At 36.4% G+C, this 284,636-nt stretch overlaps 8 protein-coding genes and 3 long non-coding RNA genes across 28 annotated transcripts; 5 read left to right on the forward strand and 6 right to left on the reverse strand.

The window, feature by feature from the left end:
• Nucleotides 1-1,088: 1,088 nt before the first annotated feature.
• LOC117330083 (cytochrome P450 2C37-like) lies at nucleotides 1,089-7,344 on the reverse strand. The gene is made up of 5 exons (XM_033888302.1): nucleotides 6,991-7,344; nucleotides 4,975-5,306; nucleotides 2,517-2,709; nucleotides 1,828-2,271; nucleotides 1,089-1,565 (listed from the first exon to the last, which is right to left on the reverse strand). The coding sequence occupies exons 1-5, from the start codon at nucleotides 7,334-7,336 to the stop codon at nucleotides 1,384-1,386; spliced, it is 1,497 nt and encodes a 498-aa protein (XP_033744193.1). The 5' UTR covers nucleotides 7,337-7,344; the 3' UTR covers nucleotides 1,089-1,383.
• Nucleotides 7,345-25,600: 18,256 nt separating this feature from the next.
• LOC117330085 (heat shock 70 kDa protein 12A-like) lies at nucleotides 25,601-50,871 on the forward strand. The gene is made up of 7 exons (XM_033888303.1): nucleotides 25,601-25,608; nucleotides 26,661-26,703; nucleotides 44,562-44,644; nucleotides 45,030-45,360; nucleotides 47,428-47,664; nucleotides 47,921-48,071; nucleotides 48,341-50,871. The coding sequence occupies exons 1-7, from the start codon at nucleotides 25,601-25,603 to the stop codon at nucleotides 49,414-49,416; spliced, it is 1,929 nt and encodes a 642-aa protein (XP_033744194.1). The 3' UTR covers nucleotides 49,417-50,871.
• An 8,878-nt stretch (nucleotides 50,872-59,749) lies between these two features.
• On the reverse strand, nucleotides 59,750-140,982 carry LOC117329135 (protein diaphanous homolog 2-like). 6 transcript variants are annotated; one of them, XM_033886884.1, is made up of 26 exons: nucleotides 139,960-140,427; nucleotides 138,473-138,670; nucleotides 98,186-98,287; nucleotides 97,626-97,750; nucleotides 96,607-96,675; nucleotides 96,202-96,265; nucleotides 95,760-95,893; nucleotides 94,686-94,905; nucleotides 94,014-94,132; nucleotides 93,670-93,786; nucleotides 93,230-93,348; nucleotides 91,179-91,348; nucleotides 83,903-83,980; nucleotides 80,441-80,845; nucleotides 79,962-80,076; nucleotides 79,628-79,726; nucleotides 77,599-77,795; nucleotides 76,750-76,836; nucleotides 76,212-76,364; nucleotides 75,767-75,896; nucleotides 74,920-75,044; nucleotides 72,488-72,652; nucleotides 71,932-72,067; nucleotides 71,420-71,527; nucleotides 69,385-69,508; nucleotides 65,727-65,838 (listed from the first exon to the last, which is right to left on the reverse strand). In XM_033886884.1, the coding sequence occupies exons 1-26, from the start codon at nucleotides 140,002-140,004 to the stop codon at nucleotides 65,835-65,837; spliced, it is 3,408 nt and encodes a 1,135-aa protein (XP_033742775.1). In that variant the 5' UTR covers nucleotides 140,005-140,427; the 3' UTR covers nucleotides 65,727-65,834. The 6 variants fall into 6 exon arrangements, with proteins under 6 accessions (XP_033742773.1, XP_033742772.1, XP_033742777.1 ...); XM_033886882.1 differs by lacking the exons at nucleotides 69,385-69,508; nucleotides 139,960-140,427 and adding an exon at nucleotides 140,517-140,982 and having other exon boundaries at nucleotides 59,750-65,838; XM_033886881.1 differs by lacking the exon at nucleotides 69,385-69,508 and having other exon boundaries at nucleotides 59,750-65,838; nucleotides 139,960-140,421.
• Nucleotides 66,172-67,900, reverse strand: LOC117329137. Its single transcript, XR_004533111.1, has 2 exons — nucleotides 67,580-67,900; nucleotides 66,172-67,537 (listed from the first exon to the last, which is right to left on the reverse strand). It is a non-coding gene; the product is annotated as an uncharacterized LOC117329137 (long non-coding RNA).
• Nucleotides 140,983-141,227: 245 nt separating the features above from the next.
• Nucleotides 141,228-158,961, forward strand: LOC117329138 (tudor domain-containing protein 3-like). Its single transcript, XM_033886887.1, has 13 exons — nucleotides 141,228-141,280; nucleotides 143,120-143,204; nucleotides 143,648-143,713; nucleotides 144,616-144,776; nucleotides 144,922-145,063; nucleotides 146,657-146,752; nucleotides 146,935-147,084; nucleotides 147,890-148,190; nucleotides 148,488-148,610; nucleotides 150,842-151,782; nucleotides 151,985-152,059; nucleotides 153,967-154,083; nucleotides 155,867-158,961. Exons 1-13 carry the CDS (start codon nucleotides 141,249-141,251, stop codon nucleotides 156,059-156,061), a joined length of 2,484 nt encoding a protein of 827 aa, XP_033742778.1. The 5' UTR covers nucleotides 141,228-141,248; the 3' UTR covers nucleotides 156,062-158,961.
• Nucleotides 158,962-163,034: 4,073 nt separating this feature from the next.
• LOC117329140 lies at nucleotides 163,035-164,379 on the reverse strand. Its single transcript, XR_004533122.1, has 2 exons — nucleotides 164,070-164,379; nucleotides 163,035-164,015 (listed from the first exon to the last, which is right to left on the reverse strand). It is a non-coding gene; the product is annotated as an uncharacterized LOC117329140 (long non-coding RNA).
• Nucleotides 164,375-199,015, reverse strand: LOC117329139 (protein cramped-like). 12 transcript variants are annotated; one of them, XR_004533115.1, is made up of 21 exons: nucleotides 197,635-198,040; nucleotides 197,067-197,302; nucleotides 196,426-196,526; nucleotides 195,927-196,080; nucleotides 194,406-194,477; nucleotides 191,321-191,369; nucleotides 189,167-189,202; nucleotides 188,165-188,214; nucleotides 187,586-187,788; nucleotides 186,992-187,139; nucleotides 185,957-186,591; nucleotides 184,130-184,324; nucleotides 183,729-183,851; nucleotides 182,598-182,859; nucleotides 182,216-182,295; nucleotides 180,429-180,615; nucleotides 178,379-178,447; nucleotides 171,194-171,315; nucleotides 169,959-170,114; nucleotides 164,898-168,257; nucleotides 164,375-164,399 (listed from the first exon to the last, which is right to left on the reverse strand). XR_004533115.1 is itself a non-coding variant. In XM_033886890.1 (20 exons), the coding sequence occupies exons 2-20, from the start codon at nucleotides 197,299-197,301 to the stop codon at nucleotides 168,039-168,041; spliced, it is 3,096 nt and encodes a 1,031-aa protein (XP_033742781.1). In that variant the 5' UTR covers nucleotide 197,302; nucleotides 198,797-199,015; the 3' UTR covers nucleotides 164,408-168,038. The 12 variants fall into 12 exon arrangements, 2 of the variants coding, with proteins under 2 accessions (XP_033742781.1, XP_033742780.1); XR_004533112.1 differs by lacking the exon at nucleotides 164,375-164,399 and having other exon boundaries at nucleotides 164,408-165,165; nucleotides 165,222-168,257; XR_004533120.1 differs by lacking the exon at nucleotides 164,375-164,399 and having other exon boundaries at nucleotides 164,408-164,953; nucleotides 165,194-168,257.
• Nucleotides 199,016-199,251: 236 nt separating this feature from the next.
• On the forward strand, nucleotides 199,252-218,462 carry LOC117329141 (jupiter microtubule associated homolog 2-like). Of its 2 annotated transcripts, XM_033886891.1 has the most exons (6): nucleotides 199,252-199,406; nucleotides 202,629-202,927; nucleotides 205,898-205,972; nucleotides 209,769-209,867; nucleotides 214,462-214,520; nucleotides 215,895-218,462. In XM_033886891.1, the coding sequence occupies exons 1-6, from the start codon at nucleotides 199,357-199,359 to the stop codon at nucleotides 215,976-215,978; spliced, it is 666 nt and encodes a 221-aa protein (XP_033742782.1). In that variant the 5' UTR covers nucleotides 199,252-199,356; the 3' UTR covers nucleotides 215,979-218,462. The 2 variants fall into 2 exon arrangements, with proteins under 2 accessions (XP_033742782.1, XP_033742783.1); XM_033886892.1 differs by lacking the exon at nucleotides 205,898-205,972.
• Nucleotides 218,463-222,033: 3,571 nt separating this feature from the next.
• On the forward strand, nucleotides 222,034-222,967 carry LOC117329143. The gene is made up of 2 exons (XR_004533123.1): nucleotides 222,034-222,468; nucleotides 222,837-222,967. It is a non-coding gene; the product is annotated as an uncharacterized LOC117329143 (long non-coding RNA).
• Nucleotides 222,968-250,354: 27,387 nt separating this feature from the next.
• Nucleotides 250,355-252,967, forward strand: LOC117330086. The gene is made up of 2 exons (XM_033888304.1): nucleotides 250,355-250,748; nucleotides 251,754-252,967. The coding sequence occupies exons 1-2, from the start codon at nucleotides 250,355-250,357 to the stop codon at nucleotides 252,965-252,967; spliced, it is 1,608 nt and encodes a 535-aa protein (XP_033744195.1).
• A 3,349-nt stretch (nucleotides 252,968-256,316) lies between these two features.
• LOC117330087 (dentin sialophosphoprotein-like) lies at nucleotides 256,317-272,211 on the reverse strand. Its single transcript, XM_033888305.1, has 3 exons — nucleotides 272,203-272,211; nucleotides 256,765-257,619; nucleotides 256,317-256,673 (listed from the first exon to the last, which is right to left on the reverse strand). Exons 1-3 carry the CDS (start codon nucleotides 272,209-272,211, stop codon nucleotides 256,317-256,319), a joined length of 1,221 nt encoding a protein of 406 aa, XP_033744196.1.
• Nucleotides 272,212-284,636: the final 12,425 nt, after the last annotated feature.

Raw genomic sequence — 284,636 nt, forward strand, 5'->3', positions numbered from 1 at the left:
CAGATGATGCATATTGTAATTACAAAAAAAAATCTTCCTGTTCGCTTGTGAATAATGTTCATCAAACTGCATGTGCATTTTATTGTATTCCATGTTCAGTTGCTCTAACTCGAACTTATAACCGGATATCGTTAGCTACCTCGTGACGGTTTAATTCCAGTTAGCATTTCTACATGATACATTAAATTGTGGGATTGCAGAATATAGCAAGTTGCTGGTTGGGAAATACGAATGGTCGAGAAAAACCAGAGACTTGCTATTTGTCTCTTAGTCAAATACTTAAACTATTTTATTATATCGGTATAGATCGAAGATATATTTTTATAAACGTAGAATATCTGTACAACGCAGGCCGACTTGTCATCTAGATGGTAATACAACCAAATGCAACCACAGCGAATTAAAAACAATACAGGCGATGGTGTCTTATTTTTCTTGTTCATTCCACAATAATAACTGCATGACCCGAGCTTTAACTTTGCAAATCATTGGGATAACTCTAGTTAGAGAAGTGATTTTGTAACATATACCGATCTTTATTCTGAATTCTAGCGTAAGGTTTTCTTAATACTTAATACTCCAAATAATGTATGGATCAACTTCTTCTAATTACGATTGATGACCTTTTCAAGAACGTGGATGTGAAGCAGTCGTAGAAGCTGCGGGTATTCCTGGCTAGGCGATTTGGTGCCGTAGTGGGTTCTAGAATTTCGTCATTTGTGTTACTATGTTATATATATATAAATACATGTATAGTGGACATTACTTTAATTGATGTTGTTTAAATTATTGGGAAAAAAACAGGGTTTCATGGAGGTCAATAAAACGATACACAACGTACACCAATAAAATGATCAATTTGTGTATCCTTATCACGGTACATATGACTTTGACCCAAACATTGTAATTAAATCATACATATTATCTGAGGTCAAGGTTATTCTGTTCTATGTATTGTTCATTATTGATAATGAAAGCTTAGCATCACAATATAAAACATATTCATAAAAAAGCGAAACTTTAACAACTATCATATTGTTATTTTTTATTTTTTATTATTTTTTTTTTTTTTTTTGTAAAATCCAACAACAACAACAACGTTTTGTAACATGTTTAGCTTCAGTTTCTGAATAATTAATGTCGGCATGCTTACACCAATAACTTTTTATCTTCTTTTAGAAAAATATTCTAGCTTTATCGTATTGACATCATTGCAGTGTTATGTACGCAACAAGCTGATGCACGTGGTATTAGTAATACTTATCTATCACGGCGTGTTGAAATATTGATCACCCACATTATTATCGCACAGATCACAATGGATGTATCACATGTAACGTATGTCATGATTTTAGTAAAATCCGCAACTATATCTTACAGTGGTTAGTTTACTTTGATGGCCTTGAACCTGAATTGTTGAGGGTGATTAACTACTCCGGCTATTGGTTCAAGCGATGGTAGGCTATCATCATCTTCTGGTAGAAGCTTGAATCTTTGCAGCAGCGACGTCAGGAACAGGAAGACTTCCATCCTCGCTAGACTTTCGCCGAAACATACTCTTCTTCCTTTATACATCAAAATAAGAAAGGCAATTAATTAAAAATATCAATCCAACCAAAGTCATTTTTGTCACTGTCTAATTTCTAAAATATAACTGAAATTGTCACGTAATATTCAAGGTAAAAAAGGGTTATATGTATTTTTTCATTATTCATCTTGAATCTGAATCGATTAAGACAATGTTTTTGAAATGAAGTATACGAAAGACCCTATGTGTGTCTAATATATGTAAATGTTTCATATCTATAATGATGTATACTTAATCACCTAAAGAAAATGCTAGAACTGTGTGTTCTTTTCCGTTGAGCTTTCCGTCTTCGCCGATAAATCTGTCTGGGTTGAAGGTACGAGGATCTTCAAACAGGGATTCGTCAAATAAGCCGGAGTCAAGGTTAGGAACTACAAGGTCCTCCCTACGTATAGTGTAACCCTTGAAAGTGACATCCTTCTTGACCCCGTGTAGTAGAGAGAATGGCACTAAGTTACCCATTCGAAATGTTTCATGCATGAACGCATCCATGTACGTCATTGCCGGTTTGTCCGTCATCGATGGCGCTCTTGACAATCCTATTACGTCGTTAATTTCATTACGTAATTTAGTCTGTACGTGTGGGTTCGAAATAAGATACAAGATGGCCCACTTGATTGTTGTAGATGTTGTTTCAGTTCCAGCAACAAACAAATTGCTTAACACTATTGCCAAATTTTCATCTGAAAAGTTCAATTGGTATCTTATTAAATTCATTGGTGAAAGTTTATGGTATTTCACAACTTGTTTTTAATTAATATAACTATGAGTAACAAGTTCAATCTAATGTGTTCAACCTAAAAATCGTTCGTGCTTAACAAAAGCAAAACAAAATATGAAAATAAGTGAATAACGCATCAATGAATAGATCAATAAATGAATAATAAGAAAAATGCATTTCCGGTAGTTGCCTACGAGAAACACGTACCCTCCAAGTAATCGGTCTTCCCACGAGTCATTTCCTCCAATATGAAGGCGTCGATAAGGTCTCTGACATTTTCTTTTTGAAACGAAGCCCGGTGTTTGTCTATTTGTTCTTGCAGAAATCGCTTTATATTGCCATAATTCGTACCCATCGCCTCTACCCCAGTTACATCACCAGGAATATATCTGTAAGGAATATAGAACAATTAAAATATATCAACTCACAATTAAAAATTATAGTTTTCTCTAAGATAAAATTAATATTTCCATTAAGTTGTGAAAAACATACGATGTAATACAATATGATTTTCCTATTTACTTTCTGTTATTTCCATGACTCGAAAATGTTTTTCTAGATTACGTAAAACCTAACAGGAAAGGATTAATATATAGATTGAGATTCCGGTTTCAAATATTGCATAGTCCTTTTATTTTACTATGGCAACAGTGATGTTACCCTACATTACACGCGTGTTTTCATTTCTCAATGCGTCCGTAGTGAAACACATGCCGTCCATATGGAAACTATTTTTAGTTTACTTTCATTCGCTTTCTCATTAATATGAGTTATTTGATGAACTGAACACTCGTGACCATGTCATATAGAATTTATTGATCTCGTTATGACATCACTGTCTTCTCTCCATGTTTTTTTTTGTGTATGGGACCTTAAACACATGCAATGTTCTCTCGATAACTTTTATGCGTCATGATATCGACCTCAGGTGTCAGTGACACACTTTGTTTGTTTGATTTTTGTTTAACGTCTTATTAACAGCCAGGGTCATTTAAGGACGTGCCAGGTTTTGGAGGTGGAGGAAAGCCGGAGTACCCGGAGAAAAACCACCGGCCTACGGTCAGTACCTGGCAACTGCCCCACGTAGGTTTCGAACTCGCAACCCAGTGGTGGAGGGCTAGTGTTAAAGTGTCGGGACACCTTAACCACTCGGCCACCGCGGCCCCCAATTTGAGCATCTAAACTCATTAATCACAAGATACCGGGATCTGTTTACATCAAATCTGACCAAATAAAATAGATAAAAGGAGTTTACATGGTCACAGCATCAGATGAAATATAAGTTGTCAGCTATAACTGTAACAGCGGTCATGATAAATTATTTGTATTTGTTGTCTCCGCTGATGATCGAAAGAAGGACTCTACATTACTAGCCTTATCAAACGAGTGTTAAAAAGAAGATCTCACTAGCAGAGTGGTATATTCACCAAATGTTTACGAAAGTCACATACTAATACATATTGCTTACGTCATTATTTTTGTTTGGGATGAAGTAACTCAATGAACAATCGTACACTCTTAAAATCATGGACAAAAGCATGACCGCACAGAAGTGAACTATGACCAAATTTGGGTGTATCTTTTTCCGAAGGAATCTTTGATTCAAATATCGACCTCGATTTCATTTAGTTAGGAATTAAGTTAGCCAAATTAAATGAATTAGAAATTGACAAACGTAAGATTAAATGCTTATTTTTTTCAATTTGTTTTGATCTGGATTCTATCTTATGTTTGTCTATAGCCCTCATTTTAAATTGGGCAAAAAATCATATTCACAGGCAATGTATATCTTGCAATATTCATGGGCAAACGAAACAGTAGTCTACATGTGTATGGAGTCAAACTTTGTTTAGGAATCGAAATATGACTATGTTCACCTCTGTGCAACGTACGTATACCAGAGATATAAAAACACAAACCACCAACATACCATGATGATCTAACAAGTCGTTACCAAACAAACCAGCTACATACCAAGATGATCTAACAGCGTAGTTACCTGACAAACCAGCAACATACCATGATGATCCTACATGTAGTTACCTGACAAACCAGCAACATACCATGATGATCTTACAGTGTAGTTACCTGACAAACCAGCAACATACCATGATGATCTTACAGTGTAGTTACCTGACAAACCAGCTACATACCCTGATTATCTTACAGTGTAGTTACATGACAAACCAGCACCATACCATGATGATCTTACATGTAGTTACCCGACAAACCAGCAACATACCATGATGATCTTAGTGTAGTTACCTGACAAACCAGCAACATACCATGATGATCTTACAATGTAGTTACCTGACAAACCAGCAACATACGATGATGATCTTACAGTGTAGTTACTTGACAAACCAGCAACATACCATGATGATCTTACATGTAGTTACCTGACAAACCAGCAACATACCATGATGATCTTACATGTAGTTATCTTACAAACCAGCAACATACCATGATGATATTACATGTAGTTACCTGACAAACCAGCAACATACCATGATGATCTTACAGTGTAGTTACCTGACAAACCAGCAACATACCATGATGATCTTACAGGTAGTAACCTGACAAACCAGCAACATATCATGATGATCTTACATTGAAGTTACCTGACAAACCAGCAACATACCATGATGATCTTACAGGTAGTTACCTGACCACTGGGAAGAACGATTGAAATGGCCGCTTTGGAAAGTAGTTTTACATGGTTGTCTATCATCATCATAAGCTTCTTGAAATTCTGGTCATCGTGTGTGTATGTCTCACCAAATGAAATGCTGCAAATGATGTTTGAAACACTGATCTGTGCGATTGTTCCTAAGGAAAATGCGTCGCCATTGCTTTTCCCGATGACTTCTAGAAAGACTGATACCTCTTCGAGAATGTTTGTCTCCAGAGACCTTTTTCCAAATCCAAACTCTCTCAACGCTCGCATGCTAAATGTCCTTGTGTTCTTCCAAAATTCCCCTGAACTACGGACAATACCTGTCAAGTTTGAAGTTAGTGCGCATGAAAATCTGCTTGTAATGGAAAGCCCTCATAATGATAATGGTAACATGAAAGATATCCGGATTCAAAAGAGCAAAGGATAAATAATCATGTTTAAAACTGTCCCTTTAAATGTTGGCTACCCACAGTCTTCACATGGATATTTTTTTAAATGACAATTAAGGGTTGGTAGCGCATGATGGTACATGCATAATTAATTTTTTGTGTAGCCTGTGTTTTGAAGTAACTAGCTTGCTTGATAATGAAGCGTTCATACTTATATAACAGCTCCGAATGCTCCTATTGCAACGCATAGGAAATGCAAGATGTGTTATAAAAGTTAGGTCACGTTTCCACCAGTGTGAGGTCACCTATCTCGCTAAACGTAGATGCTACTGTTTGAAAGAACTTAACAAAATGACGTTAGAAGAGTGGGTTTGGTTTGGTTTGGTTTATTTTGTTTTACGTCCTATTAACAGCTAAGGTCATTTAAGGACGGCCTCCCATGCGTGTGATGAGTGCGTATGTGTGTTTTGGGAGGCTGCGGTATTTTCGTGTTAAGTCTCTTAGAAGAGTGGGATGAGAATATTTCTGCGATAAATTCTATTGATTATGTCCTATGTGATAAGAATATTTCTAGGAAACACTCTTTATTATGTCCTGTGGGATAAGACTATTTCTAGGATACACTCTATTGATTATGTCCTATGTGATAAGAATATTTCTAGGAAACACTCTTTATTATATCCTATTGGATAAGACTATTGCTAGGATACACTTTATTGATTATGTCCTATGTGATAAGAATATTTCTAGGAAACACTCTTATTATGTCCTATGGGATAAGACTATTTCTAGGATACACTCTATTGATTATGTCCTTTGGGATAAGACTATTTCTAGGATACACTTTTTATCATATCCTATGGGATAAGGCTATTTCTATGAAAATTTCTACAGATTATGTCCTATGAAATTTTTTCAGTTAATCAGCAATTGGAATGCATAGGTTCATAACACAACTTACTAACACATTCATCGTTGGCTTGTACAATGGTTGAATATGTATTCATGTCTAGTTTAGGTTTTGACATACAGCAACGACATACAGAGCTGAGAGATGTCTTTACATGCTAATACATGGCCTCCAATTCTTATACTACGCTTCTTGTGGCAAGAATGTTAAACAATAACCATATTATTATGTGAATATATCTTATCCTCTCTGAGAAGCTGTGTATATGTAATTTGATTCTTTCATGACTATTTCAACTGGGGTTTTTTTCGAAGACATTTCTTTATTAATTTTCTCGTGCTACTTTCATTTCAAAATGGCAAACATAGAACATACTTCATATATAGCAATATCATTTACCCTAACAGTGTCTGGTTACAGACGTTTTGACGAGTTGTAAGTGTAATTCTTAGACGACTTATCCGAGAACAAAACCTGCTTTTCGAAGTTGTTCCTTTCCTTCAAGGTTTGTAACCATTGGTCTACTCCATATGTGACAGACTATTTTTAACCATTGGTCTACGCCATATGTTACAGACTATTTTTAACCATTGGTCTACGCCATATGTTACATACTATTTTTAACCATTGGTCTACGCCATGTGTTACAGACTATGTTTAACCATTGGTCTACACCATATGTTACAGACTAAACATTTATCTTACCTTTGCAATTACTAGACCGTATGGAGATGTAGTCGGCTGGCGGCCTTTCTGAGAAGACATCAGCTTGCTTTACAAATGCTTCCTTCAGAGCCTCGTAGCCATTGATAACCACCATGCGTCGACTGCCTAACTGTAAGCTGAACACGTCACCATATTTCCGTCGTAGTTGATCGAATAATTTCGGTCTGTTTCCAGACATTAACAGTGGGAAGTTTCCAACAAGTGGATATCCGGTAGGTCCTGGTGGACCATTGTCAGAAACATGCATCAGTTTTAAGAGAAACAAGACCGACAATATACCCAGAACGACAGTCAAAGGATCCATGCTGAGTAGTGCATCCAACATATTCGGATATCTGATGATCAGAAAGAATCATTTTATCAAAACCTTTAGTATAGCGAATAATAATAATAATAATAATCAGGCCCTTCGACATTAGAGGAAGTGATATCGACCACAAAGTTGGAGGGATCCCTCGACCGACATCTACACAAACCGTAGCAACTGTAACTTAGTGTTTGAATCTTTTTTGGGAGGAGAATTCAAATTCGTAATTATTATATTCAATGAAAGAATTCCCTGCTAGTAAGCGGTGAATTTCCATGTAAGAGAAGTACACTAGGAGAGCTCGAAAGGCGCTCGCAATAAATTTTAATTACTATTTCCTATGAATGTATTGTATTGTTAACTTTTCACCATATAACATCGAGTTGAGTGATCAACCTTGTTTGAACTGTTCATGAATAAAGTAAAACTTCGATAACTCGGATATTTCGAAGACTTCCTTTGAATCGAGTATTTTTTTGTTCATTGCCTAAGTCCTTTTTATCTTTGTAATGCAATCGCGGATAATTCGAACTCTGATAACTCGAAAACACGGATATCCCGAAGTAAAACGCTGGTCCTGACAGTTAAAAAAACCTTAAACTACCACTTATCACTGAAAATGTGACCCATAAATAATTTTTATTCAAAACGAAAAGTTGCAATTTTCTATTATGGGGACCTTTTGGTTAATTCCTGTAAATAGAGGTAACCCAATCACATGGATGCTAAGTGTAATCTTCGGGAACTGCAAGGATAAGGGCTTGAGAACGAGTTTAGTAAAATAAAAAAAAACTTTTCCGTGTCGTTTCTTATAGCGTACTGACTCCACCGAAAGTCGTAGCTGAGTACACCCCGTTACCTACGAAATTGTTATTTTTGTTATTCTAGATAAACCACCTCCGATTTCACCCATCCACTTTTTTTTTGAATATGCTCTAAGTATCTTGAATAACAATCCGTTAAAATCTAGATGATCATTCTCACTACGTTACATGAACATCTTACAACATCTCTGAGATATGTGTATTTCACTTTCAGGGCGAATTTTCAATTTGTCGATGTCATCGAAGCAACACATTTCGTCACAGCATATATCTGAAGCAAACCATTTGGGCACAGCATGCCATATGCTTTTTGGAACGAAATGACTTGAAACAAATTGACAGATTATGCAATTCACACTTGTCATGTTAACTCGGACATAAATATCACTTCCAACATTCTGGAAGAAGTCATTTGATTCGCTTATCCAAAAGGTCATCCCGACGTGACCCCTTATGGGATGTTGTTAGATGTTCATGTAACGTAATGAGAATAACCATCTAGATTTTAATTAGATTGCTTGAACAATGCTGTTAATAAACAAACAGTTACTATCACTGTCTTACAATCTTCTAACATTTTTTCAATCAATTTGTTTCACTTATGGTTTACTTTTAACAAAAAAATCATCAAGGCCTGTCGCAACTCGATTCCGATGTTGGTTTGTGATATTTCAATCAGAGCTCTATTGTATCTGGTTCCAATAATCATCCCCATCAGCCTATCCCATGATGCCCCAATCCATGATAGCTGCCATAATGGCAGCACTTTGTTTGAAATAACTACACAGTATTCAGCCATAGTTACGGGCATGAAATGTATCAAAACGCTAGTGAGGTCAGTGTGCTATATAAAAAGTGGAATCAGAGTCAAAAACGATATGCAAACGTTTAATTTCTTACCTGACCTCGATTTCAGGCACTTCAACTTGAAGTCCACGGTGTTTACACTTTAGCAGCCCTTGGGTGGGTGTTGTTGACGGTGAATCGCACACTTTTCCGTGTCTCTAGCCTTTATCATTATAATATACTTATATAAGAATCGTGCTTCAACTTACATAACGCCCCTTACAAAGGATAAAATGTAAAATTTTACATCAACCCTAACGACACTACCAAACGGAAACTCAGTTTGAAAAGGTGACGCCAGCTGAAATCACAACGTAAATTGGCACTCAGCCAAATATTTTAACAGAGCATCCATCCTTGGCTTTGATATCATTAAAATAGTCATTAGAACAACGCATCAATTAAGAGTTATGTGACCATAGTGTTTTGCAACTTCTTCCGTCGTTCATGCAAGATATTCGATTTGCAGTTTTTTGTGAACGTTGTGCTCATAAACAATTTCAGCTACGTAAATACTCCAACGTGGTTGTGTGTGGCAAAATATATGTACACATGGTGACGATAACTGTGTAGTGAGGGTTATCTAAATAGCAAATCCATTGCTATCAGTATTTGTTTAAAAGTCTATACATCACTCCTATGGTACAATTTGATAAACGTAAGTTAGCTTTAACAATTCTTAGTATGTTTTATTGATTACCGTGGGCCTTGCTCTTGAAATGTAATTTGTTAATCTGTTTGTGAATCAATAAAATATGCGAAAAAAGCGTGTTTCGAGGGACATGTTTAGCTTATTTGTATCAAATATATAATTGCACAAAATAGCCATGCCTTTTTGCTCACAAGCACACAATAGGAGCATTGTTTGGAACAAAATTAAATTTGTATAAAACTAATTCTATGTTGACCTCAATTGAAATTCAAATGACGTAAATAATATCAATCAAATATGGCATATAAATATGCATACATCAAAATGCTCTATTTACAACTCTGAACATGATAAGAAGACTTTTTAATGAAAATTGTTCCATCGTGAAAAGGTCCCAAACTCCAAGGTTAAATAGTTTGTGTTGAAAACGACCTTCTTACTATGATTTGATGTCTTAATAAAACGAAATTGGAGCGTTTTCTTGATGCCTCTTTTTATGCCATATTTTTGAAATATTATTCAGAGCTGCAATTCTCATTTCATGATCAGAATCAGAAAGTCAAATCCGCTCAAAAAATGTGTTCATACGTACATAAAGTCAAATTCGCTCAAAAACAAGTATTCACGCGTACATAACGTCATATCTGCTCAAAAACAAGTGTTCATGCGTACATAGAGTCAAATCAACTCAAAAACAAGTGTTCATACGTACAGAAAGTCAAATCCGCTCAAAAACAAGTCTTCATACGTACATAAAGTCAAATCCACTCAAAAACATGATCCTATTTCCTATTGATTACATTATTATTAAAGATCGAGGCACGTGGCCGATGTGAAAGAGTAATGAAAGATATATCCTTAAATCAATAAGTTTAATTGTAGAATTAATCTCGTATGAAAGCAAAAACAAGACATCAAAATGAGGGTCACAGTTTGTTCCAAAGGGTATTCCAATAAAACAGTCAATTCAATCAGGTTTCATTGAAATTCCTGTTGTTTTTGTTTTGTTTTGTTTTTATTGGAGATTCACCTCCGGACCACACAATTTGAACAACCTTTGTATTTACAAAAAAAAAGAGAGAATAGCAAAGTTGGTTAACGCTGTTTACTCAAAACTTTGGAGGATAATTTTTGTCAATAGATGTTTATATCTCAGACTCGTTAGTAAAAATATGAAATTTTAAATAATAACAATAAAAACTCCGTATACAATATCCACTTTAGTCGACATCTCGCTTGGAAAGAAATCATTCTAGTCTAACGGCTCTAAGCTTGTACTCTTGGGGGCATTCGTTAATGTCAGAATTGGTTTAAGCGTTGGAAGGTTGTCTTCGTCATCAGGAAGGAGCTTGAATCGCTGTACAAGTGTAGTAAGAAACAGAAAAATCTCCATCCTTGTAGACTTTCACCAAGACACACCCTTTTTCCTGTTTATATACAAAAAAAAACACGATTGTATTTTTGTATAATATAATAAATAAATATTTCATATAAATTCAAAAATAATTTATCGTGTAAATTGGTATGGGGACGAGTGGGATATTACGTCAATCATCTCTTTATTCAAAATTAATACAAGACGGATCTGAATTAACAATGAAGACAGTCACCAAACACCTCCACCTTTCCCTATGACTATCAATGACGTAGATATATCTTACTTCACAACATTAATAAAACCTAAATCATAGTAGACCCCTGTCGTAGGATGTACGTTGTTTTATCAATTAAAACTCAACAAATATTAATTAGGTTAGTCTTACCTAAAGAGAAGGCAATAACCTTTCGTTCTTTTCCGTTTAAGTTTCCGTCGTCACCGATAAATCTTTTTGGTTTGAATGTGTTGGGGTCTTCAAATAGTGATTCGTCAAACATAACTCAATCGAGATTAGGGATCAGCATGTCTCCCTTCCTCAGGCGGTACCCGTTCAATGTCATGTCATGTTTGACTCCATGTGGTAGGGAGAATGGGGTGATATTGCTCATACGCAGTAAATCGTAAATAAAAGCCTCCGTATAAATCATTTCCGGTTTCTCGTTCACAGTTGGAAATCGTGCGAAACCAATACCCTCTTCGATCTCTTGGCGAAATTTAGTTTGCACATGTGGATTGTGAATGAGAAACAAAATTGCCCACTTGATAGTGGTGGCTGTTGTCTCGGTTCCGGCTACATATAAATTTGCCAGTAATTCCTTCAAATTTTCATCTGAAAAACAGATTTATATTCCAGTGTTAGTCTTTAACAATTCTTAATTTAAATCTTTTATTTTTACAACTGCAATTGAGATCATTTTCTTCTAATTTTAGAAATGTGGTTTCATTGATACAGTAATTGATACAGTGGTTTTATAATCTGGCACTACTCCAAGTGTGTTATATAATCTAGTAAAATGTTTGACAAGCCATCCACTGACTTTTACACCTCTGCATGTCGGAGAATAAGATACAGATGCACTATTTACCACTGAATTAAAGGCGATAGTGTGCGAACCCCGGGCAGACTTTATAGCCTGTTTTTATGCCTTCTGCTCTGGGACATGGAAGTGATCAAAATAAATCACTTGTCTCCATTTATACTGTCGTGTACCCGTTAGGAAATGTTCTTTTCAATATGACAGACCAAGATGCTACAGTACCAGATGGTAGGTGTGCACTTAAGCTACATAATCATTTGTTGATAAGTACACTCCGACATAGATAAATACAAAGTCAAACATTATCAAAACCCATATCTATGTCGTCTTTATATGACGTTAAGTTAGCTCTAACAAAAAACATAACACCCGTTAATAAAACAAAAATGACTTATAAGAACTGCAGACTCACAATGTCACCTAATGATACTGGTATATATCTAGACATACCGTGTAAAATATCAGATGTTCCCTCAGCAAACTGCTCTTTAAGGAAGGCATCAATAAAGTCTCTAACATTCTCTGCGTCAAACGTAGTCCTATGTTGCTCTATCTATTCTGAAGGTAAGCTCCGATTTGATCGGTGTTTCTGCGCATTGTGTTGAAATAGGTCACATCCCCCGGTAAATATCTGTAAGATGACATTGAAACAAACCAGATGTACATTCAAGTTGGGGTGTCCTGCTGGATTTTGTCGATAGTATACTTCAGGAAGATAGCACTTTAAAGTCAGATCCGGGCTACCACAAGGAGAAAAAAAAATTAAAAAAAAATTATTTACCCTAATTATCTCGCTATTACAAACCTGAGAAAGGGGAAGAAGTTGACGATTCAGTGCGCCAAGTAAAGAGCGACAGTGCGCCAAGTAAAGAGCGACAGTGTGCCAAGTAAAGACCGACAGTGCGCCAAGTAAAGAGCGACAGTGCGCCAAGTAAAGAGCGACAGTGTGCCAAGTAAAGACCGACAGTGCGCCAAGTAAAGAGCGACAGTGCGCCAAGTAAAGACCGACAGTGCGCCAAGTAAAGACCGACAGCGCACCAAGTAAAGAGTGACAGTGCGCCAAGTAAAGACCGACAGTGCGCCAAGTAAAGACCGACAGCGCGCCAAGCAAAATATATAATCTTGTCTTCCTTCATGTACGGATCAAAGGAATACGGATGACGCAAATAAAATGATATGGTTACATACGATTCACGATAACATACAGGTATACAGTTATATGTTGGAAACGGAATGTATCGTCACGTCTCGAATACTGATGAGATGTACAGGGAATGGAAATTACTGTATAAGTCTATTTTTTAAATCTGAAAGTGTCGTCGGTCATAAAAAATAGATATTAGACTTAAAATCCAAATGCTTGTGGCACAATTTTGATAACATGTAATTTGATGACAATACAAACATACATAACGGTTTAACAATATATAAGTAGTATATTAAACTATACTGGATGTAAGCCCACTTTTTCAGTCCTGATCACTGTTTTGTGAATAGACAAGTTCTTCGTATAATCCCAGTTATCAGTTGATAAAATGGTGATGAGATTTTCATCTACCGACATATTTAACTTCATTTTATCGAGATACATTTCTGTAACGTGATCATATTAAGAATATTTATGGATTCAATAACATTACAAACTTTAATGAGTGTCTTGGAATGCTATTTTTGACCACGGGCTAGTTTTAAGTCATGCTCCCAAAACCTAAACTTGGTATATAGTCACCTTAGATTGGCATCGCTAATGCTGTAAATTCCTGCTTCATTTTGTTATACATGAATACTTCATTCTCTCCATTTAGAGATTTAGTTTTACCAGTAATGAATAAATACAAATGTATGTTCGGTTTTTATGAGTGTTACCTGTCTTTTTTTTCAATAAATTATTATATTTCTTGTCTACAAACAAACCCATTTTCACGATTTTTTTTATTTATTTAAACTGTACCTGAAATTAGTAAATAAAAGTTTAAATTGAAATCGATATCATGTCGACATACAATAACTCTATTAATCTCGTGGATAAGTACATCCGCAATGCACATTTAGGTCCGCGTTTTTTACATGCTTATTGATCTCCGTGTTACAGCTGAAGGTCGCTAATTATACTCTTCAAGTATATAATTGTTCGCGTAGGTAATGTCATTGAGGACACTTTCGTTTTTTACTTTAATTTATTTTTCTCTGTCCCTCAATGATAAATCTTCCAATCTTTATATTTGGCGACAGATCACTAGATACCAGGCTTGTCTTTCTAAGTTATAACGATTCCGACCTTCTGCAATTTGATCAAAGTTTTTTTGTGAGATGTATAAAATCAAAATCAACTAGCAATCTGCCTGAAATTAAATCCATACTGGGATATTTGTATTTTATAACACAGAGTCAATAAACTCAAACAATTTATACTGGTTGCTTCCCTTTACTTACAAAATAATCGACAACTCACCTGCAACGAGATTGGGATTGGGAATGTGGCCCAGCAATTTACTCAAAACATAGCCGAGGTCAAGGTTGGAGTAAGATAAGGTCAGGGTATAAGTAGGATAATGTCAGGGTAAGAGTAGAATAAGGTTACGGTAGGAGTAGGGTAAAGTTATGGTAGGAATAGGGTAAGGTCAGGGTAGGAGTAGGGTAAGGTTACGGTAGGAGTAGGGTAAGGTTACGGTAGGAGTAGGGTAAGGTTACGGTAGGAGTAGGGTAAGGTTACGGTAGGAGTAGGGTAAAGTTATGGTAGGAATAGGGTAAGGTTACGGTAGGAGTAGGGTAAGGTTACGGTAGGAGTAGGGTAAGGTTACGGTAGGAGTAGGGTAAGGTTACGGTAGGAGTAGAGTAAGGTTACGGTAGGAGTAGAGTAAGGTTACGGTAGGAGTAGGGTAAGGTTACGGTAGGATTAGGGTAAAGTTATGGTAGGAGTAGGGTAAAGTTATGGTAGGAATAGGGTAAGGTTACGGTAGGAGTAGGGTAAGGGTACGGTAGGAGTAGGGTAAGGTCAGGGTAGGAGTAGGATAAGGTTACGGTAGGAGTAGGGTAAGGTACTGTAGGAGTAGGATAAGGTTTACGGTAGGAGTAGGGTAAGGTTACGGTAGGAGTAGGGTAAGGTTACGGTAGGAGTAGGGTAAGGTTACGGTAGGAGTAGCGTAAGGTTAGGGTAGGAGTAGGGTAAGGTTACGGTAGGAGTAGGGTAAGGTTACGGTAGGAGTAGGGTAAGGTTACGGTAGGAGTAGGGTAAGGTTACGGTAGGAGTAGGTTAAGGTTACGGTAGGAGTAGGTTAAGGTTACGGTAGGAGTAGGGTAAAGTTACGGTAGGAATAGGGTAAGGTTACGGTAGGAGTAGGGTAAGGTTACGGTAGGAGTAGGGTAAGGTTACGGTAGGAGTAGGGTAAGGTTACGGTAGGAGTAGGGTAAGGTTACGGTAGGAGTAGGGTAAGGTTACGGTAGGAGTAGGGTAAGGTTACGGTAGGAGTAGGGTAAGGTTACGGTAGGAGTAGGGTAAGGTTACGGTAGGAGTAGGGTAAGGTTACGGTAGGAGTAGGGTAAGGTTACGGTAGGAGTAGGGTAAGGTCTGGGTAGGAGTAGGGTAAGGTTACGGTAGGAGTAGGGTAAGGTCAGAGTAGGAGTAGGGTAAGGTTACGGTAGGAGTAGGATAAGGTTACGGTAGGAGTAGGGTAAGGTTACGGTAGGATTAGGGTAAGGTTATGGTAGGAGTAGGGTAAGGTAAGGGTAGGAGTAGGGTAAGGTTACGGTAGGAGTAGGGTAAGGTTACGGTAGGAGTAGGGTAAGGTTACGGTAGGAGTAGGGTAAGGTTACGGTAGGAATAGGGTAAGGTTACGGTAGGAGTAGGGTAAGGTCCGGGTAGGAGTAGGGTAAGGTTACGGTAGGAGTAGGGTAAGGTTATGGTAGGAGTAGGGTAAGGTTACGGTAGGAATAGGGTAAGGTTACGGTAGGAGTAGGGTAAGGTTACGGTAGGAGTAGGGTAAGGTTACGGTAGGAGTAGGGTAAGGTCCGGGTAGGAGTAGGATAAGGTTACGGTAGGAGTAGGGTAAGGTTACGGTAGGAGTAGGGTAAGATTAGTGTAGGAATAGGGTAAGGTTACGGTAGGAGTAGGGTAAGGTTACGGTAGGAGTAGGGTAAGGTCAGGGTAGGAGTAGGGTAAGGTTACGGTAGGAGTAGGGTAAGATCAGGGTAGGAGAGGGATAAGGTTAGAGTAGGAGTAGGATAAGGTTAGGGTAGGAGTTGGATAAGGTCAGGGTAGGATAAGTAGGATAAGGTCAGGGTAACAGTAGGATAAGACCAGGGTAGGAGAGGGATAAGGTCAGGGTAGGATAAGTAGGATAAGGTCAGGGTAACAGTAGGATAAGGTCAGGGTAGGATAAGTAGGATAAGGTCAGGGTAGGAGTAGGATAAGGTCAGGGTAGGATAAGTAGGATAAGGTCAGGGTAGGAGTAGGATAAGGTCAGGGTAACAGTAGGATAAGGTCAGGGTAGGATAAGTAGGATAAGGTCAGGGTAACAGTAGGATAAGGTCAGGGTAGGATAAGTAGGATAAGGTCAGGGTAGGAGTAGGATAAGGTCAGGGTAGGAGTAGGATAAGGTTAGGATAGGATCATGCCAAGGTAGGAGTAGGATAAGGTCAGGGTAAGAGTAGTGTAAGGTTAGGATAGGATTACGATAATGTCAGGGTAACAGTAGGATAAGGTCAGGGTAGGAGTAGGATAAGGTCAGGGTAACAGTAGGATAAGGTCAGGGTAAGATAAGTAGGATAAGGTCAGGGTAACAGTAGGATAAGGTCAGGGTAAGATAAGTTGGGTAAGGTCAGGGTAGGAGTAGGATAAGGTCAGAGTAGGATAAGGTCAGGGTAGGATAAGTAGGATAATGTCAGGTTATGAGTAGGATAAGATCAGGGTAGGATAAGTAGGATAAGGTCAGGTTATGAGTAGGATAAGGTCAGGTTATGAGTAGGATAAGGTCAGGTTATGAGTAGGATAAGGTCAGGTTATGAGTAGGATAAGGTCAGGGTAGGATAATTAATGTGCGGTCAGGGTAGGAGAAGGACAAGGTTAGGATAGGATAATGCCAAGGTAGGAGTAGGATAAGGTCAGGGTAAGAGTAGTGTAAGGTTAGGATAGGATTACGATAATGTCAGGGTAGGATACATTGACATGCAGAATATCCGGTTCAATTGGCTTTAAGAATAAATAGTTAATACTGTCGTTTATAGTTTAGCACGAATACACCCGGATTCGTTCATGGTTGATGAATTTCTTTGGATGTTGGCTCCCATGCGTGACCGCTGCTATACTTCATATAGCTTTTACTTGGGTTTCGTACCCAATCCCCCTTATCTTGTAGCTCAGGGTCAACGTCCTGTTAGTAGGATATATTACAATAGACCTACCCAATCAGCAATCGGCAAAGACATAATAGGAAGCGCGTCACTGAATGGCTGTCAATATTTACATATCGATACCAACACATCGGTTAGTAACTAGCTATCAACACGCTCTGCAGTCATTTCCATTCGGTTATTGATTTTACATTCCGATTTTTGGCCTGCGCGCTGGTTCCGAAAGATTGAGGTGTTACGTTTTTCTACGTTTTTGAAAAGAACTTTAACTGTGGAAGCACTCGAATTATTGTGAGAATACCATTGTAGTGAGGATACCATTGACGTGAGGATATTATTGACGTGAGAATGTCATTGATATGAGAATACCATTGACGTGGGAATGCCATTTGTGTGAGAATAAATTGACGTGGGAATACCATTGACGTGGGAATAACATTGACGTGAGAATACCATTGACGTGAGGATACCATTGACGTGAGAATGCCATTGATATGAGAATATCATTGACGTGGGAATACCATTTGTGTGAGAATAACATTGACGTGGGAATATCACTGGCGTGAGAATACCATTGACGTGAGAATACCATTGACGTGAGAATACAATTGACGTGAGAATACCATTGACGTGAGGATACCATTGACGTGAGAATGCCATTGATATGAGAATACCATTGACGTGGGAATACAATTGACGTTAGAATACCATTGACGTGAGAATACAATTGACGTGAGAATACCATTGACGTGGGAAAACCATTGACGTGGGAATAACATTGACGTGGGAATACCATTGACGTGAGAATGTCATTGATATGAGAATACCATTGACGTGGGAATACCATTGGTGTGAGAATAACATTGACGTAAGAATACCATTGACGTGGGAATACCATTGACGTGAGAATATCATTGACCTGGGAATATCATTGACGTGAGAATACCATTGACGTGGGAATACCATTGACGTGGGAATACAATTGACGTGAGAATATCATTGATGTGGGAATACCATTGACGTGGGAATACCATTGACGTGGGAATACCACTGACGTGAGGATATCATTGACGTGAGAATATCATTGATATGAGAATATCATTGACGTGGGAATACCATTGACGTGGGAATACCATTGACGTGTGAATATCATTGACGTGAGAATACCATTGACGTGAGAATACCATTGACGTGGGAATACAATTGACGTTAGAATACCATTGACGTGGGAATATCATTGACGTGGGAATACCATTGACGTGGGAATACCATTGACGTGGGAATATCATTGACGTGAGAATAACATTGACGTGGGAATATCATTGACGTGGGAATACCATTGACGTGGGAATATCATTGACGTGGGAATACCATTGACGTGAGAATATCATTGCCGTGGGAATATAACTGGCGTGTCTTCTGTCAACTCATGTTTCAATAGGTTACAATGGTGTCATGTAAGAATTGCTAATGGTAATGTATCTCGACTCTGTGGTGACGGAGATCGAAAACATAGCATTTCATGCCAAGCCACAATGACCTTTGTCTTGTCAATAAAAACTCCCAGAAATATATATTACTTTATATCAATTATACTACATGTATCTGCCACGACTAATTAGATGCTGCATCTCCGACAGAGAGGTGTAGCACCTTTAAACAATCTTCAGTTATAGATTCAATACCGGGTGGCATATACTACTACATAAACCAAAAAATATTTGGAAATATTTGAATATTTCGGGTAAGTTAGGATAAGAGTCGGGTAAGGTTAGAGTAAAAGTAGGGTAAGGTTAGGGTAAGGTTAGGGTAAGATAAGGTCAGGGTAAGAGTAGGGTAAGATAAGGTTAGGGTAAGAGTAGGGTAAGATAATGTCAGGGTAAGAGTAGGGTAAGATAAGGTCAGGGTAAGAGTAGGGTAAGGTCAGGGTAAGAGTAGGGTAAGATAAGGTCAGGGTAAGAGTAGGGTAAGATAAGGTCAGGGTAAGAGTAAGATAAGGTCAGGGTAAGAGTAGGGTAAGATAAGGTCAGGGTAAGAGTAGGGTAAGGTCAGGGTAAGAGTAGGGTAAGGTTAGGGTAAGGTTAGGGTAAGATAAGGTTAGGGTAAGAGTAGGGTAAGGTCAGGGTAAGAGTAGGGTAAGGTCAGGGTAAGAGTAGGGTAAGATAAGGTCAGGGTAAGATAAGGTCAGGGTAAGATAAGGTCAGGGTAAGAGTAGGGTAAGATAAGGTTAGGGTAAGAGTAGGGTAAGATAAGGTCAGGGTAAGAGTAGGGTAAGATAAGGTCAGGGTAAGAGTAGGGTAAGATAAGGTCAGGGTAAGAGTAGGGTAAGATAAGGTCAGGGTAAGAGTAGGGTAAGGTCAGGGTAAGAGTAGGGTAAGGTCAGGGTAAGAGTAGGGTAAGATAAGGTCAGGGTAAGAGTAGGGTAAGATAAGGTCAGGGTAAGAGTAGGGTAAGATAAGGTCAGGGTAAGAGTAGGGTAAGATAAGGTCAGGGTAAGAGTAGGGTAAGATAAGGTCAGGTAAGAGTAGGGTAAGATAAGGTCAGGGTAAGAGTAGGGTAAGATAAGGTCAGGGTAAGAGTAGGGTAAGATAAGGTCAGGGTAAGAGTAGGGTAAGATAAGGTCAGGGTAAGAGTAGGGTAAGGTCAGGGTAGGATTATGATAATGTCAGGGTAGGGTACATTGACATGTAGAAGATCCGGTTAGATTGGCTTGAAGAATAAACAATTGATGTCCTAGTTTATAGAATAGCACGAATACACCCGGATTCGTTCATGGTTGGTGAATTTACTGGATGTTGTTCCCATGCGTGACCGCTGCTATGCTTCATAGAACTTTTACTTTGGTTTCGTTCCCAATCCCCCTTACCTTGTACGTATCGATGCCGAAACATTGGTGTGTTCAGAGTTCTGTGGAAATTTCTCTTCGGTTATTGACTTTTTGGAGGGGAGTGGGTTGGAAGTTAAATTTTATAGTAGCGTAGTAAATATGAAGATACGAAAGATAGTAAATCGCATGCATCGAATTGAACAGGGAATGTCTCTTGACATGTTTGTGAACATTCTGTTTAATTCATCATTAATGACAGTTAAGGGACTGACGGAGGATTTAAACGATAGTTACGGACCTAACGGACGATTTACACGATAGTTACGGGCCTAACGGAGGATTTAAACGATAGTTACGGACCTAACGGACGATTAACATGCTAGTTAAGGACCTCACGGACGATTTACACGATAGTTAACTCCTAATGGATGATTAACACGATAGCTGACTCCTAACGGACGATTTACACGATAGCTGACTCCTAACGGACGATTTGCACGATAGTTAACTCCTAACGGGCGCTTTACACGATAGTTAACTCCTAACGGACGATTTACACGATAGTTACGGGCCTAACGGACGATTTACACGATAGTTACGGACCTAACGGACGATTTACACGATAGTTAACTCCTAACGGACGATTTACACGATAGTTACGGACCTAACGGACGATTTACACGATAGTTAACTCCTAACGGACGATTTACACGATAGTTACGGACCTAACGGACGATTTACACGATAGTTACGGGCCTAACGGACGATTTACACGATAGTTACGGACCTAACGGACGATTTACACGATAGTTACGGGCCTAACGGACGATTTACACGATAGTTAACACCTAATGGACGATTTACACGATACTTAACTCCTAACGGACGATTTACACGATAGTTAACTCCTTACGGACGATTTACACGATAGTTAACTCCTAACGGACGATTTACACGATAGTTTACTCCTAACGGACGATTTACACGATAGCTGACTCCTAAAGGACGATTTACACGATAGTTAACTCCTAACGGATAATTTACACGACAGTTAACACCTAACGGACGATTTACACGATAGTTAAGGACCTCACGGACGATTTACACGATAGTTACCGGCCTAACTGACGATGTACACGATAGTTACGGGCCTAACTGACGATGTACACGATAGTTAAGGGCCTAACGGACGATGTACACGATAGTTAAGGGCCTCACGGACGATGTGCATGCCGTATGATATCTCTTCGTGTTTACGAAACTGATACATGGAAGACTCAAAATACACTCGAAATGTAACCATAATCACTCCCCTAATATACCATTCAACGTACTAACGATATTCATCACGAATTACATAATTAGGAAGTGGATTTTTGAATAGTTGGACAAAAGAACTACGTGTCCATGTCACATAACGTGTTCAGGGAGTCAACCTCTGACAAAACGAATATTGTCGAATGGACATCATATTCCCCTGCATCACAATCCACCTTCACGTCCCCATATGCATTTCCACCAACACATTATCTACCAGTTACTTTTGGTGCACGTGATTTCGCAATCCGTGTGTGCGAGTGTCCATGGTGTCCCCAACTTGTGTCCCCTACTGCTTTGCCCACTTCTGGTGTTCCCTCCTAATGTCACCTTCTGGTGTCCCATCTTAGTATCAACTTCTGGCGTCCCGTCCTGGTGTCCTGGTGTCCCGTCCTGGTGTCCCGTCCTGATGTCCCGTCCTGGTGTCCCGTCCTGGTGTCCCGTCCTGGTGTCCCGTCCTGGTGACCCGTCCTGGTGTCCCGTCCTGGTGTCCCGTCCTGGTGTCCCGTCCTGGTGTCCCGTCCTGGTGTCCCGTCCTGGTGTCCCGTCCTGATGACCCGTCCTGGTGACCCGTCCTGGTGTCCCGTCCTGGTGTCCCGTCCTGGTGTCCCGTCCTGGTGTCCCGTCCTGGTGTCCCGTCCTGGTGTCCCGTCCTGGTGTCCCGTCCTGATGACCCGTCCTGGTGTCCCGTCCTGGTGTCCCCTCCTGGTGTCCCCTCCTGGTATCCCCTCCTGGTCCCCCCTTCTGGTGTCCCATCCTGGTGTCCCCGTTTGGTGTCCCATCCTGGTGTCCCCGTTTGGTGTTCCCATTTGGTGTCCCCTCCTGGTGTCCCCTCCTGGTGTCCCCTCCTGGTGTCCCGTCTTGGTGTCCCGTCCTGGTGTCCCGTCCTGGTGTCCCGTCCTGGTGTCCCGTCCTGGTGTCCCGTCCTGGTGTTCCGTCCTGGTGTCCCATCCTGGTGTCCCCGTTTGGTGTCCCCATTTGGTGTCCCATCCTGGTGTCCCCGTTTGGTGTTCCCATTTGGTGTCCCCTCCTGGTGTCCCCTCCTGGTGTCACCTCCTGGTGTCCCGTCTTGGTGTCCCGTCCTGGTGTCCCGTCCTGGTGTCCCGTCCTGGTGTCCCGTCCTGGTGTCCCGTCGGTGTCCCGTCGTGGTGTCCCGTCCTGGTCCCCCCTTCTGGTGTCCCGTCCTGGTGTCCCCTCCTGGTGTCCCGTCCTGGTGTCCCGTCCTGGTGTCCCGTCCTGGTGTCCCTTCCTGGTGTCTCCTCCTGGTGTCTCCTCCTGGTGTCCCCTCCTGGTGTCCCCTCCTAGTGTCCCCTTCTGGTGTCCCATCCTGGTGTCCCCGTTTGGTGTCCCCATTTGGTGTCCCATCCTTGTGTCCCCGTTTTGTGTCCCCATTTGGTATCCCGTCCTGGTGTCCCGTCCTGGTGTCCCCTCCTGGTGTCCCCTCCTGGTATCCCCTCCTGGTGTCCCCTCCTGGTCCCTCCTCCTGGTGTCCCCTCCTGGTGTCCCCTCCTGGTGTCCCCTCCTGGTCCCTCCTTCTGGTGTCCCCTCCTTGTATCCCCTCCTGGTATCCCCTCCTGGTCCCCCTTCTGGTGTCCCATCCTGGTGTCCCCGTTTGGTGTCCCCTCCTGGTGTCCCCTCCTGGTGTCCCCTCCTGGTGTCCCCTCCTGGTGTCCCCTCCTGGTATCCCCTCCTGGTCCCCCTTCTGGTATCCCCTCCTGGTCCCCCCTTCTGGTGTCCCATCCTGGTGTCCCCGTTTGGTGTCCCCATTTGGTGTCCCATCCTGGTGTCCCCGTTTGGTGTTCCCATTTGGTGTCCCCTCCTGGTGTCCCCTCCTGGTATCCCCTCCTGGTGTCCCCTCCTGGTGTCCCGTCTTGGTGTCCCGTCCTGGTGTCCCGTCCTGGTGTCCCGTCCTGGTGTCCCGTCCTGGTGTCCCGTCCTGGTGTCCCGTCCTGGTCCCCCCTTCTGGTGTCCCGTCCTGGTGTCCCCTCCTGGTGTCCCGTCCTGGTGTCCCGTCCTGGTGTCCCTTCCTGGTGTCCTCTCCTGGTGTCCCCTCCTGGTGTCCCCTCCTGGTGTCCCCTCCTGGTGTCCCCTCCTGGTGTCCCCTCCTGGTGTCCTCTCCTGGTGTCCCATACTGGTGTCCCGTCCTGGTGTCCCCTCCTGGTGTCCCGTCCTGATGTCCCGTCCTGGTGTCCCGTCCTGGTGTCCCGTCCTGGTGTCCCGTCCTGATGTCCCGTCCTGGTGTCCCGTCCTGGTGTCCCGTCCTGGTGTCCCGTCCTGGTGTCCCGTCCTGGTGGCCCGTCCTGGTGGCCCGTCCTGGTGGCCCGTCCTGGTGTCCCGTCCTGGTGTCCCGTCCTGGGTCCCCTCCTGGTGTCCCCTTTTGGTGTCCCTTCCTGGTGTCCCGTCCTGGTGTCCCCTCCTCGTGTCCTGTCCTGGTGTCCCCTCCTGGTTTTCCCTCCTGGTGTCCCCTCCTGGTGTCCCGTTTGATGTCCCCTTTTCGTTTTATCGTTGTATTATACACTGTTGTCGTTATATAATTAGGTTACATCATTATATTATACACTGTTGTCGTTATATAATTAGGTTACACCATTATATTATACACTGTTGTCGTTATATGATTAGGTTACACCATTATATTATACACTGTTGTCGTTATATGATAAAGTTACACCATTTTATCGTTATATTATACACTGTTGTCGTTATATGATATAGTTACACCATTATATTATACACTGTTGTCGTTATATGATATAGTTACACCATTATATTATACACTGGTGTCGTTATATGATATAGTTACACCATTATATTATACACTGTTGTCGTTATATGATATAGGTTACACCATTATATTATACACTGTTGTCGTTATATGATATAGTTACACCATTATATTAAACACTGTTGTCGTTATATGATATAGTTACACCATTATATTATACACTGTTGTCGTTATATGATATAGTTACACCATTATATTATACACTGGTGTCGTTATATGATATAGTGACACCATTATATTATACACTGTTGTCGTTATATGATATAGTTACACCATTATATTATACACTGTTGTCGTTATATAATATAGTTACACCATTATATTATACACTGGTGTTGTTATATGATATAGTTACATCATTATATTATACACTGTTGTCGTTATATGATATAGTTACACCATTATATTATACACTGTTGTCGTTATATGATATAGTCACACCATTATATTATACACTGTTGTCGTTATATGATAAAGTTACACCATTATATTATACGCTGTTGTCGTTATATGATATAGTGACACCATTATATTATACACTGGTGTCGTTATATGATATAGTTACACCATTATATTATACGCTGTTGTCGTTATATGATATAGTTACACCATTATATTATACACTGGTGTCGTTATATGATATAGTGACACCATTATATTATACACTGGTGTTGTTATATGATATAGTGACACCATTATATTATACACTGTTGTCGTTATATGATATAGTTACACCATTATATTATACGCTGTTGTCGTTATATAATTAGGTTACACCATTATAGTATACACTGTTGTCGTTATATGATATAGTGACACCATTATATTATACACTGGTGTCGTTATATGATATAGTTACACCATTATATTCTACACTGTTGTCGTTATATAATATAGTTACACCATTATAATATACACTGTTGTCGTTATATGATAAAGTTACACCATTATATTATACACTGTTGTCGTTATATGATATAGTCACACCATTATATTATACACTGTTGTCGTTATATGATAAAGTGACACCATTATATTATACTCTGTTGTCGTTATATGATATAGTGACACCATTATATTATACACTGTTGTCGTTATATGATTATAACTACAGTGATAGTAGCTCACAATTGATCACTGGGATTATCACGTGGATATAAATAGTGTTACAAAACGTTTACAATAATGTAACGGTATATCATGATGGTATAAAGATATGTTATACATTTGATGTTAAAACTTGATAAGATATAGATCAAATCCAAGCATGTATTGGTAAAACCAAATCATATAATGATGCTATCATATGATATAATAATAAAGTCAAATGATATAATGATAAAGTCAAATAATATAATGATGCTATCATATGATATAATAATAAAGTCATGTAATACAATTTTAAGATCAAATCATATAATGAAGAAATCCTAATAATGAAAATAACAATTTATATACCATTTTCTATACCATGTGTGGCAGCAATGGCGTTCTATAAGCTTCCATATTACAAGCTATTTACAGCATTGTCCCATTTATACATTTTCCATTGTACTTTATCAAGGGAAGTTTGTCTCTTTTAATGTGATTGTAATAAACTGGTGTGTTGCCCTGTGTTCCTTTCTTAATTAAATGAAATAAAAGATATAATGAAAATTGTATTGGAAAAAATGCCGTCATATATTATGTTGAGTAGTGCATTTTAATATTTTATATGGTAGTTTCAGTAGAACGCGTAAGAAACACGATCTTCTAGTCTGCCTCTGATATCAGGTAATGTGTAACTGCCTCGACCAACTGGGACGTTAATTGTTTTAGGTAAAATTACCTGGCATTGTGGTCAGACAATATACCTGGTTTATTGATTAATCTGTACACGTGTCTAAACAACCCATGCTCACAAATCCTACCGTGAAGGCTTTTCGTAAAGTGCTGTGTGGGAAAGCAAACGAAGATGACAAGCAAATTAATTTTAAACCAATCAAAAATGATTAGAAACGTCTTTCGGGATGAAATGGGTCACGTGATTTTTTTATATATGTATGATATTGTCTTTGGTGTCCTGTCAGATTTTCTGAGCTACAAATGTACACCATTGTTCCCAGTAAGTGCATGGTAACAATTCTGAGCGATGTAGTAGAATAGAAACGACACCAGGATCGATAGCCTCAATGTTATGTTAGAAAACTGGATCGATATCTCATTAATCAATACTGTCGTTTAAACCAGTAACGGGTATATATGTATATAAGTCGTGCACAGAAAGTGATATCACTATCGTGTGTCGGGTAGAGTGTTCTATCAGACGTGTTCTTATGACGAGTAAGGATATTTACCAATCAGAGGATAAACCGACATGGCCTTAAAACTGTAAGTATTAAATGATATAACAAGTACTTAGTCAATGGCCTGATCGACAATATCTTCGGGGTTGTCTCATTTGATATTGTTGCGCAGTGGAGCGCTACATTAATCTGCTCATTAGTTATGAGGTTAGGTCTTCCTCGCCATTTTAGAGACTGAAATCTGATCCGAAATTGATAGAATCAGATTTATGTGGTAAGTACATGTATAGTCAATCACTACTTTACATGCATGGTTACTGATGATGTAGTACAAAGGCATAATTCACATAACTTTACGAATAAACATTCAGGTATAAAGGTTTTTCGCATGTACACTGTGTACCATTGATATCTGGGAAACATGAATATAAAGTAGGATTCGTCATTAAATCCCTGGGTACATCATTAAAACCTTGAGCACATCATTAAAATCTGGGGTACACAATTAAAAAATACATCATTGAATTCATGGGGACATCATTAAAGTCTTGAACACTTCATTAAAATTCGGGGTACACCATTAAAACCCAGGGTACAGCATTAAAATCTTGAGCACTAAAACACACGGTACATAATTGAAATCTGGGGTACGTCATTAAAATTCAGACAAAATAAACATCCAGGACACATTAAAATTCGGAGTACTTCATTATTTTTAAACTTCATTAGCTACATATTACTCGTGAAGCAAACTACAAAAGGTGCGTGATGTTTGTCATATCTGTGACACAGAAAAGTAATAAAATGATAATGATTCTAAGTATATCATATATCATCATTCTTAACAGCATTGATAAAGAGGAACTTTCAAATCCTGTCGTATTGTACTGGATGTACATAATCTATCGGTTTCAGAAAACTAAAACAAACAAGAATGAAAATAACACTCCGGCTTTTAATTATACGTACCGTAATAATGTTTTATTTTAAATTGCCGTTTTAGACACTAAAATGAGATGTTCGTGACTACGAAGTCGATGATGGGCCACATAAAATAGTGGGAAATGTTTAAAATTTTTAATGGCAGTAACTTGAAAAGTGACGTCATCTATGATTTTATTTAATACGATAAATTCGTGGTTGTTTAATATTTCATTTTATCTTTTCTTGCAAATTAAGCAAAAAAGGTTAAAAATCTAGATTATTCTGAGAGTGGTGCCGAATTTTGTATTAAACATCCTCTTCCATTAATATACACAAAGAAATCGCTCTAAAAGCCTGAAACAACTGAATGAAACGGTGGAGAGAATAACGTATACCTCTGAATTTCCCTTTTTCTGGATAGTAATACCATTACTTTCACATTCTCTGGAGTCTGCATGTCTCTGTTGATTTGATATTCACAATATCACGATTTCGGTGATAGGTGTCGACAACAGAGAGAGAGAGAGAAATAAAAAAAAAAAAAACACTCGGTTTTCAGAGATACTGGTTAATAAGAGTCACGTGTAAGTTTTATGGGGCTGTTTCGTTACAGTAAAAGATACTGATTGACATCCCTCGTGGTTCCGTTGTCACAACACGGCTCGCATTAACTTGTTTGACAAAGATTTACATGAGAGGTATCACCTATGGAGCCGAAGACGCCTAGGTGTGAAATTGAAGAAAATTTAATATCCTAGTATTTCTTAATATCTACTTTTTAAAATTCATTAATGAATAGTATGTGTGCATTGTTTGGTATTGGTTTTGTGTAAGTAGCTTGATAAGTACCCCTGCAGTCCCTTTCAGTAATATTTAAGTATGTCGCAAGTCTATGGCCGCTGTGCCACACAGGGACGATGTACGAGGGGTGGGGTGGGGTGGGGGTGGGGGTGGGGGCATCAAATAATCTACCTCTCATCTTATCCCGTTTTTTTAACTGTTCTTTAATTGAGCATCATTAAGTAAACCGATGTAAAATCACAAAAAGGGGTGGGATATTGCTGTGTCCTGTTAAACTTGTAACGCTTCTATCCAAACAAGCGGTTTGATGAATCTTATTGTGATTTATAATAATGAGTGTCGATAACAACTTAAACAGCATCAGCAGGCATTTAGCGTTTGTATAATTGTTTCCAATCACGCACTATGGCTATATTATACATAATAAATCAGATATGTCACACTTCCTACAGACACCGCCAATTACGTGCCATAAACAGTCTAAGTGGGCAGTATGGCTGAGGTGTATTTCACATCAGTATGTTAATTTATATAATTTCTCTCCACGAAATATGATACGGTTCAACAAGGCATTGGGTTAAGTAAATGATGATCTGTCAAATTCTAGTCACTAGTATCTGTCAATATCAGAAAAATCCTATATTCGCAATCAAAAGGGAACGAAGGAAACAGGAAGCTGGTATCAAATATTCAAAGAAACTACATGAGGTATCCCTTGGTTGACTACCGGGTTATTTTATGTAACTTTTTTATTATCATTACGTAAAGCTTGATAACATCTGCAAGCGTAAAAAACTAGCTTTTGATTCACAGGACACAAATCCGGCTAATGCATCGTTTTCAATATATCTAATAACAAATTAACATGCTATGTCATAAGAACTCAATAATACCGACAGCTGTTTCTAATTAATTTTTCGGTGGGAGGGAGTATTATTCTTGTAACTGTGAGACATACATTGAACTTTGAAATCACGGAGTTCTCAGAGTTATGCGTAACGGACAGACGGTTCACAAGCATATCCCTGGTTCTTTATCATTTCTACCAGCTGTCCACGGGGTACCTAGATACTAATCACCTCACAAACAACCACGTGTGGTCGAGTACCCTGGCATGACGTACGTATTATACAACCCTTTCACTTGTATTAACAATAGGAAAACTTCAAATTAAGCTAATCCGTTATTCAGATGTGGTCAATTAAAAACGCAACATTGATTACGATACTGCCTATGCTGATCACTGTTACCTTGGCGCTTACAAATAGATCAATATAAACAATACAATTGATACACTCAAATACTGGATTCAAATCCTTTAATTGATCCATATGGATAATTTTAACAGGTTGATCGAGAATGTCTTGATTGTATATAATAATGCAGTGGACAATGTAACACAATAACAACCAATGGTCGTTATTAGCATGATTTAATTCTCCGATATTTATTTGAATAGCTCGTTTGACCTCGCACGGTATAATGGCCGATCGATACGGGCGTGTTTGTATTGGAGACGTGTATTGTAATGGTAGACAAAACAATAGCCGACGTCCCAACCGGCGCCCCCCAACACGGTGTTGATGTTGTTACGGCTGCTGGCACTGGACGAACGGGATCAGATTTGATTCAGCTTGTGTTGTTTAGATAAGAACAAGGGTATATTTACACATTAGGATGCCATTGCCCAGAGTTAAGTAACGAAACTCCGGACACGGATTGGTCAACAATGAAGTTGGAATGTTAGGTAGCTTAAAAACCAGTTCATGACGTATACGTTATTTTAAAGGGATGAGTAGTCAATTACTGGTCGGTCATTGTCAGGGATTCTATTAATTTGTTTGATCACCCTTTCTTGTTCTGTTGTCACACCTTGTGAAAGTTATATTGTCAGCATCCAGACACACCCATAATGACGCCATCTTATAATTATGTTCAGCTCTTTCAACAACACTCCTTTTCTTTCGCATTACAGTGTCCGTATTGCTTCCGCTTCTTGTTAAATTCCAATTAATGCTGAATGAATTATTGGTATATTCGGAACGTATGCAGTTGCATTTCCCTCTAGTTCCAGCCTCCTAATCAAACTCCATACCAGTGAACACTGCTACCTTTTCCTGATGTCAATCTCCGTACCTTTCCCTGATGTCAACCTCCGTACCTTTCCCTAATGTTAATTCCCGTACCTTTCCCTGATGTCAACCTCCGTACCTTTCCCTGATGTCAATCTCCGTACCTTTCCCTGATGTCAGTTCCGTACCTTTCGCTGATGTAAACCCCCGTACCTTTCCCTGATGTCGATCTCCGTACCTTTCCCTGATGTCAACCTCCGTACCTTTCCCTGATGTCAACCTCCGTACCTTTCCCTGATGTCAACCTCCGTACCTTTCCCTGATGTCAACCTCCGTACCTTTCCCTGATGTCAATCTCCGTACCTTTCCCTGATGTCAGTTCCGTACCTTTCCCTGATGTCAGTTCCGTACCTTTCCCTGATGTCAACCTCCGTACCTTTCCCTGATGTCAATTCCCGTACCTTTCCCTGATGTCAGTTCCGTACCTTTCCCTGATGTCAACCTCCGTACCTTTCCCTGATGTCGACTTCGGTACCTTTCCCTGATGTCAGCCTCCGTACCTTTCCCTGATGTCAACATCCGTACCTTTCCCTGATGTCAACCTCCGTACCTTTCCCTGATGTCAGTTCCGTACCTTTCCCTGATGTCAACCTCCGTACCTTTCCCTGATGTCAGTTCCGTACCTTTCCCTGATGTCAACCTTCGTACCTTTCCCTGATGTCAATCTCCATACCTTTCCCTGATGTCAATCTCCGTACCTTTCTCTGATGTCAACCTCCGTACCTTTCCCTGATGTCAATTTCCGTACCTTTCCCTGATGTCAGTTCCGTACCTTTCCCTGATGTCAACCTCCATACCTTTCCCTGATGTCAGTTCCGTACCTTTCCCTGATGTCAACCTCCGTACCTTTCCCTGATGTCAACCTCCGAACCTTTCCCTGATGTCCACCTCCGTACTTTTCCCTGATGTCAATCTCCGTACCTTTCTCTGATGTCAACCTCCGTACTTTTCCCTGATGTCAATCTCCGTACCTTTCTCTGATGTCAACCTCCGTACCTTTCCCTGATGTCAATTTCCGTACCTTTCCCTGATGTCAACCTCCGTACCTTTCCCTGATGTCAGTTCCGTACCTTTCCCTGATGTCAACCTCCATACCTTTCCCTGATGTCAGTGCCGTACCTTTCCCTGATGTCAACCTCCGTACATTTCTCTGATGTCAACCTCCGTAACTTTCCCTGATGTCAATCTCCGTACCTTTCTCATATTTCAACCTCCGTACCTTTCCCTGATGTCAATTTCCGTACCTTTCCCTGATGTCAGTTCCGTACCTTTCCTTGATGTCAACCTCCGTACCTTTCCCTGATGTCAATTTCCGTACCTTTCCCTGATGTCAGTTCCGTACCTTTTCCTGATGTCAGTTCCGTACCTTTCCCTGATGTCAACCTCCGTACCTTTCCCTGATGTCAATTCCCGTACCTGTTCCTGATGTCAACCTCCGTACCTTTCCCTGATGTCAATTCCCGTACCTTTCCCTGATGTCAACCTCCGTACCTTTCCCTGATGTCAGTTCCGTACCTTAACCTGATGTCAGTTCCGTACCTTTCCCTGATGTCAACCTCCATACCTTTCCCTGATGTCAATTTCCGTACCTTTCCCTGATGTCAATTTCCGTACCTTTCCCTGATGTCAGTTCCGTACCTTTCCCTGATGTCAGTTCCGTACCTTTCCCTGATGTCAATCTCCGTACCTTTCCCTGATGTCAATCTCTGTACCTTTCCCTGATGTCAGTTCCGTACCTTTCCCTGATGTCAGTTCCGTACCTTTCCCTGATGTCAATCTCCGTACCTTTCCCTGATGTCAATCTCTGTACCTTTACCTGATGTCAACCTCCGTACCTTTCCCTGATGTCAATCCTGTACCTTTCCCTGATGTCAACCTCTGTACCTTTCCCTGATGTCAATCTCCGTACCTTTCCCTGATGTCAGTTCCGTACCTTTACCTGATGTCAGTTCCGTACCTTTCCCTTATGTTCACCCGCCTTCCCTTTCCCGATGTCAGACTCCATTTGGTTTTCAATTATCTATCTTTATATATTGCTTTTTATTCTTTTTTTACCAGATGAAATGATTGATGATTAATGTCATTTGGCGGTCTACTCGTTTTTAAGCGTACATACTCACGGGTTTAAACATTAATTATAACAACTGTGAGTTATACCACATTCTGTAATGTACTGTAAATTTCAGTTGAAATTTGTCACTGTACCCGTACCAACATTGACAGCGTCGTGCCTTGCTCTGGAGTCCACGGTCTCTGATCCGTTCATTGATCAACTTGATCATTAAATATTTAATCAATTTAGGTTATCGCGAATATCTGCAATGGAACTCAATCGCATAAAACACATTGTACCGGATATTCTACACAAAACTAATCCTATAAAGAATGTTTTATTAATCTCAACCAGTCTCTTTTTCGTCCCTTCCGGCAATGTTTCACGAGAAAAATAATACAGTTTATCGACTGAAAAACTACATTGTTTGAAAATCACTTTGGTTCAACCAATGAATGAATGAATGAATGAATGAATGTTAAAAACAAAGAACTAATTTAGATTTTGTCAAAGGCTATAATGACAGGTGACATCAAGTACATACCGGAGACACCAATACTACCATCTTTATATTTAGATGGATTTATGGGTAACTAGATCAGCTGAATACTACTAAAAATCTATTTGCATTATCAGCCAATGAACCCACCAATTGCCTTCGTTAAACATGTTATCATGTCAATGAACCAATCAAAACTTTCCTTACATATACATGGTATTATGGCAATGAACCCAACAAAACCATCCTTATACATGGAATCATGGCGATGAACCAATCAAAACCTTCCTTACATATACATGGTATTATGGCAATGAACCCAACAAAACGATGATCCTTATACATGGAATCATGGCAATGAACCAATCAGAACCTTCCTTACATATACATGGTATTATGGCAATGAACCCAACAAAACCATCCTTATACATGGAATCATGGCGATGAACCAATCAAAACCATCCTTATACATGGAATCATGGCGATGAACCAATCAAAACCATCCTTATACATGGAATCATGGCGATGAACCAATAAAACAACCTTCCATATACATGAATTCAAACGAATCCGTCCCCCTCCCCCTTTTTTCTTTTCTTTTTTCTTACAATTTCTCCTTTTTTCCTTTTTCAAAACACTCTAGCATTATTGGTACGTAGTTGTTTTTTGGATTTGAAATTCTTTATGATTGTAATAAAACTGTGGATGACTTTATATTATATTTATTAAGTATATTGATTATCTTAACCAGTCCTTTGATTCATTCATGTAATGATGTGAAACGTATCCTTTTGGGTTGTCCTTATCCTGCTGGTTCTACAAGTTGATACTAGATATATGTACAATCACCATTACTGACGAGTCCTAGAATAACGAAACAGGTGCACGACGCAGTTTAATTAATATTAACACTACTTTATCCGACTCTGTACTTGTAATGAAAGGTGTTGACACTTTGGCAGTAATGAAATGGCGGGTTTTTGTTGACGGTCAATATTTCACTTTTTTTTTTATATATATATATATTTTGATAATTAAAAGATTCCTCTTCGGCATAACGACGTGGCCATATTGCTATAAACCCTATATTGTGGGAGATTACAGCGTATTAAACTCCCTTTAGGTTACTAATGTATGTTAGTTGACTATACATTGAGGTCAAAGCTAAAACATTACAGGAGGTAGGATCTTTTTCAGGTATGTACTTGGAAATACAGGACTTCAATGTTTCTATGGACTATTACATTGTTCTTTGGACATATTTGTTACTGTTCTTTGGACATATTTGTTACTGTTCTTTGGACATATTTGTTACTGTTCTTTGGACATATTTGTTATTATTCTTTGAACATATTTGTTACTGTTCTTTGGACATATTTGTTACTGTTCTTTGGACATATTTATTATTGTTCTTTGGACATATTTGTTATTGTTCTTTGGACATATTTATTGTTGTTCTTTAGACATATTTGATACCGTTCTTTGGACCCGTGAAACAAAAACCAGGCCAGTCAATGAATTATCGTTTACACATTCTTCTTATCAAGAATCTTAATGATCTTTTCATTGAGGCGGTCAGACATCTTGAATTACCTGTTCTGTCGAGCAAATATAAAAGAAATCTTTCCTATAAAACATCCCTTTGAACAAAAACGACGGGAATGAGTTAAGTTAGATAGCACAAACACTGATAGAGTAAAGTACAAAGTATTACAGCAAGTAAACTGAACGCAAATCGACTTCATCTTTTTTGTTCAATTCAATTAAGAAGGTATCTTTGTATATTTTAGTTCTTGATTTAAAAAATAAGCACTCATTCGTAAATGTTCATCAAAATCATGTCCGCATCTATAATTGCTTTGTTAGGTCACCTGAGACAAGGTCTATTCTAATGGCCTTTTGTCTGTCATCGTGCGTCTGTAAACAGTTTACATTTTTTACTTTTCTCAGAAACCCCTTAACCAGTTTCAATGGAGTTTTGCAGAAACCTCCCATGGCTAAAACTCAACCAAAATTATGAACTATATTGTCCTAAGGCCCTAGGGGACTGAGGGGCGGGGCAAAAGGGGGCCAAATTGACAAAAATTCAACATCTTCTCAAGAGCCAAATAAGATAGATTTAATTCATAGATAGAAGGGTCTTATGATTCTTGTGAATTGTAAATTTCATGATTCTAGGGGTCTCCTGTTTGACCCATGGGAGGGGGTAATCTTTACAATAGTTTCTAAGTTATTACCTTTTTTAATTTCCTATGGAATTCATTCTTACTTGATTAAAGTTATCAGCATGGGATGACAATTTGATGGTATGCCCGTGTTGGCCCAGACTGACCCCTAGGGGCTGATGGATTTGGCCAAAAAGGATCAAATTAACCTAAATGTCAAAAAACTTGGTTAGAATTACCAGTTTTGTATGGCAGTTTTATGGTATGTAAATGTAAATGAAATATTTCAAAACTCGGGTGACCTGTTAAGACCTATGAACCTCTTGTTTTAATCGTCACCTTCTAGAGTTCATTGATTTCAATGTCCAAATATCTTATTAACGCCTCATCCAGTACTTTCAGTACTTTGATTATATTACTAATATTCATTTCTAATATCTTTATGGCAACCTTGACCATCCTTTGCCGCAAATTATTTTTACTATCACACACTAGGTTGGCTATAAGCATAGTTCTGATCACGGAAAGCGATACGTAAGCTATGTAGGGTGTGCTGAGAAATCTCGGATATCGATTAATTCCGGACCTCGCCTGGTATATTTTAACATTTGTTTAAACCGATTTTAATTTTCCAGACACCCATTCTGGATTTCCAAACTTAATGTAAACTTAATTTATTGTACAACAATTGTGAAACTATCAACTTATATTAATCACGTTTGTTGGCCCGGAGTGCCTGATGGATCTAACTGAGGAAAGAGACCTGAGTACCCCGGGAAAGCCCACGTGGCTGGGAAGCAGACCCCATACATTTTCACGATCGGGGAATCGAACCCCGTCCGCCTAGGTGATAGGCGAGTGTGTTACAACTGTGCCACCCTTCCACCCACACTTCTGGCCTCTATCATCACTGGCGAGTCAGAGAAGGATGAAACGTGGTATGATACAGTATCTACCTCTTAAAGATGATGGGTCACAAGTTCGCGTTCATTTCGACATACTCTTGTCGCTGCTTTGATTAAACGATGTAATTAGATAATCCATCTCATCTCTATTTCAAACTTCTATTCAGAAAATATAAACTTACAACATCAAAGTGACATAATAAAACAATGACTTCAAAACAACTGTTCAAATACTGCTCTTTAAGGCAATTATCACTCATACAGCATTATCACGTGATAATAACACGGTACAAAAATCCAGTACATGCCTAAGGTAATGTATTGATATAGGCCTACATGTCAATCGACTGCTACATCGCACATGAATTGAATTTACATATGCTTATATTGTTACGTAATACTTATATATCAACTTTAAAATATAATACCGTTTACTTTAAATATCCATTAGTAAAAATACTCCAGTTTAAAACCAAGTAGAAATCTTGATGAGTAAATGTTGTTTTTGTTTGTTTGTTTTTGTTTGTTAAAAACTAGCTGTGCCCGCCGACTTATTCGACAACAGGCTAACAAGCATGTGCAAATACACGTAGTTTACTCTCAATATATCCTTCAAATAGAATAAGAAATGTATAAACAAGTTATCCATACTACAGGACACATACTACAGGACACTAGTAATGTATATAAATTATCCATACTACAGGACACTAGTAATGTATATAAATTATCCATTCTACAGGACACTAGTAATGTATATAAATCATCCATACTACAGGACACTAGTAATGTATATAAATTATCGATACTACAGGACACTAGTAATGTATATAAATCATCCATACTACAGGACACTAGTAATGTATATAAATTATCCATACTACATGACACTAGTAATGTATATAAATTATCCATACTACAGGACACTAGTAATGTATATAAATCATCCATACTACAGGACACTAGTAATGTATATAAATTATCCATACTACAGGACACTAGTAATGTATATAAATTATCCATACTACATGACACTAGTAATGTATATAAATTATCGATACTACAGGACACTAGTAATGTATATAAATTATCCATACTACAGGACACTAGTAATGTATATAAATTATCCATACTACAGGACACTAGTAATGTATATAAATTATCCATACTACAGGACACTAGTAATGTATATAAATTATCCATACTACAGGACACTAGTAATGTATATAGATTATCCATACTACAGGACACTAGTAATGTATATAAATTATCAATACTACAGGACACTAGTAATGTATATAAATTATCAATACTACAGGACACTAGTAATGTATATAAATCATCAATACTACAGGACACTAGTAATGTATATAGATTATCCATACTACAGGACACTAGTAATGTATATAAATTATCAATACTACAGGACACTAGTAATGTATATAAATTATCCATACTACAGGACACTAGTAATGTATATAAATTATCAATACTACAGGACACTAGTAATGTATATAAATTATCAATACTACAGGACACTAGTAATGTATATAAATTATCCATACTACAGGACACTAGTAATGTATATAAATTATCAATCTACCTTATTACTACAGGACACTAGTAATGTATATAAATTATCCATACTACAGGACACTAGTAATGTATATAAATTATCCATACTACAGGACACTAGTAATGTATATAAATTATCCATACTACAGGACACTAGTAATGTATATAAATTATCCATACTACAGGACACTAGTAATGTATATAAATTATCCATACTACAGGACACTGGTAATGTATATAAATTATCAATACTACGGGACACTAGTAATGTATATAAATTATCCATACTACAGGACACTAGTAATGTATATAAATTATCAATACTACAGGACACTAGTAATGTATATAAATTATCAATACTACAGGACACTAGTAATGTATATAAATTATCCATACTACAGGACACTAGTAATGTATATAAATTATCAATACTACAGGACACTAGTAATGTATATAAATTATCAATACTACAGGACACTAGTAATGTATATAAATTATCCATACTACAGGACACTAGTAATGTATATAAATTATCAATACTACAGGACACTAGTAATGTATATAGATTATCAATACTACAGGACCCTAGTAATGTATATAAATTATCAATACTACAGGACACTAGTAATGTATATAAATTATCCATACTACAGGACACTAGTAATGTATATAAATTATCCATACTACAGGACACTAGTAATGTATATAAATTATCCATACTACAGGACACTAGTAATGTATATAAATTATCCATTCTACAGGACACTAGTAATGTATATAAATTATCCATTCTACAGGACACTAGTAATGTATATAAATCCATACTTCAGGACACTAGTAATGTATATAAATTATCCATACTACAGTAATGTAGACTAGTTAAAAATATAAGAGATACAACTACATTCCAGAAAATGTTTCTTACACCATTCGTTCGTTTTTAAGTACCTCGGTCAATATTCAGCATTGGCTTAATTAGATTTATGAAAAACATTCATTTTCGCCATTAGGTAATTAGGTTAAGTGAAAAAGTCATTTACACAAGTGTTAATTCACCGCTGAATACCGCCAGTGGTAAGTTGTCGTTTGTTAGCGGTGTAAAGTAAATCGTTTTCGCAATTCCATGCCAGTTTGACCAATGTAAAAATCTGAATATTTGACAAATATTAAATCACATATGATATTATTTGATATACAATTCATATTAACCTTAATTTTGAAATGAAACCCTTATTCGGATGTATAGTTTTGACAGACTTTATTCACCGTGTATAACCTCACAATAGGGGATGTGGTATTGTAGGATATGGGGAGTCGGCATCGAAGTGGCAGGGTGACCAACAAGGGAAGCAAAAGTACTTATATCTTTTTCTTGACATATCTATTTTACTTAAAATGATGTGCACGGTTTGAGGGAATGTTTCGGTGACTTGACTGTCTAAAATATTTAGTCCAATTTCCTGATGAATCTGCAAACACTCATGGACATTGTCAATTTGCTATGCATGCGAGCATTTTCTTCATATATATATATTGTTATTACAAGTACAGTAGGATTAACGAATCTTAGGAAGTCATGTTGCGCGATATAATAGTTTTTTGTTTATGTCGCTTTTAAGAAGAAAAAAATTATTCTTATCCAGAAGAATCGATGTGAGTACTGGGGTTACAGTCTAGAAAAGCAATTGGGTTTCGGTTCAATTAAATCGCTATTTCATGGTAATTCCACAAGTCTAACTTATATTAAAATGGCCAATTGCATCAAATAAGCGATGTCCTGTTATACCTGACACCTTGGAACTTCCAAAGGAGGTAAAGTCATAGTTCAAGAGGAGCATCGTTGTGCTCGTAATAATCACACAAATTGCCACACGCTAGGTTGAGGCAAAACCTATCTCACACCGGTAAAGAACGGAAAAACCTCGTCATGAGTGCGAGAAATATAACAATCCAACCAGTACATTGACATTACCTATCATTGTTTTCTATTACATATAGAGTTATATCCCATAGGTACCAGTGCGTGGCCCTCTACTGTTCGTGATATTTATAAACAATCTACCAGAAATATTGAACTCTGATATTTACATGTTTGCTGATGAAACCAAGATTTTTAAAGTTATTACAAAACCAGAGGACACACGCACTTTACAACAGGATCTGGACACGATGAGTACCTGGAGCAACACCTGGATTTTAAAGATACATCCGGGAAAATACAAGCATATGCATATCGGACGCACACAACAAAATATGGAACAACTGAATCATAGGCAATGTTAAGAAGCAACATGGAAATTAAAAAAACAGACAAGGAAAAGGATATTGGTGTACAGTAGATACAGAACTTACCTTAGAAAACCACATAGGTGAGAAAGTTAATAAGGCTTAACAAAGTCTTGGTCTTTTAAGAAGAACATTTAGTTTCATGAATAATAAAACTTTCCTTTTACTATACAAACGTTTGATATGATCACAGCTGGATTACGCCAGTTCGGTTTGGGCTCCTCGGAAGACAAAATATATTGATAAATTAGAGGCATCCAACTGTTTTCCAAGAATAAGCGACCTATCATATACAGTAAGGCTTAGGAAATTGAAACTTCCAACGATGTCGTACAGACGGGTTAGATGAGGTATGATCGAACTCTACAAAATGCTAAGCGGCATTTATGACAAAGAATAATGAGATTTCATAAAACTATGGAAAGACATGGCAAAACGGCACAGTGACCGAGGAAACTCAAATATATTATTTCCGCAACAATCAAGGACAACGCTGAGAAGCAAAATCTTCGCTATTTGAAATGCAAAAATATGGAACAGTCTTTCAGAAGATGCTGTAACTGCTAAGAATATATACACTTTCAAAAATAGATGATATGAAATATAGAAAAATCAGGACATTTTATATCATTATAAGGCAAGCCATAGATAGAAATTATCACAAATTGTAGAATACTAATGGAGTCCAGTGTAGAGGAACTTATTCTGTTCCTGTACTGGAAAATGTCTATAACTATATTGTCGTAATGACACAAAAAACAGAATTATATAACATATACCAGTAATTGTGAGATAAATCAATATCCATGTGGCCTACTTAAAACATTTACATGTACAGTGTCAAAACCCCACTGCTCTCTTAAACAAGTACCCTCACTGATTCTTCAGGATGGAAATCATATTTCATTTCAATGGGACAACTAAAGACGGAGATGGAGATCACACGCGAATTCATTCTACCTGAGTGAATTTTGACTATCTACTGGTAAAATATTCACGTACATAGTGGCGCTTTTACGCTCAGTCTTTTTTGTTGATGTAGTAATCCACACATTTGATATTCACATAGATAATGAGTCTATGATCCGTTGTGCTCGGCGATACAATGTTTACATATCCCCGCAGAAATGTTGGTTACTGATCAATATTGTTAATGGTTCCAGTGCATCCGAATCGCTGTACATATAGTCAGCAGGCATAAAAAGACGAAGTTACACAACACAATTCCCTACTGGTATCTTGCCAATGTAGCAGGTCTACTGACTTCTATTCAGGTCGGTCAGAAATTAAACTAAATGCGATGTGAGCATCTACATAACTCCAGCTCGATATAAATACATACTTTCATTTATATTTGAGTTGATAACATGTCTTTATTTTATATGATATAGTCATAATTTGCCTTTTTTATGATATAGCCAAATGTATGGACTGCTGATGGTTTACCTCGGACAAACTTCACCTCTAACTTACTCAATAAGAGACGGAGCCAAATAGAACCTAATGTCCTGTTTGTCTGACTAGGAACAATACAACTCACAAACAATGGACTACAGTCTTACTTTAGGTCCTTTTGTCCACAACATATTTAAAGGAGTATTGTGAAATAGACTACTTATAGGGCTCTTATACAATATGTTTTATAGAAATGCCATATCATCGAAATGTGACCGATAGCTTGCCTTACATGGACAAACGTTCGTGTTAAATGTCAAATGCGATTGTCATTGTCATAAGAAACATGAAGAAGAGATGTCGTTCCAAAATTAGCCATCTCTTACGAACTATACTATTGGGATAGCCAAGCTTAGGGCAGTACATATCCCCTACCCGGAAGTCTATATGTGATTTTCACCATTGACTTATTTTACGTTTTCGTTAAAATAACTCGTATGACCTGCTGTATAATGTTAGTACCTAAGGACTATGTAATCACGTGTTAATACTTAATCAGAAATAAATGGTTACGATAATTAACAGCCGGAACTGAAGACACGCGTGCGCATTGGTCGAAAGGATGGTACAAGGTGTATGACGTGTATCAGGTGATATTTTGCATGCTAAATATTTCAAATTACCGTTGTGTATAGATGAGTTTCAACTGCTGTAGTCACACATGCAGACGGAAGGTATACATATAGTGAGGACAAAGTGTCGTATTAAGGATTTTTATCAGAAACTTTGACTTTTATATCTTCAACAGTATTTTAATGTGTGTGGTTCACAAATGAACCCTGAGTTGTAAACTGTAACTTTTGATATTGCATAGCAATATCACTTTATATATAAAATAGTATATACAATGTATATACATTTTTATATATAAATGACCTAGTTAATGATACGGTAAACTGAATCAACACTGAATGTGCTGTTATCGCTATTATATTAGGTTTGTCTACCATTCAGGGAATGTTGTAGTTTTCTTGTCGTTTAGTGAACAAAACTGGTGCTGGAAATTGCGTATAGAACCAGAACGACACTAAGAAACAATAGATACCGGAACAATTGACGTACGTTCATTGGAAATAACTAATCAGCCGGAAAGGAACACGTGTAATATTCATTATATGTACATTACCGTAGTTAAGCAAAGTTGGAGCATACTTGTCTGGTAGTGAAGCACCAACGTGCCGTGATGTAAATTGTGTGGTAGTCTTCCTCAGACATTTCAGGAGATCTGTACCTTGTCAGTTATAGTGATAACGTGTAGTGGTATCGTTGCCTACCTACCTACCTATTTACATATGTGATAACAATTCACAATATCGGATGTGAGTCATGATGCCATTAACGAGTTTCAGCTGTGGATTCTGAGCACGTTTCCAATTGTATTTGATACTGGAGTAAACGGTTTTACAATTCTGGTGATATTGTTATTACTGTACGCTGTGTATATGAGTGGTACGTAGTTAATTACCTGATATGCATAATGGACCAGACACAAATGAACATACCGGAAGTGGAGCCGTGACATCAACCCGTCAATGATTTCATTGTGTAATGAAATATTTCGTTCATGTTAGTGAACATCCGAAAATAAGCCAGTATGCCGTTAAAGGGAGGAGCGACTGTAGTGAGGAAAGAATCCCAAAGAAATCTCAACAAGCCATCAAGGCCGAATAGCGAAAATCCCAAGAAAAAGCCCGTGAAGAAAAGAGCCTCAAATCTTAGTCACAACGCCATTGTTTACGAAGAGCCGGTCAATCTTAAACCTTTACGTAAGAAAAAGTCGTTCAAACAGGGCAACCAAGCACCTACTGATGACCAGTTGTTGATTGACAGGGGAGGTAATCCGAGATCACACCAACCAGATGATGTCCACAATACAAATCGAGAACAAAGGAATGAGCCACAACAAAGGATTGAACAGGTTTTTGAAACGCATATTATGTTTCCAAAATTAAAACAACACCATTCTATGTCTTCAATATAAAACAACGTATACATTGAAATATTTGAAGTTAAACACGTTAGTCAATGTTCAAAATATAAAAAAAAAAATATCGATATTCATTTTAAAAGACTCGATGGTATTATCTTCAAATTTGTAGAACGACTTGATCAAACACTTATCCATACAATTTCAACCCTTTTGTATCAACATATAGCTATATATCGCTATTATATTTGCAATAGGTATGTCTACCATTACTTACACATATGGAGATATCAGTGCATGTTGGAAGACTTTGATTGCTGAATGGGACTAATTTTGCTTGAGCGGGATATTTTTTAATGGTGCCTTTTATAAGGGCGAAAAGTTTCTCTCCCGAAAAAAGACGCCATTGAGATACTGTAGCAAAGTTGCATTCTTTTCGCTTTTCGCCCCGAAAAGGGATATTTAATGACGATATTTTGTATTTTTTCCCTGGGTGGTCACAAACAAAAATGTTAACCAGCCGAAAACGGCCCTAATCAGACCTAGTAGAAGATCCACCCATAAATTTACAATAAGGAAGTATGTGGAGTGCATTTTGATAATTTCTGTTTTCAGTTTCAACTGCTGTATATATGATTATATTCAAGACGTGCATTTCTTCAGGAATGTTACATCAAACTTAGCATTGTTTGTCAGAGCTGAGTTTCATATCTGATGACTTATCTAGGTAGGATCGGGACGGTGGAACAATAGGATAGGACATTCCTTTGTCTTCTCGGATGGCAGAACAATAGGATAGGACATTCCTTTGTCTTCTCGGATGGCAAACAATACGATAGGACATTCTTTTGTCTTCTCGGATGGCAGAACAATATAATTGGACATTTATTTGTCTCCTAGGGCGACGGAACAATAGGATAGGATATTACTTTGTCTTCTAGGACGATGGAACAATATAATATTACTTTGTCTTCTATTTTGAACCAAATAGTATTCTGCTACAGCCACAATTCAACTCTTGGTACCAATGATTTGTATTTCTTTATTTTCTGCCTTGCCAACCTAGTCTTTATTTAGGTGACGGTTCCCTTAAAATCTGTTGTCAATCTAGTCTTTGTTTAGGTGACCGTTCCTTTAAAATCTGTCTTTAAGTAACCAGGGGTGAAGTGAGGATTTGTCTTTCCCTTATACAAACATAATTTTCTTTCTCTTTTTCTCCAGACGAATCCTAATGATGCTGTACCGGATGAAGGAATGAGACAGCACAGATCTGTTGACTCCGGGGGGAGGGAATCTCTTGCGAGGTAAGTTTTGTCTTTTTTAGGACAGAGATTAAACAGCTTGAATTTTATGTGTCAATCTGTCTCCAGGTTAAATCATGATGTAAAACTCAGATGCTTGCCAGTTAATAATGTCCGTTGATAGATCACCAAACGTTGTCTTTATTTCTTTAAGGAATACATAGTCTTGCAGTTTTATAAGTATTCATTAACTCTGCAGAGGGGCGAACTCTTCCATAGGAAGGCATTACAGAACTAACGAATTAAAACTATGATCACTTCAGCAACTAAATTGTCCTTTAATCCAAGAATGCTTCCCTGTGGAAATATTGAGGAAATTTCGGGGCAAGGTCGCTATTATACTTCTGGTTTTCAATTACATATACTACATTATGGCCACTTTTTTCAGAGTACGTTCCTCTCCCGCCGGCCTTACAGATGGAGTGGCGGATATCATCGCCGCCATTGATATCGGTACCACTTACTCAGGCTACAGTTTCGGTATCGTTAGCGACTTGAACAAAGACAGGACGGCAATGTTTGTCAATAAAACATGGATTTCAGGCAACCCTCGGTTGATCACCATGAAGGCGCCCACATCCGTCCTCTTCACACCGGAAAAACGATTCCATTCATTTGGTTATGAGGCGGAGTGGAAGTACAGTCAACTGTCAGCCGACAAGGTCAATGGTGGATGGTACTACTTCCGGCGATTCAAGATGTCGCTGCTGACCGATGAAGTTAGTATATCACGATAATTCAAGTGATATTGTTAGCATTTTGGTATCAATAACAGCTTTCGTTACCAGGTACAAGGTCAAAAGTAAACCTGAAACGTTGAATGCAATGGTAGGAATGGTGGGTATTGCTAAAGCAATACATGTCCCCTACCGGTCTCGTCAGAAATAGCAACAGTAACATTGACCTTGACCCAAAAGTCTGAAACTCGAAATTGATCTGTAGCTACTCAGAAAAGTGCGGAAAACTGAGAAGACGGACTAACAGACAGACAGAAAGACGGGAAGCACACCTATAGTCCACCCGGTTTCGCCAGTAGGGGAATGACAAAACCAGCACACAATGCTGGCGAGACGTCGTTATAGCCAGGGAAACAATACAAACACAATGCTAGGGAGTTTAAATTATTTGAGAAATATAAATATTTACAATGATATAAATTATTTACGGTCCGTTCAGCACCTGTTTTCCTGTATATATCCTAGAGATGACACAGTGCATGCATGTGTATGTAAAACATCTTTGACACTACGGGTAGTGAGCCATACAGATTATCGATAATCACCATTCCCTTAGTAGTGCTACACAATTACTTGACGTGACTGAATTATTTAATAGGTCTCGTTATTTTCATGTGCATGCATGCGCAACTAACTGTAAAGGCACCAGACCTTGGATACGGATGCTGTTCTCTACTTTATCTGTCCCTGTATACCCTACGTACACTACGTACCCGCGTTCCTATCCGGTGCGGATCAATACTTAGCCGAGTATTGATGTAGGATTCTACATGTCTTGTTTTACACCACCACTAATGTGTCCTGGTCGTCAGAAAGCTTTCGCATCAATATCACAGAGAATCTACATTATGTATCTATACTTTTTCAAGGTCACATTTATGTTTGTTGCGCGTGACAATCGTTAATTGGGTATCTAGTGTTATTGACGTCGTAATTTAAGCGTCATGACTCGTGCTTTATTAAGTTAATCGCAGATTATTTTACCTTATATTCGATAACAATTCAACGATATCTGATAACGAAATTCGCGTATTATGGGTTTAAGATTATGACCTCTTCACATTTGGGTGTATCAGTGTAAAATGTCTTTGTCAAAATATACTGGTGATCTGACCAGGGCGGACCATGACCACAGTAAATCAGGCCAAATGTCCACTCTAGAGTCGCACCCTGCTTGAGAGATTTTGAAGTCATAATTTATATACAGTTTGCTTTCGAACACCTATGACATATATTCTTTATTTCCTATCTGCTATTCCTTGAGGTCATCATATGACTGCTGTAGGTACATTAACATTGAACAAAATGAAACAGGTCAGGATGTCAATAATCCCTCGAAGTGTAGCCCCCAACACGTCGGTAAACGACCAATGATATTTACATTGACATGGCCACTATTAATGGACACACCCGTGTCGATATAGGTGTAGTACAAACGTTCTGAGAGTCAACGTCCTGTATGTCGTATGTATTAGTTAATTATAAAAATTAACATAACATGAAGAATGGTAAAACTAGTAGGACGATAAGCCTAAACGTTCAATTGCAGCTTGTAGTCTTGTTATGATGCCTATGTACTAGTGATATAGTAAATGGCATTCTAACACAAGTACAACAGTTGTTAGGTTTAACCTATCAGTAAATCTATATATATGTACAAGTCCGTCATTGATTAATGAAAAGCAGATACTCGAATTATGACACTTTGGAAAGGTATACATGTTTAATAAATAGTTTATCGATTCTGTATTATACCCGGGTCAGTGTTATAGGTCACGAGGTCTGGCCAGGGTCAGGGTTATAGGTGACGAGGTCACTATAGGGTCAGTTGTATAGATGACAAGGTTAGTCTGGGGTCAGTGTTATAGGTGGCGATGTCACTATAGGGTCAGTTGTATAGATGGCAAGGTTAGTCCGGGGTCAGTGTTATGTGTGACCAGGTTAGCCCGGGGTCAGTGTTATGTGTGAAGAGGTCAACTCGGGGTCAGTGTTAAATGTGACGAGGTCAACTCGGGGTCATTGTAATATGCATTCACTTTTTTATGATAGAACCTCAACTCGACCTCCAGTATCCAGGATGATACAGGAAAACCTCTAAGGGCTGCAATGATCTTCGGCACTGTTATAAAGACTCTTAAGTCTGCCTTGGTGGAGAACCTGGCTACAACCATGAAAGGTTGTACGGTGCAATGGGTTATGGATAACTTCGCCTTCCGCTGGGTCATCACTCATCCCGCAGAATGGTCGGAGGATGCCAAGCAGTTCCTCAGACTGGCCGCCAAGCAGGTAATGTGTTCCTGGTGTATGTTTACACAAACAGTGAATGGGATGGTTTTTAGCTGTTGGACACCTCATTCTATTTTGTAATTTATGTTCTTTAGACGATCGGAATCACTTGTGTATTACTCCTGTAGCACCCTTAATATTTTGTATGGCGTATGTCTACTCGTTCCAAAATATTAAACCAATGTCGTATTTCCTAACACTAATTTATCAAACGAGGAGAATGCTGATATAAACGTCTGTAAATTTATGTATTTAGGCTAGTTTACCGGAAGTTGTACTTGTACCGGAACCGGAAGCAGCAGCGATGTACTGTCAGATCAGCAGCCTGCATCGTATCAACACACGCAATGGAGAAATAATCTGTATTCAGAAGCAAGGTCTGCATTACATGGTGGTGGATTTAGGAGGTAAGTTTATGTGATAACCTGTACTGAATGTCCGAAGCTCCATGATTCTGGATCGGCTATCTAAAACCAACTCATGAGAGGACTGCTGAACATTCTTGCTTCATGTGAAAAGAAAGACCACTAACAACATGCAAAGTCATGATTAATATCGATGACAGAGTCCGTCATACTTCATTGATACACGGCAGAAGCAGATCAGCTTCTCATTCTTTTTCAAATCCTTGGCCTTTTCACTAACTTTTTTTCTCTTTTTACTTTTCTTCTGACAGGAGGAACTGTTGATACGACCATCCACGAGTTTGACGAGGAAAACAAGATCAATGAACTGCACACGACGTGTGGGGTGGTGTTTGGCGGTATACGGGTAGATGGAGCTTTCGTCGAGTTCATGATGAAAGTCGTCGGTTTCGATGTGATGGACAAATTTGCTCAAAGTTTCCGTGGGGATTTATTGACACTTCACAAAGAATTCGAGTCGAAAAAACGTGTGTTTGATCCCACCTCACAAGAATGTGTTTCAATCAAAGTGCCTGCAATACTACGGAGGATCTATGAAGTGAATGCGAAGCAGCCCCTCCAACTCAAGGTGGACAACTCTGAGTTCGGAGACCTTGTGAAAATGCATGGGGATAATATTAATATTGACCCCGAAATCTTCGATGGATTTTTTAAAACTGCTGGTGAACAAATTGTGACACATGTGATGAAAGTTCTTAGTTCTAAAAGAGGTAGGAACGTGAAGACAATCGTTATGGTCGGTGGATTTGCTAAGGCTGCAAGCATCCAAGCTCTAATGCGAAGGAAGTTTCCGGATATGACTATTCTTATGCCGCATGAACCGGAACTGGCCGTGCTGAAGGGCGCCGTGTTATATGGACACGAATTCGCTCCTATCATAAAGATGGAAGCGAAACATTCATACGGAATTTCGATAGCATTACCGTTCCATAGGCATGATCATCATGAGGACAAACGATTCAATGCACACGGCGTAGATCTGTGTACAGATATATACAGTGAACAGATCGCAAAAGGACAGACTGTTCGTATAGGGGATTTCGTTACAAAAACCAGTTTGTATGTGAATAGAAAAGGCCAAAAGTGCCTGTCTCTTCCTATGTTTCTACACACAGGTGACGTATCTCCGTTGTACACCACAGAGGCAAACTGTCACTTTCTTGGTAAGATGCAGATTTCTCTCGCTTCAGATCGAGATATAAATGCCCCTATCGTGGTACGAATGGGATTAACCTACTCGGAACTACTTGTGGAGGTGGTGGACGAGAGTAATAGGCGGACAGTAAGAGATACCTTCCTAGATTCCCCAATAGGGAACGGCGAATAACTCTCTTTTGATGTGAACGATGTGAACCTGCAGGAAGAGTCATGTGACATTTGAGTGTAAAACAGTGGTGCACTTGCACCGATTATAAGTGCTTTATGTCAATATCGTGGCCTTATATGTCTCAATGGCGTGACTCTGGAGCTCCGGGTTCATTACCAGTAATGACCCGAAGAAACTTATGAAACGACTGAGGATTAAAGGCAAAAGGAAGTTTCCAACAAAGACTTCAGTTGACAAACTAATCAAATGGGACCCGATGTTGTAAACTGTTTGATGTACATGTACAATGGTAGAGAATTATAAAACATCGCTCTTTTCATGGCCAGCGTTGATTGGAAATGTGTCGGCAAGACATATTTATCGAGGTAATGTTGATTCATTTGCAACAGGTAAGGAATCGATGCTGAAGTGGCGTTATACTGTCGCCGTCTTCTGGTCCTGTTTAATAAGGAGGAAATTGTCCATGGCAGAATAATCGAAATTACATATAGTGTCACGAGGTTACGTTGTAAAAGAGATTTCCCTTTGTGAACTCTTACAAGGTCGACACGTGGTTAACCCGTAAAGAGCGTGCATGATGCCATGTTACAACATATAGAGGCCAATATCCTGGTATCTGACAATCACTTATCGAGGCCAAGAATGAATCCAGGCCAATGATTGCTAAGGAATAGCAGTCTAAGAGACATTAAAGCACAGATATACAGATCTGGACTATAATTGAAAGTCAATCAATAGTCTTATTCATTTCTAGAAAGGTTTACATTTGATTAGGGCAATCACAAGTTAATTACAATAGAGCAATACTATATTCCATTAATTTAAACATGTCAATCAAAATTTAAAAAATAAGAAAGTATTGCACTGAAATTTGATAAAAAAAATTATATAAGGGAAATAATTTAAATTCAATCATTCAAAATATTTACAGGTAACAGGTTCTGGAGTATATAAATCAAAGAGGGTATCTATCTTATCTTTAATATCGAATTTGTGATGAAAAAAATCCCCAAAAATAAACACGTGGTGATGTTTCAGTAATGTTATAGTCACATACCAATAAATAGATTTCGATACGCGCAATATAATTCCCTGGATACAGTTTATATAAGAGTGATAAAAGACACTGCTGTCTGTATATCCAAGATTTCCAAGAATACATACTTTATTTCTGAAAATACTGGAGCACAGGAACTACGGAAATCACAAACATTTGTATTTTTGTGTATTGGTGTAATGCGGTTGTCCAGTGTGATATTCGTGGAGAAAATTTCAATTGTTTTTGTCGTCGATAGCAGTGGAGCATTCATTCTACTTTTTTCCTGTCTGTCTATTGATACAGTTAATATTCAACTTATATATTTATTGCATTTTTTGCCAGTGAATATAGAAATTAATCAAACTAATAAAAAACTTGTTTTGCATTGAAAATATAAGTTTTTCGTTTGTGACCAATCGGAGCGAACCTTTGTATTCACCTCAGATAGCAAAATGGGTTATTTTGCTGTATTTCTGAAATATTCAGACTAGTTTTTGACAAAATACTCACTAGGCGTTAGCTTTTCATGCACAGATTCTCCGATAACAACAGAAAACGCTTAATTGCGTTGACCAGGCCTTTCAAAATGGCCCTGTCAAATTGATGTGGAGTAACGTCACAAAGAGACGACGTCATGAACTATGTTACTGTTTCCCGCACTTTTTGATTTTTTCGATTTTGTTTTTTAGCATAAAAATGCAATAAAAAGAAAGTGTCATGATTTCCCGTTGAATAAAGCTGATGTTTCACTCTTATGACAGAATATTTTGATACTTTTATATCGATATTCTGTAATACTTGTGAAATATTTTATATTCAACAGGAACCATTCAACATCCTCTATATATGTATACTTTAAATGCATATGTTGCTTTTCACATATTCCGAGGTAGATTTTTTCTTTGTACCTTTTTGTGGAATGTCGTGGAAATCAAGGCAATAACTGATTCTCTAAGCAAACTTGTGTCTTATATACACGATATCAAATTCAAACCACTAAGTATTACCACACAATCACATAGAGAATCCCCACTATGAATAATCAATGAGTAATTACACTTTAAATGGCAAAGATGGATAATGTTCCTCAGGAATCAAAGACTATAAATCAGTCTTTAATTTTCATATATTAGATTTATCCATATTTCCATAAAGAGTTATGAAGTCTGTTTCTGATATCACTTAGCAATCTTGGATAAGTGCATGCTCTTCCGAACAGTATCAGCATTTTTCATATGTTAGCGTATATTTGATTAGTCTAGGACGATGGCAAGGCATCTCGATTTTTCTCACTTTTTTACATATATAAATAGATATTGAGAACCGAATGTTCTGTAGCGTAAACTGTGGATATGCTTAAATGAATTTGTGTCCATTCGTATACATAATATATTATATATTTTCATGTTGTCCTCTTTATCATATGAAGTACTAATAATGTGATGTGAGCCCTCTGTAGAGTATTCATGTAATCCGGAAGTTAATTAATTACACCGGAACTCATCAAATAGCTGAATATCGTGTGTAACGATAAACCTTTCGTCGAGTACCACGTAATTATCTTAGATATAATTTATTCATACATACAAAATCATTCTCTTTCATTCAACACCAACTTTACATACTGAGAAGGATGTAGACTGTCTGTTTGTGTTTAGAAGAAGGAACTATTCAACTAGCCATCATCAAACTTGTAAAATCATAATACTATTCAATTATGACATTTTGTTTTGATCGATTTTAATATTTATGGAGCGAAGATGACCAATATCGAGGTTGTTATTGGTTATCTGAGCTTCATTAATCAGCATATCGATCGAGACAAAGTGTTTTATTTCATTTGGGTATCAAAACCAGAGTACAGAGTGATACATGTATAATTCCATGTCATTTGATATTCCATAATATCCGCTCTAGCGTCATAAATAACGTAATTTTGATAAAACATTGTTTGCACTCTGGCTGGGGGTGGAATAACATGTGATTGGATAAATACCATTGAGTATTTGATACAAAACTGAAAATGTAATAAAAGCTTGCATTGTTAAATCTGATTAACTGTTTGAGGTCTTTCTTCCCGGCACTTGTCAGTTAGGATATGTGTAATAGTCTACGGCAGTAAATTATCATGCTTTATCTGGGGTTTACTAGATTATATTCTGTCTTGTCTCAGACAAAATGTTATTTAAATTATTAATGATGCTAGCAATATACGATATAGATATTTCATTTAGAAATTGTCTCTGTGGCATATACAACATACGAGGGCTGATTGATAAGTTGTGAGCCTCGTATTGAAGGAGGTTCTCAAGGATTTTCTTTTTAAGTCCTACTATTCTCTGTCTGTATAGGGTCGAAAGGACTGGTCTCATCTGGTTTAGTTTATATCGACGAGGTAGCTCTCTAAAGTAAACAGGACAAGCGGCTTTTGCAAAATGGACAAAATCGGTTAGGGTTAAGGCGAGGGTGAAAGAGTCTGCCATTGCCATGGCTGCCATTCACGATTGTCGCTTTAAATTGATTAACATCCGCCTTCTATCATTTATTTCCAAAACTGAAAACAGCTATTTCAGGCACCCACGTTCAGTCCGATGATGACGACATGCATGCAGTGGATGACTTTCTAATTGGCCAAGAAAAGGAGTTCTATAAAAGTGGCATTGAGGCCCTTCAACACCGCTGGCAAAAGTGTATAGATACTGAAGGAGATTATATTGAAAAATAATACAATATGTCCGGCAAAATTCAAATTCTTCAATATGAGGCTCCAAACTTATCAATCAGCACTCGTACTATTCAATGCGGCAACATACTATTATATATTCCTTTAACTTATGGAAAAGTATTCTACATGTGTATTTGGTAACTCATGTATCCTCACTAAGTGTATCATGAATATCCAATATTCATTTATTCTCACTAAGTATATTATGAATATGCAATATTCATGTATTCTCACTAAGTATATTATGAATATGCAATATTCATGTATTCTCACTAAGTATATTATGAATATGCAATATTCATGTATTCTCACTATGTATATCATGAATATGCAATATTCAAAGAGGTCTGTCCTCGTTTGCGTCAGCGGGGCTATATCTAGAGTATTCCAAGTTGCCGTGTATTTATCCATCGTAATTGTTTACACTCGGAACTGGATGTTTACTTCGACTTAACCAGGGTCTTTGATTATTCAGAATTCAGGATAGTGAGGATTGATTGTAGAATACTTTCATCGTGCCAAAATTGGGTCAAGTGTCTACACCTCGAATGAATATGCTCAGTGGTTGTACAAAACAAGTATGTATTCAGAAATATCTCGTTATTTGTTTTTCTTAAATGTTAAACGATTTTATTTTGAGTAGAACGGCTGTGACGTCAACAGCCCCTTTTAGCTTTTAGTCGATACTAATTTGTAAGGGCTATTTTTGTACGAACATTAAATATATCTTTGTTTTCTCTTTAACTGAAGGGAATTCAGTTAGAATTCTTTGACACATTCCGAATGAATGTATTCTGTTAATTTCTTTGAATGTCTCGAATTGGAGAATATTTGTATAATTATTTTAAAATATGAAACACATTAAGCATTTAAATAATTTAAAGCAAAATGTTTAATTTGATTTTGTTTTTCGGAAGTATGTAAGAAATACATAATGTTTAAATAGCAACACAGGGTAAATAAAAACAAGCAATTGTAATCATAGCTGCGTTATGTTTTCTTTTCTCACAAACAAATATATAAATGTATATATATTTATGTGTCGTAGTGTACTGTGATTTGATATTTATAGTATGTGTACATTTCGCATTTATCTATGTATATATGTATTGTGATCCAGGTATTGATATCATCTAATAAACGGCTTGTCATTGTGATCATGTCAGGGTATCGGGTCGATCATCACTGCGCCATTGAAAAAGTTCTTTTTAAGAACTTGGATGCGGCACAGTGGTATCAGCTGTGGGTATTTCTGGTAATGCAATTGAGTGCCGTAGATCTCGACTTCGAGGCGCGGTCAGGGCACGAGTCATGAAGTTGTCTTCTTTCGTCATTTGTGTTATTATGTTGATAAGAGCCAAAAGAAGACGTGACATTGTATACTTTCGCTTTCACTGTCTTAGATGTTCAGGTGTGTAGCAAGTTTGATGCAGTGAAAGCGTTAGTGCAAAATGCAACGTCACCTTTTGTCTACTATCAAATGTATATAATTTACTTGCATGTCGGCAACTTTATATTTTATTTATATTTATTACACAATGCGTTTGATTTTCATTAACTATACACATAAGCTATATTTTTAACTACTGCACGGCTAAAATTATCATTCCATTGTCACGTGCGAACTATTGAACACCTGTGACGTTTCGGAAATTCGTCCTACCCTTTCAAGCGTCGAAGTCACTCAGATGTCAACACTGCCGACGACAGTCTCGGTGACGTCTAGGCCTTCTAATTGTGTTTTAGTGATTATGTAATAAAACAAGTATATCATGGGTGTCTGTGCATTTGACCCTCGGTACTGGTAATCGAGTTATGTTCTATTGCACTCGGCCTTCAGTCTCGTGCAATCGAACAGCGGTCGATTTTCTGGCACAGACACCCATGGCCTTTCTGCCTTCAGAGGCGTCTTCGTTCCCTTCTAGAAAGGGCATTTTTGGCACATGCTCCTTTAATCAGATATAGTTTTTAAAATAAATAGTTATGATGTACGAGTGTTGAATTTCATAATTTGAATTAACAGCAACCAGAATAGTTTGATATAAAAGTGATATGAGAGGTACCAGAAAGTCTCAGTCGGCCTTGTGTCCACAATCATGGTACCGATTATGACATTTTGGAATGCACAAGGTAAAAACATCCTGGTTAAAAGACAGGATAAAAACAATGAAAACTAGATTTGATCAAGATCAAAACACGGAATTTCCACCCAGAAAATAGTCATAGACATGTTATCGAGGGTCGTTTTCTCAACGCTTCTCTTCTCTAACCGGTCATTTCACTTTGAACCTTGACCGTTACCTTGAGCTACGAAGTCAAGGTCCACGATTTCCATGCCTTTGTTGCTAGCCATTCATGCTATAAATGCTAATTATAAAGTCTGTATAAGTCAGAGTATTGGAAGAAAGGCATTTAAAGTGCAATTTGATGATAATTTTAAATTTTGGCGGGAATACATTTTTCACAAGTGCTGTTTCTGCCTTATTTCTGATGATTTGACCTTGAAACGTTGCAAACATCTTCAAAAGAGCATTTTCTTTTATAATTGATCAAAATAAACCGTTTCAAGAGAATTTGAAAATTGTGATTTCTTTATCGTTTGACCTCTGTGACCAAGGTCAAGGTCAATGAAAACAATAGAATTTGTAGGAATTCGTACATGCTATCACTGTGCCAAATATCAAATCTGTGCGTGTAAAGATATAGGAGTAGAGAGAAATTAAGTGCATTTTTGAGACAAATTTGAATTTTGGCGCGTCCTTAAATGACCCTGGTTGTTAATAGGACGTTAAACAAAAACAAACCCAACCAAATTATACATTACATGACCTATATGTATCCGTCTCGGCTGATAGATAGACGTCGAAGCGCGGAGCATAAACATATGTTGGGTAGCTTCTGTGTGGATTTTTAAAATTACATTACATTTTTACCAATGGATATGAAGTTTTATTTTGGTATTAGGTTTGGAGTTTCAAAGAGAAAATCATAACAGCTAACAAGAACCAGTTTGTCAATAAATGTTCACTTTCAGAAACATTAATGATGTGATGTCAAGTATTTCTTGCTTGAATTTCATGAATCTACTCTTTTACTACAATGTGTAGCTTACAATTGAGCTATGGCATTTGTCAACTTCTCCTTTCTTGATAGTAACATCCCTTCTAACCACCAAAGGTATTTACGTGTCGCAGTTAATCAAATATCCAACAAAATGTTTTCAATATCATGATTTTCGTGAAAAAAGCCGGCTGCTGACAAACAAGTTTATGTTTCGAGAGATGAGGTTGAAAACATGCGTTATATTTAAAACAATATTACATCGATGTGACATGGTTGGCATGACGGATGACGTCGATGAAAAAAATGTGTAAACTGTGTCTATGTCTGTGTTATTTATTTTAACTTCTTAAAAGGATCATTAAGTTCTATTGAAAGGAGTATAGTTTACAGACAGATGAAAAACATGTTGACGCTAATATTCGAACATGGAGGATACAATTCAACTTTAATGCAATTTACATCTAAATAGAGCACATGGATCAAACTGCAAACAATGCAATCATATAGACAAACAAACAAGTATAATATACCAGGGATGGATATTAGACATTGAATATACATACATGAGAAACTGATTTGTAATCTTTAAATGTCATTGTGTATTTGTACAGAACGACTTGTTCTTGTGTCCGTACAGTTATAGTAGCCGTCATCCACTTGGCTTCACGCAAATGATATTAAATGGTTCACCAAATAATTGGAACGTCTGATTGTACAATTGTCCTAATAAGGAAGTTACATTTACGTCCTAATACAGAAGTTTAAACAATGAAACGTCCCCTTTGTCTCAAATATGGATTTGTCTGTTTAACCAAATAATGTGCCATATGCTAGTGTAAATAGAGTGTTTACCTATCAACGAAAGTTATTTCACTAGCTGAACGCTCATTAGCACTTCGGGAGAGTATTCAATACGTTTGGCCTTCATTCGATAGTGCAATTAGGTCAAACATAATTTATTCAGCAAAAGATTATTTTGTTCTAGCTCACATGTAATACAAATTTCCACTTTTCATTTTTGTGTTAGTGAAATTAGGCCAATCGATAAATCGAACTATTTCTTTTATAATAAGGGAAGCCATTTTGACCAAACTCTAGAATACATTCGAGCCACTTAACAATGAGGCAGTGATAGGCGTGAACTGGTACGTCTCGTTAAAAGGAGGGGAATAGGACAATTTCAATAATCGTGAAAGTCGGAAAATATGAGGAAAGGGAAACATTTTTTGAACAACAGTAATAGACAACCAGTAACAATGGAATATATCAACAAATGATACTGGAATCCACAATCTTGAAGGTCTTTGTGTGGTGCTCCCAATAGAATCATTGAAGGACATCTCACAAAAAAATCGAGACTACTGTTCCATGTACTACACTTAAAGGGACAATTTAGTCAAGCATGCTTTTTAATCCAGGCAGAATCGATGAAACATATATCTAGACAATGTATCTAGCATGTTTCATCAGCTACATGGTTATATGACAAACATATTAATGAAGTGTAATAATACGCGAATATCCCTATCACACATGCCGTGTCGTTAGGAGCCAGTCTTGTAACTAATACCCATTTTGCACGATTCGTAAGAGGTAACATTCGAGATCCTATGTTATATATTATATATTCTTTCTAATCTTGAATTTGTCTTCCTAATCTCTCTTTTGACTCTGAATCGAGTTTGGCCTTTAGCTGAGCGTTTATCCCAGTGATGAAGGCTTTTGGTTCTGTCACCTTGCCGAGAAATACTAGTAATGCTCCTGTTCAACATATTAGGAATAGGTTCGCCCGTTGTCAGTATATTGTATTCGAATGTGGTATTTTGGAAGTATACTTCAGTAAGGTAACACTTTAAAGTCAGCTTCAGTTCTGCGCCTTCACCAGGTGGCTAACAAGGACATACCGTAGCCTCCTACTAAAGCTTGCTATTTAAAAGGTCTCTGGCTATTTTCTTCGTTCTGACGCCAGCGCCTGTCACAAGTTTCTCGCCGTGTAACGCTTCTGCCTCCTAAACCACAAACACGTCCATAATAACCACAGCTACATGTATTAACAGGTAGTTACGTAATAGGCCTACTTAACCAAATAATTTCCCTTTTTAAATGATCGATTGTTTGGTTCAGGTCGAGATTACGTCCCACCTATAGTCCGTCCCAAAAAGTGGTTTCCTTTCTGTAGAGGGCAGTGGAACGTCAGTGTTATTTATATAAATACATGCATTAGACTTATAATAATGCCTACACATGCACATGTTCCGAGTTTCAGGATCTGGTTGGTCAAATATCCCCAGATGTTTTAACCAACCTCTGTGCTTATAACATTGCGCCTTTGATAGAAACTTTCTCCTGGCAACATCTTCTGCAGGCTACTTCAGCTAGCTAAAGGTCTCTGGCTATTTTTTTTGGTTCTGACGTCAACCGACGCGCCTGTCATACGTTTCTCATCATGTTATCGTCTAACATTGTTGGAGTATCTGAAGGCCTGCTATGGACTGTGGTTCGTAGTGCGTTTTGGCAGGTGTTTCCCATGTGCATGAGTTTGATGTTTGGCGTTCAGATTTTATAAACTATATACCTGAATAATTCCTTTGGACAGCATTTCATAATTCTTCCCAGAAATACTACGTTGAACTTTTGTTATACAATTTAACTTGAATCGTGTTATACATTTAGGTTGTTCATGAAACCATGCATGAATTGTTTTACAATTCTTTAAAAATGTAGTTACCAATACTTGAATCATGGAATATGGATCAACAAACGAGTCCCGATACCTTCCCTTGGGTCTCTGTGTGACGTCGTCCTCCCTTGAGAAAGTACAGACTAGTTGTTTATTATCCTTTGTGTTAGAAATGTAGTTGGCCATTAATGACCTTTTAAGACCCGGCCTCTCACACTGCACTGGTCTGGTACAACACTTTGTAAACATCAACTACTATTTTTCAACGTTGTTTCCATTGATATATTTATATATGACCTTACGGTGTAATACCTAGCAAGTAGTTCAGTTTGAACTGCCAAGGTTCCCATGACTCAAATAAATCTCATCATCTGAATTATCAATGTAAATTACTCCACACAATGTCGGATGAATCTTTTTACACATTTTACCTCAAATATTGACAAAAATATTCTTTAATGAGGATTTCAAGTCTATTTCTAATGTTTTGTTGAAACTATATTCCATGTGTTGTCATATCTATCAAGGGATGAACACTAGAGATCTCTGGGTTTGTAACTGAAATCAGATCAAATCTTTTTCACTTAAACATCTTAAAATGCCATCCAAAACCGAGATTTTCAGCTAGGAGTCTTTCAAGACTTGAAAGATTTAGTTTTGTTACTAAAATTTGATCATATTTTGTTATTTCATCAGATTTTGTTACTTAAATATCCAAAAATGGGGACTTTACAAATATGTCTGATATGACTTAACAGGATATAAAGTATAGAAATTTTAATATAGAGAACATGAACGGTATTTTAAAGATAAAAAACACATCAGGAACATTTTCATAAGTTTTAAATGTTTTATTTAGGCAATGAATTCCATTATAGTTGTTCGTCTTAACAGTCACTCTCACTCTCTCTTACAACTTATACACGTATCCAGCATACAAAAGGTTGTAGCAGCGTGATATACAAAAGTCAAAGCTATAGTGATGTTACATTAGTAAAAGTACAACTACAACAGACAAAGGAAACAGAAATCCCACTGACTCCAACTTTTCAAATCAGTGATAAAATGTCTGTTTCTTCTTGAGCTTTGCTACTGTCTGTCCTGTAAACTATTTTTGTTATCTTTGAAAACTGACGGACATTTTGGTTTGAGGTCTTGTTGTGCATGCCTCAAGTACAGTGAAACCAAGGCCGTTTCGTTTTTGCGGTCCAAATGGTTGGACCAGTTGGACCGGTATGTTCATTCATGAAATAAAGATGGACCTGGAGATTTGATATTGTTTTAAGATGAGCATTGACAAAAACTTCGAAGGCCTGTATTAACATCTGCAGGTCCGTCACGATGTATGTTTGAAATATTACATTTAATAAACGAACAGGCCCCAATCCTTGAATTTACCAGGTTTGAGCTCACTTGCCCTCTTGCTCATTGGGAATGTAACTCTTGGTTTAAGAAGATGATTGAAACCTCGGGGGCTATTTCAGTAAAATATCTATCTGATGATAGGACTATGTAGATACAAATATTCTTTGCATGGTGTAGGCAGGAGACAATGTGGCCTATCATATACTAGTGTTTATATTATATCACTTCTTTAGTATAGTTCCTGTTTATAACAAAACGGAGTCCACCTCTTGGGTAGATATTTTACGGCTATAGCCCTGAAGTTTGACCACTGATTTCTCAGCTTTATCTAGGAATATGAAGTTGTCTCAGAAGTGTCAAGATCAAAGATAAATCACATTAAAATAAAATTTAAAACTTAACAATCTAAACTAACAACAATTTACATATTTGAACACACCAGGCAGACTTCACATAACTAGCCAGAACATCGCAGCAGTGAATCTTAGTACAGACCAATGTGTTCGGAATACTTCTGTTGGATCAAGCACCAAATTAATAGAATGTCAGGCTTACAGATGACGAAAAGTTTATATGAAAATAAGATTTGCATTGTTGAGTATATCCTATGTAGGGAAGGTTGATATGGAACTAATGTGGCTGAAATTGTGATCAGAACTGGGTTTTCAACAGGGTTGTAAGTCCACATTCTTCAGACAAGAACATAATTTCCTTATCTACTTTCCTATAAATGATGAACTATTTTGTCCAAACAACTACCAGTTGCATATCAACTGGAAATAACGTTAAAAATATAATAATGTCACTTAGCAGACAACAAATAGAGGCTCAGATTTGGAAAAGTATAACATAATAGAAATATATATGAATACATATAAAGCCTTCTAAATCTTCACAGAAGGTTCACTAAATCTTCACAGGAAGTCTACAAACTCTTTGAACAGAAATTCTACAAAATCTTCACAGAAAGCTTACTAAATCTTCACAGGAAGTCTACAAAATCAACAGAAAGTTTACAAAATCTTCACAGGAAGTCTACAAAATCTTTACAGAAAGCTTACAAAATCTTCACAGGAAGTCTACAAAATCTTTACAGAAAGCTAACTAAATCTTCACAGGAAGTCTACAAAATCTTTGCAGAAAGCTTACAAAATCTTCACAGGAAGTCTACAAAATCTTTACAGAGAGCTTACTAAATCTTCACAGGAAGTCTACAAAATCTTTACAGAAAGCTTACTAAATCTTCAAAGGAAGTCTACAAAATCTTTGCAGAAAGTTGTTTTATTTCTGAGGTGCAATGTTGCAGCTGTAAAGATTATGACTGATACTGATGCTGACAAACAACATACATGGAGAAGCACTAGATGTCAGTAGATGTTAGACAACCTTAAGTTATATAGTGTCAAAAACAAATAATGGCATCAGGTTATCAATAAAACATTATAACATGTTAGAATAACTACATATAAATGTGTTCTATATTGGGAACCCAGAAATTACAGACGGTTGACTCCAGAACCTGGTGATGTTATTTGTTTGTGAAGTGGAAACCTGCTTCATACAGGTAATACTAGTGCAGCTGCCAATCTGCCTTATAAATAATTTATTTCTTCGTTGTCTACATCTCTCCACTTTAAATAGTCCTTCCAATACACATCAGAGAATTAACCTAATCAAACTATGACTTTTATCTTTATTACCTGAATTTACATTTTTTAAATTTAAAATTGAAGAGGATGTGAGTTTTAATATCTGAAGCCATCCCTCTACTGGCCTCATGACTCCTCTTTGTTGATTAATGATTAAAAAACATATGATTTTTACTTTCATTGTGTGTAGTATGAATGCAGTTTATTTTCAGTAAATTAATTCCATATAAATCAATATTTCCTGAACGAAGTACAAAATAAATTTATCAAACATATTGGAATAGAAATATAAAATGTAATTTTAGACTTTGGGGGACATATATAACCAGAAATACATTCCTCTCATACTCCACACACACAAATACATACACACATGTGTACACGTGTAAAGTCGAGTCTCCTAGGCCACAGTGGGTAAAGTCGAGTCTCCTAGGCCACAGTGGGTTACAAAGTACAGCCCCATATCTCCTTGGGGTAGTGTGTTGGTTAAAACATTCATTATAATACAATAAACATTTGTAGGAAAATAATATAACATCCCTATGTACATAAAGCACTGATTACCTCTATATATACATATAGATATATACATATACATTTGTATATCAAAATTATCAAAACACAGTATCAGGTCTCAGTTTCACAAACATTTTCCAGCTAAATTAACTTTTCCTTAACTTCAAAAAAAAGAAGCTTTCAGCAAATCTTAAGGGAAGGAAAAAGCTTTTTGTGAAACTAAAGCCAGATAGTTTCATAATAAGTTTAAGGTCATGTAAAAACTTTGGGGTATTATAAATGGACTTGACTTTATATTATAAAGAAATCATGGATGTTAAATAAAATTAATTGTGAATGAGAAGTTTATGACATTCTTTATCATGAATCAAACAAAATGACTGCCTTCAATATTACAGATTAAAACAGCTATATATATGCAGTTTTTTATAGCTCACCACAGTATGTTTGTAGTCTAACTCTCTAGTAGATTTAGTGCTAACAGAACACTGATACTACTAATTGAGGTGTTCGAAACCTAGCAATAGACAGAGTCATGTAGGCTGTGAACCGGGTACTAAAACACCTTAGTGATGGGAAGTGATTTTATAGTCAGTTTATTAGCCTTAAATATACCTATACTACATTTACTCAAGTTATTTATTATTAACCAAATATCTCATTTTAATCCTGAAAACTCAGTCTACTAGCCTTCTATCTGCTGGTGTTAATATAAAAAATATGACGCCCCATGCAGACTGATTTCCTCATCATTCTCACTAAACTTACCATGTTACAAGACCACTGGTACATGTATAAGCCTAGCCTGTTGTTGAATGTTTTTAAAATGAAAACTTCAGGTGTTCAAAGGACAGCGATTGTTCAAACATAGCTGATGGAATCCCTGTTTTTATAGATCCCGAGACTTATTCACATACAAAAAAGAAACAATTTTCTTGAGAATGTCTTTTGGACTATTTCTTTTAAAGAAAAAAAAAATGCATTTAATTTTGGTAAAATGAAACAATTAAAATATGGGATTTCGGGATGCATAAGCTTTCACATTCAACTGAAGGAGACCTTTTCCCCATAGTTCACTGCTGGAAAAATGTCACAGTCCTCCAGCTTACTGATGGAGAAACATTAATACAGCACTCTCCATCTAATATTGGTCCCTGTACATAGAAGGCAGTTTTACATTTAATGCCCAAATGAATCATAGCACGTACATTTTCAATTTGCTTATTGATATTTCATAGAAATCTTATGACACTGAAGTCATCACATCAAAATCTATACAGCACTTTGTTAGTAGTAGTCTTTACATATGTACTAAGTATGACAGTGTGCAGTGGACTCCTCATTTTAGTGAGTGCCAATGTGTAGTGGACTCCTCATTTTAGTGAGTGCCAATGTGTAGTGGACTCCTCATTTTAGTGAGTGCCAATGTGTAGTGGACTCCTCATTTTAGTGAGTGCACTATCCCACTTCACAATAGTAACACACAACAAAAGATTCTACAAAGTTTGGGATGAAAAATGAAACATTCACATTATACCTAGATGATTGATTCATCATCCCCTCTCACGATTTTAAAATTAAATTTCTTCGGAAGCATCTATGATGTAATCTTACAAAGACAAAGACTGTTCTGTAACATATCCCCGTCATAATTTTCCTGTATATAATTATTGTACAATGTATTCCCTTAAATTATACAGCTAGAATTTCATTTCAGTTAGAAATGTTCTGGTTTCAGCTTCTAACATATGTTAAAATTAAAACCATCTTATTTATATACATATCCCTATTTGTCTATCAAGTCTTGAGTGAAATTACAAACCGGGTAATTCATTTCCTTATCATGGAGTCAATTTTATCAGAAGTTAAAATTCTGCTTCAAGACAATCCTGCAACAAACACAAATTAAAGAGCAGGCTTATTACAAGATAACTACTGGTAATGTGTTTATATTAATGAAATCCTGTACAGTGAAACCTGACTTTATAGACACTGTATCAAGGGTGTCGGTAAAGTCAGTGTCAGCAATAATATATATATATAGTTGGGCATGTCACAGTTCCAATGGCTATGGCCTGACGATACAGGATGTTGTTAAAGTCAACGGTCGGTAAAGTCAGGTTTCACTTTAGTTTTGTTTCCAGGTCAGCTGGTGGGTTTATTACCAGACATGAACTTAATGCTGGATGAATAGGGTACATAAGATTGAAACAATAACATCTGATAAGTTGGTATTATAGTAACTGTGGTTTAAGCTATTTGGAGACCTTGAAACTTAAAACAAGATGCCAATTGGTTAATTTAATAACAGATATTTGCCAGGTTGTAACAACATATGACCTGTAATAAAGTGTAAAAGGTCATTCATTTGAACAAATGAACTTTACTATAATACGAAACTTGATGACAAATTTGACTAGACTTATTCATAGTTCTGTAGAAACGGTTGTGTCTTGCACCTGCCCCCTGTGACGTGGACAGTGGGATATGACCATTTAATGAATACAGATGAAAGCCATCCTCTATCACAAGCTACAAGGAAAATATCACAATTATGGATCCTACAGTTCTGAAGAAGTAATTAGGGGAATTTTTTTTAGCACATTTGAGCCAAATTAATCTAATTTTAATAGGTCTTAACAGCAAGTTACATGTCAAGTATTTAAAATCTAGGCTTTAAGGTTCTGCAGGAGATGTTTTTGTGGGAAGATTGATGCTAAGTGCAGACCATGGATGTGTGGATTCACAAGCTTACAGTTTGTACAGCTAACATATTAAAACCTCCAGCACTTTAATTCCATGTAAACTTGTACTTCCTATCACTATATGGTACATGACCTGATTTTCCAATGAAATTCTCTGCTGAGTCAATCAGATAATTAATAGTAAGTCAAATATCAAAATTCAATTCTTGGATGTTATTAATAATCTTATTAAAAATCATGTTGTCTCTATTTCTGGCAAAAACTTTTTGAAAAAAAATCAAAATGTAGGTTGCGACTATACAATGCTGACATTAAACAGCATGAAGATAAAGGATTACTATTAATATACAACTCACTCCACAAGGGGTGGTCCACATATATAAACAATACCAGATATGTATCATCTTATTTTGGTCCCTTTGAAGAATTCATGTAAAACTGAATTCATCATAATTCTTTCAACCTTGCTAAAAGTTTTTCTGCTTCGCTTTCACCTTCCGAAGGCTTCCTCCGCTCACGTTTACGCTCCCTGGGTTTTTCCACAGGTACACTAGTCCGTTCACGTGGTGGAGTCTCTGAATTTAACACGTCATCAAAGGAAATTTCACGCACTGTTGAATTATCTCCTTGGAGTAAATTCTGTCGTGACCTTGACCGAGAAAGTTGGGCTCGACGTTCAGCTGAAAGATAAAAGACCATTTCAATGAAAGCGATCATTTTTTTTTTTTAATTTTTAAGTAAAGATTTTCAAAAATAAGAATAATTCATATTTCATGAAAATTCAAGCTGTGTGTTAGCAACATTTGTGGAGTAGCTCTCATTATGTCCTAGTAAATAACAAGATGAAATGAAAATCAGATATAGCATTATGATAATGTATACTTATAGTCTATTGTTTCCACACAAAATATAAAATAAAAGTTCTTTCATTTATCTGATAGAGGCAAACTCATTGATTAAAATCAGCTCTTCTGATTTGAAAGAAAACAATTCCACATACAATATTCATTAACCTGGGCAGGAGATAGGGAAAAGGGGAGATAACTGTGAAATTAGAGGTTAGATAGGTGAAAATGACAAAAATACATTCATAATAAATTCTTAAAAAATTAGTTCATAAAACACTAAAACATTCCTAACTATCAAAACTAATAATTTTAAATCAAAATGCACCATCAGACATTTTCATTATCAAATTCAATGTTTACACTCCCGGTACAAAAATGGACTCCTAAATTTAAGCCTAGATGTGTTTAGTTTTATATCTATTTCTACTTTCTAGCATTTGTCATAATTGGTATAGGAGAATTTTAATCACTTTGGAATATTATAAAATATCATTCATTTAGGAGTCTTTAGAACATATTTTGACATCATTTTGCAATATTTTCAATAAAGCATTCATTATGGAGGCATTTAAATAAATCACTATACTTTCTGAACATTTTTTATGTTGTGAAAAGAACATTCATTTGTATTTTAACATTTCTTTGTGATCATTTCAGAACATCTGTAATAAATGTTGCACTTATCAAGAAGTTTTTTTAACTTCATTTGAAATCACATTTTTGTTAAGTAAGCAGGTAATGCAATGTGACATTGGGATCAGATAGGCATTAATTTATACTTTTTTCAATTGGTTAATATATATTTAGATATCTCATGTAAACATGCAAGTGATATACTTGTTCAAATGTAAAGGAACAGTGTATATTTGTTTAAGAAATTGTCTGTATTTAGTAACAAGGAACAGAGATATGGCTGTTGATACCTTCTCCCAAGGTTATACAATAGGCCTGTGTTGGGATTACATAATATATAATGTCTATGACCAAAGCTCTATAAAGCAGTGTCTTAACATTAAATCAGACCTCCTCCTACATCTGAAGAAATGTTTCAATCTACTGTATACACTAAACAGGACTTCTCCGATATCTTTTAGAAGGAATTTGTGTTTCATATTTCTTTTTCTTCTTTTATTCCGTGGTCACTTTCATGGTTACATAAACCATAAAAAATGTCCAAGACTTTAGAATTAATTTGCTTATAGGTGAAAGTTAAGCATATAATGCTGTTTTTGTCTGGTGCTAAGACTGTCACAGCAAGTCGTTAATGTATAAACTAGGTATGTTATTGTATACAGGGCAGACTTGCGTCACCTCGTAACCACTCGGGTTCTCCATGCCTGGTTCACACGTGCTGAAAGTAAAGTAGTCATATCACATAAACCTTGATTACAATTGGCTTCTTCAGGTTCTGTACCAGATAGGTACACACCTCTACAGCCTAAAACACCTTGTAATAGAGGATAGTACACGCCTCTACAGCCTAAAACACCTTGTAATAAAGGATAGAACACGCCTCTACAGCCTAAAACACCTTGTAATAGAGGATAGTACACGCCTCTATAGCCTAAAACACCTTGTAGTGGAGGATAGAACCACAGACAGCAGAGGAAGGGATGTTTAACTGTACCATTTGATTGCTTTGGCCTTTGGTGATATCGCACAGAAACAAATCCCAGAAATATACCAAGCCAGGAGTAAACTCATCACGTTTAACAATATAACTAAAGTCATCAAGGCCTAGAGTTAGCCATTACCATAGGTTCTAATAGGCTTATAATAATTAGCTCCATTCCAGGCAATAGTGTAAAAACACAGCTAAACATAATCTTCAAATAAATAAATATTCACAAACAGACCATCAATATCTTGGTTTTTAACTTTATATAAATATATATATATATATATATATATTTTTGTTTGTTGTTTTTTTTTTGGGGGGGGGGGGGGGGGGGGGGGGGGAGGGGGAGGGGAACTAAGCATATGTTTGTAAAACACAACATTATCATTATAAATGCTGTCAAAAACTATCAAACATGCATTGCTCATAACAGGTTTTCCACACAAACTTCAATACCATCCCCATAAAGCATTGGAAGAAACTGATAATATAAATTCAGTACATGGTACACACAAAGCAAATCTAAATCACTGCAAACTTAAAACACTGGGGTAATAATAAACAATACAGTAAAGCAAATAAACATGTCATATCATTAAATAGCACAACCATAAATAGAAATTTCAGCATGTTTAATATCATGCTTTCAGTTTAATGTGCTAATTACACTCCTACAGGTCTTACCACAATCTCAATGGAACTCCGTCACCTATTACAATTTCTGCTATACATCAATTCCTTATATCATTTTTGCCAAACTCAATTTCCATTATAATCCTCCATAATTAAGAATCCTAAGAAATAGGCTGTGTGCTCAAGAAACATTTTTCTTTGATTTTAAATTTGAATGAATTCAATATATAATTGTGCATGTAGCTATAAATACATAGAAAACAATGATTATTAAAAACAGTCATGGAAAAATCAATAAAAACCAAAGCAAATAAAAATATAACTTAAAACACTTTAAGGTGTGAACTTATAATATAAATGGATCACAAAAATACAGACAAAGCAATCAACTACGAGTCTAACTAATAATCATGTACAATGATCTAAAGGTCTAATGCATATTCATGTACATACATGATTATACAGGGTGTCAATTTTCTAAGGAATCTGGCTTTAATATTCAGAATGAAACACAAAACATACAAGTATAGAAATAAAGACATTGGTAAACATGAGGTGTGTCCTACCATAAACAGTTAAATGACAATTTATGTAAAAATACCAGAAACAACATGAACCAGACATAAAGCATGTATAGACTGCGGGGTAGGGAAGCAAATTAACATATCTAGAGTCAGCATATAGCCAGGAAGCTTGCATGATAATTTGTGTAATTTCAGTATGTCAACAAAATGCATGTTTATTAATTGGCAGACAAGACTGTGCATGTGTATAGTTGATAGGACAAATACGATTTGTGGATTTCAATGCTCAAGACAAGTATAGTATAGTACAAGTATAGAGGCTGCTGCCAAAATGAAGAGAATATTCATAATGAAATTTCTTTAGGAGATTGCATGCTTTATAGATTTCAAACAATTTCCATCCAGTACTTTGTGTACATAAATATATAGGTATATACTTTTTTGTGGAGCATGTATAGAAGTGTTACATGCTTGTTGGCCGTTCCAAGACACCATGCTACATTTTCCCCCAAGTTCCTATGCTGACAGAGGCTACAAATATTTCATGCTTGATTTCACAACATTGACTTCCAGCAAAACCTGAATTCATGATATTTGACCAACCAATGGGAAGAATGATGCATCATTTTGTCCTGAATAGCGTTGGTCAGCTGGTCCATGTCTACTCCGTTGACAGGAGGGCGATTGTGCCACACTCGCGATCGCGAGAGCGTGGAGAATCTATCCGCTGTGAGGTGCATTGGTGGAAGAAACAGAGAGTAGTGAACAACACAGAAAGAAAAGGAAGGCTGTGGAGAGCAGGTGACTTAATAATCCGCTTGTGGATTATGTGTCTTATAAAAGTAACAAGACAGTAAAAAGTACCGAGAATTGAGCTGTAGTAGTAATTCATAAGAGATGATGGCCCGTTACTATATATAGAGTGGCTGTCAGTCTCTCACGAAAGTGTTATTTACCAGGGTACTCAAACTTAAAAATCAAGACATTCTATACATATAAAATATCAGTAGTTTTACATACATAATTGTATGCTTCTATCTTACAACATAAAAAAAAAATAATAATAATAGAAAAAAATTATTGTATTTTTTCATATAAACACAAAAATAACATTTAGATTTTTTCAAAAAAGAAAAGAAAAAAAAATCTTTATGAAATCCTTCTGGATGCAAAAGCTTTTCCTTTATCACTAAAACAGCATTTTTTCTACTTCAAATTCGCAGATAAAATTGTGTACAAAATCACCATCACAGACTGTTTTGCTGGGATTTAAGCTATAGCTTATAAAGCAAAATACATTTCCAATTAGGGGCTGCAAAAATAATTAATATGGACACTTCAACGTCAACGTAAACCATTCCATATTAACCAAAAATTTTGATAGTATGTTTTCAGTAAAATATGCACAAATTAAGACCTGGGTACCCAGTCTCCATACGCTTTATCCTTCACACTAACTTAAAATAACTAGACACCTGTGATTTTAAAGAGAAAATTAAAAAAAATGTGCTGAGGCAGCAGGAAAAAGGATAAAAAAGCAAGTCTTAGGTGAAAAACGATACCGAGTCATAGAGATTCATAATGGCTGGGTAAAAATATCGCAAAACTTCAGACCATTTATTAAATTAATCACTAAATCCTATAATGATATTTCATACTGCCATTTACTGCTATAACCATGCCTTCACCGATCTATAGATAAGAAAACTAACCTAAACTGTTCTAAGAAAATGTTATCAGCTTATCTGAGTAAATCCAACCAATACCCAATAGTTTTTTTTTTTTTTTTTTTATTATTATTTTTCAAAATTATGGGGTTGGGGCTCGGTGGGAGACAATACATTCCTGGAGGTACAGATGTTTTTATATAGGTCTTTGATCTAGAATAGGTAATGGTTGGATTGACCGAGTCCCATGGCCCTGTTATATACTAGGTATTAGATCCCTGTTACCTGGAGTTAGGTAGCCAACTAATGAAATACAACAATATCAAGGTTTAACAACATCGCCAAAATACAATGTGTTTTCATATATGATATGCTTGTTAGTTTATTATAATATAGAGAAGATATTAAAAGAAAACAGATAAATGTTATTATGAAGTATTCCTACTCAACAAATGATGAATTTCTACAGTAGCTATAGTGTAATATACACATTTTTACACAATGATATACATATATGTAATATATACAGTATCTGGCCATTTAAATCGTTAGAAAGTAAGTACAGTTCCATATGAACAGCTGGAACATTTTTTGCTAACAGTGCATTAAAAGAAATTTTGTGAAACAGGAAAAAAAAAACATTAAACAATGACAGACATTAAGCACGCTGTAGGCATCCTTATACACCCGATAGTACCACTCTAGTGATACACTGTACATATTTCTCGGGGACCTCTCACACTGTTTTAGATTTAGCATTATTATCATGTGTAATTCAGCATGAAATCTGACAGTCAACAATTCTGGCAATAAAGGCGGTGTCAAGGCTGGCCTGGCTGCACACAGTATCTGGCTATATATTATGAGCTCCACTTTCATTTGAGAAAACAATCTGAGCACAATTAGAGCTCACCCATTCTTTTGATGATGTTGTGAATCTTAAAATAATTAAAGGACAAAGCTAGAGTTACCTCCTGCAGCACGAGGTGTCCGCCGCTTGCCATCGCGTCCTTTGTTGAAGGCAGATCCTGTCTTCAGAGCGTCCAGTAAATTATCTATTACACCTTCCTGGTCGTCGTCTGTAAAACAAGGCCAACATGTTAAACCCAGTACACTTTATTATAAACTTATTTCTGTCAAGATTGAGCTTATATTATGTGTATAATGCTACATTAAGAATGATGTTTTATATCAGTCCTTTTGTTTCTTATAGTTTATTTCTGTATGTTGATAAAAAAAACCCCAAAAGAATCAATATAAAACATTATTCATTATAGTAATTCTAAATTTGTAATGGAAAAAATTAAGATAGACATATTTTAGCTATTAAAGTGACATTCTAACAGAGGGGAGATTGCTAATGTACCTTAATTTAAAAACCTTGAGTGAGTGTCTATCCACAGTTTTTTATGTTGAGATTTGAGGTCTCTACTCTAATGCCAGTAATTACATATTGGTAGAGTGTATAACAATATAAACATACCTATCGTAACATCTACCAGTGCCTTCTTCCTAGCTATTTTTGCTTCTTTTTCCTTTTGAGCGCGCTCCTTAGCCTCCTTGGCTCGGCGAATCTTCTCCTGCATTTCTCGCGTTTTTATGTTTTCTTTTACTGCTTCCTGTTAATATACAACCATAATCTGTTATCTACACTTTCACTTCAGTGATTCCCAAGTATTCTTATTGGGAGTTGAAGTCCAAAGTTTGATTTTTTTGTAATATTCTATCAGCCAGCTGACCATGAAATATGATATTGTCCACTGACATAGCGTTGAATAAAGTCAAAGTAAGTGTTTATAGTAAAAACAGTTCAATGCCTAATATTTGAAAGGGTTTTTAAGCCTCATATCCAAACTTTCAATTATCCGATTGAACAAAAAAACACACCTGAAAGGCTTTGTAATTGAAAAATGTATGTGTCCCCCGAGCAGTTCAGATATGCTCTGGTATGCTGTATACCTATTTGTTTTTACTCTTTTTTTTTTTAAATACATGTAAACAAATATGTAAAACTGAATACTCCAAAGAAAAACAGTTACCACAAAATGCTCTTTAAACGACTTGAGATCTGCAAAGAACTCGTCCATGCCATATTTTTTCACATCAAACGCGTAGAACTTGGCCATGCCCTTGTACAAGTTGTCCATTTTCTTGTACATCCCACTAAGGACGGACTGCTGTTCCCGCGCTGTTGTCAGGAATACGTGATCAAGGTCAAGGTCAACACCATTTCTCTCAAGGTTCTTTTTTTTTATATTTATCTTATAATCTTTTCTGTTACAGTGAACATGACACACAGTACCATCTTTTCCCGCTTATTGCCGGGCAAGGGCTTAATACGATGGATTTCAAATTAACAGTTACCTGCTGCAGACTTACAAATCGGTAAATAAGAATAGATTGTATCTATCCTTACACTGTGTTTCTTACTGTAAGAATACAAGAGATCCAAGAGGGATCTTGGCACCCACCATTGAAAGATCTTTATTTGTTCTATGCATGATCTTTTCTCTACTTTAATTATCTGATAACAAGGAAGCCCTAATATGAAATATAAGACACATCTTAGAGAAGAATGTTCTGTGAATTAGAAATAGCAATTCTAAACTTCAACAGGAAGCAATTTTGCTTTCTGGATCAGACTCAAAATCAAATAGGCATCACTAGGGACCAAAGGAAACCTACATATGAAGTTTGAGATAACCAGAACCTACATATAAAATCCAAGAGATTTCTAAAAACAAGTTTTTGTGAATTAGAAATCTCAATAAAAAACTTTTTCTGTCAACAATTTTGTTTTCTGGATCAAATTCAAAATAGAGTTAGCTGACAGGTAAGTAAGGGCCCTATCATGTGGCAAGGTAGGAAATATACATCATACACCTCTGCTTCCGTATCTGTTGGGCTAACAGAAATGGAAGTACAAAAAAATGTACCTGTATTAAACTCTTTTGTTTTATTTGATTTGTTTCATTTTAATCCAATGTAAGTCTCCCACTAGGAACCAGGGTCATATTTAGAGATCCACTTTGTCCTTGACCTTTTCAACCAAATGTCTTACTTTTGACCCAGTGACCTTGATCTATGGACAGTTGACTTCTTGTTTAATTCCAATCAACTTTGATATATAATAACATAACAAAATGCTAATCTTTGATAACATAAAAAATGTTACCTTGGCTCCTGACCCCTAGAACCTTGACCTCTACACCATAACAGTTTAAACCTTTGGTCAGTAGTCTCCTTATTTAATTCTGAATAACTCTGATTCATCATGTCACAACAAAATGTTCATTGGCAAAAAGATACAAAATGTGACCTTGACATTTTACCCAGTGACCTGGATCTTTAGTCAGATGACTCTTTGCTCAATTCTGACTAACTTTGCTTCATAATATCTTAACAAAATATTCATCAGTGAATAAGATAAAAAATTTGACCTTAACATTTGACACCATGACCTTGACATTTGGTCAGTTGACTCCTTGTTTAATTCTGATCAACCCTGCTTCAACATGTCACAACAAAATTGTTCATCAGATACACAATGTGACCTTGACTTCTGACCTCGTGACCTGGACCTTTAGTCAGCCGACTCCTTGTTTAATTCTGCTTAACATTGCTTCATCATGTATTAACTAAATGTTCATCAGTTAAAAGATACAAAATTTGACCTTGACCTTTGACACCATGACATAGACCTTTGGTTAGCTGACTCCTTGTTTAATTTTGGACAACAAGGGGAACCTACATGTGAAGTTTTAGAAATACCCTTCCTGTAGTTTCCAAGAAATAGCGATAACAAATTCAATTCTCTATCTCCAAGATGGCCACCTCTCAGTCATCTTGTTTCAGATCAGACTCAAAATAAAATCAAACGGGTACAACTAGAGACTAAGTGGAACCTATCGGTGAAATTTGAGAAAATTCCCCCCTGTATTTTTAAAAAAATAAGTGATAACAACCTTCAACTGTCATAATCCAAGATAGCTGCCCGTCAGCCATTTTGTTTCCTGTATCAGACTCAAAATCAAATAGACACATCTACAGACCAAGGGGAACCTACCAGTGAAGTTTGAGAAAAATCCTCTCAGTCCTTCTCAAGAAATAGTGATAACAATCTTCAATTCTCAAAATGCAAGCTGTCAGTCATCTTGTTTCCAGATCAGACTCAAAATCAAATGCGCACAACTAGGGACCTAGTACTTTTCCAGAAATAGCAAAAACAAGGATTGTCTAAGGACGGACCATGGACTGAAGACATAACCACGGACACAGGCTGATTTGAATAGCCCACCATCTGCTGTAGGTTGGTTAAAATATTACAATCAAATAAATACTAAGAGAACTTCTCTTTTAGAAATCAAAACCATTTTATTTTAGAGTTTGGGTATTTTCCCCTCTCAGTCAACTGTTTTGTTAGTACTGTTAATTGAACCCTTTGTATCAACTGTTGATTAGAAAAGGATATGTTCATGACATCAGGGAACCTATCACCCTCCATAGCTAATTTGCTTTGGTTTTTAACGTCCAACTCCAGTTGATCCAAACTTTTCTCCATCTGCCGGATACTTTTCTGGAGCATTTCATCTGACACTAAAACAGGTAAAAAATTGAATCAGTAAATCTACATTAGTATACTGTGTGAAATAGTTACAAATGTCACAATTTCAAAAATTATCACAGAAGTCCCTGACATATGTACCATGTACTATAGGATGGGTGAGATGAACTTCATACCTACATTTTAGTGCAACTGTAAAGTACATGACTTTTGAATACAGGCAATTACATATTACCTGCTTTAAATAACATGTATTTAATCATGAAAAATGAAATGCCAGGTTTGTACAACCATATACCTTGTACAGAAGTTACGTGGATATTAAGCCACAAAGCACGAACTTATGAAAAAATATTTCTATATAAAATAAATGTGACTTGGAACAAAGGTGTGATGTGCTGAGTAGATGCTTGAGCTTGTTCAGGCTATCTAATTATCTTTTTAACACAAAATCCCTAATTCCTGCCAAAAGTCAGACAAAATATCCTGCCACAGTGTACTCCAAAATTCCAACTTGGTGTCTTTAGAGAATTTTTACTTTTTTATAGTAAAAGAGACTTTGACTTGCAAAATTCTGAAATGAAATATATTGAAGCATAATTGTGTGAACTTTCATAATATTTTACCAACAAATGAAGATAGAAGGCTGTGTGACAAGTAAGGTACCACCATATAGACTCACAGACTTTAGGTGATGTACAAAATTTACTCTGTAACAATGCGTCCTTCATAACCTTAGTATGACTATACAAACCTCGGGCAGCCCGGTCGACATAGGAGAGTTCCTCCGCGAAGGTCAGGAGTTCAGGATGCTGTTGCTCTACCACGTTAGCAAGGTAATGGACTAGAGTTGTCTTCCCGTCTTGGCTCTTAGTGTTGTGGAGCTGGTGAAATACACAGCAATAACAAAGAGTATGAAACTATACAGCAAAACATGTACACAAGTCTAGAAAAGTTGCTGGATTTATCATCCAGTGAATAACCAGTCATTTTTGGTAAGGGTCTCCCTCCCTGTAGTAGCAGGTGGCTACCTCCCTGAATACAGGAAGCACATTGCATGTTTTCAAGAGTCATTGGGGGAAAAGTGTCCTGACCATATGCACAACTAATATACAATTTTATGGCTTATTTCATAGTATGGTAATGAATATCTAGAGAAACCTGATACAGCTTTGTATTGTAAGAATGTCTGTACTTACCTTACTAAGATAGCTCAGTTCAAACCCTACAGACTGAGCGTTTCGAGAGCCTGCATTGAGATAATTTCCCATGAACAATATTAATTCCAGCAGACTGCTGAACTTTTTACTATTCCGAACCTCCTCGCAGGCTTCGATCGCCGACACCAGATCCTACGGATGGATAAAAACATGGAAGAACTGCGTAATATATGACATTCACAACAGGACAATGACTGAAGGGCTGACATATATATTGTATGGTGGGGAAAACTCATGGCACTAATATAAGGGAGGGTGAGCCAAGTATCTGGGAGTAATTAAGAAATAAGATTTGATGAATATAGGGTAGGTGTAAGAACATCTGGCTTATTAAAAACAACACTTTGAATTAAATACTTTTGTTAGTGATTCTTGTTTGATAAACCAAGAGTCATCCAAAAATAAAACAATAACTTTTATGATGAAATGTTTATTTACATGATTCCTACATTTTAATTCACTTTGAAATGTTAAACTGTTAAAATTGTTTGCATAAGGCCAAACAAATGTTACTTACCGGTTTAATTTCCGAGACTAGTTCAGGGAAGTTCATCTTAAAGAGTATTGATGTTAGTCTAGGAGTGATTCTTTTTATACTGCTTATCTGAAACAGAACAAAGAAAGAAATCTGTTTGGAAACATTGCATTTTACTATAAATGAATTTAGATCAGCTGTCTCTGATGATTATAGACATAATTGTCATAAGTGACCACTGCAGTAACTTATCCATGTATCCAGGTAACATGTACTTACCGTTACAGTGAATTGTCTAGATTCTGCTATACTCTGGTAATGTGTACCTACCGTTACAGTGAATTATACAGATTCTGCTATACCCTGGTAACATGTACCTACCGTTACAGTGAATTGTCTAGATTCTGCTATACCCTGGTAATGTGTACCTACCGTTACAGTGAATTATACAGATTCTGCTATACCCAGGTAACATGTACCTACCGTTACAGTGAATTGTCCAGATTCTGCTATACTCTGGTAATGTGTACCTACCATCACAGTGAATTATACAGATTCTGCTATACCCAGGTAACATGTACCTACCGTTACAGTGAATTGTCCAGATTCTGCTATACCCAGGTAACATGTACCTACCGTTACAGTGAATTGTCTAGATTCTGCTATACCCTGGTAACACGTATCTACCGTTACAGTGAATTATACAGATTCTGCTATACCCTGGTAACATGTACCTACCGTTACAGTGAAATGTTTAGATTCTGCTATACCCTGGTAACATGTACCTACCGTCACAGTGAATTATACAGATTCTGCTATACCCTGGTAACATGTACTTACCGGCACAGTGAATTGTACAGATTCTGCTATACCCTGGTAATGTGTACTTACCGTTACAGTGAATTGTTCAGATTCTGCCAAGTCTGCATACTGGTCCTTGAAGGAAGCAAGTTTGTTGATCTGCTCTGGTTCTGGCATGTATTTAATGAGCTGCTCCAGTAGGGCTGTAGATAAGTGTGACTCGTCCACCTCTAGGATACGCCTCCGTATCTCTTCATACGGCACCTTAATGGAGCCTAATAGGATCGCTGTAACAGAGGGAGTATGGGTAAGAAACACAATCTGCTGAAATGAAAGAGACACAATGACAATTTCAATCCTCATATTCCTATACCATACAGATTGAGACAGATTTATGTAAGTGAACTTAACATATTTCCCTATCTTATAATATTTGTACTATTCTGTGTTTGTGTAGTTGAATTTGGAATGACATCAAGTTGATATTAAGGACTACAAATTCTTTGTTGGCTTCCATAACAGCTAAACTTGTACAAATTCTAGACTGGTTTAAACATTAACTACTCACACACTAATTCTATGTTGGTTTCCACAATAACTACAACCAAGCTTTTTTCAGTAGTACACCCTACATAATTGTACTGTTCTCCACAAGGACTATTTGCACAAGTTCTGTGCTATTTTCCACAAGTCCACCTTACAAAATTATGTGCTGTTTTCCATGCGGACTATACTTACACAAGTTCTGTGCTGTTTTCCATATGGCCTATACTTACACAAGTTCTGTGCTGTTTTCCATATGGCCTATACTTACACAAGTTCTGTGTGCTGTTTTCGATGCGGACTATACTTACATAAGTTCTGTGTGCTGTTTTCCATGCGGACTATACTTACACAAGTTCTGTGTGCTGTTTTCCATGTAGACAATACTTACACAAGTTCTCTGCTGTTTTCCATATAGACTATACTTACACAAGTTCTGTGTGCTGTTATACCTACATAAGTTCTGTGTGCTGTTTTCCATATAGACTATACTTACACAAGTTCTGTGTGCTATTTTCCATGTAGACAATACTTACACAAGTTCTGTGTGCTGTTTTCCATATAGACAATACTTACACAAGTTCTGTGTGCTGTTTTCCATATAGACAATACTTACACAAGTTCTGTGTGCTGTTTTCCATATAGACAATACTTACACAAGTTCTGTGTGCTGTTTTCCATATAGACAATACTTACACAAGTTCTGTGTGCTGTTTTCCATATAGACAATACTTACACAAGTTCTGTGTGCTGTTTTCCATATAGACAATACTTACACAAGTTCTGTGTGCTGTTTTCCATATGGCCGATACTTACACAAGTTCTGTGTGCTGTTTTCGATGCGGACTATACTTACACAAGTTCTGTGTGCTGTTTTCCATGCGGACTATACTTACACAAGTTCTGTGTGCTGTTTTCCATGCGGACTATACTTACACAAGTTCTGTGTGCTGTTTTCCATGTAGACAATACTTACACAAGTTCTGTGTGCTGTTTTCCATGCTGTCTATACTTACACAAGTTCTGTGTGCTGTTTTCCATGTGGACTATACTTACATAAGTTCTGTGTGCTGTTTTCCATGCTGTCTATACTTACACAAGTTCTGTGTGCTGTTTTCCATGCGGTCTATACTTACATAAGTTCTGTGTGCTGTTTTCCATATAGACAATACTTACACAAGTTCTGTGTGCTGTTTTCCATGTAGACAATACTTACACAAGTTCTGTGTGCTGTTTTCCATATAGACAATACTTACACAAGTTCTGTGTGCTGTTTTCCATATAGACAATACTTACACAAGTTCTGTGTGCTGTTTTCCATGTAGACTATACTTACACAAGTTCTGTGTGCTGTTTTCCATGTAGACTATACTTACACAAGTTCTGTGTGCTGTTTTCCATGCTGTCTATACCTACATAAGTTCTGTGTGCTGTTTTCCATATAGACTATACTTACACAAGTTCTGTGTGCTGTTTTCCATGTAGACTATACTTACACAAGTTCTGTGTGCTGTTTTCCATATAGACAATACTTACACAAGTTCTGTGTGCTGTTTTCCATATAGACAATACTTACACAAGTTCTGTGCTGCTTTTCCCTCCAAAACCTTCAGCTCCTTTGTCTTTTTAGTTGTCTTTTTCTTCTCAGTATTTTCTGTGGTATCAACCTTTTTTGCTGAAGGAGGACAAACATATTTGTGTAAAGTTGCAGTCCTATACTTATTGGTAGCATCTATATGGATGAGGATACTCATGTTTCTAATTCTGATAAACATATTTCAAATTGGTGTATTATTTTATTCAACATTTCAATCCAAAATTTTTAATGAGATTTAGAAAAGATGCATGAAATCTAGTAAGCGACCATATGACATTTTGAAATCCTGTAATGTGAATGCATAGATACATACTTTTTGATATTGTACCAAAATTTTCCACCAGCCCCTTAAATATGTCATCATTCTCAAACTTCTGCTCCTTGGCAGTAACCCAGAAGGAGTCCTTCTCGATGTTTCTCAGATTGACCTGTAACATTGACCATGTAGCATTAAAAGTGAGTTATACGACCTTCAAGGTCAAACTATTGCTCTTTTGTCATGATGGGCTGGTCGACAGAAAAAAAAAAAAAAAAAATCCAGCTTACTGCAAATTACATTTACATGTTTCATCTCAAATAGACCAGAATGAAGTACATAAATTGTTTATAAAACAAAGTGCATTGAAATATCCTGGCCACATTTTATGAAAATAATATTGAAGTGTTGCTCAGACACATGAGCTATGACAAATTTTGATAAAAATATGCCATCACAATCTTAGTAATGCCTACAGTAAAATATTACCACAGATTTATTTATACCAGCAATGAAATATTTAATGCTTTACTTACCTTGTTCCAGTTGATCCGTTTAGTTTGTGCTCCAACTTCGTACTTTTTCTTTGGTTGGATGCCATGTGGAAGGACATTGACAGGTGGGGACGGGGCAGCAGGACTGAAGGGAAGAGGAGGTGCCCCTGGGGGTCGGGGAGTCCCTGGGGGAGGTGGAGGTGGAGGAGGACCACCCATCCCAGGGGGAGGGGGTGGGGGCGGTGGAATGCCACCACCACCCATAGGTGGGGGTGGTGGAGGAGGAGGGGGACCACCTCCCATACCAGGTGGGGGTGGGGGTGGTGGGGGAGGAGGGCCACCACCCCCAGGGAATGGGGGTGGTGGAGGTGGAGGGGGTGGGGGTCCACCCCCGGGTCCACCCAATGCTTTAGAGTTGCTGATAGTGTTTCCTATTCCCAGTCGAAGCTGAAATATACAAATTATCAATATTCAGAATGTTATCTTTTATCCTTCTGATGTTAATAACTTTAAAAAACAATCCTAAGTGACTTTTGACTCTTCTGACATACTTGCAAGCTCTGTCAATGTTTTAGCTAGATTCCTGTTTTGCTTTTATTAACTTTAATTAACACATAGATTATTAGCAATAATTATCATTCTTAATTTTCAAAATCTATACAGTCCCTCTGAAAGAGCAGTCAAATATCTATTACTTTAAGGCTCTAGGGTCTATAAATCAATTAATATCAGAGGCCTGAAATTTTGAATGGATGTAAAATTGGCTAAGTTTGATCATCATCTGCTCTGATGAATTACAATTCGAACAATTTGATTATTTTGCATGAAGTCCATTATATAAATATGTTTTTTTACATGCAAACAGCAAACAGTTTTATATGACATATATTCTGCAAAACATTTTACAATCTAACAAGAAATTTGTATAATAGCAAAGTATTTTCAGATTAATTACCATTAGACGTTTGTAGAAATATAAATGATTAGTTACTGTATTAATTAAAATTGTATTCATGAAAACCACTTCTCAATAAGTTAATTATGGATATGACTGTAAATGAATAGCTATACATTTATAACTTAATTATAGACTGATCATTTAATCAATATATACACTATGTATACTATGGGAATTAATTAACACAGGTTAGAAAGATCTATCTTACATGTCATCAAGATACTTCTAAATTACAACTTTAAACTTAATTGGAAGATACATTGTCATATAAATGTAATTATTGAAAAATAAAATCTACTGAAACCTTGAGACTCACAGCCGACCATGTGAGAACCTAAAGCATTACTGCGAGTTACTAGGAGCCCCTGTTTAGGTCTATTATAATGGTGTTTGAAAGCGAATTCAGGGTGCAACTGATCAGGGCCGTATATATAACACAGTATTGAGTAAAAGAAGATAAAGCACTTCTTATATAGTTCAGATTACAATAGATGATTATAATAGTTAGTTTTTCTTTAATGTGATATTAGAAACCAAGCTTGTGAATTACAGAAATCATTAAAACTCTAGTCAGTATAATGCAGATTTTTTAAAAATTAAAGTTTTTAAACTAAGATTTTCAAAACATGTTGAATGGCCTCTTTTTCACTAATATTGATAATGTGAATTCAGAATATATACTACAATTTATTAGCATTTATTAGCATGCTATTTGCATGCTATCTATTTGTGGCGGGCTGTATCAGAAAACTTTTCTACTTTTATCGGTGGTATATATGTTATCCTGGCTTTTCTTTAAATTTTGATATGTTACTCTCACCCAGAATAGCTGTCTGAGTATAGATAACTATTGAAATTGCTTTCTTAATTAATCAGTACATACCCTATGCCAAATATCAGTATCCTGGTATGATATATAATTAGTTATAACCTACAGCATTTTATTACTGAATGCAGTTATATTTTAATAAACTTTAAGCAAACCTGTTCTTCGAATAGACGAGCTAAAAATCTCTACATGCACATGCAAGTAGATTATCTGATACAAATTCTCATTCTAACAGGTCAAAAACAGTTTAAGCGGAAAAGAGTACAAATTTTTGTAAAAATATCAGGAAATGGTTATATCTTAACATGATACAAAAGACTTGCATCATATCATATAGGGAACTTTTCTAAAGTGACAATCTGAGACGGCATGCTGATATGACAGAGGAGTTATCTCCCCTCCTCTTCACCATTTAAAATCCTTGCTGTTTGGTTAAAAAAAAATCCTCTTTGTTTAGCTCATTACTAGTAACATTTGCAACATTGTTAGTGGTACATTTAAGCCAGCATGTGTCATGTATATAACGGCTATGTGGAACAACAATTTTGATGTTCAAGTGTTTATCTGGCGTAAAAATTATTATTTTGATGACGGATATTTTTGTTCATTTCTGTTAATTTGTATATTTTATAAGATCAGCAAAACTAATAAAGTATGAAAATCCACACATAATACACACAGCATGGCCAGGATGGATGAAACCATATATGTGGTGGGAAATACCGTATTTTACCAGGTATAAGCCCAGGGGGCTAGTGCACTGAAAGTGGGGGAGGTTGAGGATGATCAAGCTCAGTTATAAAGCTAATAACTCTTTAAGTATTTCAATGTTTACAACAGAAAGATTAGTCTTCCATCCTTCATTTACTATTTGTATTCATGTTATGGTAGATCTAGAAGAACTGGATTTAAATCCACCTGGTTATAGAAGAAAAAAACATTCCACAAATTTGAAATATATACATAAATAAAAACATACAGAAAACAGAAGATTCAGAAAAGAATCACATTAAAGCCATATTTTCCATCCATCTAGTTGTAACCACAAGACCTAATGGTTAGATATACAAGCCAGCCACTGGAAGACAATCAAGCCTCAAGCATTATGTAAGGCATGCAACATTACTGAACACCAAATGTATACAGTACCTAACAGCTGTGGTATAAGGTGAAAATTCAGGAATGTTTTTCACCCGTTTCTCTAAATGTAAGTGTCTTTTTAAGCTTCTTAAGGTAAATGGTTCTCTTTCCCTGGTATGTTGTATTTACAGTATAACACCACTGAAATTTTTCATTTATTTTATTTTCCAACAGATGGGAGCAATATAACTATTTGTTAAATCTCCCAAATCAATTTGCAGAATTATAGCTTTTTGTGTGGTGCAATAAGTGTATTTCTAAGCAAAAATATACATATACACATGTTGAAAAAAAATAATTACTACAAAAATCAATTTTTTTTTTTTATTCTTTTCAGCTTTAGCAATATTTTTTTTGAGGAACCTTGACAAAAAAATTGATTCTACCTTAAAGTAACACCTCAAACCTGGAACTGATGTAGTGTGTCACCCTTTACCTTAAGAAATCTACTTTGGTTCTGAACTGTACAAACTTCCAGAATATCTTTAAGTTCTAACAATAATAATACAGGTTTTTTGTTAATGACACCACAGCTGTTTAGGTGTTTAGGTGATGCCATGCATGGCGTCTTTACTACCTCTGCATTAGGACCATCAATTGTACTGGACTTGGAGGCCGAACTGCTACTAACACTAGTTATTTGATACAACTTTACCTGTGGAACATGCAAGGAAGCAGGAAAATATATCCACAACAGCAACACAACATTGATCTGTTAGTGCCTACTGTCACACGATAAATTGTCTATAACGATAATTACACAGTGTAATCCCTACTGTCACACGATAAATTGTCAATAACGATAATTACACAGTGTAATCCCTACTGTCACACGATAAATTGTCAATAACGATAATTACACAATGTAATCCCTACTGTCACACGATAAATTGTCAATAACGATAATTACAGTCTAATCCCTACTGTCACACGATAAATTGTCAATAACGATAATTACAGTGTAATCCCTACTGTCACACGATAAATTGTCAACAACGATAATTACAGTCTACTTTCACACGATAAACTGTCAATAACGATAATTACAGTCTAATCCCTACTGTCACACGATAAATTGTCAATAACGATAATTACACAGTGTAATCCCTACTGTCATACGATAAATTGTCTATAATGATAATAACACAGTGTAATCCCTACTGTCACACAATAAATTGTCTATAAAGATAATTACAGTCTAATCCCTACTGTCACACAATAAATTGTTTATAACGATAATAATCCCTACTGTCACACAATAAATTGTCAATAATGATAATTACACAGTGTAATCCCTACTGTCACACGATAAATTGTCAATAACGATAATTACACAGTGTAATCCCTACTGTCACACGATAAATTGTCAATAACGATAATTACACAGTGTAATCCCTACTGTCACACAATAAATTGTCTATAATGATAATTACACAGTGTAATCCCTACTGTCACATAATAAATTGTCTATAACGATAATTACACAGTCTAATCCCTACTGTCACACGATAAATTGTCAATAACGATAATTACAGTCTAATTCCTACTGTCACACGATAAATTGTCTATAAAGATAATTACACAGTGTAATCCCTACTGTCACACGATAAATTGTTTATAACGATAATATTCCCTACTGTCACACAATAAATTGTTTATAACGATAATAATCCCTACTGTCACACAATAAATTGTCAATAATGATAATTACACAGTGTAATCCCTACTGTCACACAATAAATTGTCAATAATGATAATTACACAGTGTAATCCCTACTGTCACACGATAAATTGTCAATAACGACAATTACAGTGTAATCCCTACTGTCACACGATAAATTGTTTATAACGATAATAATCCCTACTATCACACAATAAATTATCAATAATGATAATTACACAGTGTAATCCCTACTGTCACACAATAAATTGTCAATAATGATAATTACACAGTGTAATCCCTACTTTCACACAATAAATTGTCTATAAAGATAATTACACAGTGTAATCCCTACTGTCACACGATAAATTGTCATCTTATACATACTGGATGACATCAGAAAATTTATCTATATTAAATTATTCAATATCACATTCTCAAAGAAGGCCTTTTAATGGAATTAATTCTTTTATCTAATATTTCCTCTTGTGTGGAATTATCGTTATTCAAAATTTCATCTTCAAAGAAGGCCTTAATACAAAAAGGAAATTATATTTTTTTTTCCGAATATTTCCTTTAAGTGGAATTACCAGTATTCAAAAAAAAAAAAAAAATTCAAGAAATTTAAAGAAAATTAATTATTTTTTAGTGATAATATTCCGTCATATGACATCATAAGTAGCATTTATCTGGCACACTAGAGCCCATTATAGTGCAGATTTATCAATAAAGTTATACACTTTCTGGAGTGTTAAACAATAGATATGTTACAAACGTTAGTGTGAATCATCATACAAAACAGTGTTTTATTTACATATAAAGTTCAATTGTCTTTAAATTAGTAAATTCAGTATTAAGTAGCCTGAGCCAGAATTATGTAGAATCAATAATATTAAGTTTTTAATTAACCATTCAGTAGTCAACAGCCATTAAAAAGAACTGACATGATGTGTTGGTTCATTCAACATGTTAAAGCACAGGAGTTAGTAAATATCGGAGATTGTCTCAAGTATTTTAATTGAAAACAAAATTGAATATATCTTTTGACCCGTTACATTACTCTTAGTAGTCTGATATCAAACAAATAAAAATCTACGTAGTTTAATTTCTCGCTAGTGTTAAATATTATGATGTATAATGTAATGAATGAGCAGCACATTTGATTTCACTGCTGATGTCAGAAAAAGTGCAAAATTGGTAATATCATGATGGGCTAGGCATGTTTTGACCGAATCTTTATTATAGGCGACTTCATGCAATTAGTACCCATAACCATGGTTTGTTGGATCATTATCAGTAAATCAAATTAGCATGCATAATTTGTATTAAAAAAAAGAAATTAATGGAATATACTGAAATGTGGGCCTAATTTTTTTTTTTTCTGCTTCTTTAAATCTACAATATTTTTCATACATTTCAGTGAAATAGTAGTTTTTTCAAATTATCATATTTGAATATTCCAGAACATTTTCTTCAGGTAGATATGATAGAAGTTATATGACACAACCAAGGCCATACAAAATTATTTAATCAACCTTGACTTTTGACCTCTGGACCTGAAAAGCAATCCCAATGAAAGATCTGCACTAAGTTTGAGTTTTATCACCCCAAGGGAACTTCAGTTATCGCATGGAAATAAAGTGATACCTATATGTCACCTGCTTTTTGCAGGCAACACAAAAATGCTTTGTGACATATATTCGTGACCTAGAATATACTTTCAAATCCTTTAATTGAAGGGTTGTAACAAGATTTAACTGTACTGATGTAAATTGCAAATGTGCATATTTTAGTGGTTATGTTATTATCATGGTGGAAGTATTATGATAAAGTATGATTATGATAACTATATATATACACTTTCTATTTTTATTTCTATAGAAGATAACATGGGTACGTGAGGTCATCGTGGAAAATTTTTTTCAAAATTTCATTCAAAAGAAGGCCGTTTCAACCCCAAAAAAAAAGGCGCCCATTTAAAAGGCCTTTTTTGTCCCGTTTTTTTTTCAAAATTTGGCCCCTTTTTTTTACAGCAACTTTGAAGTTGATTGAGGTCATTTCTACAGATACTATGCTGATTATCATAGTAAGCTAGGTTTATTCATATTAATAAATTTTCTAGTCCTTCATTCCAGCATTTTATTGGCCTAATATCTGGTCTAGGAGGCTCTTGGCTATCGCAAAATTATTATTTACAGATTTAAGCCGATTTCACCCCTGTGACCTTAAATGTAGGTCAAGGGTCATTCATTTGAACAAAATTTGTAGCCCTTCACCCCAGCATGCTACAGGCCCAATATCAAGTCCCTGTGCCTCTTGGTTATTAAGAAGAAGTCATTTGAAGAATATAGCCTATTTGACTAATATGGCCTTCAGTGAATGTCAAGGCAATTCATTTGAACAAACTTGGTAGCCCTTCACCCAAGCATGCTACAGACCCAATACCAAGTCCCTGGGCCTCTTGGTTATTGAGAAGAAGTTGTTTGAAGAATATAGCCTATTTGACCAATGTGACCTTGAATGAAGGTCAAGGTCATTTATTTGAACAAACTTTGTAGCCCTTCACCCCAGCATGCTACAGGTCCAATATCAAGTCCCTGGGCCTCTTGGTTATTGAGAAGAAGTCGTTTGAAGATTATAGCCTATTTAACAAATATGACCTTGAATGAAGGTCAAGGTCAATTATTTGAACAAACTTTGTAGCCCCTCACCCCAGCATACTACAGGCCCAATATCAAGTCCCTGGGCCTCTTGGTTATTGAGAAGAAGTCGTTTGAAGATTATAGCCTATTGGACTCATATGACCTTGAATGAAGGTCAAGGTTATTTATTTGAACAAACTTAGTAGCCCTTCACCCCAGCATGCTACAGGCCAAATATCAAGTCCCTGGGCCTCTTGGTTATTGAGAAGAGGTCGTTTGAAGATTATAGCCTATTTGACCCATGTGACCTTGAATGAAGGTCAAGGTCATTTATTTGAACAAACTTGGTAGCCCTTCACCCCAGCATGCTACAGGCCCAATATCAAGTCCCTGGGCCTCTTGGTTATTGAGAAGAAGTCGTTTGAAGATTATAGCCTATTTGACCCATGTGACCTTGAATGAAGGTCAAGGTCATTTATTTGATCAAAATTTGTAGCCCTTCACCCCAGCATGCTACAGGCTCAATATCAAGTCCCTGGGCCTCTTGGTTATTGAGAAGAAGTCGTTTGAAGATTATAGCCTGTTTGACCCATGTGACCTTGAATGAAGGTCAAGGTCATTTATTTGAACAAACTTTGTAGCCCTTCACCCCAGCATGCTTCAGGCCCAATATCAAGTCCCTGGGCCTCTTGGTTATTGAGAAGAAGTCGTTTGAAAATTATAGCCTATTTGACCCATGTGACCTTGAATGAAGGTCAAGGTCATTTATTTGAACAAAATTTGTAGCCATTCACCCCAGCATGCTACAGGCCCAATATCAAGTCCCTGGGCCTCTTGGTTATTGAGAAGAAGTCGTTTGAAGATTATAGCCTATTTGACCAATGTGACCTTGAATGAAGGTCAAGGTCATTTATTTTAACAAACTTTGTAGCCCTTCACCCCAGCATGCTACAGGCCCAATATCAAGTCCCTGGGCCTCTTGGTTATTGAGAAGAAGTCGTTTGAAAATTATAGCCTATTTGACCCATGTGACCTTGAATGAAGGTCAAGGTCATTTATTTGAACAAACTTTGTAGCCATTCACCCCAGCATGCTACAGGCCCAATATCAAGTCCCTGGGCCTCTTGGTTATTGAGAAGTCGTTTGAAAATTATAGCCTATTTGACCCATGTGACCTTGAATGAAGGTCAAGGTCATTTATTTGAACAAACTTTGTAGCCATTCACCCCAGCATGCTACAGGCCCAATATCAAGTCCCTGGGCCTCTTGGTTATTGAGAAGAAGTTGTTTGAAAATTATAGCCTATTTGACCCATGTGACCTTGAATGAAGGTCAAGGTCATTTATTTGAATAAACTTTGTAGCCATTCACCCCAGCATGCTACAGGCCCAATATCAAGTCCCTGGGCCTCTTGGTTATTGAGAAGAAGTCGTTTGAAGATTATAGCCTATTTGACCAATGTGACCTTGAATGAAGGTCAAGGTTATTTATTTGAACAAACTTTGTAGCCCTTCACCCCAGCATGCTACAGGCCCAATATCAAGTCCCTGGGCCTCTTGGTTATTGAGAAGAAGTCGTTTGAAAATTATAGCCTATTTGACCCATGTGACCTTGAATGAAGGTCAAGGTCATTTATTTGAACAAACTTTGTAGCCATTCACCCCAGCATGCTACAGGCCTAATATCAAGTCCCTGGGCCTCTTGGTTATTGAGAAGAAGTCGTTTGAAGATTATAGCCTATTTGACCAATGTGACCTTGAATGAAGGTCAAGGTCATTTATTTTAACAAACTTTGTAGCCCTTCACCCCAGCATGCTACAGGCCCAATATCAAGTCCCTGGGCCTTTTGGTTATTGAGAAGAAGTTGTTTGAATGAAAAAGTTGACGCCGGACGGCCGGACGGACGGACGGACGGACGACGGACGCCGCACCACGGCATAAGCTCACTTGCCCTTCGGGCAGGTGAGCTAAAAAGGAAATGATATTTTTTCTTCAGAATATTTCCTTTAAGTGGAATTACCAGTATTCAAAAAAAAAATTGGAAGAAATTTAAAGAAAATGAATTATTTTTTTAGTGATAATATTCCCTAATATGACATCATAAGTAGCATTTATCTGATACACTAGAACCCATTATAGTGCAGATTTATCAATAAAGTTATTCACTTTCTGGAGTGTTAAACAATAGATATGTTACAAACGTTAGTGTGCATCATCATACAAAACAGTGTTTTATTTACATATAAAGTTCAATTGTCTATATCTTTAAATTAGTAAATTTAGTAGCCAGAATTATGAAGAATCAATAATATTAAGTTTTTAATTAGCCATTCAGTAGTCAACAGCCATTAAAAAGAACTGACATGATGTGTTGGAGTTAGTAAATATCTGAGATTGTCTCAAGTATTTTAATTGAAAACAAAATTGAATAAATCTTTTGACCCGTTACATTACTCTAAGTAGTCTGATATCAAACAAATAATAATCTAGTAGTTTAATTTCTCGTTAGTGTTAAATATTATGATGTATAATGTAACAAATCAGCAGCACATTTGATTTTACTGCTGATGTCAGAAAAAGTGCAAAATTGGTAATATCATGATGGGCTAGGCATGTTTTGACCGAATCTTTATTATAGGTGACTTCATGCAATTAGTACCCATAACCATGGTTTGTTGGACCATTATCAGTAAATCAAATTAGCATGCATAATTTGTATTAAAAAAAGAAATTAATTGAATATACTGAAATGTTTTCCGAATTTTTTTTTTCTGCTTCTTTAAATCTACAATATTTTTCAAACATTTCAGTGAAATAGTATTTTTTTCAAATTATCATATCTGAATATTCCCGAACATTTTCTTCAGGTTGGTAAAGTAGATATGATAAAAGTTATATGACACAACAAAGGCCATACAAAATCATTTAATTAACCTTGACTTTTGACCTCTGGACCTGAAAAGCAATCCCAATGAAAGATCTGCACTAAGTTTGAGTTTTATCACCCCAAGGGAACTTCAGTTATCGCATGGAAATAAAGTGATACCTATATGTCACCTGCTTTTTGCAGGCAACACAAAAATGTTTTATGACATATTCGTGACCTAGAATATACTTTCAAATCCTTTAATTGAAGTGTTGTAACAAGATTTAACTGTGATGTAAACTGTAAATGTGCATATTTTAGTGGTTATGTTATTATCATGGTGGAAGTATTATGATAAAGTATGATTATGATAATTATATACACTTTCTATTCTTATTTCTATAGAAGATAACATGGGTACATGAGGTCATCATGGAACTCATCTGTTAAAATTTGACGATGCGCTGAAATTTGATGATGCGCTGAAATTTGACGATACGCTAAAATTTGATGATACGCTGAAATTGGAGTACTCCAAGATAAATACATATAGGTGGTGTTTGTATCCAGTTTCATCCGTGAAGCAAGTAATAACGCTAATCTACACATGCATTGACACAACAATCTGTATATACATAACAAGCGGTTTATATTTTACATGAGAAAGTAGGCCATCAACACTTACTTTCTCTTTCATCGTCACGAGTTCCTCTTCATACTTTTTTACCCTTTCCTCTAATGTCATTGCCCGTGCCTCGTATTCCTGTTTAGCGGTTATAGCTGTTTCTAATTTAGAGTTCATTTCCACGATACTCACTTCAGCATCTTCAAATTTAGATTTGTCTTCTAGACTACCTGTAAAAATGGAGTATGTGGTCAAAGTTGTTGTATCTTATTTAAACGGGGTCATCATGGATTAATTAACACGATTCTTGATACAGTTTCTACGAGGTACATTCACTACAACAGAAGGCTGCTAATCCGAGCCTTTTGGGGGACATGTACTTTGTTCGGTTATGCAGGTGTTATATGATTTTAAAAAACAAGGGCCCAATGGGCCCAAATCGCTCACCTGCAATGCAGTGATCTTTTCATATATGGATCCTGCAGTTATTTGAAAGCATGCTACATGACCAATATAATGTCTCTCGGCACTTAAGCTATTCACTAAAAGTCATTTAAAGATTTAAGCATACTTGATCGACGTGACCTTGAATGTGAGTCAGGGTCATTCATTTGAACAAAGTTGGTAGCCCTTCACCCCAGCATGCTACAGACCAAATATCAACTCCCTTGGACGCTTGGTTATTGAGAGGAAGTCGCTTAAAGATTTTAGCCTTTTTGACTGCTGTGACCTTGAATGAAGGGCAAGGTCATTCATTTCAACAAACTTGAGAGCCCTTTACCCCAGCATGCTACAGGCCAAAAATTCGGTCTCTGGGACTCTTGGTTATTGAGAAGAAGTCGTTTAAATATTTTAGCCTTTTTGACTCCTGTGACCTTGAATGAAGGTCAAGGTCATTCATTTGAACAAACTTGATAGCCCTTTACCCCAGCATGCTACAGACCCAATATCAACTCCCTTGGACGCTTGGTTATTGAGAGGAAGTCGCTTAAAGATTTTAGCCTTTTTGACTCCTGTGACCTTGAATGAAGGTCAAGGTCATTCATTTGAACAAACTTGGTAGCCCTTTACCCCAGCATGCTACAGGCCAAATATTAGGTCTCTGGGACTCTTGGTTATTGAGAAGAAGTCGTTTAAAGATTTTAGCCTTTTTGACTCATGTGACCTTGAATGAAGGTCAAGGTCATTCATTTGAACAAACTTGGTAGCCCTTCATCCCAGCATGCTACAGACCCAATATCAACTCCCTGGGACTCTTGGTTATTTAGAAGAAGTCGTTTAAAGATTTTTAAGCATATTTGACCCCTGTGACCTTGAATGATAGTCAAGGTCATTCATTTGAACAAACTTGGTAGCCCTTCACCCCAGCATGCTACAGACCCAATATCAACTCCCTGGGACTCTTGGTTATTGAGAAGAAGTCGTTTAAAGATTTTAGCCTTTTTGACCCCTGTGACCTTGAATGAAGGTCAACTTTATTCATTTGAACAAACTTGGTAGCCCTTCACCCCAGCATGCTACAGGCCCAATATTAGGTCTCTGGGCCTTTTGGTTATTGAGAAGAAGTTGCTTGAATGGAAAAGTTGACGCCGGACGGACGGCCGGACGGACGGACGGACGACGGACGCCGCGCCACGGCATAAGCTCACTTGCCCTTCGGGCAGGTGAGCTAAAAACCAAGGTAAATTCATTGTGTATGGGCCAGTATATAAATTTGGATAATTGAAAGTTTGGATACTTGACATTCTGATATACCATGCTCTACTGTATCAGGTCTTTCCAAACAAACCTATGATCGGCAATTGAAAAAGTGTATATCTTTCATTTTTTACTATTTCTAATTTTCTTCTTTTTTTTTTGAAAAACATGACGACACACCTACACTAATCTGTAACATACAACAGACATTGTTGATCACCATATACAGTAAACTGACAACATTTCATACCTATTATTCCCAGTAATGTATTTCAAAGACCATCATGGAAATTTTAATGCTTTTCACAAGGAAATTATTCATATTCTGCACAAGCAAAATCCTTTCCAATTATTTGTCAGAACGTTTAGTAACATTCTCTAGATCATCAAACTGCCAGTGTACATTGACTTACTTAACAGAGGATCAACATCCACTTCAAATCGTTTTGTGTGTCTGAAGTCTGGATCTGTCCCGGACCGATGTAGGACGATCTGTGTCACACATTCCTCTATTAACTTGTAGTATTGTGGCCTGGAATGATATAGGTTAAACACTGTGTAGCAAACATTTCGGAATAAAATTTAAGGTCATCACGCTTGAAAACAAAGGTTAAAAGGTCAAATCAAGGGTCAGGTTCATGACATGTATAGCCAAAATATATTCATAATGCATAATTTGTGAAGTTTATAACTAATTTTGATATTGCAGCTAGTAATATTGGAACATTGACCAAGTTCCAGTATAATCTAGATAACGTTAATCATGGAGTCTCAACAGCAGATAGAGAATCCTGTTATTAATTTTATTGTTTATACCAAACACATCGTACCAGGACAGTAATGAAACTAATACCTAGAATACACGTCGTCACGGATACAAAGAAGATGCTGCATGATAGACAGGAAGTAGGGTTCAGCCACAGTGTCCTTTACAGAGTTAGCCACCAGCTCAAAGCACTGCCGCGTATCCCTGGTAACGCTCAGGAAACATGTTACACAAAACTGACATAGCTAACTCATTTGTATGAGCTAAGGTGCTGTGAACTGACAAATGAATGCATTTCGAAAATTTTTAAGGCTATATTAATTCATAACAAGTAATTATCAAAATGCAAATAATCAATTTTGTATCAAAGTGTTAATGGAGTGAAATGAATTTTTGTATTTTAACCTTTCACTGTTAATGTTAAAGGATACTCAAACTCTATTCTGACATTATCATATCTGTGTGAAAACTCCTCAAAGTCTTCTTCTTTATGGTCATGGAAAATCTGTACATGTGTCTTTAATTCATGATCTTCCTGCTTATCCAGCCACTGTGAACAGACATTTTTGACAATTACAATTTCATTTCTTTGACATATCTAACTACATTCATCAACATGTTGCATAATGAATTTAAGAAACAAGAAATAAGAAATATTTGAAACCTTTTCGAATGACTATATTTCGATCTAAGAAAGTTTTCCATAAATTCAAAGATTTCCTAGCATATTATGTAAATTTTTAATTTTCCTGGAGTTCAAAAGAATCAATAAAGCAATGAATTATTGATACTTCATTTATTAAAAAGATCAAAACTTATAGCAAGTAAGATCCCACATAACTATACCAGCCATGGGACGAACGCAATGCAGATCCAAAGTTTGTACATTTACCTATCTCAAGATAATCAATATTGTCTCTGTGCTAGTAAAAATACAATAGACAAGCAATGAATGATTGCCTTACAGTACTGATGTGAGCCACTCAGGTAATCACCAGAGAAACCTGCCACTACTGGCACCTGTATTAATGACATTCAGACATGATTCTCTGTATATATCCTCACTTGATGTTATAAGTGTTTTCCTGTATTTCGTGCCTTACCCCTATAAGGTCTATAAGCCCTGTACGCATGACTTCATTGCGGAGGTGTATTCTAAAATCTAGGTCATCGGGTGTACTGATGATGGCATTCACTAGCTGTATACATGCCACCTGCATGGGCTGGTTGTCTCTCATACCCAGACCCATAATGATAGGAATGAAGCGGTCTCTGGCCCTGATTTCTCCACATACTGTGATACCCTCCAAGGCTTTCTCGTGGCTGTCAACAGAAAAACATGTTAATTACTAGTGATTGTTCCTGTGGAATAACTGCATTAACTAAAGAGGATATCCCTAAAAAGAGCTGTCAGATAAACTGCTAACCTGGCACAGCAATATTGAAACTTACAGTCGGCTTCATTCTGACACATTTTCGTGGCAAAAATCTATATCCAACGTAATGTGTGATTTACAAAAAGGAGGATATCATGTTCTTTTTGTGACAGAAAATGTACACCACTGTTATCTTCCTTATCAATCAGTATACTAGAACCCTGTAATGTTTTCCAAAGAAAATTGAACATGGATTTTATACGACTCTCAGTGACCTAGATTATGACCTTACCCATCCACATCACTAAGCTTACAGCTCTCAGTGACCTAGATTATGACCTTACCCATCCACATTAATAAGCATACAGCTCTCAGTGACCTAGATTTTGACCTTAACCATCCACATCACTAAGCATATGGCTCTCAGTGACCTAGATTATGACCTTGACCATCCACATAACTAAGCATACAGCTCCCAGTGACCTAGATTATGACCTTACCCATCCACATTACTAAGCATACAGCTCTCAGGGACCCAAATTTTTTGTTACTTCCCTCCTACTAAATAAAGAGCAATTTGTTGTGACCTCACTAATCACAGGTGTTGGTGACCTAGATTATTACCTCACTAATCACAAGTGTTGGTGACCTAGAGTATGACCTCACTCATCAAAGGTGTTGGTGACCTAGATTGTGACCTTACTCATCACATGTGTTGGTGACCTTGATTGTGACCTCACTCATCACAGGTGTTGGTGACCTTGATTGTGACCTTGTTGGTGACCTAGATTATGACCTTACCCGTCTGGAGGGACCAGACACACAGCAGCCAGCAGACGAACTGCCTCCAGCATGGTATTGGGGTCAGAAGGGTCAACTGTCCGTGACAGTATCGTCAGAGCTTCTTCATGGTTGATAATGTTCACCAACCCACACTGTAAAATGACAGATCAGATTATGTGAAGTACTAGAAAGAGATATAAGCTGCATATCAATCAGAGGAAAAAATACTTGTATTAACATGTCATCCTGAATAAAAAGTATATGATTATGATGCCAATAACTTTTGTTAATTAAAAGTTACTTCCTATCATGAACATATAGAAATCAAAATTTTCAAGAACATCAAACTCTGACCATTTTTATTCAATAAGCTTTGTTATGACCACAACATAACACACAATTATGATTAGTCAGTCAAATGCAGTGAGAATAGTCCACCTCTGACCAGTCTATAACTGACCTTGTTGTTCATGTAAGCCTTCAGACATCTAACACACTCGTAGGTACTCTTCCTCTCTGTTTTACTGAAACACCAAGAAAATATTACCAGGGTTTACAATGATTATCTTCATAAATTGGTCTATATTAAATGGGGACCATCTGTACAGTTTTACTTAAGTTACTGGACATGTATCAGACATGTATCATTCATTTTAAGTTAGTGTTTGGAGTAGTTTGGTATTATACTGCCCCATATGTAGTGTTACTGGCAGTGAGAAGTGTAGCCACAGCAAGGTTATCCCTCTTGAGTGTTCTAGCTTATTTCTGTTCTTCCAAGTGAAAACACATTACTTTCAGATATCCCTGCCATTTTTCAGAAATCTGGTAATATCTTATAAAGTGTAACGTCGTGTTAAATACTCACGAATCACAACAGTATGTCAGATTCCTGAGGATAGCATTCAGGCCATTCAGTCCAAACTCACTAACCCAGCTGCAACACAAGACAAATCAATCATTAGACACACCCTTATATGTCTAAATGAGCCAAAGCTTACATCAATTTTTACTAAGGATTCCATGACAGATTTTTGAGACAAGCTCATTTTCAAGGTATTTTAGGCTACAGACAGAATAATTCAAAATTGAAAATACAGTGTTTTCTTCCATTAGGTTACAAGCTGAAGGTCATAATACACCAAATGTATCATATTGTCTGAACAATAAATATGATCAAGGAAAAGAAAATTTAGAAACACAAAACTTTTTATCCGATATTCCCAAGTGGTATTATTATAAAATATGATCCCAGCCTCATAGTTTGTGGTACAAACCAGGTCTAAGCCTTGGTAAATACTTTCCCCTGCAAGCAGTAAAGTATTCTCACAGTTAACAAACCTGACTGGATTATGTGGGAGTGACTACAGACCTGACTGGATTATGTGGGAGTGACTACAGACCTGACTGGATTATGTGGGAGTGATTACAGACCTGACTGGATTATGTGGGAGTGACTACAGACCTGACTGGATTATGTGGGAGTGACTACAGACCTGACTGGATTACATGTGAGTGACTACAGACCTGACTGGATTATGTGGGAGTGACTACAGACCTGACTGGATTATGTGGGAGTGACTACAGACCTGACTGGATTACAGACCTGACTGGATTATGTGGGAGTGACTACAGACCTGACTAGATTGTATTGGAGTGACTACAGACCTGAATGGATTATTTGTGAGTGACTATACAGACCTGATTGGATTATGTGGGAGTGACTACAGACCTGACTGTATTATGTGGGAGTGACTACAGACCTGACTGGATTATGTGGGAGTGACTATAGACCTGACTGGATTATGTGGGAGTGACTACAGACCTGACTGAATTATGTGGGAGTGACTACAGACCTCACTGGAATATGTGGGAGTGACTACAGACCTGACTGGATTACTTGTGAGTGACACCCTCAGAGATTCCAGCACTCTCAGTCTTTTCTCTCCCTTCAGATCTGCATTCCTCAATTCAGCAACAAAACTCCCTGGACTGTCTAGGTCACCACTTTTCTGTTAACATAACATTATCTTAATGTCAGAATACAATATGTGCAGAACATGAAAATGAATGTTTTTTTTTATGAATACTATAATGTATCTTGCTTTTACTGACAGATTAAATCATATGACATTGGTGTGACCTAATTTATATCTACATATGACACTATCTACCTTTTTTACCTGAAATTTAAAAATTTACCCTGTGACCTAGTTTTCTTTTAAGATGATGACCTTGACCTAATTATCTTTATCATAAACTCTCCTGCCTAAATTTCTGACAGACAGTGTTAACTTGCCACCTTAGACCTAGTTTGTTTTCATTATGAACTTTACTGATTCAGAGTGCAAAGTAACCTTGCAATGACCTAATTTATCTTATTATGACCTTTCTGACCTTTTCCTGATTATAAGAGCATAAAGTGACCTTGCCATGGTCTATATTACCTTTACTGCACCCTTCCACTGCATGGCTAACATAGATCTCTTGAGATTGAGGTCTTTACTTCGGAGAGGGGCCTTCTTCTCCTCAGTCAAGTTCATGTCATCCTGAAAAATGCCATAAAATGTTAAACCGTAATCATAAGAACATCTGTACTATTTCAATCCATGTCGGTATAACATGGCCATTTTGTAGGGTCAGACCTTTCAGTATATTTTTTTTATGCCAGTGTTACAATGACTGAAGGTTGATAACCAGAATTCTTTGTCCTTGTAGAGATATTCCATCAACATTATGAAGATACAATGCAGTACAGTATTTATCCTGCAATAAGCCCAGGGGACCAATATCAAATACTTGAATCAAAGTAAGTGGTAAGCTTATTACAGGGTGGCATTTCAGAACTTATTACCAGGCATGGGTTTGGAAAATTATTAAATAACTCTATCTTAAATTGACATGATTTTTATAGTACACTACAATTTAGCTGTTACAAAAATGTAAATACTTTTAAAAGTTACTTCACTACGACTAAGAATATTTTAATGTGATTCATGTCACATGTTGAAGCAGGTTTATTCTTCTCATACAATGAATTTATCCAGCTATACCAAGTGAATACAAATTTTTTACAATATCGAGGTCTAATATCTGCTATTAAAGATTTTGTTTCTACATACAATACACATGGTCAAGAAATTTCCTACCCATATATACCAATAAATCTACAACTTATTCTAAGGGAAAGTAAAGGGTCAAAAACTTTTTATTCTTTTATGATTAAATCAAATATTATACCATCTGGCCCTAGGAAATGGAACATAATTTTTGACAACATAGACAATCTGACATGGAGTAAAATCTACAAAATGCCTTTCGCTGTTACAAGAAATACAAAATTACAGTGGTTTCAGTTTAGAGTAATCCATCATATTCTCACAACTAACTCTTTCCTGTTTAAAATTAGAATGGTTATCTCCCCTCTTTGTGCTTTGTGCAACACTGAAACAGAGACAATTACTCATTTACTGTGGGAATGTGAAGAAGTACACAGATTATTGGAAAGTTTTGACACATTATTAGAAGCTCTTTTGATCCCATTTTCAGTGAATAAGAAATCTTTTCTTTTTGGCATTCTGCATGAAAATTACCTTCCCAGTAATAGAGTAGATAATGAAATTATAATTACTATTAAACAATATATTTATAGAACTAGATGCTTACACAATTCATTAAACATTATTGCTCCTGTCAATATTATAAAAGATAATTACATGATTCAAAAATACATTGCAATTGGCAAAGGTGAAACAGCTAAATATAAATTTGAAAATGAGTGGAGGAAATGGGATAAATTAGTTAAACTATAATGTGTCATACTTTATTTTATCCATTGTTATATATTTCATTTTATATCCTTTTGTCATTTTCTTAGTTCGACAGTTTTTTTCTCATTTGCCGGAAAAAAATGCTTTTAAATTATTATATATTCCAGTATTGTTTGCTGTCTACATAGAGTTCCTCCATCTCGCCCAAACCTTTTCCTTCTTTTAGTTTCTCTTTCTCTCTTATACTTTCTCTCCTTTATCTTTTGTGATTACAGTCCTCTTTCTTAGTATAATCTCTAGTCACTTCCTCTTCTTTCTTTTTTTACAAAATCAATGCAATGTACTTAATCATTACTGATGTCACTTCGTTTTTCCCTTTTGAAAGATAACAAAATACTGAAATTTCGATCCATTAATGTCTGTAAGTTGTAACTTGTAAAATTTGCTGGTAAAAAGTGTTAATGTGTAGGTTAGGTATTTGTATGTAAACAATCTTGATTGTGAAAATATACATGCTGATATCAATGTGTGTGAGGGTGTGTGGTGTGTGAGGGTGTTTTGTGGGGGGTGGGGGGAGGTGTGCGTGTTCGAATATACATGCTATATATGCTTTTTGAAATATATATGTAGGGGTACATGCATGGGAGGGTGGGTCTGTGTGTGTCTGGTGTATGTGTGTATGATGCTGTTTCATGTGTGTACTTCAATATAGCTTTTGTGAGCTGGGTGTTTTGTGTGTGTGTGAATTAGATGATTTGTAAGTATTTTGTTCTATATTTCATGTATATGTGCACGTGTGAGCATGCATAATATGAAAATATAATGTATATTGCATTGAAAAACTGAATAAAAAGATAATTACAAAAAAAAAATATTTTAATGTGATTCATTCGTCACACCACATTACTAGTAAATAATGCTAATTTGTGTAATTGGCAATTGCCGTGAATCATATCATAAGGCTTATTTTAGCTCCACATTAAATACTAAAACGCTGCACTACTGTAAAGCAAGTTCAGCCAACCAACACGAAAACTTTGATTCAGTGTTAAGGAGTGGGCTTATTAGGCAATGATCTAGACTTTTTAATGACCTGCAGTAAACAACATTGGGTGGTGTTATAACCAGGCATCGACTTTTGACAGGATACTGACTATAGTCACGATTCATCGTTTTAAACATGGTACCATGTATAGACCAGAATGTTATAGATATCCTATCCAGTTAATTCCATACCAGTATAACAAACTATGATACCTATAGACGGATCTCATGCTGATCAGAATATTCCTATCATAATAAAGAGTCACCCGAGTAGGCGACCTACCACTGGTTTACTATTCAATGTGACTCCCTATCCTATAGTCCCTTTATATGTAATGTCACAAAGCATCGTCTCCAGTCAACTTTGGTCTTCTCTATACCTTTGTGGCAACATATTTCCTCACTTGATTCAATATACCTCTAATTAAGGACCCTTTGATCATTCTATTGGAACAAAGGAACACATCTTAAGTTCCGGTAAAAGAAATTTTCCTTGACTTCAAGCGCTATAATGCGATTATATGTGGATGTCTTTAGATATATTAATGTCCTTATGTTGAGGAACTTACAAGGAACTGGGACCTAGCTGAATTTAAGACTTTAATTATACATTTCATTACTATGTTGATCATCTATCAAGTTAACTAATATTGCTGTCAGACAACTAAACATAATTCATGTGGTCATAAAAGATTTTGCAATGCTAAAATGAGACCATATCTTCACATTTTTTTTTTAACGAAATTTTCACAAAAATAAGAGTTATCTAGTGCAATATATATATGTGAACTTTTATCACGTTTACAGTGAAAAACATGTACATGTATTGTATTATGCAAATATCAATTGGCAACACAACTTTTTTTAATCATTATTAAAAAGAGTATATAAAAGAAACTATACAATCATGTACATGTATTATTGGATTTGTGTGAACAAATTGCTGAAATCAGTCAAGACAATGGCTGTATTTCTTTGTGAACTAACTTATAACTGGTATACACACAGTAGACTCTGTAAACAAACGACCATAAACAATTTACAATTACCAGTACTGAGTGGGGCAGTCATTTTATTATGTGTAGTCCCATGACATTTATAGAGCTAGGCAGTGTGCCACCGTCAAGCGAAAACAGCTTAACAGCTAGCTTGACTGCCTATCAATGACTCATTTGATTTGTATTAAAAAAAATCATTCTTATAACTATTTCTGAGTTTGTTATTCACTATTCCTTTAAATATATACAAGATTTTTTTTTATTGAGTTTGTATTGCAGCTTTTCAAAACTGTCAGCATAACAATAAACCTATTTCAAGTTTGTGTGTACTCAAAAACTGTTCCTGAGTATACAGGTATGCTTTTTATGTATTGAGTAAATGCATGTCTCATGCATTCTTTCTGAGGTGATGTTTAATTTCCTTGTATTTATATGTGTTAGGAAGTTATACCTCGAGGCAGACAGCAGACATTTGATTTTTAACATACAATCACACTGTAGCAGTGCACTCTGTCACATTCGACGCAGCTTACATTTTGACAGCACTACTGACTCATTTCTGATACTCAAACTTTGACAATGTTATACTGGGGTTTTGTACAGATGTGTTGTAGGTTTAGTCTGATATGGTTGTAATTGTACTGGCGTTTTGTACAGATGTGTTATAGGTTTAGCCTGATTTGGTTGTAATTGTACTGGGGTTTTGTACAGATGTGTTATAGGTTTAGCCTGATATGGTTGTAATTGTACTGGGGTTTTGTACAGATGTGTTGTAGGTTTAGCCTGATTTGGTTGTATTGTTTGTATATCATGGTGTAACACTTTCAGATCTAGCCAGGATATAATTATGTAGTGAGTCATTTTTGGCTAAAATCCTGACAAGTTATACACTCAGAAGTGCATGACCTAAATCAACACTAAAACATAGCGTCCTGGTACTGATGACCTACCTAAATCAACACTAAAACATAGCTTCCTGGAACTGATGTCCTACCTAAATCAACACTAAAACCTAAATCAACACTAAAACATAGCGTCCTGGTACTGATGTCCTACCTAAAACAACACTAAAACATAGCGTCCTGGTACTGATGTCCTACCTAAATCAACACTAAAACATAGCGTCCTGGTACTGATGTCCTACCTAAAACAACACTAAAACATAGCGTCCTGGTACTGATGTCCTACCTAAAACAACACTAAAACATAGCGTCCTGGTACTGATGTCCTACCTAAATCAACACTAAAACATAGCGTCCTGGTACTGATGTCCTACCTAAAACAACACTAAAACATAGCGTCCTGGTACTGATGACCTACCTAAAACAACACTAAATCATTAGGTCCTGGTACTGATGTCCTACCTAAAACAACACTAAAACATAGCGTCCTGGTACTGATGTCCTACCTAAAACAACACTAAAACATAGTGTCCTGGTACTGATGTCCTACCTAAAACAACACTAAAACATAGCGTCCTGGTACTGATGTCCTACCTAAAACAACACTAAAACATAGCGTCCTGGTACTGATGTCCTACCTAAAACAACACTAAATCATTAGGTCCTGGTACTGATGACCTACCTAAATCAACACTAAAACATAGCGTCCTGGTACTGATGTCCTACCTAAAACAACACTAAAACATAGCGTCCTGGTACTGATGTCCTACCTAAATCAACACTAAAACATAGCGTCCTGGTACTGATGACCTACCTAAAACAACACTAAAACATAGCGTCCTGGTACTGATGTCCTACCTAAAACAACACTAAAACATAGCGTCCTGGTACTGATGTCCTACCTAAAACAACACTAAAACATAGTGTCCTGGTACTGATGTCCTACCTAAAACAACACTAAAACATAGCGTCCTGGTACTGATGTCCTACCTAAATCAACACTAAAACATAGCGTCCTGGTACTGATGTCCTACCTAAAACAACACTAAAACATAGCGTCCTGGTACTGATGTCCTACCTAAATCAACACTAAAACATAGCGTCCTGGTACTGATGACCTACCTAAATCAACACTAAAACATAGCGTCCTGGTACTGATGACCTACCTAAAACAACACTAAATCATTAGGTCCTGGTACTGATGTCCTACCTAAAACAACACTAAAACATAGCGTCCTGGTACTGATGACCTACCTAAAACAACACTAAAACATAGCGTCCTGGTACTGATGTCCTACCTAAAACAACACTAAAACATAGCGTCCTGGTACTGATGTCCTACCTAAAACAACACTAAAACATAGCGTCCTGGTACTGATGACCTACCTAAAACAACACTAAAACATAGCGTCCTGGTACTGATGTCCTACCTAAAACAACACTAAAACATAGCGTCCTGGTACTGATGTCCTACCTAAAACAACACTAAAACATAGCGTCCTGGTACTGATGACCTACCTAAAACAACACTAAAACATAGCGTCCTGGTACTGATGACCTACCTAAAACAACACTAAAACATAGCGTCCTGGTACTGATGTCCTACCTAAAACAACACTAAAACATAGCGTCCTGGTACTGATGTCCTACCTAAATCAACACTAAAACATAGCGTCCTGGTACTGATGTCCTACCTAAAACAACACTAAAACATAGCGTCCTGGTACTGATGTCCTACCTAAATCAACACTAAAACATAGCGTCCTGGTACTGATGTCCTACCTAAATCAACACTAAAACATAGCGTCCTGGTACTGATGTCCTACCTAAATCAACACTAAAACATTGCGTCCTGGTACTGATGACCTACCTAAATCAACACTAAAACATAGCGTCCTGGTACTGATGTCCTACCTAAATCAACACTAAAACATAGCGTCCTGGTACTGATGTCCTACCTAAATCAACACTAAAACATTGCGTCCTGGTACTGATGACCTACCTAAAACAACACTAAAACATAGCGTCCTGGTACTGATGTCCTACCTAAAACAACACTAAAACATAGCGTCCTGGTACTGATGTCCTACCTACAACAACACTAAATCATTGGGTCCTGGTACTGATGTCCTACCTAAAACAACACTAAAACATAGCGTCCTGGTACTGATGTCCTACCTAAATCAACACTAAACATAGCGTCCTGGTACTGATGTCCTACCTAAAATCAACACTAAAACATAGCGTCCTGGTACTGATGTCCTACCTAAATCAACACTAAAACATAGCGTCCTGGTACTGATGTCCTACCTAAATCAACACTAAAACATAGCGTCCTGGTACTGATGTCCTACCTAAAACAACACTAAAACATAGCGTCCTGGTACTGATGTCCTACCTAAATCAACACTAAAACATAGCGTCCTGGTACTGATGTCCTACCTAAAAACAACACTAAAACATAGCGTCCTGGTACTGATGTCCTACCTAAAACAACACTAAAACATAGCGTCCTGGTACTGATGTCCTACCTAAAACAACACTAAAACATAGCGTCCTGGTACTGATGTCCTACCTAAAACAACACTAAACATAGCGTCCTGGTACTGATGTACCTACCTAAAACAACACTAAAACATAGCGTCCTGGTACTGATGTCCTACCTAAATCAACACTAAAACATAGCGTCCTGGTACTGATGTCCTACCTAAATCAACACTAAAACATAGCGTCCTGGTACTGATGTCCTACCTAAATCAACACTAAAACATAGCGTCCTGGTACTGATGTCCTACCTAAATCAACACTAAAACATAGCGTCCTGGTACTGATGTCCTACCTACAACAACACTAAAACATAGCGTCCTGGTACTGATGTCCTACCTAAATCAACACTAAAACATAGTGTCCTGGTACTGATGACTATGTCCTACCTAAAACAACACTAAAACATAGCGTCCTGGTACTGATGTCCTACCTAAATCAACACTAAAACATAGCGTCCTGGTACTGATGTCCTACCTAAAACAACACTAAATCATTGGGTCCTGGTACTGATGTCCTATCTAAAACAACACTAAATCATTGGGTCCTGGTACTGATGTCCTACCTAAAACAACACTAAAACATAGCATCCTGGTACTGATGTCCTACCTAAATCAACACTAAATCATTGGGTGCTGGTACTGATGACCTACCTAAAACAACACTAAAACATAGCGTCCTGCAGGTACTGATGTCCTACCTAAAACAACACAAAAACATAGCGTCCTGGTACTGATGACCTACCTAAAACAACACTAAATCATTAGGTCCTGGTACTGATGTCCTACCTAAAACAACACTAAAACATAGCGTCCTGGTACTGATGACCTACCTAAAACAACACTAAAACATAGCGTCCTGGTACTGATGTCCTACCTAAATCAACACTAAATCATTAGGTCCTGGTACTGATGTCCTACCTAAAACAACACTAAAACATAGCGTCCTGGTACTGATGACCTACCTAAATCAACACTAAAACATAGCGTCCTGGTACTGATGTCCTACCTAAAACAACACTAAAACATAGCGTCCTGGTACTGATGTCCTACCTAAATCAACACTAAATCATTGGGTGCTGGTACTGATGACCTACCTAAAACAACACAAAAACATAGCGTCCTGGTACTGATGTCCTACCTAAATCAACACTAAAACATAGCGTCCTGGTACTGATGTCCTACCTAAAACAACACTAAAACATAGCGTCCTGGTACTGATGTCCTACCTAAAACAACACTAAAACATAGCGTCCTGGTACTGATGACCTACCTAAAACAACACTAAATCATTAGGTCCTGGTACTGATGACCTACCTAAAACAACACTAAAACATAGCGTCCTGGTACTGATGTCCTACCTACAACAACACTAAAACATAGCGTCCTGGTACTGATGTCCTACCTAAATCAACACTAAAACATAGTGTCCTGGTACTGATGTCCTACCTAAAACAACACTAAATCATTAGGTCCTGGTACTGATGTCCTACCTAAAACAACACTAAAACATAGCGTCCTGGTACTGATGTCCTACCTAAAACAACACTAAAACATAGCGTCCTGGTACTAATGTCCTACCTAAAACACTAAAACAGCGTCCTGGTACTGATGTCCTACCTAAATCAACACTAAAACATAGCGTCCTGGTACTGATGACCTACCTAAATCAACACTAAAACATAGCGTCCTGGTACTGATGTCCTACCTAAATCAACACTAAAACATAGCGTCCTGGTACTGATGTCCTACCTAAATCAACACTAAAACATAGCGTCCTGGTACTGATGTCCTACCTAAATCAACACTAAATCATTAGGTCCTGGTACTGATGTCCTACCTAAATCAACACTAAATCATTAGGTCCTGGTACTGATGTCCTACCTAAAACAACACTAAAACATAGCGTCCTGGTACTGATGTCCTACCTAAAACAACACAAAAACATAGCGTCCTGGTACTGATGTCCTACCTAAAACAACACTAAATCATTGGGTCCTGGTACTGATGTCCTACCTAAAACAACACTAAATCATTGGGTCCTGGTACTGATGTCCTACCTAAATCAACACTAAAACATAGCGTCCTGGTACTGATGTCCTACCTAAAACAACACTAAATCATTAGGTCCTGGTACTGATGTCCTACCTAAAACAACACTAAATCATTGGGTCCTGGTACTGATGTCCTACCTAAAACAACACTAAATCATTGGGTCCTGGTACTGATGTCCTACCTAAAACAACACTAAATCATTGGGTCCTGGTACTGATGTCCTACCTAAATCAACACTAAAACATAGCGTCCTGGTACTGATGACCTACCTAAAACAACACTAAAACATAGCGTCCTGGTACTGATGTCCTACCTAAATCAACACTAAATCATTAGGTCCTGGTACTGATGTCCTACCTAAAACAACACTAAATCATTGGGTCCTGGTACTGATGTCCTACCTAAAACAACACTAAATCATTGGGTCCTGGTACTGATGTCCTATCTAAAACAACACTAAATCATTGGGTCCTGGTACTGATGACCTACCTAAAACAACACTAAATCATTAGGTCCTGGTACTGATGTCCTATCTAAAACAACACTAAATCATTGGGTCCTGGTACTGATGTCCTACCTAAAACAACACTAAATCATTGGGTCCTGGTACTGATGACCTACCTAAAACAACACTAAATCATTGGGTCCTGGTACTGATGTCCTATCTAAAACAACACTAAATCATTAGGTCCTGGTACTGATGTCCTATCTAAAACAACACTAAATCATTAGGTCCTGGTACTGATGTCCTATCTAAAACAACACTAAATCATTAGGTCCTGGTACTGATGTCCTATCCTAAAACAACACTAAATCATTAGGTCCTGGTACTGATGACCTACCTAAAACAACACTAAAACATAGCGTCCTGGTACTGATGTCCTACCTAAAACAACACTAAAACATAGTGTCCTGGTACTGATGTCCTACCTAAATCAACACTAAATCATTAGGTCCTGGTACTGATGTCCTACCTAAATCAACACTAAATCATTAGGTCCTGGTACTGATGTCCTACCTAAAACAACACTAAAACATAGTGTCCTGGTACTGATGTCCTACCTAAATCAACACTAAAACATAGCATCCTGGTACTGATGTCCTACCTAAATCAACACTAAAACATAGCGTCCTGGTACTGATGACCTACCTAAATCAACACTAAAACATAGCGTCCTGGTACTGATGACCTACCTAAATCAACACTAAATCATTGGGTGCTGGTACTGATGACCTACCTAAAACAACACTAAAACATAGCGTCCTGGTTCTGATGTCCTACCTAAAACAACACTAAAACATAGCGTCCTGGTACTGATGTCCTACCTAAAACAACACTAAAACATAGCATCCTGGTACTGATGTCCTACCTAAATCAACACTAAATCATTAGGTCCTGGTACTGATGTCCTACCTAAATCAACACTAAATCATTGGGTGCTGGTACTGATGACCTACCTAAAACAACTCTAAAACATAGCGTCCTGGTACTGATGACCTACCTAAAACAACACTAAAACATAGCATCCTGGTACTGATGTCCTACCTAAATCAACACTAAATCATTGGGTGCTGGTACTGATGACCTACCTAAAACAACACTAAAACATAGCATCCTGGTACTGATGTCCTACCTAAATCAACACTAAATCATTGGGTGCTGGTACTGATGACCTACCTAAAACAACACTAAAACATAGCGTCCCGGTACTGATGTCCTACCTAAAACAACACTAAAACATAGCGTCCTGGTACTGATGTCCTACCTACAACAACACTAAAACATAGCGTCCTGGTACTGATGACCTACCTAAAACAACACTAAAACATAGTGTCCTGGTACTGATGTCCTACCTAAAACAACACTAAAACATAGCGTCCTGGTACTGATGACCTACCTAAAACAACACTAAAACATAGTGTCCTGGTACTGATGTCCTACCTAAAACAACACTAAAACATAGCGTCCTGGTACTGATGTCCTACCTAAATCAACACTAAAACATAGCTTCCTGGTACTGATGTCCTACCTAAATCAACACTAAAACATAGTGTCCTGGTACTGATGTCCTACCTAAATCAACGCTAAAACATAGCGCCCTGGTACTGATGTCACCTTAAAAACTCAATCACAGAATACACAAATCACAAGAGGATCAATTGGCTACAATGTATCTATCAAGTGTTGTTCAAACTGGTGTGTCTGTCCGATCTGTGACCTTGACATTGTAGATTAATTTTAAACACTGCATAATAAAATTCATACATATTTTCAATTTTGGACAAGATGACTTGTTCACCTTTGATAGACCTCCATCCAATTAATGAAGACCTAAATTTATGATTTTAACACATTTTGACACCTGTGAATGTGGAAGTGGGTCAAGGTCATTCCTTTGCTCGGGCATAGTAGTTACAAAATATTATTATCTAACCATGTTGATTGAGCATGTTGGTTATAGTACTATGCTGAATCAGCCCATAATCTGATGATGGTAGGCTAAAAACACAATACATACTCTTTAACAAGACAAAATAATTTTTTGCTCCATCAGGTTCCTCACATTTTCCTTAAGGAGCAATTCACAGCAGAGAAAAAACGGGCTCGATAAATGAGAAACCTTTAATTGAACATATATATATGCAAATTACGGCACCCATATCTTTTTTTCTAATTTTCAGAGTATAGTTTGGAAACATTATAAATGCTATAAGACGCTGTGGTCATCTTAAATCCTTTAATGAATGTTAAAAACTTTCAAAATACTCCCCAGTCTATCACCTTGGAGACTTGGTTTGTTTACCACAGCTACAGTATGTTAAACCATATAATAGAATGTCACCAAGGGGCGCCGATCACCTGTGGAGAATAGTACGTCACGTCTGAAGCTAGGTAGTAGCTGAAGCATTATTAATCATTTAAGTGAGAAAAAGTCATTTCATCACCCTTTAGCCATGGTACCTGTATGAATATGTATAACCTGTACTACTACACTATAAGATTTAGGACACCTGTATGTATACCTACGGTTGAAATTGGACAGGGTTGGCAGTCTTGTATATACTATATTGGCCCATCTCCTTTGAAAAAACTCATCAATACAACTCATCTCTGAAATGAAATTGAAAAACCTTTTTTTCGAATTTCATTATCATTCCTCTGAATTGGTGATTTTAATGCAAATTCTTTAACTCTGAAAACTGGAATAGTACTTTATTTGAAAATAAAAAAGAACAGAAATTTCAGCACTCAGGGCAGTGAAAACAAGAACACTTTTCATGATTTAAACATGTCTCTAATACCGTGGGAACACCTAGCTTTCAGTTTTAATAGTGGTCAGGTCTAACGAGCATTATCATCCCAGATCATCTGGATCTGCAGCATACACAAAACATCATCTATTCTATTATTTCTAATAGATTTATAGAATCATTATTTCAATTTAGAACAAAAGTATTTACCGGTATGCCAAATTCAGCATTGTATATCCGGGGACGAACATTAGAAAAGGTCATCACTGAATGTTGATGCCGAGATGAATCAATACATGTGGTGATCATATTATAAGTCCTATCACAAGTACTCGACCAATGATTTATAATATGTGGTGTGATATAAGCCCTATCACAAGTACTCGACTAAAGATTTATAATATGTGGTGTGATATAAGCCCTATCACAAGTACTCGACCAATGATTTATAATATGTGTGGTGATTATAAGCCCAATCACAAGTACTCAACCATTGATGATTTATAATATGTGTGGTGATATAAGCCCTATCACAAGTACTCGACCAATGGTTTATAATATGTGGTGTGATATAAGCCCTATCACAAGTACTCGACCAATGGTTTATAATATGTGTGGTGTGATATAAGCCCTATCACAAGTACTCGACCAAAGATTTATAATATGTGGTGTGATATAAGCCCTATCACAAGTACTCGACCAAAGATTTATAATATGTGTGGTGATATAAGCCCTATCACAAGTACTCAACCAAAGATTTATAATATGTGGTGTGATATAAGCCCTATCACAAGTACTCGACCAAAGATTTATAATATGTGTGGTGATATAAGCCCTATCACAAGTACTCGACCAAAGATTTATAATATGTGGTGTGATATAAGTCCTATCACAAGTACTCGACCAATGGTTTATAATATGTGTGGTGATATAAGCCCTATCACAAGTACTCGACCAAAGATTTATAATATGTGGTGTGATATAAGCCCTATCACAAGTACTCGACCAAAGATTTATAATATGTGTGGTGATATAAGCCCTATCACAAGTACTCGACCAATGATTTATAATATGTGTGGTGATATAAGCCCTATCATAAGTACTCGACCAAAGATTTATAATATGTGTGGTGATATAAGCCCTATCACAAGTACTCGACCAAAGATTTATAATATGTGTTGTGATATAAGCCCTATCACAAGTACTCGACCAATGGTTTATAATATGTGTGGTGATATAAGCCCTATCACAAGTACTCAACCAATGGTTTATAATATGTGTTGTGATATAAGCCCTATCACAAGTACTCGACCAATGGTTTATAATATGTGTTGTGATATACGGTAAGCCCTATCACAAGTACTTAACCAATGATTTGCAAAATCTGGCAAAATAAATTAACGCTTTGTGACAATTTTCTTTTTTTTTAAGTCCAATAATAACATACCAAGTACATTTAGTTTAACCCTTAATAACTCCCCTCCCCCAGTAATGCATGTAGGGCGTAAGAATTGTACATGCTGCCCCTATTGCATGATCGTAAGAGGCGACTAAATTTGGGATCTTATCTTTTCTCTTCTTTCTGAACAACTTTCTTCTTCCTAATGTCTCCCTTGACAATGCCTCACTTTTGGCCTTTAGTTGAGCGTTCGCCCCTGTGAGGAAGACTTTGGGTTCTGTCCCCATGGCCGAGACATACCAGAGTCTTTAAAAATGGTAGTTTTTACTCCTGCTTAGCGCTCAGCATATTAGGAGTGGGATGACTGGTTCGCCCGTTGTCAGTATAATGTGACCGGGTGGGGTGTCCTGCTGGGTGTCTTCGGCAGTGTGTTTCAGTGGGGTAGCACTATAAATCGGCAAAAGTTCCGGCCTATCACAAGGAGACTTAACACGAACATACCGCAGCCTCCCAAAACACACATACGCACTCACCACACGCATGCATGTCGTGCACACGGGAGGCCGTCCTTGGGTAACCTTGGCTGTTGATAGGACGTTTAACAAAACAAACCAAATCATACCAAACCCCCAGTAATGTCATGTATATTATATTGTAGAATATTCCAATAATTGATTAAAGTTCACCATTTCATTACAAAGTGTATGCTTATCTCTGTTAAAATGATGTCATTATCATAACCATATGGGAAATTATATTGAATGCTGCATTATATATAAAATTTGTTTGAAGGATTTTAAACAGCAAAAGGTTTGAATATTACCTACTGATTTAAAGCCAGGAAGAACAAGATATTTTGTATCTTTTATTAAGTATAGAGTTGGTGAAAGGTCTGTACGTAATCTGTATGATATCATAAGTACATGAATATCAGTACATTTCCTACTGCCTGTTTAGTAGTCAGTCACAAAATACTGATAACTGAATTAATCAGCAAGTTTTATTTGTAATCAATTACAGAAGGAAGTTGAACAGTAGACCTATATCTGTCTGATCTACCTGGCCAGCACACCTGTAATCTACCTGGACACCACACCTCACAGCTGATTAGATCTGTGATACACTAGACAGGTATGATAGGAATGGTACACCCCATTCACTTGGCTTTCCCTTATACCCTGACCTTTACACACCTTTCCAACGAAGTACCATCGCCTAACATGCGCAGTAATGAACATATGTGGTATTTCTTGAAATTTGAACTGCAGCAACTATTTCATTTATCTAATTATATGCATGTATTTATCTGTCTGAAACTCAACAGGCACATTACAACAAGAGGTCCAATGGACCTGTATCTATATGTGGTACAATGTTTTTCCAAGCCTTTAGCACTTAGCATCTATAAAACCCAAGTGATTATGATTATTATAAATAGGAATAAAACAAATTTTGTGTCTTTTTTTGTTTTTGTTTTAAATTATTATACATCTCAAAGTATTACAGGATAAACATTACTTGGATGTGTTTACATTACTGTACATGTGGAATTTTGTCTCATTGTAGTCATCCTTGCATGCAATTGGTATGTTATTTGTTTCCAACCCTTTAGCTTATAGCATCTTTAACACTCTGTAAGCTTTTCTCATCTTCCTTTCCTGGCAATCAATTCTGACAATGTGGCATTATCAGAAAATGACAGGTCTGATTATGTTGTCAATTTGTATCCGATTGTCAGCACATCACAGATAACAAAGCATGTAGGACAGCAAGTTCATATGGTTGTCTTTTCTTCAACATTCAGGCTAGAAACGCATTATAAGGACACAGAAACAAAATGTCTGCAGGTTGGTACACACCACACGCCTTTACATAAGCAACTTTGACCAGTTACCAATACCTTTGACCACTCAATATAACGGCTAATTCAAGAATTTGAATACAAAAATTAAAATTTCAATATTGTTTACACTAGCAACATTGACGTATACATAATCAAGCACTCTTGCTAACAGGATAGAGATCAATGGTTAAGTGTATTCTGAAAATTCAGGGAATTTACAAAATGAACATGTGCCCAGCCTTCCAGATCTTTGTGGTTGTAACATCCCTAATTACTAATATCATCCTCATATTGTTTGCCAACTCCATCTAATGGCAGTGGACCTGCTGCCAAATTAAAAGCATTATGATGTAACAGGGACAATGTGGAGAGACCTGAAGCTATCAATATGGTAGTGATATACAAGTAACACAAATTATGTGATGAATTAACAACAGTAACATAGGATTTTTTTAACCAATTAGCAGAACATTGTAATTGATCTCACAGTGAATTTTAAAACATGATTAATGTGGATACTGTCCGACTTCCTGGCAATGACATTTATTGATACGTACATCTCCCTTTTCTTGAAAAAAATATATTTCCTATGACATATGCTAAATATCAGTCCGTTCACATGTGTCCCGTAGAGTCACACACTGACAAATGGCAGACTTGTAATTACCAACGTTCATGTCATTTTTCTGAAATGTTGATGAATTGAAAAAGTAAATTATGATTAGTTGACCTCAGATAACTCACAGATGTGTAATTTACTGAACTCTTTTCTTTCCCCTATAAAGTAATAATATCGATCCAATATCAAAATCAGTAAACCTTTTATATGTACCGGTAATACATTATTGTTGTTTGGAAATTAAACAGCCATTTGTTGATTACGTAACTGCCGTATAATAGTTTCTACTAAAACAATTCTGGAGGCATCTTTAATGCTATTGTATTCAGAAAACAAACTTTATATCTGGTTCATGGTAAGAGAATCTATTGAGGTCTCCAAGCACCAAGGGCTTGACATGTTCTTATGACCAAGAATGAAACATTAACTCTGTTGTCCAATCCGTAGATCAGTTATTATTGACAATAAGTCTATAAGTTAAAATTATTGCCCCTGTGGTGTCAGACACCCCGTCAGAAGCAGAGAGATTCCAGGTAAAATGGAGCGACCAGATAGATTGATGATACAGTGATTTGGTTGACAATTTACCTGTAAACAATAGTGATGACATTGATAATGAAATCATAGAAATATGAATCCATCGGAGATATTTTCTTGCTTTATTGTGCATAATTGTTTGTTAAAACTCCATTGGGAATTCAATAAAACATTGATTTTGGATGAGATAGGACAGTCCAACCTGTTATATGTCATATAGATAAAGACACACCCAGTATTAACAGTACTCTAATCTACACTGTCTGCTACATCAGGAAATACTTAACTGATTATAAATAACTGATATACATATATGTATTAGGATACACAGTCTGGTATATATTAATGACTGGTGAACTACAAAAATAAATTCATCTCATAAGACTCACTATCCTTATGTTATGGACCATTGAGTATTTTCAGAAGTATAATATATATATATATATATATGAAAGATGTGCTGACTGGATGTCTTGGATACTAAATATTAATAAGCTGTAATATCATTGTTATACAGCAAAATTTTATAAAACCATTTCAGTTAATTCTATTGATTACATATACCCCTACTTTTAATACCTTCACAATTTTTTCCCTTTTTAAAAGGTTGTTCATGTTACCGTGAATGCCGTCCCAAATTTCTCTATAATCATTATTTTAGTGGGTGTGCCAAGGACAAGCATGCATATCTGCAGAATGTAATCATGACATATATATTTGCCAACTGCCGACTGTCAACCTCAGTTTCGTGATAGTGTGTTACGGATTAATCAGAGGTGTCAAATCTTGGCAGTACAACTGAAATAGTGGGAGGCTAGAGGTACAGAGTTCACCACAGAGAGATGTGATGTTTAGTCAGTCAAAATCAGAAAGATGCATCATACAAAACAACATTATATCAATATCTGTGACAAACAAAAACCCTTTTAATATTAAATGTATCTATTTCAAAAGAAATTGTTTGTAGCGGTGTGTCGCATCATACACCCTGTATATATACTAGTAACAGGTAAGAAATATGTAGTGTTAAGACAACAAAGCTGATATTTCAGAAGTGAGTGAACACCAGACTCTTGAGGTTTGTCCCAGGTCGTAAATATTGTCCATGTAATAATAAGACCTCTTGTCTCTCTTAACCAAGCAGTTCATCTCATTTTATAGTTACATGTGTAATATATTATTACCGTAATTTACCAAGTAAAACCAACGCATTGGCAGAGATTACACTGGGTATTCCATTATTTCATTATTTTTGCATAATTCAATGCATGGAATTCCAGAGAATAAGATAGGTCCTTTGGCATTTCTCTGCTTCAGAAAATAAGAGAGGTCCTTTGACATTTCCCTGCTTAATAAGGCTTAATTTGGGGATTATAAGCTTGAGTTGAAACTTTATCTGCAATGATCATTTTGATAAGTTGGGTATTATAAAACCATCAGCAAACAGTAATAATTGTAAATTCATCAGACTCATTACATTATACCGATATTTATCACTACTTCCTGTACCTATACACACCATGAATTATGTATGAGGCGTCGTTATGGTAAACAACCTGTATGATATACTTTATAAACATTATGACACATGTAACTATTTATAGCTATATTTCTAAGGTGAAGTAACACTAGCTAGCTTATTTAGCAGTTTTTCTTATTCACCTGTATAAATATACATGTAAACTGTATATATATTTCTTTGAAAACAAGAGGTTTCTTATCAATTCCACAACATACCTAACTACGATTAGAACAGTCACCAGGATGGCTTACTGATAATCACATTATGGTGCACAACAACTTTTAGGTCATGGTACAAGCCACAAAGTCTGAGAAATATTCACAGAAAAATAGCAGAATGCATACAGTCAGGTAAAATCCTGTCTTCAGACAGACTGACATAAATCATATTCTAGAGTATACACCACCTAGACCTCAAACTTTCTAGTATATACACCAACTAGACCTCAAACTTTCTAGTATATACACCACCTAGACCTCAAACTTTCTAGTATATACACCAACTAGACCTCAAACTTTCTAGTATATACACCACCTAGACCTCAAACATTCTAGTATATACACCACCTAGACCTCAAACTTTCTAGTATATACACCACCTAGACCTCAAACTTTCTAGTATATACACCACCTAGACCTCAAACTTTCTAGTATATACACCACTAGACCTCAAACTTTCTAGTATATACACCACCTAGACCTCAAACTTTCTAGTATATACACCAACTAGACCTCAAACATTCTAGTATATACACCACCTAGACCTCAAACTTTCTAGTATATACACCACCTAGACCTCAAACTTTCTAGTATATACACCACCTAGACCTCAAACTTTCTAGTATATACACCAACTAGACCTCAAACTTTCTAGTATATACACCACCTAGACCTCAAACTTTCTAGTATATACACCAACTAGACCTCAAACTTTCTAGTATATACACCACCTAGACCTCAAACTGTCTAGTATATACACCACCTAGACCTCAAACTTTCTAGTATATACACCATGTAGACCTCAATTTTTTTCTAGTACATACACCACCTAGACCTCAAACTTTCTAGTATATACACCACCTAGACCTCAAACTTTATAGTATATACACCACCTAGACCTCAAACTGTCTAGTATATACACCACCTAGACCTCAAACTTTCTAGTATATACACCACCTAGACCTCAAACTTTCTAGTATATACACCACCTAGACCTCAAACTTTCTAGTATATACACCACCTAGACCTCAAACTTTCTAGTATATACACCAATTGCAACTAGACCTCAAACTTTCTAGTAGATACACCAACTAGACCTCAAACTTTCTAGTATATACACCAACTAGACCTCAAACTTTCTAGTATATACACCACCTAGACCTCGAACTTTAGAACATATACTTCAATGTGCATCAATACTTGAGAAACATAACCACAATCTAGATGCATGGATACACCTATAAGCAGACCTTTTATTACATTTGGTCTATTATGTACATCATACATGCCAGTATTGAGTAATATACACTGCAGTCTCTTCACATTTGTTCCACATCATAAATCATTGTGTAAAAATATACAGACAGTAACATTATTTCTAAACGGCCTAGATATATTGGCTTACACATAATCTGCCATGAAGAAAGAGTTTTCTGCACCAAGAACCATAAAGTATTTCCTATTTTATCAGAAGACAGGAAAGGTAAATTGCACGAGAAAATAATGATTTTGTCATATGAGAACATGTGGCAGGCAATTAGTGTGGCTGTTGTCACTGCACAGGTATATCAAAGACTTTATATTAATGTACATCTTGTGTCACATATCAGACTGGAGATTTTCAGTTGAGTCTATTCTATATCTTTACTGAAATAGCTGAAATCTGTTATTCTCAAATAATTGTCAGTACACCATGAACTACTCTAAAACAAATTCCTGGCGAATTCCAGTGACCATGTAACCTCAGTTGAAGGTCCAAGGTGTGTGGTTCGATGCAGCTACCAGTGTCGGTTTGCGTTTCTTGGGAAGCTGAGAAACCAGCCAGTCTGTGCAGTCATGGTTGTGTCCATGGGCAAGACATTTTACCATAATATCTCTGGATAGAATTGCGACGGGTCTCCTATATGTTGTTCAGTAAGGTAGTCACCAACTACTACAAGAAAACCCGCCTCAAAATGACCTTGGCTGTTCACAGGGCAATAAACCCAACAAACAAACAAAAAAACAAACCAGGAAAAGTTGAAAAGTACTTGGTAGTTTCCAGAGTTTGTTATTCCCGATTAATAAAATATGAAGAGAAACAAATTGCTGAAATGTTTTTATTCTCAACTTCTTGAAACTTTGTTATTTCTGAAGTTGACTGTATTGGGATTGATAGCTATCAAAAATTGATTTTAAGTAAGTATCAGAGAGGATGCCAAGGCTGAAACAATACCTTTACTGTCTGCAACAATACTTATATTCTGTTCTCCAATATCCAGTAGACTCGTTTATTCAGTAGTGACCTAGTTATATTTACATTTTATACAGATCATGTAGAGATTGAAGGATTAAATTCCAATTTAAAATTCCATCTGCCCCAATAAAATTTCAGTCATATAAGACATGTAGCTGTTGACACACGACTCTGGTATTGTAGATACTGTTAGACATGAATTCCCACACCATAAAGAATAATCATTAATGTATCCTTTATAGGAAAGATAAAATGTGATTTTTGATCATTTGAACTTGACCACTGATCACACTAAAATATGATCAGACATAAAACTTGATGTTATGATACTATGGTGTAATTGTGGAGTTCTCAAAATATTATTGATTCGGAAGGGGATCAACGAGCCCCTCCCCAGCAGGGGCATAGAAATAAATATGTATAGTTCTTTCTTCAAATGCTTTTTCCTGAGGAGATTTTCAATGGACATTTTTCGCAAAATTCCAAAGCTGCATGAACCTTGGGAAGGTGTATAGTGTAATATGCCTCCATGTAAATAGCCAGCCACAACACCATGACATATGATATATATATATCAGTTCATCCAATCCAGTACAGCATGGAATATGTATAATTCCGCTTATTGTCTTTGTAAAAAGCAGATGACTTAACGCAAATCTTCAGTACACTAGCTATACTCAGACAACTTTTAATTTATAGACAATAGTTTTATGTTAATCCTGATCACTGTCACCAATAACACCTTTCCAAGCCCATGTTACATAACAATTGTACAGTCTGGAAAAGTAACCCTGCATTTTCAATGTCATAACATCATTACAAAGTCCCGATTTAGCAGCTCCTGAGTCACAGGTGGTATTCATTTCACCAACAATCAGAAAATCCTGTTCAAGCTCGCCCACATACTGTCAAGATAAAAACATAAATCCTGTTCTTGGAAGTCAACATACACAAGCTGGAGAAGAGAGCCACCTTAATTACACCAAGTCCTGGGTCCTCGTGTGTTTCCCTGTACGATGCTACTTTAATTACACCGAGCCTTTGGTCCTTGTGTGTGTTTCCCTGTACGATGCTACCTTAATTACACCGAGTCCTGGGTCCTCGTGTGTGTTTCCCTGTACGATGCTACCTTAATTACACCGAGTCCTGGGTCTTCGTGAGTGTTTCCCTGTACGATGCTACCTTTATTACAACAAGTCCTGGGTCCTCGTGTGTGTTTCCCTGTATGATGCTACCTTAATTACAACAAGTCCTGGGTCGTCGTGTGTGTTTCCCTGTACGATGCTACCTTAATTACACCGAGTCCTGGGTCCTCGGGTGTGTTTCCCTGTACGATGCTACCTTAATTACACCGAGTCCTGGGTCCTCGTGAGTGTTTCCCTGTATGATGCTACCTTAATTACACCGAGTCCTGGGTCCTCGTGTGTGTTTCCCTGTACAATGCCACCTTTATTACACCAAGTCCTGGGTCCTCGTGTGTGTTTCCCTGTACGATGCCACCTTTATTACACCGAGTCCTGGGTCCTCGTGTGTGTTTCCCTGTACGATGCTATCTTAATTACACCGAGTCCTGGGTCCTCGTGTGTGTTTCCCTGTACGATGCTATCTTAATTACACCGAGTCCTGGGTCCTCGTGTGTGTTTCCCTGTACGATGCTACCTTAATTACACCGAGTCCTGGGTCCTCGTGAGTGTTTCCCTGTACGATGCTACCTTAATTACACCGAGTCCTGGGTCCTCGTGTGTGTTTCCCTGTACGATGCTATCTTAATTACACCAAGTCCTGGGTCCTCGTGTGTGTTTCCCTGTACGATGCCACCTTAATTACACCGAGTCCTGGGTCCTCGTGTGTGTTTCCCTGTACGATGCTACCTTAATTACACCGAGTCCTGGGTCCTCGTGTGTGTTTCCCTGTACGATGCTACCTTAATTACACCAAGTCCTGGGTCCTCGTGAGTGTTTCCCTGTACGATGCTACCTTAATTACACCGAGTCCTGGGTCCTCGTGTGTGTTTCTCTGTACGATGCTACCTTAATTACACCGAGTCCTGGGTCCTCGTGTGTGTTTCCCTGTACGATGCTACCTTTATTACAACAAGTCCTGGGTCCTCGTGTGTGTTTCCCTGTACGATGCTACCTTAATTACACCGAGTACTGGGTCCTCGTGAGTGTTTCCCTGTACGATGCTACCTTTATTACAAAAAGTCCTGGGTCCTCGTGTGTGTTTCTCTGTACGATGCTATCTTAATTACACCGAGTCCTGGGTCCTCGTGTGTGTTTCTCTGTACGATGCTACCTTAATTACACCAAGTCCTGGGTCCTCGTGTGCGTTTCCCTGTACGATGCTACCTTAATTACACCGAGTACTGGGTCCTCGTGAGTGTTTCCCTGTACGATGCTACCTTAATTACACCGAGTACTGGGTCCTCGTGAGTGTTTCCCTGTACGATGCTACCTTTATTACAACAAGTCCTGGGTCCTCGTGTGTGTTTCCCTGTACGATGCTATCTTAATTACACCGAGTCCTGGGTCCTCGTGAGTGTTTCCCTGTACGATGCTACCTTTATTACAACAAGTCCTGGGTCCTCGTGTGTGTTTCCCTGTACGATGCTATCTTAATTACACCGAGTCCTGGGTCCTCGTGTGTGTTTCCCTGTACGATGCCACCTTAATTACACCAAGTCCTGGGTCCTCGTGTGTGTTTCCCTGTACGATGCTACCTTAATTACACCGAGTCCTGGGTCCTCGTGAGTGTTTCCCTGTACGATGCTACCTTAATTACACCGAGTCCTGGGTCCTCGTGTGTGTTTCCCTGTACGATGCTACCTTAATTACAACGAGTCCTGGGTCCTCGTGTGTGTTTCCCTGTACAATGCTACCTTAATTACACCGAGTCCTGGGTCCTCGTGTGTGTTTCCCTGTACGATGCCACCTTTATTACACCAAGTCCTGGGTCCTCGTGTGTGTTTTCACTGTACGATGCTACCTTAATTACACCAAGTCCTGGGTCCTCGTGTGTGTTTCTCTGTACGATGCTATCTTAATTACACCGAGTCCTGGGTCCTCGTGTGTGTTTCCCTGTACGATGCTATCTGGATTATACCCAGTCCTGGGTCCTCGTGTGTGTTTCTCTGTACGATGCTATCTTAATTATACCCAGTCCTGGGTCCTCGTGTGTGTTTCCCTGTACGATGCTACCTTAATTACACCAAGTCCTGGGTCCTCATGTGAGTTTTCCTTATAGGAGAAGGACGAGGAAGAAAAGAACAGTCAGAAAGTCTTATAATAGAAGGGTGAAGAAGAACTAATATGAAGTGAAAGGAGGGATCATTCCTTTTCGAAAAGGTCATGAGCCAAAACATGATTGAGCCTCAGCCACACAATGTCAGTGTTACAACTGGAGTGTTACTCAGGTTAGGAGAGATGTGTAACAGCCTTTAAGCTTAGCCTAGTCTAGTTTGTAAATCTTTGTAAAACTTTCCTGGTCCAGTATCCAATAATGTACAAAACACCTACACTGCCAATACACATTACTGCAGAAATTTTGGTAGATTTTTTTTGTAATTAAATGAACATTGATTGTGATGTCACGACATTAAAAGGATATCAACTGTCCTTACAAAGTTCCGATTTATAAACAAATAAAGCATGTTGCCAACACATAAGGAAGTCCCACAGGAAAACCTCAATTGGACTCAAGTATCCGACACTGAACTATCCTGTTACATAAAATTTCATTTAAATTGATGTAACATAAAAGCTGTAATATTCAATATCATTTGTATACATTGTAGTTTGAACATGTATGTACTTTATCATTACACAAGTACCATGGAAATTTACTGTTTTTTAAGAGGCTTGAATTGACATGATTTATCAATACAGTGCACACTATCATTGTTATTTGTATGTTTTGTACATATTTGGGGAGTATATAGTAGATAAGTTTTAACCTAGAAAACATGAGTTTGTAGGTCAAGTAGTAATGATATCTATAAATACTTTGCATTTTTATACAGGTAAACCTATAACATACTAATTGGTGTAACTTGTGTAAGTGGCCTACGGGTAAAACTGTGGTAGATTAGAATTCAGACCAATTAATCATCCTATCTGTACATCAAATGATGTACATGTATACACAATTTACATTCATGTTCAGAGTATCCTTGAAGTATTGATAGTACATGAAAAAATAAACAAGATTTCTGCCTCCTACTCTGATTGGTCAGTTTTCTAGACAACAGGTCTAGGAAGAAGGATCCAATCTGCCGATTACTACATCATCTATCAGCAACTCATTCCAGTCATAAACATGCCCAGAATCAATGATCTTTGTTTCCATTTCCAATGTCAATATCTGATCTACGCTAATTGTATATAGTAAGTCACAGCTGTTTCACTGGCCTTTAGTATGTATCTCTGTCTCACTCAACCCATCAAACTCATTTAGCCTGTAAAAATGTTTCAACTTGGTTCAAATTGATCTCTGACAAGTAGCAAAGCCGTTCAACTTCAGAAGAATCAACACTACAGGCAGATGAAAGATCTATATATACCTTAATACTACAGATTTAAAACAGACACATATACACAAATTGTATTTATAGTATTGATCAAAAGAGAATCAGTATCAGTTATGTTTTAATGATTTACTGTGTGCATGGTAGACCTGTTAACTACATTGAGTTTAAAAGACTTACTGTGTGTATGATAGACCTGTTAACTACACTGAGTTTTAATGACTTACTGCGTATGATAGGCCTGTTAATTACAGTGAGTTTTAATGACTTACTGTGTGTATGATAGACCTGTTAATTACAGTGAGTTTTAATGACTTACTGTGTATGATAGACCTGTTAACTGCAGTGAGTTTTAATGACTTACTGTGTGTATGATAGACCTGTTAATTAGTGAGTTTTAATGACTTACTGTGTGTATGATAGACCTGTTAACTACAGTGAGTTTTAATGACTTACTGTGTATGGTAGGCCTGTGAACTATATTGAGTTTTAATGACTTACTGTGTATGATAGGCCTGTTAACTATATTGAGTTTTAATGACTTACTGTGTATGATAGACCTGTTAACTACACTGAGTTTTAATGACTTACTGTGTGTATGATAGACCTGTAAATTACATTGAGTTTTAATGACTTACTGTGTATGATAGGCCTGTTAACTACACTGAGTTTTAATGACTTACTGTGTGTATCATAGGCCTGTTAACTATATTGAGTTTTAATGACTTACTGTGTATGATAGACCTGTTAACTACACTGAGTTTTAATGACTTACTGTGTGTATGATAGACCTGTTAATTACATTGAGTTTTAAAGACTTACTGTGTGTATGATAGGCCTGTTAACTACACTGAGTTTTAATGACTTACTGTGTGTATGATAGACCTGTTAACTACACTGAGTTTTAATGACTTACTGTGTATGATAGACCTGTTAACTACATTGAGTTTTAATGACTTACTGTGTATGATAGGCCTGTTAACTACACTGAGTTTTAATGACTTACTGTGTGTATGATAGACCTGTTAACTACATTGAGTTTTAATGACTTACTGTGTGTATGATAGACCTGTTAACTACACTGAGTTTTAATGACTTACTGTGTGTATGATAGACCTGTTAACTACACTGAGTTTTAATGACTTACTGTGTGTATGATAGACCTGTTAACTACATTGAATTTTAATGACTTACTGTGTATGATAGGCCTGTTAATTACACTGAGTTTTAATGACTTACTGTGTGTATGATAGACCTGTTAACTACATTGAGTTTTAATGACTTACTGTGTGTATGATAGACCTGTTAATTACACTGAGTTTTAATGACTTACTGTGTGTATGATAGACCTGTTAACTACATTGAGTTTTAATGACTTACTGTGTGTATGATAGACCTGTTAATTAGTGAGTTTTAATGACTTACTGTGTGTATGATAGACCTGTTAACTACATTGAGTTTTAATGACTTACTGTGTATGATAGACCTGTTAACTACACTGAGTTTTAATGACTTACTGTGTATGATAGACCTGTTAACTACAGTGAGTTTTAATGACTTACTGTGTATGATAGGCCTGTTAACTACAGTGAGATTTAATGACTTACTGTGTGTATGATAGACCTGTTAACTACAGTGAGTTTTAATGACTTACTGTGTATGATAGACCTGTTAACTACACTGAGTTTTAATGACTTACTGTGTGTATGATAGACCTGTTAACTACACTGAGTTTTAATGACTTACTGTGTGTATGATAGACCTGTTAACTACACTGAGTTTTAATGACTTACTGTGTGTATGATAGACCTGTTAACTACACTGAGTTTTAATGACTTACTGTGTATGATAGACCTGTTAACTACACTGAGTTTTAATGACTTACTGTGTATGATAGGCCTGTTAACTACAGTGAGATTTAATGACTTACTGTGTGTATGATAGACCTGTTAACTACACTGAGTTTTAATGACTTACTGTGTATGATAGACCTGTTAACTACATTGAGTTTTAATGACTTACTGTGTGTATGATAGACCTGTTAATTACACTGAGTTTTAATGACTTACTGTGTGTATGATAGACCTGTTAATTACACTGAGATTTAATGACTTACTGTGTGTATGATAGACCTGTTAACTACACTGAGTTTTAATGACTTACTGTGTATGATAGGCCTGTTAATTACAGTGAGTTTTAATGACTTACTGTGTGTATGATAGACCTGTTAACTACACTGAGTTTTAATGACTTACTGTGTATGATAGACCTATTAACTACATTGAGTTTTAATGACTTACTGTGTGTATTATAGACCTGTTTACTACAGTGAGTTTTAATGACTTACTGTGTGTATGATAGACCTGTTAACTACACTGAGTTTTAATGACTTACTGTGTATGATAGGCCTGTTAACTACATTGAGTTTTAATGACTTACTGTGTGTATGATAGACCTGTTAACTACACTGAGTTTTAATGACTTACTGTGTGTATGATAGGCCTGTTAACTACAGTGAGTTTTAATGACTTACTGTGTGTATGATAGACCTGTTAATTACATTGAGTTTTAATGACTTACTGTGTATGATAGACCTGTTAATTACAGTGAGTTTTAATGACTTACTGTGTGTATGATAGACCTGTTAACTACACTGAGTTTTAATGACTTACTGTGTGTATGATAGACCTGTTAATTACAGTGAGTTTTAATGACTTACTGTGTATGATAGACCTGTTAACTACACTGAGTTTTAATGACTTACTGTGTATGATAGACCTGTTAACTACAGTGAGTTTTAATGACTTACTGTGTGTATGATAGACCTGTTAACTACATTGAGTTTTAATGACTTACTGTGTGTATGATAGACCTGTTAACTACATTGAGTTTTAATGACTTACTGTGTGTATGATAGACCTGTTAACTACATTGAATTTTAATGACTTACTGTGTATGATAGGCCTGTTAACTACATTGAATTTTAATGACTTACTGTGTGTATGATAGACCTGTTAACTACACTGAGTTTTAATGACTTACTGTGTGTATGATAGACCTGTTAATTAGTGAGTTTTAATGACTTATTGTGTGTATGATAGACCTGTTAACTACATTGAGTTTTAATGACTTATTGTGTGTATGATAGACCTGTTAACTACATTGAGTTTTAATGACTTACTGTGTGTATGATAGACCTGTTAACTACAGTGAGTTTTAATGACTTACTGTGTATGATAGACCTGTTAACTACAGTGAGTTTTAATGTCTTACTGTGTGTATGATAGACCTGTTAACTACAGTGAGTTTTAATGACTTACTGTGTGTATGATAGACCTGTTTACTACACTGAGTTTTAATGACTTACTGTGTATGATAGGCCTGTTAACTACATTGAGTTTTAATGACTTACTGTGTGTATGATAGACCTGTTAATTACAGTGAGTTTTAATGACTTACTGTGTGTATGATAGACCTGTTAATTACAGTGAGTTTTAATGACTTACTGTGTATGATAGACCTGTTAATTACACTGAGTTTTAATGACTTACTGTGTGTATGATAGACCTGTTAACTACACTGAGTTTTAATGACTTACTGTGTGTATGATAGGCCTGTTAACTACATTGAGTTTTAATGACTTACTGTGTGTATGATAGACCTGTTAACTACAGTGAGTTTTAATGACTTACTGTGTGTATGATAGACCTGTTAATTAGTGAGTTTTAATGACTTACTGTGTGTATGATAGACCTGTTTACTACAGTGAGTTTTAATGACTTACTGTGTATGATAGACCTGTTAACTACATTGAGTTTTAATGACTTACTGTGTGTATGATAGACCTGTTAATTACAGTGAGTTTTAATGACTTACTGTGTATGATAGACCTGTTAACTACACCGAGTTTTAATGACTTACTGTGTGTATGATAGGCCTGTTAATTAGTGAGTTTTAATGACTTACTGTGTGTATGATAGACCTGTTAACTACACTGAGTTTTAATGACTTACTGTGTATGATAGACCTGTTAACTACACTGAGTTTTAATGACTTACTGTGTATGATAGACCTGTTAATTACAGTGAGTTTTAATGACTTACTGTGTGTATGATAGACCTGTTAACTACAGTGAGTTTTAATGACTTACTGTGTGTATGATAGACCTGTTAATTAGTGAGTTTTAATGACTTACTGTGTATGATAGACCTGTTAACTACAGTGAGTTTTAATGACTTACTGTGTGTATGATAGACCTGTTAATTAGTGAGTTTTAATGACTTACTGTGTGTATGATAGACCTGTTTACTACAGTGAGTTTTAATGACTTACTGTGTATGATAGACCTGTTAACTACATTGAGTTTTAATGACTTACTGTGTGTATGATAGACCTGTTAACTACAGTGAGTTTTAATGACTTACTGTGTGTATGATAGACCTGTTAACTACAGTGAGTTTTAATGACTTACTGTGTGTATGATAGACCTGTTAACTACACTGAGTTTTAATGACTTACTGTGTATGATAGACCTGTTAACTACACTGAGTTTTAATGACTTACTGTGTATGATAGACCTGTTAATTACAGTGCGTTTTAATGACTTACTGTGTGTATGATAGACCTGTTAACTACATTGAGTTTTAATGACTTACTGTGTGTATGATAGACCTGTTAATTACAGTGAGTTTTAATGACTTACTGTGTATGATAGGCCTGTTAATTACAGTGAGTTTACATGACTTACTGTGTATGATAGACCTGTTAACTACACTGAGTTTTAATAACTTACTGTGTGTATGATAGACCTGTTTACTACAGTGAGTTTTAATGACTTACTGTGTGTATGATAGACCTGTTAATTACAGTGAGTTTTAATGACTTACTGTGTATGATAGGCCTGTTAATTACAGTGAGTTTTAATGACTTACTGTGTGTATGATAGACCTGTTAATTACACTGAGTTTTAATGACTTACTGTGTATGATAGACCTGTTAATTACATTGAGTTTTAATGACTTACTGTGTGTATGATAGACCTGTTAACTACAGTGAGTTTTAATGACTTACTGTGTATGATAGACCTGTTAACTACATTGAGTTTTAATGACTTACTGTGTGTATGATAGACCTGTTAACTACAGTGAGTTTTAATGACTTACTGTGTGTATGATAGACCTGTTAACTACAGTGAGTTTTAATGACTTACTGTGTGTATGATAGACCTGTTAACTACACTGAGTTTTAATGACTTACTGTGTATGATAGACCTGTTAACTACACTGAGTTTTAATGACTTACTGTGTATGATAGACCTGTTAATTACAGTGAGTTTTAATGACTTACTGTGTGTATGATAGACCTGTTAACTACATTGAGTTTTAATGACTTACTGTGTGTATGATAGACCTGTTAATTACAGTGAGTTTTAATGACTTACTGTGTATGATAGGCCTGTTAATTACAGTGAGTTTACATGACTTACTGTGTATGATAGACCTGTTAACTACACTGAGTTTTAATAACTTACTGTGTGTATGATAGACCTGTTTACTACAGTGAGTTTTAATGACTTACTGTGTGTATGATAGACCTGTTAATTACAGTGAGTTTTAATGACTTACTGTGTATGATAGGCCTGTTAATTACAGTGAGTTTTAATGACTTACTGTGTGTATGATAGACCTGTTAATTACACTGAGTTTTAATGACTTACTGTGTATGATAGACCTGTTAATTACATTGAGTTTTAATGACTTACTGTGTGTATGATAGACCTGTTAACTACAGTGAGTTTTAATGACTTACTGTGTATGATAGGCCTGTTAACTACATTGAGTGTTAATGACTTACTGTGTGTATGATAGACCTGTTAACTACAGTGAGCTTTAATGACTTACTGTGTATGATAGGCCTGTTAACTACATTGAGTGTTAATGACTTACTGTGTGTATGATAGACCTGTTAACTACAGTGAGTTTTAATGACTTACTGTGTGTATGATAGACCTGTTAATTACAGTGAGTTTTAATGACTTACTGTGTGTATGATAGACCTGTTAACTACATTGAGTGTTAATGACTTACTGTGTGTATGATAGACCTGTTAACTACAGTGAGTTTACATGACTTACTGTGTGTATGATAGACCTGTTAACTACATTGAGTTTTAATGACTTACTGTGTATGATAGACCTGTTAACTACATTGAGTTTTAATGACTTACTGTGTGTATGATAGACCTGTTAACTACACTGAGTTTTAATGACTTACTGTGTGTATGATAGACCTGTTAATTACAGTGAGTTTTAATGACTTACTGTGTATGATAGACCTGTTAACTACATTGAGTTTTAATGACTTACTGTGTGTATGATAGACCTGTTAACTACAGTGAGTTTTAATGATTTACTGTGTGTATGATAGACTTGTTAACTACATTGAGTTTTAATGACTTACTGTGTGTATGATAGACCTGTTAACTACAGTGAGTTTTAATTACTTACTGTGTGTATGATAGGCCTGTTAACTACAGTGAGTTTTAATGATTTACTGTGTGTATGATAGACTTGTTAACTACATTGAGTTTTAATGACTTACTGTGTGTATGATAGACCTGTTAACTACAGTGAGTTTTAATTACTTACTGTGTGTATGATAGGCCTGTTAACTACAGTGAGTTTTAATGACTTACTGTGTATGATAGACCTGTTAACTACATTGAGTTTTAATGACTTACTGTGTGTATGATAGACCTGTTAACTACATTGAGTTTTAATGACTTACTGTGTGTATGATAGACCTGTTAATTACAGTGAGTTTTAATGACTTACTGTGTGTATGATAGGCCTGTTAATTACAGTGAGTTTTAATGACTTACTGTGTGTATGATAGACCTGTTAATTACACTGAGTTTTAATGACTTACTGTGTATGATAGGCCTGTTAACTACAGTGAGTTTTAATGACTTACTGTGTGTATGATAGACCTGTTAATTACAGTGAGTTTTAATGACTTACTGTGTATGATAGGCCTGTTAACTACATTGAGTTTTAATGACTTACTGTGTGTATGATAGACCTGTTAATTACAGTGAGTTTTAATGACTTACTGTGTATGATAGGCCTGTTAACTACAGTGAGTTTTAATGACTTACTGTGTATGATAGGCCTGTTAACTACAGTGAGTTTTAATGACTTACTGTGTATGATAGGCCTGTTAACTACAGTGAGTTTTAATGACTTACTGTGTGTATGAACCATAATTTTGGACTGAAGGAGACAGACAAAACAAACCATAGGAGACATAGGTGTATAGTACATTGTATTATTCTATTACATACCCATGATTCCTACACAAACCCAAACCTGTACAAGATTCAAACAGTCTCGGTGGCTTAAATAGCAGGAATGTTCACTTCTGAATATTGTGATTAAATATAGCTCTCAGCAATAACCTGGCTATTTTCAATGGCTATGTCTGTGACCTGTTTATCTGTTTACAAACTGTACAGCCATATATACAGGATATTGGTGATACACCCCGCCCTGTGATAAATCCACTACACTAGTAAACACACCAACGGCTGGAAACTTCTCAGTGGGACACAGATACACCTTCCTCATTCACACCATAGGTGAAGCAGGAAAAACATAGATTTTGTTTTATAACTAAAATATTTACCTAACAGTTGATAATAAATATATTCCGATAATTAATGTGAACTGTGTATTAATTATAAAAATTTCCAAAGATGAACAACACAGCTAACATAAAGTGTTTTATAATGCCATGAAGATACATGTACATTCTTGTATCCACACTAAGGCTTCAAAATGTCAACAATAAAAAATCACAACACGTCATATAAACATCCAAAGCAGCAACTCACTGGAAGATAATGCAAATTCAAGATGTAGATTTTAAGTTTGTGTTTCTTAGCTTTGACTTGAGTTTTAGAGGGAGTTTTGTAAATGTGGATCAATTCTATCAAATTTACCTCATCCATAATTACTTTCTTATAAAGTTATTTCCACATTTATATTTACCTGGTACTGCCTTATAAATTTAGAGCGATCTTTCAATGTTTTTCCTGGCTCTGTATACAAGGGATAATAAGGTAGTTGTATATCACTCTCGCTGTTGTTATCAGAAAGTGTTATATCAGTTCCTATAAGACACAGTCCACACTACATTACATGTTCACCGCCCACAATAAAACAATTGTCCCAGTGGCACCACACTGCCTCAGTTTACCAGGAGAGTATATATATGTATATCTAGGCATTGTACCCCACATCATTCTGTCAACTTCACGGTAAATTAAAACAAAATACTCCATAAAATCACAATTCATAAATGCTGAAATTAGAGTTACAAAATTAATGTAAATGTACATTGTTTGGGTTCATAGAAACAAGGATATAAAACAAAGGATCTTTAAACATATTTGAGCTTAAATTACAATTCTTTTTAATAATTCACTTTGTGTCAACCTAACAAAACTTTGACTAGTATAAGCTGCTGTCTGGACTATCTCTTGGAGATAGAATCTACAACATGACATTTCTCACTTTTCATGTAAAATGGTCACATACTAGCATTTTCAACGTGTCACTGCACTTGAATTTATATTTACATCAAGGTTAAAAACTTGGATCAGAAAAAGGAAAAGTCTATCAACATCAGTTGGGTGAGAAAATTTTGAAAACCTATTTCTAGCAGTCAAGAGATGTTGTTCATTCATAAAGTTTAAAGCAGAAGTGTTAGAGCTCAGGTCCAATAACTACCTTGGCTGTGGTACACATTTAAAGAACTAGACCTACAAGATTATGACAGCAGTGGATTGAACTTCAGAAGTTGACAATTACAAGGACTCTTGACTTTCTGAGACCAGCTGGTCAAAGTCCTCAACATAAATCTACAAAATGATTTTTATAAAATCAATAATGAGAATCAGAACCATTTCCTGACACAGTTAAATCAACGTTTTCAATGAATATCAGCACTTGTAATTAAAAGAAATTCATTAAAATTGAGATAATCAACATTTCTCAATTACTTAAATGTGTGAATCCCATTATCAGTGAATTGACTCCACCCATTTATGGCATGTTCTTCAGGACTGAAACACATCCTGGAAACTTAACAACAGAATAAAAACTGATCAGGAAGAAATCTGTCCAATTTACTCTAATTCCAACAATACATCAGGATACTCCCTGGAGCCAGAACTGTGGGTGTATGCCTGGCTTTCATTCAACATCTACATATAGATCAGCATGTATGAACACAATGATAAGAAATCCAAAATATTGTCTAGGGGGCCAATTTCAGCTTTTAAGATGCACTCAGCCACTGGACATTTTCAGATGTTTTTGTTATGTGACCTGTATATTTCGGTTGAATTCTAGGCAAATTAACTATTCTGTAATAAAGCCTCTCAAGGTTTTTGTAACGTAACTGATGACAAAATTACAAAAAATATGTTGAATGATAGAATATATACCCTGTTGATGATATGATGTGAGAATCAATACCATAGTTATTTATAATTATAATTAAACTTCTTAACATTTGATAATCAAACCTATGCTTTTCTGTTTATCATCCTGAAATGTAATGAACCCGGCACGCTAAGGGGTTGGTTGACATTCTATCTTTAAATGTTTATTACATATCTTTTGAATTATTGACATATCTGAGCAAATTTGACGAAAATCAAATGAAGTTAAACGCAGAATTTCATGCAGTATGAAGTTTAACTTGATAACGTTTTATAGATCTATAAACAAAAACAGAAAGGCTTTGACATATCTATACCATTTTACTCGTACATTGATAGGGTTTACACCGGGGCCGCACTAGGGCACTATACTCCTTACCATGCAGTGTTGTGTTATTTCTCGGTTATTTCTATGTCACGGTTGTGTCCATGACAAGACACTTTATATCATAATTGCTCTAGATCTGGATGGCATGCAACTTGTCTTCCATACGTTGTTCAGTGAGGTAGTCACAAACTACTACAAGGAAACCCTGCCTCAAATGACCTTGGCTGTTCACAGGGCAATAAAACCAGCAAACACAGGCCTGTCGTAAATCTATGCAGCTTCCTGCCTTATTTCTGAGGACACCCCATACAGTAAAAGCTCATTAGAAAAAATCTGCAACTATGATGACATTCTTGAGGATATTTAAATAGAGTACACACTTTCTTCCCACTTATCTAACAGTACACATGTTCAACTATAATAACTATATACTTTTTTAATCCTATACCTTAGTTCTACAGATCATGAATATTCAACAATTTATTATGAGAGATGTGTGAAAGGTGAAGGCCATTTTGTTGAGTCAGCCACAGACAACGATGTACTTTCGTTCAGGTTGTTATTGTGTGTAGCTTTCCAACACGGAACACTATTATCATGAATAATAATGAGATTTCATTTCAAACTGATATTGCATAGACAAGACCCACTTTTACTGTATTACAAGTGTTTCAATTAACTATGAGACAATAGTATACTGTATCATCATAGGTGCCTTGGGACGCGGGACCCTGTATATAGGTGTACAAGTAGATACACATACCTGTGTGGTACAGGTGTAAACAACAGGTGTAAAGCTACCTGTCTTTTCATTTGACAAGATGAGGTGAACAAGGATGATCACTGTAACTACAGAAGCTACTTAAAGGTCTATATGGTACATACAGCCAGCTTTTGACATCTAGGTATATTACAAAAACACCCAACTATTGAAGTAGTAAACATACAGGGAATCTGTGACAAACATACTGCTTTCTGCACATATTTGTCACCTGCATGCAGTTGCTGATTGTCCATGACGGGATAACTGTTCGTCCTATAACTACAGACACAATTTCTTAAGTAGCTAGGCCACAAAAATAAAAGTAACATAATAATAATAAACCTAGCGTTACATGATCATGATAGTTTCCTGCAGTAGTCAGTACTATCAATATACTATCCAATAAATCTTCAAACAGGTACATGTACATACAAACTTATAATAGTTCAGGTTTTTTTCTCACTTGTTTGGGATGGGACTTTTTTTTTCTCTTACCCTGGACTGGGATATCTACAGTTTTACCAGGGTGAAATTTTCTATCTTGTAAAAGACAAGCTTTATGTGCTCTTTGAACATGCATATGTCTGTCTGCTTTTTTCATTTCAACAAATGTTATTGCTATAAAACAAATGGATTGGACAACAGGCAAGCCTATATAAGTCCTCTCCAAAGGTACCTCATATATACAGAGTAAAGTGAATATAGTTACTAAAGTAAATAATATAGTTACTAAAGTAAATTTCATAGATAGTGAAGTATATATATATCACAAAAGAAATTAAGATAAGTATTGATTATCAGAGTTAACTGAGTGTTTGATGTTCTTTTTGACAAGCTTATCAGAAATATATTTTGTATGAAATCAACATCGTAAGGTGTAAAGCGTATGCTGCAGCCTGATCACAAGTCATCCGCCGTCCTTGTGTTGTTTACAAACATTTGGATTTGGTTCACAGTACGATTGGGAAACAGGGTAAGAGAAAAATAATCATTCAGCACTTTTTGGGATGAGATAGGGGGATCTCCACCCTGGGGAGAACTTAACACTCTCCTTTCCCCTCAGGTGGAGATCCCCCTATCTCACCCCAAAAGGGGTGAAAGATTCTCTTACCGGTAGTAAATGGGAAAAACTTTTTTATGAGTAAACTCCAAATTTTGGGAATTTGTTTTACCTCGTAAATATGAAATAATTTTAATTGGGAATGGGGCCCATTCAGCCCCCGACAAGTTTTACATACTGAAATGTTACATCCATTCAAATCTGAAAAGGCAATAATATAGCAAATACTTATTATGACTTTTTATTTCAATTTAAGACTTAATGTTTTATGTAACAAAGCCAGTAAAAAATGAAGATATATATTATCACTTGAAACGATGAAGTGGACAAATTAATCACACTTGACCTTCAACACATTTAAGATCACCCCCTGTGCAATGACCCACCATGCCAACAAAAGTGAATGATATAATCAAGTTTATATAGCTAATGTTCATACATTGCAAACTATTACGATTAATTGAAACAATATTTCATTTTCTAAATCCTTGGATTGAATTAAAGTCAGAGAATAGTTAACAATTGTAACATTAAAAAAAAATCAAAATCAGAAATACATATATATTAAGATGTTTAGGACAGGATTATGTTATTAATCAGTGATTCTGGGCAAACAATGCAAGTAGATATTTTATTTTAGAACTCAAGTCTACTCCAATCTAATGATTAAGTCCCAGCTTAAGATAGTATGACGGTACTTCCAAATGTCTAGAGAAATGATGATGGAATAAGGATCTGAAGTAATCATTAACACTCTGGAGATACTACCTCTAACAGATCCCCACAAGTCACATCTATCATTACTACAACCACACTTCAGTACTTCAAAGAAACACAGAAGAGCACTGGTGTAAATATATAATCAGCCATATTGTCTGTGGGAAAAACCTCTCCATAATCTGGCAACACAAAATTATAGCACTATAGCATTATCATGATATTGCAAAAACAAAACTATAGCACTATTATGATATAGTTTAAAGAAGTTAACATAACATTTCTATCCAAGGATCAAAATACAAAATACCCAGAGGAAATGTTTCCAACACCCGTTACCAATACATGTAATGTGATTAGGTAGACTTTTAAATTGTAGAATTTCCTTTGTAACCTTGTGACCTTCACCTTTGACCTTAACCCTCAGCCATTGTGTTGCTTTTGTGAAATACATTTCAACTGAAATATATTTGAGGTACTAAAGTGCAATCAAAATTCAAGGAAACATTATCAACTTACATGTTAAGGAAAGAATATCAACCCAGTAGTTTGTATATCAGGAAATCGGGTGACACCACCCTATGAAAGGTGGATTGTATTGCTGGTAAATTACCTATGCAGCAGAAATCAACACCTTAATTAAAGTCTGATGAAAGCCAAGGACACACAAATAAAATAACACATGGTCTTCAGTAGATTTATATCTTAGTTGGTATAAAACTGCTACCATATTTTAGGAGATTTCTATCTAAGATGGTTATACAACTGGCTCTTTACTTTTGGGAAATTTTTGTATGCCAAAGACATCGGACCACCAGACCTGACTGGTAAAACTTTCGTCGAATCGATAATTTTCTTTAACTGGACCAAACATCCAGTATATGATTTATCACTTAGTTCAAGTTTTTACCAGTTCCATGGCAGTCACCAAAGCATTTGAAAACTTGTAGAAAAAATTGAAAAGGAAGAAGAAAATTTTAAGCAACTGGTTTCATTTTTTGTTGTTTTTTTTCGGTCATACACATTCTCTTTCGGCCATATGTGTTTGGTAAGTACATAGGACCAAATGTCCTTTGCAAGGTCAGAAAATTTCACATACACTGCTTAGGGAGTGAAATTCTTTTTGGTATATATACTACTTGTACTCTGAAAAAATTGAGGGCCATCAGACAGGACCCTTCTATTATTTTTAAACATTCTTACTATGTCTGGCACTGACGACACTATGCATCATTTGCAAGCAGCATGCATCTTTTCTGCAGTAATGCAGGTAGTCAATGTAGCATTCTACATTACAGGTATCCCTGGTAATCCATCTAATCAATAATCATCAGACAACAGTACCCACTGTCTACTAAAGGTACTACACAGCAACACACATACATCAGATGCACACAATCAATAAATTACAAAAAAGATCTCTTTCATCTTTCCTCCAGGTAGATTACCGGATATAACAAAAAAAAACAAAAACAAAAACAAAAACCCAGGACAGCATTGAATGTCGGGCAAAAGGACATTAAAAGGTCAGTGTTGGGATTGGATGCCATGACCCTATCTTTACTGAGACCATTTCAGGTGTTCAAGTTAGAAAATAAATTGTGTAAAACTCCCAAGAAGAAATGTCATCAATGAATCAACTATAATGAGGTGGAACCTAAAATTTAAACAACTGTAGTTATAATCCACTATCTAGTGTATGATTGTATACAATGATCTCCGCTTTAGTAGTAACTGTTTTTTTTGTTGTAAACCAACCATGTATATCTACTGAAAACATGGTTGCTATACTCTACTATGTCAAAGGCATGGGTTAATCTGGTTACTAACTCACAGTGATTGTATGGAATCAGTAGCTGGTATTCCAGACACTTAGAATACCAACAGTTATTCAAAGAGTCAGACCTACAATTCAGGCAGCTCTTAATAGAACCATACCGAATAAAACCAGTACAATACATGACCTCCTAGACCCAAGATGTTAACAATTTCAGACTCAGGAATTAAAGACACTTTAGGTACTTTGAGAATCAGACACAGACTTTGGGGCCCAGGACTCACAAAGATTCAGCCAGTTATAGAGATAAATAATCTTCCTGAAGCTCTAATATCACACGTCTTATTCCGTTTCAATTTTGCTTACAGAGTTTGCAAACAAATACAAAATATAGAGATTTAAACACAAAAACACTGCTATGTGGCTGTTACATAAGATACATTTACACAAGCTCTTTGTCTGTTCCAGCCAGTTTATTAACTGATACAATACGTGGTGGCTGTAAACAGTCCAGAGGAGCAAAAGAGAAACCCAAAAAATCCAATAATGGAAACAAAACTTCAAAGTTAAACAATGAGGTTGTCTGATACACTGTTGTCTAAAATGAGCATTGCTAGATTAACCTGGATTGTGAATAATTATGTTACTTTTTATCATGATTTATACAGACAGCCTAACCAGGGGCTCTTCATCACAACAACATTATGGTAATTGTATTCACATGTTTTTGTATTGTTCTTGTTTTCTACTATCTGAACTTGTTTCTGCATCCTGCTAAATGCTGATAAATAAGATACTATCTGTATATCACACAGATCATTTAAATAAATGTGTATTGTGAAATATGTAAAATAGTTTCAAGATCTGTAAATACTGGTTAAAAGCAAGCAGCTACTTAAAGGCCTCTCCAGAGCATCATTTTTAAAATATAGCGAGACCTAAAAATGCTTGTCCCACTGAAACTATAAACATAAGTATCTGGCTTCCTAAACATTTCTGTTTGTCCACAAACTCATGATAAAGAAGAGTTGGTTTAGGTAGCATCACTGTTTATATTCTGTACCCCAGGAAAGGTGTTCACACATTCAGCAAATATATTACTTTAGTTGTCCTAGTATTACTTACCAGCATTTGCTCAAACTTCTCTGTGACCTCTTTATCAGACAGTGTGCTGATTCCATCCTGTTGAGGACCGAAGCCATATTGGGCTCCATTTGTGTCTTCAGACTCATTTGTTGATGGCAGTCGACCTGAATATGTACTAGATTTGCTCTTGGTTTTGTCCTTGCCACCAAGTCGGAATGTCCCTCCTACTTTATCAAGCTGAAATCATAATCAACCAGAACATCTATTAAAATACTTTGTTAATACAGGTAGATATTAGTAAATATGTGGAGGTGTGATGGTAAACTTTTATTACATAAAATATATGGATAGAATAACTGGATATCATGTTCTCCTTACTAGTTCCTTACCTGTATAGCTGAAGTATTCTAAGGGGTTTTCATTGAGCTCTACATACTGCAAGTTCTTTTAGAACTAATTAACATGCAATTGGCATCAGATTAATACATGTACGTAACATTTTAATACTTAGTATGTAAAATAGACAAACTAATGACATTAATAATTTTAAACTTGTTTCTGATCCCATTTGTATTTGCAAATAAAATATATTTAAATCAAAATCAGATCAAATAAATTACTAGGCTCATTGTCATACAGAATTTATTTGTGTGCACAAATCAAATTGCCTTTATATTGAATTGGTTCACATACAATAACTTGGGTTAGATTGGGAACAGGAACAGGACTAGGTGACCTTTACACACTTCAGGTGGACTTAAGGACTGTCGCCAGGTTCCACATACACAGATATAATATGCACATGCTGTCTACATATGACAGATAGCTATAGTCTTCTGTCATTTTCAGGTAGTAATCAAAATACAATATCATAACTTGCACGGTACATAGGATACATATCCTGGCAGCCACTGGATGGGGGTAAGAATTATCATTTCTGACCCTCAGAGTAGGGCAATGGATGATTAATAAGATTGAGGCATGGCGTTATGTATGTTTGAGGATACCTATAGCTATTTCCAAGATCATAATGCTGATTCTTCAGCCATTGGCCATATAAAATATCTCTTCAAATTTTACTTTAACATTTTGCATGAAATCAACAAACAGGAAATGTCCAAAATCATGTTATAATTAACATTATGAAAAAATTGTGATGTAGCTGGGCTCTTAATAAAAAAAATGCCAGTATCTTAGAACATTTTGTATTGAAATGCAGCTGGATGTGAAAATAAAACAATATATACTGCCTACAGTGCTGCATGACCAAACATACAGCTTGAAGAGATGACATGTCAAAAATATATAAATACTTTATTACTTTTAACTTTAGATCCTGATTCTAAACTAAAAGTATCTGGTTCAAGTCAGGATTAGGTGACTCTTTAAATTGCTATAGATATATGCTATTCAACTAGATACCTAGATATGAACATGCCAGTTAAGAAATTAAAACATGTGATAGTTTTACTGCAGCCTACCATGCAACATTTCAGGTATTATTAGGAATTTCAGCACATACTCACCTTGGGTTTCAACTTTGACTTTTTAGACTCCCTACCACGCTGCATGATAGTAAATGATTTGTCCTTCTATGAAAAACCTTATCACTATATGGCACAAATTTGAAATATCAATTCCAGATAAGATATAATAAGGTCGAAACCTTGGTGAAACTTTAATAGCTTATAAACTCCAAATGAAAGTTTCTACACATATTACAATTTAGTTACATTCCGAATGTAATGTAACTAAATAACACTGTAACTATAAATAACACAAGTCCATAGCTAATTCGCCAAATCCAGTGTCGCCATCTTCATTAATAAATGTAACATGCACTGGAAAAGACAACAAATTAACAGGACATAAACTTAACCAATCATTTGAGACACGGATCTAATTCCATTAAAACCCAATAGAGGAGTCATATCCCCATGTATGATGTAAACTGTGACACTATGACAAGAGTGTCATACCACGTAGATCTAGGATATCCAGTGTGTAACCCAGTGTGGTGTAGTACAAGGCCAACTGAACAGCTAATACTATGTACGGATGTACTGCGGAAGATAATACTTACAAAGCTGCCTCGCTTATCTCTTTCTTTCTTATCCATGCTTCAGTTCAGTTTGTGACACACATCCGGAAAATACTATTAGACACGGTTTTAAAACTATGTCATTTACTCCAGTCACCAGGATACAAATGAAGTCGTTTACAATCACATGCTTTCGCTGAGATAACACAAGCACACTCAGCAGTGAACATATGCACTGACAACAGCAGAACTAGGATGTCAACAGTGAAAATAGCAATGAATGAACCAAATTTTGCACATGAGAAATGGATATTGCCATCTGTCGATTTCAATAGAAACGGCAATCTAAATTTGACCTTGACAACGTAACTAAATATATGATAAATTTCTGGTTTATATACTCTGCTGTAACACGTGGGTCGCTCTTGCTAATTATAGAATCGCAGAGGATATGATGTTGGCACCGTTCTTCTTCCTAAAGTTAGTCATTCTCTGCGCCATTTTGACAATACACCCAAAAATTAACCAATCACGTGACTTGTTACATATTTAACCAGAGGAAACCCTCCTGTGTACAATTTATGGTAGTTTCGAAATTTTATTGAGTAAAATATCATATTTGCCTTCCTAATAAATACAATATATTTTGAAGGTAAACGGAATTGAATTTCTTTCGTTAACTCATGCTCAAAATAGACACGACCCAAAGGGATTTCCCAACTTTTCCAATCAACCAATCAAAAATGATTTTACTGTTTTCGACGTGTATTGAAGATGGCGGAGTCTGCCGTGAGATCAAAGGGATGGTGTGTAGATATTTTATGTGTTTATGAAATATCCACAAACGAATAACCGTTTTTGTTTCAGTGGTGCTCTTTGGGACCAACGAAATTTACCGAGGCGTTAGTTTTATAGAACCTTCTTAAGGAAATAATACCACGGCAGATTTTTTATAACTTCCACACATGATGTAGACTAGAATCTTAATGTACCATGAACATTAGCTCCAAAGATTCAGACCCCAAGATTCAGAGACTGTCATATCCACTTGTCACACACTGACTGGCACTGTTAAAATATATCACAAACCAGAACCATTCGGTAACTGAAAATGTATACTGTATATAATACAGGAAAGGGTAATGTCTAGTTTCCGAGTTTCATTCAAAGCAGAGGTATTGAAATCACTAAGACTAAGATCATCACAGTAATTTTCGTAAGAAGAGGCATTGGAATAGTTTATTTAGTAAACTAGAGGTTCCATTTTGGAGTCCGCATAATTCTATGAGTATTAAGGTAACAGAAAATGATTCTGCACGGTGTGAGTGACGTTACGGATGGATGAATGAAACTTTTTGGAGAGGTGGCCAGGCCAAAGTATACTTCAACGGATGGATGAATGAAACTTTTTGGAGAGGTGGCCAGGCCAAAGTATACTTCATTTTTTCCTTTGGAATAAAGCTACCAAAGTCAAATACGTCTAGCCGCCAAGATTATAGCGATACCAACCATAGATTGACCAGAAAATTAAGGTGTTGTGATTCGTTGCACCCAGGAACATATAAATATGTCCGTGTTCCACAAGTGATCAAACCAGCAACCCAAAGCTTCCAACTTCATATCACACAATAAATTGAACCCCCCACCCCCACTTCATTCTCCCCAATTGAAAATCAGGCAGGTGACTGATTTATTAAATTCACATGAAGCCATATGACCATAAATAAGATTGATGTTCCTTTAACCTTTTTAGTTTTAACCATTTTTTTTACTTCAGTGTTGTAATCTGAAGGATTAATGAAAGATGATTGACCTGCCTGTGCTAGGCCAGAGTCAAACTAGCAACCTCTCAATCAGAGCAGACATCCTACCACTAGGCTAAAGGGAAATCCCACTAGTTGAGCTAGTAGGATGACCTTATACTCTCTGTTTTCACACTACTCCCTCTTTCACAAAATCTTTTCCCCCAAAGACAACCACAATCCAGATTATTAAGCTCTAAGAATGCCTGTCAATCTCCTATAGCTTTCACTTTAAGTAGTCAACAGCACCAAATTAAAGCTATTTTAGAATGGAGTTATAGAAAATACCCTGCTAGCACTGGGCCTCAAACTAGCAACATCTCGGCATACGAGCTGCCATTCTACCACTAGGCTAAAGGGAAATTGCTGCTAGACTGAGTTAGTAGGTGACCTTATACTCTCCACTTTTACACAAATTCCTCCTTCACAACCTTAAGTCTTTGCCCTAAAGACAGCTGCAATCCATGCAGATTCTTTAGCTTCAATGAAGCCCCTTAATCTCCTATAGCTTTCACTGAGTGGTCAACGGCACCAAATCTGTAATAGAAAGGAATAATGAAATATAACCTGCCCATGCTGGGCCTCAAACAAACCTCTCGCAGCAGACATTTCTTCCAAAGGCATTAGCCTAAGGCGAAAGAGAAATTTCCTCTAGACTGAGTTAACAGGGTGACGTTATACTGTCCTCTTTAACAACAATAGTCTCAGTCTTGTTTGATATATATGTGTTTTTTAAATTTCAGTACATGTAGTTATATTTAACATTATATTTAACAGAGCCATTATTTAATTTTATATTGAGAACAAAAAATCTTAATGTAATTTGTTTATCTTCAATTCTAGGAATTTGACAGCAGAAGGATTAACGTTTTGTTCGCCATCAGATGGAAATGTGTCTGCAGATAAAGTAATAGAAGTGGCTAAAACTGTAAGTTATTTTTCTTGACTTAAACCAAGTAAGTCAAAGGTTCCCCAAAAAACATTGGTTTTTGAAAAGTTTTTAAGAGGATTCCATCTTTTAAGAAATTACATTATTATGATTATCAATTGTAATTAAGTTCATGACTTATAGAATAAAATGCTCTCATTACATGTTTAGTCAACAGCTCAGAAAAAAACATAGATCTTTAATGGAGAAGTAAACTATTGTCCAGAGTGAAAGCATTCTACATGGATGTGAAAAAAACCTTTCCAATAAATTTAAGTTATTGCGACTTTATATTGCTTGATGTAACATTTGTGAGGAATGCAAATAAGTTCTTGAGAAGATTGCTATTGCATGTATTTCAGTTGCAACAAAAAATGTAAATTTTCATTTATTTTTTTGAAACTTCGTATTCACAATTTCATGGTAATGTTTTCCGCCATCAGACTGACTTACGTGAGATTGGTGAGAAGTGGCTACCAGATGAGGTGAACCGAGGGAAGTGTGAATATGTAAGTACATATAGTCTAGATCTGTTAATACTGCAAAATATCTAATCTCATACTTCTAAAAATTATTTATTAATTGGCAATTTGTTTTGAATTATCATAGAAATCAACTACCGATGCATACATGTATCTATTTTGTTGTTAGACCTAAATAAATGACAAGTATTTGACAATACATGTTGATCCTTTGAATTTGCTGTGAAATTACTGTACATATTTTTGTATCTAGGTGAATGAACTATTTCAATCAGAAAAACAAAATTGCTCAGTGTAATAAAACAACTCAAGGCAAGACTTTTCTCAGCCTGCCATCAGGATGTAGGAATAACACTCTAGATGAAAATAGAAATGGTGCTGTATTGTTACTGAGATGGAATTGTTATTATGAAATTGAAAACAAAATTAAAATCACTGTCTTTGGCGGTGAAGTACAGAGATTCAACCCATGGCCTAGAGGGGACTGTTTAGCTGCATGAGACATGCTAAATCTTTGACTTGTAACTAATAATCTTATGACAGTTAATATCCACCTATCTGGTCTCAAAGGGAGATATTGATTGTTTAACTTTTAACAACTTTTAGTACTGTGATGTACACAGTGTTGACATCATCTCACTGTATGATATTGTTAACATGATATCAAGCAAATAGGAAATCTCGTTGTCTCTGTCCTTGAATGTGAGAAAAATCCCTTAGTCAATATGACAGGAAAAAGTGTTGATGATCTATTTATTCAGACATCAGAATTTTTAGCTGAAATTTCATTTCAGACTTTCCCCTATGTGTGTCTTAATGATAATTTAAAATTGTCCCATAACTTGCATAAGAAAAACTATAAAAAGTTATTTCAGACTTTTTTTTCTTATTTGAACTGATGATCTTAAGCCTGTTTAATTATCTCCTAGGTGGAAGGTCCAGGAGTCCTTCAGATTCAGAAAATCCGCAACATTTCGGCCCCAAAAGAACATGAGGAATCTCAGACAGCTCCACGTATGCTGCGTCTGACACTGACAGATGGACAGCAGAACTGTAATGCTATTGAGATGCAGAGACTGGATAGGATAGGGTGAGCTCACCATGTAGTTTACAGCATGTCACTATTGCTGTATAGAGGTTGATAAATTGTTTTTGTATCTTTTATCTGAAACAAATGTGAATTATATGTATGACTTGTCCTTACATTCCCTATTATAAAATGTCCTTGTTTGTAGGCTTGATACACCACCAGGAACCAAGATCTGTATTAAGGGTACAGTAGAGGTGGAAAATGGCTTCCTCTTACTAACCAACAAAAACACAGTGTTTGTTGGGGGACGTGTCAACAAACTAGCAGAGAACTGGGAGCTAAAAAAGGTTGGTAGCACATCTAAAGCAGATATAGGAGAATCAATATTGATGCCACTAAGCTTCCTTATAAAGGGGCATTCCTTCATTCGAAAGACAGATGAGTTTACAGTAATGTATAAGATTCATAAATGAAAGAAGCTTCTACTCATATTTGTGACTAATTGTGATGGAATGAATATCATACTTGTACATAAAATCTGCAAAACTCTGCCGCTGTGCATCTGTACTGGAATATTCTATCACGCCTCCTCCGCTTCATTTAGATATCATGTGACACCACAGACCACCATAAACAGATCGCAGCATGGCAAGTGATGTAGGTGCATATTTTTTTATTGTGATGATAAACCCCGATGACAGCTTGCTTTTCTTCCATTTTATTATGGTATTGTAACATGTATAGCTAGTAAATGAGTTAAGAATATATCAACAACTTAAAAATATTACTCACAAAAATGAACTTAAACTCGCAAAAATATGAGCATCACATGGTACAAACACATGTGTCATGTAAACAATATGTGTGGCATGCATGTTAAAGAAGGAAATTGATATAGATTTATTACCAAGATAAGACAAACACAATATACTTGTAAAATCATTTATTGTTGTTCAATGAGGTAATGTTTAGTTTTAATGTCTGTAGATTTGTCAGCAAGGTGGCAAGTGTAACTTTGAGCATAATGTCATTACGAACCTGTCTGGCTGTGGAGTCGAGTAAAACAAATTCCTTGTTCAACTCTTGGTCGATTTCTGTGACCCTTAGCTTATTGCTACTTCAGGGAGCAGCGTCTGTCAATTTATTTTTTGTTCGTGAACTTGTCTTCGCATGCTCGTATAGATAGTCATTGGTGGTGATTAATTTTCGCACTTCAGGTCAAAGTTTCATTTTCAAAAATTTCCATTTTTAAGAACTTTTGGTTATCTTCAGACTTTGAGTGTTGAATGACAGTAAAGTTTATATCTAACTTTTACCAGTTGAGAAAAGTACAAGATTCCTGTTTACTTTTATTTCTATAACATAAACTCATTTCAATGATGGAATGCTCCTTTAAATGTCCAGAGTAAATGCTTTAATAAATTTTCAAGGTCACTAGCATTCTTTATGGAATTCAATAGTCTACCAAAAGTAGGAATTTCATTACATTTTGATGAAGACATAATCTGTGAATATATTGTTGTTTAAATTTGATGATAGACCTGGAAGAATCGAATGAGGAACAGAAGAACACCATCCTTATAAGCATGATCTCTGGTCTCCAATTATTTCCCTAGGCTTCATATGCCTTCCTGCGTTATCATGGTTAAATATTCAGATTTGACCGAATGACCGACTATGTACTTTCACCCATGACAATCTATATGTGTGATAAAACACTATTAATACTTTTGTTAAAGTGAAATGTCCTGATTTGGCTGATTTATAAATTCAAATCTTTTTATTTTTTATTTTATTGTAAATTCACACAAGTGAATATAAATACATAATGTATATTTGGAAAAAAGCTTGTTCTCTTTATCTAGAGTCTATTGTTTAAGAAATGTTTGCTTTGTTCAGGATATTTAAATTACAGGATATTGTTTTGTTTGATTCTCCAGATGCTGGCTGGACAATCTAGAGCCAATGTGGGCTCTGAAGGAGGGCCTCCATTATTCGTCCCCTTTGGCCAGAGAATAAGAGATGGGAGGGGTTCAGTCCAAGTCAATAAAAGAGGCAAGTTTAATTTGAAAATAAAAAAAACTTATTTCATTTTTCGAATTCAAATTTACTTTCTAGAAGTTCATTTCGCTATTGAACAGTCCTCAGATTTTGAATGGATGACTGTTCTTTCTGAAAATTATTTTCTTAATTGTTAACATGATTGGGATGTTTGCAGATAACTTTAAAGTCCATTGAATCCACTAAGAAAGAGGAGAAGACAGCAGAGGAGCTTGAGTTTGAGCAGCAGCGGAAGGCAACCATAGCAGAAGCACTGCAGGCCAAGGAAGAAAGCAAGCCCAAAACATTTGGTGGAGGTACAAAACAGGTAAGGGTAGACATGTTACTGTATTTATCCTTAAAATAACTCACGTAACCTCTGACTTGAAGTGAGGGGGGGGGGACAGGCTAATAAGATCCTTCTGTGATAAGATATGGTATCAGTCGGGTGGTTTTACATCATTACTATGTTCTAAACATGTTTTTGTTTCTAGTATACAGTGTTACTAACAGAGATTTGATTTTTACATGTAACTCAAAAAAGGGTCCCCCACCACCCCCATTACTCATAGATATTGAATTGAACTTTGTCAGCATCACCCATAGGTATTGAATTAAACTTTGTCAGTATTACTCATAGGTATTGAATTAAACTTTGTCAGTATTACTCATAGGTATTGAATTAAACTTTGTCAGTATTACTCATAGGTATTGAATTAAACTTTGTCAGTATTACTCATAGGTATTGAATTAAACTTTGTCAGTATTACTCATAGGTATTGAATTAAACTTTGTCAGTATTACTCATAGGTATTGAATTAAACTTTGTCAGCATTATTACTCATAAGTAATCTGTTATAATCAAGAAAAAAATTTAAAGAATGATTCTTAGCAGTTAAGGAAAAATTGGTTTGTAGAAATGCCATTTATTATTTGCACTGGTAGGTAATAATTGATTAGGTGAATTAACAAGCAGTTTAGATTATTGAAATGTCCGATTAAAATGTGAGCAAATTTCAATATGATATGTATTCAATGTCCACATTAACAAATTCATTATATAATTGATAAATAGTAAATTATGTTAAACCAGTAATGGATTATGATTTTCCAAATAATTCCAACCACTACAGGTAGGGATGGACAGAGAAATATCTAGGATCGTAGAGATGGGATTCACAGCTGAAGAAGCCAGTCGGGCACTCCGACAAAGTGACAATGACGTCACATCGGCCATAAATCAGCTACTGAGTGGGAGGAGAAACTTCAGAGACCGGCCCATGAGTGATCGTGGTGACAGGCGGGGACCACAAAGAGACTTTAGAGAGGACCGACAAGACAATAGGAGAGATGACAGACGCAACGATAGACGAGATGACAGGAGAGACGATAGGCGTGATGATAGACGGGACGACAGGAGAGAAAATGCAAAAGGTGAGAACTAACATATTCATACATATATATATATGATCACATTTACAGTTTATATGTAATTGACATGTATGTATATCCTGTCAATACTTCAGAAAAAGTGATGCAAAAATGCAGTTAATTTGAAAAATGAGATGCTAGAAATAAAGTGATGTTAAATATCTATCTGGCTTATAACTGGATATATTTCTTTTTCCATTTTCTTTACTGGAAACAGCTGTGGAATAATTTCATTTCTGTACAAAAGCAATAAAGGAGGAAGTGCCTAGATTTTAAATAAATAACAATATTCTTCCTTAGGGGGTCGAGGGCGTGGCCGGGACAGGGAGGAGTTTGGAGAAGATGCGGGGTCTAGCCGGCCCTCGGGACCTGCCACTCTGTTTGACTTCTTAGAAACCAAGATAAAACCATCAAATGACAAAAGTAGGTTGATATCTAAGCTTGGTGTATTTCATATCTGATTCCTTTCTTTTTAATAATGAAATTTTTATATATGTAGTATCAAAACTTTACAGAGGTTTTGTTTTCATAATGTTTGTTTTTTCTGAAAAAGATATACACACTGTATGTATAAATATTAACCTGCAAATGTTTTAGTCTTAAAGAAATAGCTATGACTATTTACAATTTCCTGTTTTGCATTAAACTTACATGCCTTTTGCTAGTTATACTGCCCACTTAGTAAAGGGGTTTATATATAGTAATTACTTTGTCTTTACTTCCATGTATCCATCTTTGATAAGCTTACATCATGTAACCCTGGACAGTTTTATCTGATATTCACACCATAATATCACGCCAACATGGTACAGTCAAACCTGTCTATAGCGACCGCCCAAGGGGAGACAGAAAAACGGTCACTATAGACAGGCTGCCTTTATAGACAGGTCAAAATTATTGCACCAACCAATTTACTTAAACCTGCCATAAATAAATTGTCATTGAACAGGGCATTCAGAAGACCAGTCAGAAGTTAAATAAATGCATAAACTTTATAAATCTGAAGGGTTTAATATTTAATGATTTGTGGACCCAAACACAAAATATAACTCAAAATGGTCTTATGGATAATTTTTTTTTAATATTTTGTTCTGAAATAATGCTATATGTATCTATCAAATTATCTCCCTTTCTTTCATAAATAAAGAAAAAGAATACACAATAATTAATAAATTAATTATATTTGTGTTACTACTAATTATTTTGTGTTATAGTCTTACTTCTTAAAACCAAAATATTTTTTTTTCTGACCCAAATTGAAATCCGGATATTTGTGTCAGTTTACGACTTTTTATTAGTATTGACTAATTAAAGATGGCGGCAGTACAAACGCTAGTACCGACAGCTACGATTAAGAAAGGCATTATTGGCTTTCATGTGAGTAAATCTTGTTGATAGATATGACCAGTGTTTGTTATTGAAGTGATGTATCCTAGTTGTAATCACAAAATTAACTGACCGTGTCAAATGAAGCCACCTGTGCACGTGACAGTTGTATTGTAATACCGACACGCATAGTGACCCGAAATCACCGGTCGTTAGCCACATTAGACAGGTAGTCGCTATACAGAGGGTCGTTATATAGTAAAATCTCACGGGGAATCTTAAAACCGGTCGTTATAGACAGGCAGTCGTTATATACAGGGGGTCGTTAGAGCAGGTTTGACTGTATTAAGGTCTACACCTGATTAGATTTTGGTGGTCATCGATCAAAGTTTAAGGTCAAAAGGTCCTACTTGAACACTTTTGAAATTGAAAAACTTGTGTGAAGATATCTCTTGAATCCTGGACTGATAATGGAGTTCATATCCATGCCATAACATCACAGCATGAAATTCAAATTTCTACACCGGACTAGATTCTGGTCAAGGGTCAAAGGTCACATTTGACCACCTTCCAAAATATAAAGCTGGTTTACAAGATATCTCTTGAACCCCTAGACAGTTTTATTTTATTGATGAGTGGGATTTGGTATACGTGAGCATATGTGTTGCTTTTATTATAGGAACACAAATTGTAATCACAGCCCACAAATTAATGTGCAGCATATTGCAGTGAATTAATTACATTAACATGTATGAACGGCAGGCAAGATTACACTGTGGTGGGATCTCCTATATATATTGTTGATCAATTGGCATGTCTGTCGACTTTCTTTGTAAACAAATTTTAGACATAATTTGGAGCTGCTACATACAGGTATCTGTATAAGAATATGGATCGCCAATACAAACCAAACTCACATTGAAATTGACAATTTATGATTCTATTTTAACAACATAACAGCATTAAATGGGCACACAAGAGTTTTGTATCAAACTTCAAAATTTTGTATAAAAGGGGTCCTGTTACATCATATCACCTCACTCAAATGTATGTAGATCAAAGTTTATCATCATTTAATGGGCTGTAATATGTCTGCCGAGGATTTTTTTAAAGAAATCATTTTGTTGTTTACTATTGTGTAAACTACTTTTTTTTGGGGATGTTTTTTTATTTCCACTGCTTTTGAATTTAAAAAATCAATAATTTTCATTCATTGGATATTAAATGCACTAATGCAACGGAAGCTATTCATTATTCAAAACAATACATTGAGTATACTGTAGAATTTTAAATTTTTATGTCATTATTAAATCTCTCTTTATTTTTAGGCAGTAATCAACAAACAGAGAAAAATTCTTCCCAGAGTTCCTCGTCCTCATACACAAAGTCACAAAATCAGTACTCAACCAATCAGAACAGTCGAAACAGTGATTCAGATTATGGTAAAAAATATCAAGGAAATGATAGAGACAGTTATCCACCAACTAAAAACTATCGCGGTGGAAGAGACACTCACCCCCAAACAGGACCAGCCTCTGTCTCTAGAGGTCAGAACTCACAGAAATCTTCCTCCCATGATAATCAAAACAGTGAAAAGACATCTGCAAGGTCCAACTTTTCTAATGACAGAGGAAAGCAAAGTTACGGCAATCAGTCAGGCAACCAAACAGGTAACAGCAGTCAAAATGACTACAACAATAGACAATACAATAGTAATAGTTCTAGGGTGGAGGATAGAGGGGGAAACAATCACTCACGGGGTACAGTCAGCAACAGTGGAAGTAGTGGTGACGCCAGTCGACAGAGCCATCCAGTAAAGTCACAGGGTAACAACAACAGGAGGGATACTCCGACAAACTCGTCCCAGAACTACAATACACAGTCCGGTGCTCAAAATGATAATCGGCAATATGGAGGGCAAAATGGGAGCAAGCAATATGGACAAGGTGAAAATAAAGCATATGGATCACAGAATGACAGTAGGCAATATGGAAGGAATGATAACAGACATTATGGTCAAAATAACAGTCGGCAGTATGGTGGTCCACAAAATGAAAGTAGGCAATATTCACAAAGTGAAAGTAGACATTATAGTGGATCACATTCTGAACAGTACAGACAGGAAGATCAACATTCAGGCCAGCAGAACTTAGACAGTAAACGAAACAAAGAATACAGTAAAGGGCCACAAAACACACAGCCAATGAGACAACCAAACGATTCGACAAACCAGAGAGGAAATAAGAAAAATTATCAAAACCAGCAACAGGTACGTACTTATGAAAGCTCCAACTGTCATGACTTTTTTTAGTACTACTAAAACCATTTAGATTGTGTAGATATACTATAAAACACACTTTTGATGAGTGTTAATGTTGTAGAAGTTTGAAGTTCAGGTTTTTGTGAAAAGATGACAAAAATGGTTTAATGTCAATACATATTCTTTGTAATTCATATTTTGTTTGTTTCAGAATTTCCCTGTCCCGTCCACGGCATCATTTAAGAAAGGTGACCCTTGTCTGGCCAAATACTGGGAAGATAACAAGGTCAGTTAGATAACAAATGTAAAGGTCTAATATAAGATATTAACAAGAATTACTCCAAAATAGTTACTCTTTAACATTACAAAGGCGTTCATATTGAAATTCTCAATTCCAACTTAATTCATCACCTTCAACGAAATATAAACCATTACTGAAATCATCTTAATTTGTTAATAATTGGTACATAAAGGAAACAGAATGATAAACACATGTGATGTTAATCCGGTCAATTTCATAGGCAAAAGTAACAGGTAACAATGTAGTTTGATAGAGTCCATAGTCCGGATCCTCATTATGTGTTGTGGTATATATTTGTCCTATTTTCCATGGTCCTCATTATTTGTTGTGGTATTTGTCCTATCTTTACATGGTCCTCATTATTTGTTGTGGTATTTGTCCCAACTTTCCACGGTCCTCATTATTTGTTGTGGTATTTGTCCTATGGTCCTCATTATTTGTTGTGGTATTTGTCCCATCTTTCCACGGTCCTCATTATTTGTTGTGGTATTTGTCCCATCTTTCCACGGTCCTCATTATTTGTTGTGGTATTTGTCCTATCTTTCCATGGTCCTCATTATTTGTTGTGGTATTTGTCCTATGGTCCTCATTATTTGTTGTGGTATTTGTCCTATCTTTCCATGGTCCTCATTATTTGTTGTGGTATTTGTCCTATCTTTCCATGGTCCTCATTATTTGTTGTGGTATTTGTCCTATGGTCCTCATTATTTGTTGTGGTATTTGTCCTATCTTTCCATGGTCCTCATTATTTGTTGTGGTATTTGTCCCAACTTTCCATGGTCCTCATTATTTGTTGTGGTAATTGTCCCATCTTTCCATGGTCCTCATTATTTGTTGTGGTATTTGTCCCATCTTTCCACGGTCCTCATTATTTGTTGTGGTATTTGTCCCATCTTTCCATGGTCCTCATTATTTGTTGTGGTATTTGTCCTATCTTTCCACGGTCCTCATTATTTGTTGTGGTATTTGTCCTATCTTTCCATGGTCCTCATTATTTGTTGTGGTATTTGTCCTATGGTCCTCATTATTTGTTGTGGTATTTGTCCTATCTTTCCATGGTCCTCATTATTTGTTGTGGTATTTGTCCTATCTTTCCACGGTCCTCATTATTTGTTGTGGTATTTGTCCTATCGTTCCATGGTCCTCATTATTTGTTGTGGTAATTGTCCTATCTTTCCATGGTCCTCATTATTTGTTGTGGTATTTGTCCTATGGTCCTCATTATTTGTTGTGGTATTTGTCCTATCTTTCCATGGTCCTCATTATTTGTTGTGGTATTTGTCCCATCTTTCCATGGTCCTCATTATTTGTTGTGGTATTTGTCCTATGGTCCTCATTATTTGTTGTGGTATTTGTCCTGTCTTTCCACGGTCCTCATTATTTGTTGTGGTATTTGTCCTGTCTTTCCACGGTCCTCATTATTTGTTGTGGTATTTGTCCTATCTTTCCACGGTCCTCATTATTTGTTGTGGTATTTGTCCTATCTTTCCACGGTCCTCATTATTTGTTGTGGTATTTGTCCTATCTTTCCACGGTCCTCATTATTTGTTGTGGTATTTGTCCTATCTTTCCACGGTCCTCATTATTTGTTGTGGTATTTGTCCTTCTATTTCCATGGTCCTCATTATTTGTTGTGGTATTTGTCCCATCTTTCCACGGTCCTCATTATTTGTTGTGGTATTTGTCCCATCTTTCCACGGTCCTCATTATTTGTTGTGGTATTTGTCCTGTGGTCCTCATTATTTGTTGTGGTATTTGTCCTATCTTTCCACAGTCCTCATTATTTGTTTTGGTATTTGTCCTATCTTTCCATGGTCCTTGGTATCTTGCAGTATGAGTCTGTTATATATTTAATAATGTAACACTTTATTTGTTTGTGATATTTTTTCTAGTTCTATCCAGCTGTAATACAAGCACTGTATCCAGACCTGCCAACCTGTATTGTGTTGTTTCCAGAATATGGAAATGAGGAGGAGGTCAACCTTACTGATGTAAAACCCTTGAGCATGGTATGTACTGAATCTTATAATAAAGTTAGAATGATAAGGTGGTGATCAATCGGTTGTAACACTCATCTGTCAGCTAGGTACCCGGGTTTGATTCCCCGATCTACTGTGGAAAAGAAAGGAGGGTCACCTGCCTGACCTCGTGTGTTTCTCGGGGTTCTCCACTTTCCTCATACAGTATATCCCTAAGACATACATGTATTTCCATGTAACACTATGTCATGACCTTCATCAGGGAAATGACCATTGAAGCATGGGTACATCGAGGTGTTGAATGTATCGGATTGTTCTTTTTGTCTACACTACAAAGTGGTACACAAAGTGTAAAAGTCTATTCAGCTATGCTTTGTTCATAACCTGATCCTAGATTTGCGGGAATCTATGGATCCCCTCATCCTGAATTAGAACTGGCCGCTGCCGCGTATATAGGTACCTTCCTTCACTTGTTGCTTGAAAATGTTGCCATCTCTGTCAGTCACTGAAGAATTTTCCCAGTCAACAACATGATTTTATTGTGCCACATGATCTGTCGATTGCTGATTTACTGATTTACTCTGTCTATATTTCGATCATGTAAACTCCCTGCCTTCTTGGGTTTCTACATCTTTGTGGTGTTCTCAAAGACTGTGCCCAAACCTTCACCATCTCTGATATACACAACGCTTCAAACCTTCACCATCTCTGATATACACAACGCTTCAAACCTTCACCATCTCTGATATACACAACGCTTCAAACCTTCACCATCTCTGATATACACAACGCTTCAAATCTTCACCATCTCTGATATACACAACGCTTCAAACCTTCACCATCTCTGATATACACAACGCTTCAAACCTTCACCATCTCTGATATACACAACGCTTCAAACCTTCACCATCTCTGATATACACAACGTTTCAAACCTTCACCATCTCTGATATACACAACGCTTCAAATCTTCACCATCTCTGATATACACAACGCTTCAAACCTTCACCATGACGCTTCCTCATATGTCTATAATCAAGTTATAAACAAAGTGTAACCAAATCACTACAGTTTTCCACCTCAGTAGACATATTGTAGTGTACACAAAAAGACTTTACAACTTGTACACTGAACACTTCAGTGTACTGATACGCTTCACTGATTCTTTGTCTGATGAAGATGACAGAATGTGATAACCTAAACATCACCCTTAAATCTAATACTGGTTGGTTTACACCGAAGTCTCTCCACATTTATACTTACCTGAAGAAACTGTTTCATTATAATCTGCCTAGGTGAATGTAACAGCATGCTAGGCGAGATTATATTGAAGAAATGTTTTAGGTATGAAAACTGCCTAGGTGAATGTAACAGCATACTAAGAAAGATTATATTGAAGAAATATCTCGGGGTAATAAATCTGATGTTTTGGTTAATTACATGGAAAAGATTTTGGCTTAAAACAAAATTCATTGTATCACCCCTCAAGATTGACATTATGATCACATTTCCAATGTTGATATGGATTTCACTGAGGACAATATCTAACATCAAGAAAAGTTTGTGTGTGACAGGGTCTTAAGACTGTAATTGTATTGACATTCAATACCCTGGCAGCTGTTGGAAAAAAACATGAAAAGAAATCTAAGAAACAAATGAGGAGGGAAATGTCTTCAGAAAGTTGCCAAAATACACAATATCCAATTGAGTCAAGATTCCATAGTAAGTGATTGACAGTTTAATTAAACTACCAATGTGAAACATTTATAGATTAAAGTATTTTGATGCTACTTTTTCTATTTCTATTTATCAGCCTCCCAGTCAGTACCTACCTCAACAACAACAGCATCCCCAGCAGCAGTATACGGACTATGGCGGCCACCAACAGGGAGGACAACTTGGCCATGACAACCACATTAACAGCATGGAGTTCCGACGAAGACCAACACGAACGGAACAAGGCAAGCCTACACAGGCATTCTACCAACCCCCTAGTCAACGGAACTGATCAGATACTGACGACCCAGACATATCGTCGACTGGTTTATAGTGCTTCCCCGGTGTAAAATCTCTGTAAGATTATCACTTGTAGAACACCAGATTAAACAATTTTTAGATAAATTACTATTATGGATGCTCAAACCTGGTTTTATAAGTTCCATGCTTTTACTAAGGCCAGTAAATATATTTGATGTACTAGTTTACAAGCATGCTAATATGGTCATTGTTTACATCAATAATGTACTTGGTATTTACATATTTCAGGTAAATATTAGTTTTTGTTTTTAATATGTATTTTGTTGCATAAATAGATTTATAATTATGTGAATTTGATAACAAATCCTGTTGGCGATGTAGTTAATCTTTATACAGCATGATGTCTAAACTGTACTCAGAAATCTGGATGTTTGCATCATAAGCCAGCCAAATGATTGGTTTCTATAGCAAAGTATAAAGAGTCCATATTGTACAAAACTAAACTGTATAAACTAGTAAATGTATGTGGTCCCATGGTGCCTGGTTTAGAGAGTACGGTAGATGTTGTAGTGCTGGTACACTTAAGGATATATGCTACCTTACTGTAAACTATCCTCAAAGGTGTCAAGAGTGTATGGTGTAATTGCTTCAATTTCAAGATTTGTGTTAAAATTGTGAGTAATATGCCAAATTGATAAGCGTGCAGAGTTCAAATACACATAACAGTGTATTTCAGTGACGTTTCAAACAGTGGATTGATCTTGCTGTTATCATTAACACAATCCTTGCACATTATTCATTTGAAATGCTTTCACAGAAACAAGTATTTTTAGAAATTAAATGATTTACAATAGATTTTCAGAGTGATAACACAGATTAACATATACATGGAATAAGGCAGCATAATACTCATTAAACAGATTTAACACAAGTCTGCAGATTCATTGATTTTGTATTGTTCAGTAATATCAATAAAATGTTATGGTGAAGTGAACAAATTTACTGAAGTGTCAAGAATATATCCGACCTAGAAGTGTAATCATATTGTTGTACACAGACACCTTAGAAATTGTGTTTCTGTTTTAAGTACCATACATATAATTGGTAAATTACATGACAAAATACTGACTTCCAATTGGCTACACACATGGAAAGTATGAGGCTTTAGTGCCCGCTTCTCAAAGGTACTAGTCAAAAAAGGAATGACATTGAACATGAATCTAGAGTGACATTCTTTGTTATGGTTGTGTTGGATGCACACAATGAAAATGGCTTTCACCGATAGATCCAAAATTGATGGTTGAATATTGAAATTAGCGAATTATAAAACGATGAATTAATGTACCGGTAATGTCTTAAGCCCATTATGGTCTTGTTGAGTAGTATACTTGCCTCTGGTCATCCTCACTTCGGCTAATTCACCCAACAAAGGTTGGCAAGGGATATACAAACAAGTCCCATCTGTTCGCAGGCATTTCTGAAGCATATCTCAAAACAGTTAAAGATAACTCCGCAAAACTTTCTACACACATCTATCCAGTGGTCTAGTAGTGTCTACTGCTATAGAGATTTCCAGTTTGGATATATCTTTGGTTACCATTGAAACAGATAGTCCAGTAAATATCTCCAAAACTGCTTGAAATTTAATCACCACTTCGGTTCGGATCCATCTTTTATATTAACTACAGTAACTGGTATTATTGGATACCTCTATTAAATTATAAGCATCCTATTGAATAATCCACATATCAACAGCCTTTCTAATTTCAGACTTTTATCTCTAGATGAATGATGAATGCTTTTGTGTATGTCTGCAGAAAGCTGTTAAATACCTAGTGTGATAATTAATACTGAAGACGATTTTAAATTATATTTGGTACTGGCATTAGGTGTTTTTTTTATTTCACAATATCTCCTGTGCAAAAGAGGTTTAATTGTGATTAGAAATCAAACTACATGGTCATTGAAGGTTATAAATTAAGACTGTACAAAAAAATGTAGAAAATAAATCAGACAAGTCAAAAGTCAAGGTCACATCTTTACTCATGAACATAGAGTACAGTATGTAGTTTTACTTATATGCTTACTTTGTAGAACAGGAGCAATGAAAGTGTTGTATAAAAATCTAGCAAATATAAACCATTATTGAATTACCCCGGTACATGTTCCTTACAGGGCAGGTAAAAAATCTGTGTCACTGGTCCTTTGGGAAAGTTTGGTTAATAAGCACAGAAGGTGAAAGATAGTGATCAAACTAAACTGAATTTAGTAGCATCACAAATTACTCCAAGGAAGAGGTAAAGATTATGAGAAATTTTGCACTTGAATTTCGGATAAGTAATTACCAATTTTAGCTTTCTAACAGTACAAATCTTCTGGCCCTGGGCTTCAGACCAGGTTCTTTCCTACCCTGTCTTATAAAACCTTTATATAAAGTTTAAATGTAATTATTTAATAACTAATTAAATGTTGATTCTTAGATACCAACTGGACATTTTACTTGTATGCCTTTTATTATTCGTGTGGCTATTTATAAGTGTATAGTTTTACCGGTCTTTAACAACTTTTCAATTGAAATTTTAGTTTTTAGAATGGTTATTTATCCTTATAGAAATCCAGGATATAAAATATGAAACTTTTTTTCCAAAATTTTATATCATCAAATGCTTGTCAAATTATCAGATCAAGTGATATATTTGTTTTGACATACTGCTGGAGAATTGTATAAATGAACATTTTCAATGCTGATTTGTATTATTTATATGCAATTGGATGTACCACAATTAAGTTATAATCAATTTTGTATAATAATTAACCTCGATGATATGGTTGTGTATGTGTTCTGTCTGTACTCCATCCCAAAGTTTATCTCGATTGAGGCAAAGGGATGTATCAAAACATTAAACTCTTTGTAAGGATTTTTTTTCTGCATTTCAGTGTAATCTGTGTGTTTTTATTTGAAAATGGTCAATTACCCCTAATATTTCTATCCATTAGCTTACAAAACACAATGTATTATCATTTATCATGTCATGTACATTTGTACAACTTCACAATTGCCATTGGTATTTAGTAGAAATCCTAACTGGATGTTTGATTAAACACCAAAATTCTATACTGGGTACTAATATGTTATAGCAGAATTGGTCATTATCAAACAAGGAATGATCTTACCAATGGTCAAGATTGTGTCAAAGGTCGAAGTTTGTAAACATCATTTTGTGAATCCGACGACAAGGAAAGGCTAGCATATTAGAATAAGTATCCCATGCTTGTGTTTATATTATGACCTCAACAAGGTACTTGAGAATCAACATCTAGGGGAAATCCTCACAATATGGGAATACAATATACATGGACTTACTTTTCCAGGAAAATCCATTCTGTAAAGACCAATTGTATTCCAACTGTTCGCTGTTGTTTTGAAAATTTCCAAAGGGAAGTATTTTCAGGAAATTTATTGAAAAACAATGGACCCAGTGGATCTGCATAGCTCACCTTGTATTAAATTCTTTATGATTCTCTGCCTTTAACTTAATCAAAGAACTTGATTCTAGAACATTCAGTAATTCAGAATAAGTCCTTGATCAAATTTGACCGTGACCTTGAAAATGGTACAAGGTCATTTCTTTTTGCATTTCTTAGACATCATCCCAGGAACGTACCAGCCAAGGGCCTCCAAGTTAATCAGAAGTCATTTGAGTGTTTGAGATCTTGATTCTGGGTCATTTGCGAGTTTTAACAAAATTGACCTGTGACTTTGGATATGGGTCAAATTCATTTACGGTATTTTCACTAATTTTGTTGTGTTTCATCAAAGGATCCTACCAGTCCTATATCATGATTGAAATTCTAGTCCTTTTAATCAGCACAAGTAATTTTCTGTGACCTTGAATATGGGTCAAGGTAATTTATGTCTCCCCTTCAATAGAGGAAGACATATTGTACTAGAACCAGTTCTTCCCGTTTCTTCTACTAGGTAATAATTTTTTGTTCAAGCTAACTTCTGAACCTTGAAGAAACTTGGAGGGTACTTACACTACCTTATTTCTAAAATGTTGAAGATATGGCAATGAAACTTGGAGCATACTTGCATCAAATTTGACCTTTCACCTAAATATGGGTCGTTTATTTTCACAAATTTTGTGGGAATGACCCTTGTGAATATAGTTCGTTTTTTTTTTTGGCAAACTTTGTGGGGCTGCATCACAGGAACCTACCAGCAAAATATAATTCTAGGCTTTTTTGGGTTGTGAAAATGACATCAGATGGACAACAAGACACGTGGATCACTGCATTAGCTCAGCTGGCCCAAAGGTGACCCAAAAAGAAAACAATTTCAAGGTATCTTTTACTGTTATATAAACAGCTTAAAACAAAGCTGATTAAAATACTCATTTCATAGCTTTGTTACTAAATGTTACACCTTGAAAGTAGGTCAAGGTCATTCACATGAGAATTTTTTAGCAATCCATCTAGGATAAAAACTAGTCAAATACACAGTATCATGATCCATGAAATTGTAGGTATAATCTTCTGGAAGAAGTCTTTCAGAGAACCATATTGACAGATGGCATAAGCTCACTGGCACTATGTCTGGAGAGCTAAAAACAACAGGACACCAACTTTTCCATATAATAATTTATCAACATTGTAAATAAGCAGTTCAGGCTTCTGATAACATGTTTTTTTCTATAGAATCAGTACACAAATAATCAAAAACCTTTCTCTATGTACTCGTGAAAAATATTTCTGTGCTGCATCAGAGACTAAACTGACGTTTCCCACTGCTATTAGAAGAAATGCTGCATCTGCCATCGATTGAGAATTGATGTAGGTATTTTTCACATAATGTTGTGAAGATTCATATACAAATGTATGGTAATGTATAAATACAGACCAAGTCTCATAGGAAGTTTGTCACATTTGTAGGTTTCTTCAGTAGAAATCTCGGTCCTAGTCTGTATATTACACAATATGCTTAAATTAACCAAACACTATCATAACTTAAAAACACGTATTGTAAATTTGACACCTTGCAGAAGTGAAAATGTGGGTAAACATCCCATACTACCTAATATAATACCAGGGCAGATTTAACAGCATTTATTAATTACCAGATTACAATAGCCGATATTGACATCTAAATCTTCAAACATACCAAAAAAAGAAAATCTGGATTTAGTAACACCAGAACTATCTTCACCTTTACCTCCTAAATGTCTAATGCTGTAAATTACCAGGTAACCATGTATTGATTCAGTAAACAGAGGGATCTTGGTGCCCTCCATTGAATGATCATTGGTTCTATGTCAGACTGATCTTCTCTCTACTTTTCCCTTCATTCTTAATGATATGATTAAAACAACAAATGGAAACTACGCGTGAAGATTGAAAACCATCCCTCCAGTTTTTTTTAAAGAAATAGCAATGAAAATTTTCAAATTCTCCAAATCCAAGATAGCCACCTGTCGGCCATTTTATTTTTCTGATGCAAAATCTAAATTGAAATCGCACAACTAGGTATCAACACGAACCTACATGTGAAGTTCAAGGAATATCCCAACAGTACTTTTAAGAAATAGCCAGAACAAACTTCAATTCTCAAAATCCAAGATTGTCGCCTGTCGGTCATTTTGTTTTCCTGATGAAAAATCTAACTGAAAATGGTACAACTAGAGACCAAGGGGAACCTACATATGAAGTTTGAGGAAAATCCACCAGCACTTTTCAAGAAATAACGACAGATGGACGCAGGGCAATTTGAATAGATGAGATGCTGGGTTAAAATACAAAATCTAAAATAAGAGTAAAACTTTACGAAAAAGGACATTTATTAACGCGGACCTTCAACTGTATGACACGTTTCCTGCCTTATTTTCACGCATATTATGTGAAGTAAATATGTTGGATGTTTATAAGGTCAATTGGATGTGGGTTTGTACTACACAAAAAGTAGACTAGGTAAAACTAATAAGATATCTTGGCGCCCATCATTGAATGATCTTTATTGGTTCTATGTAAAACTGATCTCTCAACTTTCCCCTTGTTTCTTTTCCTCTTAATAATCTGATGACAAGAACAAGTGAAACCTATATGTCAAGTCTGAGAAACATCCCTTCACTTCTTTATAAGAATAAAGCCATAACAAACTTCAATTCTCAAAATCAAAGATGGCCAACTGTCGGCCATTTTCTTTTCCAGATGAAATATCTAGATTGAATTGGCAAGACAAGAGACCAAGAGGAACCTACACATGAAGTTTGAGGAATACACCTCCAGTTCTTTTCAAGAAATTGCGATAACAAGGATTTTATATGGACGGATGGACCATGGACCATGGATGCAGGCTGATTTGAAAAACCCACTATCTGATGATGGTGGGTTAAACAAGGATGGATAGTATTGCAACAGCAATACAAAGTCACCTTCCTAACCTAGGAGTGCACAGAGTAGTACTTTAGAAGGGCCAGGTGACGAGATATAGCTATTTTTACTGGCATTTCAGAATGTTTACTCCGAAAAAAAGATGGGATGCACAACTACATGTTATACTGATCATGTCTACAAAGTTTCGTTAAATCGGAGTAGTACTTTAGGAGGAGTTGTCCAGACAAGTCTCAACCAATGAGAAGCCAGCAGCCATTTTGAAAAATGTCTTTTTGAAAAAAAGGTGTATGATGCACAACTACATGTTATACTGATCATGTATACCAAGTTTCGTTAAAATCGGAGTAGTACTTTAGGAGGAGTTGTCTGGACAACTATTGCGTGACAGACAGACGGAGGGTAAACCTATAGTCCCCCCCCCCCCCCCCCCCCCATTTTTCAAACGGCAGGGGACTAATTAAAACAAAATTAGTGCCTGCCATATATAAAGGCAGCAAGGATTCAATTTTTCACCCGCCTTGATCACATGGGATTTCTCTAGGTTTCCTCTCGTGCATAGTAAGACCCTTGTGCTTCTATAAGGGCCACACAAGAAAGATCAATACAAAAAGGTAAAGTTGTTAAGAAATTTTATCTTATTTGTAAAGTAAACACTTGTACATAATTCAATATAGAATTAAATGAAAATGTTCTTTGAAGTTGGAATAAAAATAAAACATGTATTCCAAAGCATTTTCCTTTTCAAATCAAACCAGGTTTCTCTGCCATTTATATTTAGCTGCCACTAATATGAAGACCCACCAAAGACATTTGAAGGTTATACAAAATGATTTTGCTGTATATTGTATGTAAAACATATTGGTTAAATCATCACAATAGAAACATGTCATGATTTGTTATTATCACAAAGAAAGCGAATCCCTTCAACAAAAACTATACTAGAAATTCGTTACTTTCTGCAGTGAGATGAAAACAGCGAGATGCGAGATTATATCAACTTGATAATTTAGACAATTGATACTAAAATAATTTCATCTTGCAAACTATATAGCAACCAATATTTTCAAGGACAAATGATAGAAATGTGATAACTGGTCTAGAGACACTATTTTTCAGCACAAAGCACAGGTTTTTGGTGTTACAAATACCGTATGTCAAAGAATGTTTATCTACATTCAGCCACACACAAAAAAATCAACAGGTAATTTAAACAGGCCATTACAGTGTACTTGATATCTTCATATACCACAATAAAATCACAGAATATTGTTAATTAATACTCAAGAAACAAAATGACATCAAACTATCAAAATGGAAAGACTTTACATGCTCAATGTTGCATCAAATTGTGACTGGTTTAAAATAAAAATAATGGATATCACAAAACAAATGTTGCAGAATATATTTTGTTTACAAGCAAATGTATTTCATACACAAATAATATAAAGTGCTTGAACTAGAAGTTCTTGATACAGTATATGGCATGTATTTATATTTTGCATTGCAGACTGATGGACTCGCGACATAAACCTCACTGTACAATGTTACAGCAGATCAATGGAAGTACCTGATCATAGTTCACTACATAGAAGTACCTGATCATAGTTCACTACATAGAAGTACGTACCTGATCATAGTTCACTACATACCTGATCATAGTTCACTACATAGAAGTACCTGATCATAGTTCACTACATAGAAGTACCTGATCATAGTTCACTACATACCTGATCATAGTTCACTACATAGAAGTACCTGATCATTGTTCACTACATAGAAATACCTGATCATAGTTCACTACATAGAAGTACGTGATCATAGTTCACTACATAGAAGTACGTGATCATAGTTCACTACATAGAAGTACCTGATCATAGTTCACTACATAGAAATACCTGATCATAGTTCACTACATAGAAGTACGTGATCATAGTTCACTACATAGAAGTACCTGATCTTAGTCCACTACATAGAAGTACCTGATCTTAGTTCACTACATAGAAGTACGTGATCATAGTTCACTACATAGAAGTACCTGATCATAGTTCACTACATAGAAGTACCTGATCATAGTTCACTACATAGAAGTACCTGATCATAGTTCACTACATAGAAGTACGTGATCATAGTTCACTACATAGAAGTACGTGATCATAGTTCACTACATAGAAGTACCTGATCATAGTTCACTACATAGAAGTACCTGATCATAGTTCACTACATAGAAGTACCTGATCATAGTTCACTACATAGAAGTACCTGATCATAGTTCACTACATAGAAGTACGTGATCATAGTTCACTACATAGAAGTACCTGATCATAGTTCACTACATAGAAGTACCTGATCATAGTTCACTACATAGAAGTACCTGATCATAGTTCACTACATAGAAGTACCTGATCATAGCTCACTACATAGAAGTACCTGATCATAGTCCACTACATAGAAGTACCTGATCATAGTTCACTACATACCTGATCATAGTTCACTACATAGAAGTACCTGATCATAGTTCACTACATAGAAGTACCTGATCATAGTTCACTACATACCTGATCATAGTTCACTACATAGAAGTACCTGATCATAGTCCACTACATAGAAGTACCTGATCATAGTTCACTACATAGAAGTACCTGATCATAGTTCACTACATAGAAGTACCTGATCATAGTTCACTACATAGAAGTACCTGATCATAGTTCACTACATACCTGATCATAGTTCACTACATAGAAGTACCTGATCATAGTCCACTACATAGAAGTACCTGATCATAGTTCACTACATAGAAGTACCTGATCATAGTCCACTACATAGAAAAATACATGCATGCCTTATGTACTGTATCTAAATCTGCAAGTTTTTGAAGGAAAAATAATAATTTTGAAACAAAACTTTATATTACTCAATATGCCTAGAGAGAAACTTCACATTTTCTTATTAGACACCTCATACAATGTATGTAAACCTGCATTGTGTGGGTGTTGACAATGTATTAGGTAGTGCATTCAAACCTCTGTATATTGGCAGATACAAGGTCTACATGTCAGGTTCATTTACAGCAACAAACATAACCTATTGTAAGTAATAATGATTTAATACAATGCAGATTATATTTTAACTCGGAAGTCAATAAAGCATTTTCAAATGTTGCCAAGGTATATTTCAATACATTGTACCATCCTCACAATACTCGTTCTATAAACATTGGGTGTAACTCCAAAATTTGTTATCTGTAATCAATATTTCTGCTTTCTTGAAGATAAGCCTTTGTATCAGAGAACTCTTATTATGTAAATCCTTGTAAACGTTAATACTGGAGGTGGATACATCACTAACATGCTAGCTCCCAGCTAGAGTAATAAAATCAAACTTATTGCACATACTGACAAAAATTCTAAAACTCCAGACATGTCACAACAACCTACCAATGCACCATCATACAAGTTATAATTATTATATTATTTCAATTTACACATCCATACCGTATTTGTCATAAAGTCCACATGGCTAACACTATAACTTTTACTCAAAATAGGCAGTTGTCTAGGGATATTGCAACGCATTGCTGCCGACATCCAAAAAAGGGTTGGATGGGCTTATTACCAGTCATATGGGCACTAATCTCAACAATTTTCAGCACATGCATTTAACAAAATCATACAGGTAAGTTTTACTTTAGGTTCAACCACAAAAATATTAAATTGAAATATTACAATTGATTTGTTATTGATCTTGTTAAATACATGTTCATCAATTTCATATCTACTGCCCACAATAAGTTGGCTGGCGATATTCAGGGGAGATCAGTAATGAAGTAGTGTTATTAAAATACATTTAAACTAAATTAAAACATAAGTTTAAATAATGTGTAAGTAATGCTGACTGAAACACAAACAGTGCCTGCTATAGTCCCTCAGAACGACTGTCTGTGTATACCCATCCTGGGGTCAATATAACTCAAAACTCTACCCAGAAATCTATCCTCCCAGTACTGTCAATCATTAGAGAACCAAGGTTTACTGTTATAATATCTACCTCATGTGAGGACTCAAGGTTTGTCGTATAGGGACCACCAAAAGAAGTGACCCAATTCAAAGTACTATATAACAAGCCACATTTTCATAAGTACCCACTATGCATAGAATTCATTTTTTCTCTGGAGTCCTACCTGAAGATATATATTTAACTAGAAAAGTTGTAGGTTCGTTTTATGTATCACTTCCATTTCTACAAAAGTCCTGACAAACATGGTAGTGAGATTTAATCATTATTGTTAATGAAGGCTTTGATAAAGAAAAAAAAAGAAAAGTTAATTGGTAAGCTAGTGAGCATTTCAAATAGAACTCTGGGTATACTAATAAACTAGTTTCTCTGATTTATAATCTAACGATTTAGTGAACAGTCAATCTACCAGATTAGCAAACCCAAGTTCATTGATGTAAAAACACCAACTTTTTTTTTATATCTTTTTTGGATATCTTTTGATATTTCAGCCCAGAAAAATTGTCTGCAAAATACGCTGTGCTGTACAGACATTCAAGGATGTCGATAATCTGATATACAAAATTGTGAAAACTCATACATTGTTTCTTGTAGTTTAGCAAAATATTATTCAGAATTATGCAAAACTATCATAGTATTTTATTGATGTGTTCACAACATGTACGACTGTCCTGCTTTCATTAAAACTAATTGGATCATGTCAATATTTCTTTAACTCAAAGCAGAGTTTATACTTAATGCAGTAAACATTGGCAAACTGCCAATGATATTCTATGTTGCATATTACTCAAATATCAGAAACTACATTTATCTTAAAGTCTACAACCTATACTTTATTTAATTAACAGAATTAAATTGCATATTTAAACATATAAATTTATACTAATGACCATATCTACATCTTTAGATCATGGTAAAATATCTAAAATTATTTTCATTTCCAAATTTGCACTATCAACAATGTAATAGTATTTTTTTAAATATCATTTTTGATAAAGAAAAAAATGTCTCTTGTTCCTGTATCAACCAAAAAAAGCTTTTCAAACAACAAATTTAAAATACCATTACATGAATGAACAAAAATAAAATTATTGCTTTTAAGACAATATTCAAATAGTCTATTTAATTAGGACTCTGACATCTGAATCTGTTTTAACTTCTTATTATAATAGAGGAAAGCCTGAAAACTAGTGTACAGAATGACACCAAACTCTCACTGTATAAACTGTCATTGTTTTTGTAGTTACTACGGAACCATGAATGTATAATTGTTATATCATTAATGCAGGGGCTAACCACGAAAGTTTGTACCCAAAAATAATTTGAAAGCTCCATAACACAAAGTACTCATTAACATTTCATGTCATACAGTTGTGCTACACTTTTATAAGTTTATGAAACATTTTCAGTTAACAATTACACCAACTACTTTAGCCATATCAATAACCATTATTCTGAACCCAATCATTTTTAAAGAACGCCACTGAATCATAATAACTTCCATTTTAGACTTGACATATTAAAGTTACCCTTACTCATCCTACTAGTTTTTACTAACACACATCTCGTTTCTGTTGTATTCCTCATTGACAGTATCCATACTTCCATCACCTCTGCGCCACATTTCCCCTTAGTCTGGAGTCCTCTGCACTGTTTTTTAAAAGAATGTTTTCCTCTATATCATCGTAGCTGAATGAATTGCTTGGCACTTTTTGTTGGGCTTCTTGCGTGTTTTCATTCTGATTAATGTGGTTGGCCAGTTCCGCAAACTTGGCAACATAGTCTAAACTGTTCTCATTTAACATACACTGAAGGGAGGCATCCATCTGAAATACATAATGAAAATTTAATTTTTACCCGAAATATCATTCTTCCTGAAAAGCGATTATAATATACATTGGATATATTACAGATCTTGATCCAATTTCACTACCAGTATTTACTAATTTGTGAGTCAACTTTGTTGGTTTGCCGAGTATATCGTATGAATAGCCAGGGTCATTTCAAGGTGGGGTCGCCTTGTAGTAGTTGGTGACTACCTCACTGAACAACACACAGGAGGCCTGTTGCATACCATCAAGAGCAATTGGGCTTCCCCATGGACACAACCATGACAGCACAGTCCAGCCTGTTTCTCAGCATTCCGAGAGACACAAACCGACAGGGGCAGGGTATTTTAAACCACGCACCTCAGATCCTTACCCGAGGTTACATGGCAGGCACTATAACCAGCTGAGCTATCGCAGCCCCTTAGTGAGTCAACTGGAGAAGCAACAAGGATGGATAGTATTGCAACAGCAATACAAAGTCCCCTGCCTGAGCTAGAAGTGCACCTATTCATTTCCCATTTTTTTTTGAAAAATGGTTTTTCGAAAAAAAACATGTGGGATGCACAACTACACATTATACTGATCATGTATACCAAGTTTCGTTAAGATCGGAGTAGTACTTTAGGAGGAGTTGTCTGGACAACTATTGCGTGACAGACAGACAGACGGACGGAGGGTAAACCTCTAGTCCCCCCGTTTTTCAAACGGCAGGGGACTAATAAAGATATATGCATTCTATCAATTTAAGTTTTTAACCCCAAAAAACATAATAAAAAAAGTGTTTATCGATAGGGTGTGTTGAGATGTCCATAATACAATACATTTTTATGGCAGGTCTGGTTGGAACAAATCAAACACTTCTTGAAAAACTGAGCTAAAGAATCCAGATTTCTAGCATCTCTCATCTCCATAGTAACTGGAGCATAATTTCTGGGTGGTATTCTATAAATCAAGGGTATGTTGAGGTTATTCCTAAGTGATCTAACCATAAATAAATTTGATTAAAGTTAAAATTACACTTTTTGAGCGATGGCTTTTAACACAAAGCTTTCAACACCATATTCTTGTCTTGTTTTTGCGACTTTTGTCGCAGGCAAGAAAAAATTCAACAAGGTGACATTCAACAAATAAAGCTGAAGTCTAAACTTTGACAAGTCCTAAGACATAATCAAAACATGAATGTGGAACATAATTTTCATGTGCAATCTTTTTTAAATATTTTTTCTACCAGAGGACATCAAAATTTAGCTACATATTTCCACTGACAGCACATATTTTAAAATTTAACCTGTCAAATATGAATATTATTTTTTACTTTGGTGCAATTACATTATTTTCTTTTAAATTTTCAAATACAGAAATATGTTGGCTGGCAAGCTGAAACATACGCTTGTCTGTTTATTGTGGAATTGATGTAGTGAAGCGGTGTGCAGTTTGTCAAAGAAACTAAGTTCCTCAGCTAAAAATAATAGAATGCACACACAATGAGTCACCCCTAAGATGAAATACAGAATTTCTTGATAAAAGTGAACATAACATTCATGGAAGTCTTTTACTTCTCAAGGGGAAACAGCTTAATAGGAACTAATGTTATCTTTTTTGAAAATATGAAATCAAGATATTTTCACAAACCAATCATAAATTCAAGGTCTGTGCAAATCCTGTAGAGGAAAATATTTTTGATTTCCTCAGACTTACATCACTGCGGCACATGATAGAGTCTCTGGAATTCTCATTGAATAAGTTGGTGCTGATGAGGTTGGACAGCGATGATACATTGGCACTTGCTACAACATCAGATGTTCTCTTTAATGGAGATTCCACCAGCAGAGTCATCAGCATATCACCAGTATCCTGTAAATGTTGACAAGCATATTAATTATCTGGGGTCATCTTCATTGACCTATTATTGAGCTGTTCAGAAAAAAACAAATTACATAAATTTTCCTCCTGAAATAGAACAAGAACATTTCAACAAGTATTCCATAGAAGTGAATTTGTCATCAACAAACAATGAAGACCTTTATAAAGATACATGTATACACTCTGAAACTTTTGAAACATTAGTGACCGTGACAAGCAGTTCCAAGTACAATAGTATTCACTTTCAGTAAGGAAACACTGTATTATGTTCTTAAGAGTTTATCAGAGCAAGTATCAAAAGCTATTTTCTATCCATAATAAACCTCAACACCTCAAAACAAATCTAAGGCATGGACAGTAAAACCCCACTTACTCAAACCAAGGCCATATTCCTCTAATACCCCTAATTTGTAGGAGGGGCCGCGGTGGCCGAGTGGTTAAGGTGTCCCGACACTTTATCACTAGCTCTCCACCTCTGGGTTGCGAGTTCGAAACCTACGTGGGGCAGTTGCCAGGTACTGACCGTAGGCCGGTGGTTTTTCTCCGGGTACTCCGGCTTTCCTCCACCTCCAAAACCTGACACGTCCTTAAATGACCCTGGCTGTTAATAGGACGTTAAACAAAAACAAACCAAAACCCCTAATTTGTCGAAATGTTCTCTTGGTCCCGACCACATCCTTATATACTTTTGTCAATTAACCTCAGATCACTCGAACCGCTATTCATCGAATACCCTGGATTCCTCAAATTATTATTCATCCCCTTCATTCATATCCATGGTATTAATCCTACTGATTCGTTGAAAATGTACCACACCCATTTTTTTTACCGGTGTCACACATCGGGGTACCATGGTCGATCGCACCAGTGTTCATACAGGTATCGGGTCAAGACATTTTTCACTTGTATGTTTAGTATACTCACCTCATTAATTAGGACACTGTAAACGACTGGGACTATGGTGTGGTGGTAGGTTCATGTTTGAAGATTTACTGGTGTTTTTAGAACACATACCTCATTAGCACTATGAACGACTGGGACTGTGGCGTGGTAAATTTTAAAACACTTACCTCATTAGGCCATAGCGAACGACTGGGACTGTGCGGTGGTGATAGGTTGATGTTTGAAGATTTCACTGGTGTGTTTAGAGCACTACTGGGGTACTTCTTCTGATTACTGCCACTGAGCAGACCTATATGCAAAAATTATATTTCAATCACCTCTCTCTGAAATCTTCATGTTTATATACTCTCTAAAAAAATTCCTGGTTAAGATTACAAGTACAGTGTATTGTGTGCTTGTTTGTTAGGGTTATCACCTAAAGAACAGTCAAAGAGTCATTTTGAGGAGGAATCTCCTTGTAGTAGCTGATGACTACTTCAATGAACAACATATGGAAGACCTGTTAGGTTTCAGGTGCAATACAGTAATGTTAATTAATGTTTACAATAGTGGTTCATGATCCCAGTTTCCCTGGAAACATACCGTTTTGGATAAGGAGATATCCACAATTTTTGTAAGACAATATGGAATTGCTGATAAATAGGCTGGCCATGGCAGACAACACACAACAATATGGAATTGCTGTGAAATAATATGTGTGGGTAGAATGTAAAAGAAACTGATTGATATCTTCATGTTTATGCATGATTTATCATTTGATGTCGACACACTTGGCAAAATATCCAGAAGAGTAGAGAGTGTTATCACTGGTAACTGTAAAAGTCTGAATTTTGGCGAAAAATCTGAGTTTTAAAATACATATCTGAATTTCAGCCGAAAAGTCTTAGTTTTTCAGATATACATTTTATATTCTGATAAGTTGGGGGGAACTCAGATAAGTATTATGAAATTCCGATTTGCATGCTGGAATTCAGATATGTTGGGTAAAATTCAGATGTTTTCTTATTTGTGCCCTCGGGCACCCCTTCTTGCCGGCGAGAGCAGCACGGGGTTTCACACCTCCCGCGGAGCCGGTGTTCATGGTCCACCGGCACCAGCTTACCTTTACCTGTGCTGTTATAAATCATCCGCGTGCGACTCGCGATCGGTCGGTCACCAATTCAATCATACATCGGTCGCTGTAAACTTCAACATTACGGCCGGTAAAGTGTTTTAATTTGTGCTTATCTTCGTCTGTTTTTAGTGTAATGGTCAGTGTCGTTGTTCCGTGTGTGTTTGATACTTTTCTACCTCCGATAACAAAAGATCTGACTGCACGGTGCGGTGATGCAATCGGACCGACGACGTTTTGTACAAGGGCATATCACAATCGACAACCAATATCTCTTATTTCCAATTGGTATCTAAGCTTAATTAAAATGATATTCTCAATAAATCTGTTCACGTGTTGTGATCTGTTGAAACAGTCGGTTCGTAACGTAAGTAGCCGCCCATATGTAAAGTAGATCTACTGTGCAGTGTGTAATTAATAAAAATCGTGTGTTGATACCGATATTCACACTGTTATAAACCAAACATTATTTATGTGCACTTGACGAAAAATCGGACCCAAATCAACATTACTAGCTGCTACTGTGTATAAATTGTTCGCACACTTTCGATGGCTTGTGATCGTATGATAGTCATACGTCTGGCCGTACGCAGCGCCAGCAGGCGGTCTATTTTAGGACCGATCAAAAGCCGTACGTCTGTCATGGGCTACCAGCACAAACAGAATCACCTACCGTAAGTGTCGCTGCTGTCCTTTATATTTCTTACAGAACCATCGTTTTGTTAATGATTATTTGGCGAGATTGGAAAATGTTAGTCTTTGTGAACAACTTAATCGTATATTTGTTTTGACGTATATATAACACAGTTACTATATTCTTGTTTCAGGTATCCCATGGCTGTAATACGGTTGCAGAAAAATTAGACCAAATTTCTAACCAGTTGCAGTTTTCTTCTTTGTGCCTGGCCTGAACGATGCTTGCTATTTATTGATTTTGATATATACTGTATACCTATATCCGTTAACATTATTTGATATATTTACCCTGTAGCATTTTAATAATTTCCTAAATACGTAGACGTATATATCGCATACATGTGACCTTTATATACGTCTCTGCTTATAAAATAATGGGGCATATCAGGACTCATTTCACGACATGTATGTCGTACAATATGTTTTATACTTTGCCGAATACAACAGAGATACACATTTAAATATATATTTTAGATCGCGGAAAAATATTTCGATAATTTTCTGAATCGCACGTATATATCGTGTAACATTTTGATGATGTTCTGAATAGAACTCGAGCATCAAAGTTTCTTAATGTATCGGTACCAATATATATCGGCAACATTTTGATAATTCTTCGTGATTTATAGCGGGGCGTTTTTTTTGTTTTGTTTTTGTTTTTGTATTTTTAATATAATCGAGGGTAGAGAGTGGTGAAAATTTGATCATTTTCTTAAGATAATTGGACAGACGTAAATGGTGTGCCATGTAGATTTTGTTCTTGATATATCCTGCAACATTTCGATAATTTTCTAAATAGAATGGGACGTATACATTGTGTAACGTTGTTTTTTTTTTTATATAATTTTCTAAATAGAATGGGACGTATAAATTGTTTAACGTTTTTTTTTTATATAATTTTCTAAATGTATCTGGATTTATAAGCGTCATTTTGCTTTCATTTTACGTGTTTTACTCCCGACCCTCATAAAGTTAAACTCATAAAATCATAGCCGGAATCATTTTACCGCTGTCAAATCTTCTAATAAAATCCGAAACGTTACGTGTAGATTATCTTTTTATTCATACAATACATGAACGAACATTTCATCTTAACCCTGGGATACTGATTTAGTCGATAAAATATGGGTCTCCATTCCCTACGGGATGTCGCCACAGCAAGTACCCATTTCTCCCCGTAGCTCAACAAGGACTCTTCTGTATTTTACCTTCGAGATAGGATATTACGTAATTCAATTCATTTCCAAAAGCAACACAGTATGAAGGATTCCAGGATACATACAGAATATAGTAGTCTTGTCACAGCTCATGGTCTTGAAATTTGTTTAAATATGCATTCCTATGTCATGGGTGTGTAATGAGTTCCTGCCTATACAATTGTCCCTATATTTATATTATTGTAGAACTCGACACCGCGACATTGTCGATGGCACGCCGACTTCTCAACGGTCCAGTGAACAAGATAATTGACCTGTAATCAGTGTCATCTGGACTAGCAGAGGTTGTGTATTGTAACTGACTAGGGCAGTGACCACACCATATTTGAAACAATGATCTAGTACATGAACGTTTTGCTTATGAAAACTCCTCACCTTAACAATAAAGTTCGCAAAATTGGTAAAACGAATTATGGATTGACGGCCGATACCAAACCGGTACAAATTAAGGATGTATCGTGGATTCCCATAGCAAGGACCCATTGTAATACTTTGATCAAACATTCGTTACGATAATCTACAGTAAGTATTTAACCGAGATAAATACTTAAGATAAATGCGAACTGTTAAGTGATTAAACAGTATTTAGTATTATCTTTTATTTTTTTTAGGGACAGTGATGGAATAAGAAAGAGTGCGTGTATGAAGACTTGTATTTTGCACGAATTTACCTGGACCCGAGACGTGAATATCAGATAACGCGTCTCTGTCTTGACACAATTAAAATTATAAACGATGACACATAGACATAAAACATGGAACAGTTACACAAGTTTAGTAGATAAACAACGGAACATTATTGTTGCTTATGTTTATGAACTCTTCGGTCGATTATTAATTCGCCTATTGTAGTTTGTAATTAATTAGAAAACATCTTAGGTGGTGTACAAATGATATAAGTAAATAGCCAAATAAAAAGTTTGCTATGAAGCAAATGTTTCTGTTTTTCTCCACAGTCCCCACAAAACTCCGCCAAACCTGAGGCCAGCGGTTAGAAGTGACAATGTCGGGTGGCAAATTCCATACTCCTGACTGAAAATAGTATGTTTTAACGTAAATTGAATCGACTGTTAATTATCGACAAACGAAATCTAGGACCTGGGGAGGGGTCATGTATATGCATGTGTGGATTATATATTTTGATCAATGTTACATAAGAAGAAAACGAGATGCTGATATCGAGCTGCTTAACTCACCTGCGTATCATCAATAACAACTGCTGTGTTTAATCAATAAGCATCTTGATTATCTGATTGCTCCAAGCTATGTCCCTTACCTGTACTCGAATCAGATCAAACGGACTTGAGGCGTCCTTTAGAAAGGTACTCTACCTACCTGTCAAAGCGCTATCCACGGGTGGCCACATTAGCCTTGTGCAGGTGTCAGGTACATCCAGTTCAAGTTCTTTAGGACTTTGAGCGAATTAGCTCATCAGTTTACAGACATATTATTTAACATAATTCACAAAATCATATATATACAGGTTCAACCGTGGAACGGCTGATAAACAACGATGATTGGAGAGTGTATTTTTATATTCGTTACATCAAAGTTTCATGTATTTATGATTATGTAATTACATGTTAAAAAGTATGTGAACACATGAGCACATGCATTGAAGTAATAATTCTAACCTTTTCTTTTTCCATGTGCAAGTGTCAGGTACGTCCGGTAGACATTCTTTTCTGACCTGATGTAAATGTAATTTTTGATAGCGTTGGCGCTTTCGTAACTGCAGCAAGTTATTTATATAACCACGAAAATAACATATTTTTGTTAGTTTTACATCATTTGTGAAACGGGATATTTTCACATATATCAGACGATTCAATGTTGACGTTTTACAGCCGTTTTACCGCTCCCTGCTATGTACACAAACGGGGTACGGACAAAAGCCCGCACTTGACATTAGCCCCCAGGACATTAGCCCCTAGGACGAAAGCCCTTCACACTAATAAAAAAGTGGACATTTGCGACATCGATCATATAATACTTGCAAAATGGATAATAATTCAACAAGTTCGGCAAGTTAATTTGTGTTTCTAATGTTTTATGTTCTATTACGGACACGTATCTAATCAAAAGTCCGTGGAACAACTGACGTAACAACTAACGGTGATAAATAAAGGCATTCAAAAACCTATTGTATATTCAAATCCCATACGACTAATTTATCAGACGACACGTACCCATTCCGACTCGTATCCGTAAATCTATACAGATGTGGTTTACTCTACTCACAAAAAAATACCAACATTTGGTTAAGTTGTTCCTTAATTATTTTCGGATTTGGAAGATGCATTTATTTCAGCTTTAACGAAGTTGTCAAATAGCTGGTTTAAATGATGCATGTGCAGTTGATATCATACAGTAATGTGGTTGCAAGTTGCCAGAATTTGCATTGACTGCTTCCACTCGCTCTACTTACTTACTTAACAGGTGTTACGTCCGCTGTATTACGACCTTACGGTCTTTCAGCTGACGAAATGACGAAGACGCCCTCTTGCTGGTCATCAATTGATAAATATTTCCACTTCAAGAATGGTTTTGAGGAAGATGGACATCAGCTTGACCGGCATATTCTAAGTCCTGTGCATCGACGAATCATTACATAAAATAATCTTTTGGTTTTCCTTCCTTTATATTGGCCTAGAGACCAATTACATTACATCGTTAGCATGTGGAGCTTTATCAAATTGTTGTATATGAAGAAAATTGTCAAAATGTTATGCAACACATATCCTGTTATATAAATATATAAGAGAAATAAGCTAATAGTCGTACGCTGTGCGCTTCGTCCTGTTCTGCTTAATGAATTATCAAAATGTGACCCAATATGGTAAAATACGGCCCATTATTAATAGAAAGTTATCCCGATTAACAATACATCCGGTCCTGTTACATTTCACAAAAGTATTAACATTACGATAAACGATACACATGCAAGTTCTATTCAGAAAATTAGCATGATACATTATGTGTCGGTATAATATTTACGTATACCATTTATTTAGAATATACGTCCCAGTATATCAAGAAATTTGTCAAAATTTTACACGATGCACATATCAAATTATTTAAAAATGATCAAATTCTAAGAGTGTGTTTGAACTGAACAAAGATAGTCAGAATCGCCAGGGCTAGATACAGGAAAGGCAACTGGTAAGAAAGTTGGTTTGATGTTTTCAGTTCTCGGACACCTGAAACAAGAAAATGGCAATAGTGTTATATTAACGTAAACACAATTATGATATAACGAACCTGCTCCCTGAGACAATTATGAAAATGTCAAAGAGAACACGACACTAACTGCGACACACTGCGTAAGTATGCCTTTTGATCGGTCTTAAAATAGACCGCCTGCTGGCGCTGTGTTCGGCCAGACGTATAACTAGTCATGTGACAACAAGTTATCGAACGGGTGAAAAATACACACAAAAATAAAGATACAATGTGGGTTTGGGTCCGTTTTTTACGTTAGATATATGCTGATCAGCGCATATATAGTTAATATTAGGTCTATAACAGTGTGAATATCGGTATCAACACACGATTTTTATTAATTACACACTGCACAGTACTGTACATATGGGCGGCTACTTACGTTACGAACCGACTGTTTCAAAGATCACAACACGTGAACAGATTTATTGAGAATATCATTTTAATTAAGCTTAGATACCAATTGGAAATAAGAGATATTGGTTGTCGATTGTGATATGCCCTTGTACAAAACGTCGTCGGTCCGATTGCATCACCGCACCGTGCAGTCAGATCTTTTGTTATCGGAGGTAGAAAAGTATCAAACACACACGGAACAACGACACTGACCATTACACTAAAAACAGACGAAGATAAGCACAAATTAAAACACTTTACCGGCCGTAATGTTGAAGTTTACAGCGACCGATGTATGATTGAATTGGTGACCGACCGATCGCGAGTCGCACGCGGATGATTTATAACAGCACAGGTAAAGGTAAGCTGGTGCCGGTGGACCATGAACACCGGCTCCGCGGGAGGTGTGAAACCCCGTGCTGCTCTCGCCGGCAAGAAGGGGTGCCCGAGGGCACAAATAAGAAAACATCTGAATTTTACCCAACATATCTGAATTCCAGCATGCAAATCGGAATTTCATAATACTTATCTGAGTTCCCCCCAACTTATCAGAATATAAAATGTATATCTGAAAAACTAAGACTTTTCGGCTGAAATTCAGATATGTATTTTAAAACTCAGATTTTTCGCCAAAATTCAGACTTTTACAGTTACCAGTGTATAGTCTGTTAAAACATTATGGTTAAGTAGGGTCTTTATTAATGACTTACCTTCAAAATGGTTTGTATTGTTTGAGTTTTCCATTGCAAGATCAAGGAGTTTCTCAGTGTTGTCAGTATCTGTGAGGAATATAGATATTGGTAAATGCAAGCACATCATTAATGAAGGCATAAATGAAGGGCCAGTAGATCTTAAAAAAGGACTGGTCCGTCAGGCTTGTTAACATTTATAACATTAAGCTGCCTAAAACAAGGAAAACAATATCCGCATGATGCAAAATCATATAAATGAAGAATTTATTAAATAATTTTGTGAATTTTCCTACATGAAATTAAAAGGATCTAAAATTTAAGCTTAAAAGCCCAACTTCAAGCTCAAAATGTTCAAGAAAGTGTCAAAGAGTTTATAACATTTTTATTTTTCCCCCTGGGACATTTTGACTCCTTGTTACTGCCTACCAGGGTGCTATGCCTGTCCGAGACCAAAGGCCACTTCATCCACAGAAGTGACAGTAGATGTTTCTATTTTACTGGCCCTTTGTGCCAGCCGACACATTTTCTTATTTTTACACCTTTATCAATCTGTTCAATTCTTCTCTTAGAGTAAGTGTCTGGGACATTCATTGTCATTTCTCTCATCTACAATTCAGTCATTCTCTTAGAGTAAGTGTCTGGGACATTCATTCAGTCATTTCTCTCATCTACAATTCAGTCATACTCTTAGTGTAAGTGTCTAGGACATCCATTCTGTCATTTCTCTCATCTACAATTCAGTCATTCTCTTAGAGTAAGTGTCTGGGACATTCATTCAGTCATTTCTCTCATCTACAATTCAGTCATACTCTTAGTGTAAGTGTCTGGGACATCCATTATGTCATTTCTCTCATCTACAATTCAGTCATTCTCTTAGAGTAAGTGTCTAGGACATCCATTCTGTCATTTCTCTCATCTACAATTCAGTCATTCTCTTAGAGTAAGTGTCTGGGACATCCATTGTCATTTCTCTCATCTACAATTCAGTCATTCTCTTAGAGTAAGTGTCTAGGACATCCATTCTGTCATTTCTCTCATCTACAATTCAGTCATTCTCTTAGAGTAAGTGTCTGGGACATCCATTCTGTCATTTCTCTCATCTACAATTCAGTCATTCTCTTAGAGTAAGTGTCTGGGACATTCATTGTCATTTCTCTCATCTACAATTCAGTCATTCTCTAAAAGTGTATGGAACATCCATTATGTCATTTCTCTCATCTACAATTCAGTCATTCTCTTAGAGTAAGTGTCTAGGACATCCATTCTGTCATTTCTCTCATCTACAATTCAGTCATTCTCTTAGTGTAAGTGTCTGGGACATCCATTCTGTCATTTCTCTCAGCTACAATTCAGTCATTCTCTTAAAGTGTCTGGGACATTCATTCTTTCTTTTCTATAATCTACAATTCAGTCATTCTCTTAAAGTGTCTGGGACATTCATTCTTTCTTTTCTATAATCTACAATTCAGTCATTCTTTTAGAGTAAGTGTCTGAAACATTCATTCTGTCGTTTCTCTCATCTACAATTCAGTCATACTCTTAAAGTGTCTGGAACATCCATGCCATAATCTGTTATTTTAAATTCTCATCAAGTAATTGGATCATTTTGCTTTCACTTCTATAGCTCCTCCTGATTCATACCAAATTAATAATATATATTACAATGTGGTTTAATAAAAATTAAAATTTTAGTGGAAATTCAATTTTTTCATGATGTGTTTCATTTAATTAAGTTTGTGTTAATTGTAGTTTTTGTGGATGGTTTATATGACAAGCAATATGGAAGCTCTAATACATCATTGTGCTTATCTCTTTTAATTGGGCTATTTGAGTGCACCAAAGTATGTATACAGTAGTATAAACTATCATACCAATTTCTTCCCATAAAAATGTTCAATAATTAATACAGGATAGATCCAAATATGTTCAAATCCAAGTCAGTTAAGAAATTTTTTTTCTGGTTTACACCAATGTCACAGATTTCTACAGCATAAAAATAAAACTACTACAGTAAGTGATATTGTGTGATTCTATTTAGCTCCACATATGATGGTAGCCAACCACTCACCTGTAGGTATGTTGGACAATGAAATATCGAGCAGTGATGAAATACTTGGTGGCGAGATGGAATGGTGTATGATGTTGGCTGCTGTTGTGGACGTTGTAGAGCTGGACTCCTTGATCATCGTACTTGATGTAAACACAGGTGTTGATGCCCCAGATACTACCCCACTCATAGCACTCACTATATTGTTCTGAAATTAAACACAACAAGCATTATAAGAAGTTAACTTGGCTAGCTTAAAATTTCTCTACACAAAAAATATTCTAGCATATCTGTTTCTTTTTCCCCATCCTAAATAATTCTAATTTGTTTTTTTGTTTGAACTCCAATTCTAACTTTATATTATAGTTTTGTTCCAAAATAATTACAATTCTACATATGTTCATTACAGAATACTATTTAGCTATTTCACTAGTTAGTCAATATTAGGAACTATTAGGGACACGACAGTGTATTGTTACACATATACACAAGCTTTCAATTACAGGATTTTAAATAAAGGAGTTTCCTTTTTATATTTGATTCAGGAAACAAGTCCATCAAATTTTTTCATTTTACTTATCCTCTCGCAAAGCAAAATGAAATATTTGTTATCAGTTTCATGAATTTCCTAAGAAATGGAAACAAATGTTCTATATATCTTGCAACTAAGGTAATTTTCCATGCAGCATGAAGCTTGTGTGAAAACATTTAATTCAAAATTTTATCGGCTAGAATGAAATCTTAACATTTTCAGCCCATGCCTCTCTGTGTATTATGCCATAGAATTAAGATCTAAATTAATCTCTGCTGACAATGAAATCATTATCTACAATGGTTATGATAACAGAGAGTATTTACATTAAGAGAAGATATACAATAAGAGAAGATCTACATTTAGAGAAGATCAACATTTAATTTTAGAGAGGATCTACAAAAAGAGATCTACATTTAGAGAAGATCTACATTAATTTTTAGAGAGGATCTACAATAAGAGAAGATCTACATTTAGAGAAGATCTACATTTAGAAGCTAGAGAAGATCTACATTTAGAGAAGAGCAACATTTATTTTTAGAGAGGATCTACAATAAGAGAACATCTACATTTAGAGAAGATCTACAATCAGAGAAGATCTATATTAGAAGATCTACATTTAGAAAAGATATACAATAAGAGAAGATCTACATTTAGAAAAGATCAACATTTACTTTTAGAGAAGATCTACATTTAGAGAAGATCTACAATAAGAGAAGATCTATATTAGGAGATCTACATTTAGAGAAGATCTACAATAAGAGAAGATCTACATTTAGAAAAGATCAACATTTACTTTTAGAGAAGATCTACATTTAGAGAAGATCTATATTAGGAGAAGATCTACATTTAGAGAAGATGTACATTAAAGGGAGATATACATTTAGAGAAGATCTACATGATGTACATGAAGAGAAGATCTACATTGAGAAGATATACATTTATAGAAGATATACATTTGGCACCACAGTCTCCCATTGCCTAACTACGTTAATCTGGGCTACATCTATGAGCAGATAGATGCAGTCAAGATCATGATGTGATTGTTACGCCATTTTGATCAACGAAATGCCTCGCTGTACACTATGCTGATGCAGCGAAGATTCTGATTAAGAACAATTGCGTTACTATGACGTAATTTTGGCATTATATAACAACTAAAAACTTGATATGGTGCCATGAATATTTATCTGTTACCCAGATTGCATTTATAGTGACAATTAATACAGTCTACAAGCATTTAATCGTTAATAGCAGAGTATCAGATCTAGTATACCTGTAAGGACACTGGTGATCCTGGTATAATGGTAGCAGGGAGACCAGTCGATAATGGAATGGAACTTCTTCCTCCAGACACTACAATGAAAGAATATAATAAATCATTACACACATCTCTGACACAACTTCCTACTTTAAAACACAGAAAACATATCAATTTTACTGAAAACACGACAGAAACACTAAACATATAAACCTTGGAGCAAAGATGTATAATAATATGTATGTGGGAACCAGGAATTATAAAACAATTTGTAGCTATTCTGTCTCGGTGTTTAGGCAAAAAAAAAAAAAAAAAAATTAATAAGGGGGGGGGGGGGGGGGGGGGGGGGGAGCATACAAAATTCTACTGTATTGTTTCAGTGCTGTACTACACATACCTGTAGCACTTTGTAGTATTTGGTTACTGATTTGGGTGTTTGGCATATTAACTGGAGGCACACCAGGTGCCTGTATGTTGACTGGTATGCCCATAGGCTGCCCTATGATTGTGTTAGGACTCTGAACAGCAGTTGCAGTAGAACTGGTTGGCATGGGAACAAATGTAAGCATCTGTCTTGGTGTGGTCTTAGGCAATAATGTTCTCTGGACCACCATGGGTTTCCTATTGACTGGGCGTACTCGCCGGCCCTTGTGCGAGTTCTGTAAATCAACAAAATTTATATTAGGACACTGAAATCAATCAGCTAGGAGATTATTTCATTCTATTGGAATAGACGTGTCATTGACATTCAAATGGCCCCATCATGATTTTCCAATAGCCACATTTGAAAAAGCAGTATCTCATTTTTCTGTCATGGATTTATACCAGCTTCAGACTTTCATAGTAAACAAGTACTAATTGTAATGGAAAACCATTACAGAAGTCCCCACAGTCATACCAGTGTGTTCGGCATCCCTCAAAATCACTACAATTTTCATTGAAATCAGAAAGTATCTAGATTTGGTCCAATCAGAGGCCTCCTTTTCATTACCAAAGCAACTGATCTTTTCAGAAATGTTTCCATGTTGTTCGTCATACCTCATAACTCCTATGTACCAATTTTCACCTTAATCAGACAATATCTTAATTCGACCAATCGGAGGCCTCTATTTTGATACCGTGGCAACCAAACTTTCCGAAAAATGTTACTACGTTATTCAGCATCCGTAAAAACCTCTATTTACCAATTTTTACTAAATGCATGCATATCCCCGCCCCTAATGAGTATGTCTGTGAAGTTTCATGAAGATCCTCCCAGTAGTTTACGAGAAAAGTGACAGAAACCTCCATGGCGGAAGAAATGAGAAGAAACAAGAATAATAAGAAGAAGCAACGGAGCAAAAACAATATGTCCCCCCACTTCGCTTGGGGGACATAGTAACAATTATGTTTAAGATTTACTTATCAAACTAATTCTCACTACATTTTTCTACAGAGAAATGAAGAAATGTTGCTCAATGACATAACAACAAGTCTAGTCTCTAGGTTAGCCTATTGTGTGAATCCCTTGTGATAACATTTGGCATACCGTATAGAGTTCCATCTGGTGTAATGAAATTTGATTGACGCTTGTCCTTGTGTTTTTCTGTAGAAAGGAAGGACCAGCAACTGGCACTCGGAAAACAGCATCTTTGCTGCCTTGACTAGAATTCTGTTCCAAGAAATAAAGAGGTTTCATGTAACAATTTTTTTATACTTACTGTATTTAATAATAAAATTCCCTCATTTTTTTTATAATTCAATATAAAATGTAATTCTGGACAAAATGACGTTTCAGTCAGTCCAATACAATATATTAATTACAATAGGAATATCATCATTTCTTTCATATCAAAACAGGGAGTATTAGAGACAAATTTTGCAACACCCCATACTCTCAATGGAATTTTAAGATTGTTTGCCACAATTTGACTAGAAGGTCAATCATACTTCATTTTGTTTGTTTTGCAGCGTGGTTGTTGTTTGGGTACCAACATCCACTAATCCTTCTCCACCCATCTTGGACACAAGGGGGTATTTCCCTAAGGGTTTTTGGCCCTTGCCTCCTCCAGCATTACGACCACCAGAACTCTTGACTTTACTGGCCCCACAGGTCTGGCATGGTGAACTGGAATTGTTGGATGTCTGCAATATACATAATATATGATAGATTAGCTTCACAAAGAAATAGGATAAGCAGGTACAGCCCTTCCAGTTTTGCCTCAAAAACTATCATTCACCAACCCATGTAATAGTCTGAAGTGCACTGCGATACACAACAAATCCAAAATGATATTTTCACCACAAGGAAGCATATATCTGTAGTTGACAGGAAAATAATTTCACAGTTTTTTGCAAAACCAAACCCAAAACATTTACAATGAACAAAACTTGGCTTTGGAAACTCAAAAATCCATACAGCAAGACAAAAGATTACAATTAAAATTTAAATCAAAGGGCCAAAGGCCCTGAGAAACGTCAGGGTCTTAGGTCATATTATAAGAAATTTAAAATTGGATTTTATAGTCAGACAGTTACATTTGTATCAGATGAAATGTCTTCATCTGGCCCTGGTATTTCTATTCTATATATATTCAAGAAAACATGTATAACATATATATATATCAGCTGACAACTTTACAATAGCTGAGTATAGTTCTTTCCCCATTTCTTTAATGCTTGTGAAAGATTATTGATATACTCCTGAATCAGTAAAGCTGCTTGTAAACTTTGAAAAAAGAATCAACTGAGCGACAAATCGGTCTATTAACAGAACATGTTGTAACTACAACTAAAGATAAAATCCAAGATGTACACAGCCGAAGTTTTTTTAATTTTATTTATACTATAAGTTATTAATAAGGCCTATCAAACATCTATTTTATGACCCCTTAAGTAACACATTTTAACTCTGATAGAAAATTGCGGTAGCGTTGTCCGACGAGACATATCTAGTTTTGACACCGCCAGTACATCAGTCACGGAACATAATCATTAGATTCTTTTCAAACAACAAATAATAACATTATTTAATAAAATCCTCACGAAAAACGGCAATGTAGTTTGTTACAACTTGCCCTCAATTCCTGGTCATATTTCTTGCGTATTCTAGCGACTTACAAATGAATATGAAACTGCGAACGGTCGTTGGTTTAGTTACAGTAGACATACACGACTTGTAACCGCCATTTTGGCTGACTAGTCGAATGCTCGGGTGCATTTGACTACGTAAATAGGATTGGTTTTAAGCTATCAAATGTTCCTGCATATGAACTCAGGATGAACAGATGTGGATAGCTTCTCTGTGAATGCATGTAAATTTCCACGGCAATCAAACTGATTTTTCTACTTTCGTTTTCAAGGCAGTATCGAGACAGAACTACGTAATCCTACGCCAACAAAATTGCATATACTGACGAGGAAAAAGGTTAATAATTATACTCTAAAATAGTCTAGAACACCAAACATTAACATTTCATTTTAAATAATTGCAGTAAACACGGTTTACATCACTTAAATTGTGTCAATAATTGCTATCAAAATAGGAACTATATTAGGCTGCGGATGTATATCATTTGTATGACAGAAAAGAGGAATAGTTAGCCGGAAGAGATCTGTCAGTAATAACATTTCCCCACCACGCCTATAACGGCAGGTGCCAAAGGCACCCTGACGTTAAAAATACCAGACCTTTAAATTTCAAATGATAATTTTCACATTAACCTGATAGTTTCTGAGGGCTATGTTGTGATTCATTAAAGATAAACACTATGATACCTTAGAAAAGTCTGTGAATTCAGTGGTGGCTAGGTGTACTAATCTCCTCAGCATATTGGTCAGTTTGGAAGTCAACTGGTCATCAGGTGTAATACACCACTCATACTCCAGACGCAACTTTCCGTCCTTTCCAAACATTAGGTACAACTCGGCAACTGTCAAACTGTCAGCCATATTCATGTTCCAACCCTTCTCTAAAATTTCCTTCATTCTTTTTGTTTCTATGTATTCCTTTTCATCACTTGATTTCTCACTGTCCCCGCTATCATTGACAACTGGAGGAACTTCTCCATTACTCCCGGCCTCTACGCCTTTCTCTGCATTATTGTCCTCAGCCGAACCTGCTGATGCACCTTTTGTATCACAGACACTACCCTTAGCCTCCTCTCCAGCACCAGTCTCTGACACTTTCTTCACACCTGACATCATATTATCTGGAAACATTGCATTTTCATCATTCACCATAGCACTGACATCAAAGGAGCTGGCAGCTGCCTGAGCTGGCAAGTCCTTCGCCTGTCCTTTACTTGACCGCGGGGATTCAAATATCACAGACAAAGCATTCAGCTCTGATGAGTTCTCTGTATGACTTTTACTAATGTCTCCTTTCTTTCCTTTGGTTACTGAAGGTGAACCTGTAAAATTACAATTTTTCATAACAATGTGCTTGGATGCATTTTTACCACAATTAATGGCATGATCCATCGGAAACGTTAGTATCTTTTTCAGAGTTTTCAAACATTGTGGAGACCAATAATTACTGTTTCAAAAGGAAAACATTGTATCTTATTGAAATTAACTGTGTATCTGGACCATTTCCCTGTACAGTGGCCAGACAATTCCAATAGCACTTTCATGATGTTACCTTAAAATCCAGAAGAATTTTCCAAATACATGTACAATTTAAAATCCAGCAACATTTTCCAAATACATGTACAATTTAGTTATCAAACAATACGATAATTTCAGGGTTGTAGAAGAGGTTCCAATTCATCCAGGTGCCATAATCAAGTTAACCTTATTAAGAACACATACTAAGTAAGTTTTCCTTGTAATTGTTGAAGGCTAGGGGAATCCTCCTCTCCTTTGTGGCCTTGAGTGACACAGGAGCCACTTCACACTCCTGGTGGGGAAACAAAGTCAGGTCCTTGTCCTGTGGACATTCCCCCTCGAGGTCCTCACGCTAGGTACATGTCAAGGTCACACATTTTCTTACATTACTATCATAAACCAACATAAGAATATTTTACAAGCTTGTATTCACAAATTTGATGCATTTTCATTATTTAATAACAATTATCATCTTAGTACTCGGAGGCCCAGCAAATAAAAGGCAAATAACATCGAATTGTATGGTTGATTAATGTTCAAGGCCATAGTATGACTTACGATATTCTACATAGAATACAATTCAATTTTTTCTGTATGCACATTAATCTATATTTAAATCAGGCTTTCAATAACTGGACTAAGACAGCTACAGGATTCTTTTTCCCTAAAATACAACCTGAAAATCTTCATACCTAAAATACAACCTGAAAATCTTCATAGACAATATATCCATATAAAATGATGTACAATTAACAACTACGATCTGTTAGCCATTGTTCTAATTACAATGTAGGATACAAGTTTTACAGTATGTGGTTTCCATTTCTGACTGAGGAATTTGATAATTGAAGAGAGTTTTTTCTCTGGTTTCAACATCATGCGTAGCCTTGGGTTTTGAGACATCTCCTGAACATAGGCCCAAGCTGCATTTGTTCTGGGGTTGATGTCCAGGTAAATTCTCTCTGGTACCTGGACGCCTGCCTCTTCCTCAGGTTTGGGATCTATTGAAGGTTGAAAAATAGGGAAATGATTTCTGATGGAATCCATTCATAATTCTAGATAGTTTTGTTGGAAAATGTAGTATGAAATGACATGGTCAGGCTTAAAAACATCCTAAAAGTTGTTAGTGATAATCCAAGTGTTACAAATGTATATAAATTTATATTATTTAACTTCATTCCTAGCCCAAAGCGAGTCTATAAAAATTCCTATACTAGATAGTAGCAGTACCATAAAACTTCTAAGGCAAAGTCAAAGTTTAAACTCAATAACCAGTTATCCAATCTCAACACCTGTTTCAATTATAAGATTTTTTAAATTCGTTATTTCTAGCATTGTATAAAATAAATCAGAAAGAAATGTTGACACGAGACTTACCATCAATATTATTAATTTTCTTCAAAGCATTACAGGTTGGTGTCTTGATTCTAAAATATAAATCAAAAGTATGAGTTTTATATAATAAACAGTTAACACCAATGCAGATTAACATTGAATTCCACCAGTTCTGTTTTATTGGCAGTTATCGACAATTTCCTGCATGCATATCTACATGTTCTCTAACAGTGAAAATCTGCCCACAAGTTAACAAGGAGTTGTCTGGACAAGAAAAAAGCTGTTAATAGTGACAAGTTACCACGGCAACCAAAATTTTGGAATATAAACAGCTACATGCATATATCTACACATATTCCCTAACATTCCTGTTAAGTTTTGCGAAAAACAGTCCACAGGTTTAGGAGGCTGTCCAGACATGAAAAACCTGCTGATAGTGACCAGTAACAACGGCAACAAAAGTTTTGGAATCCAAACAGATGCAGGCACATCTACACAAAGTTCTCTATATTTGTGTTAAGTTTCATTGGAATCGGACCACTAGTTTAGGAGTTGTCTCCGGGCAAAATTTTTATCAGAAAACCTGTTCACAGTGTACACATAATCCTTTATATTGGTGTGAAGTTTCATTGGAATCAGCCCACTGGTTTAGGAGTTGTCCGGACAAGATTATGGGACGACAGACGGACAGGTCAATTCCAGTATACCCCCTCGATCCCCAACTTTGTTGTGGGGGTATAATCATGCACATAAGCAAAGTATGAAAATAGACAGAGTTGTGATTTGGCTTCTTCTAGATACATGTGCATTGTGCCTTGGGGTTAATAATTTCACAAAAAGGAGATGATCTGTTGTTCAATTGTGTTTAAATATCAGTCTAACTGTTAATGCATTCTAATTTATTGTATTTTTTTTTCTTTTCTGTTACTATATATTCTTACTGTACAGAAAGACAACAAATTGTTGAGAGTTCTCTAACAGTTCTACAATTGATAAAAGAGGCATCAAAACAACAGTTTGACTGCTGTAACATTAGAAAATTACCTGAAGTTCTTTCCTTTGATCTTTATAGTAGTGGACCTGTAAAATAAGATAAAATTACCCTAGTCAATTAATTCAAACAAATGAAATCATACATTTGAATCAATAGAAATGATGATCAATCTATTAAGTGAGCCAAGTACACTTCAACAGTTATAGTGTGATTTACAATTTAATTTTTAAACTATCTTTTACCTTCCAGCATTTTATCATGGGATATTTTATTCTCAAGACTCTTAACATTTAACATCATATCCTAGGAACATAAAGCTTGTAATTAGGAAGCCATAATAATCTAGATCTACAAGCTACTCTAGAATTTCAAGAACAGACAGGTTATGAAATAAAATATTAAGATATTAGACATACACATATATTGCTTTACTTGACATAGCTAGGATCATGGGCAGTATCTATTTTTTCTTAAATCACATGCATACAAAATGTGCATGGACCAGAACTCCTTTGAAGGTCCCAGATTTCAAAACTGAAAAAAACAAGAGGCCCAGAGGGCCTGTATAGCTCACCTGGTTTCATGAGATATGAAACAAGAATGATGCTTAAGTATATTTGTCGCTGGTATTGCTATGTCAATATATATCATAAGCATTTTATATGGGTACATGTACATTGGTTTTATTTTAATACTAAAAATGCCAAAAAGTGCATTAATCCATGAAATGAAATTGACTTTTGGCGCGACCCCATAGGGATGCTACCACACAAATGTGAGTGATATCCATTGCTTAGTTTCAGAGAAGATCTTGTTTAAGACTAATTGACCCCTTTTGACCCTGCCCTCTGCCCCCTGAGGGGTCAGCTCCTTCCCTTATACAATTTTGAATCCCCACCCCATAGAGATGCTACCAGGCAAATATGAGCGATATCCATTGCTTAATTTCAGAGCAGAAGTCATTTATATCAATTATGCAAAACTGACCCCTTTTGGACCCCAGGGGGTCGGCCCCGTCATTTGTACAATTTCAAATTCCTACCCCAAGGTCGAGGCTACCAGTAAAATATGAGATACCCATTGTTTGGTTCAAGAGAAGAAGTCAATTATATGAATATAGCCCGACTGACCACATTTGGCCCCGCCCCTCAGGCCCCTGGGGGGGTCAGTCCCATCATTTGTACAATTTTGAATCCCCACCCTATAGTGATGCTACCAAGCAAATATGAGAGACAGGGCATTGCTCGGTTTCAGAGAAGAAGTCGTTTATATCAATATAGCCAAATTGACCACATTCGGCCCCACCCCTCAGGCCCCTAGGGGGTGAGCCCCATTATTTGTACAATTTTGAATCCCCACCCCATAGTGATGCTACCAGGCAAATATGAGTGCTAGCCATTGCTTGGTTTCAGAGAAGTCGTTTATATCAATTACGCCAAAATGACCCCTTTTGGCCCCGCCCCAGAGGCCCCCAGGGGGTCAGCCCCATCATTTGTACAATTTTGAGTCCCCTACCCATAGGGATGCTTCTGACCAAATTTGTTCAAATTCCGATCAGCGGTTATGAAGAAGAAGTCAAATAAGTCAATTGTTGACGGATGGACGGATGGACGGACGCTACGGTATGGCATAAGCTCACCTTGGTCCTTTGGACCAGGTGAGCTAAAAATCATAACTTGTTTCTGAGGCAAATACTTTTTAAAAGTGATGCGGCAGGGAGCATATCCCCCCCCCCCCCCCCCCCCCCCCATTTTACATGGCAAAAATGTGCGAGACTTTTGAAAAGTTTCAGTGAAAATTGTTATTTTCACCCAAGATTCCGTTTAAATTAATATTTATCTTGTAAATTAATCACAACTAGTTGGTAAATTAAAATCGAAGTGTTTTACTTTAGTTTTGGTGTCTTTTGCCCAAATGTTGTTCTCTGTGCTATCTTCTGACATTAACACAAAATATATATATCATTTGTCATTAACATTTTCACGATTTGCGTGAATAACCAGTGAAACAGACAGGTGGGCCAATTTTCTGGATTTCTTTTTTTTTTAAAAAGATTATGACCGCTGCATTACCAACTTGTTTTTTTATCATTTAATACCATAAAATCAACATTACGGCACCCTTACACAAGATGTGCATGGGCCTGAGAATCAAGTTTTTAAAAGAAAATTTTTGGCCTTATCATGAAGCTACTTCAGTCTTACCCAGTGTGAATTAATTCATCCAACTTTAAACCATTCTTCTCATTCAATGCTGAAAAATTAAGAATATTTTCTAAATAAAGATTTGGAACAGATACTTCTGAATATCTTATTCAATGAAATGTGTTGCAAGGCAAATTTTCCTTTAAATGTATTCTTTATACAGTCAAACTTGTAATAGCGGACACCCTTATATAGCGGACACCTGTCCATAACGGACACTTCCAGGAATCCCCAATGAAAATCACTATATAAATATCATGTATATAGCGGACACCTTCCTAATGCGGACAGCGGACACTTATTTTTGTCCGTAAAGTTGTTAAAAATTCCGTATAACGGACACGTGAAACCATAGCCGTGTTGATATTTGTGTGTAAAACGTTTCTAAATAACAGGCAAAGCCTTAATTACTCAACTCCCCTGGCACCAATGCTAACTTAGGAAGCCACTTCATCCTTCATTAATTGTCCTGTTACCTGTAAGTTGCTGTAACAATGGGCAGTAATTACAAGAGAGTGACCGATCGCCATCGGCAGAGGTGTTTGTTTACTCAACCGGTGACAGCTAAGCTTAGCCATTCAACCATAGCCTAGACAACAAGAGGCCCAGAGGGCCTGTATCGCTCACCTGGTTTCATGAGATATGAAACAAGAATGATGCTTCAGTATATTGTCGCTGGTATTGCTATGTCAATAAGCATTTTATATGGGTACATGTACATTGGTTTTATTTTAATGCTAAAAATGCCAAAAAGTGTAAAATTTTGAATCCCCACCCAATAACCATGCTACCATACAAATGTGAGTAATATCCATTGCTTAGTTTCAGAGAAGTGGTTTAAACAAATTGACCAATTTTGGCCCCGCCTCTCAGGCCCTTTGGGGGTCAGTCCCACCATTTGTACAATTTTGAATCCCCAACCCATAGGGATGCTACCAGGCAAATATGAGTGATATCCATTGCTTAGTTTCAGAGCAGAAGTCGTTTATATCAATATAGCCAAATTGACCGCATTTGGCCCCGCCCCTCAGGCCCCTGGGGGGCCAGCCCCATCATTTGTACAATTTTGAATCCTCACCCCATAGTGATGCTACCAGGCAAATATGAGCGATATCCAATGCACGGTTTCAGAGAAGAAGTCGTTCATATCAATATAGCCAAATTGACCCCTTTTGGCCCCGCCCCTCAGGCCCCTGGGGGCCAGCCCCATCATTTGTACAATTTTGAATCCTCACCCCATAGTGATGCTACCAGGCAAATATGAGCGATATCCATTGCTCGGTTTCAGAGAAGAAGTCGTTTATATCAATATAGCCAAATTGACCACATTTGGCCCCGCCCCTCAAGCCCCTTGGGGGCCAGCCCCATCATTTGTACAATTTTGAATCCTCACCCCATAGTGATGCTACCAGGCAAATATGAGCGATATCCAATGCACGGTTTCAGAGAAGAAGTCGTTCATATCAATATAGCCAAATTGACCCCTTTTGGCCCCGCCCCTCCGGCCCCTGGGGGCCAGCCCCATCATTTGTACAATTTTGAATCCTCACCCAATAGTGATGCTACCAGGCAAATATGAGTGATATCCATTGCTCGGTTTCAGAGAAGAAGTCGTTTATATCAATTTAGCTAAATTGACCATATTTGGCCCCGCCCCTCAGGCCCCTTGGGGGCCAGCCCCATCATTTGTACAATTTTGAATCCTCACCCCATAGTGATGCTACCAGGCAAATATGAGCGCTATCCATTGCTCACTTTCAGAGAAGAAGTCGTTTATATCAATATAGCCCAATTGACCCCTTTTGGCCCTGCCCCTCAGGCCCCTGGGGGGCCAACCCCATCATTTGTACAATTTTGAATCCTCACCCCATAGTGATGCTACCAGGCAAATATGAGCGCTATCCATTGCTCACTTTCAGAGAAGAAGTCGTTTATATTAATATAGCAAAATTGACCCCTTTTGGCCCCGCCCCTCAGGCCCCTGGGGGCCAGCCCCATCATTTGTACAATTTTGAGTCCCCTACCCATAGGGATGCTTCTGACCAAATTTGATCAAATTCTGATCAGCGGTTATGAAGAAGAAGTCAATTGTTGACGGACGGACGGACGACGGACGACGGACGACGGACGACAGACGACGGACGGACGGACGGACGACGGACGACGGACGCCACGGTATGGCATAAGCTCACCTTGGTCCTTCGGACCAGGTGAGCTAACAAGAATGGTCAGGGGGTAATTAAATCATTATCAAGACCAACAAAAGAGGGACAAAGCAATAGTTATGTCTGTCATAATTGTTTTACTTACAAAATCCACCGTATGCAAATCTGACAGGGCAGGCACATGGTTGTCAGCCGCCATTTTCTCACACTCGGAACTCCTCGGAATATGACTACGTAACCTATCAAGAACAGCCGAAGAGTTCCGAGTGTCTTTGTATACACTATACTTATTTACTGAACCAGAAAACGGTATTTATTAATTAAATCCCTACATGGATTTCAGAAAATATGTCTCAAAATAAATGCTTAGGGATTATAATTATCAGAGGAAAATGCACTTTCATTTATAAAGAGTTAATGTTGTAATAGAAAAGATATTTCAAACATATTTATTTTCCAAAATATTGAGGATTAATGAAAATTGTTTTACTATGATAAGAATTACCTTTACATTTTTGACTATGTTGAGTATTTGTCTGAATAGATATTCAGTATAGTATGATATTGTGAAGATTGGTTTAAAAACTATAGGCTTAATATAAATTATTAAAAATGTCAACTTCAATTTTTGTGTCAGATGAATGATTGAAAATTAATTAAGCATTTATCTTTAATTATTTGTCTTTTATTCATTTGTTTAAGTGTTTAAATATAATAAATAAGGAGACATATAGTGTACTATAAACAGACTTTGGTTTGTTTCTTCGTTTATAAGGGACATAACTCGTTGAACCTCTATATAAAGGACACCTCTCTATAAAGGACACTTTTGTCTTGTCCCTTAGGTGTCCTTTATAGACAGGTTCGACTGTAGTTGGTATCTAAAGTATGAGAATACATTTGTTTCTCATTTTACACACCTGCTTTGTGCTTCTTCCACAAGACGCCGTAGTTAATCAGGCCATACAACTCCTGGGTCTCCTTTTTGGTTTCTGGAATTGGAACAGATCAATGATTCTTTTATAAACAAACAGTACCTTTTATCGTGTCCAAATTCAAATACAGTACATATGATGATTGATTGCCATTTTTGTTGCTTGGACTGATGAAGAGACTAGAAAAAAATGGTAAACAACATTACAATGAAGTGGCAAGCGCATTTGTTAACAACTGGGATAAAATGGCATCTCGGCATAGTAGTTGAGGGCATTCGAAAAAGTTACATCAACAACAATCCAGGACCAGACAGCAACAGGGGCAAACTTTTTCTCAGTTAGGACACGGAACAGTCTCCCAGAGGAAGCGATAGTGGCGGAAATTATATGATTCTTTTAAAAATAAGCTGGGTAATCACTGGGAAAATCAAGATATATTGTACTATTTTAAAGCTACAATTCAGTGATGTAGCAGAATCTGTATCCATAAATTTTATGTACTGAGTCTTGAATAGAGGATTTCCATCCTGCTCCTAAAAGTAAATCTAATCTAATCTGAAAAGAAAAGTAAATCTTATGGTTGCAAATGAAGTGATCTGTGAAGCAGTTTATGGACCAAACTGTCCTTCATCAGTCTGTGCAAGCAAAAAAGTTGCTGATGTGCAGTGCTATTAGTACAGAAAGTTTGTATACATGTACAGTCGAACCCACTTAATTTGAAATTGGATATATTGACATATCGTTTACTTTGAAGTGAAATAAAATCCCCGTCCGAATGCCTTCTTTGTCTTTGTATTGTTTCATCAGTTATTTTAAAATTGGCTTTATTTGAAAGGAAATTATTGCCCCCGGCAATCCTAAACCATTGTTTATGTATCGCTTAAATTGAAAGTTGCCACGACAGGCTTCGATTAACGGCCATTACAATTCATGAAAATCCATCTATCACCGACGCACAGGTCTGATTTCAGACGGTAGTTCTTGGAAATTGTTCTCATGTGTGTCCGCGAACTCAACATATACAAAAACAAGCAACAGTCGAAGACTTCTCCCATCGAATTTAACATTATTTCTAAGAAACTATGAAACTACTATCATTTTGGAAGTGTAAATACTGACAAAGTAAAATGTCGATTAACTATATTGAACAATGGTGTGTTGTTTGACGCAGCGCGATACTGAAATATGTCGGCAGAGGCTGGATCCCGGTTATATTGAAAACCAGTTAATTTGAAGTATTTTTCCATTCCCCGAGCATTTCAATATAACCGGGTTCGACTGTATTTGGTTACTAAGTAATAATCAATACTTGATGACATCACTGAATAACCTTACACACATTCTTAAACCTTTAATTAAACTATAATCAATGATCCGCCCACCACTACAGCAAGCTGCTGGGTAAGTATCTTGTGCCAGGTCTTCTTGGTAAAACAAAAAAGTTAAGTAAGATATATTTTTGAATGTTTCAAAAGTTAACCATGTGATTTTATACATACAACTTACCTTTGTCGATGTCGACAAACTTGGATATTTTGTGCCAGGTTCTGTAATAGAAGTGGCGCACCTGGTCTTTGTTCTTTATAAGCTGTGGTGCCACCCCCTTTTTCTTGCATTTCTGAGCTATCACATTTTGAATTGCATCAAAATCTTTGCCATGCTGTGAAGCAAAATACATAAATAATGAAGTGTACGACATGCATTAGTTACATATACATATTTAATAATAACTAACACAGTGTAGTTGTTTGATATCTATGAGTTAATATTTACAGTATACCAGTAAGTACTAGACTGCAGAGATTTTAAATATTTACCACTGCCTTTTGCAGTAAACATGTCAATGCATTAGTGTCGCTGTATGTAGATATGATGAATTTTCATTATAGATAATAAATTATTTTATTTCTAATTACAACAAATATAGCAAAATTAAATCCTATAGCATTAACCAATTATAATAAAGAAATTAATTAAAACCATTTGAAAGTTTGGAAGTTCCAACCTCATACAATCCTTCAAAGAATGTTGCCTTGTCCTCTGTACTCCATAGCTCCCACTGCCGTTTTGTCTTTGTCTCTGGGGTACTGCTTTTGACCTCCTTTACTGTATTGAGAAATGGAATATACAGGTACTTTTTCATTTGTCTGCATCTCACTTTGTGGTTTATATCATGACTCTCAGAACACTGTGTTAACGTAGTGTAATGAGAGATCTGTTTTTTAATGAGAATGCTTTATCATGCAAGTATATTTGTTATCTCCATACAATACAGAATTTGGAGTATGATAATAAGTATATTTTTACTTTCCCTCAAATAATATAATCTAACAACAATGGATTTTAACCACAGATTATCTCATTATGAAACAATTTATATTCACAAGACTGGACGGTCCAATTTAGTAATTGTTAGTCTAGCCTTGCATTAGTTTGAAAATATTTATGAATTGATTTTCCATGTTTGGTTCAAAATGACAACCATGAAAGGCCGATAAATAATTAATGACCGAACAGTGTGCTGTTTGGTGGCTAATAATTAACCATATAATCACAATATTAGAATATTGGTACATATTGATTTCCTAGTACAAGGACATGACAGTTCCCATGACAACTCTAAATAAGACATCTTTTATTTCATACCCGTCTTTTTCACGGGGGATTCTGGTGGGCTTAGGTCTCTTCTTGGTCTTTTGACTATTCTCGATCTTGTTGAATTCGATCTTGTTACTGCACCACTCCGTTTAGCAACTTTCTTCCCATTCTGTCCTCCGCTCGGTCCTGCTGTATTTTCCGGTTTCTCGGATCCTTCAGTGCACTTTTTACCTCCCTTCGTGATTTTTTCTTCTGTCACAGCATCCCTGGGGTCAATAGTCATTCTGTAAACATCAACAATTGATTCGTTTTGCGTAAAACAATTGTAAAATGGGTTTGATATTTCTAAAATATTCTGTTGTGATACGAGAGGAATAATTCAAAATGGCTGCCGTCTTTGATGTTACAACGGCCATCAAACGTAATGACTTTGCGAAGATTGCAATTCACCTATTAAGTCATTAATGTAAACATACATACTTCCTTTTTAATAATATCATTGGCAACCAGTCAGAATAAAATATATTACGGTGTAGCTTAGGAATTTTGAAAAAAATACATTTACTCGGGTGCAAAACACAGCCAGAGAAATCAAAATGGCGGTCCGTTTTCTTACCGATTTTCTGTGCATTCTTTCGAATTTGCATCCCCCTGTGTACTTTTACGTCGTCTGCCAAGAGGCATAGGGATGGATGCTTTTATCCACGATCAAACCTTAGATTCATATCAATATTTTCCTCTGAAATGTCCATTCGCGATGCACAAAACACGAATGCTTTATTTACATCCAGCTGTTCGGTGTGCGGCAACATGAAACGATCATTTTTGGTCTGCCTACCATCCGTCCAATTTTGTTACAAGATGTTTTTCAACTCCGCAATTCTTTCTCGTTGATATCCAATCACAAAATATCCATATTATAGTAATTATGTCCTAAATGCATGAATATATTGCACTGAACATTATTTCTGCAATCCAGAAGCTGATCGTTTGCCAATAACACACAAATGGTCATGTGACACTAGATTTATCCAGTTAGAAATTACTGTATTCCACAATATTCTTTGTGCCACGATCATCCCCAAAAACTTATGCTTAGTTTTTTGTGATATTCTAAATTAAAAAGGCGGGTCTTACAATCAGAGTATCTATTTCTTTACAAAAATTGACCGTTATCAGAATAAACCTCAATGACCTTATTTGCCTGTAAAATTATAGATAGGCTATGTATATAAGGAAAATATATTAATGAAAATGTATCGAATTTCAAAGACATTGAGAATCAAATATGCCTTTCTTAACAATAAAGTTATATCTTATCGGACATATTTGTTATAATATTATATTTTCCGATCTGTAGGGTCATATTAATTAAGGTTGTCAATGTGGGCGAAACACTATAAATTGTTGTACAAAAACAATAACACTTCATTATTCACAGAAATATTTATTAGCAAGTAAAACATACATAGTTCCATTGCATCTCCATGAATATATCATTATCGAATAAACTCGTTTACTTTTCTTCTTGCGTCACAGATATCTACCGTAAACAAACTGTTTTGCTGTCAAACTGAATATTGTTATGATATCGACTCATTTCCTGAATTACACTACCTTCGTATAAAAGTCTACATTATCAATACGGATGTGTTGGGAACTTCGAATGTGCAATTTGTTGAATGTCAAATAATTAATGAACCAATAAATGACATAAAACTTCACATTGAAAATATCTAAATGATGTATACACGCACAATTAAACAGTAAACAATTACCTCGTGTCAATGTTGTGGCAAGATGTCTTGGCGGGAAGTCAAATATGGGAACCCCTTCATTTGATTGGTTAAAACGATCAGACGAATGGGAAACTCCATATGTCGCAATTTACTACCAAACTGGAATGACATTTAAAGATTATATATGAATGTTTCTATGGCTTCAATTTCAAGACACAATCCTTGCTTCAAACGTTAATTTTAACGATTCTTGTATAAGAGGTTAGATAACCTACAACCTGTCGTTAGAGTTCAAAGGTTAACGGTTTTCCTACATGACCTCTCATTGGCCGATTATATTTCCGAAGTTATCGAAATTTCTCTATTCTTTACAAAATAAAATAATGACAAACAAGTATATCCATTTGAAATTATTTTGTAAGTATTCTATATTGTTTTAAAATGTATCGTGTAATAAAAAGTTTTACTGTGACCTCGGGTCATTCCTACGGTGATATCTCGTGATGACATCATCGTGTGCGTGAAATTCGAAAGGCGCAGGACCACAGCCACTTTGCTGAAAATCAACTACCGGTACAAAAGTTACGAACTTAAAAACCATGTCAACAAATACATTCCAAGGTCTGGATGGTGATAGGAACTCTTCCAGGTTTGTTCATGATATTATGTTGAATTTATCAGTATATTGGAAAAAATAATACGATTTTATCAGGTTGTTAGCTAGCATGTACCAGCACGACCCAGATTCAGGTTGGAAGGTGTTGTCGCTGCATGAAATCTTTTTGACCATTTACGAGTCTTAAAAAACGTTTTGGGTCGGAATCGATTACAATGATGAGAGACTGTAGGGAGTACAAAATGCTCCGCTTTATTTTGAAATTTGTTTCCGACTAGACCTACTTATTTAATCGCATCCAGATTTCATCTAGAAACGTTTGAGTTATGGCCCTTGATCATACATTATAAGACTCTATAACCAACCCGTCCTATTTTTTGTGAGTGAAATGACTAGACTAATTTTTCAGTTATTCGTCAAGGTTAGTTGAGTAATACAAGAAATGTAACATTGGTTTTTGCTTGGTTATAACGAATTGAGGTTATGGACTAAGCCCACTGGTTGGCAACTTGTTTATAAATCGGGTTCCTTTAGGAACCCGGCCTACTCAACATTCCGGCACTTCATCAAGTCGTTTCGGCCAACATGCTTTTCAAAGACGTTTCGACACATTAAGTCACTTTATCTGAGTAAAGCTTATCAATAGCTTTCTATCGTAATATACTTTCCCAAATTACGGTGGGTATATTAAAACTGTTTCTTATGAATGAATGTTAATGGGCAATGCAATGATATTATTGTGTTTATTTCATAGTCTTATAACAAACCTCTGATAACTGAAGGTGTATGAATAAAAATACTAATAACTAAACACTGTTATATCTGTTAGTTCTTAGCCACCTTCAAATTTCTACTCATCCAATGCCTTTCAAATAGACTAGTATAGATCTGTAATAGCTAATCTGTAATCACTATAGTACAGACCTTTGTCATATGATGGAATGATAGTAATTTGGTTAAGATAACAACTGTTTAGGGACCAGAGTTGATATGAACTCTGGTGATGGTGGGGCTGCGATAGCTTGGTTAGAGTGCCAGCCATGTAATCTCCGGAGAAGATCCAAGGTTTGCGGTTCACACTCTCTTCCTGTGGTGTTGTAGTTGTGTCCTTGGGCAAGACACTTTACCCTAATTGCTCTGGATGGCATGTGGTGGGTCTCCAATATGTTGTTCAGTGAGGTATTCACCAACTACTACAGGAAGACCCCACCTCAGATTATTCTTGACTGTTCAGGGGCGATAAAACAAGCAAGCAAACAAACTGGTGATGGTAGTTATTACATGTATTATGATTCATTTTGTAACAAACTTGAAACCATCATATGTAATCTTTTGGCAGAGAAAAAATACATTAATTAATTTACTTCTCCAATTTTAAATGAAGAACAAACATCTCACAAAATCTTAATCAAGTACCACACCAACTTTCTATTCCAAATAACAAAATTTAAATTTTCAAGAATTTTACTTCCAATTTTCTAATGTTATAAAAAGATTTACAAGAAGTTTGTTTGTTATGTTAATTAAACCATAAATGGCATAGTAACATTATGTCAGAAAATGCATGCCTGCAGCAGCATATTACATTGTTGTACCATAAGAAACCCAACTTATATTTTGTTATAAATAGAGCTGAAAAAAATGTCAAAATGTTTACAAATGACATTTTTACTGACTGACAATACCCGGTGTAACTCCATGTACACTTCAAGACTTGTTCCAGGGTCCAGGTAAAACTTTCAAAAGCACTCATCCATCGGACTAGTGTCCTGGTTAAAAGTACTCGTCCGAACAAAGAATTCACTAGTCCAGAAAATTTCAGAATTTTCTGCTTTATACAACATTCTCATTTTTTACAGTATTCAAAACTAGGCTGTTTACCAGTTGGATTCAATGAATTCACGCTTGATCTTATACTGTTCATTACATTGGTAAATTTTTAAACCATCGATGGAAAGACCGATGATATGACTAAAGCAATTACAAGTACAGGACTGTAGCTGATGTAAACATCGGGAAATAGGTCACATTACGTGAGAAATTGTGAGAAAGTTTTCAATGAACCAGTATAAAATATAGCAGTCACAAGTGACTTAATCAATTATTTGTTAGAGATCATTATAGTTTACTGTTTTCATTTGAATCTGACAGTTGTCTCAACATGACTGTCATCCTGTTTTTAAGGTTGACTGGCAATAAAAAAACAATCCAATTTTCGTTGAGCCATTTTTATTCAGACACGGAACACACCCATTATACTTACATGTCACCAGGAACAGTTATCGGTCATCGTACATGGACTTCCGATCTACAGACGAAGATAGGCCTACTTATAATTATCTGCCACCATTCAGAAATTTTACTATTTATCGTAATAATGGCACAAAAAAGACTACATAACTAACAATGCATCGATTGCTAAGCAATTTTATTAACGAATACTGAAAAAAAACATAGAAAAATTCTACTCGTCTGACGGACAAGTTGACAATCAAAATCTACACGTCAGGACGAGCGGACGAGTGCTTTTGCCAGGCCCTGTTAATGTTCCAAGGGCTGTTTGTCACTATAGTCTGACCGCAGGTGCTTCTAAGCGCTTTGAAGACTTTGATCCCTAATGACATGAGGCACAATGTGTGAGTGGCAACAAGTTTTAGATGGCCCAGAGTAAGCCGACAGTATTATTTTAAAACTTAGTCATCTATCAATGAAAGCCAGATTATCATCAAAGGTATTATAGAAGAAATTATTATAATTAGTAGAAGTTGAAATTCATATAACAACGGCAAAAGCTTGGGAGTCATTCATTTCCGTCTTTGGAATTTTCCAGCGACGGTGACAAACAGATCATATTCTGTATGGATAAAAAGTATCTGGATTACTCCCTGTCCTTTATCTAAGGGAGTACATCACTCCCTGATCTAAAAAGTTATCTGGAGCACTGGTATTGCACTCTGACCTTACACCAGACATTGTGTCAGGGCCAGAGGTAACTCGTACTAATGGAAGGATAAAGTATTTTTGTACAAGAATCTATCAATTTATTATAATCTCCAATGACAATATCATGTATTTGATTGATTGAAAAGATTAGGACTAGAACCTGTTATGAGGATGTTAATTATCCTTGGAATGACAGCTTGAGTTGTTAAAGCTTTATATATATATCTTGATAGATTCCAGGGTTTTGAAGCCCACAGGGTCCTGGTGATAGATCATTGTTAAAGCTTACTGGTATATCTTGATATATTTCAGGGTTTTGAAACCCCCTGGTGGTGCATCAAGTAATCTTTTTGGAACACAAGCACCAACCGCTGCAGAGTCTGCAAACCAGTCCAGGTCCAAACAGACATCTTCTAACATATTTGGTGACCCCTATGACCCTGTAAACGATGTAAGAAGGAGCGATCAGAAAGCAGCAATACATAAACAACAGAAGGAGCAAGGACAATTTGATACACCAACTTATGTTAGAGCTGAGAAACCACAAGAAGATACCCAGTCAAAGTTGTTTGGTGACGATTCAAACCAGTCTCGCCGTGGAAAGGGACAAGGTACGTTTCATTAAGAAGATCTTTTAGAAATTGATGAATTATCATGACATTTATGTGTTGACTTGTGATTTTTGAAGATGTTTCATACATCATGTCAGATATGTATTTAAAAGACTGGTAACTAACATTTCTGAAAATTGTTCACATTCATGACTATAAGCATTGTGAACAAGACGCGTAACATCATTTTTTAAAAAAAAATTAAGCATCAGACTTTTCTAGTCAGGATTCACTATTATCCTTGTTTTTCGTTTGTCTGTTATATACACTGTCTGCCATAAATGTTTTGTTTTAAAACCCTACTCCTCCCATATGGAAGAACAGGTTTCACCTAAATTTGATCTGAAACATGGCATCGGAAAGGCACTGTATGTTTATAATGTAGTGCAAAGTTATGGCTCATTTCCAATACATGTGTATTTTTCTAAAGAAATCCCCAAAGTCTTTGAATCTGGTATTTTACACGAAAGGCTTGATAGATCTCATCATGTTCTCCATTTCTCCCAAATTTTACAGTTTCTAATTTGATCAAATTTGGTATGATATAGACCTGTGTATTGTGACATAAATAACAAAATTGTTGTAAACATTCCTGTTTCCTGATGTTGGGTTTTTTTGTTTTTGTTTTTTTTTTGTCCAAATATAAATCTGGTCTGATTTTAATGAAATTTTACTCCGTAAGGTATTATGACACTCGAAACCCTGGATGGTATATATAAACTTCAGGGTGTCCAGTTGACCATTGAATTTTAGCAATTTCAGAAGTCAAATCACTCAGAAATTCAGTGTCAAAATATAGTCAAATAGACATGTCCCTGCAGCAATCCCAGGACTACAGTCAAATCTCATATTTGAGAGTCAAAAAAAAAGTCTAATTAAGAATCAGAATAGTTATCTCTAGATGGCAAGAATATAGGTGTTTAAAATCTGTAAAATTCTTCTTTACAAAACTGTATTCGACCTGTCAAACATGACCAGGTTCTCAGCTTATCTCAACTGTTGTATTTAGATATCCCTTTTATGCTTTGCTGTTCAAATTTCTGAATTAATTTGATTACTGAGAATCATCTAAAGCTAAGGAATCTTTTCTGTCATAAATGTTTGATTTTACCAATAGCTAACAAAATATATATTACTCCCAGAACTTAGAAACTACCATACCCTGTCTTATTGCCATAACATATGTTAGATTGTATTACTTTGTGTTGTTTAACTTAGCATCCACAATTACATTTGTATTAAAGTGGAATGGAATTCTTATCAGGATACTCTGATGAGAGGATATCTCTAGTTTTGTACTAGTTTTGTAATTTAATATGTGATGATAAATTGCTTGTTACAATATTAGTACAAGTGTACTCTGGTCATTTTTGTCTCACTGTGGCCAAGGAGTAAAGGAAAACTAAGACTGTGTTAATTTTCCATTGGCACTTATCATTTTTGTCTCACTGTGGCCAAGGAGTAAAGGAAAACTAAGACTGTTAATTTTCTATTGGCACTTATCTGTCATGGTTTGGGCCATGATTTGATTGGCAGTTATCATGGCTGCTCAAGGAGGCTTAGAGTTTCCCATATATTGTAGAGTGAGTGTTCAGAATCTACTGCTATTTCAGCCCTCCCATATATTGTAGAGTGATGAGTGTTCAGAATCTACTGCTATTTCAGCCCTCCCATATATTGTAGAGTGATGAGTGTTCAGAATCTACTGCTATTTCAGCCCTCCCATATATTGTAGAGTGATGAGTGTTCAGAATCTACTGCTATTTCAGCCCTCCCATGTCTTGTAGAGTGATGATGAGTGTTCAGAATCTACTGCTATTTCAGCCCTCCCATATATTGGAATCTACTGAGCACTATTTCTTTATCAATAATTAGTAATTCGTAGTTTCATTGATCATCATTTACTTATGAGTATAGTCAGCAAACACAAAATAGTGTATTCACTATGTTTGTTATACGTTGCACCCAAAACCATCTACAAAAGATTACACTTTCCCTTTTCTTTCAGTACAATTAGGAGAAAACCTACCTCATTATCTATACTAGCCTATAAATATCATTTCTGGTGGAGGATTAACAAAAATCAATAGAATTTCAGATACAGTAATTTGATAAACTTGTCAATCAGGACACACTGGATCCACATGTATTTTATTATTTTCTTACAGCTACATATTATTATTTGTGTAAATCACCTCATACCAATTTGAACTTATTCTAATCAATACCTTTTACTACATCAAAAACAAATAATAAATCTAGTTTACAGTCCTTGCTAAACCATAGTCTATTTCACTGGGTTTATCTAACTGCACCATACATTCACAATTAAGTTGCATTGCTGTCAATTCATTATCCTAACCAAGTGCATCATTTGAGGGGCATTATTTCAGCTTTTGGTCAGGTTCTATTGCATCATGACTCATGTTGGGTGTTGTATGCTTGCTTGTATCATGTGCTTTCTACACTTGCCTGTTGTCAATTTCACCTAGATAGCTCTTAGTCTGACCAATAGATCTCATTATTTGTTTCATTAAAGACCAAACATTTAATAATTTAACAAAAATATATAATTAAATAAAATTGATTTTCCCTTCTGCATCATATCATTACAGGGACATTCACAATGAATCTTTAATACTTAACAAATTTATTCCAGTACTGTACATTTGATTTTGGGAAATGAATTGCTGTTAAACCATTATGATTTTAAGGTCAGAATATATGATTCTTATAGATGTAAAACATATACATGTACATGTTAAAGCAGATTACATCATCATGATTAAAATTCAAACTATATCTGTCTGAGGCTCAGGTCAGTTAGTTCAAGTTGAAGTTAGTTGAAGGGAAACCAATAACAGATTTTCTGGTCAGACAATTTGCATATATATATAATTGCATGCATGAAACCCTGTGGTTCACTTGTTGTTAGCTGTTAACATAACATTTATATACAACTGTAACTAGGTGAAGAGTTCCCAGCCTATGACCGCTCTGTATATGCAGCTCAGATGGTCCACCAGAAAAGCAACGTCCAAAGAGGTACATGTGGACTAGTGTTGTAAAATTGTGACACCTGTTAGGGAGCCCCCAACACCTTCCGTTTGTTTCCTACATGTCTCTGGCTTCAAAATCTATATTGCATACATACGAATGAAAGACATGTACTCCACCTGCTAAAATTGTCCAATCTCAACAAATTTAACGCACACCTATTGAATAGCCATAGCTATAGGGTCACGATCAAATTTCAGGATCTACTGAAAATAGATAGAATGTAAACTAATACAATTATGTAAAATGGACAGATTATATTTATGCTTCTTGTCTAGACTTTAAATCAACACTACTATTCAAATGAGAATTAAAACTAAATACTTCCCATGGATCCACCAAGACTTAAGTATGATCATTTTACTGTAAAGGTAGCATTCTTGTATCTGGAACTCACAACCAGGATCAACAATTACCGGTATCTATTTCAGTGACTACTACCACTGATGATTATAATATTTTAATAATTTAGCTTGATACATGTGCCCTTCACATAGGGAATTAGTTTTCCTGTAATGTAAAGCATCACAATATCTGGAACAAAATCTTGCAAGACACAAAAAACATCTTCATAACACTGACTATAAATTCCTTACTCCATCTTTTACAATTGTTCATTAGTTACCTGTCAGGATAAATGAATGGGCACAACTTCTTGTCATACATCTAGATACCTATCATGGTAACTAGAGAGTACATTTGTACTCTTATGTAGGTGATATAGACACGACCAGTGATCTACGCTATTTGAGAAAAGAAAAGCTGCTAGGAATTATGTTTTATAGATTATTAGATGATAAAACTCACAGAAAGTACAGAAAATAGGAGCATTGTGGGTGGAACAGGAAAGTTTTTGTCATGTTATCAGGGTTTAACATATAAGCTTTAAATGGATGCTGTAAGAATGTTGTAAATTTGATATATAGTAACTTTATTAGTAAGTACGGCAATGAGACATCTGGACCAAAACATTTGGTATGTGTTTTGTACAGGCCTAAACAGTCCAACATCTGGGCAGAATTTAATCTACATTCCATGTGTCACTGGAACATTAATACAGCTGTAGATATTTCCCCAGCCTTTTAATTTAGTTTGCTAGCTTTTAAAGCTTACATCTAAAAACTGAAGGATTAGCTATATAGCTGACATTAATTAATCCTGGAAATATTCATGTCATGATTTGAATTAAACATCTGACTTCACATCACTAACAAAAATTATGTTCCGATTTCCTCCGTTCAAATGAACATAGATTATTTATCTCTATAACTTAACACACAAGAATGCCTATGCATTATGATTATGCAAGTTCTCAAATATGAAATATTTACTATCATGTGTCAATGATTAAACATGTACACCAAGTATGTGAAGCATGACTCAATAAGTTTAATTTTGAGTTTAGAGTATTATAAAAAATAATCTCAAAATATCACTTTCACAGTAATAAATGATATAAAATGCATACCGTATGTATTGTACTTTATAATCCTCAAAAGCATAGATCAGCCTATGGAAACTTTGTAATAATTTATATCAAAACTAGGATTAGAGTCAACCAAGTAAATCTAAGGCACATACAAATCTGATTACAATGTGATGTAATAATATCCAAGATAAAGCTAGTGTTGAATGTGTTTGGAGGAAATATACATTGGTAGCTAGGATACACAGGTTAAAATCACAATGAAGAAATTCCTGGTAATAATAGTTTAGCATAGAAATTAAAGCAAGTAGAAAGTTCAGGTTTTAATACCGGTAGATGAAAATGAAAATATGTTGAATTGAGCTGCACAGGTAGGTAGTTTAAAAAAAGTGATAAATTTGTATCAAGACTGATTTTCCTTGGTTATTCAGGAATGTTGATACTCTCTATTGATAAGTTCAATGGACCAATATTTAACTAAAGGTTATGCCAATGATTGTAGGTATTTACTGTATTTGATAAAAGCCCCATGCCTGGTAATAAGCCCCCCTCCGTCTGTCAAATGCACTGCTCTGTAATCCCTGTACATAAGCCCATCCTCTTTCTCTGTGTCAGGACTTGTGTTGGTCGTATGGGCTTATGTAGGATAAATGAAAAGATTTTAAAAAATCCATTGTGCTATTTTTACAAAATCTGTTACAGAATATAAACCACACCGAACCATGACAAACATGTCAAAACACAATGTGGTATTAAAGAATAGCATAATTGTTAAAAACAGAACTTGTCATTGTCCCAACACTAAATACAGTTAGACTGGTCAGGCCAGACACCATCCAACTGTGATCTAATGTAACAACAGTATTATAAGTAAATAAATAGGATTGTGGAGTTTTAATTACTGCATATATCTCTGAACATTGTCCCTTGGCACATCACACCAGTTGACTGATCACCATAGTTTTTGCATGACCACAGTTGATCGTGTTAAAATTAAGGACTGAAGATAAGGAATTGTTCATTCACACTAGAATGCTTTTAGTGTAAAATATTATTGCTTTAAATACTTTGTCAGAGGTATAAAAAAGAATATTGAGACTTAGAATAGTGCCATTAACTTGTCAGGTGTTAGACACTTGTTCTGATGGAGATAGTTTGGTGGTCGGATAGCAATACTGTTTAACTAATCAGAATAATATTGAGTCTTTCACTTCAGATTACTCATATTTCATGCAATTTCTTCCTTCACTTACCTTAACTATTTATATTCTTTTGTTATAAATATACATTATTATTGTAATGTTTGTAAAAAAAAATAAGTTTTATCTGATGTTTACTAAATTTGTGAAATATGAGTCATCCAAATTACTTGGATTGCTGGAAACAGTATTTCAATAATCCAGATCATTCATTTCATCTTCATTTTTCATCTTTCAAAATTACACCTAATACAAATATGGCAGTTTTATAAATCTAATTTCTGCACTATTTCAATACTTTTGTCCTCAAAATAATGTTGATGTTAATCGATGCTCCTTATTGCACTGGCTGCCAGCATAAAGTCCAAACACTACATACTAAATGTACAAAGCTGTAACTGAAGAATTCAGAAATACATTTATACATTTTGCCAAAGCTACAGATAGAAACATTGAAGCCCCAACCTCCAATCATTTAAAGCAAGTATGATCACTCAACAGACTCACTGAGACTGCCACCTATATCTGTATGCTGGCCCACGCCACTCACACACAAAAACTGACAGCAGCTAATTGTGAAGACGTCATATGATTATCACAGGTGTTGTTTTTTTTTAGTCAATCCCAGATGACACTTTTCCCTTAACCCCATCACATGAATTAGACATTAATACATTCTAAACTTTGCTGCCCAGGGATTGATTTTGTCTTTGATGTACCTCATGCAAATGATGTTAGAATTCCATGAGGCAGCTGAGTTGTTTGATACTGCACTTTGGAGTTCAGATTTGATGTATGTGTACATGTTAATGCTAAATTACATTAATTTTAAGTCATTATTATTAAGTTTAATGCAGCATATATAATTTTTTGTTCATTCCCATTTAAAACATGTTATATTATATATTACATTTCCTGATTTAAGCTTTTAATAAACATTTTAAATAGCTGATTTATAAATGTCAATTTGTGTGAGTCATAAAAAGATTATATCTTAAATCTCTCATTCCAAGAATTTTGCATATTTGACATTTTGCATGTGAGAAGATGGAGATGTCTTTCATGCATGCTATTTTAGTTTGCAAGAACTGATCAAGTGTCTCCCCTGATTTTGTTTGTCCCAGACAGACCATTGTATGGATTTTCACTATAAATTCAGCCTCCTCCTTTAACCCCATCACTGGGGAGACATATACTGGTTTGGATGAAGACACACAGCCTGCCCACACTGGCAAAAGGAAAGGAGGACAAAACATAGGTATTGTCTGGCTCAGCAAACAGAGACAGTTTTTTTTTCATTCTTAGTGTCTCTTGACTGCTTTCTTTGCTAATTTTAATTCATTTAGTTCTTCTTTGTGAGTTTAGTGTTGTGGCTTTTCTTCACCAACAGTAATATATTGGTCAGCATTGCAGTGTCAGGTTAGTATGTCTGCATCATAATACATGGAGATGTTTTTGCAGTTATCCATTCCAAATTATAATACATCAGCATCAACTTCATTTTGCTTCAGTGAAATGCATCTTCGGCCTAGTTCCGGATGTCATGTAGAAAACTGAAAGTTGAAGCCTTTTGAATTTGTGAAATTATATATAAATGATAAGAAAAGCCAGGATTGAAATGGTACAGACAGAATCTGACACTGTAGACTGCTGTTGTAGTGTGTCCTGCTAGATCTTGGTTCTTATAACTATGAGTGGGCACTTTTTTTTTTTCTGGACTAGACGGAACCTGTGACGCTGAAATTTAGCTTTCTCACAATTGACAATGCAACAACACATCACATACCGGTGTTTAACTTTTCAATATAATTCTGTTATCTTGTTTCAGATTTTTTGACAATGAATGGTAGCTAAACTCAACAGGCATACAAGTCTATGTTTTGTAATAACACATTACTATTTCTCTGTTTGATGTTTCTCAATGTAGGCCGATGTTGTGAATATTTTATGTGATCCATCTGATTGTTGGTATATATCTGCCCTATATCACACTTTACATGAGCGTGTGTTGCACTAATGCTGATACCAGTGGTCATATGCCAGCCAGAACTACTATTAAGGGGCCAGACCGTTTTCATTACCAAGGTTACCAATATTAAATATTGTTAGTGAGTACCATTGCTGGAAAGAATTAAAAGTGCATGTACTTGATACAGTCACATGATGGATATTTTGAAATATTTATCAAAACTTAGTCAAGTTTCAATGAATAAAAGAAATCTTTGAAGTTTCTTCAAAGAAGTTTTCATCTTTGTGATAGATTGGTAAACATTATATGAGGTTTTGTACATGTAGATAAGAGAGTTCTTTTTGGATCAGGGATAAGATTGATTTGGCAATGCATGATCTAGAATTAGTATACTCAGTATCATATATGGAGATGTGAGGACAACAACTTTAAATCAGCATGTTTACAGCTGTAGCTATCTCATAACTTTGTAGAGTGCTCAGTTGAAATTGGTAGCTTGCTACCATTGGAAACAAAATCTATAAAAACAAAACACTGTGTAGCATGTTACAACTGCTAATGTAGTTTCTATACAGGCAAACCATGCCTGCTATTGTAAAAGCTGGAAAAGTCGAAGCTAAATATTTGTGTGGACTGACAGATGAACAGGCCTGCATGAAGACTAGGGAGAGGGAGAGGGTAATTTGTTCACAAAAGTAACAATTATATAGAACCATGGTATTGTACCCACTCTATAATTTACATAAGTGGCTCATATTTCGATAGCAGTTGTAACATGACTTTCCTGTTTGCTCAATTTCCTAGACTTAAAATTCTGTCCCAGCCAATTGTTGAACCCTTTCCTTGCTCTGGGATCTAACTTAACCAAGATCCCAACCAGTATCTGCTAGTGATGAGTAAAGTAATGCCTAGTACCTGAGCATGCCATTGATGTATGTAAAACATGTGTATCACCAACTGACTGCTAATGTGTGACTTGTATACAGGCATGCATTTTCTTCCTTGGTTAGCTGCACATCTCTGCTGTCTATAACAAGCAACATAAAACTGTATACCCAATATACACACAGTCATATAACAAGTAGAGTAGTCATTGAACTCACCACAATATTGTTACTGTTACATAATCTGATAAAGACATTTTTCAGGTTTGTGTTATGTAATGCTGATCTTGATGATGTATGGATTTAGAGTGCTACACAATTGTCCTCTGTACTTATAAATGTAACTTTATCATTTGGGAGATCACAGGTATATTTATTTGGTTCTTAGTTTTCATTTATGAACAGTAACGTTGTTGTCTTATTCATGGACCAGCAGTGCATGACTGTATGTCATTAGGACGGATTTCCATTTTACTAATACAAATTGATTAAGCTCTTATTTCATGGAATCATGGAAAGAAATCAAGAGGGCAGAGACCAGAGTAACAACACTTGTATTTAGAACCTTGTCTACAAGAAAACACATGTTAAAATATTGGGGTATTTCAAATATATCATGAAGCTGAATTTAGCTACCCATAGTTAAAATATAACTGTAAATAGTCTAAATCCTACATTATTTCTGAATTATTTATAATTATAATTTGTGAAGTACCATTGACTGTAATATTGGGTGTGAAGATGAGGAGTGACTGATACCAACTCTACTATTATGATAAATATGATAAGCAGTGAAGGATCATTCCAAAACCCTAAGTATAGTGAAATTTTAGAAAAAGTAAAGTTCCATGTTTTTAATTTAATATGTTTTTGTGTAAAAATAGATATACATTGTATGTATATAATTAACTACCGTGTAGAGCATGGACTCATTTGCAAAAATATGTTGATTGTTAAATAGAATTTGTAAAAAGAAAGAAGAATACTGTAAAAGCGAAGTTAGAAATGAAAACAGTTTGTGGCATCCTTCAACACACTGCCTGGTAGAAGTGTTATTGTAGCAGGAGCAGATTGAAAGAGTTGAAACCTTTGTACGTCAGGGCCAGACCCTACCAATCTTCCTACAGTTTCACATAGCCGATGCCAGTAGTGCTGAAATCATGGTCCCATGCAATCAGAACACTGTCCTGTCCACGCTGAAGACTTTGAAGCCAATGTCAAGCTGAGGTTTGGCCTCCTTTGGGACACTTGATGTTTAACCAACTCAGTTTTGTTATGGAACAATTTCAGGGTTATCAAAGAAAATTGATGGGATATTTGTATACATAAAGTACATACTGAAAATTTATGACATACCTGGTATTCAAAATGGAATTATGGGTAACAGCAAATTTTAACCCCAAATAAACTTGTTTTCTCATTATAGAAAATTTTGCTCAAGTGTATTTTAGTAAGCTTATGGATGCAAATGTGTAGGTTGATGTACGTAATTTAAAAAAAAACATCAATAATGATCATGCTGTTTCTATATAGCTTAGGCCCCATTCAACTCAACTTCATATATAGAGTAAAACCCCACTTACACAAACCTGCATTCCTCGACCACCACCTAATCGTCAAACTGTTTGCTTGGACCAGATCATGCCCTTTTACATTCTGTGTAAATCGGTCTATTCTTCCTTTTCGTGATATAGTAATTAAAAAGCATAAAAAATCACGGTGACACTACTAAGTAGGCAGTCAGTGAGTATATTAACATACTATGATCAATACCTATAATGGTCTAGGACTAGACTAACCTCTGATTACTCATATACCACATAATCTTTGAACTGTTACATGGTCCCTAGCAGTTCGAGTTAACTGTAGTACTTTTTTACCCGAAATGTTTATTAGGAATTTCAAGTCGGAGGTTTAGGTAAATGATGCAACTTTCCACCAAAGAAAAATATGATTGTAACTGGTAAGCAGTGGTACTGGTAGTCTAGGCCAAATTCAATTTATATTTTTTTACTATCCAAAATGTCATTTTCAGGTGGTTTTACATAAATCTTCACATGGGTAGCCTCATGGGTCTTTGGAGGATTTGTTTGTTGCATTTCAGGAAAATTCTGTCTTTTCCTATGCTTTCTAAATGTACATGTTTTGCTAACATTATTTGGTTGACGGTTTTTCTAATAATTTGATTATGCAAACCAAATGTAAATAATGAGATATTAGACAGGTATAATTCCCATACAGGTAAGAATCTGTTGGTAAGTAACCCTAGATTCTGAAAGAATGAACAAGTAGACCTTTGTTTTTTTATCTACGTTGTTATTTTCAAAGCAGGTTCTACACAATGACCTTTCCTTGCAGCAAGTTCTATCATGAATACAGAAACAGTAACTACAATGGCCATGTCTACCAAAAGTTTTAGCGTGCTGGCAGGCATGTTTTTATGGAAAGCTATAAAAAAAAATTATACTTATTTATACTTCCTACAGTATCATATGGACCAGGTCGCAGTTTAAGAGAGAGAGATAAACAGTATATAATATCTATTCAAAGTTCAATTTTCCTAAAATTAGTGTTTGTAGTTAAGTGTAAGGGTATCCTGATTATTTCATCTATATTTCATAATCTGTACAATTTCAAAAGGATATAAATGAAATAATCATGTTTTTTTTATATAGATTAGAATTTCTATTTGATACATGACTATTCTTAAATAAAATGTCTATTCAGCAAATACAGATTTTGCAAAAAGATAATAAAAGGAATACTGAAATACATGTGATGCCATTGAATTCTAATTGGAAATTTATATACTGTTTAAAACACTTACTATTCTTTATAATACCATGTACTAGAGCATGTGAACAGACTTTTGCATGGGAATTTTCTTTGGGTCACTGTTGGGTTTTCAGCTGGCCACACAAGAGCGCTACCTCTACAAGGTGAACATTGTATAATGGAATTACTTAAATGTTAACTTTCAAATCCTTGTCTCTCTACAGGTGCCTACAACCCAATCACTGGAGAAGATTACAGAGAAACTCAGACAAGGGAGTCTGCTGTAAGTTTAGTGTATCATTCTTTTATTAATTGTACACATTCTGAACTCTGTGTTCTAATAGTTGGTATGACCTGTAAAAGCAATTTTAAGGACTTTTTGAATATTGCTTGATTGTTGGATGTATTGTGTAAAAAGTTGATATGGAGGTAAGTTGTTATGTACACAAATCTGTAGGTACAATATATATATACATATTTTAACACATTTCACACTTGAAACATTGAGATAAATTACAGTTGCACTAATTGCACTTTGTGATGTACTATTTCTAGAGCAAATAATGTGGGCATTGTGCAAATCTGTTAGATTTGTTAATGCAGTAAAAATTTGACTGCACCAAATTTAGTACATTAACAGAACTCTGTTATGTGACAATTTTCTTTATGCAATCTGATGATAATTTTCATATCGTTCTAAAAAATTGAGCTTCTGCTTTGTGAAAAAAAAAACATGATAATAATAAAAGTCTTGGAAATCTTAACCTTGGTATGTGCTTGATATTGTTGTCAAATGATTCTCACTATCTATCCGCTTTAATATACTGGGGACAGTCTCATCTGCCCCTAGCAATATATTACTGCTGATAGGTTGTCAGAATCATTCAGACTACTCCACAGTGTATTAATGAATACATGATATGTTTATTCTACAGTATCTGATCAATAAAATTGCAACTAAACATATTTTCTGTGGTGGATAAAGTTTCATTTTTAGGTCACCTAAGACAAAGTTTTAAGTGACCTATTCTAATCGCCTTTTGTCCGTCGTCCGTGCATAAACAATTTACATTTTCGACTTCTCCAAAATCGCTTAACCAAATTCAAGAAAATTTAACAGAAAGCTTCTATGGCTGAAGGTCAACCAAAATTTTGAATTATATGGTCCCCACCCCCAGGGGCCTGAGGGGTGGGGCTAAAAAGGGTCAAATTGACTGAAATTTCAAAAATCTTCTTCTCTACTCTCAGATATGGTAGAATCAAACACTCTTCATAGATGGAAGGGTCTTATGGTGCTTTACCAAAATTGTGAATTTCATGACCCTGGGGTCTCAAGTTTGCCCCTGGGGAGGAGGTAAACTTTACAATAGTTTATATAGGGAAATTGCATTTTTGACAATCATTTGTTTGATTTCTATTGGAATTCATTCTTACTTTCTTAAAATTATCAGCATGGGATGACAGCTTAATGATATGCACATGTTGGCCCTGACTGACCCCTTGGACTGATGGGTGGGGCCAAAAAGGGTCAATTAGATTAACTGAAATATTTCAAATCTCCGGTGACAGTTGACTTTGTGTATGTGTTAATTCTCAGTATTGTTTTGTCTGCTGGTTGACATTATTTATAACATTCCCTCTTCTACTTGACTCTTAGAGTAATGGTGATGGTCCTCAGCAGATTCGCAACAGCTCCAAGGTACTGGCCCCACCAGGCGGCAAGTCCAGTGGAATCTTCTAGGCCGAGTCCTCGTCTAGGACACCAAGGTTACTGTGACGGGATAGAGCAGCAGAACACTGCTTGGATGGACAACCAAGATCTGCTGGAATACTCACCCAAACTCACCCAAACCTGAACAAAAAATGGATGTAAACTTTTTCTCAAATCATTGTTATAATGCAAAGTGCTTTAGATGATATCAGAAACCCATATAGATGTGTACATACTTTAAATTCAATTTTCCTTTTTTTTTTACTATGACAAATTAAACAAAAATAATAATTCTATAGAATTTTGTAAGTTCAGCTCTTTGCAAGATGTTTGTGCATATATGAAAGGTATACATAAGTGCATGGGTTAATTATTTTGATGTGTATTTTTGTGATATTTATATTTTTAAGGGGAAATGCATTTGTTCATGTTACTCTTTTCATTTGAGTTTCCTATTAGTTGATCTTTCAAAAAATTGTTTACGAGATATGTATGCTGATGTTTCAAATTGTTAAACATTTACTAAAAGGTGAAGCTGGTTGACTGTTAAATTTGTGTTCAGGATACCGATTTACTGAACTTTGGTGTGGCATGTGATTCTAATGCCTATCTTTGGCTTCATTTCTCATCTTATTTTTACCTTAGTCTCAAATTCCAACAGAAATTGTTGCATTTGGCTTTCTCTCATTATATTTCACACTGATAAGTTCAACATGATATACACATTTGATGGCAACTGTGTCTCCCATTAGGTAATGGTTGCAATTCTGCATGCTTTTTCATAGATCTAGACATATCATAGTTTTATTTTTACATCTTGCTACACTTGTATCTATCCTGTATCACCTATATACATACACCTTATTCTGTGACTAATGTATTTGTTGCCTGTTTAAGTGCTATGTACCCCCATCCGCCCATAAATATGTGGAAAGAAGATCTGGCTGTAGCCTGGGATTCTATATAACTGATAAAGTACCAGGACAACAGAGTTTGACAATATCTAACCTGATCTGATGGACTAGTGAATGAAGGGAGATAAGTCATGTATATAGTATACTACCAGCAAACAGCCAAAAATAGCATTTACCTCTGTGCAATTTAATTTTAAGTATCAACAACATTCTCTATGACACGTCATTGTCCCCTTTTTGTGGGAAACACAAATATTTGGAAAATCATTCACCTTTCACTGTCCTTTGTCTTGTGAAAAAAGTGAAATTGAAATTTGTAAGAAAGAGTCTGCGTGTTGGTGACTCTAAGATTAAAGAAGTGTTGTTAGAAACAAGAAAATTCATGTTTCATATTAAATCAGATGTCTACTTCATTCAAGATATATTTTTCCACTATGGCTCAGTAATTTTGCTTGTTTAATGGTGTATAAATGGTATCTCATACAAAAGTACTTAGCAGACCTCAATGTTACTGCAGCTGTCCTGTGTTTTAACACAATTATCTTTTTGAATCCTCAGAATGATAATATTTGTCTTTGTTTATGCTTTACATAAGAAGTCTATTCAATAGGCGTCACTTGTACCAAGAAACGAGTTGTTGACACATGTTTAGTGTTCAGATTTCTATTGATTTGTTTTCTTTTACAAAATATACAAGACCAAGACTTGTCTTTTTTTCATTTTTGTTTATTTTTGACCCGAAACAGTTTTTTTCCTATTTATACATGTACTTGTGCACAAATGAATCTTCATTTATTATATAGATTACAAAGAGAAAAATGTGCAGTGCTGTCTTATAAGAAATGTTTAAATGTTTTGAGCCTTGTTTTATTTCCAAATTTTTGCATTAAAATGATTGGTTGATAGTTGTAGATTTTGTTATTTGGACCAATTATAATGAGATTTTATGTGAATACTTGAGCATGTTAGTGTCTTGCCAAAGTGATTACCGGGTATGTAGTGTTGTTCCTCTGTGGACAAACTTATACAAATACTTAGGCTTTCGGAGTCTCTCCATCGCAAGACTTTCAGATATAATTTATACAGAGTATTAGAGTGAAACAGTGATTAGATGTCAAGCTGTTATGCCCGAGTTTGATCCAGCTGCAATAGATACCACCATGGAAGAGATCATGGAAAAGTGATCTTGTCTGGTAGATGCTGACACAGCTGTAAAACACGCTGGAATTGTCTCAAAAGTGATGTAGATGCATTTAGAACAGCTACCTTTGTAGGTACTGACATTGAAAAGTGATCTCTGAACAGTGATCTTCGTGTCAGACATTGTACACGCTGATACAACAACCATACTACCTTGTCTTATGTAGGTACCGACATTGTCTAAAAAGTGATCTCCATCTGGTGGACACTATTATTATAAACATACTGAAAGAATACTTGTCTTCGTGATACAAGTACCATTCTATCTCTAGTTCAGCTTGTCCAACGTGGTTGTTTAAACTGTGATGTTATTGGTGAAAGCCTAGGTGTGATATAACAGAATGTCTTTTCGTACTAATGTGTTGTCAAAGTTTCACTCAATAAATTCTATACAATTCAACGAGACGTCTTGCTTTATATGTATATTTGTCCTCATATGACCCTGGCTGTTGTGAGGACATTGAATTTCGTAAGTACAAAGATAATTCTGTGATGTGTCTTTATGTTTCTGGGGTAGTGATCTATTTCAAATTCATCAATTGTAAATCTGTTTTATTTTTTTTTTTTTTTTTTTTTTTGAGGGGAATGTTAAGTGATCATCATGTCTGCATCTCTTGGTGCCCATTTTGAATCTATGAACTGTCTTGAGAAACCTCTCAGCAGATTTTGTTTATGTGAACACCATAGAAGGTATAATAAATCCATATTTTGTAGATAGAAATGGTGAGGCTTTCTAGTTTAAAAAAAATGATGGATAGTTCCAATTTCATGTCGGGATTTCTCATTGGCGAGAAATTGTATAGGGACATCAAATGACCCATTCTGTCATGTAATACAACTATGTAGTAAATAATGTAAGATATGTGATAACATTTGTGACATCACAAATATATCACATTGCATGATTGTCACTTTAGAAACACACAGTCAATATTCACTTATCGAGGAACAAGTCGTGTATATTGATGGTACACCAAGCAACCAGTCACATATTGACAGTACACCAAGCAACCAGTCGCACATTGACAGTACACCATGGAACCAGTCACACATTGACAGTACACCATGGAACCAGTCACACATTGACAGTACACCAAGCAACCAGTCACATATTGACAGTACACCAAGCAACCAGTCGCACATTGACAGTACACCATGGAACCAGTCACACATTCACAGTACACCAAGCAACTAGTCGCATATTGACAGTTCACAAAGCAACTAGTCGCATATTGACAGTTCATCAAGCAACTAGTCGCACATTGACCGTACACCAAGCGGCCAGTCGCATATTGACCGTACACCGAGCAACCAGTCGCATATTGACAGTACACTAAGCAACCAGTTGCATATTGACAGTACACCAAGCAACCAGTCGCATATGGACAGTACACCAAGCAACCAGTCACACATTGACAGTACACCAAGCAACCAATGATACAGTACACTAAGCAACTATAGTCTATATCCAGACCTTAATTAAAAACATAAACTCTTGGTTGTGTGTTTTCTTCAAAGCTCTCAGTATAGTGGCAGGTAAACAGTTTAAAACATTAAACAATTGGTCATCCTCTAATATAGTCTAGACTGCTTCCCTCAACTGCAATTTCGGACAGTTTCTTATTTTTATCGGTTGGAATTTCCACTTGTTGTTTACTTGTTTAATCTTTGTCTTCTAGGTTGTCAGAAGACACCAAAATTGGCTATGGGTTTTCTTCCTGTTGGTTCATTTTCCCAAGAAGCCCCGGCCCTGACACCATGTCTGGCATGGTGTCTGGTGTACCAGACATGTTGTCAGGGCCAAGCGAAACTCGGGCTAAAGAAGCCCTAGATTTTAGTCATTATACTCCATTTTCTCCTTTATTATACTCCCAAATTCGTTTGGGGGGGAGCGGTACTGGAATCAGGTTGTCTGTCTGTTAGGGAACGTGTAGATGTGCATGCAGCTGCTTTAAATGGTCGGCGCCATTGTTCTCGGACAGCATCCTTTACCAAGCAACCAGACACACATTGACAGTACACCAAGCAACCAGTCACACATTGACAGTACACCATGGAACCAGTCGCACATTGACAGTACACCAATCAACCAGTCATACATTGACAGTACACAAAACAATCAGTCGCACTTTGACAGTAAACCAAGCAACCAGTCGCACATTGACAGTACACCATGGAACCAGTCGCACATTGACAGTACACCAAACAACCAGTCACACATTGACAGTACACCAAGCAACCAGTCGCACATTGACAGTACACAAAACAACCAGTCACACATTGACAGTAAACCAAGCAACCAGTCACACATTGACAGTACACCATGGAACCAGTCGCACATTGACAGTACACAAAACAACCAGTCGCACTTTGACAGTAAACCATGGAACCAGTCGCACATTGACAGTACACAAAACAACCAGTCGCACTTTGACAGTAAACCAAGCAACCAGTCACACATTGACAGTACACCAAACAACCAGTCACACATTGACTGAACACAAAACAAACAGTCACACATTGACAGTTCACCAAGCAACCAGTCGCACATTGACAGTTCACCAAGCAACCAGTCACACATTGACAGTACACCATGGAACCAGTCATACATTGACAGTACACCAAGCAACCAGTCGCATATTGACAGTACACCAAGCAACCAGTCACACATTGACAGTACACAATGGAACCAGTCGTACATTGACAGTACACCAAGCAACCAGTCCCACATTGACAGTACACCAAGCAACCAGTCACACATTGACAGTACACCATGGAACCAGTCCCACATTGACAGTACACCAAGCAACCAGTCACACATTGACAGTACACCAAGCAATCAGTCGCACATTGACAGTACACCAAGCAACCAGTCGCACATTGACAGTTCACCATGGAACCAATGATGATACAGTACACTAAGCAACTAGTCTATATCCAGACCTTAATCAAAAACAAAAACTCTTGGTTGTGTCTTTTCCTCAAAGCTCTCAGTATAGTGGCAGGTAAACAGTTTAAAACATTAAACAATTGGTCATCCTCTAATATAGTCTAGGGCACAGCATAAATTCTGACAATTCAGACATAGACAATTTCTTATTTTTACCGGTTGGAATTTCCACTTGTTTACTTGTTTAATCTTTGTCTTCTAGGTTGTCAGAAGACACCAAAATTGGTTTTGGTTTTTCTTCCCGTTGGTTCATTTTCCCAAGAGTTTCGCTTGGCCCTGACATTGTGTCTGGTGTACCAGACATGGTGTCAGGGCCCCATTTTCTCCTTTAGTATACTCCCAGATTCGTTGGGGGGGGGGGGGGGGGGGGGGGGGTACTGGAATCAGGTTGTCTGTCTGTTAGGGAACGTGTAGATGTGCATGCAGCTGCTTTAAATGCTCGGCGCCATTGTTCTCGGACAGCATCCTTTATAGTTGTAGACCTCAAATTTGATGTTCTCTCAATAACTGGAGCAGCCAACAAGGTACGATATTGCAAAATTATAACTTTGATGACATAAACATTTAAATAAGAATGTTTAACTTGATCAAAAAGATTCAAGAGAAAGAAATACTGCATTCGTACTAACCTCCTTCCTAAATAAAACATTATTTAAAGTTGATCGATTTCCCATACAATCGAACTATGCACTCCAATAACTTTTTTTTATTACAAGCCATTGGTTCCAAAAACTACAAATGAGTTTCGTGCTACTCTATCCACCACAGTACTGACGTAACATTATCACACTGTTCACCTCTTATTAAGTATCACTTTCAAGATGTCCGTTCTAATAAGTAATACAATGTATACTGTATGGGAAATTAGTTTACATATAAAATTATGTAACATATCTTCCACTGGTGTATACTTTATGTAATAGATACATAATGGGTACGAGTGATGTATCGGATATATCACACGAGTGCGTAGCACGAGTGTGATATATGCGATACGTCACGAGTACCCATTTTGTATCTGTTTTATCCAATGGCAGCCGAGGTTTTGTCACCCACGTGCCTAGGGGTGGAGCTATAAAATTGATCAGAACCTGTCACTGTGATATGTTTCCCGCCAATTTCTGACACGTTTTGTTTTCTGTCACAGTAGCCCATTCATTTCTGGTGAGACTGTCAACCATGACGGATCATGTACTGATCACTGATGTCGATGTGTTCACTGACCTCGACGATATAACATTATCACAGGCCGTAGATAAGTATGAGTATGAACTTGAAGATAGTGACACGGTAGCTACTGACATTGGAATAGTTGATACCAAGGAATTAACTCAGCCAATTGGTGTAAATGAACTGAATGGTAATGTGAAAAACATGTGAAAGGCTGCAGGATTCGAGGGAAATTACATAAACCATTCCGGAAAGAGGACCTGCGCTACTTCCCTTTACCAAGCAGGTAAGTCTAAAATCATATCGTTTGAACAAATTGTGAAATGAAATATTTTTCGTAAATTTCGACGTTCACAATGTCACAAAACCTTTCAAAATCCGTGAAATTGTTTAAAGAAATCAATGAATAGGTTAATCGGTATTTTTATCCACTCGTCTTGTTATCATTTTCATCACGATTTTGTTTATGATAGGATTTTTGTGCAACGAAAGTATATTGTTACATTTAGCGTAATCTGTATAACCATTTTTTTTTAAATGACTGAAATTTTATATGTAACGTTAATCATGTAATGTATGCTTTTTTTTACTGACCTGTTAAAATAGATTTTACTTAATAAAATATGAACAGGGTTTTATATTCTGTTTGGTCAGGTTTTGATGAACAACTCATTATGGACAGAACGGTACATCGCAGCAGGGCTGTACGTGCATACAAGGTGAAGAAAGAAGACGGAAAATTTCTAAACGGCACTCGTATTTCATTAAATTTTGTTTGAAATGCATTTCCTGTCTTTGTTCATTTGTCACGCCTACATTTGAAATTGGCCCCGCCTCAAGACTGAGGCATGGACCAATCAGAAATGCCATGTGATATTTCAGATATCACATATGTGATATTTGAAATATCACATAGTATGCAATATATCGCCAACAAAAGATCAAAGAAAAACCGAGGCGTCATTGGATAAATGACAATGTTAGATTTCAATGGCAATTGTTTATTCTCATAAACAGCATAGTACAGGGAACATGAATGAATAACAATGATACATTGTAAAACAGGGTTGACATCAGTATTGTGAATTAATTATCTCATTTATGTCAATAACAAATTTAGTCAATGAAGTAAGTTCATTTTTAGTTACGTAATGTTTGAATGATTGTATGAAATTTAAATGTACTTGGTCTATCAATAATATCTAGACAAATATTTCCGTCTGCTATTGAGTATAAGTTGTTGTTCACAGTTAAATAGATAATGAAATTAGTCGCCTATTTCTCTTAAATTACATAAAGTGCATATTCTGTTTTCAAGTGGTATATTAGACCATCTACCGTATTTTCGTGTTACCTGTTCTAAATTTACTATAAGATTTAGCTAGTTTGGGAGAGAGTTCTAGTAAATAATTCTCTAAGCAGAGTTCAGTCTTATAGATTGTATAATTGATTCCTTTACAGGAAGTAATAAATGTATCTAACAAGCTACATTATTCAAATATATTTTTCACATTCAATGAATAAATAATATTGGTTATCGAATGAAAATTAGACCCATGTCTGGTGTGCCTTTTTTTGGACACGGAGACCAAGGATACACAAAACAATGCGACAGTTGTCTCCCTTGTACAGTTGTAAGATAAACGATACCGTCGGTGTTTGTCTTATCAATTTAGTGAGATAGAAGTTTACGTTGGTCCTATACATACTTCACACGCAGGTACAGACCTACCAGTGACCAATGTCTGCTCTCATTAACATTAATTATAGTGTCACTGACCACTCAAACGATGAAGTCATCCGCTGAAAAATTTAATTGTATGGTTAATCTCAACATTTTTACTAGGACAACCAAAATGTAGCGATAACCAGTCCATTAGTGACTCAACCAACGACAGCTGTAAAATGAATCACTGGCTTCATCGTCCTCAACGTTTGAAAAGCAACTGGAAAATTTGACTAACATCTACTTTTCTGAATGTTAAGTAAAACTATTCTTGAACGTTTTTTGCTATCCATTTAAAGAAATACAATCTGCATTTTTTTTAGAATTAATAATGGGCAAATCTAATAAACCCGACGAAAACCCCTTGTCTCCCTGGTGTTACGATTGCTTTTGATTAACTACAAATCAGACTAGATAGAGTAGTACTGGTGAGTAATATGTGTCTTGCATTGAAATAATAGAAATAATTTTATCATATCATAATTATAGATAAAGAACGCTAAAAATAATAATTCCCCGTTGGAATTCATATAAAACTCGTTTTAGACGTAAGTTACGTCTACGTTTACGTCTACGTTTACGTGTAGACTTACGACCTTTTGTGACTCAGTCCTTGTGTCTTACACATTCGCAACGGTGGCGAAATCCTAAACGCCATGTGGAATGTACATTTTTTAATCAAATAGACGTCTAGACTCATCAAAAAATTCATAGCCGGTTGTGTGAATATAACTCTCCCGCAGTCATCGTAGCTCAAAATACGATGATATCGGTCAAAATAAACTAATCTTGAAAAGAGAAAGCTTCATCCCCATAACACATAGCTGTACAGGATAAGGAAGACGAGGTCTTCCTCTTCTTTCAAATTCCGAAAAATTTTACGATCATCGTGTCTTCAGCATAAATAGGATTTATGGAGTTGATGAAATGTATTCTGACACACAACCTAATAGACCGTGTTGGGTTTCTACTCTCACTAAACTAAGATAGACAGAAAGTATCATTTCCATCACCAATATTAATGCTTGACAGCCGACGTTGGCAACCTGTTCATCAAGTGGAGTCCTGTATTCTAAGTAATGGTTTAGCTACAGGAAACAGCTGTATCGGACCGCCATCCTGTTTCATCCAAGGTCAAACTGACGGAGGCGTCAAAAGTCATCTCGCGTGAAAGCTTAAACATACCTGTTTTCCAATCGTAATTTGTATGTCGAAATCATACAAAACAATATCAGAATACAGTTTCGCGTCAGTGCGTGGTATTGTGATTTAGTGTTTGTCGTTGACTAGAATGCATCTCTCTTTGGTGTAATAATATCTAGTAGATTACAATTCGCATAAAATGATGTCCTTTTTACCGAATTTTAATGAATACCGAGGGATGTTATCCCCACTTACCCACCAACAACCAGGGTAAGAAAAAAAAATGCTACACACACCAGGGCCCAGAAAACACAGAGACTGTAAACAAATTCTGAAGTCCCTGTGGTAGATCTAGTAATATTGATAAAATGGTCCGTTATTGGAGTTGTATGTCACAGATTGACAGACATGAAGCGTTGAAATAACTGTGGCACCCTGTTAAATATTGTATTTATGCGTTTTATTATTTGTGTGTCGGTTATTTGCGTTTTCCGTAACCGCGTAAGCGCGCGTATACTTTCGTTTCGTTTGTATGTACCGTTGTTATAGTAGGCCCCGAATAGGTATACTGTTGTCATGTATAGGTGTCGTATATGTATGGACATTGACTGACCGCTTGACCCGTGACATGCGCTGTCTAATTCTTTCTTCCTTTTCCCGCCTAATCTTTCTTTCCTTTCTTACTTCTTATTTGGGATTTGAACAAGACAGATATATATACTGATTACGCCATTTTTTCCAAGGAGTTTGTCCTTCGTGTCATACACGGGGACTACAATTCAAGTTCCACTTCAAGTAATAAATAGTATTTGGAATGACATTGCCTGGTTGTTTGGTCTGTTGGTTCGACGGAGAGAACCCCCCTATGACAATTCTACATAACTTCTATCTTACTTTGCACTTTAATCACTGACTTAGATTAGATCATCACAGTCGGTGCTTTGACCAAGTCAGTAACTCGTACAGATACTGTAATCCGAATTTTCTTCATTTAGATGAGATAATTTATCATATATTTATAATACGTGTGAATGAAAGTGGACGCTTTATCGGCCAAAGGTTACCTATCACTGAGTCAATCTGTGTTAATACCGTTATCAATGTCGGACTCACTAACAACTCTCTAATGACGTTGGTTGAAAATAGCAGCTCAGCATCATCTCGTGAAGGTAAGGTACATACGTACACCACGCTATCAGTAAGCTGTCTTGTTTTATTAAGATTAAACAGAAAATGTGCCAAGCCCCTGTGATATTAACCTAGCACAGAAATTGGACATGTTACAGATTGACTCCGAGTCCTGAGTAAAATTAATCGAAAGATTCGACGAGTCTACTTGAGTCCGAGTTTGCTCTGGCTCCAACATCAGACATCTATACGCCGAAATATCTAACGTCTGGTGTCAACATCAGACATCTATACGCCGAAATATCTAACGTCTGGTGTCAACATCAGACATCTATACGCCGAAATATCTAACGTCTGGTGTCAACATCAGATATCTATACGCCGAAATATCTAACGTCTGGTGTCAACATCAGACATCTATACGCCGGAATATCTAACGTCTGGTGTCAACATCAGATATCTATACGCCGAAATATCTAACGTCTGGTGTCAACATCAGATATCTATACGCCGAAATATCTAACGTCTGGTGTCAACATCAGACATCTATACGCCGAAATATCTAACGTCTGGTGTCAACATCAGACATCTATACACCGAAATATCTAACGTCTGGTGTCAACATCAGACATCTATACGCCGGAATATCTAACGTCTGGTGTCAACATCAGACATCTATATGCCGGAATATCTAACGTCTGGTGTCAACATCAGATATCTATATGCCGGAATATCTAACGTCTGGTGTCAACATCAGACATCTAAACGTCGAAATATCTAACGTCTGGTGTCAACATCAGACATCTAAACGCCGAAATATCTAACGTCTGGTGTCAACATCAGATATCTATACGCCGAAATATCTAACGTCTGGTGTCAACATCAGATATCTATACGCCGAAATCTCTTACTTCTTATTTCGGATTTGAACAAGACAGATGTATATACTGATTACGCCATTTTTTCCAAGGAGTTTGTCCTTCGTGCCATACACGGGGACTACAATTCAAGTTCCACTTCAAGTAATAAATAGTATTTGGAATGACATTGCCTGGTTGTTTGGTCTGTTGGTTCGACGGAGAGAACCCCCCTATGACAATTCTACATAACTTCTATCTTACTTTGCACTTTAATCACTGACTTAGATTAGATCATCACAGTCGGTGCTTTGACCAAGTCAGTAACTCGTACAGATACTGTAATCCGAATTTTCTTCATTTAGATGAGATAATTTATCATATATTTATAATACGTGTGAATGAAAGTGGACGCTTTATCGACCAAAGGTTACCTATCACTGAGTCAATCTGTGTTAATACCGTTATCAATGTCGGAGTCACTAACAACTCTCTAATGGCGTTGGTTGAAAATAGCAGCTCAGCATCATCTCGTGAAGGTAAGGTACATACGTACACCACGCTATCAGTAAGCTGTCTTGTTTTATTAAAATTTAACAGAAAATGTGCCAAGCCCCTGTGATATTAACCTAGCACAGAAATTGTACATGTTACATAGTTACTCCGAGTCCTGAGTAAAATTAATCGAAAGATTCAACGAGTCTACTTGAGTCCGAGTTTGCTCTGGCTCCAACATCAGACATCTATACGCCGGAATATCTAACGTCTGGTGTCAACATCAGACATCTAAACGCCGGAATATCTAACGTCTGGCTCCAACATCAGACATCTAAACGCCGAAATATCTAACGTCTGGTGTCAACATCAGACATCTAAACGCCGGAATATGAAACGTCTTGTGTCAACATCAGACATCTAAACGCCGGAATATGTAACGTCTGGTGTCAACATCAGACATCTAGGCCTAAACGCCGAAATATCTAACGTCTGGTGTCAACATCAGACATCTAAACACCGAAATATCTAACGTCTGGTGTTACAACAGGGTTCAGATAAACAAAAACTAAAAATGATTATCGGATTTTCTAGTATACTCAATTGAAGGTTGGTCTGGTGGCACAGTGGTATTACACTTGTCTTTCACCTAGGTGGCCGGGGTTCGATTCCCCGATCGGACGTGAAAAGTTATGGTGTCATCTGCTCGACCACAGTTCCTCACACAGTAGGACCCCTCGCGCGCTTCCATACGGGCCAACAAGGGTGAAATGGTGGTATAACTTGATTCGCAATTGTAAAATAACAAAATTTAATAATTAATCAAATATACCTTTTCCATAATGATTTGCCTCTGACTGTTGTTCATAATTCGGCTTTATTTTTTACCGTAACCTATAGGTGCTTCAGCAGCAGTATCAGTACAGAGGTCAGTAACCTACACTGTAGGTCAGTATATATAAGTAACTGTACATATAGTCGACATTGACATTAATCTAATGCGCCTATTTATATTCCTCAAAGCCTCACATTTTCACTTTTGATTGATCTATAAAACCAGGCCCACACTAATAATAGTTAACACTGTCATAAATAGAACACGATATGGAGTTTACAGGCAAGATGTTAATCTCTACTTTCATTTTCCGATATAAATGTACATTTCTGTATCACCAGCTGCAGGAATTGCTACATCACAGGATCGATTACTCACGAGGTAAAGTTACAGCTAATTCTACATAAAGGTTAATTTATTGTATAAATCTAGCAAGAATGTAGTATTATGTCTTAACAGCGGGGGATTAAACCTTCCAAGTAATCGCTATTTATAATGTGCTTTTAATTTCTAGGCCTCGGACATTGCCCCAGAATACCGATTTTATCGAGCTTGAAATGACGGTATCACCTGTTGCTATAATTATTTACACCTGTTGATGGTCTCACCTGTCAATCTTAATTAGACATCTATTTCCTCCTTCACCTTTTACAGACCGGTCATGTTACCCGAGATAGTAGTTAAGACTAAAATTTCACCGGAATGACGTTCATTTTGTATACAATATATTACTACTACACGTGAACAATGATATAACGGGACTACTGTACCTGTCTATTACGTACACTAAAGCAATTTCCATCAGGATAGGCGGGTTGAGGGGGCGCCCAATAGTTTCACCACCTATATATGATCAATATTAGTTTTTATAGTTTATTACTTATTTTTTTATATGTACAACATACACATGAATTGTGTTTTGCCAAGCACAGTCAGTCAAAACGTTGTTTAGTACTAGTGCGATGGTCGATCACAGTAGGGGCCGAGGTGGCCGAGTGGTTAAGGTGTCCCGACACTTTAACACTAGCCCTCCACCTCTGGGTTGCGAGTTCGAAACCTACGTGGGGCAGTTGCCAGGTACTGAGCGTAAGCCGGTGGTTTTTCTCCGGGTACTCCGGCATTCCTCCACCTCCAAACCTGGCACGACCTTAAATGACCCTGGCTGTTAATAGGACGTTAAACAAAAACAAACAAACGATCACAGTAAAACATGTACATAGAAAGATAGAGGCTAAGGAAAAACATGCTTTCAATAATTTTTATCACTTAGTTTTTTTGTACCCAAAAGATTAATGGTTATACCATATTTGACAACAAGTGAAATTTATCATTCTACAACAAGGTTTTGATACTTATTGTACAGCTTCCTGTTTCCAACTCAGGAACTCCATAGCTCCTATTAGTCTCACTTTTTTTCTGGAATTGTTGAATCTTATTATTCAGCATACAAACTCTGAATATTACTCTGAATTTTACTGGTACACGACTCATTTTGTTATTCGAATGTATTTGAGGAAGGTATTGGCGACCAATACCTACATGTAACGGGTAGATCGTTAATATTAGAATACCTAGTTTCTTTATGACTCCAGGGGAAAATCAGGTAATTTTGCTTTGCGTACCTGTAAGATTTTCAATTACTAACTAACTAAAACAAAAACAAACAAAAACCAATTACTGACAGAAAGAATATACAGCCTATATTAATATTACGTGGTTCTCGGCGCAAAAATAACGTAATTATTTTCTGAACATTTCAAAAATATCAAATTATTTTATCAATATTCAACGGAAGGATATTTATAAATCATACTCTTATCACACAATGTGAGAATCTTGTAAAAGCTTTCTTGATTAAAGAAACTTATCTAGAAAGCGAAAATTCGTGCGTCACTGATCAGTTGAACAGGCGATGTACGCCATCTGTTGGTAGATAAACTATGTAAAATATGGGGAGTCCAGTCCGAACCACATCACCTGTCTGTGAGGACGTGCGTAGGAAAACATATTGACGGAGATGAGGATTAATGATAGCCACCTGGATGATTCTCCGATTCATCCTTTTAGCCCCATCGCCGTTTGATATGCAGCACAGGGACCTGGGAATTCGACATTCTTTCCAAGAGAGTATATGCTATTTTATAGCTTTTGATAGCGATATATGCATTTGGTAAAATCACATCATGTTAATTACATTGGGGACAGAAAATGTTGTCATTTTACCGAATAAATGTACTATGTAAGCTAGACTGAATGCATTCTCAGGTCCCTGTGATATATAGGGCGGTCTGTGGACTGTAATGAAACCTCAGGTCCCTGTGATATATAGGGCGGTCTTTGGACTGTAATGGGATCTCAGGTGCATGTGATATATAGGGCGGTCTATGGACTGTAATGGAACCTCAGGTCCCTGTGGTATATAGGGCGGTCTATGGACTGTAATGGAACCTCAGGTCTCTGTGGTATATGGGGCGGTTTATGAACTGTAATGGCACATCAGGTCCCTGTGATATATAGGGCGGTCTATGAACTGTAATGGAATTCTAGGTCCCTGTGATATATAGGGCGGTCTATAGACTGTAATGGAATCCTATGTCCCTGTTATATAATAGGGTGGTCTATGGACTGTAATGGAACCTCAGGTCCCTGTGATATATAGGGCGTTCTATGGACTGTAATGGAACCTCAGGCCCCTGTGATATATAGGGCGGTTTATGAACTGTAATTGAATCCTAGGTCCCTGTGATATATAGGGCGATCTATGGACTGTAATGGAACCTCAAGTCCCTGTGGTATATAGGGCGGTCTATGGACTGTAATGGAACCTCAGGTCCCTGTGATATATAGGGCGGTCTATGAACTGTAATGCAACATCAGGTCCCTGTGATATATAGGGCGTTCTATGGACTGTAATGGCATCTCAGGTCCCTGTGATATATAGGGCGGTCTATGAACTGTAATGCAACATCAGGTCCCTGTGATATATAGGGCGTTCTATGGACTGTAATGGCATCTCAGGTCCCTGTGGTATATAGGGCGGTCTATGGACTGTAATGACACATCAGGTCCCTGTGATATATAGGGCGTTCTATGGACTGTAATGGAACCTCAGGCCCCTGTGATATATAGGGCGTTCTATGGACTGTAATGGAACCTCAGGCCCCTGTGATATATAGGGCGGTTTATGAACTGTAATTGAATCCTAGGTCCCTGTGATATATAGGGCGATCTATGGACTGTAATGGAACCTCAAGTCCCTGTGGTATATAAGGCGGTCTATGGACTGTAATGGAACCTCAGGTCCCTGTGATATATAGGGCGGTCTATGAACTGTAATGCAACATCAGGTCCCTGTGATATATAGGGCGTTCTATGGACTGTAATGGCATCTCAGGTCCCTGTGGTATATAGGGCGGTCTATGGACTGTAATGGAATCTCAGGTCCCTGTGATATATAGGGCGGTCTATGAACTGTAATGGCACATCAGGTCCCTGTGATATATAGGGCGTTCTATGGACGGTAATGGCATCTCAGGTCCCTGTGATATATAGGGCGGTCTATGGACTGTAATGGAATCTCAGGTCCCTGTTATATATAGGGCGGTCCATGAACTGTAATTAAATCTCAAGCCCCTGTGATACATAGACCTGTCGGTCTATGAACTGTACTTTAACCTCAGGTCCCTGTGATATATAGGGTGGTCTATGGACTGTAATGTATTCTCAGGTCCCTGTGATATATAGGGTGGTCTATGGACTGTAATGTATTCTCAGGCTCCTGTGATATATAGGGCGGTCTATGAATTGTAATGAAACCTCAGGTTCCTGTGATATATAGGGCGGTCTATAGACTGTAATGGAATCCTATGTCCTTGTTATATAATAGGGTGGTCTGTGAACTGTACTTTAACCTCAGGTCCCTGTGATATATAGGGTGGTCTATGGACTGTAATGTATTCTCAGGTCCCTGTGGTATATAGGGTGGTATATGGACTGTAATGGAACCTCAGGTCCCTGTGGTATATAGGGTGGTATATGGGCTGTAATGGAACCTCAGGTCCCTGTGATATATAGGGCGGTATATGGACTGTAATGAAACCTCAGGTCCCTGTGATATATAGGGCGGTCTATGAATTGTAATGAAACCTCAGGTTCCTGTGATATATAGGGCGGTCTATAGACTGTAATGGAATCCTATGTCCCTGTTATATAATAGGGTGGTCTATGAACTGTAATGCAACTTCAGGTCCTTGTGATATATAGGGCGGTCTATGAACTGTAATGAAACCTCAGGTCCCTGTGGTATATAGGGCGGTCTATGAACTGTAATGAAACCTCAGGTCCCTGTGATATATAGGGCGGTCTATGATTTGTAATGGAACCTCAGGTCCCTGTGATATATAGGGCGGTCTGTGGACTGTAATGAAACCTCAGGTCCCTGTGATATATAGGGCGGTCTTTGGACTGTAATGGGATCTCAGGTGCATGTGATATATAGGGCGGTCTATGGACTGTAATGGAACCTCAGGTCCCTGTGGTATATAGGGCGGTCTATGGACTGTAATGGAACCTCAGGTCTCTGTGGTATATGGGGCGGTTTATGAACTGTAATGAAACCTCAGGTCCCTGTTATATAATAGGGTGGTCTATGGACTGTAATGGAACCTCAGGTCCCTGTGATATATAGGGCGTTCTATGGACTGTAATGGAACCTCAGGCCCCTGTGATATATAGGGCGTTCTATGGACTGTAATTGAATCCTAGGTCCCTGTGATATATAGGGCGATCTATGGACTGTAATGGAACCTCAAGTCCCTGTGGTATATAGGGCGGTCTATGGACTGTAATGGAACCTCAGGTCCCTGTGATATATAGGGCGGTCTATGGACTGTAATGGCATCTCAGGTCCCTGTGGTATATAGGGGCGGTCTATGGACTGTAATGGCACATCAGGTCCCTGTGATATATAGGGCGTTCTATGGACTGTAATGGCATCTCAGGTCCCTGTGATATATAGGGCGGTCTATGGACTGTAATGGAATCTCAGGTCCCTGTTATATATAGGGCGGTCTATGAACTGTAATTAAATCTCAAGCCCCTGTGATACATAGACCTGTCGGTCTATGAACTGTACTTTAACCTCAGGTCCCTGTGATATATAGGGTGGTCTATGGACTGTAATGTATTCTCAGGTCCCTGTGATATATAGGGTGGTCTATGGACTGTAATGTATTCTCAGGTCCCTGTGGTATATAGGGTGGTATATGGACTGTAATGGAACCTCAGGTCCCTGTGGTATATAGGGTGGTATATGGACTGTAATAGAACCTCAGGTCCCTGTGATATATAGGGCGATATATGGACTGTAATGAAACCTCAGGTCCCTGTGATATATAGGGAGGTCTATGAATTGTAATGAAACCTCAGGTTCCTGTGATATATAGGGCGGTCTATAGACTGTAATGGAATCCTATGTGCCTGTTATATAATAGGGTGGTCTATGAACTGTACTTTAACCTCAGGTCCCTGTGATATATAGGGTGGTCTATGGACTGTAATGTATTCTCAGGTCCCTGTGGTATATAGGGTGGTCTATGGACTGTAATGTATTCTCAGGTCCCTGTGGTATATAGGGTGGTCTTTGGACTGTAATGGAACCTCAGGTCCCTGTGGTATATAGGGCGGTCTATGGACTGTAATGGAACCTCAGGTCCCTGTGATATATAGGGCGGTCTATGAACTGTAATGCAACCTCAGGTCCCTGTGATATATAGGGCGGTCTATGAACTGTAATGAAACCTCAGGTCCCTGTGGTATATAGGGCGGTCTATGAACTGTAATGAAACCTCAGGTCCCTGTGATATATAGGGCGGTCTATGATTTGTAACGGAACCTCAGGTCCCTGTGATATATAGGGCGGTCTATGGACTGTAATGGAATCTCAGGTCCCTGTTATATATAGGGCGGTCTATGAACTGTAATTAAATCTCAAGCCCCTGTGATACATAGATCTGTCGGTCTATGAACTGTACTTTAACCTCAGGTCCCTGTGATATATAGGGTGGTCTATGGACTGTAATGTATTCTCAGGTCCCTGTGATATATAGGGCGGTATATGGACTGTAATGTAACCTCAGGTCCCTGTGATATATAGGGCGGTCTATAGACTGTAATGGAATCCTATGTCCCTGTTATATAATAGGGTGGTCTATGAACTGTACTTTAACCTCAGGTCCCTGTGATATATAGGGTGGTCTATGGACTGTAATGTATTCTCAGGTCCCTGTGGTATATAGGGTGGTATATGGACTGTAATGGAACCTCAGATCCCTGTGATATATAGGGCGGTCTATGGACTGTAATGGAACCTCAGGTCCCTGTGATATATAGGGCGGTCTATGAACTGTAATGAAACCTCAGGTCCCTGTGATATATAGGGCGGTCTATGAACTGTAATGAAACCTCAGGTCCCTGTGATATATAGGGCGGTCTATGGACTGTAATGGAATCCTATGTCCCTGTTATATATAGGGCGGTCTATGAACTGTAATTAAATCTCAAGCCCCTGTGATACATAGATCTGTCGGTCTATGAACTGTAATTTAACCTCAGGTCCCTGTGATATATAGGGTGGTCTATGGACTGTAATGTATTCTCAGGTCCCTGTGATATATAGGGCGGTATATGGACTGTAATGTAACCTCAGGTCCCTGTGATATATAGGGCGGTCTATGGACTGTAATGGAGCCTCAGGTCCCTGTGATATATAATAGGGTGGTCTATGGACTGTAATGGAACCTCAGGTCCCTGTGGTATATAGGGCGGTCTATGGACTGTAATGTATTCTCAGGTCCCTGTGATATATAGGGAGGTCTATAATTTACTATCAACGCGAGTTTTAATGGCAATCTGATCGGGTCCATGTCTTCCAAGTATTGCTACACTGTCTTAAAGGATTTGGTGATGAATATCATTATCTGTTAAAATTAGACAAAAATTACCCCAAATTATTACTTTACCTACCATAGTCTTATCAAAATGCACAGGCTTTTGTTATGTGTAATGTGAAAGGTTTATCAAACATCATCATTTCTTTTTTCAGAAATAAAATAATTAAAAAGCAGCTAGCTGGATGTGTTTGTTGTTCTCTTCATTGCTATCCGCCAGGTCTAGAGAATGTAAGACGTACTTGTCTCAACGGACGGAGCATGCTTTCAGTTCTTTCGTCCACTGTTCCGTAACTGGGGTCATTCCTCATTTCCCAATCATTGATTAGGTCTATATTTTCCGATACCTGTACATTACATATACACACACTGAAGGATATGAAAAATGATTTATATTCTAATTTTATTTCAGCACAATTTTCGATCAAGTTGCATATGTTCAGAGTTGTCCCCCTTCCTACACATAATCACAGGTTTTCAACTAGTTAACCTCAGTTTTCATACGTCAAACCACGTGTGAACAACTATTACAACGATGCGGTCCATAGGTTGTCATTATCGTGTAATTTACAGGTGCTTACACCGGGTGTAAGTATATACCCCAAACCACGAGTAAGGTTCCCTGTACCCCCGTGTAGGGGGGCGTGTCTGGGACACTGGGTCAACGAACCTCTGTCTTATGATTATTTTACATTATTGGGTGTGCTCCTCCCGTACTGAATACATCGCATCATTATGAGATTTATTCAATTATTGTGAGACACATTAAATTACCATAGTACGTATATTCACCAAATCTGGATGTTTGGTTTTGACCAATGGCCATGAAATGCGCGACGATAAAATACAGAAAAGATCGAACCCCCCCGGCGCCAACATCATAGCACAGCGGGTGTTAAAGTAAATGAATTGTGAGAGCTGTGTGTGCTCTTTAACATACCCTCTCTGTTTCACAGACATTTTACTGAAATACTGGATATCTTTTCAATATCCCTCGTTTGATTTTACGGTCACATAAGAACATTGCAAAATAACGATATTAAAACAGTTTAAGGGGATATCAATATTCAAATATAAAACTAGGAAGGAAGTTATGTGTAAAACTGCTATATCTATTAATATTAACATCTAATGCGATGGAAGTATTCTTTGGACGATACCCAGATAGCCATGATCGTTTATAGGATTCTCTGTGTAGCATTTAATGTGATGAAACATTAAATTATAGGAAATCTGGGTTAACGTTCACTTGATGTCCAGGCCATTGATAAGGGTTGGTTTATATCTTATAGCTTATAGTCGTATTGTAACATCACTGTTACATAGCTTACAGTCGTATTGTAGCATCTCTGTTACATAGCTTACAGTCGTATTGTAACATCACTGTTACATAGCTTACAGTCGTAATGTAACATCACTGTTACATAGCTTAAAGTCGTATTGTAGCATCTCTGTTACATAGCTTACAGTCGTATTGTAACATCACTGTTACATAGCTTACAGTCGTATTGTAACATCTCTGTTACATAGCTTATAGTCGTATTGTAACATCACTGTGACATAGCTTATAGTCGTATTGTAACATCACTGTGACATAGCTTATAGTCGTATTGTAACATCTCTGTTACATAGCTTATAGTCGTAATGTAACATCACTGTTACATAGCTTACAGTCGTATTGTAACATCTCTATAGCTTATAGTCGTATTGTAACATCTCTATAGCTTATAGTCGTATTGTAACATCTCTATAGCTTATAGTCGTATTGTAACATCTCTATAGCTTATAGTCGTATTGTAACATCTCTATAGCTTATAGTCGTATTGTAACATCTCTGTTACATAGCTTAAAGTCGTATTGTAGCATCTCTGTTACATAGCTTACAGTCGTATTGTAACATCTCTGTTACATAGCTTACAGTCGTGTTGTAACATCTCTGTTGGAAACTGAAAAAAAACTGTTTAGGGACTATATAGAATGAATACTGAGGGGGAAAATTTCCATCGACAAAAAAAACCCATTCGATATATATAGCTTCTCTACGTAATATTTCATCAGAGACGTATATACTACTCCCTGATATACAAGTCTCTGATTCCAATAAGCATTATCTGTTATGCAGAACATTTAGTAAAGCGACATTCTAGTAATATCTCTTATATTAGTAATAAACATCATTTTATTTCTAATTAAATCATTTAAGTTAAAAAAAAATGGTCGACGTAACTTGACTCGGTTTTTTGTTTACATTGCAAACAATAGTATTTGAAGGCGTGAATGCGTCAAAAAGGTGACGGGACACGCTACTGTTGTCAGCCGCACACGTCAACTGCATTACCCGCGTGGCGTTATAGGAAACTGGTTCTATTGTGTTTAACGCCCTATCAACACCATCGGTGTTTTAAGGATGTGTACAGCATACATAATATACGTCTCCTTGCAACATAGCGAACTAATGCCAAATTTATGTATTTATTGCTGAAGACAAACAACAGGACACCCGACCCGGTCATATTATACTGACGAACTTGTTGGTAAACTCCAGAATTCTAAACATTAAGAAGAAAGTGGTAATTCTCAGCCAGGGTATACATGACTGACCGATAGCCTTCCCCACAGCCCAACCTAAGGGCGAGGCAGCGTGGAGGGAGATATTAGGAAGAAGAAAGTTTATTAGAAAATAGAGAAAAGATATAATATCCCTTAAGTCGCATCTAACTTACTAACCGTGCAATGTGGATATCGTTTGCAAATCTAACGCCCTGTATTTAAACATGTTCTATCGTTAGTATACTATTTATATATTTATCACAATTATTTCAATGCTCATCACCAACTCATTGCCCGATGAAAGATGCGCTGACCGATCCGGTCGCAACATATCGGCCGATTCTGTCAAGGTTTGGAATCCGAGTCTTGACGGAAATTGCTGAGATATTGCTGCATTGCGGCTACTTCTATAATGAGACAAATGTTCCGGACTAGAGTATTTTGCACATAGTTGTTACGGGTGATATTGCGTTTATGTGGAATTGATTTTCTTTGTCAAAATCGTATCTGCATTATAACTGAACTCCGTGATACATCTGTCAGTCAGGACCTCAACCTAACACAAACTCCACAGATAGTTTTAACTTGTATGGGAGAAACTGACGCTATCACGAAGAGATTAATTTAACGACATCCTAAATCAACCATAACTTTAGACACAAGGAAAGTTGTAGCTAGACCACCCATATCTGGTAATAATGGTGTCTGTCTCCGGGGACATAAAAGGCTCACTGCACCTGACTGCAATTCGTGAGCTTCGACTATAAATCGAGTCAAATCCATAATTCATAAACTATGCATTTTATGTTTCGCCCCCCCCCCCCCCCCCCCCCCCCCCCCAATCGTTCTCTGTCTGGAAGTTTAAAAAAATCGACAGCGAAATTTCGTTGACCGATTTTCCTCTATATACATCACTTTATACGACTTATGTAGCTGTTAGATATTCTTCCGTTCGAACGAAATGTCTCGCGAGTATGTAGTAATATCGACAAATACTCGTGAGTACGATGTACATATTCTTGCTTTTACTGGAAAATCCATTTTAAATGAAGAGAGTCAAATTTTCCTTTTATTTTATGGAACTCTGGCAAGCCGAAGAGAGATAGTAGTAAGAGGTTTCGTTAAATCATATTATGAGATGGAAAAGGATGAACAAACTCTCTTTAAAACATCGTTTTACTGACATTTTTATCCTCAAAAAATTCTTTCATGTGACAGCATTTAAGGATTGTATCTCATTTTGACTGCGTATACGGTAGTATGCCCGCAGTTGGCAACGAACATTTAACGCGTTAGAGCAAGGTACGTAAATTCGCACAGTATGTACTCACACCTGGCGATTTTTTGCGTTTTTCCTCCAAGTGGCCGAGGACTGCTTTTTTGTTTATATGTTGACTAATGCCAAACTTTAGTGGAGCTTTTGCCGTTTTAAATACTTCTTTTCAGATTAAGTTCGTTTTGATAGCAGAATTTAACTGACAAAATGGATACCGGATGATTACATATTTTATTCAAAATAATCCCAGTTGTTGAATGGGATGTGAATATGCGAATATTTAGGGAAAATATTATTTGATCAGATTATAATCAAAACTGAATACAAATCCACTAAAGTATAACTAATACTAGCGTTGACCTGCAGGCACCCCGTCATTTTCGCCGTCTAGTTAACATTACCTCCGTAGGGATGATTCAAAGCAAAAATGGCGGTAAATTGACACTTTCCAATTTTACATAATTTTGATTTTAAAGATTATTTTAATCATGGCATTGGGCTTAATCTTAGTTTAGGATGTTGTTTGTCTACAAAATGGTTGAAAACTATTTTTACCAACACAATTAAAGAAGTTAGATGGGTGTGCGAAATTACGTTCCCGATCGACTTTAAAACCAGCAATAAACACAAGTTAACAACAGCTCCCATGCGCAGTGATACGTGCGCGCACATCAGGTTACTTACTTGAATGTTACAAAGCATTTGTACATCTAACAATGTGAGGTTTTCCTTCTAATTTTGAAATTAATTTGATGGAAATGTATTTAAATATACATTGTATACCGAAAGTGTGCGAAATTACGTACCTCCACTCTAGGCCTAGCGTGTTGTCAAGCACAGCGTGTATTAGAACTACGCTCTAGCCATTTGATGTTAGCTTACCTCGTGGAGAAGCAAATATGCACCCATTTCCGCAATATTCAGTTTAGTTGTTGACAACTACTCACTTGACGTTAGCTTTTTTGTGCAGAGATCATCGGGTAACAGGAGAAAACGCTAAAATTGCGTTGATCAGTCCTTTCAAAATGGCGCCAACTAGTTGACGTTCCAGTAACGTCACAAACGCTTATTAATCCGCTGAGCCTTTTTTCATTGCGTTTACGCTAATTTATTCGCAGTCAAAGTTTCCAAGCTGAAGAAGGGAGAGATGTAAATATTAATTCATGACGTCACAATGGAATTTTGCGAACTTACAAATGCTAACACGACTATATATTGTTTAATGGGATTGAAAAATGGCTCAGGGTAATGAATGTATTCAGAAATTCTTTGGTTTGGTATTGTTTAAGTCCCCTTATATGAAAAAGGTAATTAAAAACGTAATTAATTTTAGAAAATGTTAAGAAAACACCGCATGATTCACATAAATTGAGTGTGTTTCCTGTCGTTATTGTACAATGATTTCCACCTTGTGTCTCTATCTAAACCTGTCAAATTACGACGACACTGATAACGAGTCTGATGTCTTATGTCAGCGTGTTAAGAACTTCCTTGTGCCAAAATGTACATAAACCTGTAAATCTGATGGTGATGTCATCTCTATATTATAATTATAGCAAAAGCTATTAAGGTGGACTTCAGCGCTCAGATACAACAGCTTGATTATATTATAGTTGAAGTGCCGGGACTACAGAAGCCACGTTTTGTTTAGTTACCACTTATTTGTTAGTATCTATTTGTTATCAATCATTATTAATACTGATGTATTGTTATTATTATGTAACAGAGCGCATGCTTAATTAAATTCAAAACGCCTCCGCTAGGGATCTGTTCAGTTCCTTTATTATAAATAATTACATGAACTATGGATATCACAGCGGCAGAGTGTAGTTGTGGTATGACAAGTCAAATTTATCTCTCGTCCTAAAACCTTCAATTCCGATCAGGTAGGTCACAAGAATTAAATACAGCTATTGCTAACAATATTGTTTCTTTCCAGGTAAACTCAATGATCTATTAATGAATTTCTTTACTGGAGAGCTCTAAAGTCAGCTGTCCTTTCTGTCAAAATTTAATTTATTTGTATGCTTCCTCATGTAACACATACCAGTATTTTAGGTGTCGGTGTGTTGAATGAAGTCTTGAAATCTGAATGCCTCTCTTATGTTGCCTCATTTGTGTTTTATGTGACGTGTTCGACCTTGTGAGGAGGACTCTTGGTTCTGTCCCCGTGATATTTGTGAACCAGTCAACTAGTTAACTAGATATGTGAACCAGTCAACTAATTAACTAGATATGTGAACAAGTCAACTAGTTAACTAAATATGTGAACCAGGCAACTAGTAAACTGTATTTGTGAACCAGTCAACTAGTGAACTAGATATGTGAACCAGTCAACTAATTAGCTACATTTGTGAACCAGTCAATTAGATAACTAGATATGTGAACCAGTCAACTGGTTAAACAGATATGTGAACCAGTCAACTAGTTAACAAGATATGTGAACCAATCAACTGGTTAACTCGATAGATGAACCAGAGAAAGTGGTTTTGATATCTCATTCTGTGGTTTTCACTTGAACAAAAATCAGATTTGAGAAGTGAACCAGTCAACTAGTTAACTAGGTATGTGAACCAGTCAACTAATTAACTAGATATGTGAACCAGTCAACTAGTTAACTAGATATGTGAACCAGTCAACTAGGTAACTAGATATGTGAACCAGTCAACTAGTTAACTAAATATGTGAACCAGTCAACTAGTTAACTTAATATGTGAACCAGTCACCTAGTTAACTATATTTTTGAACCAGTCAACTAGTTAACTAGATATGTGAACCAGTCAGCTGGTTAAATAGATATGTGAACCAGTCAACTAGTTAACTCGATAGATAAACCAGAGAAAGTGGTTTTGATATCTCATTCTGCGGTTTTCACTTGAATAAAAATCAGATTTGAGAAATGTATTGTATTTTGGTCGCTCTTATTTACATTTTATTTTTTAAACAGAATATAAACTTATATACTAGCTGTGTTACCAGTATTACGTGCTCAATCCGATTAAACGATAATCGTTTTTCATTCCAAGGAAAGAATGTCCGCCCACTACATACTTATGATGTATGTTGTGTTGATGTGTTTGACTGACCTGAAGTCCAGGCGCCCCACCTGACATGCTACCTGTGGAGTTTGTGATCTAACGCCGACACACCAGTGATCATTCAGTCAATAGAATGCAGACAAAACTTATCATGTTTTAATACCAATGAATCAATTGACACCAGCCTGGGTTTTTACAACAAACATTTAACTACACAATATACTTAGTAATTCAAACGAAAACAAAATGAAAGCAAACTTCTTGTATTAAAATGTTTTAATGAAATTCTGCCGTACAGCAGTTGAAGATGTTAACACTTGACATTTGTAGATATTCACGGTTGTGTGTATGGCAGTTTTGAATTTACATAGAAGGACACTTTTGAAGTAAATATTTCATAATCTGTAAATTTAACGGCTGACGAATATAAACTAAATGTATATTTTTATACACGGCTATTTGTCATGGAAATGAACCCTTGGTTAATTACATGCTTCAAAGTTTTTACAGTGATTGTGGGCACAGTGCCCACCTCATTCCCGACTACAGAACACGTAACGCCTCAGTCATCGGTCTAACTCTATCTAAACATTGAATGTTAACGGACCTTGTTCGGTTATACAACGTCATTACATGTGATATATACATGACGATTGATAATGTGTTTGGTGAAGTTGTTCACTGCTGTGATTCTCACAGACAGGATAGGATGTCATACGTAGTGATATTCAGGGTGTACAAAAATGACCTGATGTAGGAAGTTTTTGTATTTAATTATTATTTTGGTTATTCTGTCCCAGATTGATATTTTCTGTACTCAGTCTCAGATTGATATTTTCTGTATTTGTACTCAGTCTAAGATTAATATTTTCTGTACTCAGTCTCAGATTTATATTTTCTGTACTCAGTCTCAGATTTATATTTTCTGTACTCAGTCTAAGATTGATATTTTCTGTACTCAGTCTCAGATTGATATTTTCTGTACTCAGTCTCAGATTGATATTTCTGTACTCAGTCTCAGATTTATATTTTCTGTACTAAGTCTCAGATTTATATTTTCTGTACTCAGTCTCAGATTAATATTTTCTTTACTCGGTCTCAGATTGATATTTTCTTTACTCGGTCTAAGATTGATATTTTCTGAAATCTGTACTCAGTCTCAGATTTATATTTTCTGTACTCAGTCTCAGATTAATATTTTCTGTACTCAGTCTCAGATTAATATTTTCTTTACTCGGTCTCAGATTGATATTTTCTTTACTCGGTCTAAGATTGATATTTTCTGTACTCTGTACTCAGTCTCAGATTGATATTTTCTGTACTCAGTCTCAGATTTATATTTTCTGAAACATCGAAGTTTGACTGTATTCCTGAATGATACCATTACCGCGATAATGGGACATCTGTTGATCTTCATCAAAATGCATCTCTCAAAACCCGGTGTTGTTTTCCAGGATATCGTTATATTGGGAGAAAACCTGTCATACATAGTTTGGGGAAGTAAAAACTACTTCCTTCTTCCTTCTAATAGAGTGGTATCACTGTCGAATGATATTACTTTGAGAGACCAAGTATCATTTTAAACATAAGGATTTCTTATTTCAAGATGGTTTCAATTTCCTGATAATTTTGTTTATATACATATTAAATTCAGCTCGGTAAAAACATGATAAGTTCGGCAGTCAAGGTCGAGATGTCATTGGTTTGAAATTATTGTGGAAGTAAAATACTTATAGCATCAAACAATTGCAGTGTCCGCCATTGTTAAAATTGAAACAGGTACATGTTTTAAGAAACTGACAAGAAAACGTAATATAAAATGCAGTAAAGTGAGACACGTTATTCAGTAAACCAATGGAAGTTCTATCAGAAATCTGCAACTGTAGACAATCTCATTTAGAAAATGTGAAAATCGAACGCAATCCAACAATTCATTTTAAACAATTTAATGCATTTTAACATGCATCGAACATTACTTTAAACCGATTCTCTGTCTAAAAAGCGGGCCTCGGGTCTATAAAACGGTCAGATTGTAGTTTACTCCAGAGAAATTTGCTGGAAAATACTTATACATCTGTCAGAAACGACGCCTGATGGATTTCATTCACTGCACAGTTCCTCTCGCGCCTATTTCATCGTGATACATTGCGTCTGCAGAACAACTGACATCCGAATAAGTTTCATCGGGAGCGCGCACGGTTCTTATTCGTTATGGTGACATATGGGTAGTTGGAATGAAATGTAAAAATCAATTGTTTTTCTCGGTGCTCTTTGCTCCTGGGAAATTACCCGTTCCACATTCACATAGAACTTTGGTTATTGTTTAAAGTCCTTTCTTTGCAAATTGAATATTTATATTTAAAAGTGCACGGGGTTCTGGCTTAGTCATGGTATGATGTGAATAACATAAAATAGAAATTGAATTCAGACTCATAGCTTTTTGTTTACCTGTCGTTTTGTTGAGCCTACTCCCTGTCGCTAAATTAAATATCGGTGTGCTATCACGTCACTGGAAATTCAAACATTTTCTGTTATTTGTGTTGGAAAGGAAGCTCTACGTATTGATGTCACTTGTAGTTAAATTAGAATTCTTATTTTTGTATCACTTTCCAATGAAATGAAAATGCCCTTTTTTGCGGGATGACATGACGGTATCGACAAGTCTCGGTTATTAGGCGGAGACGTCTGCCCATAAACAACAAATTTGCATTTTCTTTATAGTATGTAATGGCCGACGTCGGTAAGTTATCAATAGATAGCATCCGGGTACGTCTGTAAACATGACCAAGTGATTGTATCTTAGATTTCAAAGGTTTGATGACACAATTGATGTATACATCAAGCAATGCGATGTGTACATAGTTTTTCAGGTTGCACATAAACAGATAGATGAACAAGATACCGTTCACATCCAAAACGTTTTATGAATTAAATTATTACCTGTCTTTTTCAGCCTCTATTCAGATTTGGCATCGCTCCGTGTAGCAGATGTAACGATATCGTAGGCAGCATTGATAAATACTCACGCGTATGAGTCAATCGACGGGATTCTGCAAGTCATTGGTTATATGTGGATAGTGATATATACTAAAACTTAAAAATATCAAAATTTGAATTACAAATTAGTTCTATGACTGTATCTAAGACGAACATTTACATGCAGAAGTTGGATGTCGTAGTATTATTTAAGGATTAACATCAATTATTTTTTCTGTTATACAGTCATAACAGAAAAAAACTGGAGTGTACTCTAAATAAACCGCGAAGCGGTTTATGAAAAGAGTACACTCCAGTTTTTTATGCTATGACTGTATAACAGAAAAAATAATTAATGTTAATTCTTATAATTTAATTTCGTCTTATACACACCAAGATATTTCACTTTCTTTGGCGAACTCTTTTCTGTGATAAATTATTACGCAACGTCATCAGCCAATCAAAAATGACGTTACATTTCGCAACGTCAAAAATTTTGTTATGGAGGTATAACAAAATTATTTCAGCCAATGAAAATGCGTGTTTCATGCAAAATTAAATTATTAGTTTATTACAGAAGCACGATTACATGTTCTGTCCACTATAGAAACACGGCCAAACCTTTCTGCTACAGAAATCCGACAATGATTATATTGCTAAACATCGTAATGACACGTTGGAGATAAGAAAAAATTCAAGCCAAAAACCAAACCCGTGATGAACATTAGATTGTCGAGGGTTCACGTCCCCAGCTGTGGTCAAATTTAGACAGGCTTCATAATCTATTTTGCATTTCCGGATCCGTAAAGTACCACCTCATTGAAATGTCATACAATGGTCAACAGTACCGGAAACAACGGAAGCTTTGTCTTACTCCAGTTTCCAGCTATTTTGATAATGATTCTACTTTCACAAACCTGTACTTGTAATGTTGGTTGTTACATGCATATTTCTTACTGATACTACGGCAAAATAAGTGACTCAACAGTCTTTTGTTAATGGTTTGTGTGTTTGATTTAAGTTTGGCTATCTCCACCCTCCTTCGTGTATTTTATAACAAATCTATACGACTCTTAAATTGACTCTTCTGCGCAGTAGTGTACGGACACCGCCGACCATAACTCTTAACCCCTATTAGAACTTCTCAACGGAACTTCTGCAATAACTCCGAAATCCTACCGTATCCCTTCACCCCGACCACGACTGCTAATACAGGCCATATACATGGTCATACATTTTTGTATCTTACCGTGGGAAAATATTTTCCCAATTTGTCCCCTTTAAACGTTTTCGTTTAAAGTTTGACGATAAAAAGGATTTATCGACCTATATTAAGTTTGGAAAAAAACTGGTCAGTCGTGACGTGTTTGTTTACCATCATAGAGAGATTATCGGCCTTTGTGTGTAAAATATACACAATATTAGGCCGGGGTTAAACCCCTCCTTTGTCGGGCACGAGACACAGTTTTCTGCTATATTCTAGTGACCGTTAAATGTTAGGATTACCTTATAACTTCAAACGTATTCGAACGAACCCAACAGAGCTTTTCATTCTTATCAATGGATCAAATCAACATGAATAATATTCCAGCATACGTTTAAATCTATTTCATATACATTGTGTATAATGCAGTACTTACCGTTAAAAGATGAAAGCGACAACTCCCATCTGTGTACACCTCTGTATTCAAGACTTTACCGATAACTTCGTCTGTAATTGAATTTTAATTATATCTCTCTGAAAAGTAAAATTATGTACTCTTACATGAATTGACAAAGGGTCAGTTGGTCCGAAGGTGTATGAAAGAACCGTCTTCAAGTAAAAGTTTTTCTTTGCGGTGGAAACAGGAAGTTAGCATCCTCACGGCAATAAACGAACAGCACCGCTATCGAGTATCTCCATTACTGTACCGACAGCCAGGGTCATAGGGCCAGAGGACGGATATCGAGGAGACACCAACAGCGATGGTGATATGAGGACGGGTGTCAAGGAAACACCAACAACCATGGAGATATGAGGACGGTTGTCAAGGAAACACCAACAACCATGGTGATATGAGGACGGTTGTCAAGGAAACACCAACAACCATGGTGATATGAGGACGGTTGTCAAGGAAACACCAACAACCATGGTGATATGAGGACGGTTGTCAAGGAAACACCAATAACCATGGTGATATGAGGACGGTTGTCAGGGAAAATAAAACAGCTATGGCCATATGAGGAGAGTTGTCAAGGAAAAACTAAAAACCATCGTCATATGAGCAGAATTGTTAAGGAAAACTATTATTTACTACAGCTATTTGATCTGGTGGCCGACAACCCTGGCTTACTTGTCTTTGTACTATTTCTCTCCAATTTTTGGTACGAAAATTGCGACAAATTTTTTTTTTTATTCCAAGCATTTGATGCGTTTGCCATGTTGATTTTTATATCGGGTATATATGTATAGGTATATATGCATAGGTATATACGTATAGGTATATATGTATAGGTATATACGTATAGGTATATATGTATAGGTATATATGTAAAGGTATATATGTATAGGTATATATGTAAAGGTATATATATACGTATAGGTATATATGTATAGGTATATACGTATAGGTATATACGTATAGGTATATACGTATAGTTATATATGTATAGGTATATACGTATAGTTATATATGTATAGGTATATGTATAGGTATATAGGTATAGGTATATATGTATAGGTATATACGTATAGGTATATACGTATAGTTATATATGTATAGGTATATATGTATAGGTATATATGTATAGGTATAGGTATATAGGTATAGGTATATATGTATAGGTATATATGTATAGGTATAGGTATATAGGTATAGGTATATATGTATAGGTATAGGTATAGGTATATAGGTACAGGTATATAGGTATAGGTATATATGTATAGGTATATATGTATAGGTATAGGTATATATGTATAGGTATATATGTATAGGTATATAGGTATAGGTATATATGTATAGGTATATATGTATAGGTATAGGTATAAAGGTATAGGTATATATGTATAGGTATATATGTATAGGTATAGGTATATAGGTATAGGTATATATGTATAGGTATATATGTATAGGTATAGGTATATAGGTATAGGTATATATGTATAGGTATATATGTATAGGTATAGGTATATAGGTATAGGTATATATGTATAGGTATATATGTATAGGTATATACGTATAGGTATATACGTATAGTTATATATGTATAGGTATATATGTATAGGTATATATGTATAGGTATAGGTATATAGGTATAGGTATATATGTATAGGTATATATGTATAGGTATAGGTATATAGGTATAGGTATATATGTATAGGTATAGGTATAGGTATATAGGTATAGGTATATAGGTATAGGTATATATGTATAGGTATATATGTATAGGTATAGGTATATATGTATAGGTATATATGTATAGGTATATAGGTATAGGTATATATGTATAGGTATATATGTATAGGTATAGGTATATAGGTATAGGTATATATGTATAGGTATATATGTATAGGTATAGGTATATAGGTATAGGTATATGTATAGGTATATATGTATAGGTATAGGTATATAGGTATAGGTATATATGTATAGGTATATATGTATAGGTATAGGTATATAGGTATAGGTATATATGTATAGGTATATATGTATAGGTATATACGTATAGGTATATACGTATAGTTATATATGTATAGGTATATATGTATAGGTATATATGTATAGGTATAGGTATATAGGTATAGGTATATATGTATAGGTATATATGTATAGGTATAGGTATATAGGTATAGGTATATATGTATAGGTATAGGTATAGGTATATAGGTATAGGTATATAGGTATAGGTATATATGTATAGGTATATATGTATAGGTATAGGTATATATGTATAGGTATATATGTATAGGTATATAGGTATAGGTATATATGTATAGGTATATATGTATAGGTATAGGTATAAAGGTATAGGTATATATGTATAGGTATAGGTATATAGGTATAGGTATATATGTATAGGTATATATGTATAGGTATAGGTATATAGGTATAGGTATATATGTATAGGTATATATGTATAGGTATAGGTATATAGGTATAGGTATATATGTATAGGTATATATGTATAGGTATAGGTATATAGGTATAGGTACATATGTATAGGTATATAGGTATAGGTATATAGGTATAGGTATATATGTATAGGTATATATGTATAGGTATATATGTATAGGTATAGGTATATAGGTATAGGTATATATGTATAGGTATATATGTATAGGTATAGGTATATAGGTATAGGTATATATGTATAGGTATATAGGTATAGGTATAGGTATATATGTATAGGTATAGGTATATAGGTATAGGTATATATGTATTTAAGCAATAAACTGCCTAGATGCGGCAGACCTACTGGTATAACTGCCACATGTGTCACAGACAAACTGAATGGTGCGCGCTAGCGCACCATGATTGTTTGTCTGTGACACATGTGGCAGTTATACCAGTAGGTCTGCCGCATCTAGGCAGTTTATCGCTTATATTTACGTTCTATTAATGAATCGCAAAAAGAAAAAAATATGAAAAAAATCTTCCAAAATTCAAATTTCCCGCTTTCTACCGTCAGGTCAGGTGAATATCTAGAACGGCGCACAAGTAACAGCTGACGTCACGCGCAATTTCCTACACTATTTGAAAAGACGAAACAACGCTATCTTTTTATATTCATTTGTTTTAATACTTAGAACATATTTAATTCAATATTGAAAAACAAATCACATTCATACAATATTTACATTTGGTGTGGCAATGCCCTTATATATTACTAGTAAATCCCTACCAAAAGCAGCTTCATCTATGAGAGTATAACTGAAGTTGCCCTGAGGGCGTATGAATATCTCACTTGCAAAAAATGTAAAACAAAGATGGCCAACATACATTGTAAAGTCACATTGACATGAGATTTTAATAAATTCTGAATAAATATGTTGTGGCAACCATCATATTATTTTTTGTTTCTATTTGGCAAAATAATAACATATATTAAATAAAAAATTCAATCCAATAAATGAAAAAAAAAAAAATCCCAAAACCCAAGACCAAGAAAATTGGGTTCTGGGTAAATACACTGTTGTCGTCTGCTAGCTGCTGCTGCTGAGAATGGCTGATCAACAGAACCTTGCAATTGGTAACTTTAAGCTGGAAATACCTGAATGTTTAAAAGACAACGACAGTATTTCAAGTGAAGGCGATGATATATTGAGCAACATGAACATGGCAGAATTAGATCTTCTTGGAGAACTGGTTGGAATTGATCATGATGAATCCCTCCAAGAAGCACTAGCCAGCATCCATGACCATGGAGAATCAGATTCAACATGTAGGCCTACACTCGAACCTGCCAAGCATGAAGTTGAAATGGATGAAGACTTTGTGGAACCAAAACCAAAAAGATTTAAACATGTGACAACAGAAGATATTGAAAAGTTGTTCGAGGAGAGACAAGCCCCTAGTACCAAGAAAAACACAGCCTGGGGATTGAAAATATTTCAAGGTATGCAAATTTAACAATTACCATTTACCATTGCTCTAAATTTATCACTATCAGACTTAAATTTGATCTACTTGTAACTTAAGTCAAGATAACTATGAATTATTGAAAATAAAACCCATGTTTCTCAGGAAATCATCCCGAAATGCATATATTTCATGAAGAAAATACCAGATCGTGTACTTCGGAGTGCAGCATAGCAGCATTCAATAAACAGTCGAGACACATTATTGTTGCAAGTAAATTTAAAGCAATCAAAAAAAGTCTCGACTGGTACACAATATGATGAAGAACTAAATATGCATAAAATCTTATTTAAGCCCTGTAGATTTTATCAATGAATTTGGGTCTAAAACAGTCGCCCCTCCCTTCTCGCAAGTTCTTTAAGCAATAAACTGCCTAGATGCGGCAGACCTACTGGTATAACTGCCACATGTGTCACAGACAAACTGAATGGTGCGCGCTAGCGCACCATGATTGTTTGTCTGTGACACATGTGGCAGTTATACCAGGTCTGCCGCATCTAGGCAGTTTATCGCTTTTATTTACGTTCTATTAATGAATCGCAAAAATAAAAAAATATGAAAAAAATCTTCCAAAATTCAAATTTCCCGCTTTCTACCGTCGGGTCAGGTGAATATCTAGAACGGCGCACAAGTAACAGCTGACGTCACGCGCAATTTCCTACACTATTTGAAAAGACGAAACAACGCTATCTTTTTATATTCATTTGTTTTAATACTTAGAACATATTTAATTCAATATTGAAAAACAAATCACATTCATACAATAACTATTGAAGTGTCATGGAACATGTTAACAACTGTAGCAGTGCGGCCTATATTTTGCAAGTGAGATATTCATACGCCCTCAGGGCAACTTCAGTTATACTCTCATAGATGAAGCTGCTTTTGGTAGGGATTTACTAGTAATATATAAGGGCATTGCCACACCAAATGTAAATATTCTTTTATATTCTTACCCTTATAAAATTGTTTATTTAAATAGAGTGGAACAAGGAGACAATAGGGAGGGAGTTAAACCTGGGTACAGTTTCCGAAGAAGACCTTGCTGAAAGCCTCAGTAAATTTTACTGTGAAGTGCGGCCAGCCCCCAAAAGTCAAGACCAAGACAATATTGAGAATGTGTACCATAGAAACAGTCTCATCAGCATCCGAGCAGCAATAAACCGACATTTGTCTGATATTCACAGAAACATTGATATTGTCAGGGATAAACAATTCAAAATGTCCAACGGAATACTAGATGGCCTTCTTAAACAGAGAATGAGACTCGGCCTTTCCAAACCGGTGACGCACAAAGAGATTATAGACCAAGATGACCTGGAGAAAATTGCAGCTTATTTTGAAGAAGCGCCCAACTCACCAGTGATTTTACGACAATATGTGTGGTATACACTCGCAGTTCATTTCGTGTCGAGAGGAATGGAGTTCCACCATCAGCTGAAGCTGGATTCCTTCATCTTTGAAGGCGACAACTCTGAAGAGTTTGCTACAATGTCGCACGAAACACAACAAAAAAATATGCAGGGTGGCCTGACACATGCTGGTGGGGATGGGGGGAAGCGTATGTATGCACATTACGACAACGCTACGTGTCCAGTTAAAATGCTAAAAATGCTAATGGAAAAAACTGACCCTACTGCTACGAGTCTGTTCAACCAGTTTGACAAAAGCGCGTCACTGAAACCAAAGGAAAGTGCGATATGGTACACCAGTAAATGTCTTTCAAAGCGTACTTTCGCGAAATTCTTGTCAGACATATGTGTAGCAGCGAAGGTCGTGAAGAAATACACACCTCATTGTCTGCGAGCAACAGCGATACAGTTCCTGAATGACGAAGGATACGAGGCACGACATATAATGTATATGAGTGATCATAAATGCGAGTCGTCGCTCAGATCGTACAACAGAAATGTAGCCACTCACCAGAAAAAGTCGCTCAGCTCGTCGTTGTCCGCCATTATCCAACCCAAAGCGAAACTTGGCGAGGTCTCTCAATCCGATGAATTGAGTGCGGTCGCTGCCGTTAGAACAGTGTCTCTGCCCGTGCAGAACTCGTCGGCATCTTCTGCATTAGTCCCCAGTAACAACTGTTTGTCCCAAGTGTCTGTGAGGTCAACAAACAACTTCACTCCTGGGTTTTTCGCGAATTCCACTTTCTCGGGTTGCATTATCAACATCAACCGACCGGATTGCTAACTGGGTCAACCTAATCACCACGGACTATGTAAACCGCAGAATGAGATGAAGCTGCTTTTGGTAGGGATTTACTAGTAATATATAAGGGCATTGCCACACCAAATGTAAATATAGGTATATATGTATAGGTATATAGGTATAGGTATAGGTATATATGTATAGGTATAGGTATATAGGTATAGGTATATATGTATAGGTATATATGTATAGGTATATAGGTATAGGTATAGGTATATATGTATAGGTATAGGTATATAGGTATAGGTATATAGGTATAGGTATATATGTATAGGTATATATGTATAGGTATATATGTATAGGTATATAGGTATAGGTATATAGGTATAGGTATAGGTATATATGTATAGGTATAGGTATATAGGTATAGGTATATAGGTATAGGTATATATGTATAGGTATAGGTATATATGTATAGGTATAGGTATAGGTATATAGGTATAGGTATATAGGTATAGGTATATATGTATAGGTATATAGGTATAGGTATATATGTATAGGTATATATGTATAGGTATATATGTATAGGTATATATGTATAGGTATATATGTATAGGTATATATGTATAGGTGTATAGGTATATATGTATAGGTATATATGTATAGGTATACACGTATAGGTATAAATATGTATAGGTATATATGTATAGGTATACACGTATAGGTATAAATATGTATAGGTATATATGTATAGGTATATATGTATAGGTATATATGTATAGGTATATATGTATAGGTATATACGTATAGTTATATATGTATAGGTATATATGTATAGGTATATATGTATAGGTATATATGTATAGGTATATATGTATCGGTATATATGTATAGGTATATATGTATAGGTATATATGTATAGGTATATATGTATAGGTATAGGTATATATGTATAGGTATAGGTATATATGTATAGGTATATATGTAAAGGTATATAGGTATAGGTATATAGGTATAGGTATATATGTATAGGTATATATGTATAGGTATATAGGTATAGGTATATAGGTATAGGTATATATGTATAGGTATATATGTATAGGGAACGTTATAAGTTACTTATAGCATCGTCAACAGCTCGTATTTATAAAAATAAACCATCATGTTTCAAATTCAAATTCTGCTGGTTTTTCATGAGTTTCGTCAATTCATGTCCATGTATTTTTTTTCGAATTGCATACGTCATATACATATATGTACTTGAGTATATCTAAATTAAAACGATAACTTATTTAATACTTTTCATGATGACACCGTGTATAGTTCCTCTTGTATGCATCTCTAAAGTCAAGAAAGAGTAATGAGCTGTAATCAGTTATTACGAACAAATAAACAATCATTAAACTTCACGTATAACAAACTAAAACAATGCAAACAGATTAAGAAATTAAATTATACTGAAGTGCAACCTATATTATTCTTCATAGACAATACTTGATTAAGGGTGCTCGGTATGAATGGTTTAAAACTAATGCCGAATTGTTAGAAAAACACACTAAAACACACAATAACAGCTTAAATCGGCCTCTTACTCTAGTTAGATAATAAAAGTCAGACATGTATTGAAAAATAAGCGCAGAGAACTATCCCGTTTAGATCCAATGTCAATGTCACCATCATGGTCTCGATTATTACATATAAGCGCTGATTGGTCAAGTCAGCCGATGAATGCTTTGTTTAGTTAGAGCCGTGGGATCTCCCATGACAAACGTGTGAGAGAAGTGTTTGTGATGTTTTGGAAGCATTCCGAATAGTAACATCGCTAATTAAAGTAGAAATCAGATGATTTAAAGATACATGTCCACGCTGACAATACGAGGTGTAATAGAGAAAGATTGAGAGAGTGAGAATACGCTTAAGTGGATGTATATTCGAAACCCTTCTTCAGGTAGACAGTAAACGACCGCTAGTATCAAGCTCATGACTTTAGAGATTGTAATACAAATTTATTGAATTATTTAGGTCTTCTCGTTTGTCATATATAGCTCTTTTTGGCCATTGATCAGACGTACCTTTATAGACGGAATATCCGCATGGCTTCTTACACAGCACTATAAAAGAGAGAATCCGGGACAATTTGTCATGTAATTTGACATTTGACATTGGCAGTGTGTAGTTTCTTCTCGTGATATTTTGTAATAAAAAAAAATCCCTCATACAATTGAGCACTTTATAAATGTTTTTATTTTTCGCCTGACCGGGTTTTAATTCATCACTGTTTCATCTCAAAAGAAAATTAATTCGAACTATTTGAACTTGCTTAAGAAATTGTCCATTATTATGTATATTTCAGTCTAGCCAAATGTTTTACTTCATAATAGCCCGGGTACCTGGAACAATTTCTTAAGCTTAATGTAGATGCTATTCTGTACACAATTCATACGATATACTTGATAGTTTACAGTGCTTTATCAACTTGTGCAATGTCATTTGAAACCAATTGATCACATGGTCTAACGAGTGGGACACACGACCTGGATTATTTTTAACTTGAGATTCTAACAAATCACCACACCAGATCACCCGATGTTTGTAATGTTATAGCTGAGCTGTGTATGAACACGTATTCTACCTAAAGCTGACGACAAACATCCGATCAGATACCGGCGATGATATCACAAATGATCTAACATGCTGACGACTATCTCGGAACAAACATACGCACATTCTATGCGGAACATCTCTATATATCGTAATTTGATTTTGATATATCATGATATTGAAAGATTCGGACCATATTTACCCCCAAGAAAGCTGATATATATCACACTCCAATTATTTGTAAACATTAGATATACTTGTTTATTTATTCATTTGCTTATCGAAATATATTGACGCCCGTTACAGGCCTTAATAAACCTACGTTACAATAATCACTAAATATCTCTCCGACCCCCTACCGACTGGTACCATACCATACCATACCGTAATGTCCTTTCTGAACTTTGAACGTATTTTACCTATACCTCCGCCTTCGAGTCGAGTAATTTGACATTACGATATTTTCAAATGCTATCTTTATACAATATGAATTTATAATTATTTATATTTCCTATATCCGCGGCGTTGATATTGTCCTGTTGATTCGCTATTTAAGGACTTGTTCCTTTTTAAGATTTCCGCGACAGATGTTGTGCTGACGGGGAAAAACCATCAATAACACTTTCAAGAGATGCATATTGAGGAGGATCATTTGGAAACATTTCAATTCCATGGCCGATATGAAGTCCGACTATTTTAAGATTTGATTCTGTTTTCATCCCCTAACGGAAACCGAAGACGCTCACCCTATCGGAACACATGGTCGTATTCTCCTTTTTGTATATTGCCCTCATTTTTGTGAGTTAAAATAACGAATGTCTAAACTGTCTACCTGTTGTTTTTCTGAGTTAGATTTACGAATGTCTGAACTGTCTACCTGTTGTTTTTGTGAGTTAGATTTACGAATGTCTGAACTGTCTACCTGTTGTTTTTGTGAGTTAGATTTACGAATGTCTGAACTGTCTACCTGTTGTTTTTGTAAGTTAGAATAACGAATGTCTGAACTGTCTACCTGTTGTTTTTGTGAGTTAGATTTACGAATGTCTGAACTGTCTACCTGTTGTTTTTGTGAGTTAGATTTACGAATGTCTGAACTGTCTACCTGTTGTTGTTGTGAGTTAGAATTAGGAATGTCTGAACTGTCTACCTGTTGTTTTTTGTGAGTTAGAATTACGAATGTCTGAACTGTCTACCTGTTGTTTTTGTGAGTTAGAATAACGAATGTCTGAACTGTCTACCTGTTGTTTTTGTGAGTTAGAATAACGAATGTCTGAACTGTCTACCTGTTGTTTTTGTGAGTTAGAATAACGAATGTCTGTACTCTCTACCTGTTGTTTTTGTGAGTTAGAATTACGAATGTCTGAACTGTCTGCCTGTTGTTTTTGTGAGTTAGGATTAGGAATGTCTGAACTGTCTACCTGTTGTTTTTGTGAGTTAGAATAACGAATGTCTGTACTGTCTACCTGTTGTTTTTGTGAGTTAGAATAACGAATGTCTGAACTGTCTATCTGTTGTTTTTGTGAGTTAGAATAACGAATGTCTGAACTGTCTATCTGTTGTTTTTGTGAGTTAGAATAACGAATGTCTGAACTGTCTACCTGTTGTTTTTGTGAGTTAGGATTAGGAATGTCTGAACTGTCTACCTGTTGTTTTTGTGAGTTAGAATAACGAATGTCTGTACTGTCTACCTGTTGTTTTTGTGAGTTAGAATAACGAATGTCTGAACTGTCTATCTGTTGTTTTTGTGAGTTAGAATAACGAATGTCTGAACTGTCTATCTGTTGTTTTTGTGAGTTAGAATAACGAATGTCTGAACTGTCTACCTGTTGTTTTTGTGAGTTAGAATAACGAATGTCTGAACTGTCTACCTGTTGTTTTTGTGAGTTAGAATAACGAATGTCTGTACTGTCTACCTGTTGTTTTTGTGAGTTAGAATAAAGAATGTCTGTACTGTCTACCTGTTGTTTTTGTGAATTAGAATAACGAATGTCTGAACTGTCTACCTGTTGTTTTTGTGAGTTAGATTTATGAATGTCTGAACTGTCTACCTGTTGTTTTTGTGAGTTAGAATTACGAATGTCTGTACTGTCTACCTGTTGTTTTTGTGAGTTAGAATTAGGAATGTATGTACTGTCTACATGTTGTTTTTGTGAGTTAGAATAACGAATGTCTGAACTGTCTACCTGTTGTTTTTGTCAGTTAGAATAACGAATGTCTGAACTGTCTACCTGTTGTTTTTGTGAGTTAGAATAACGAATGTCTGAACTGTCTACCTGTTGTTTTTGTGAGTTAGAATAACGAATGTCTGAACTGTCTACCTGTTGTTTTTGTGAGTTAGAATAACGAATGTCTGAACTGTCTACCTGTTGTTTTTGTGAGTTAGAATAACGAATGTCTGTACTCTCTACCTGTTGTTTTTGTGAGTTAGAATAACGAATGTCTGAACTGTCTACCTGTTGTTTTTGTGAGTTAGAATAACGAATGTCTGAACTGTCTACCTGTTGTTTTTGTGAGTTAGAATAACGAATGTCTGAACTGTCTACCTGTTGTTTTTGTTTCAGTCCTATCGTTTTTTATGCGGTGTTGTATTTGTAATTTTTCTTATTAATAATATGCAGTTTGAAGTTTTAATCATGTTTTGTTGCTGTTGGAGCTAATCAAAGTCCACACTGGTCAGCTTAGTCCCTAAATCGCTCGAGTCAAGAAACACTGACATCTAGAAAATGTACTTCATAGCAATAAATCCCCGGTTATACTCGTACTGATATATTTATGCCTTGTACATTCTCATTATAAACATGGAAGCTATGATAAAATACACATTAAAACACAGAGTTGTGGATTTATGTTCCATCAAAGTGTTTTGTTTGTTATTAACGCCAAAATCAATACTATCTATTTCACGAAACTCGTGCAGGCATTAGTTAAGATCCATTGCACATAGATATTCTCATTATCTGAAACTTTTTGACAGATTTACATTTATAGCCAGCATGATAATTTAATACATCCTCCCTATTTGAAGCCTCACGCTGATTGGATAGTAAGGGTAAGCTAAGAGTGGACGGACAGTAAGGGTAAGCTAAGAGTGGATGGACAGTAAGGATAAGCTAAGAGTGGATGGACAGTAAGGGTAAGCTAAGAGTGGATTGACAGTAAGGGTAAGCTAAGAGTGGATGGACAGTAAGTGTAAGCTAAGAGTGGATGGACAGTAAGGCTAAGCTAAGAGTGGATGGACAGTAAGTGTAAGCTAAGAGTGGTTGGACGGTAAGTGTATGCTAAGAGTGGATGGACAGTAAGGGTATGCTAACAGTGGACGGACAGTAAGTGTAAGCTAATAGTGGATGGACAGTAAGTGTAAGCTAAGAGTGGACGGACAATAAGGGTAAGCTAAGAGTGGACGGACAGTAAGGGTAAGCTAAGAGTGGATGGACAGTAAGGGTAAGCTAAGAGTGGACGGACAGTAAGGGTAAGCTAAGAGTGGATGGACAGTAAGGATAAGGTAAGAGTGGACGGACAGTAAGGGTAAGCTAAGAGTGGATGGACAGTAAGGGTAAGCTAAGAGTGGATTGACAGTAAGGGTAAGCTAAGAGTGGTTGGACGGTAAGGGTAAGCTAAGAGTGGACGGACAGTAAGGGTAAACTAAGAGTGGACGGACAGTAAGGGTAAGCTAAGAATGGATGGACAGTAAGGGTAAGCTAAGAGTGGACGGACAGTAAGGGTAAGGTAAGAGTGGACAGACAGTAAGGGTAAGGTAAGAGTGGATGGACAGTAAGGGTAAGCTAAGAATTTATGGACAGTAAAGATAAGCTGAGAGTGGACGGACAGTAAGGGCAAGCTAGGAGTGGACGGACAGTAAGGGTAAGGTGAGAGTGGATGGACAGTAAGGATAAGCTAAGAATTTATGGACTGTAAGGGTAAGCTAAGAGTGGATGGACAGTAAGGGTAAGCTAAGAGTGGATGGACAGTAAGGGTAAGCTAAGAGTGGATGGACAGTAAGGGTAAGCTAAGAGTGGACGGACAGTAAGGGTAAGCTAAGAGTGGATGGACAGTAAGGGTAAGCTAAGAGTGGATGGACAGTAAGGGTAGGCTAAGAGTGGATGGACAGTAAGGATAAGCTAAGAGTGGACGGACAGTAAGGGTAAGCTAAGAGTGGATGGACAGTAAGGGTAAGCTAAGAGTGGATGGACGGTAAGGATAAGCTAAGAGTGGACGGACAGTAAGGGTAAGGTAAGAGTGGATGGACAGTAAGGGTAAGCTAAGAGTGGATGGACAGTAAGGGTAAGCTAATAGTGGATGGACAGTAAGGGTAAGCTAAGAGTGGATGGACAGTAAGGGTAAGCTAAGAGTGGATGGACAGTAAGGGTAAGCTAAGAGTGGATGGACAGTAAGGGTAAGCTAAGAGTGGATGGACAGTAAGGGTAAGCTAAGAGTGGATGGACAGTAAGTGTAAGCTAAGAGTGGATGGACAGTAAGGGTAAGCTAAGAGTGGACGGACAGTAAAGGTAAGGTAAAAGTGGACAGACAGTAAGGGTACGGTAAGAGTGGATGGACAGTAAGGGTAAGGTAAGAATGGACGGACAGTAAGGGTAAGCTAAGAGTGGACGGACAGTAAGGGTAAGCTAAGAGATGACGGACAGTAAGGGTAAGCTAAGAGTGGATGGACAGTAAGGGTAAGCTAAGAGTGGATGGACAGTAAGGGTAAGCTAAGAGTGGACGGACAGTAAGGGTAAGGTAAGAGTGGACGGACAGTAAGGGTAAGCTAAGAGTGGATGGACAGTAAGGGTAAGGTAAGAATGGACGGACAGTAAGGGTAAGCTAAGAGTGGACGGACAGTAAGGGTAAGCTAAGAGATGACGGACAGTAAGGGTAAGCTAAGAGTGGATGGACAGTAAGGGTAAGCTAAGAGTGGATGGACAGTAAGGGTAAGGTAAGAGTGGACAGACAGTAAGGGTAAGCTAAGAGTGGATGGACAGTAAGGGTAAGCTAAGAGTGGATGGACAGTAAGGGTAAGCTAAGAGTGGATGGACAGTAAGGGTAAGCTAAGAGTGGATGGACAGTAAGTGTAAGCTAACAGTGGATGGACAGTAAGGATAAGGTAAAAGTGGACAGACAGTAAGGGTAAGGTAAGAGTGGATGGACAGTAAGGGTAAGGTAAGAATGGACGGACAGTAAGGGTAAGCTAAGAGTGGGCGGACAGTAAGGGTAAGCTAAGAGTGGACGGACAGTAAGGGTAAGCTAAGAGTGGATGGACAGTAAGGGTAAGCTAAGAGTGGACGGGCAGTAAAGGTAAGCTAAGAGATGATGGACAGTAAGGGTAAGCTAAGAGTGGATGGACAGTAAGGGTAAGCTAAGAGTGGATGGACAGTAAGGGTAAGCTAAGAGTGGATGGACAGTAAGGGTAAGCTTAGAGTGGACGGACAGTAAGGGTAAGCTAAGAGATGACGGACAGTAAGGGTAAGCTAAGATTGGATTGACAGTAAGGGTAAGCTAAGAGTCGATGGACAGTAAGGGTAAGCTAAGAGTGGATGGACAGTAAGGGTAAGCTAAGAGTGGACGGACAGTAAGGGTAAGCTAAGATTGGATTGACAGTAAGGGTAAGCTAAAAGTCGATGGACAGTAAGGGTAAGCTAAGAGTGGATGGACAGTAAGGGTAAGGTAAGAGTGGACAGACAGTAAGGGTAAGCTAAGAGTGGATGGACAGTAAGGGTAAGGTAAGAGTGGATGGACAGTAAGGGTAAGGTAAGAGTGGATGGACAGTAAGGGTAAAATTAGAGTGGACGGACAGTAAGGGTAAGCTAAGAGTGGATGGACAGTAAGGATAAGGTAAGAGTGGACAGACAGTAAGGGTAAGTTAAGAGTGGACGGACAGTAAGGGTAAGCTAAGAGTGGACGGACAGTAAGGGTAAGCTAAGAGTGGACGGACAGTAAGGGTAAGCTAAGAGTGGATGGGCAGTAAGGATAAGGTAAGAGTGGATGGACAGTAAGGATAAGGTAAGAGTGGATGGACAGTAAGGGTAAGGTAAGAGTGGATGGACAGTAAGGGTAAGCTAAGAGTGGATGGACAGTAAGGGTAAGCTAAGAGTGGATGGGCAGTAAGGATAAGGTAAGAGTGGATGGACAGTAAGGATAAGGTAAGAGTGGATGGACAGTAAGGGTAAGGTAAGAGTGGATGGACAGTAAGGGTAAGCTAAGAGTGGATGGACAGTAAGGGTAAGCTAAGAGTTGACGGACAGTAAGGGTAAGCTAAGAGTGGATGGACAGTAAGGGTAAGCTAAGAGTGGATGGACAGTAAGGGTAAGCTAAGAGTGGATGGACAGTAAGGGTAAGCTAAGAATGGGTGGGCAGTAAGGGTAAGCCAAGAGTGGACGGACAGTAAGGGTAAGCTAAGAGATGACGGACAGTAAGGGTAAGCTAAGAGTGGATGGACAGTAAGGGTAAGATAAGAGTGGATGGACAGTAAGGGTAAGCTAAGAGTGGATGGACAGTAAGGGTAAGATAAGAGTGGATGGACAGTAAGGGTAAGCTAAGAATGGGTGGGCAGTAAGGGTAAGCCAAGAGTGGACGGACAGTAAGGGTAAGCTAAGAGATGACGGACAGTAAGGGTAAGCTAAGAGTGGATGGACAGTAAGGGTAAGCTAAGAGTGGACGGACAGTAAGAGTATGCTAAGAGTTGACGGACAGTAAGGGTAAGCTAAGAGTGGATGGGCGGTAAGGATAAGCTAAGAATGGTTGGGACGGTAAGGATAAGTATGTTAACTGCAGAAGATATGTTATTTGCAGTATGATTATTAGGCTGCAGATTTACATATTACCCTGTTACCAGCATGGCTTTACCCTCTTACCAGTGTTTTTTTCCACAACACGGTTACGGAAGTGTTCCAGTGATAGCTGTATATTGATGTACGTTATGTACAAACGGTAACATAGGGACAACAATAACGTTTTACTGGTGTCAGTTAATCATTTGTTTAACGCATCCACACACTATGTGCCCTTCCAATGTATATTAGTAGCCGTAAATGCCATCGTGATCCTGACGTTAGATGCCTTATATCTAATGATGTGTTCTTATACAAATATTTAAACAGATTACCAACATTAATTTCCATTCTGTCGGAAAGAAACGTTTAGAAAGATGACTCAACCTCTCCTTATTGTATACAAAGGTCGCGTGGCTTACCGCCATCCGCCGTTTTATCTCCGAATGTCATCAACCTACTTGTAACAAAATAGTTCCATGGTATTCATACACCAAACACTGGGCATAATTCAAATCTAATAATCATTTGTTTCATGAACAAATGTTTAACTTTTCGATTTGTTTTGTTGATCTGTCTTTGAAATGACACAGTGGAAACAAAATAACTTCGCCCCTTTATTATGGCGCTGACGTAAGATCATATCCCTGTGTCTCCTCAATGAGAAAGAATTGGTCCATAATCTGATAAAAAAAGTCATGAATCATTAGCTATTGTGTAGCATAATACCTATATACTTACAAAGTTGTGGCGAGGTGAGACTAAAGTAAGGTTATCGGATACTTTTAGATGAGACTCAACCCGACGATTTTATAAGTACGTCGCATTAGAAAAGCAAAAGGGCGTCGACAATTTAGTTGTTTTCGAAATGACCAATTATATTGATTATAAAGAACAGTAAGCATTGTGGATATGTTGTATAGTGACTGGCGCTATACCTCGGACATTCATCATACTTATTTTTTACCAATTTTTGTGTTCTTCCCTTTTAGACAACGAACATTCCCTGTTTAGTTGGGAAATCCGATTGACAATGAGAACTGCGTGTAGAATATTCTTTACTGAAAAAACTTAGAACTGACCTTAAAACGTCATTTATTTTGTATTTTACAGAAGAAAAGCAACAACACTGTCAAACGATTCACTCATTTTGCCATCAATATTTCACGGTTTTCCGACTGACTTGGCAACAGACAATGATATGAAATCTACACCGGGACTATATATAGATTACTGATGTAAGTTTCAGATTGGCAACAGTGTGATTATAAACACAGCCAGATTGTTTGTGTCCTTTTCTGTGATGCAGTGTTAGAATGTACTTGTAAAAGTGTGTCAAAGAAAAGTACATATTAAATTTCACGAATGTCTCAGCATATTTCGTAAGTATACTGTGTCAAAATATTTTTACACTTTTATCGATTACAAAACTGACAACTTTGAAGGTTTTTATCTGTATTGACGGACATATTTCTTTACACAACATACACAATGATTATGATTTACGGCAGTTTAATTACTACTTACAAGAAGCTTCAAACATACCTAGGTATTATTTTAACGAATTTTAACATCTTTTAATCTGATGAATTGGATCTATCATTGTGCAATAAAACAAAGATACTTTCAGAGAGCAATAGAAAAATGCAAAGATATTGAGACAAAGAGAGGCAACAAAAAAGGTAGAATCTGACGAAATAACATATTGATGTTGACAAAACCCGAGACAAAAAAGCTAGATAATTCGTATCGAATGATGTTTTACAATTCCTTTAGAAGCCCAACCGTTAAAAAACTTGCCATTGTAGTTTTGTTATTTAGATTCAAACACAAGAGGTTAGATTATAGTTTTACGCCTGATCTGTTGAACAATAATCATGGGCCTTTGATTGACTCTACGGTGCTAAATGACAAAATATACAGAATCACACTACAGACAGCTGTTTTCATGTCATATTTCATTTCCTTGGTAATTTGAGAGAAAAACAAAAATGTCTCAATTCAGTACAAGTAGAGTGCTTTATCGACGTTTCTCCAACTCTCCATGTGTTGATTTCCGTCATTGATCATTTAAACACCTATTTGAACCATAGTTCTGAAACACCCTGGGTTATGTAGACTTAGTTTTACAATGGGGACATTGACCCGCTTTATGTAAAATATCAGATCTTTTTCTCCGATACTGTTTTTGTTGTTATAAATGTCAATGAACTATTCGGGTAACTTGAGGACATTTTCAGAATACATTACTATAATAATAGCGAACATTAGTAACTGTGCATGATAAGCTATGATATATATACCAACATGATCAATCAAAGTTTGTTCATTCAAATCACCACATTACCAACTTCCGCACTCATACGTGCAATGGTTTTTGCCTCGATCACTCATTTAGTTTCTTTACCCTTTAGTATTTCATCATGAAACTGCAACTTATAAGAACAAAAAGAGAGTGAAATATCATAAATCAAATAGCTAAAACATATATCAACGTATATAAATACATTGTAGATATATTTTCTCTTTTCTGTAGAAATAATTACACACATCTTGTGCAGGTCTATCAGGTGATCAGACCCCATGACATAAAGGTAATGCCCCTAGGGACGTGATCATGACCCGGAACCGGAAATGGGATATCAAACAACTTCAAAAGACATTTCAAGTCAAAACACCAAATGTTTCCGGTAGCAAATTTACATTGCTGAGTGATTTGATGGGAGGTCGGAAACTCCATGGGGTCTGATTTAGTGCTACACAAACATGGTCACTTCCCTCACAGTCTCCAGCGTGGTGTAGGTAAATACGTATGTACGGGACCTGGTGGTAATGACCGAGACAATATTCCTAAACATTGACAAAAAAGACTGCTGGGTTTCCTCGATGTAGATTCAGAGTATCATCAAGATATTGAAAAAAACTATAGTCAAACATACAAAACAAACCTCGCTACAAGCAAAGCTGTTAATTATCTAACTATAATGTGTGTAAATACCAAATATCACTGTCCGTTATAAAGTGTTTTACAAGGTATCCTTGTTTTGTTGTCAGTGATCATTTGAGAGATTTGTTTACACACAAGAGAAAATTCCAGCGAACCCATTATAAGATTAAACTTAAAATTATTGTGTTAGATATTATCTGTGATATGTTCTAGTAGTATCAAGGTGTTCGTCTTTACTTTTTATTGTTAGTATTTTCCCTTGTATCTGTCGAGGTTAATGACACGAAGTATTAACGTAATTGTTTATCACGATTTCACATATTTATATAAATTGGTAAATATACGTATATGTAACATGGAGGCAGAATCTTGCTAGACGACTTCATATGACCCAACGCATTGTGTATATACAATTGATATTGTCTATGATTTTATTATATATATATATGAATTATTATAAGTAACACTTGTTGTTTTACTGAATGCTGTTCCTACTGGGCACTAATAACATTGTACATAAAGGTTATCATTCATACGATTACAATAGCGTATGATATATTAGCAGGACAATTCCTTTTAAGATTTATCATTTATTTTTACAAATATCAACAAAAAGTTGAAAGTCCTAAAATTAAAAAAATGACGTTGTTAAATTGAGGCGGCTTTTAGGTCATAAAACTGTTGACTGTAAGTGTTTTCTGGTTTATTGTCGGACTGGTAAGTGGGGACATATCCTCAGACGTGTTATAAAATATCTACATATATTGACCCGCTATCTCTAATAGGTGTATCTCCATATGTAGTTTGAATAGAAATACAGAACTGGTTGTTTTCATAAAGAGCAGAGTTTATTTAAGATATACACTGTAGTTTACTTTTGATGAGCTACCGTTACCTCTCGTGTCATCCCGGATTTTTAAACAAATTGAGAGGCTTCTTAAAGACACAACTTGTGACACTTAAGGTAAGGGAGGGGTTAAAGGGCATACGAGGTGAACAAATAGAATCCCACATGGAATGCCCGCTATTTAGTGGGTAAATGTTGAGGAGGTCAAGTAGACAAAGATATCGAGGTACCACTTCAAAGGAAATACGGACAGTGGTAGTTAGAGAGTGTTTATTGGTTAGAGATGAATCGGACTTATTTTCACGAATTTTCTTAACTTAAAGTCTTCGATTGGAAAGCACTGTAGAATCATTGTTCATTCTCCAATGTTCTTGTATGATCATCAATAATGTATCCGCATGGACAGACTTAATTGAAAGACATTACTTCAATGTAGAATCGTTAAAAAAGCTGTATCCAGAAACCAACTTTCGGAACAAAGATAATTATTTATATATTTATTAACCAATCAAAATTAAACAAATCCGTAATTTCATATAAGGTTAACATAATTGTAACATGGTTTTTTTTTTAAATATTGGTAAATGTACGTCCTTTTTAAATATGTTATTTAACTGTGTGTGTGTAATTGTGTGATATACCAATGGCATAGGATTTTACCTTGCACTCATTAACGGGGTCTTAATGTTTCTCTTTTATGGCTTTTCATCAGTTTGTCCTTATATGAGTATGTGTTTTAACGAAACACTACATATGCGACTTAAAGAAACCTAACAAATCATGGCCTAAGTTGGACTCGATCTGGTATAGATCACAGGGTCATTTACACATCTCGCCTCGAACGTTATTTGAAAGGGAAATTCATGCCCTATTGAAATGCTGGCCAAACATGTCACGCCCCTGTTTGCTCTGGGGTACTGACCAAATGTTGAGCAAGTGGTGTCAAACACTACACAAGTAGCAAGAACAGACCACGTGTTGACTTTCGTGTCAATATGCCCCGAGTGAAAAAAGGACTTTTGCGTCATGCGGGACTTCATCCGTAAGATAAACAAATAGACATTTTGTGATGATTTTGAAGAGTTTGAGTGACAATGCAAAAATGAGATTTGAAAATTCCTCAGCTGTGTACTTCATACCACTCAAACTCTTGTATGACTTTGATGAACATTAGATTAGAATAAATTGCATTAAAGGATAATTGAAATACGTTATTCATATTTGTTTTGAAAACATAAACTTTTATACAATATTTATCCACGTGAAGACCGAAGAACAAAAACACATAACATATTTACCAGGGAATATTGACCCTCCTTCTGGTCTTAAACTGTATCGAAAAAGACACCACCAGATCTGGCCGGAGATTTAAAAATACAATACCGTTAATAGCCCTCATAAGTACAGACAAACATATCTTGTTTATATAGGGAAACGAACCGTCTGTATTTGGGAACAGGTTTTGGCACCGATATACTGTATTGTTACCAAGACGACAGTGAAACAGCTGGGATAAATATAGTATTTCAATTATCCTTTTGATGCAGTTTATTTTGATTGACTCTAAGAAAGACAGACGAGATATAAACATCTTTCAATAGAAAGTTAATCAAATAGTATCGCCAAAAATGAAATATACTACATCATAATCTATATATTTCGTGTTTCTGGGACTCGTCAGTGATGGCCTAGAGTGTTGATACCCAGGAGGGGACGAAAATAGGTAGGACAATGTCAAAATCTACATGGGGAGGTGTAATAGCTGCATACTTCAGTTAATTTATAATTTTGAAATACTGCATTTAAAAAAATTCAAGCTTCGAACTTTGTTACTTAAAAAGGAATTAAAACACGACATACGGGTAACGGCAAAACGAGGGGACTGGAGTCTACCAGCAGTGTATACCTCCCGCAAACTCAATGGATTGTACAAAAGGCACACACAATATAAGTACCTTATAGCACAGAGTTAGATACAGTTGAGCCAAAAATGTATTGAACTGCGTGATTAGCTGTTCTTGTTAGTGACACATACATGGTTACCATGACGATAGTAGAAAAGCTGGAGAGAGGAACACGAATACAACCAAAGAAAAAATATGTGTTCGGTAACACATTCGGTAACATACATGACAGGGTGTCAATGTGGAAACATTTCAGGATAATAACACGAACGTAACAAGACATTACGGAAGTTTTTTTTCTTCAAAATGATTGAAAGTGGGAAGTGAACGCTCTTCATAATTGACCCCCGAGGCGGTAACTAAGAATTCAGGTAACGGAGATACATTCCGTTATGTTTTATATGGTAAGCTGTTATATATCATAACACAGTAATATTAAAGTATACAAGACACATTAAGACAGCACATTTAAATATCAAATTACTATATCAACGTCATATAGGTACCGTTACTTGGATTTTGAGATTTTCTATTGATGCCAATGGACAAACGTATGTAAATCCTGAGAGGTTTGGACATGATTTGGGTCTTAATAAATGTGAAAACATAGAAGAGGATTAATCCTCTTTGATATTTAGTCAACTGGCAAATTTTGAAAACTGTTATTGAATAATATTAGAATTACATGAAATACTTCATAAATATTCTGAACCGAAACACGGTATGATATTGAGGTAATATATTCATATACATCTCCCTTGCAAATGCGATTAAATTAAACATGAATTCCTATAAAACACAAGTTGGGATCCGTTAACAGTTTTGTATCTATGTAATCTACAAAGCAGCCCACCAGTTTAGTACTGTTAGAGCTACACGACATGGGTATAATGCATTCTTTCATCAAATACAATTCTAATGTAGATTCTCTTCTTAATTTGAATATTAGACCACAACTAAGGTATGTATATACATATTCTTTGGAATATATTACGCTATCCTATATCAATAATGCCATTCACTATTGTGTAATGTATGTTAATTACAGCGGTGTACGTTTTATTATCTATTCACGTGCTGATAATGACATGTAACGGCATGTTCCATTCTCCTCACTACATCGTATAAAAGACAAACTGGCGAATAGTACCATTAACTATGAATGCAGCAATGTATATAATAAAAGTGGAATTATGCACACACAAACAAACAAATTAGCATACAATTTTTCGTCATTCTAGGACTCGTCAGTGATGGTAGGGACATCATACAGTTGTTTCGACCTTCTACAACTCGCCAGTGATGTTAGGGACATCATACAGCTGTTGCGACCTTCTACAACTCGCCAGTGATGTTAGGACACCATACAGCTGTTGCGTCCTTCTACAACTCGCCAGTGATGTTAGGGACACCATACAGCTGTTGCGTCCTTCTACAACTCGCCAGTGATGTTAGTGACATCATACAGCTGTTGCGTCCTTCTACAACTCGCCAGTGATGTTAGGGACATCATACAGCTGTTGCGTCCTTCTACAACTCGTCAGTGATGTTAGGGACATCATACAGCTGTTGCGTCCTTCTACAACTCGCCAGTGATGTTAGGGACATCATACAGCTGTTGCGTCCTTCTTGGACTTATCAGTGATGGTACGGATATCATACAGCTGTTTTGTCCTTCCAGAATTCCCATGGCCAAAAGTCCATGAAATTCAGAAGGAGTGTTCAGACAATAAAAGAGGACCTGAACAAATTCTAACTTATAGAAAGGGTGACATACGACTCATTTGATCGTCATGCTATTTTTTGGATAATTTCAAAGAATATGAAATGCGTATGTCCGGTGTCACTATAAAGATGGGAGTTTTAAACATGACATGTAGGGTAACGGAATGCTTAAGATTATTGACCGATTTTTGGTGTCAGTCTTAGTTTATACATTGGCCTGTCCTTATGAATCAACACTAAGGACATAGATATAAGGATGTACACAGGTACAACAAAAGTTGCAGTACGACGACAACGACGATGACGACGATGAGGATACGACAATGAATTTGACATCTTTTCATTTTTTTTAAAGTTCAAGTGATGGTTTTGTTTACACGATCGTTATACATTGTACCTATAACTTATAACAGTTCATTACTTTATAGGAATGTATATCGGAGGTGTGTGGTTACCGCGGGCGAGTTTCCTCCCCCGTCCTGTGTGGGGGTAGATGGATTTCTAAATATGTAATGTAACAGATGAGGCCTATCAGTCATACTATACAGATGACTCAGTCTATACCCAGAGGTAGATAACAGTTAGTGTTCATATCACCTGTCAAGTTGTTGTCCCGGAAAGTCTGTAAGATGACAAGGTTAGGATACATATCCTGGCATTATAATCAGATGTTTACCGAATACACTAATTATATACATATATAGAAGCTTACCTGTAGGTGATGATACAACTTAATTGTATGAGTCATGTAAATGATGTACCAGTAACATTTTCTCGGAAAATCAAGATTGTAAATAAAACAGAAAGACTTCCTGTTGTCTTTCTTGTAGGCTGTGAATTCATACATTGGATGAACAATGTTACGGCTTAATGTCATGCAAACTAAAACAAGAAAGGCATTCTGTGTCAATTTCTTACATTTTGTCGAGTTAGCGTTGCTAAGTGTAGGCTGATCGCATCCAGGACATACAAATGACAATATATACTTACATGTCTTTGTATACAAACACTTACCTATACCTACATGTGACTATCGGCACATGCACATTGACACCTACATTGTATCTTCATTAAAACTATAACGGACAACATTAACACAAAGCGTTAAAATTCGTGAAGACAAAACAAGCGAAATGTATCAAATAAACATGAAGACTATAATTTTCAGCATTATGTGTCAAGTCGGATAATTAAGCAAAGAGAAAATAAAAATGTCAGATAGCTAAACGAACAACACTATAGATGCATTTTCCAATTACATGCTCCGACGACGGGAATGTGAGGATTTTAACAGGCATATTATTTTGATTATGCTAAGTTTGAGTATAGATAGTCACACTATAACTAAAATGTAAGCGGATTTTTTTACAAAAGTTAATGTCATGAAATTGACCATGTAATGATCAAATTTCGTGTGAACCTGTTAGGAAAATCCCAATGGAACTGACACCGACTCATATAAACCACGTCCCATAACATCCTTGCCGCAAACTATTGATGCATTCATAAAACTGTGAAGACATTTGCGGTTCACGACCCAATAAATCACAAGTCTACCCAGTGACTTTTGAACTAACATAATTAATGGCACTATCTATCACCAACACAGGGATATAGAAATTGGACACGGATTTCTCATCTGGAATAATGGTTTACGTTGATGTTATTTAAAATTGTCCTATACAGGTACACGAAAATGTTAACAGTTCGAAGTCAGTTGATACTATGGCCAGGCTTCATCAACGTTCATTGAATAAAGGTAAATCCTTAACACGAAATTTTAAGAAAATAAAAGGAGGAAATCATTATAGTTAAGGAACTATCTTTAAATTCTGTAAAGCTTCCTTATTGAAGATATTAAATAAAGAATGTACATCCGGTTAGCAGGATTAAGGTTCGTCAAGAGCGGCACCAGAAAAAATATGTACGAATACAGCACTTGTGTAATGGAATATCTAGCTTGATTATATACGAATGTAGTCGATGGAATCGAAACCAATGTTCTTTAGTGATTTTAAGTAAGTACATTATACATGATGTAATCCACGGCCCGAAAAAATAATAAAGAGAGAGAGACAAGGAAAAATTCAAATGACACGTGAAAAATTGTTACCAGCAGTTTTAGAGACAGGCTGAAGCTTGTGATCGGCACAAAATGAGGACATCTTGAACACATCATATGATGACGTTACATGTTGCATGACGGGTAAAAATGATGGACGTCACAGGACATTTTTGAATTTTGTACATATTGAAAATACTACTCTTTAATCTAATATATGTCATATTTCAAGTATAAATGTTATTTGTTTGTTTTTATAATGTCGAAAATGTCGGGACAGGCCCGGGTTTTTTGGAACACCCCGTATTAGTTACAGACGTGGTTCGCGTGTAAAGATTTCCGTATAACGAAGTACTATCTTAATTAGATTTGTCTTGATATTGAAAATCTTAGCTACCTCACAAGAAACCATAATATGCATCAAACCTACCTTTGCCATGATGAAAACTATTTTTGAAACAGGAATATGGGAAAGCAGGACAGCGTACTGGTATGTTATTTTACCCGTAGACTGAACTGACAGGGTTCCTGTTACCACACACAGTCGAAGATACCACGATAGTGACTAATCGCCGCTATTGACTTCTAACCTTCGATTTATATATGACCTTTAAAGAACATAAACGTAATCACCTTGTTCACACCTGTCGATTTAACGGTTTTATATTTCATAAACAATTTAAAGTCCTCTTTCACGAAATCGGGCGTGAAGAAGTCATGAAATGCCACAATCGAGTCACCGAGGAGCGAACCTGGGTAAGTAATATTTCTTACTACCCTACCTTACTGATGGTTGGGGTCACGGGGTCATTAATTGGTAATGTATCGGTTTCAGATCGATATTTGATTATTGATAAGCGATTGTTACTTTGAAGGTTGGTTAGTAAAGCATTTCAAGGTTGCTTACTCTACGTATATGACCAGATGAGGCGACATTGGAATGGCGGGACATTCTGTCGTCAACATCTGTAATAATGACGAGTAGCACGCACCTGCTAACACTCGAATGGTTAATAAGTAACCAAGAATTCCAAAAGAATGCTGGACAAAAAGATGTGTACTACTTGTACATGATGATAATTGTAAAATAACTTTTTGAGATAAAATGACAGCACCGGGAACTGAGGAATCATCAAAGTACATAATGTACACGATAGACAATAGTAACTAGGGCACATCAAATCTAAAGTCAATAGCGGTATTTAAACAATATAACATAACGCAAGCAGATGAACTACTAGAACGAATATTCATACCCTGCCTACACTGCTCTCCGGCAGGGTATGAAGTCCCTCCCATTGCCGATAGTGTAGCAAGCCCCGATGTGATTCACATCGGGCAGTATTAGCAGTGGTAAATTTTTTCTCGGATAAAAAAAAACCATGTAAATTGATGATTCTGGTATCTATTATGAATATTCAAGCAACAAACCTGCACATTACTTCAAATGTTTGACAATAAATAGTAAAATCCAAAACGAGCAAGACACACGGAGATATCAGTTCAAACATACCGCCATCTTTGATACAAGTGTAAAGGTCAATTTCCTTATAAGGAAATCAAAATAAATTGATGCTAATGAGGTTTCCCGCGAGAAAAACAGAAAAACAGATTCGGAGTAATATATCTCGATCGGTAAGGAAGGTCAATTCATTCTGAAATTATTTAATTACGCAAAGTAAGATTCGCTTTCTTCACAAGAGTTACAAAAGAGTGGTTAAATATCTCTGATTATGTATTTATTTATCGTAGTAGCTTCATCCATATATGGATCACGGGTTCCATATTTGGGTTAGAATCCTCGCGAGAGTTCTTCGAGAAGTATCATGGCGGATCACGGAGACAACTCCGAGCAGTATGATATCAGAATATGCGAATTAAAGATTTCTAGATTAGACGGTAGGCTAATACATTGCAAAATTGAATTAGAAATGTTTAATTATTCGAACTATTACTCCAAAGTTAAACGATATCCGCTATTTGTAGCATTTTCGAGGTTCACTGTTTTGCTACATTACGAGCAATGGGAGGGAATCGTAGCTCTGACGACGACCATCTGTCAAAAATTGTCCGTCCGTCGTCCAGAGCTACGTTATCGCAGCTAATGAACTACGTCAAGTACAAGCCGAAACTGATGTGATACAACACAATAACTGAAACTCAAAAGGATACAACACAATAACCGAAATTCTAAGGGACACAACACAATAACCGAAACTCTAAGGGACACAACACAATAACCGAAACTCTAAGTGACACAACACAATAACCGAAACTGTAAGGGACACAACACAATAACCGAAACTGTAAGGGACACAACACAATAACCGAAACTCTAAGGGACACAACACAATAACCGAGACTCTAAGGGATACAACACAATAACCGAAACTCTAAGGGACACAACATAATAACTGAAACTGTAAGGGATACAACACAATAACCGAAACTCAAAAGGATACAACACAATAACCGAAATTCTAAGGGACACAACATAATATCTGAAACTGTAAGGGATATAGCACAATAACTGAAACTGTAAGGGATATAGCACAATAACCGAAACTGTAAGGGATATAGCACAATAACCGAAACTGTAAGGGATATACAAATGTAGCACAATAACCGAAACTGTAAGGGATATAGCACAATAACCGAAACTGTAAGGGATATAGCACAATAACCGAAACTGTAAGGGATACTACTTTATAACCGAAATTCTAAGGGATATAACATTATAACCGAAATTCTAAGGGATATAACATTATAACCGAAATTCTAAGGGATACAAAACAATAAAAGAAAATGAAGGGATACAACACAATAACCGAAATTCTAAGGGATACAACACAATGACGTATACTGAAAGGAAAAACACAGAGAGAACAGCAGGTGAGTATTCTACGTGTTTTAATATTATGTGCATTAAGGCAGCGAAATGAATTGTTAGACTTCTTACAAAAGACGATTCGTACTTTATCAAGATATATATCTAAATATAGCAATACAACATCTTTTACTACAATGACACATGGCAAACTATGGCCATCGTAATTTCTAAAACATTAGAGGTCCGTGTATATAAATGGTAATTTCTAAAACAGTCGAGGGACGTTTATATAAATGGTAATTTCGTGTACGGAACAACCTTTAGAAACAATAGGTCGTTTTGATAACGAGCTCATTGTAAATACAATCACGTAACAATGTGGCCAGATAATCTGGCCAGTCGGTCAGTACAATTACCCAGCCTTTGAAGAGAAAATAAATAACCATCTAGTCAGTGTACGCATTGGGATGACAAAGTGCTAAATTAGAAAAAAATATCGGTATGGGTCTTTGTGTAAAGCTATTCTGATATGAAATTGAAACATTCTTGTTCATTGAGAAGCTTGTTTTCGTTACGTGGCAAAGCTGTTTCGATCCTGTCACCGAGGTCTCCGAAGTGTTTGATAGGGTCAAACTCGGGTCAAATTTAATGAAGCTGGGGGATGCTAGAATGTGGAAGTATGGGTCAATTTAGGCCAGCGAGGTCAAAAGACTTGGTATATACTGTAGTTACTGTGGATAAACAGCGTTTATAATATTATATTTACATCGATATGGCCATTTAGGGTAAAGTGTCGTATCTATTTAGCAACTGAGGCGTATCATTACTTCAGATATGAAATCAACACCCATTTATAAAAACATGAATACGGAATTATGGTTATTCGTTTCACTGCATGTTCATACCATTTGAATGGGCGAAATGCTGTGTTATTTGTTGTAAAGACTTTGCCTTTGTCAATGTCCAGTGAAAACATGGGCCATCTAAATTATATGCCGTGTAAACTCGTATGTTCACAAACGTCACTTGTGTCATATACCGATGTTTTTAAACGACGAGAACCTGTTGATAAAGTACAGGTAGAGGACTTTGAAGCAATTTTTTATTTCGAGTTCAGACAAGAAATTGATTTTAGATAAATGCTCTTAAAAAGCAACTTTTCCGTCGATAGATTAAGATATTAACTTTTATAACGTAAGAACTGATCTTGTTTTAAATACCTAGATTAATACACCTTCAGTCTTTACACACGGCATTTACGATCTGCCTTCAACACAATAACATAAATCATCGCTATTGATATATAATATTGTTACATACTGTTATTACGATCGTCTACTTATCTTTAATTTAGATGTATATTCCCGGATATCTTTCATGTCTTTTCCCTAATCCTGTGTTATTTATCACTCAATAACAACCCCGTCGTTTATCTCTCTGAAAATTGTGGCATCTCTTTGTATGTAAACCAACCATAGTAACACATATCTATGTTTGGAATCAAATAATCCTGGGAGATAGTGTTGTGTGATGTAGTGATATATAATATAATCCTGGGATATAGTGTTGTGTGATGTAGTGTTATATAATCTAATCCTGGGAGATAGTGTTGTGTGGTGTAATGTTATATAATCTGATCCTGGGAGAAAGTGTTGTGTGATGTAGTGTTATATAATCTAATCCTGGGAGATAGTGTTGTGTGGTGTAGTGTTATATAATATAATCCTGGGAGATAGTGTTGTGTGATGTAGTGTTTTATAATCTAATCCTGGGAGATAGTGTTGTGTGATGTAGTGTTATATAATCCTGGGAGAAAGTGTTGTGTGACGTAGTGTTATATAATATAATCCTGGGAGATAGTGTTGTGTGGTGTAGTGTTATATAATATAATCCTGGGAGATAGTGTTGTGTGGTGTAGTGTTATATAATCTAATCCTGGGAGATAGTGTTGTGTGATGTAGTGTTATATAATCTAATCCTGGGAGATAGTGTTGTGTGGTGTAGTGTTATATAATCTAATCCTGGGAGATAGTGTTGTGTGATGTAGTGTTATATAATCTAATCCTGGGAGATAGTGTTGTGTGATGTAGTGTTATATAATCTAATCCTGGGAGATAGTGTTGTGTGACGTAGTGTTATATAATCTAATCCTGGGAGATAGTGTTGTGTGACGTAGTGTTGTATAATCTAATCCTGGGAGATAGTGTTGTGTGATGTTGTGTTATATAATCTTATCCTGGGAGATAGTGTTGTGTGACGTAGTGTTATATAATCTAATCCTGGGAGATAGTGTTGTGTGGTGTAGTGTTATATAATCTAATCCTGGGAGATAGTGTTTTGTGATGTAGTGTTATATAATCTAATCCTGGGAGATAGTGTTGTGTGATGTAGTGTTATAATATAATCCTGGGAGATAGTGTTGTGTGATGTAGTGTTAGAATATAAAATGATTCTGCTAGAATCGTGCATTTGGATTTATTAGATAGTCTCTCCTCCCTTGACATGAACAAGGACGTCGCTTTTGATTGGTTAGAAGCGCTGCGTCATGATTTCGCAGTGGAAAAAGATGGACAAAGAAAAATAAAATAAAATATCTTATTCTATCTGACCTATTGGGACATAAAAAATAGAATATACACCAGTATTCAATAATGACGACGTGTCTATGTTTGTGATATCTGTCGATTATACATGAGGAGAAAATCTTGTGTGAGGCAGTGCATTTCCCATACAACACAAACCCATACGGTATTCAGCAATGCAACTAATAATTCGGCTAACTCATTACCACCATTCTACATATGGCTCGGAACACATGGTTATCTAGTGCACCTCCCTATAAAGGGGTATTTTTGGAATTTTATTTTATTTCTATTGAAGATGTAATAGGATTATGCTCATCTGTCTATCATAATATATAACAAAAAATGCTTACGTCATATTTTAATTCATTTTTCATACTTTATTTGATTACATAAAATAGCGCCAGTACAAGTTAGCATGCTTATACAGGATTTTGGATGATTGCCTGTGGCCGCTGTGACGTTAAATGTTCCAGTAGGATGTGTCCTTGTGAGCTAAGTTACTGGTAATTTTCGACAAATCTTTGTTTTGCAGGTATTCGTTCACTTGACTTGAGTTCCAACTCCTCAAGGAAATATTCTTACATATACCTTGCTATCACCGGTTGCGTGCATATCTGTGCAAACATGATTTCTATTGTTCCCCAAATGATGAAGATACCCGCGTCAAACAGTTGATATATAACTACGTCAGTATGATCCATTCTCTGTAACTGCAGTGAAAAAGCTGAATAAGTTCGTGTCCTGATCTTGACTATAACTTTAATGCTTTATAATTTTTAATACCAAGAATTGTAGATGCTGCTGCACCCATATGATTCCTGATAGGCGACCCCCCCCCCCCCCCCCCCCCCCCCTCGCCAAACAAACACGCACCACTTTTCAAAACCACCATTTCCGTTCTGATGTTTTTTTTATCATGACACTCTCATTTTTGGCCGCCGAGACTTTGAGCGTTCACCCATACGAGTCTTCGAGTTTTGTTCCCAGGTCGTGACTTACCGACGTAATTAAATGTTACATAGTGATCCTAAGTACATTCTTTAACATTTCCTTCTCGGCTTTGCCCCGACAAGACTTTTGTAACAGATCATCAGCACACCACTGATACTAATTGCATCTTTGACCTCCTTGTGGGTGAGACAGAAGAATCTCACCCTGAAGATTCTTAAGTTGCCAAACACGAGGCCTGTCGAGTGTTTGGCGGCTTAAGTATTTTACCCCGAGGTTTAACATTCCCTTGTCTCAACCCCAAGGGGGTGAATTATTATTTTTTCTCTTACCCTGTTTACCCTCTTACATTGTATGCATCTAAAATTTACGTTACATTAATGCAAGGAAACGTTTGCATGGCTTGATTGAATTGTCAACGTGACGTCATAATATTGATGTGACGTAATACAATTGTTGAGAACATGCAAAGATCACGTGTAGCTTGTCTTTTCCCTAAGGTGAGATTAATAGAATCTTTCCCTCCCCCCTTGGGTATGAGACAGGGGAATCTTAACCCGAGGGGAAGCCAAACACGAGGCTTGCCGAGTGTTTGGGAACTTAACAATCTCCCTCCGAGGGTTGATATCCCCCTTTCTCATCCCAAAAAGGGGTGAATGATTATTTTTCTCTTATCCTGTTTTCCAATCGTAGTGTGAACCAAATCCAAACGTTTGTAAGCAACATTGCTTGGACGGCGGATGACTATTGTGATAAGGCTGCAGCTGTTTCTTTACACCTTACGATGTTGATTTCACACAAAATATAGTTCCGATAAGCATGTCAAAAATAACACCAAGCACACAGTAAACTCTGATAATTAATACTTATCGTAAAAAGACACACTAGAGCAAGTTTAGATATCAATTTAGTTTTATAAAACTGCACCATCCGAACGTTCCGTCCTTCTGGGTCTCGTTAATCATAGAAGGGGATGCAGGAAAATAAACATTTTTGAATATTGCATTACTTCAAAAAGATGACATACGATAGAACATTTTGTATATAATAAGATTTACATAATGCGCTCATAGTTTAGAAACTTATTGTCTCAATTATGTCCGTTCTTGCCCACACCTGTTAATTACAATTGTCAGGTGGGGGCACGATCAAGTATACTCTAGCTTATCTAAATTATTTAGCAAATATGGGGAAAATATATGGCCTGTGGGAATTGAAGTATCTAAATCCATCCGTAAAATAATCTTAATATATGCAAAACAATTCACCATCTATCCTCGATCCCATACACAGGTTTCTCCCCCACGATGGTCCGGTCTTTTGACACGAACTCGAAAAGGCGCTATGAATGATACCACCTTTGTACTGCTCTATAGATATTGACGTTTAGTTACCAACCCACGTATTAGTAGTATAAAAGTGAATTTGGATAGACAGGTATTATAAAAATCCTCCTCTGTGGTTAAATGAACATCTGTGTTCGCGGATGATGGTATATTACCATGTTCGGTATGACTCACACGTGTTTACAAGTTACATCCCCTAAATACGCTAGAGGTCGCACCTCTATAATAAACATCAGGAATTGTCCTATATCAAATTTCAATTTTAAATATTTAAAAAAAAATCAAAGAAATTTGAATTTATCACCTATGTAAAATATTTAAATCACATTTAAATGTTCTTGTTAATTAAATTCACTCTCAAGTTTCCCTTACCTCTGTTGTACCATTATCAATCTCGTCTAGTGTCCTTTGTCACCGTCATCATACAATATATGATTACCGGTTATGTAAACAGAATCTGTAGCTCACTTTACCATATCATCTACATAATCTGAGTTTTTTAAGGAATTCCTAACATTTCATACCAATTACTAATTTTTATAATATGGATCCAGTTGCATTCGGCAGTTGCACATCTAGTTCGTATGTACTTTAAAATGAGAAATCTATATCTTAAATAATGTTTCAAAAATGTTTAAATCAAATCTAAAATGATTAGATAGACATAATTTGAAGCTGTTACACACCAATATAGCAACGTTAGTAACCAGCCAATGTTTTCCTCAGTTCCATGGGGAGTATAAACAGGAGCTGCCATTTCAGCGTCAACAGTTTACACACGACATACCCCACCGCATTCCTATAATATACTCATTTACAACTGAGTCGACTGGAACACAACGGAGTAAAGTATCTTGTTCAAGGATACAACGCAGTGACCAGTGACAGGATCATTTTGAGGTGGGGTCTGTTTGTAGTAGTTGGTGACTACCTCACTGAACACATATGTAGTAGTAACGATTAGGTGTCTTGCACTAGGACACTAACACGACAACAAAGACTGACTCATTTCTCAGCTTCCCGAGAAACAAAAACCAACACGGCGATGGAGCTAGCATCGAACCAAGCACATCAGATCTTCACCAGAGGTCACATGGCAAGCGCTCTAAACCTTTGAGCTATCATCATTTTTTTTTATTATAGTATCAATAGTGTCAACAAAAACGAAAGTAACTTTTTATCGTTACGGAATGCTCGCAGCAAATGAGACACTACAGTGTTATTTAAAACATAATGTTAAGTTAGTAGATTATTGCAGATGCAACGCAAAAGCATACATAAGTAATTTTATATGTTAGATGGAATGATGTATAATGGTTGGGACTTCTAGAAAATATGAATCAACTTCAAAATATAAAAAGAAATAAAATGTAAGTATATCGCTAAAAATAGTGTTTCTTTAATCTCATTATCGCGTCGGTTATTTTTGTGTTTTCATTTTACAAAGTTTGATGTCCTCTCAACATGGGTGTGAGGTAGATACAAACAGAGGAAACAACGACAGGAAGGAAACCAGGACAGAAAGGAAGAGACAGGAAAGGTAGGATGACAAACATTCCAACAGTTAACAGATGTCAGCAGATACATCTTAGTGTCGTTCAATGTGCCCTGAAGTATGAGACACGGAAAGGAATCACCTCTACAGGGAACAGTTTCAATCGCCTGCTGTGATCAACATGCGCTGAGATACAGGGGTCTTATGCTTGGACTCCCCAATGTTTCCTATGCGAAAGACAGAGAAACCGTCCCAGACCTTTCATGCTATTTTGTTTTGTTTCATTATAGATATCAGTTCGGCGATAAAGTATATTGCATTTTTTAGACGTGATCGTGTCAATAATTGGCACGTGGTACGACACGAAGACAGATGGTCTCTCTTGGTCGCGTTAATTAGTTAAATAATGACCTATTTTGTTGATACTATTTACAGTTTAGACATATCCAGGTTATTGTTTGGTCTTCAAAGATGAAAACAAAATCCAGACATAATCATGAAGTAGACTGCAGTGTATGTAACCAATGGCATACAGCTGCTATTCGAAATCAGCGTATTGGCAACTTCATAGATTTGTGAAATATTTAAAAAGCTACAAACTGGAGATATTAATGTTTAAAGCATTTTCGAAGCGATTGCTATCTCTCGTAATAACATTATTAGGATTATACCAACTCGCAGATTATATCCAAATCTCTTTGTAATCCTTTTAAGTATTGTATGTCATATACACGACTTTATATTTAGAAATGACTTGCAATTTTTCATTAAAAAATAATTCATATATGTTTGATGATGGAATTCAGTTATATTTTGCATTGAATTTGCGTTTTATGTGCACGTGAGTAGAAATGTTGATTTAGATATTCCTTTTCAGATGATCTAATATAACCACTGACGTATGGCGATACCTGCGGTCTACGTAAGAAGAAACAGCAGGTATATTCACATTGCTTAGACCTCCTCGTGGTTTTATATTTAAACATATCCGTTCTCATCATTTTCTTTCATTTAATGTACCTTGGAAGTAATCTATCTGTCCATAACCACATCAATATATTTATGGGGAAGACACACTAGTAAATTGACATGAAATAAAAGTATGTTTTAAGTTGACCAGCTGATTGCTTAGTGCAATAGTATCCTACGCAAATGGACATGTATTATAGCCATGCCAGTCAGGGTTTCCTACATGGGGTGTTCCGGTCGACGCTGCAGACGATCGCTGGTATCGTAACCGTCTACCAAGGCCTTATATAATTCACGGACACTATACACCAATATCATTTCTCTCTAGAACTCATATTTTCTGCCATGGATTTCTACTCATATGAGTTCATTATAGTAAAACAAGAGTTTTGTTTTGATGACTGCAAACCATGAACCTCAGAAATTAATGAATTAAAGCAATTCTATGATTTATTAAATATCCATTTGAAGTAATGGGCAATATTTAGCTTTGGCGAGGGCGATTGTAGTGATGCTGATAATGGCTGACCTTTTGTTTTAATGCTAGTAAGTTATGCTTCCATAATATTTGCATTTCGTTTTGTTCCTGTATACCGACAATTGAGAAATTACCATCGGGCAGTGAATGTCTGCTTTAAAAATACTTTATTCATAGTAACTACGATTTTAGAAGAACTATGATTTTAAGCATCGACATATTAAACAAGAATATATGCTTTTTTTTACTGAAATATAAACCATAGTTCTAATAACCAAACTAAATGCAAAAACACTTTACATCTGATCATAATGTCTACCTGTATGTAGGTATCTGTTGGTATAAAAAGTGAATGTAATGACGTGACGTACATCAGATGGGCCATGAGACCGAGGTCTACTTCCCCACGATTGAGGTGTCATGTGGATTTCTATCTGGGACGGTGACAACTCATATCTATTCAGAGGGAACACTTGATGAGCTTGGCTTTATCCATCTCCACGACTGTGCAACATAGTCAATGATTCTTTCGTGGCCCCAGTTTCGTAAATTTCACACATGAGAGGAAATGACTCATGGATTTAGTTTAAAGGAAATACATGTGTTTAGAATGATGTTATTTACCGAAAAACAGATCCCTACAGAGGCTTATGCTCCCCCACTAGGCTACGCGATCGTTTTTTAATTAGTAGTGGGAGAAATTGAATATATAATATCACATCCTGAAGAGGTAGAATTCGTCACTTCGCCTGATGTTTTGCTTTCAATTTCTCGTTTTGACATTGAAAGTGCAAATATTGCATAAGAAATAGTCATCCATGTGTCATAAGCGTGAAACCTATTACTGCTGTTTTGATCTTTAAGTGATGACGTGGACGTTTGAAGTATCTCACCGGGTCGTCGTATTGTCGTCTAACTTAGATATGGAAATGTTGGAGTCATGGCCTCATTTCCATCTACATCCGGGGATCTAGCACCATTGCATTATACCTGCAATCTAATTGAACATAACATGGCGGTCATATAGACTTATGGTTAAAATGACAACGCTGGTCAGAATTTAGCAATTATGATGTAAATAAATTCTTGTACAGAAATATCTTTTCTGAGATTAAAGTTGTATTAAGTATATACTTTCTCTTGTTGTCTTTAGTTGTCTACATTTAAAGAAGTTACTGTTGTTGTGTCAATATGCGATTCCAGTATATTATAGGAGTGTGGTCTTGTTAAATGAGTAAGAGATGGTATACAAGCATAATGACACTGGCTCAACCTTCTTGCAGTTGCCAGGTACTGACCGTAGGCCGGTGGTTGTTCTCCGGGTACTCAGACTTTCTCCACCTCCAAAACCTGGCACGTCCTTAAATGCCCATGTCTGTTTATAGGACGTTAAACAAAAACAAACAAACAAACAAACCTTCCTGAGTAGATAGTTTCCCTTTAAGATGTGTCTTTGATTTCTGTAGGTGTTCCCGCGGATTTTTGTTATTTTAGCCCATGGTTTTTACTTTGTATTGACACTTTGACGCTATCAAAATCAGATGGATAACTCTTGTCCTGCTTAAACCCAAAGCTGTGATGACAAGCTACAGATGTTATATACCACGAGGTTGGAATGTGTTCTGGTAAATACTTGTGTTTATTGTATACTTAGTAATAAATACAGGTTTTTTTGCATATGCATTATGGCGCCAAATCTCCCGATCCGTAAGCCTTACCCATGCATTATTGATTCAGTAATGCACCCCAAACCCTGTATTGGCCCTCTTCGCGGAACACCTCTAAATTTTGAGTCTCATCAAACTATTCGGGTCTCTCGGGTTTTGACGTAGGTGCTGTGTTGTCAGCGAAACCAAAACAAACAACATGGCGTCGAGTAGACGAAGGAATAAGAACATGGGAGAGAAGATTTTATATAAACTATAAACTATAACTGGAAATGTGATATTTAATTTCTGTTCAAAGCAATGTGATGATCAGGAAGCAAGTACATGTAGGGGCAGGAAAAGAGCAAGGATGATAATTGACAGTGATTCTGACTGATTCAAATCAATGTTTATTCTTGATCCTTGATCAGTGACATAGTAGAAACACCTTTGGAAAGGAACTTATTTAGAAATCATTATAAATTTGACAGATATGAACTTCATAAAGACTTAAAAAACTTCAATATTATAAAGTGTTTATAATTCAATACATTAAAAATTTGAATA

This window comes from Pecten maximus, chromosome 6 (assembly GCF_902652985.1).
Source record: "Pecten maximus chromosome 6, xPecMax1.1, whole genome shotgun sequence".
NCBI classification, from domain to species: Eukaryota; Metazoa; Mollusca; class Bivalvia; order Pectinida; family Pectinidae; genus Pecten; species Pecten maximus.

Bases quoted from the DNA above. Each gene is read 5' to 3' on its own strand.
- LOC117330083 (XM_033888302.1), bottom strand. From the start codon at position 7,336: ATGTTGGATGCACTACTCAGCATGGATCCTTTGACTGTCGTTCTGGGT. The intron at 5,307-6,990 runs GTAAGATAAATG...CAAACTTGACAG, and splicing joins ACGGTCTAGTAATTGCAAAG to GTATTGTCCGTAGTTCAGGG. The intron at 2,272-2,516 runs GTACGTGTTTCT...TGAACTTTTCAG, and splicing joins GAAGACCGATTACTTGGAGG to ATGAAAATTTGGCAATAGTG.
- LOC117330085 (XM_033888303.1), top strand. The intron at 47,665-47,920 runs GTAATGTGTTCC...TTATGTATTTAG, and splicing joins TCAGACTGGCCGCCAAGCAG to GCTAGTTTACCGGAAGTTGT. The intron at 48,072-48,340 runs GTAAGTTTATGT...TTCTTCTGACAG, and splicing joins CATGGTGGTGGATTTAGGAG to GAGGAACTGTTGATACGACC.
- LOC117329135 (XM_033886881.1), bottom strand. From the start codon at position 140,004: ATGCAGCGTGGTAGGGAGTCTAAAAAGTCAAAGTTGAAACCCAAG. The intron at 96,676-97,625 runs GTCTGTAGTCAC...CTTGTGTTGCAG, and splicing joins CTCACAAGTAATCCAGTCAG to CTGGGTTAGTGAGTTTGGAC. The intron at 71,528-71,931 runs GTATGTTTATAT...CTTGTTTTACAG, and splicing joins ACTGGTAGATGTTACGATAG to ACGACGACCAGGAAGGTGTA.
- LOC117329138 (XM_033886887.1), top strand. From the start codon at position 141,249: ATGGCGGAGTCTGCCGTGAGATCAAAGGGATG. The intron at 145,064-146,656 runs GTTGGTAGCACA...TTGATTCTCCAG, and splicing joins AGAACTGGGAGCTAAAAAAG to ATGCTGGCTGGACAATCTAG. The intron at 148,611-150,841 runs GTAGGTTGATAT...CTTTATTTTTAG, and splicing joins AAAACCATCAAATGACAAAA to GCAGTAATCAACAAACAGAG.
- LOC117329139 (XM_033886889.1), bottom strand. From the start codon at position 197,702: ATGCCTCTTGGCAGACGACGTAAAAGTACACAGGGGGATGCAAATTCG. The intron at 187,789-188,164 runs GTAAGTCTCGTG...AACCTTCAATAG, and splicing joins GAAAATTAATAATATTGATG to ATCCCAAACCTGAGGAAGAG. The intron at 170,115-171,193 runs GTAAGTGTTTTA...CAACATTTACAG, and splicing joins GTTCGCTATGGCCTAATGAG to GATACTGGTGATATGCTGAT.
- LOC117329141 (XM_033886891.1), top strand. From the start codon at position 199,357: ATGTCAACAAATACATTCCAAGGTCTGGATGGTGATAGGAACTCTTCC. The intron at 202,928-205,897 runs GTACGTTTCATT...AACTGTAACTAG, and splicing joins TCGCCGTGGAAAGGGACAAG to GTGAAGAGTTCCCAGCCTAT. The intron at 214,521-215,894 runs GTAAGTTTAGTG...CTTGACTCTTAG, and splicing joins CTCAGACAAGGGAGTCTGCT to AGTAATGGTGATGGTCCTCA.
- LOC117330086 (XM_033888304.1), top strand. From the start codon at position 250,355: ATGGCTGATCAACAGAACCTTGCAATTGGTAACTTTAAGCTGGAAATA. The intron at 250,749-251,753 runs GTATGCAAATTT...TTATTTAAATAG, and splicing joins GGGATTGAAAATATTTCAAG to AGTGGAACAAGGAGACAATA.
- LOC117330087 (XM_033888305.1), bottom strand. The intron at 256,674-256,764 runs GTAGACAGTTCA...AAAAAACAACAG, and splicing joins CTAACTCACAAAAACAACAG to GTAGACAGTTCAGACATTCC.